The following is a 241,714-nucleotide window of genomic DNA, read 5'->3' as shown; positions in this document are numbered from 1 at the left end:
ATAGACGACTTCCCGAGAGCAGGCCGCATACCTGTTTCGATGTTGAACTCTGCAATCTGTTGATGATTTTGTTTTCAGGGGGTTGGTAGATTTGGTGAGGCTGAGTAATTTGAACGGTGCTGAGAACAGGACACGAACTCCAACACGTTTTCCGATTTTTTTGAGCCTATGTGATATCTGGTGTATGTATGGAATCACGGCTATCCTTTCACGTTCTGTATCCGTGTTGATCAGATTCTGTCGCGTCCTCTGCTCCGCCTTCATAGTCCGCAGGATCGTCTCCGCAACAGACGCGATAAACGCCTCGGGGAAGCCTGAAGCCTTAAGGCGAGAAACTTGAGCTTTGAAGCTCGCAGAGATATTGTGGGCGCAAGACCTATTTAAAGCATTCTCAAGGCAGGTTCGTGCTATGCCTCGCTTAACTATCTTACTGTGAGCAGAAGAAAAGGGAAGTAGAGGTTTCTGCGCACGTGGTTCATAACACCAACAGATGTGCTGTGGGCTAAAAACCAGATTTAAATCCAAAAAGCGTAATTTGTCATTATCGGGCATTTCATGTGTCACCACAAGAGGCTGCAAACAATTTTCGAACACGCCTATAGTTTGAGTGGCCAACGAGTGAAACATAGAAGACTTACAATTTAGAATGACCAAGAAATCATCCACGTATCTAAAAATTTTGACGACATGCGAGCCTTCTAACTTTTCCTGCAGTTTTTTGCCCATTTTTGCCAATAGAAGATCACTGAGTAGAGGTGCTATGCATGAACCAATCGAAACACCCTTTTTCTGCAGATAAATGCAATCATTCCATTGAACGAATGTAGACGTAAGATACAGCAAAACCAGGTCAAGAAAATTCCGCGAACTAATGCCAGTTTTTAATTGGAAGTTCAATTCCCCGAAAATTTCTATGTTATCCCTTATACATTCTAGTACCTCATCGTGAGGCAGCGAGTAGTATAGGTCCTTTATGTCAATTGAAAAACCGAAAAGATTAGTTTGATCGTGCTTGGACAAGTGGCGGCCTCCCGCGGCGATCTCTGTAACGAGTGATCGCGCCATGTTCAAATCAGCCAATGGCCGATAGATGGGCTAGCAACGCGTGATTTTTGGGTAAATTGCGTGATTTGTCGAGAGAAGAGAAAGCAATTTTAGCTGACTTTGAGATTTTATTGTGAATTGCAGGCCGCGTGCTGCGCTATAATATTTGGCTCGTGTGTTGTCGGCAGCCTCTACTACCGATCGGCAGCGTTTTCTGACCATGCTCAAAAAGTGTTGCAGGGCCCCTTCAAGCCCCTCAGCGGAGCGTGCGCAGCGGACCAGCGAGCGATCGTTCTCCAGGCAAATCCTCTGATCGATCGAAAGTAGCTTAAACCGTGTTCAACAGAGGACGCAACAATGCTAGAGTGTACTAAAAGTAACAATGCTATCCGCTTTAAAACCCCTATATTTTGGAAAGTAGCGACACTCGTTCGGAAACCAGTGACACCCGGGTCGCTAGGTTCGAGGCCAGTAGTCTACCACTGAGCCACACCGTTTTTTTCTTCTTTATTTATTAACTGATCCACACCGGTACTTGGGACTTGTTGGCAAACTTGCCTTAGGCAGGCTTGATTTCGATCGATCGATATGTCGATATCGATCGATATGTGGGGTTTAACGTCCCAAAACCACCATATGATTATGAGAGACGCCGTAGTGGAGGGCTCCGGAAATTTCGACCACCTGGGGTTCTTTAACGTGCACCCAAATCTGAGCACACGGGCGTACAACATTTTCACCTCCATCGGAAATGCAGCCGCCGCAGCCGGGATTCGAACCCGCGACCTGCGGGTCAGCAGCCGAGTACCTTAGCCACTAGACCACCGCGGCGGGGCAGGCTTGATTTTGAGAAGAGAAAGCACATCGCGTTAATACGGCTTATAAAGCGTTTTAAAACAGCGAAAGAACAACCAGCCGTCGCACAATGCGAATAGCGTAACGAGTGGGTCGTCCAACGCTCCACCCTATTACAAAAGCTTGTTCTTGTTCCCTATGAACTGTGGCGCGTACCCACTTCAGCCATAATTTCTCATCGTCCTCAGTCACTGCATCAACAATTGGCACACAATTTCTTGCAAGTGTTTAGTGGATACCACGCTTTTCAGGAGAATGATGAAAAATAGCATAGTGAATGCCGGCCTACTAACAAAAAAAAAAAACTTTTTATTAATGGCCTAGTGGGTATCAAGCAAGAGTGTTTTGAAAGGCTCTGAAAGGCCGCTCTTCTAGCTTTCGCTGTGCCTGTGCTGCGCCTTCCTTACAGGCCTGGCGTTTTTAAATTTTTTCGTAGTTTTAGACACACTAGTAGAAGGCGCGCTTTACGCGCAGTTCAGTACGTCTGTCTTCGAGTGCATCTCTTGAATTCATTTAGATCCTGGAGGCACTGGTGCGGCCGCCAGCAACCGCTCAGCACAATTTAGGCTAGATGACAGCTTCGCGCGCTGTGAAGCCGTGCTACTAGTTTTTCAGTTTCTTTAAGAGCTTTAAGCTTCTTTCAAGTTTCGCTTCTAAAGTGGCTAGGTGACGGTTAGGCCGCGTATTCCGGCCACAGCTCTAATTGTCCTGAATAGCTTTTCCACTTCATCACTGTGATATAGTACTGCCAAATTTGGCATAAAGAGCTTAGCCCCGCCGCGGTGGTCTAGTGGCTAAGGTACTCGGCTGTTGACCCGCAGGTCGCGGGATCGAATCCCGGCTGCGGCGGCTGCATTTCCTATGGAGGCGGAGATGTATAGGCCCGTGTGCTCAGATTTGGGTGCACGTTAAAGAACCCCAGGTGGTCAGAATCTCTGGAGCCCTGGACTACGGCGTCTCTCATAATCATACGGTGGTTTTGGGACGTTAAACCCCACATATCACTCAATAAACGAAGAGTTTAAATTTATTTACACACTCTTCGGGCCGGCCAAGAAGTCGGTTTTCTCGGCCAGCCTTCAGAAACTGCATTGAGGGGAATCTGAAGCGTAAGCATGACCGCGCAGAAAGCGTGATGCGGGCGTTGCCACAGTTAAGCACTCCTTTGGGATTCGTCTCCGTTGTTATGAAGTTAAGTTGTTCGATTATAGGACACGTGACTCTATGGCAAACAGATTCTCAAAATTTGCAGAAAGACTACAAACACCGCCAGTCTCTTATTGCAGCGACTGCTTCGCCGCATATTTGCTACAACTGAAACCATATCACAAACTTTTCCGATGCGCTAGCATTCAGAGACGCTGCTAGTGCATGCGTGTTCTTTCCTAGTGCTCCCATGCATAAAGCGGGTGATGTCACTGGCATTGAAGAACGTCAGTATAATTGGGTATTATGGGTAGTACTGTAATCCAGGGGGCTATACGTAATTTGTATCGCTATAGGTACGCCGCACATGCGTAAAGTTGCGACATTTCTGATGAAATTTGCTGGAAATTGGCGACTCTCCCTCGTCGTTTGACGTATTTCACTGGAAAGTCAGTGGCAACCCTGGCGGTGACCGTCCCGCGGCGTCGGGGACCAGTGATGACGTCACTATACGACGTCTTCACGAGGTCACAGGTTAGGAATGTGCGTGACGTCATCGTGACATCACAAATTATGCCGTGGTGCCGTTCTAGAACTCTCCTTTAGGCATCGAACAACGTCGAAGAGCGCGAGACCTCAAAAAAAAAAAAAGAAAATAAAGACGGTGCTTGGCAGTGATGGCTCCTGTTCCCTGCTCCTTTACACATAGACTAAGACTAAGAAAAAAAAACTTTCGCCTTCGAGTCGTCTTGTGAGTGTTTTTCAGACTGTTCTGATAAGTCGGGCTTGTTCTGGAGTAACACGTATGAACGCCAGCGACAACGCTTAAATGCTCGATCACTCATGCATAAAATACGATGTTTTACGCAGGCGATCAATAAGCCACGACCGATGTCCGTGCCACCGCCATCGCTGCATACTTCGTACTTCGAGTGTCACTTCTTTATTTCTTCTTTTCTGGGCACAAATTTTACTGGCTCGAGTTTCGCTTTCCCTATCGGCACAACCACCTGCCTAACATTTGGGGCTACATCGCTGAGGTCGCAAACGATTTTAAAAAGGAAATAAACATATAAAAACTAGTTATAAAAAGAAATATCGCGAATATTTATTATTTTTTATGAAAAATGAAGCCTGTGCCGCAATTCATGCCAATCGTATTTTTCCGACAGCTGTTAAAACGGAATCCTTATCAAGGTAAAAATGACGCTACATGCAAGGCATGCGCAGAGCACGGGGAAAACAATAAAAATGCTCACTGTGCATGTGGGTTCTATTCGTTACAACGCCATGCGCCAACTTGCCTGTACACTTCTCTATTGAAAAAAAAAAAACGTAAGTATCGTGCCCGAAATTCAACTCCTGTTAGAAGTGCCAACGCAACTCCTGTTAGAAGTGCCAACGTGGCTGTAACGACAGCTAATAGAAAACCAAGAGTTCATTTCCTAACGAGGGCTCGCGCTCCACAGACCACCTCAGCATCTTCTGCTTGGTAAGGCTTGAATTGCAGTGAAGACGGAAGAAAAAAAAATCAGCCAGATCCGCTTGGCGTGCACCGATGAAGCAGCGAAGTTGTTTAGAGTAGTGAGTAGTTGTAGTGGTGGGTGGAATATAGGGATGCTTTGTGGGTGGGTTTTTTAGTGAGTGCTGATAGTGGTGGTAGAGAGTACTGGAATTGTGTATGTAGTAATCAGTGGGAGTGGTGGGAGAAGTAGTAGGCGTAGAGGCGAGAAGTTAGAGTGGTGGGTGCACGTAGCAGTAAGTTGTAGGAGCTGTCAGCAGTGGAAGGGGCGCAAACCCGCAGTGGGATTTACCTACTTTATGTGGGTATATTCCACCACGATCTACAACGGTCCCCGTACATAAAAGCCTCGACCAAGAACAGCTTCGCCGGTAAAAAAGAGAGTGAAAAAGGAACTGACTGTCGAATGCGGTATGAAATGTGATCGCATGCACTTGTTTGCAATCCTTATCTTTTCAGCGTAGATTTGGATGTGCGCTGATAATATCTTTGTTGGTAAAATCAGTTATACTTCTGCCGCCAAGTATACATACGTACCACGGATATAAAAGTGCCACGTATGTATACTTACTGGTAAACGCATAACTGATTTTCTATTATTCACTCAATTATGTTCATTAAACTTTATTCAGTATGGACTTTGCGCAGACGACTATACCGGCGAGATCCGAGCTATCCGACCATTTAGCGGATCATTGACACCTTCTTTGGACAGCAAACAAGCTTACGTTGCTTTAGTCTCCAATGTTGTTTTCTCGAAGATGTCTATTTTGCCGGCTATACGGTGAGTGTTGGAAAACGCCCCTGGTTTCTATCCATGGCCTTCGGGGCTGATGATTTGTGAAGCCATGGGCTCCCCAGATATATTCTTCCGCAAGAGGCCATGACCAGGACTAAGTGTATTCTCGCGCAGGCGATGGCATCATACTAATAGCTGCATCCACTTATATATTGGAAGGCTGTAAGTAGTACATCCTGCAGCGCACGAATAAACTGTCTCGGCTGCTGCTGCTCACTGACGCGAGTACGAGTGAACTTGTATTCACGGACTTGCAACGTCGTCACTGACGTCATTCGAACGGCATCGCTTCTATTCGCAAGATGCCGCGTTGCCGTAGCTCACGACCAGTGCAGTACGCACTGAGATACCACACAAGGTTAGCACACAAGGTTAGGTTAGGAGATTGTTACGTCACTGCTCGCACCCTGCAGATGGCAGTGTGCGGTAGAGGGCAAGATGACGATTCACCTGGAAGGTGCAGGGAAACCTCTTCCGGTGGAGAAAAAAAAATAATACATTCACTTCTAATAAATTGAGACGCTGGTGTTCGGACTAGCAGCAATGGTCTTCCGGATATCGTAGTCCGGAAGACCACAAGCGCTTGCCACCGTCCACCGAACCGTGACCGTCCACGCTCGGTGGACCAGGGCTTGTTCAACATTTGGTCACAGTGGGACAGGGTCGATCGCCTTCCACTCGACTGTATCAGGATTATGTTTGGTCGATATATTTGGATTGCCTCGGTGCTTCCAGACGGTACGCAATAACATTGCGCGAAGGATTTATCTTAAACGATCACATAAGGATTCGGAAGGGATAACGATTGTAGCCATCACCGCACGACCGGCATCGCCTTATCCAACTTAGGATCTGGTATACGAGTAGAGTGCGTCTACTCGGCATAATGTGTTGCAGGATATCGGTATATGGGAAAGGAGGCGCTGGGGATCTTCCTGGTCAGTGAGAAGTTGCTCTGTGGAGATGCTATGAGTACCAGGGCACGCAAGAGCTATTCCCAAGGAGGATCGGTTGGTGCTTCCAGCTCTTTGGCAGAACGCATGCCCGTTTTTAGAGGTCTCAACATCTTCCATCTCTTCCTCAGGCGTGCACGATCGCGACGATACCGGCGACCGGTACGTGCATCGTTGGTCTAGCGCCTTCGCGATGATCAAGGGCGACACGTGAACGTGATCTCTCGCACCGGCTCGCATACCGTATCTCGCCGTTAGGTTAACTGCACGATCCCCTACGTTGGTGGAGATCGAACAGGCTTGCATGTACGATCTTTCTGGCGGAAACCCGATTGTTGCAGTATCTGTAGCAGATATTTACATCGCCATATAAATGTGTGTAATAGGAAATGACAATTTTATCGAGCAGAATAAACGTATCTGTATTAACGATCAAGCAAGTAGAGGTGAAAGCTATCAAGAGAAGAAAGCGCTCCTTGCTGAGGTTGTTTGGTGCGTGATCTTGGAGCAAGGTGAGATGGATATCTCAGATCGCCTACTTGGGACTATTCGAACTTGGACGTCGGCCTTGCTGAAATTTGCGCTTATCTACCTTACGTGCGTGTTTTGTTGCGTTGTTGAGATATCCCGACTCTGAATGGCCAAGAAGCCCGTTTCAGCCCTTTAGGCGGCCTTACCGTCTCACCGCCCCTTTTTTATTTTGTTTGTGAGAGTTCAGTTGTAGGTTTGGCCTTAAAGCAAGGCCTGGATGTTCACACACTGCTTCGAAATTCTCCTGAACGTTTCAAAAAATTTTACTTGGGCTGCGGTTCCGAAAATTAAATTACACGCTCTAACCAATTCAGCTCACTAACTAGTTCGGCTATCTGCCTTTCTCTCAATTTATTCTCTCTCTCTTTTTCTTTGTGCAAGGTTACCGAATGATGAACTACAGTCCTCAAAGTATTTCTTCTTTAAAAGCTGATCAAGCATGGGAGATCTTTCTGAAAAAAAAATTAGGAAAAAAGTGTTTTAGACAAGAAGTCCAAATTTTGTGCACCGTGCAGTTACTAAAATTTACTTTTTTTTCTCCCCGTGGGATGAAACAACGTTAACTCATGGGGCTCGAGTGAGTGTTTGATGACAGTATTTCTGGTTTTTACTTGGGTATGGGCATATAGGTGGCATCAGAGTCAAAAGCCCGTTCGGATGGATTACAGACAGGTTGGCGGGGCATAGGCGGGTGTACCACGTTGACAGGGGCAAGGGCGCCCCTCCTTCATCAAATGAGAGAGGGGGGCGTATGGTGCCCCATAATAGGGAGGAAAGCGAAGGCGCTGCGTCGAACCTTCGCCCCCCACCCCCCATTTTTCTACTCCCCTCGAAGGGAAACCTTGTTCGCCTCAGTGGTACAGTGATTAGTTATACACTATAAGAAAAAAAAGGAGTACTCGGGGAGTAGTTCTGCTCCACAACAATAATCGTCATCTGACTTGCTCGGGTTTCCTTTCTTGAAAACCCGCCCCGCCGCGGTGGTCTAGTGGCTAAGGTACTCGGCTGCTGACCCGCAGGGCGCGGGTTTGAATCCCGGCTGCGGCGGCTGCATTTCCGATGGAGGCGGAAATGTTGTAGGCCCGTGTGCTCAGATTTGGGTGCACGTTAAAGAACCCCAGGTGGTCTAAATTTCCGGAGTCCTCCACTACGGCGTCTCTCGTAATCATATAGTGGTTTTGGGACGTTAAACCCCACATATCAATCAATCAATTCTTGAAAACCCGGCGCTGGCCACTTTCCTGTCGAAAAAGCTATGTCACACTGATAACGCGCGCGCCTTGCTCGCTTGATTCCGTGCCGACCGGTTGTGCCCTCGCGATCTCTGACTTCGGCGTAGCTCTGGCCGACTGGGCTGGCCCTACGTCATCTCCAGACGCCGATCTCCGACGACAGCGTAGCTCTGACCTACTGGACTTGCCCTACGCCATCTCCTGACGCCGACAAGAGCTCTCGCAAGTGGTGCCCCGTCCTCGGACTCCCGTGACCGTGTTTCCGTCTCTCCCATCTCTCCTATCGCTCATATGTCCTCGCTCACTGTCCCAGCTTATCTATCTCTCTATATATACCTTTATTCCTATCCTTTTAATCCCTCCTCACCCCCATCCCTTGTGAGCTACTGTTGAGGTGTCGCACGATGATGCCGACAGTTACGGGGCTCACTTTTCTCTTCTTTTTCCTCTTAGTAAGCACTTCTCTTCGTGACCGTGAACTACCAGAACCTTGGCGATAACGTGAAGAAAGTACTCGAAGTAGATGACGATTATTTTTTTTAGTAAAAACACGCCCCAAATACTTGATTTTTTTAGAGTGTACCTGAAGGTAGCTTTACCAAGTCCTGCAGTCGCGGCAGTTGCATTTCGGTAGAGGCGAGATACTGGCGGCCCGTGTACTTTTTTATTTTATTTTTATTTATTCATACTGTCAGCCCAAGGGCCAAGACAGGAGTTGGGGTTACATATCTGGCATGTACAAAGAACATATGTGGAAACAAGTTTCACACTGTACGCTCAAGATGCACACTATATGGAAATAACAAAACAAAAACTTAGCTCATGGTGAAGAAAATGAGATGCTTAACATTTTCAGAGCCCTTACTTACGGTGTGCCTTGTAACCATATTGTGTCTTTAGCACGTAAACCCCCACATATTATAACAATTACAATATTGCTGGGCCTCCGACGGAGTTGCCGACCGAATTAGGCCCGTCTTGTGAACCAAAGAACTGCTTCAATAACACTTGCCGTCAGGCTATAGTTTGTATATCATAGGCATAAAAACATAAACGTAACAAGAAAGAGAAAGGACACACAAGGCAGAGGGCCGACTTCAACATTCCGAAGTGACTGTAAGGTAAGCGGAATCGGCCAACGGTGGCCTAGCACTGATGGGGCCCAACTGTTGTCTCGAACGTCGCGGGGTCGAATACCAGCCGCGTCGGCTGCATTTTTTTATGAAATCGAAAATTCTGAAGGCCCGTGAAGATAGATTTAAGAACACACTAAAGAACCCCATCTTGTTTAAATTTCCGGAGCCCAGCGTCTCTCATAGTCATACGAAAGTTTTGGGACGTTAAACACACATAACAATGTTTAATTATTCAGCTAAGTAACCAGAAAATAGGGGATTATTCGAGGGCTTGTTTCTCTATTATACACAACGAGCAAGCCAGAACGAGTGCATTGTCCTGTGTCTTTTTACCGTTTCTTGTTACGTTTGCGTCGTCTAAACAGGTGAACGCTATTTTCCCGTTTCAAAGGGCACTCGCGACAATTCTTACGGGAAACTTTCGAAGCGCGACTACGAGGAAAACGGCTGCCTATGCATGGTTGTTCCCTGCGGTTAGCTGCAGCGGGCCGAGAACGCGACGCTAACGGTTCCTCCGACGTCCTTGGAGAGCGGCCAAGCGAGGCGCGATTGCCCCACGCGCCGTACATTTTGCGCGGGACAATGGACGCGTGGCCTCTGTCTGAGCATTACCGGCCTCCCGAAGAAAAGAACAGAAGCAGTCGTCGCAACTCATTAGCCTCTTCTCGTCACGGTCCGCCTTCGACGCGCGCTCGAGTGTGTAACGAAAGCAGCTATAGGCTGGAATGTTGAAGAGACGTGCAAAAGAAGCTGAAAGCCAGTTTAGACGGATACCGTCGTTCTTAGAAGACTCCCTTGTGGTCACTCTCACGATAATCAGTTGATTATCGTGAGATAATCAAACGTCGTATCAACTAGAGAAATACATGGGGTTGTAGGCTAGTCGAGCTGTCCATAGACGGCTTTTTTGTTCTACAATCCCCCCATCTGTATCTCACAAAGATGGCAAATTAACTTATTATTACAGTGTGAGCACTCACAATGTCGTCTGTTTTTAGGGGCGAAGCTCCTTATGGCGTGGCTTGTGCGTCCCTCGTAGTACGTAACCACCAGAGGCACATACATGAAATAGCGGTCCTTACAATGTCTGCTGGATGGGGGCACTTGTATATGATGGATGCATGATGAAAAGATGTGAGATGGCTGTGCTTGGAGTTTTCTCTAGACATATAGACGGACGAACGGACTGACACACGCACGGATGCACAGACAGAGGGGCGCATGGACGGATGGAAAGACAGAGGGATGGCCGCAAAAAGAGATGGACGGACAGACAGACGAATGAACAAACGGACTGATGCACCAAGGATCACACAGATAGGCTGACGCAAGAACGAATGGACAGACAAACTGACGAACGCTGCGCCCCACCAATCATCATTCACTCCGTGGATATGCTGTGATTTTTTTCCACATCTTGACTGCATAGTATCTTTCCTTCACGCTCAAACTGAGCTGCGCTAAAGCAATATCATTTTATTATGCACCAACTTGCCCATTTAGCAGTACTTGTCGAAAACTATCTCGTTTATCAATACGACATGCGTACCTTGTTTATCAATACGACGTATATAGTATACGGCATACGCGTATATTAGCGTACTCGTATGTCTTATACTGGTTGCGACTCTGGGCACTAGCAAGCTGTCCCATGAGACGAAGAACCTCATTAAGAAACGTCGAAGCATGAAAAAATAAATAAATAAAATGGAACTGACGAAGATAAAATAGAAGTGGCAGAGCTTTAGAAGTTGATTACTACGCGTAAGGTATCTGATGTAAGGAGGTATAACATAGAGATAATTGAACATGCTCTAAAGGATGAATGAAGCGTCAAGGTGGCGAAGAGGAAACTTGGGATAGGCAAAAACCGAATGTATTCCCTAACGGACAAAGAAGGCTAAGTGACTACAAATATAGAGAGGGTAGTTAAAGTATAGCGGAGGAGTTTTACAGAGATCTGTACAGTAGCCCGGACAACCACGACCATAATTTAAGAGCTATAGCAAATAACCAGGATGACATCCCACCAGTAATGATAGAAGTCAGGAAAGCCTTAGAGGGAATGCAAAAAGGCAAAACTGCTGGTGAGGATCAGGTAACCTCAGACCTGCTGAAAGACGAAAGACAAATTGTGTTAGAAAAACTAGCCACCCTGTTTACGAAGTGTCTCCTGACGGGGAAGGTACTTGAATCTTGGAAGAATGCTAACGTCATCTTAATCCATTCGAAAGGAGACGACAAGGAAGAAGTACAGGCTGATCAGCTTGCTCTACGTCGTATACAAGCTATTTACAAAGGTAATTGCTAACAAAATTAAAACATTAGAATTCAATCAGCCAAAGGAACAAGCAGAATTTCGACCAGGCTGCTCAAGAATAGATCACATTCATGCTATCAATCAGGTCATAGAGAAATGCTCAGAATACGCCCAACCACTATAGTGGTTGGGTGTAATCTGAGCATTTCTCTATGACCTGATTGATAGCATGAGTTGTTGGGTGTATTCTGAGCATTTCTCTATGACCTGATTGGTAGCATGAATGTGATCTATTGTTGAGTCATCACCATCATCATCAGCTTGACTACGTCCACTGCAGGACAAAGGCCACTCCCACGTTCCGCCAGTTAACCCGGTCCTGTGCTTGCTGCTGCCAATTTATACCCGCAAACTTCTTAATCTCGTCTGCCCACCTAACCGTCTGTCTCCCCCTTACCCGCTTCCCTTCTCTGGGAATCCAGTTCGTTACCCTTAATGACCAGCGGTTATCCTGTCTACGCGCTACATGCCCGGTCCATGTCCATTTCCTCTTCTTTATTTCAACTATAATATCCTTAACCCCCGTTTTTCCCCTAATCCACTCTTCTCTCTTCTTGTCTCTTAAGGTTACACTTACCATTTTTCTTTCCATTGCTCGCTGCGTCGTCCTCAATTTAAGCTGCACCCTCTTTGTAAGTCTCCAGGTTCCTGTTCCGTAGCTAAGTACCGGCAAGATACAGCTGTTATATACCTTCCTCTTGAGGGATAGTGGCATTCTACCTGTCATAATTTGAGAGTGCTTGCCGAATGTGCTCCACCCCATTCTTATTCTTCTAGTTACTTCAATCTCGTGGTTCGGCTGTGCGGTTATTACCTGCCCTATGTAGACATAGTCTTTTACAACTTCAAGTGCACTATTACCTATCTCGAAGCGCTGCTCCTTTCCGAGGTTGTTGTACATTACTTTCGTTTTCTGCAGATTAATATTAAGACCCACCTTTCTGCTCTCCTTGTCTAACTCCGTAATCATGAGTTGCAATTCGTCTACTGAGTTACTCAGCAATGCAATGTCATCGGCGAAGCGCAGGTTACTAAGGTATTCTCCATTAACTCTTATCTCTAGCTGTTCCCATTCAAGGCTTCTGAAAACCTCCTTTAAGCACTCGGTAAATAGAATTGGGGAGAATGTGTCCCCCTGCCTTACACTCTTCTTGATTGGTATTCTGTTGCTTTCTTTATGAAGCACTATGATAGCAGTTAATCTCCTGTAGATTTCTTCCAGAAGGTTTATATATACTTCATCTACGCCCTGATTCCGCAGTGTCTGCATGACGGCTGATATTTCTACTGAATCAAACGCCTTCTCGTAATCTATGAAGGCTATGTATAGTGGTTGGTTATACTCTGAACATTTATCTATTACATGATTGATAGTATGAATGTGGTCAATTGTTGAGTAGCCTGTTCGAAATCCTGCTTGTTCCTTTGGTTGATTGAATTCTAATGTTTTCTTTACTCTGTTAGCAATTACCTTTGTAAATAGCTTGTATACTACAGAGAGCAAGCTGATTGGCCTGTGATTCTTCAAGTCCTTGTCATCTCCTTTCTTATGTATTAAGATGATGTTAGCATTCTTCCAAGACTATGGTACTCTTCCCGTCAGGAGACACCTCGTAAATAGGGTGGCTAGTTTTTCTAACACAGTCTGTCCTCCATCTTTCAGCAGATCTGATGTTACCTGATCCTCACCAGCAGCTTTGCCTCTTTGCATGCTCTCCAAAGCTTTTCTGACTTCTATCATTACTGGTGGGGTGTCATCTGGGTTACAGCTAGTTCTTATAGTATTAAGGTCGTGGTTGTATCGGCTACTGTACCTCCTCCTCCGCTATTTTAACTATCCTATCCATATTGGTAGTTATTTTGCCCTCTTTGTCCCTTAGTGCATACATCCGACTTTTGCCTATCCCAAGTTTCCTCGTCACTGCCTTGACGCTTCCTCCGTTTTTCAGAGCGTGTTCAATTCTCTCCATGTTATACCTTCTTGCATCGCATACCTTACGTCTATTAAGCAACTTCGAAAGCTCTGCCAGTTCTATTTTGTCTGTTGTACTTGACACTTTCATAATTTGACGCTTCTTAATTAGGTTCTTCGTTTCCTGGGAAAGCTTGCCAGTGTCCTGTCTAACTACCCTGCCTCCAACTTCCACTGCACACTCCTTAATGATACTCGACAGATTATCATTCATTGTATCTACGCTAAGGTTGGTTTCCTCACTAAGAGCCGAGTACCTGTTCTGCAGCGAAACTCTGAATTCCTGTACTTTCCCTCTCAGTGCTAGCTCATTGATTGGCTTCTTGCGTATCAGTTTCTGTCGTTCCTTCTTCAAGTCTAGGCGAATTCGAGACCGTACCATTCTATGGTCACTGCATTGTACCTTGGCAACCACTTCCACATCCTGCACGATGCCTGGGTGGGCACTCTAAGTCTATTTCGTTCTTATTTTCGCCATTAGGGCTCCTCCATGTCCACTTGCGGTTTCCTCGTTTTCGGTAGAAAGTATTCAAAATCCGCAAATTATTGCGTTCTGCGAATTCTACTAGTAGCTCTCCTCTGGCGTTTCTATATAGTACCGATGCCGTAATCTCCTACTGCATGGTCTCCAGCCTGCTTCTTTCCTATCTTTGCATTAACGTCGCCCATCACTATAGTATACTGTGTTTTTACCTTACTGATTGCCGGTTCCACGTCTTCATAGAAGCTTTCAAATGAAGCGTCATCATGGCTGGATGTAGGCGCGTAAGCCTGTACTACCTTCATCTTGTATCTTTTATTCAGTTTAATTACGATACCTACCACCCTATCATTAATGCTATAGTATTCCTTTACGTTGCCAGCTATGTTTCTGTGAATTAGGAACCCCACTCCCAGTTCTCTTCTGTCTGCCAAGCCCCGATACAAAGGACGTGCCCATTCTGTAGCACCGTATAGGCCTCATCATTCCTCCTAACCTCACTGAGGCCTATTACATCCCATTTAACACCCTCTAGCTCCTCGAATAGTACAGCTAGACTTGCCTCACTAGATAAGGTTCTAGCGTTAAACGTTGCCAAGTTCAGGTTCCAATGGCGGCCTGTCCGGATCCAGAGATTCTTAGCACCCTCTGCTGCGTTGCAGATCTGACCACCGCCGTGGTCAGTTGCTTCGCAGCTGCTGGGGACTAAGGGCCGTGAGTTATTTGACGTATGCATGTGGGAGGTAGTGGCCAGATACTGCACCAGAGTGGCCAATTCTTCTCTGGTGAGGGAGTGCGTTCCCGGTGGTGGTTACCGGTGAGGCCGCACCCCAGGCCTCTTAATGCAGTTCCATCAACACGCGGATTTTTTAAAATCCGGTTGGGAACTGCGCGGCACCGGGATTTGAGCCACGGAACTTTTGCATTCGAGGCGGATGCTCTAACTACTACGCCATCGCCGCCTGTTGAGTTGTTGAGTAGTCTGGTCGAAATCACATAGCCTTCATAGATTACGAAAATGCATTTGATTTAATAGAAATACCAGCAGTCATGCAGACACTGCGGAATCAGGGCGTCGACGAATCATATATAAACATCCTGGAAGAAATCTACGGAGGATCAACAGCAATCATAGTGCTTAATAAAGAAAGCGACAAAATGCTAATCAAGAAGAGCGTAAGACAGGGTTAATGGAGAGTACCTTAGTAACCTGTGCTTCGCCGATGACATTGAGTTCCTCAGCAACTTAGGGGACGAATTGAAAAAAAGTTAGATAAGGAGGGCATAAAAGTATATAGGTCCTAAATGTAATCCGAAGAAAACGAAAGCAATGTATAACAACCTCGGAAGAGAACAGCGCTTCAAAATAGGTAGCAGTGCACTTGAAGTTGTAAAAGAGGGCGTCTTATACTTAGGACAGGTAGAACCGCGGAAGCGATCCACGAGATTGAAGTAACTAGAAGAATAAGAAGGGGGTGGAGCACATTTGGCAAGCACTTTCAAATCATGACAGGTAGATTGCCACTACCCACAAAGAGGAAGGTATATAACTGCTGCATCTTGCCGGTACTTACCTACGGAACAGAAACCTGGAGGCTTACAAAGAGGGTTCAGTTTGAATTGAAGACGACGCAGCGAGAAATGGGAAGGAAAATGGTAGGTGTAATTTTAAGAGACAAGAAGAGAGCAGAGTGGATTAGGGGACAAACGGGGGTTAAGGATATCATAGTTGAAATAAAGAAGAGGAAATGGACATGGGCCGGGCATGTAGCACGTAGACAGGGTAACCGCTGGTTAATAAGGGAAACAAACTGGATTCCCAGAGAAGGCAAGTGGGTTAGGGGGAGACAGAAGGTTAGGTGGGCAGATGAGATTAAGAAGTTTGCGGGTATAAATTGGCAGCAGCAAGCACAGGACCGGGTTAACTGGCGGAACATGGGAGAGGTTTTTGTAATCCAGTAGACATATTCAGGCTGATGTCGATGATGATGTCTTTTACTAATACACCATGGGATGTTTAAACGCCATGGCCACCGCAGGACGAATATAATGATCTTCTATGCTAGCTGATTCCACTATCACGCCTTCAAGTTTTGTATTCTATTAACACCACACGACCCCCTGGCCCATAGACGTGCGCACAGAAAAGTGAGTGGGCGAAGCGCGCCCTCTCACACCTTGTCTTTGCACTGTTTTTCCTTCATAAGGGCCTCGATGGGAGGGGGTCAGAAAGTGGCATGGGGTTGGGAGGTGAAACTTCGTCCACTTTGCTCCCATTGAGACTTGGCTACTGTGAACCGAAAGTGAACCCACACCCTTGAGCTCAGTAGTTCAATGCTTCTTTTTTTGTTCTTTATTGGTTTGTTTAGGACAATGTTGCAATTGTCCTAGGGGCTACGACCAAAGGCAAACGGGACTGTGCCGTGCCACACGTACTACAGCAGTAACATAAAGGTGGCATTCACAGAACATGAAAGCACATATTAAAAAAAAAAAAACATAGGTACAATTATGTTAGACGTGCGAGATGTAAAATTTACGAACACTATATACAGCAAATGAAAACAAGCGAACACCTCAACATTGCACAGCTTCATGAGCCCATCCAAGGTACTTCAAAGGTGGCAGCACGAACATCGAGCTACAGAAGGGTACACGTAGTTCAAGAAAAAAAATCTATGAAAGTCAACCAAAAACAACCTAATAAAGCTCGCAAACATTTGCCGATAACAAACAAAACAAACATATGCGTAGTGTTTTGATCATTATAATTATTTTATCGTTCAGCCACTAAGCCAAACCTCGGTGGTTCATAAAATATCTCGCCATCTCCGATATTACACTACGCACAGAAATGAGATTGATAGTTGAATAAACAGAGTGGCGTGTGTAACCAGCCGGCTTTGCCTTCGCGCAGGCAACGCGTTTTTCCACCCTCCTCCTCCTCTTTTCTCTTCCCTCACACTATCAACCGAATCAGCAGTGCGCGCGTGTGCATTACACGAACACTTGTTTGGCAGCTGCTTTTCGCCGTTAGCGCGAATCCACCAGCAATGCGAAACGAGACAAAAAAAGAAATAAAGCCCTTATTCGCTCTACGCTCTCCCTTTGTTGGGATTTCCTTCTCTCACTGCCTTCTCTCCTCCTCTCAGAATCCGCCGCTGCTAACGGCGGCCAAGCTGGCAACGTGACTCCGCCGACACCCCTACCGCTACGTTCTCTCCTATCCGACTCTCCCTCTGTCTGATTCGTTTGCGCTTCTCTCTGGCGCTAATGACACGCTTCTTTCTTTATTTTACCGTCTACACGTAGCGACGGTTGCGAAGGCGCGTCGCTTGCTTCACGTTGCCGCAACGACCAAGTTACCACACATGTGCCCGCGGACGATTCCCGACCGTTGCCGCCGCCGACTAGTTCGGCTGCATGGGTGCACTGCCTTGCTTGGCGGAGAGGCGCGCGTGGATTTCTAAATGCGTCTCCCTTCTCTCCACCACGCCGCCAACGCCGAGACGATGTCTTGAAGCGCTGCGCCGTGCTCCCTACCGGGTTGCAGGAATCGGGCGCCTTCTTCTTCTTCTAACCACTACCACCACCGCTCGCTCGGAGGCTGCGTCGTGAAGAGAGGAGGCGAGTGCGGCGGCTGGCGTGGATCTCTGCTGCGACTACCGGCACCTTTCCTGTTCGCTTCGCCGATGGATAGGCACACGCGCGTTGACACGGATAATGCCGCCCTTCATCGGCCCGACGTAGCGTAGAAGAAAGAAGGTTTACCGAGATTCAGCTTGAGGTAAGCACACGCAGGGAGTCTTGACCTGGCACGCCATCGAGAATGTTAACTCCTTCGTCGGCTGCTCGTGTACTCGGTTGTACGCCAGGGTAAATGAGCGTTTTAAACGCAAGTTACGGCACACACCGTAAGCGGTACGCTATTTTTCTGTACCGCTCCTGAGTCGCCGCTCGTTATGCTTTTGCCGCTCCCAACTCCGCTGAACGTACGCCAATAGTATAAATTGCATACTATTGTGTTAACACGCCCCATCGCTATCTCTCAGCCTTAACTAACGAGGCTATCGAGCAGCTGTCGTTGAACGGGCGCACTGTCACAACAAATGACAGTGGCTAAAGCACAACGAGCGAAAAAAAGAGGATTGGCTCGCCGCGGTGGTCTAGTGGCTAAGGCACTCGGCTGCTGACCCGCATGTCACAAGATCGAATCCCGTCTGCGGCCGCTGCATTTTCGATGGAGGCGAAAATGCTGTAGGCCCGTGTGCTCAGATTTGGGTGCACGTTGGAGCCCCAGGTGGTCGAAATTTCCAGAGCCCTCCACTACGGCGTCTCTCATAAGCATATGGTGGTTTTGGGACGTTAAACCCCACATGTCAATAAAATATCAATTTAAAGAAGAACAGCGCTATAACAGGCAATTAGAAAATCAATTCAAATAAAGTAATAAGCGTGGTATACACCTGTTAATGCGATGGCGTTTTGTGAGGTCCAAGGGACATGATATGACGTGGTTATTTATTTACGCTTTACCGAGAATCACCGTGTCGTTGCACGTTGCTGTGTTCTCTCTGAGCCTAAGAAATTTTCCAGCCTTCTCTATTGCTCCGGTGACGTTTCTTTTGTATTTAATTTGCAAAACACGGCAATCGCGCTTTCGCCAGCCTGTGACTATCGCGGAAAACACAAACATGTATTGACACGCTGATGTGTTTTCCCTCGCGCATTTCGTGTACGTTATGAGAATGACGTGTATGTGACGATTTTCTTTCATCTTTGTTTTTGTTCAAATACGTGCGTCGTGTATAAGACGGGTGTCGCACGGTGAATTTTCGATCGCGATCGAACCGAATCGGGACGGAACGTTTCCCAGCGAAGCTGCGTATTGGCTTAGTTCTGTTGGGTTGCGTTCGCGGAAAAAAACATGCGCTAAAAAAACAATTTTCCGCGAACCAATTAACTCGACAAACCCCGAGTTCCGGCATTTAAAAAAATGGACGTGGCGTGAAATTAAACGTAAAGGTGTATAATTTCTCTAACTTGACAGAATGACATAAACAACCTTGAATACCTCAAAGGCGAGGCCACCTGCATGAAAAACGAACCTCACGTCATTTTCATACTTTCGAAACCGCGGGGCTTTCATACTTACTGCAGAATTTCATTTTGAGACCGTCGTTGGCAATATAGGTCACGCTCAAACGAAAAAAACAAAACAAAAAAACTCGTAGGCAATAGTTAATATATGTATAAACTCACTATAGCTGTACTCTGTATAGAAGACACAAAATTCACTCAGATTCACTGGCTTGTATCATCTCAGCAGTTTAAGGGCTCTGATTTTTCGGGGTCAAAAGGATAATTTTCTTGGTCTAGTGGCTAAGGTACTCGGCTGCTGACCCGCAGGTCGCGGGATCGAATCCCGGCTGCAGCGGCTGCATTTTCGATGGGGCGAAAATGCTGTAGGCCCGTGTGCATGTTCAAATTTGGGTGCACGTTAAAGAACCCCCAGGTGGTCGAAATTTTCGGAGCCCTCCACTACGGTGTCTCTCATAATCATATGGTTGTTTTGGGACGTTAAACTCCACATATCAACCAATTATCCTGACAGCGCGTCGTCCCGTGCATATCGCCTTCTCTTGTGATCGTCTATCCGCACATTTTCAAGCAGCGGACTTGAACCAACTCGCCCAACCTTCAATACTGCTAAAAAAAAGAAAAAAAAAAACTAGTGTCACTCACTGCTCGTGCAACTGAAAATCATGGCAGATTGCATGTATTTTGGGAGGCAATTTCATGTGAAGCAGTCGGTGCGTAGCTGCTTATGCCGCACTTGGAGCCGAGTATTAGCAGGTAAATGCACGTCCTCGCATCATTTGAGCTGTTGTGTGCATATCGCGGGATTATCAGGCATGCTCACTGCACCCGTCGAGAAAAAAAAAAGTCAGGAGAGGACATTCCGCAAAATTTGGCCTCAGGAAGTACATCACGACTATGTAACAAACTAGTGCTCTAACCAAATGCCAGAGGTTGCTAGTGCAAAAGACAAAGAAGTCATCATCAATTTACCGGAGTGTTTTCTTTTTATATAATAATAATAATAATAATAATAATTATACACCCATATTTGGCATGTTATTTATACGTAAAACAATTTATTCAACACACCTTACGTGGCTATTTTTTTGTTAAGCCGCACTGCTATAAACATCATCTACGATTCGCGCCGATTCGAGTACCCGCCATACCAGCACGCGACTATAACTCAGGCATGGCACTGGGAAGGTTTCGTCAACGTCGGCTGCTTCGGTGTTTTCGTGTGTGAGACAGCACGTTCGGCACGTTATTGAATGACATGCTTTTGGGCTAGTTGGGTCATTGATTCAGAAAAAGGTTAGAACTGTGCGAATAAGACCCAATTTAAGTAACATATACACGGCCACACACGCTGCACTTCGTGTGGAGCGTGTCTCTATGTTTCTTACGTGGTGTCTTATTCGAGCTGTCGTAACCTTTTTTTTAAAGCTTATGACGACGGTGAGGTTCGCTAAAAAACAGCTTGCGGCTGTATACGTTGGCAAGACGTGAACATTATGCAACGTATGCACCATAGCAAAGCATTTCTGTGCAGAGCTCTTCTCAATTTGTGTTTTTTATATGCTCAGCCTGTACCTTTCCTTTGAATAAAAAAAAAACAATGCAGATATTCTGTCTCCTTCCTCTTTGATTGATATATAGAGTGACCGCTTGTTCCAAAAAGATAAAAACGCGATGAACAAAGGCGGGTAGTGAATTATGATGACCTGCATCTGCTTCTATTAGAATTTAGTTGAAGTGAAAAATCATGGCACGACCTCATTTCGCACGAACAATTTCAAGCTAGACAAAATAGGGAATTGCTAAATCAAAACGACAAATAATAACCTTGCAATTTGGGCGGAGAAACGTGGTCTCAGTTCGTTAACTTTCGCCATGATTATCACGTTAACTTTCGATATGATTATCAGAGATATCAAAACGTTGGTCGCGCTTATTAATCCGAAATTCGCGCCAGTGGAACCGAAAGGGGAAGTGTGGCAGCTTGGGCTAGTTGGTATGGCATGCCAGGCCAGTGGCTCTCACCAACCACCAGGTGCGCTAGGCTCGATTGGGCCGCCGAGGTCTATGGGAGCGGGCGCTCTTAACTTGTTTTTTTTTTTAATTTCTCTGTGCTTCACCGGCGTCTAAAGGGTCGCTCGTTGTCTGACGTCACGCCAGCACTCGTGTTACAGTAGACGAGCACTTTTATGGAAATTCACCATGCGCAAGTAAAGCGTTCGTTATCGCATTCCTGTGAGGACGAACAAAGCTAGACGGTGGCTTGTCGAGTCATAAGAGCAAACATTTAACTGTTTGCATTCTAGATTGCAATCATTATAACAAACGGTATATGCCTTGTACCTGTGGTATACCAGCATGTATTGATTGATATGTGGGGTTTAACGTCCCAAAACCACCATATGATTATCAGAGATGCTGTTGTAGAGGGCTCCGGAAATTTAAACCACATGGGGTTCTTCAACATGCGCCCAAATCTGAGCAGACGGGCCTGCAGCATTTTAGCCTCTATCGAAAATGCAGCCGCCGCAGCAGAGATTCGAGCCCGCGACCTGCGGGTCAGCAGCCGAGTACCTAAGCCACTAGACCATCGCGGTGGGGCGATATGCCAGTACACCATGGGCCGGCATGCGAGTATGCGTCAAACGTTTCTGTCGACCAGGTTTCTATGACATATGAGACAGACAAACAGACAGACGGACAGACAGACGGACAGACAGACAGACAGACAGACAGACAGACAGACAGACAGACAGGCAGGCAGGCAGGCAGGCAGGCAGGCAGGCAGGCAGGCAGGCAGGCAGGCAGGCAGGCAGGCAGGCAGGCGGGCTGGCGGGCAGGCGGGCAGGCGGGCAGGCAGGCAGGCAGGGTAGCCGGACCAATTCTGTGACATGTCTACATAACTGCGCAAGTAGTTGCCACAATGACCAGGAACAACGAATTAGAATACAAATAAAAAGAAACACTTCATTCAATTAAAAGAAGAAAAGGAGACAAAATATTTTCTTTATTAGAATTGTAACACTTAAAACTGTACATAAAGCGCTTTATGACAACATAAAATTTATTTGTCTCTTTCACATCAGTCTGTATGGCATTCCAAATGTGACTGCCATGAAATTCGATGAGCCTTCGGCCATAGTCATTTCCGGCAACCGATAAATTTTAGGAGTTGTTCACTGCAGCTCTTGTGCGGTGCGCGGGTAACGTAAACGTGCCTGGTGGGAATGGGTCATCATGTTTTATTGTTCTATGAACCATATCAGTAATACTGGAGACGTGAACAAAGCTGAAGAACGCTGTATACTCGTACAACAGTAATGAATAATGCCCAATACTATACTGCATGCGTCTGCCTCATTTCATTACATGTTTCCCGCTCTAAATATTTCTCATGTAAATTCGCTGCTGTTACATATTCTTTTTTTAACGCCCTAAATCGGGTGCCGATTTAGGGGCGAAGCTCCCTAAATCGGCACCCGTTCGTCCCTTGTCGTAGTGCGTAACCAGTCTTGATGTTTGACCTGCAAGGTGGTGCCAGTGGGAGATTTCTCCTGTGTGTTGTTGACAATAAAAAATTCGCAGCGTGCGCGTTAACTAAGAGCCGAATTCTCGTGTCTCCCATTCCCCATTAGCAGCCGTTGGCATGTACATTGAGCACTATCTGAAAAGAAAGGGTTGCTACGTCATACTCGCTGCGCGTAACCTCCTTGGTTTTAGAAAGGTTTAGTGAGCGTTGGGCCGCAGTGCCATAAATACAGTGAACTAGTATATACCATGAACTCGAGATGGTTAAAGGTGGGAAGTCGACACGAAGCGCAAGCCGCAAGAAAGTGTGCGTATGCCACCTCTCGTTTAGTCCTTGGAATGTCCGTTGGATGGCGGTGCTTCTACATGGGGAATATATAATGAAAAGATGCGAGATGGTGGTACTTGGAGTGTTGAATAGATGGACGAACGGACACACAGACAGATGCACGGACGGACGCATGGATGGCTGCACGGACGGATGGACACATGAACGGACGCAGGAGCGGATGCATGGACGAACGCAGGAACGGACGCACAGATGGACGTGCGGACGCACAAACAGACGGACGCACGGACGGGCGGATGGACGCACGGGCGGCCACACAGACGCACGCATGGACGGATGGAGGCGAGAACGAATGGACGGACGGATTCTTCGCCCCACTCTCCATCATTCACTCCGTGGATGTGCTGCCATTTTTTTTTAGTGTAACGATTATTATGAGTAACCGCTCGTGACAACTGCCTCGAGTAGCCATGAATTTAGGCCACTATATTGATTGCATCGATTTAAGTGTTTGAATCAAAATCACGCAGACATGACACGAGCTGTCCACACTCGATACGAAAGTGCGCGCATTACAAAACGCGAGTGCTGTAACTGTCGGGGAAGTTTCGTACACACTTCCACCCGCTGCTCGCTCACGTGGAGACCGTTCGTTCCCGGAAGTTTTATTGTTCGCCCGACTTTCGCGTAGCAGCGCCAGCACATGTCAGGAGGCACTGACCGTTTTCTGCACAGCCCTATTGCATATAGTCACACGCCTGTTCGTCGACGTAAGAAACAAAAAAGGTAGGGAAATGAACATGCAGTACGAACATTTGGCATGACTCGTCGTATAGACACATGGCGGCTATATTTTATTAATTTTTTTATGCTATACGGTTGTATAAATGTGGGCGTGATGATTATGTCACGGCATACGAATCTAATAGCGCTGACACACACACACACACACACACACACACACACACACACACACACACACACACACACACACACACACACACACACGCACACACACACACACACACACACACACACACACACACACACACACACACACACACACACACATATATATATATATATATATATATCATGGCAAGTTATCTTTTCACCCACTTGCCCCGCCACGGTGGTCTAGTGGCTAAGGTACTCGGCTGCGAGATCCGCAGGGCGCGGGTTCGAATCCCGGCTGCGGCGGCTGCATTTCCGATGGAGGCGGAAATGTTGTAGGCCCGTGTACTCAGATTTGGGTGCACGTTAAAGAACCCCAGGTGGTCAAAATTTCCGGAGCCCTCCACTACGGCGTCTCTGATAATCATATGGTGGTTTTGGGACGTTAAACCCCACAAATCAATCAATCAATCTTTTCACCCAGTTTTCTTTCTTCAGATTTACATTAAAATTTTGTCTAATAACTTCCCCTATACTTTCCTTGGCATTATTGTCTGTTAGATCTCTTTATATTGTGCTAAAAACATGGAAAAACGAGCCTTTAAACATCTCTCTCTCTCTCTCTCTCTCTCTCTCTATATATATATATATATATATATATATATATATATATATATATATATATATATATATATATATATATATATATATATATATATATATATATATATATATTAGTGCTTGCTCTTGTATTCCATATCCTTTATTGTACTTCACTCGCTTTGACTTTAAAAATAATTCCTCCTTTTACTCTCTTTAAATTGACGCGTTAAGTCTCTTTTGGGTCCTACGACTCTCTAATGAGGGTGTAGTGATTTCTGTAAAGTGTAGGTGTGTGCTAATAGTAAATTCCTGAACCTAATCGAATACAATTTGATTAGCGCTGACAAGGAACCGAACACTAGCCAGTTAGGCTATGGGACCAAACAAGTGTTTACGAAATTTTTTGTTACATGGATGCGAAAGTTACAATAAAAAAACACGAACCCAAATGAAATACTATTCGAATAGTTCTCGAATATTAAGGGGGTCATTTTCAAAACAGTTTTGCAACTCATCTCTATTTTATTTCGAACACATAGTCGCAAACATTAACGAAGAACCATTACGCTTAATTTTAACCGACCAGGGATGACACATTTGTGCACACTGAGGTGAGCTAGCATAAGCGGCAACAGCCCTTGAGATATTTTGTAACTAAGCTGACATACAGTGAAACAGACTGTTTGGCTAGTTAGCTTAACATGAAAAAAAGCACTAAAACTGATGTGCACAAAAAAAGGAAGGGGGAGTTCGTTGCACCCACCGAGTTTAAATAGATATTCGGCTGCTGACCCGCAGGTCGCGGTATCGAATCCCGGCTGCGGCGGCTGCATTTCCGATGGAGGCGGAAATGTTGTAGGCCCGTGTGCTCAGATTTGGGTGCACGTTAAAGAACCCCAGGTGGTCTAAATTTCCGGAGCCCTCCACTATGGCGTCTCTCATGATCGTATCGTGTTTTTGGGACGTTAAACACCACATATCAATCAATAAATCAATCAATCAATCAATCAATCAATAATCAATCAGTCAAATAGATATATTCATGACGTTGCCCATGCGTATATAGCATGCGCGACATGCTACGCAACAATTATGCAAACGGATGTGAACCGATTTTGAGTGCTGGGATACTATAGGCAAGAACCAACACATTTAATCTCGGTGCCCGGTACCTATAATATTTCGATACCTGGTGAATCTATGAATTTCCAATGTATAGCACACGTGTTAAGGCGCGGGTATAATAAAGAAAGGGGGTGTGGAGAGGTTTAGTACGTTGACATGATGCTACTGTATTTTTTTATTGCATATGGGGCGGTGTTCTATAGAGATATTTTTAAACAAAGTTCCCGTGTAAGTCCGGCCTTGTCATGTGCGTTCCCCTCTTCTTGTGCACCCGTCTGGAACTTGCTGGGACCCTCCAGTTTCACATCATGTATCAACTAGCCTTGAAAAACCGCACTGCTAAACATTTCCTCTCGGCTAAGTTTTTATTCAAGAGAGCTTTGCTTCATGTATTAAGTGAGGCTCTGGTATCTTGGCATGTTTCCAAATTTGAATTTCTGCAGCGCTCCTATACTCGCGCCTTCTTATTCTACGAGTGCTCTCGCCTATTCATTTTGTGTCTTATATTTGGTTTTTTTCCCGCCCTGTTTCGAATTCGATTATACGCGTGCTCAGAATGCATGCATATATATATTTAAGCTAGGTGGTTGTGACGAAAACAGTGCCTAGTCATGTGTCTATACTCTTGTTTTTGGGCTTGTCAGTTTAGCGCTTCTGCTTTCAGGGACATACAGCAGTTCATTAAAAATTCAATATGGTACTTTGTGACCAACGTTTAAATAGAACTGAGTCATAGCATCTGAACAGTGTCTGATAACATCGTGAACTTTAAGAGGGACGTAGCAGGTTGGCGACGCATTAGCTTCATGACACTAAATAGGCACCTTTATTGCGCGACTAAATGCGCTAACTTTTCGCCAGATAACTTGTAAATGATCAAGGATTAACCCACATAACACAAATCATGATCGAAAAGTGGGTGTCGCGACCCGAAAACCAGCCAAAAAACGGATGAACGCAGGAAACGGCGAAGACAGGAAAATCGGCTAGACCACCAAGTAAATGTTTATGCAGCAGATCGGAGTGCAAATATATACGATGACCCAGTCACAGGGCCATATCACAATCGACTTCAACTCAATCATCCTCCATAAGAAATGTTGTCTCACCGAATGACAACTCTCAGCTTTTAGCGCACAAAAGCGGACAAGGACGCGTCGCTTTTATAGTCCTCATCCGTTTTGTGCGCTAAAAAGTGAGGCATGAATTATACCAACATGCCCAAGCATATACGCTATTTCAATAATTGCAGCTGTAATGCAGGTGAATATTATAACGATAAATATTCCAGAAAATTTTAAATTCGTCTTTCGGTCTAAAAATTCGTCTTTTGGTTAAAAAAAGAAAGAGAGAGCGAGAGAGAGAAAAGAAAAAAAGAAGAAATAAGTAAAAGATAGATGCGACAACGAGGACATAAAACATTGCTCGCGTATCTCGCACATGTGTGCCTGAAAGAAAACACATGCTTTAGCGTGTGAGATGAAAACAATAAAAATATTAGACATTACCGAGCGAGGACATCAATTTATAGTTTTGACGGAATGGCCTTTGAGCCGGCACAGCTAGGTGGTCGTTGAATGCGGACATAGTGGACGCCACCGCGGAAGTTATTTATCGAGCTCGTTTCGCAGAAATTCTGGTGGCGGCGGCGTCGGCAGTGGTGTCTTTAGTTATGACATATGGAATGTAGGACTGAGTGCCATTCGAGCTAGATGCAAGAAAAGTTTGCACGTTCGCCTTCCTTGCGGCGCAGTGTTGGTCTTCACCGAGAAGTGAAGGCAGGCTATCACGCTCATCTCTCTCTCTCTCTCTCTCTCTCTCTCTCTCTCTCTCTCTCTCTCTCTCTCTCTCTCTCTCTCTCTCTCTCTCTCTCTCTCTCTCTCTCTTTCTCTTTCTCTCTCTCTCTCTCTCTCTTTCTCTCTCTCTCTCTGTGTGTGTGTGTGTGTGTGTGTGTGTGAGTGTGTGTGGTGTGTTTGTGTGTGTGTGGTGTGTGTGTGTTTGTGTGTGTGTGCGTGTGTGCGGTGTTTGTGTGTGCGCGTGCGTGTGTGTGTTTGTGTGTGCGCGAGCATGTGCGTGAGTGTGAGCGTGCGTGTGAGCGTGCGTGTGAGCGTGCGTGTGAGCGTGCGTGTGAGCGTGCGTGTGAGCGTGCGTGTGAAAACCGCAATCACGTTCGAGCGAAGAGTCCAACATTTTTTCTTCTTTCGATCTTTAAGCAATACTACTCCCGTGCCCGGTCGCCATAATTTCCTGGCGGGTCAGGCACTGTTTCAGGACCGAGAGAAACCGCCCATCTCGTGCGAGAGAGAACACTTTCAGGCTGTTTCTCGAAACGTGCGCGTTTATTCCTCGTACGTTATTTCCCCGCAGCAGTGCAGTCAGCCGTTAACGGCGGTATAGTGGAAGAGAATATAACGGCTGTGAATGCGGAAGAGACTGACGCCATGTAGGCGTGCGTTGTGGACGTACAGCGGCTGGTTAATGACGCAGACAGGTCGTATAGGTCGGGCAGACTGGGCGGGCTTATGCATCTGGCTCGAGATTTCCGGGTTTGCCTATTCCTGCGTATGCAACCGCCAGAAGAAAAAAAAAACAAAAAACAAAAAAACTTTTGGCTTCACTTTTAATGCGCATTTGATGAGAGCGTCGAGGCTGACCGCACGACTGCGATCTTGTCAACGGCCTTGTTGTTTATGTTCAGACTGATCCCTTTCCTATCTTCGTCTCTTTTATGTTTGTCTGTTAGTACAGAACAGCCATAGCAGCTCAGTTTGCATGGAATAGCTCGCAGAAGAGGTTTTCAACGTCCTGGACGGGGAAAACTTCGGGATAAGATTGTCAAAGCTTGTTATGCTATATATAGTTGTAACTCGTCATCATATTGTAAGAAGACTTAGCACAACTTGGTAATCCCTCTAAACACTCACCCACTTACACACGCTTGCATTGTGTGTGGTGTGTTTTTATGATTGATTGATTGATTGATTGATATGTGGGGTTTAATGTCCCAAAACCACTATATGATTATGAGAGACGCCGTAGTGGAGGACTCCGGAAATTTCGAGCACCTGAGGTTATTTAACGTGTACCTAAATCTGAGCACACGGGCCTAGAACATTTCCGCCTCCATCGGAAATGCAGCCGCCGCAGCCGGGATTCGATCCCGCGACCTGCGAGTCAGCACCCGAGTATACCTTATCCACTAGACCACCGCGGCGGGGCGTGTTTCTGAGTGGAAGCGTGCGTGCTCTTGTGTGAGTGTTCCGAAGGATTTCCAAGTTGCGCTAAGTTTCCTTACAGTATGACAGCGGGATAAGATTCCATCGCTTTGTGTGCAAGAAACGGCGCTGTAAGACGGGACAAAACGAAAGAACAGAGACAACTGCGATGACGGAGAGCCAAGTGTTTATTCTTTTTGGCAGCGCATATACTCAACCACTTTTGAAAAGCAACGCAACAATAAAAATGAAACCATGATAAGAAAGATATATCCTTTGAAAGAAGATATCTTCGCCATTTCGAGCTTTTGGAGCTCCAAAGGAGGAGTAAGATAGCTGTTTTTTAATTCTCAGGGACACTGAAATAGGCATAAGAACTTTCCTGTTAAAAAAAAAAAAATTGGGGTGGCCTATCACGGCCGCTGAAAGCGTATACACCACAAGCTTTGGAAAGATGCGCATTCGTTCCAGCAGTGGTGCTTTTTGTTACTCGATACAAATTTCGATTGGTTTGATCGATGAGTGAGATCACTGAAGCTGAACTAATTGACAGCGTAGGTGACAAGTGTGTGTCAAAACCGCCAATAATTTTTCTTAGGAGCAAGTTTTTTTTTTTTTTTTTGCGAAGACAGGAATTATCTGCGGGCGGCACATATACGTGATGTCATGGTTTTTTTTCTCTCGCCATAAGCAAGCGGCTGCTCGTTTCTAAATAAGATTTTGTTGCAACGTGTGTAATAAGATTCTGCACTCTGATACAAGTATTTTCACCGGCGAAGCTTATGCGATACTTGTGGCCGTTGAACACATTAAACAAATGAAACTACAGAAGGCAATAATGTATACAGATTCCCTAAGCGTAGTGAAACCTCTGAAAACTCCTAAAAAGCACAAAAAACCCTGTACTTGTCTCGCTTTATTCACTTTTTTTGCACAGTCTATACTCATCCAAGCAGCATGTTGTAGTCTGTTCAGTGCCAGGACACCGCGAAATACAAGGCAACGTTCTGGTGGACCAGCTAGCGGAATCCGCCAACAAAACCGCTACATCGATAACAATCCCTGAACTCAACTTGAAACATTTTCTGAAACGAAAGCGAAGGGCTTATTGGCAGAGCACATGGGACACACACAGGTAATAAATTGCGTGTCATCGAACCGCGACTTGGTCATTGACTGCCAGTGTCAAAATCACGCCACACTGAAGTAATCCTTACAAGGTTAAGAACAGCACATACACACACACAACACATTCATTTCTTTTGTCTTGGGGTGATCCACCTTTGTGTGACATGTGGAGAAGCACTCACCGTACTTCACATTCTAATCCACTGTAAAAAATTAGACACGCTGAGAAGACAACACTTTCCGTTACCCTACCGACAACAGATACCACTTCATCCTGCAATGTTCGTCGGTATAGGGAACCACTTTTCACACATAAATCGTTATCGGCTTTTTTTTTTTCTAGGGATGGGGGAGACGTCCGTACTTTTCACGTTATATACCCGGGTATTCCGTAGCACGACCTCTCCAGAGAGGTGTCCGCTGCGGTGGCTACACTCAACAAAGCACTTGCCTCACGGCCCTTGGACGTAAGGGTGTGAATGATGGAGGCGCTTGTGCTAATGCCATACATGTCAATCATCGTTTTTATAATCACAAGTTTTGTCATCCACTAGCACCACACAATTTTCATGGCATGGTCATGATTTTATTACTTCTGTGTTTTTACCCGCCTTAGCGCGAGGAATTTTAAGGCCCTTATACAGCCGCTTATCGCAATCACTGTACATATCTCTATAGTACCATGAACTGGCGCTCTTTGGCCATGAAATGGCCCTTGCGCCACAAAACATCAATCATCATCATCAATATTTTGCCCGTGTACCTCAAGCGTCATGCGTACATGTCCTCGTCGTATGCGCTCTCACTTTTTATAGTGAGTAATTCTATGCTTGCTCGAAAAAAAGCCCTGTAGAGAGTTTTTGACAAAGTTCAATGTCTTTCCCGCAACTTAAAGCGATTACTCATATACTCAAATTTCAATAAACGTTCCCCCTCTGTTTTTTTATAATACAAAAACAGTTCTGCATTGAGCATCAAGGGTTCAGAGAACTCAGTGTTGATCCGAGTAAAGAAAAAAACACACGCACTGACGCATACAGACAGACACATAAACACACACAAACACAGGTGTGTCTGCGCATTTCGTGTCTGCACACGCGCAGACACACAAAACAAACAAAAAGAAACGTTGCTCGCAAAAAAAGGGCAGAGTATAGCAACAAAATGACCCGACAAACCGTTAAGCCTTTGACCCTATGCGAGAAAAATATAGAGACAAAAAGTCAACACGCAATGCCACTGTAGCAAACGTTATCGCAAAAGTGAAACGGTGCACCTATATATGCAGCACTCGAGCACAGCGCCGATAGGCTTGCACTTGACGCTCAAATGTTTTAAGCAAACCTTCAGCAAGTATCGATTGAGCTGGTCGTCCTGTCCCAGTTGTGGCAATCCAGCTCTAATATTCGATGACGGGCTATCTATAGGTTTTCGGTACCTTAATATCACCGTCCGGTAGTGTGCCACTCGCTTGAATCGATACCTCTTAAAATACGTCGGCTATTGCGCGCTTCTCCCTTATACGGGCACGTCTGACGATTCCGCCACGTACATCTAGTTCACGTCTCGTCGAAGGCCTGGATCCGTGTAAGTTGTCGTCTTGATTACTTGACGTTGTTGTCTGATTAAAGATCTATACAGTGTATTGCGTTTAAATCGTCCCAGTGATACATGACCTTTCCAGATAAGCCGCTGTCATATTGTTGCACGCGTGCGAATTGCTTTCGGTTGCGTTTAAGGTAACGTCGCGTTACGTTACTCCTGATACCGAATGAAACAGAGTGATCTTATGTACGTGTATGCCGACTATAGACGAGGCTTGCTATCACTCACGTGGGCCGTTTCTTGTTCGCAGCTTTACGTCATCTCGATGGCGTCGCCGTCATGCCAGATGATCGCAGATACGCAGCACATGAAATGGGGTTATCATACAGAATCTTTTACAACAAGCTTTGCAATGTCTTAGGTGTCTTGAGAAAATGTGAGGGCCTATTGCCAGCTTCTCAAAGGCTTTCGATATTTGATATATATGTGAGGTTCAACGTCCAAAAACCATGGTATGATTATTAGAGACGCCGTAGTGGAGGGCGCCAGAAATTTCGACCCCCTGGGGTTCTTTAACGTGCACCCAAATCTGAGCACGCGGGCCTACGACATTTCCGCCCCCATCGGAAATACAGCCGCCGCAGCCGGAATTCGGTCCCGTGACCTGCGGGTCAGCGGCCGAGTACCTTAGCCATTAGACCACCGCGACGGGGCGGCTTCTGATATTTAATGCGCTCTTTACATCACATACGAGTTATTACAACTTAATTTGGGGTAATGAAATTAAGCAATCCATTAGTATTCATATTATCTTACAGAAGAAAACGCTACGTTCCGTTGCTGTAACCTCACTTTGAATGCCCATACTTCACAAATATTCGTTAAGTATAAATTATCAAATTAAACCTGCTCTACAAATATTTCTTAGTAATCTCTTTCAGATCTGCTACCATAAAAGGTCGCGGCTATATACGTACACTTAGGCCACTTTCAGGGCATATTTCTAAAATCACTGCGTTTTTTACATTCTGCGCATTACTTATCTGAGTAACGAGTATAAACGGAGAAACTTGGCGACTGGATAAAAAGAAAAGAGAAAAAGTGCACTGCGTACACTTGAAGTACTCGCACGAACCAACACTGCAGCTTCTGTTGGCTGAGGTTTAACACTGTTCACTTGCCCTTGACCAACTTTTTTGCTAGTGTCCTTTATCGAGGTAACTTAAGGCAATTAGACGTGATTATAGGCAATGCCGATGCAGCTCCACATAGCGTTTAATCGCCACTGACTTCTGTTTTTTTTTCTTTGGGTCGCTCTCAGCCTACCGCCCTCAAAGATGGCGTGGTAGCTTAAGGCAATTAGACGTGATTATAGGCAATGCTGACGCAGCTCCACATAACGTTTAATTGCCACTGACTTCTCTTTTTCTTTTTATTTGGGTCGTTCGCAGCCTACCGCGCTCAAAGATGGCGTCGTCGGGCGCGCCGGCGACCTCGACGCCACCTGGCATGGACTCTCGGCGCAGCTGGGTGGTGCTGTTCTTCCTCAGCTGGTGCATGATGATGACCACTGTGAGCGTGCGTGCCGCAGGCGTCATCTACGTGGGCCTCGTCGACCACTACCAAACCAGCCGCGAGGAGGCCTCTCTCCCTCTCACCATACACATGACCGTCCTCTGCTCAGCATGTGAGCACGGGAGCGCCCGCCATCTTGGCGCGGTGGCTTTGAAAATTACCGTGGCGCGAAATTAGAACATAGAAAGGAATTAGAGTTGCGTCGATCTGCCTCTTACACTTTTTTATGCTGTCCTTTGCCGTTTCGGGCAGGGGCCGCAGCGACTAGTGTGGCCAGAACGACAGCCTCCGAGAATAAGAGATGTTTCGTGACTTTCCCGCTAGTGGAAGCACGCGCATGCGCCGTCGAATCGTGAAAAACTTGCCAACTGCGCTGCTTACGCTACCTTTTCTTGGTCGCGGTGATTTCCGCCGTTTGTCTTTTTTTTTTTTCATCGCGATAGTACGTGTCAAGGACACGTATAAACACTGTCGCAAACTTGAAAAAGAAAAAAAAAAAGAAAACGACCTGATCAGATGACGTTTGTAAGCAACAGTAATTTCCGGGGTCTCGCGAGCCAAAACCACACTACGATATGATTATGAGCAGCGCCAAAGAGCCGGATTCCGGAAATTACGACCACCTGGCGTTGTTCGTTTACGTGTGCTAACATGATATATGTATGCAGAGGTGTGGTCTGTTTGCATACGTGCGAAACGACTGCTGCAGGATATAGCATGTGTGTTCATTAGGACAAACAAAGAAAAAGAGCGGGAATGAATATGTGTCAGCAGCATTATGAATCGCCTGTAAGCTATCTCTCAGGGAAAAGTGCACCCGGCAAGGCGGCAGAATTAGGCCTGGGCCACGACCACGTCCTGACAACCACATACGCGCAGTGAACGCGCTTTAGGATTTTTTTTGTGGTCACAAGCCTAATGAACAGTTTATAGCAGATATTAATGTTTCTTTTCCTTATTTTCCGATCATAGTGGACGTAACTGGTGGTGGTTTTATCTGCGTGTGCATAAAACACATTTGTTTGTACTTCGTCCTCGAGCATCTGTGTGACGGACCTAAACGTTTTGGACTCTGCATACAGAGGCCTCCTCGTTTGTGAGCTGATGATCGCACTTTGATTCTGGCAGTAGTGACGCTAGCAAAATAGTAAGAACCACTAAGTGACATGACGTAGGTCACTGGCGCCCTGTTCATACGGGCCAACCACACACACTGGCCCAATAGCGATAATTATACATACTGTCTGCACATCGGTCATGCGGTAGCTTGCTAGGTGACTGAAGTGTCAGAGAAAGATATTGACAACCATCAGTTTGTAGTACGAAGTGACTAAGAAATCCATACGAATTTTCCAGAAATAAAGCTTTTATAGTTGCTGAGAAACTCGTTCTGGTCCGGTTATCGAACACGGGACCAAGACTTTTCGGGGCGGTTGCTCTTGGACCACCTCGGAAAGGCGTTAATTTTTGTCTCTATCCTGGGTCCACGATGAGCTTCTCGGCAACAAACTCTTTCTTTCAGACGTATTATTACGTGTTTTTTTAGAGGCTTCATGCTATGACCGCGTGTTTGACAACTGCCCTGTTTTTTTTTTCGTAGTTATGCTTAGCGAGACAGAACTTTGCATTCCATTCAAATTGCATTGTAGGGGTGTGACGTCGCAAGTGACGTTTCAGCTCAAGTCATGTGACTTCTAGCTTTTAACACGAAAGTATAGAGACTACAGCTCTAAGTTTGTTTTAGTTTGTAGTGTGCATCATGCTTTATTCCACACTGCCACGCTTTCAGCGCTCATCGGAGGCTACCTGTGCGAGCTGTGTTCGTACGAGGCGGTGTCCCTGGGCAGCGTGCTCATCACGGCGACGTCCATGATGATTTGCTACTTCGCGCCCAACATCGACTTCATAAATTTCTTCTTCGGCGTCCTTCACGGTACGTAGACAGTGTGGGCATACACTGAAGGCTCTATGTATGAAAAAAAAGTGGTTTATCCGTCTGATATAGGAATCAGCACAACACGTGACAGTGAAACGTGTAATCACAAAAGCAGTTAATTGTTTATTACTCATTTTGTTCATTGTTTATTACTCATTGATATCTAATGTCTATTGGTGTTTAGTGGCTACATCACTCTCAGATGTTGATTGATATCTGGGAGCACATTTTTTTCCACCACGACAATCAACAACTCGCGACCGGTACTCACTTTCAGGAGACACTGCACGCACCTGAGCGTCGCGCAAATCACCCTTGAACCACAGCGTTCGTCAACCGTGCAAGCGAAACCCAACGGTCATTCGATCGCTTTTGAACTCACGGTCCTCATCAGTCACGATCATGAACTCACGATCGTTTCGGTCTTGCATCGGTGTCTCTATGTCAGCGTAGGGTCGCCATGCGCTCTTATTCACAAGCGCGAGAGACAGAGTGCTCAGCTTGTGCCATGATTGCGCGAAGGCCTCCCGCTCCCTCCTGGCATGTCCGTCGCTGCACCGAACTGACTTGCGCGACATTCACCTGTCGACACTGTTGTATTTCAGCGGCGCTTAATGCAACACTTCCCGTAGTCGATATCATCACAGTCGTATCAGTAGACGGCGGAGATTCACGATTTTCGCGTATCGAAGCTGCCCTGTACTGCACATGCTTGCACAACGCGTGAGACGAAGCACGTGACTGCCTCGTCACCGAGTCAAATCAGTGCGTGGAAGCGTCGCAATAACAGACTGCGTTTGTGACCTGCGAAATCAGCCCCAGAAACCTTGTCGGAACTGATTGCGGAGGCAATGCTACACTTTGTTTCAAGTAGAGCCAACACCATCTAGGTGGCGTTGGTGTATAGACTCTGATGCCACAGCGTCAGTTAGAGTGCTGGCATCAGAGTTAGAGTGCTGGCATAGAGTGCTGGCATCCCGCACGGCCTTGCACCGGCCGTGCGGGACGAGACGTTGTGGAAGGAGCTACTTTATACCGAAGAACAAGCTCATCCGATGGAACGGATAGAACCTGAGAGTACAGTGAGTGCGCACGGCGGGAAGGATGCATGCGACTGCGATGGCCTAGCTGCTGCATCCACGGCGAAGTGATTGCGCCATGCCGAAAACAATGAGAAAATGCATGGAGAAGTACCGAAAACAATGGCGAGAAGAGCGAAAATGATTTATTTTTTGTCTGCGGAATGTAGTTCTCCAAAAGACACGAACGATCAATGGCACAGTGCCTCCAGACATGCTGGTTAGTAGGGGCTGAATATCGAGGCAACACAAAGGCGCGTTTTAGGCACAAAAAAAAAAAAAAACAGGCAGGTAAAACAACGTTTCAGGCCTCTAACATTTGAAATATAAGCACAATATGTTTTTTTCTTACATAAATAGAAATAATTTCAAACATTGACGTGCGTGATCTGAATCTATGACTCAAAAATAAATTATTGCATGATATAAATTATCATCATTTACGAGTGGAAAGCGGCGCTAAAAAGACGGGACAAGAACGTGCACTAGATCGCAGCGACTTCCAGCGATTAATAATTGATGTACTCGCTAGTCGGTACGAGGTAGAATTCGGACGACTTTGTGTTATCTTTCGGCGTGACATTATGCGTTGCTAGCAAAGCATGTATTGACTGCTGTAATCTCACAAGTCAACAAGCGAGGCAAGTACTGATCGATGCAATCTGATAAACGGCTACCAAGCGGCATGTATTGACTGCTTTAATCTCAGGTATGGAGAAGCAAGGCATGATTTTTGTGACCTCAGAGATCGACCTCTCTCGGTGACCTTTTGTGAAGGACGAACCCACTTCTATAGTCGGACGAAAAGTGCGCGGCGTTTCCTCCTCGTAGGCGTATACACGCACGCAAGCCTGCACCAATGGGCGCGCAGTCAAGGGTGACGTCATGATCTGGATTATGGGTGAACCCCGCCTTCGTAGAATGTTGCCGAGTGCTTAAGCGGCACTATAGATTTCTTCAGTCGAGGAGAAGATAGGCTGCTGCATTGCCACCATCAGGGCGGGGCCTCTGGCGTCTGTTTAAGCTGTATCTGACTACAGTAACATGAAGTTGTATAGTGTCACTACACTCTTCATTACTTCCATCTCGGTCTTTGACTCCGTTTCAGTCACGTGATTTATGACGTCAGTCTCCTCCACCCTCATGATTCTGTCTCGCCATTCGCTTCTTTAAAAACGGGGACATCTTGGTTCCTGAACCCTTCGCGTGATATTTTAACCGGTGACACATTAGTAAGAGTACAAAAGCGCGTAATGATGACACTGCTGTCAGTGTCAGAGATTCACGGTTTGTACCTGACTCATTAAATCTACGTAATATTACGTGCCAATATCGCGATATAATAGTGAAGCACGCAGTAATGAGGAACTGCGAAAGAATTGTGTTCGCCTGCGATCAATTAAGGTGCAGCTCAATCTAAGTACATGCGGCCTTTTTGTATTTCGCAGTTCGTCAAAATGCGACATCCGTGGCGGAGAAGTGAATACGTGACCTTGCGCTGGCAATGTCACGCCACAGCCGCTAAGACGGTAGCTAAGTAGTTTCTTACAGTTTTATTTTCCACATAGACATACAGAAAAGCGATGTTGTGGGCAGTGGACCAACGCTATCTAAAATAGGCTCTCAAACCTCACTACGGCATATGTGGCAGTGCACACCGCATTAAACACTGAACACGAACAAGAACGAGCAACACAAGCGTTGACAACACAGCACCTGTGCTGTCCTGTTGTGTTCGTCGTTACATGCGCGGTGCGCTACTGTATGGCATAATGTTCAACCAGCTTACCCACAAGAATATTCTAAAACGTGCACTGACTGTCACACTTGGCAGAAGACAGAACAATAATTATAAAAATTATAACCCACTATCATGACTCAGTAAAAAAGTGCAAAAAGGTAACGCACAAATAGCAATCTACAATAAGAAATGCGTTGTTCGACCTTGACATGTTATAGAAGTATAATGTATTAACAAAAGCGATTGTTCAGTCATTACACAGTAAGTGTTGAGAGAACTGCGCAATGCCAAAAATAACACAACCAGCTAAATATTGAAACCAATATGTTTACGTAGCGTGACTTATATAAATATTTATAAGATATGGTAATTGCATGCATGTTGTTTGTTTCCCGTAGTGAGTTCTGCAAAGCAGAACTTCCCACATTTCCCGAGATCGAGTGTTGCGTGTATCTACGTTAAATGAGAAAGAGGAAATAGTCTGAAGTGATTTGCGTCCTTTCTTTAGTTATAATTCTTAGCGTCTAATTATAGAGTTAGTAGATAAATGTTTCAGAGTGAAACCTAATGCAACTCCCTTAAAAGTTGTTCTTAATAGATTTCGTATGAAACAGAGGGTTTCACAAAGCCTTCTTTATTATATGACAATTACTAATGTTTGAAGCAGCTCATTCATTTGGTTTCGTGTGGTTCTGACCATCGTAGGCGGAGCGACCTCGGGCATCTTCGTGGTCGCCAACGTGCTGCCGTCGCTGTACTTCAAGAAGTGGCGCGCCACGGCCACCAGCATCGTGTGGTCCTCGCAGTGCTACAACGTCTACTTCATCCCGCAGCTGGCTAACTACTTCCGCGTCACGTACGGCACGCCCGAGCTGTTTCTGCTCATAGGCGCCCTCTGTCTCAATGCCCTGCCGGCGTGCATCGTCATCAAGACCCCGTCGTGGGCCCTGAAGGCCCGCAAGACCTCTCCAGCTCGCCGGGGAGTTGCCTCCTCGGAGGGCGACGTGGGCCTGAAGAAGGCCGAGGCTTACGGTGTCGCCAAGTGCAATATCCACGACGCATCGGGCGCCGCAGAAATGGAGGAGATGCTGGACTCCAAGGCATTAGACGGTTCCTCGGCAGTGAAGATCGTCTGCAGCCCCAACAAAGACCTAACAGACGACAGGGTCATAGGGTCCAGTTGCGACGCTTTGGGCGTGCGCGACATGCCTCGGGGCCTTAAGGGAGTTCGCGACAAAACCATGTTGCTGTGGAAGAACACTGGGAAGGCGCTCTTGAGCTGGAAGTTTTACGTGGACGGCCTGTCCTACGCCTTGGAAGTGTACACCATGTCCACCTACTTCATGGTGTACGCAGACATGGCCGTCGACAAGGGATTGAGTGTAGAGAGTGCCGTTTACCTCCTGCACGCTTACTCTACCGCCGACCTGGCGTTTCGCGTGCTCAGCGGGTGGTTCGTGGACCGCAAGTACCTGCCCATCGAGTGTTCCAAACTGGCCGGTTTCGTGTTCAGTGTCGCCGGTGCGCAGGCTATAAGGACTTCGAAGACCCTTGTGCCGCTGATATTTTCTTCGCTGTTGTTTGGTTGCGGCACCGGCATCAACATAGGCATCATCGCGCCCCTGCTGCAGCACGACTTCAAGAGAGAGTCGCTCGCCATGATGTTCGGGGGAGTCATGTTCATCACGGGACTCATAATTCTGACGAGGCCTCCTGTCGTCGGTAAGAACGCTTATTCCTCAGACGTCATTGTATCTTGCGTAACATTGTAACACAAGAAACACATTGAAGGGGCCCTATAACGCTGCTGATTGGTATATAGTCGAGGCTACCGAGAACACGCGAGCCAGATGATAAAATATTACTGCGCGGCACGTGACCTGGAATTCACAATTGTCAAAGACCGCTCGAAATCGTTCCATCTTCTTTCTATATGTGATGCCATATACCCAAAAGACCGCGCCGCGCATGCCCAAATTTACCGGCCATTGACTGATTTCAGTATCTTGAGCTGCATAGTTAGCGCGGTCGCCGCTGGAAGCCGCCACGTGCCTGTGCGCTCATTCATGATCACACGGACAGTGTTGTTGTTGTTGTTGTTCTCCTATTGTTAGTGGCGCATACCCACTGTGGGGGATTGGCCAAGAATCGAATGGTTTTAAATTTTACTGTTCAGATTTGGAATGATGGAGGTATAACAGAAAGATTACCGATAGCCTAGGAAAGTGTGGTGCTTAATGTAATGCATACAAATATTTAAATAAACGAATTTATTCTTAGAACAGAGCAATAATCTGATTTTATACGTATATAATAATGTGGACATGTTAGGATAATGAAACTGGTTAATTAGTCAACCTATTAGTTTCATCAATATAGTCCCGGACGGCCACGCATACTGCCCAAGGTCATGTGACGTAACTTCTTTCTCCAGTGCTATCTCTCCCTGCCTATATCTTGTAGCACGCCCGTCGGAAAGAAAGAAGAGAAAAAGCAATTACAGCATGCGCTCACACTTGATTGATTCTAAAGAAATGCGTTGCGTCCGATTTGTTAAGCAATAAACTCCGTTAATGACGTCATTCGATGGCTACTTGAAGAAGTGTTGCAAATAACCCTTAAAGGTAAAAATTAACGAAGTTTTACGTGTCATGGTCATGACATAATTATTAAGAACGTCGCAGTAGAAACACCGCATTAATTTTGATTACCTTGGGTTCTTTAACGTTCGCCCATGTTTTTTTCAAGTACGTGGCTGGTTATTACTGCATTTCAACTCCATTAAAACCTATAGCAGTCGTGGCCGGAAATAAAAAACCTCGATGACGGCCAGACGTTTTTTTTTTTCGGAGGTAGGCTTTGTGGTTGTTCAACCGCCAGTTACGTATGTTTTACAGCAAAAGCTGTCATGAGATAGCAACAGCCGATCGTGTTGGCGTAATTGTCAGCCGCCACCGCTACCATTGTCCTTGTTTGCAACAGTCATCATGTGAAATGACAAAAAGAAATATCTAGGATCGGATGATACTTGAACCTAAGACCTCTGCGTGGCAGTTCAGTATTGTACCACAGAGCCACACCGGCGCCTGAAACGCCTTCGCAGAAAATTTCTTTACAGACGGCGTGTCGAATAAGGAATCACGTTAACAGAAATAATTTAGCCTGATGGAACAGTAAAATAACAACGAAGCGTCACACAAGGCGAATTGCGCAACGAGTAGGGTTCGCTTGTCTTCCAGCGCATTCCGAAAAGCTTATGCGTAATTTTTCATCGCCAGCCACAGCACCGACAAGCGCACATATTGCCTTACAGAGATGTAGCAGATACCTACCTCGCTTCTCTGCAGAATTACACAAATAATGGCTTGGTATAGGGGCACCGCCTCCCCACTTCGCAGAAATTATGTCCATTTATAACGTAGTGGCTCACATGCAAGTGTAAAAGGCCGCTCCTCCAGCTTTCGCACGGGACTGTAGGTGTGTTCCAATACTCACCGTACACGGCTAAATAGACAACTAAATGGACGGCGGCCATCTTAGGTCCCATTCCAATTCTCACGTAGCCGGCAAAGTAGACGGCTCCGAGAAGAACGCATCGTATAGACAAATACGATGCAGGCTACTTTGCTGTGTAAACAAGATGGCGGCTCAGCGAATCGCTCAGATAGACCGATTTCTCGCCGCAATGGTAGTCCTCGCACAAGCAGACGCTTCTTCAGAAGCTCAATGTCAGTAAAGTTTAATTTTTTTTCAAATTTAACACAAATTAAGCTAGAAAATACAACTGTAACGTTTGTTTATTTCGACTTTCTCTTCTCAACGCGAGGTGGCGCCTCGTTGCGTAAAAGCCTAGAGTTACTGTATTATGCTATCTTTTAGGTAGCATATACCTAAAGGTAGCATATACAGTAACTCTATAAAAGCCGTCTAGGTGTGTTCTAATTTTCGGACAGCATGGGCTCGGTGCTGTCTTCTAAGCAGCCCGCGTAGACTGTCTACGTGCTGTCTAAGAATTGGAACACAGCCTGTGCATGTGTCGGCGAGGTGGCCGAGTGGTTAGGGCAATGAAAAACTGTGCATGCTGCATGTGCTGCATATGCCTAACGCTTTAACGCGATAGCGTTAGAGAGCGCGTCCCCCAGACATTGCGGCGTCGACGTCGGTGGCTGTGAGCGAAAAATCGAGAACGATGCAAATAAAATACACGATAAAAAAATCCTGGGTTTGAGTGGTGATCGAACCCGAATTGTTTAGGTCCGCGGCCCGGGTCGTTTGCATGGCAAGCGGACGTTCTACCACACAGCCGAGCTTCTGGTTGTGAATCCAGTGAAAATAACTTCCCCGGCTTAGAAATGGAGTAAAAGTAGACACATGCTTCACAATATACAACATTAAATATTGCAGTAATAATGCGTGGTAAAAGCGCCCATTGCCAGCGAGAGTCGGAACATGTGGTTACCATAATGAATTCGTGGTTTAAAGCCGCTCACCCACTACAAAAGGCACGTATACGTTACTGTGCCTATTCTTGGTAGGCCACGTAGAGGGTGCATAGCAAATTCGAAAACGCTTCATCAACTGTGTGTTTCAAGTACGCACTAGGAACAGGACATCGCTATTGTGCTCTACCCTTAAAGGCGAAGCTTTAAGGTATCCTAATTCTTTCTTTCTTTTGTGTATGCTTGTATGTTTATGTACGCGTGTATATGCAAATTAAAAATTTTCTGAGGGGAAGGTGGGTGCGTGTAGACCTCCATCTCCATGCCCCACCTCCTGACAATGCCAATGTAGCTAACAGAAAAAGGAACAGTCACCACAAAACCACAATTGACCGTTATCGAGAAGTCTCAGCCGTACGATCACCCACGCCGGATGTCTCGCGGCGCAGAATTTTCCTCCCCGGAAACCTGTCGCCGGTTGGCAAGAAGCTCGTGGCAAAAGTTGGCTCGGAGCGTGTGCGTGTGTGGAATGTAAAGTTGTTGCGATACGGGTGACCTGGGCGCTGCTGGCGAGACCGCTTACGACAGCTACCTCCAGTTTGCTACTCGCGTCTCGATTTCAACAACATTCAATAACCTTTTTTTTTCTGTAGAAACACCGCCTTTAATAAATAAGTTCCTCCCGTAGCCCCCGAGAGAGTGTATGACTTACACAAGTCGATTGTCGTGAATCGTGATTCACCAACATTCAAGTTAATAAAACCTTTTTTTTTGCACAGAACTGCCTTAGCACTTTGCCCACACATCAGAATTATTTTGTATATGTTTTTTTCTGACATTTATGTGTTTTTATAATTACTGCCGCTGTCTCATAATCGGTCGTTGAAATACGACAGATCCCAAGCACAGTGGCAATCACTGCAATGCGACGCAGTCTGAGAGTAGTGGCGGATGCGGCATTATTTAGGGGGCGAATACCTTAGGGTCTCGGTTTGTCGGCCTGTCATGTCGTCGTCACGGTCCACCATAAACTAGTATGCTCCACGAAAATTGAGTGAATCCCACTATTCGTCTACAGTCCATAGTATTCACAATACGAGTTACACGTTCGTCGTTACTGCCTTGAACATTATTGGGTTCCGCCGCGTTGTCTTAATTCCCGACGAAATTTACCGAAGCGCTCAAGTTTCTCAGCTGAAACCGGAGACACAAACGCGCACCTTTGCGGTAAAGCCACCTACCCTAAATACCACTTCTTGAAACTTATCCTCAAAGTGATGGTGCGTTAGTGGATGGGTGGCGAGTAAAGCATTAAAGACGAAAAATTTTGCTGTAGGAACCATGGGCGTGCAATGCATGTTTCGATCCTCCCCCGGTTTCACGTCAGTGAAGCTGAAAATTTTTTTTTGTTTTGTGCCAAACGTCACAAGGTGCATCGACGTTCTTGTGCAAACTGAGTAGTTTTGCGGATACCGTGAACTTGCCAGGCACGTCGACTACACGGGTGGGTATACAAAAGGTAGCTTATCGTCTGTCCAACGCCTCCTCTAGAAAGATGCCTGCCGCGTGAGTCGAAAACCTCCTGTCCATCCCTTTTCCCCCTTCCTAGTTTCTAACGGGAGTGGTAGCTGGCGATCATTGTGGTGGCCGCTTGCAACGCACATGTGTGCATGCGCTCACTGCCACCTCTGATGCTGCACCACCCCAGCCCCATTGAAAACAACATGGTAGGGATCTCGATGTACGCTTCCCTCCGCCGCCGTCGAGGAACCCTACGACAGAGGAGAAGGGCTGCTGGCACACGCTTTAGAGAGAGGGGCAATGGCTCCCCCATTTCTCTTAATTGTCCACCGCAGAAGCACCTCGCATTCAATCAGCACGTTACTTTTCGAGATTTTCGTGCACATGCATTTGCTGTGCAACCACTTTACCAGTATATAGGTGTTCTGTGACTTTACTAACAAATGTCATTTCGCTTTTTTTTTACTTATCGCTGTTATTACTGCGCCTTTTGTGCTGCAGGCTACTTCCGCGACACCATCGGAGACTACGACGGCCTCTTCCACACGCTCACCGTCGCCAACGCCTTCTTTGGCCTCATCTGGTTGGCGCGTGCGTTATGGGCGAGAAGGCAGTCCGCCAAGGAGAAGGCGGCCCAGAAGGCTGCGCCGATTTCTCAGCAGGTGGCGCACCTCTCGGACAACACCACTGTTCCCCTCACGGCCACAAGTGAAGCCGCCTGCTGACGATCACGTGTTCTTCTCAGAGACTGCCGCTGTGCACGGTGGTGATCAGTGAAGTGATCGGCGCATCGTGATGAAATCGAAGTGGCAGCTTCGATAACCGCTGTCGATTACAGCGGATAGCGATGACCATCGAACGCATTGTTTCGTGATTAACAGTTGATGCAATCTTGGTAGTCGGTGAGACACATGTGAACCGCCCTTACTTTGTTTATAGTACACGATCACCGATACCGAGGACATCCGATAGGCTGGACTACACCGTTTAAGCGATAATTGATACCGGTGGTGTTCGCGCCTGTGACTGGGCCACAAGTCTTTCGCGAAGTGACGCACTGCCTGGACGATGAGTTTTGTACGCCTCGTGGACGTTCAGACTGGTATTGTGGTACCTACCCTAGACAGTAAAACTGAAAGCCTGCAATACCGCTAGTGTTGGACTGGGAAACTTGCAGCACCGGTGTGCAACTGCATCGAAGTGTTGCTGACGCTGTCTGTGATTAGTGAAATTAAACTTTATGCTACGACGAAGCAAAACGTCAACATCTTAGAAATGCTTCATTTATGTAAAACTTTAGAGTGGCTCCAACAACAAGAAAAAAAAATTACATTTCTGGTGTTTTGTAACCACATCGATTCCTTCTTTAGCAGAAGAGACGGCGGATGTTTCGAAATGCAGCTTTTAAAACGTACTTAACCGTATTTGAAATAGACCTGCTCGAAAATTCTAAATGAATTTATCCAGCCAGACGGGTCATCCTGTTTTGGAAGCAACGCGCTCGCTTCGCATGTTTCTTCGTCTTTTGCGCCACAAAACACGGGAAAAAAAAACTTGGAACAATGTAGCGTGCCGAGAAACTTTACTCATAATGATTTCGAACGGGAAGCACAATTCGTATCCCGTTGCGCTTGTTAGATGAAACCTTCTATAGACGAACATGTGTATTTCAAGTTGCGTGAGAAGAATGAAATTGATTTGGAATCGAATTTGATCGTTACTAAATTGTTGAGATCCAGGATCCTATCGGATCGCCTTTTGAGCACGCTATGTACAAATGGAATTACGCTTGTTTAGAACGACTGATCGCGTGGTTGTGAAAGCGGTTGTTTCGACGGCGAGCTTCGGCCTGGGCGGAGCCTATACGCGCCGATACGTAGCTATGTGCGCCCCATTAGGTCGACGGCAGCTACCGCTGTTTACAAACATGAAATCTAGCTGTGCACACGAGATTAGGCACTGGACATGCCGTCCTCTCTACCACGTCGGGTCAGCGGAAGAGAGCTCCAGTTCAATTGTCGTTCCATTGTCACGCGATGAAAGGAGAGAGCGAGGATCTGGTCCATGTGTGCCAAAGTTGTCTTCGCGGCTCCAGCACCGAATACGACAAACTACCCTGCGGATGTTGCTCGGCTAGCTAACGAGTGAAAAATAGGAACTTCGGCGAGCTAAATGTCGGGAGAAAGATGCATGCAGAAGCACAACAGCGACGAGCTTTATGCGCGGCAATGGACACCTCGCGTTCGACTTTGCAGATGGCTCCGGAAACTGATGTAACGATACTGAGTGCTCGCGATCGACCAGCCATATTCGGTTGGTAAAAACTGTGCTTCTGCGACGAGGGTAAACATGCTCAACCAAGTGTAACCAGCTTTCACTCGCATAACGCAGCCTATAGCTGAGCAAAGATGGAACCAATATTTATTGTTATCTTTATGGACATGATACGAGGACATCTTGGTGTTCGAATAATATGCTGGCTACCACTAAACTCTTAGAAGGGTAGAACATTAAATATACAGGGTCCTAAAATTGCTTACAAAGCTGCTTCTTCATTTTTCTATGATGCGCCTACAAAAAAGCTGAGATGACAAATAAGTTTTCTTTCTGAGAATTGCGCATGAATTTCCTCTTGGCATTGGTCTACAAGATAGTGGTTGTCAACTTTTTTTTCAAGCCTTCCGCCATTTGGCGGTATTGTTCAGAACTTATTTGTAATTCTGTGTGACGTGATCAAGCGATGGACGATGCCGGAGAATGTCGATGCGTAGTTTCTATCAATAGAATTGTTATCGGCGAGGTCAATGAAAGGATGAAACAAAGATGTTTACAACTTTCTGACATTTATAAGTACACCTCGCTGCCATTTGAACGGAGCCATTCGGGAGTGCACGTTCCTAGAAACAACAAACTAGACCGTCGACGACTTCATGAGGAAGTTTCTGTGATATACTGGCATGCTCCTAAAGATGAGCGTGATGCCCATTAATCAAAAGTTTTAAAAAGTTTATCCAACATTTAAGTGCAGTTAAAGATCAACATCAAAAAGAGTGTTTTTTTTTTGCTTTTCTGCGAAAAATACGTATGTTTCTCGACATGGTTTCTGACGAAAAGACAATAAGAATTAAAGAACGAGCGTCTATCGAATCACACGACTTGCAAAAAATCAAGCCACTCCACATCGCTGGTTCGACGCCCTGCAACACATTTTTTCCTCCCGTTTTGTCTTTGCAATCTATAAATATTTATTTTACAAGGTCATATCTATGACAGAAGTACGTCAGTGGATCCGTCGTGGACCCCGGCATAAAACACTTTCTTGATAACAAAAAATATACAAGTGGCTTTCGCTTTTCAATCGTCGTAGTCGAAGAGACCATGCGAGTTTTAACATGAAAGTGTTTTGTGCCAGGGTCCTCCACGGCTCTGCTGGCGTACTTCCGTCACGGATATGACGTTGCAAAATAGATATTCATAGATTACAAGGAAAACAAAGGAGGAAAAGCTTCTGTTGCAGGTCATCGAATCAGCAACCTTTCAGTCCGCAGCGCGCGGTGCTATCCACTAGGTCACAAAGCGTACGTTGTCAAGTGTATTAATGGCAAGCCATTTATATACACCATGTACCGTTGGCGGTCCTCAGGGCTTAGCAACTTCAGCGCGTTTTCATCATCAGTAGCGAGATGGCACTAAAAGCGTGCGTTGGGCGCACTCGCTCAAGAGGTCGTCGCCCCGCGCCTCCCCACCGGCGCGTTACTATGCGCGCGTGCTTCCACATGGCGTAGTCAAAGGGCGTATAGATGCTATATGGCATAGTCGCACACTAGAGCGCGCGTGCTTATCTCGGGATTCGGGCGCACGACACCCCAGTGCTTCCACCGCAACTTGCTTCGAAGTTGCAGTGGTTAAAGAAAGTACGACGGTCACTTCGCTCGCTGCCGCGGCCGCGTTTACGAATGAAGCACTCTGTTCACACACGAAGAAATAAGAGGTGTGATACCTATTCGCGCTCGTCTTGTGCATACTTGTGTGCTTGTTTCGTGCGCCTTCCTGTTTGGGCAGTGTGCTTTAAGTGTCGAGCTGTGACAGTGGTTGTCCGCGCTCGTCCTGCATTTGCTCATTTCGTGTGTGCTGCCTGCTTGGGGTGAGCGCACGGCAAGTTTCGAGGTTCTTGCCGTTCATCGCGTCACATTGCAATCCGTTGCAGTAGCAGTCATTCATTCGCCCTTCTAGCGAAACAATGCGCAATAAACGGTCAACTACCCCTGTGAAGATGCTTTTAACATTCGTCTTATAACGATTCATAAAAAAAGGAGTGAGCTACGTTTTTTTATTTGGGCCTGATTACTTACTAATGGCTACTTGACAACAATGAAGTGCCTATCGGTATCCACACAAAATAGCTCGCTGTTTTTGTGGATACCGTAATAGATTGAGTTTCTAATAAATTTGTGGGTCTAACCCTTGATGTTTGCGTGTAAGAGAGAGGAAAGATTGGAGAAACTGGAGAGCGCCAAAATTATTGCAAGATATCTTGTAAAGACAGCTGCTTTGTAGGTTTAGCAAAAGTTGCGCAAAGGAGATCAGGACGAAAACAGACACATATACGCGAAGCTTGAGTTATTGCCCCCGAATATGTTCTGAACAAATACGAGCGGATCCGATGCGCAATCTGATTAGGCGTTGTGGTGTTTGTGCACATTTTGCAACCGTTTGGTGGGGTGAAAGTGTTCGAAGTCGGTAATATCCACACAATAGCGGCCTAATTTTGTCGGTTTTGGCTTAAGTTCTGGCTTCACAGTGAGAAGGAGGCTCTTCTTACACTGTGCGGCTGTGTTGTGCAGTATAGTGCGTTCCTCTTGTGCGGTAATCCACTGTAAATAATCTGCAAAATGGCCTTACCCGCGAGACCTAATAAACTTGAACTCAGTTAGGAGACAAAGTTGATTGGCGAAACATTGGAGAGGCGTTTGTCCTGCAGTCGGCGCAGTTCGGTCGATGATGATGGTGATGACGATAGTGAAGTAGTCCGTCGCAGCCATACCGTCGCTTCGTACAGATTCCTACAATGTTTACTATATAGAACGTTGGCGTTGCAATGGTTCAGCCACCTTGAGAATGACGGGCTGCTGAATGAAATTGCTGCTTCGATCGCATTTGGGATTAGTTTTATTGTTGTGCCTTAGCTTTTGTTTCGGACAAAGAAAAAAAAAACAGCTCGCTGTGAACCTTGAGAGTTGATTTAAATTGGTGTGCTTAAAAAGGTCAAGGAGATGAACCGGGACGGTTAAAATTTTGATGAATTTTTCATAATTCTGAGCGCCCCGATGCGTACGCTGCGTGCGCCTGCATCAAGACACCCTAATACGACGGTGGCTGAAGTGCCGTGCTTTGCAGCTCCCATAGACACTAGGGTCAGAGTTACATTCAGTGTACAATTATGAAATTTTGTGCGTCACTTCAATGACTGCACTTTTGCGGCGGGGCATCAGTTGTCATACCTGTGGGGAGGCATGCTGCATGTCCCTATAAATAACATGGGGCTGTTGAAGCCTGAAAAATGCTGTGTAGGTGGCATGTCTGTATGTTATGTGTATATAAGTGACACGAGATAGACGATTCACTCGTAGAAAATCCTTTGCTGCCATGCGGTTCGCCCACTGCATGTGTTTGACAGATGGTGCCCCGTCACCATAGGGTAATTGTAGAGTGACCGCTCCTTCACCGCAGTGAGTGCCCGTTTGTTTACTGCTGGAACGTCGTGTGGCTGCTACATATATCCCTAACAGCCCATCTGTGACCGGCGCGACTGCGACCCTACCGTTGCAACACAATGCTCATGCACATACGTAACCCGATGAAAAAGGGGCCTGTCGCGGTGAATGTGCTTCAAGCTGTCAATGGTTGCGCTATCGTGGGATATGGCTGCGTATGCCAAACATATAATTTCTAGTTATCAGTAAGGGCGTGGACAACCATACGAGTAGCCGGCTTGTTGCGGATATCAAGGCAAGGAGTGAGGCGAGGTGGCGGTATACAAGCACCATGAGACTGAAGATTCTTTTCCAGCCATTGCTGGCATTGTCAACGTCATAAAATAAAATGTCGCAGCGTAGCTGATTGAGTAAGCAACTGGTGGGATAGCAACGAATTGGAATGTTACGCGAACCAATGCTTTCATCTCACTTTACAAATGCTGTCGCTGCATCGAGTGAGGCCATGTTTGTGCTATCTGTCGCCCCAACTCTAACCGTTACGACGAGAGCAGAGCACGTCCAAAGCAATTAGCCACTGAGACAGGAGAAATCTATGAACTCTGTGGAAAACCTCTCGAACCGTGTGAGCCAAGTAGAAAGCTTAGATGATTACGCTGTTCAGCTGATCCCTATATGGTTTGAAGATATCTCAGTTTCGGGGACAAGTGGCATGCAACCATATACCTAGCAATGCCGTTTGATATACGAATGAACATTGCTAGTGACCTTTTGTGCTCCAAAAGCCGTTGTAACACACGACTTTTGGAGCACAAACAGTACACAACGGCGGTTTTACACAATATAACCCAAAAAGCGTGCTTAGTGGCGCATCCACACTGCCATTATCGCTACGGAATCACTCTGCGAATCAAGCTGTCACACGTATACGTCTACGGCGGCAGAACTTGCGGCTTTGCGTGGCGCCCTAGAGTACATCAAATCCCAAAGACCGAGTAAATGGGCTGTGTTTTCCGACACGAAACCGGCCCTACAGAGCATGCAGTCAGTCCTTCGACGAGGTTGCCATGAACAATTAACTTACGAAGTTGTCAAGCTTCTTCACCACGTCACAGAAACAGGCCACGAGGTCAAGTTTCAGTGGCTTCCTGGCCATTGTGGGATCAGTAACAATGATTCCGCAGACAACGCGGCTCGCACATCGCACCAAGAAGAGCACATCCTTCCGATTCCTTTGTCGAGGACTGAGGCCGCGTTCACACTGAGCATTCCGGCCGCCGAAAGTGCTCTCAATCCGGTTAGGCGGCGGCGAGATCCGCCGAAAAGGCCCTCTCCGCGCCGATCACTCTCAGACCAATTTTTGCGGCGTCTGCCGCCGAATCGGTCACCGCGGACCAATAGGAACACTAGTCAAGAAATTTTGAAAAATGGCGGCCAAGCCCTACTCACTTGTTATGCCGCAGTGCACGTAACTGAAAGTTGAAACCAACGGGAGTTTAACCTACTCTGTGCCTACTTCGCCTCCGTATTTCGTGAAAGAGGTGACCGAGCTTGCTGTTGGCTTGACCGAGCTTGTTGCGGTCTTGCAGAGCAAAACAAACCCACCAATGCCGCCGGCGTCGGTGGTTTTTCTGCTCTTCGTGCATTACAAGAAAGCCACTTGCCGGCAAAGTAAGCAGTACTGTCTTTTCTTGCTTCTTGCGTACGAGAATCGTCGAAGTATACACCACCGGATAGCGTAGTAGCGTTTGCGAGCCGCGACAACAACCGGGCGACAGCGCATCCATCCCCCGTTCGCCCGTATTAGATGGCATATTCGGCGGCGCGGGGCGCGTCCAGTGCGAACGACGCTGCGTTTCGGCGGCAGGGGAATTTCGGTCGCTGTAGAAAGCGGATGTTTCAGTGTGAACTAGGCTTGACGCTGCAAAGCAACTTCGTCACCTGGCGCGTAGTCTGTGTCTGCAGGAGTGGAACACCCCAAGTATAAGACGTACGAGGCTATACCAAATAAACCCTCGACCGGAACTTCGACCTCCATCCGGACTTCGTCGTCGTGAAGCTTCGCTTCTTTGTCGCCTTTGGTTGGGGGTTGCCTTCACAAAAGCATGTAGAACCCTAATCGGATTGACCGACAATGCGGAATGCGACGTCTGCTGCACCAAAGAAGACATCGACCATCTGATATGTCATTGCCCTCGATTTGCCTCTGAAAGACAGAAGCTTTCGGACGCATTGCGACGATTGGACGATCGGCCACTCTCTGTGCTGATGCTACTGGAACACTGTCATTGCCTTTCGTCGGCTCAAAAAGCAGTCAAAGCTGTCTTGTGCTTTTTGAGGACTACAGGCCTCCGTGACCACCTTTAACTTTTGTGTAGTGCCCCACCGCTGCATACGCGCCAGCCGATTGACTGACAATCCTCTTTTTCTTTCTCTCTCTCTTTCTCTTCTCTTTCCTCTCTCTCTCTGTCATATTTATGCCCCCTTGCCATTCCCCCAGCGCAGGGTAGCAAACCGGGCATGTGCCTGGTTAACCTCCCTGCCTTCCCTCTTGTTGTTCATCCCCCCCCCCCCCCCATTATCGCAAATAAGCCTGGCACACACTTGATGATGGTGAAAGTGTCCGCTTTCTGACGACGCTCAACCGGGAAGGGGAATAGGCCAAGAAGTGGGAGGCATGATGCTTGAAGTAAAGACCTCACACTTTTGCAGCTGTTGTCCTGTCGAAAGATTTTGTTTTATGTTGTGCCTCTGCGCGATACTTCAGCAATTAGAATATACATGGTGTATAGTTCGACGTCTACGTTTTGTTTTTGTTTCGGGCTCACAAAATAGCACTCACCGCTTGTATAGAAAAATCAACTACAAGATCTGTATTTCTTATTCAAAGAACACTGTTTGAAGTGAAGGTGCGCTTGAAAAGATGTGCAGGGCAAGCACCATTGTGCATAAAGATCCATTGAGTCATTGAAGAAACCTTATATCAAGGTATATTTTTTTCCCGGTAAGGTGTTCTCTAAATTATTATCACAATTTTCAGTGGTTTCTTTCAGGAACGCAAATAAATATGCAAGTTCCTGATACATGTTATCAGGTGGGTGGGGGCAGGAAAAATGATAATTTTGAAAAAAAAACATGCGGCGAAAATTGGCTAAAATAAGGCGGCCAGTGTACAGGTGAGGGTGTACATACATGGCATGGTATACTCTCAACGGAAATATTATTGCAAAAGTGACTGGTTGCCGGAGCGGCAAGATTGCGACACATGACGCGGCTATCCCCGAGTACGCCGATGTCATTAGTTGCCAAGCCTATTCCATTTTACAAAGCAGGGGTGGCTGGCGGAAAGCACTTTAACAAGCAGCTTTTCCGGAACAACTGCGATAAGAATACGGTTGCTCGCAACTCCAGCAAAAAAGAAAAAAAAAGAAAAGAAAACGAGAAATCGTGTGCATAGGCTGTTTTCAGCCGATCCGCCGATCACCCGTCCTGTGGAAATTGGAATGTGCTGAAAAATATCGCTATCGCCTGGCTAGTGAGCAACAGCGACGCGTGTCACAACTTTGCGACAAGCGGCGGTCACCGGTAACTCGTGCTAGTCTTTTTCCATTGCCGCTGTAATACAGCACTGTTGTCAGCTATATGCTTCACACATTCGCGTGTGCACTTCATCGGGTTTGCCGCTCGTGCATTATGTTGCTTCAGCAAGTGTTCTTGGAGCGCCGTGATTCACTGTGATTACGAGCGTATCTGTAAGCCTATTTCACTGCATGTTCTGCAGCTGTGAACCCGCATGCAAGCGAGCATGTTTTTTTTTCTGCGGACAGGCTGTTACACTGATTAGCCAGTTAGGCCTAGGTTCGCAAACCATTACTGCGAAAAAAAAAATGGGTGCTTCGAATTTGGTGCAAGACTTTCTCGCTACTTCCTCGCTACTTCTTTCCTGCAAAACTGGATGTATGAATGTGGTCACCTCTACCTGTGATTACTTGTTTATGCATTTGCTGATTCTGCAAACTACAGGCCCCTTCCATCTTTAAAGGTGAGCTCATCGTTCTAATTACCATCGCACTCGCTATTCGAAAACCGTGAAACATGAACGAGCGTGTTGTTTTGCACCACGGGTTGCATGCGCGCGACGTGTTTCAATATTACGCGATTGTGCAATTTTTGTGGTATGGATGATTAAGCTGTCGTAACATAGATGCAGGTTGCGGTTGTTATTCGGATGTGAACACACTGATCTGAATTTCCGCTTAAGAAAACACGTTGCTCGCAGTGCTATATAGTTGGTGATACATCCTAAATTGAAATATTGTAGCGCTACATTTGACGAGAATAGTATAGAGAACAACGTGTCAGGACGGGTAGTGACTCCAATATAGTTGGAGTCAGCACCCGTCCTTTCAAGTTGTCTGTACAGTGCTCGTCAAATGTAGTGCTACAATATTTTATTATTGATTTTCTCTTGATGAATATTTCTTCAAGGCATGCGTTAGCTTTTGAGTTCGAGGCTTGTGTCAGTACATTACTTTTGTCGTTACAGCGCATGTACATGTACTGCAGTCTTGTGCAGACGCGTAGACAAATTTTGTTCTGTGTGTGTGCTTGGGGGGGGGGGGGGTTGCTCGGGTTTGGCCTGCCACTCACGCCACAGGTCATTAGCAGACTTAGTGAGAACGCAGCGTGGGCTGGGCGGTGCTATCAGCGATGTCTCAGCACCTGCCTATACCAATACGCATCTCTGCACGTGCGCACCTCACCTGCGGTGGGATTATTTAGCTGTCGCACGCATCGCGTCATGGGTGAGCGCTTGCGATGAAGGTGTGGTCAGTTGACGAGGAGCGCGCGATGGTAAACTTCGCTAGCGCACTGCTCGTCTGCAGGACACCGTGTTGGTATACACGCATACACGTTAGTATACACGCCGCTTATAGCACCGTCGATCACTCCCTATGGACTAAGACGCTATGTCTTGCCACAATAAAACATATCGACCCTACGGTCATATATAAGGACAGTGCCACCACAGTGGGGAGATGGCAGACACCTACCACATGGTGTGGGTCTGCCAAAACAACGCAGCCATTGCTCCTAATCCAAACCCTATACGAAAGAACTGGGAAGCGGCCCTGCTCGTCTGTCCATACCTTCAGGCCCAGTAGGCCACACTGAGCCAGGGCGGCTTCAACCGACGGTGTCCACCAATAAGCACTCCGCTTAGTCTGTATAGGGATCTCTAAAGAGGCGTCACACGTTGCTTTTCAACACCAATGCCACCCTGTGGCACGCGTTCCTGTGCTCACGTTCAGTGTGTTCACTACGTCGTACTACTATTCTTCCTCTGCAAAGCTGCATGTGCCACGTAACATACGACGTCAGATACGATGTCACATGGCTTCGTTGAAGCGGTGACCTCATGAGCACTGCATGGGGAAGCGCCTGTTGCGTCACTTTGCTTCGTTCTGTTGCAGCGTCATTAACACATTCGTGGACTCGAACTCTATTTGGGTGTTCTCGTCCACTCTACAAATACTGAATATCGACGATGTGCCACGTACTGTAGCTCGATTGGTGGAACATCGCACGCGTTAATGTAAGGTCCCTGCCAGTCACTGCCGTTTTGGTTCTGGCCGACGGCAACTTGTTCTTTCGCCCCCTTGAATTCCCTTTCATTTATGTGACAATTACAATTCTAAAATGAGAAGCTACAAATAATGTCTTCTATGTCTTTCTGGGATTCATTGTATATTGGCTTGTTGTGCTCTAATTAAGAAGCTAACCTATTGCTATTGCCCCGAAGCAAACTCGTTAACGTTGAATATTGAGCAAACTTGTTCTGCTAGTTCAAAATATGTGATAGTCATCTTATTGAACGGCAAAGAAAAGGGTAAAGCAAAACCACTGACAAGGACACGTTTTGACTTTGAAACGTGCGTCTTTAATGAACTCTAGAACTATATCTCAATGAGAAGTGAAACAAAAGAAGTGGTGCGCTGTATGAATCATACACAAAGCATACCTTTCAACATATTGCTACGTAGCTGACATATCAGCGGTCAGAAGACGACAACGAGGAAGTGGTCGGTCGGTTGTGCGTGCTGTCCTCCACCTAAGTCGATGCTATACGCATCGACTAAAGTCTTATCTTACTTCCCAGTCATACACTCTGTCCATGATGTTCGCTGTTTCGTGTGCCTCTGCTCCTACTTTCACCGGTTCGTGAAAAACTGTGCGGCACTCGCACGGCCACTCACTGTCCTTCTCAAGCAAGACGTCCCATTTTGTTGGGGCCCTCTTCAAGCTGACGCCTTCTCTCAGTTAATCACCGCTCTAACGACACCTCCTATTCTTGCACATTTCTACCGTGATGCTCCTACAGAAGTGCGAACAGACGCGAGTGGTCAGGGAATTGGTGCAGTTTTGGCGCAAATTCAGCGGGGCAACGACCGTGTAATCGCGCATGCAAGCCGTCTGCTTTCAAAGTCTGAACGAAATTACTCTATAACAGAACGGGGATGTCTCGCCCTTGTCTGGGCGGTTTCGAAATTCCGTCCTTACTTGTATGGCCGCACTTTCCGTGTCATCACAGATCATCACAATCATCACGTGCTGTGTTGGTTTTCTTCTCTGAAGGACCCCACTGGACGACTTGGCCGTTGGGAATTGCGCATACAGGAGTATTCCTACTTGGTTGCTTAGAAGTCTGGATGTCTCCATCTGGACGCCGATTGCTTATCCCGCTACTCTGTTGATCAGCCCGACGAATCAGACATCGAGCCTAGCCTCAGCGTCATGTCAATGTCCCAGTTTCTTCAAATTGGTGATGAACAACGTCGTCATGCTTCCCCGCGAAAACTTATTGACCATCTCAAATCTGCTCCGAACAACGCGTCACTTCGCATGTACGTCCTCCTGAATGGCATGCTGTACCGTTGTAGCCTCCACCCAGATGGCCCTGAGCTCCTTCTTGTCGTGCCGAAACATTTGCGTTCAGCCGTGCTGCACGAGCTTCACGATGAACCAACTGCTGGTCATCTGGGTGTATCTCGGACGTATGACCATTTGCGTCGCCGCTTCTTTTGCCGCGGTCTCGCCAGGCCCGTTCGCCGTTACGTGTCCTCCGGCGATAAATGCCAATGTAGGAAGCGACCTACTGTGCCCCCGGCTGGACTTCTTCGACCGATCTCGATCCTAGCCGATCCTTTCTTCCGTGTTGGTATAGATCTTCTCGGTCCTTTTCCTTAGTCGAAATAGGGCAACAAGTGTGTCGCCATTGCTATAGACTACGCGACTAGGTATGCCATCACTCGAGAGCTTCCTGCCAGCACCGCTACTGACGTTGTGGACTTTTTGCTCCACGATGTCATCTATACACCATTGTGCTCCTCGACAATTACTCACGGATAGCGGCCGCGCATTTTTGTCCCGAGTAATCGACGATCTTCTTTGCTCTTCCTCGAAGCAGCACGAGTTGACCACTTCCTATCATATCCACACCAATATCCTTACCGAAAGCCTAAATCGCACCCTCACGGACATGCTGGTGATGTATGTGTCCTCCGACCACCATGACTGGTAACTGGCGCTGCCTCACGTGACCTTCACGTACAATTCTTCACGCCACGACACCACTGGTCACTCACCCTTTTATTTGCTCTATGGCCGTGATCCAAAGTTACCACTCGACACCCTACTTCTGACCACTACAACGCCGCCAACCGAATACGCACGCGATGCTATTGCTCGTGCCGACCAAGCACGTCAGATCGCCCGCTCTAGACTTTCGGCTTCGCAAGCCACACAGAAAGCCATCTACGACAGCCGGCATGTTGACGTTCGCTTTTCACCCAGCTCTCGTTCTCCTGTGGTGCCCAGTTCGTCGAGTTAGCTTATTAGAGGAGTGGTTGTCTCGCTACATGGGTACTTATCGTATCATCCGCCAGGTAACCGACGTCACCCATGAGATCATTCCTGCATCTGAGACCGCAAGCCTGCCTGCAACCACACCTTGTGATGTTGTGCACGTCAGCAGGCTAAAACCTTACCACCTGTCTACTTAAGACCGTAATTAATGTGCACCGAGACGGCGCTTTTACCGCTGAGGGGGGGGGGGGTAATGCTTCGTAGCTGACATATCAGCGGTCAGAAGACAACGAGGAAGTGGTCGGTCGGTTCTGCGTGCTGTTCTCCATCTTAGTCGGTGCTATACGCATCAGTTTCAACATAGATTCTAAGTAGACCCGCCTCGTGCCATTTTTACGTAACAATATTATGACAGGAATGACTGCTATTTTTGGAGCAAATGATCACAGTAGCTTACGCTTCATTGATTTCTAGTCCGTGTGTTCTTTATTTTTTACGCCCCATTGTTCTACGCTGCAATTAAATAAATTCTTATATAACGCACTTCAGCATGTGAGTTGTGCGCAGTTAGAGTCTCTCACCTCTGTGGTTGCCATTCCTTTTCCCTCGCTTTAAGTGTAAGGAAAAGAGGAGATCGATGGACGTACTAAAAACTTTAGTGTAGTCTTGAAGGCCCCCCCCCCCCCCCCAAATGCTGACCTACAAGCTGTGCAATCATATGTACTAAAGACCTGTCGCAACATTCTACAGCAGAAATCAGGCAGCTTGCCTCACAGGGCGTGTATTCTCATAACATTTTATTATCTTACAATACCGCTCGGGACTCTCCTATGGGCAATGTTGTAAAATCAATATTGAAGTGCCACTGTAAGCCTACGTGCTTCGTAGTCCGATGCTCATTTTTCGAAATATAGACAGAAATGCAGTTATAGTTAACCAAGGGATCATCTCGGATACCATGTTACCAAAACGCAGAAAACCTGTTCATATTAGGCCAGATAAAAGATTTAAATATATACGAACAAGCACAGCTGGATTTCTACCGTGTGGAAAAATTTTTAGAATATTGGAATGCTAACACTACTACAGAACACACATTTCCCTTCCTTTGCTATGCATACGCAGTTAGTGTCGTATTCATTCAGTTATCCCAGAACCATTCCTCGTCGCCTCAAAATGCACAAAAAAAAAAGAACACACACACCCATACAAAACGACGTAATGTGTTATTAAAAAAAGAACTAAAATCCCAGAGTCCCTTATGGATTCACATACGTCGACTCGAAGGCGTAAGTCATCCTATTTCACTTCTCAGTCGATACACTGATCCTGCCTTGGCACCCTTCGAAAGGTTTCTGCACCTAACATGGTTTTTCCCTGCCTCAAAGATTGCAGGCACCTCACCCGATTTTGCATTGCCTCCGTGATTAGACCACCTTTGACCAAGTTATGATGTCGTGAGGACGTCTCCGTGCGGTGTTACGTCATATATCTTGATGACGTCAAAATGACGTCAGAGATTCTGGCGATTTGTGTTGTCATCGAGACAGCCATGGTGAGGTTATCATGCGATGCTTTTTTTGCACCACCTGTCACCGACGCTGCGGTACGCTCACCCCACCGACGGCCGAATTTCGCCTTGAGACTTTTAAAACTTTCGCCTTAGAATGCCAACGTATTTTCACCTGGTCCTTGCCATTGGTGTCATTCGTGTCGTCCCTCAAGCGTGAAGGTGTGAGTGAGAGACATTCAGCTTTGAGGTGAGATGGGAGGACATGTTGTTCTGCCTATTTTCCGTGAACAGGCTGTTCCAACGCAGTAGTGCTATTGCATCTGAAACCACTGACATTTTCTCGTAGCTAGAAGGTCAATGTTACAACAAGGAAGGAGTGTTGATTCGCATTCAGTTCACTTGACATTTACGCAAAGTCAACAGCATGGAAGCGCTTAACTTGGGTGCTAGGGAATGAAGGATTGTTTTTTCGGCCGTCAATACACCGAAATCGATTAAGTTTTTTCCACTAAAAAAGAAAAGAAAGAATTGTAGCTCATGTGACCATGTCAAGCAGAGTTTATTTTTTCTAGACATTTAAAGTAGATATTGTAATAAATGTGGTTGACAACGCATCATTTCAACCACAAACAAGATGTAAGTCTCCAACTCTGCTTCCAATCTATAAAAAGGAGGAGGAGGAATAAATGAGAAAGGACAGGGAGGTTAGCCAGTTCTCAGACCGGCTGGCTACCCTGTACTGGGGAAGGGGGTAAGGGGGATAAAAGATGAGAGAAAAGAGACGTTGTAAAAAAAAGAGAGAGAAGGTCATCAGACGATCCACGACGCTGTTTACAGTCTGTCTCTAAGACCACTTGCCCGTAGAAAGCGCAACAACGCTCTCAATGCCTTGCGTGCAGAGGACGGTCTCGGCCAGTGTCCTAATACCCTTTCTTCCGACAATTGGCGATTGTCTATTCTATCTAAAGCTTTTGACAGTTCTTTTCTTGGCACGCTGAAGCGGGGACACTCGCAGAGAAGATGAGAGAAAATCTCTGCGCAGCCACAGTTGTCACATGTCGGGCTTCTGGCCATTCCGATTCGAAACGAATAGGCATTTGTAAAGGCCACCCCAATCCACAGACGGCACAAAAGTGTCTCCTCTGCTCTGGTTATTCCTGATGGAAGACGGAGCTGTAGGTGTGGGTCCAAATTATGAAGGCGGACGTTGGTGAATGCCGGTGAATTCCACTGAGCGAGTGTCAGTTCTCGTGCAAGTGATCGAAGCCTTGCAGCGGCGTCCGTTCTTGATAATGGTATAGCTACACAAGGGGCATCATCATGAGCAGTTCGGGCTGCTTCATCTGCACGGTCGTTTCCATCAATGCTGCAGTGGCCTGGTATCCATTGATATGCTATGTCATGTTGTTTCTCTATAGCCCGGTGATGGAGCAGTCGTATTTCAGCAATTAGCTGTTCGTTTGGTCCATGACGATATGGCGAGGCAATTCCCTGGAGAGCTGCTTTGGAGTCGGAGAATATTGACCATGTCTGTTGCGGTTCTTCAACTAGGAACTCCAGAGCAGCACGAATGGCGGCGAGTTCTGCCGCCGTGGATGATGTCAGATGCGAGGTCCTGAACTTTATCGTGATGGATTTCTCCGGAATTACCACTGCGCCTGTTGGAACTTGTTGAAGTGACCGACCCATCCGTGTAAATGTGAATGCGTCCACTGTGTTTCTCATGCAGAAACAGTAATTTTGTTTGTTTTAGGGCCAAATTTGACAAATTTTTCTTCTTTTGCATTCCGGGGATGGTTATCAGGGCTTCCAGTGGATGTAGACACCACAATGGTAACGACGGTCTTGCTGCGTGCGTGAAGTTCGTGGGAATCACCGTGCGATGTGGGGCAATAATAGAGCAGAACGCAGAGCATGGCCTGGAAGTTGGAAGGGAGGCGAGGTGATGCGATTGAATCCGGGTGGCATGTCTTATGTGCGTTCTTAAAGCATCGACACGAATGTAGGTTGTGTGAGGGTGTTCATGAGCGATTGCGACAGTCGCTGCTGAGGATGCGCATCTCGGCAGCCCGAGGCATATTCTCAGTGCTTGAGCTTGTAATGACTGGAGGACTTGTACGTTTGTTATTCGGGCCTTGCCAAGCACAGGTAGGCTGTAGCGCATGAAGCCAAGAAAAAGTGCAGCATACAGTTGAAGCATGGCTCGTACCGATGCACCCCATGATTTTCCCGCAAGAAACCTTAGGACGTGGGTGATCATGGTCAGTTTCTTCTTCATGTAAGCGATATGAGGGCTCCAAGACAAATCACGATCTATTATTACTCCCAGGAAACGGTGAGTCTTTTGATAGCTGATTGTGTGTCCATTAATTCTGATGCGGTATGGCGTCATTTTCTTGCGCGTAAACGCAACTAGTGAGCATTTCTCATATGACAGCTCTAGTCCTCGTCCTATAAGGTAGTTTGCCGTCAGTGTAGCCGCTGTCTGAAGCCTGGCTCGTACGTGTAGACGCGTGACCCCTGATGCCCAGATGCAGATGTCATCCGCGTATATCGACAGATGTACGGAGTGTGGCAGGACGTCAATGAGGCCGATGAGCGCAAGGTTGAAAAGTATGGGGCTTAGGACCCCACCTTGAGGTACGCCGCAATAAGTATGATGTTGCCTTGTTGCGCCATCTTCTGTCTGAACGAAGAAGGTTCTGTCCTTCAAATAGCTGTAGATCCATTGGTAAACGCGGCCTCCCAATCCAATGCTTCCCAAGGCGTCCAGGATGGTTTCATGTAATACATTGTCGTATGCAGCCTTAATATCCAAGAAAAGTGCCGCTGATAATCTCTTTAGGCTCTTCTGCTGTTGTACAGACGTGACAAGATCAACAACATTGTCTATGGAAGACCGTCTACGTCGAAAGCCGGTCAAAGCATCGGGGTATATATTGTTATGTTCCAAGTACCACTCCAGACGAGTCAGCACCATTCTCTCTATCACCTTTCCAAAACAGCTGGCAAGCGCGATGGGGCGATAGGAGGCCATGTCCAGAGGCGATTTGCCTGGTTTGAGCAGGGGCACAAGGCGGCTGCACTTCCACGAAGGAGGAACCGAACCGTTGCTCCACGAGTCATTGTATACAGCTAGAAGGGCACGCCGACATGTTCGTCCTAGGTTAGCAAGGGCCATGTAAGTGACTCCATCGGGTCCAGACGATGACGAGCGCTTGCATGCTGCCAATGCTGCCTGAAGCTCCTCTAGAGAAAACATATTGTCCATCCGAGTGTCTCTGGACACCGGCGCGTTTCGTAGGTTACTCATGTTGATCCCGGACCCCTTGTTTGCAACCCTGGCACAGAAGTCTTCCGCTACATCGATTTCACGCCGGCCTTGGTGGAGAGCAAGGTATTTGAACGGACGATTCTGTTGTGGCAATGTTCGTAGGCCGTGGATTATTCTCCATATTTGCGAAAGAGGTTTGTGGGGATCGAGCGACTCGCATAGTGACTTCCATCGTTGCGACTGTAGTGCATTGATTCGACGTTGAATCTTCTTTTGTAGACGTCTCGCTTCCCTCAAGTCGTAGATGGATTTCGTGCGCCTATAACGTCGTTCGGCGCGACGACGGATTGCGCGAAGTCGCTCCAACTCCACCTCATATTTGCAAAAATCTGGCAAAGGTCCACAATTAAACGTTGCCTCTTGAATAGCGGCCTTCATTATACCTTCTAGGCTTTCAAGAGAACCTTCTTGGTTTCTCTCGCATTGCTTCTCTGTGGATAATCTGTACTTTGACCAGTCTATCCATGAAGTGGGCGCGATTTGCGACTTGCTTAGCCCCTTGCCATGCGTTTCATTGTCCGCAAATCACTGCACCTTGGTGTTCAGGCTACTTGACACAAAAGTTAGGTCGAGACAGCTACTATATGTCAGACCCCGTAAAAACGTGGGAGCGCCGTCATTTAAACAATATAGTTGGTGGTCAGATGCAAAGGAGGACACATCTCTTCCCCGGTGGTCCATCTTCTGGCTTCCCCACAGGGGGTGATGAGCGTTAAAATCGCCGGTAATAATCCATGGCCCAGGTGTCGCTGATATAATGGCGCTTAATCTTGCTGGGTCGAAGCGGCCTGAAGGCGAAATATATACTGCCACTAGCGTGAAGTTCACGTTCTTACGCTTAACTGTCAGGCACACGTATTGGTTGCTGTCGTCCGGTGTTACTGGATGCTCTATATATGTGAGTTCGCACCTGATGTAAACAATGACCTTACTGGTTTCGTTACGGGTTGCAGATCTGAAAGCCTCGTATTTAGAAAATCGTATAGCATTGTGAAGACGTGGTTCACAAATTACGATAATTGGAAACTGATTCTTGAAAACATATGGTCGAAAATCCGAAATGCGGGGTTTAAGACCTCGGGCATTCCGTTGAAAAATTGATGCCTCTTTCACTTGTTTACGGAAGGGCTGCAGGGAAAGAGCCATGGTGCTTCTGTAGATTTGATAGCACCGGATTCAAAGCGTCCAATATTTGAAGAGCGCTGTGGGCAGCCGGAGTCTGAATATTATTCAGGAGTACTCGAATTGTCTTCATGAGGGTCTTAATCACGTCTATTATTTCGTTATCTTGACTGTCATGACTTACTCGCTCTGAAGTAGCTTTCAGTGGGCGATGCTGCCGTTCTACTGACGGTGTCACTGACGGCAGCGCTGGCCACGCGTCAGGGTCAATGTTTCTTGCGTCTTTCTGAGGATGCTTGTTGTTGGCACTTGTTGATGCTTGTGGTGGTGAGTGCGTGATATGGGGTAGCGGTGTATCCCTGGCCTTGGCAGAGGATGTCCTAGGAGCTTTCCTATGGCGCGAACGCCGACGTCGCACTTTGGCAGCAGCCTCCCTGTGGGTAGAGCCGTCTCTGGCCATCTGCCTCAGCACTTGCATTTGCTTCTTCACATTTGGGCACTGCTTTGATGACGCCTCGTGAGGACCTTGACAATTGCCGCATTCGCGATGTTCTGCCTGGCAGGCTTCCGTGTTGTGCGACTCCGAACATCGGGAGCACACAGCATAACTTGTGCAAACAGCACTCACATGTCCTATTTTACAGCAATTCCGACACTGAAGAGGTTTCGGCACGAACGGCCGTACTGTGTGTCGAAAATGACCAACTCTTACTTGAGTTGGGAGGCTGTCACCCTTAAAAACTAGTTTCACGCATCGTGAGTTCCCGAGACGGCGGGCTTGCAAGATTATAGTAGCTTCCGTCTCTGGTTTGATTAGAGTTGGAAAATCAATATCGCTGATAGAGGTGTCGACGTCGTAGATAACGCCTGGCCTAGAGTCCTTGCCATCTGGTATGAAAGAACTAACGTTGATGTTCCCGAGCACATTCACCTTGGTCAATACGTCGAGAGCAGTACGTTGCGTAACGTCTATTGCCAGAACGTTCTTGCGGCCATTGATTCTCACGTCTGTTATTTGTCCCGGAACGAGCGCCTCAAGTGACATAGACGTGACCTGGCGATTAAGTCGGTTCATGCTGTCAGCGGCATTCAGCGGGACAAACAAAATAGTGTGAACCGGTGGCTCTTGAATATTCGTGGTGGCCTTACTTTGGGAAGGAGATGTCGTAAGCAGCCTCCTCTTCGCCTTGTGTCTTGCCACGGGCACAAAGTCACTTTCATCGGAGCTCTCGTCACTGGCCGTAGAGTACATGAGCGTGTCCTCACTGTCAACGTCACTTGGGTGGCCGGAGCGCTTTCTTAGAGTGGCCACAGACGACGCGGGACGTATGGGTGGAGGCCCTGGTGATTCTACGTCCATTTCCGCAGGCAGAAGAGCGGCGTCTTTCACTAGCACCAAAGAAAACGAGAAAAAATAACAGAGACTGAAACCAGCGTTCCACTCAGGAAAAACTTCGTCTTCCTTTTTTTGAGAAAAAGATATCAAAATCACTTGAATTCTGATGAAGCGTGTGAAAGAGTTGAAGGTGAATTAAATCACTTTCAACCCTTTCACACGATTCATCAGAACTTATCGAGGAAACTTCGGCCATACATCGAAGAAATTGTGAGTGTTAATTGCACCGACATTGTGGATGGTGACGTACTCATTCTCTCTTACGGCCATACCCTACGTAGGAGCATTGTGATCACACCAGGGCTTATTCGCTTCTTCGATGGGTCTACGTACCTAACCACCATAAATCAAACGCCCGAGTGTGTACTGCTCCCCTGTGGCTCAACAGTATCTTGCGCGGTCGACAGTGAGCCTGTTGCGATTGTTACTCTTCCGAACAACAACCACAACGATGTCCCTAAGTCACAATCACTGCTATTCAATGCCTCTGCCACACCTGTGTCGGCAACAATAAGCACTGACTTAATACATGATCAAACTGAAGATTTGCTCGCCTTGTTAAATAGACACCGTTCTCTATTTGACGTGAACTCACCCGCCCTCAGCATGACCACCACCGCTACTCACAGCATCCAGACTGACGGCTCTCGTATTGTACATCGGCGTTCATATCGCGTGTCTCAGGCAGAACGCAAGATCATCGAGGAAAACGTCTCAGACATGCTACGACGCAACATCATACGTCCCTCCTCGAGTCCCTGGTCATCCCCAGGTGTTTTCGTTCAAAAGAAAGATGGGACAGTGCGTTTCTGTGTCGATTACCGTGCGCTAAACAAAATAACGCCAAGGATGGTTATCCTCTCTCCCGGATCGACGATGCACTGGATTCATTACAGGGTGCAGAGTATTTTTCCAGCCTCGACCTTAGGTCAGGGTACTGGCAGATACCAATGTCGGAGTCTGATAAAGAGAAGACCGCCTTTTCAACGCCAGATGGGTTGTACGAGTTTAATGTGATGCCTTTTGGACTCTGTAATGCGCCCGCCACCTTCGAACGCATGATAGACGGCGTATTGCGTGGTTTGAAATGGAAAACGTGTCTGTGCTATCTCGATGACATATATAGTAGTGTTTTCATCCACGTTCTCGCAGCATGTACAACGTCTTGACAAAGTCCTCACATGCCTTGCAAAAGCCGGTCTACAGCTGAACACCAAGAAATGTACCTTTGCTAGCAAGACAATCAAGGTTCTCGGCCACATGATCTCGTCAGCAAAGAAGGAATTGGGCCCGACCCCGAGAAGCTTGCCGCCGTCCTCGATTTTCCTCGTCCACTACGACAAAAGGACCTGCGCAGCTTTCTTGGGTTTTCTTCTTACTTCCGGCGCTTCATACGTGGCTTCGCGGAACTTGCGTCTCCGCTCCATCAACTCCTTGCAAGGAACGTCCCCTTCATTTGTTCCGAAAACTGCGAAAGCGCTTTCACGGCATTGAAGCAAGCCCTCACGTCGGATCCGGTACTGTGCCACTTCTATTCCACCGCACCCACCATCCTCCACACCGACGCAATCAGTCATGGTCTAGGTGCGGTACTCTTGCAGCGTGACAAAAACTCACGCGAACGCGTCGTTGCTTACGCAAGTCGCGCTCTTACCGCCCCAGAAAAGAACTACACTATCACCGGGCAGGAGTGCCTTGCTGTTGTTTGGGCAGTGCAAAGATTCCGACCATATCTTCATGGCCGTCATTTTACCGTCGTTACCGACATAACGCCCTATGCTGGCATTCATCGCTGAAAAACTTATCGGGTCGCCTCGGTAGCTGGGCGCTTCGCTTGCAGGAGTATGATTTCGATGTCACCTACAGATCTGGGAAGAAGCATCAAGATGCTGATGCTCTATCACGCTGTCCTTTGCACAGCGGAAGCCACTCACCATCGATACTCCAAAACGACAGCACCTCTCCAATCGCAGCGGTAAGTTCATCACCCGCCACCCTATCCGTCCTTGTTTCACAACAACGTGTCGACCCATACTGCCGCACCATTGTTGCCCGTTTGACCAGCTCTACTACTCCTCTAAACGCCAGATTCCGTCGACAACCTAAACAATTTAAGCTTGTCGGTGGTGCTCTATACCGCTACATTTACCACATCGATGGCAACAAGTGGGTACCCGTCATCCCACGTTCTCTGCAACGTGAAGTTTTGGAAGCCTTTCATGATGATCCAACCGCCGCTAATCTAGGCTATCACAAAACTTACAACAAAATACGGTCATTGTTTTTGGCCTGTCCTCTCTTCAGCCGTCGCTAAGTACGTTGCCTCATGTGTTCATTGCCAACGGCGAAAACGACTGACAACTGCTCCGGCTGGCTTAATGCAACCTCTTCCTTGTCCCGCCTCGCTTTTTGAAGTCGTTGGAATCGACTTGTATGGCCCTCTTCCTATACCATCCAATGGGAATCGCTGGATTGTCATGGCCGTCGACCACCTTACTCGCAACGCAGAAACAGCTTCTATACCATCTGGGACTGCCATTGAGGTCGGCGATTTTTTTCTTCGCCATATATTTTTGCGTCATGGAGCTCCACGCATTCTTCTGAGTGATCGTGGCAAAGTCTTTCTCTCTTCCATTGTCGAGCAAGTTTTGCGTGCTTCGAACACTGTTCACAACACCACTTCTAGCTACCACACGTAGACCAACAGATTGACTGAACGGTTTCATCGGACCCTGTCGGACATGATCGCCATGTACATTCACCCCAAGCACATGAACTGGGATGCAATTGTACCCTTCGTGACATTCGCCTATAATACGGCTGCTCGACGCACTAGCGGCTTTTCTCCATTTTTTCTCGTCCATGGTCGCTCGCCGAGTGTCGCTCTGGATGTCTCTTTCCTTTCGGCCCCTGCACCCTCGACTGCTCCTTTCTCTGAAGAATTTTCATCTCCTCTCGCACACTGCCGTCACCAGGACCGTGTTAACACCGGCCTCTCTCAAGACACTCGAAAATCTCGCTACAACTCGTCTCGCCGTGTTGTGAGTTTTTCCCCTGGTGACGAAGTTCTTTTATGGACTCCACTGCGCGCCCCCCGCTTATGCGACAAATTCATCAGTCGCTTCATTGGGCCGTACACGGTGGTCAAACAGACATATCCTGTCAATTACCGTGTTTATCCTCTTAGCGCTAATCATGATCATCGTTGCCGAGGAACAGAGACAGTGCACGTATCTCGTTTAAAGCCTTATGCACGACGCATTTCATAATACTGTCAAGCGACCAGGCGGCCGCTTTTACCGCGCGGGGAATTAGTGTGAGCGCGACAAGCGAATGACTCTTCATTCTCTTTAGATATCATCATCACCTGTACATCTTCATCATCTGTAAATATCATCACCAGTGTGATTTAGCTCGAGCCTGGCTGAATAAACCGGTTCTTCACAGTATTCGCAGGAGTGCCAACTTCAGACGGAAATCATCTGGACCATGCAAATAAATGAGCCTCCTTTTCTGTTCTTGTTTTTAGCAATTTTACGTGCGCAGCTTCATGTAGCCGGTGACGACGTCACAAATCAAAATACAGGATGCAGTTGTTGGAAGGATACTACTGAAGGTTGAATATTATGACGTCTTGGTTGGGACAATGATTCTTAGGCCCAGGGACCAGGCAATGAACAGCCAGCCAGTGGCATAGCGCACGTACCTCCGGCGATGACGGTGGTGACACAGTGACAGTAAGGACGGAGAAAAACGTATTATGATGACGATGACGACGAGGATGACGATCATGATGATAATGATAATTAGGCTAATGTTCATATGCAGAACAAGCACATAAGAAACATCTTCAATGTGTACAGATGACAATTCATTAATGTATTCTAATCTTCGGCAACGTCAATTTCTGTACTCGAAGGGCTAAGTATTTTCATAAGTTATGTATTAGCGATTATTTAAGCAAGCGGTTCTCTCATGTGCCCACTGTAGTGTATGACAGCCACGGAAGCAAGGATTCTCTGGCCTTCGCAAATGAAACGGCATGGTAAAGTTTTCCACTAAATTTTGGGAGTTAGAGTAAAATACATAAAAAACACATAAACACATAGAAGTATATGAATTTGAACAGAAGAGGAAAGTAACTTGAGTTAGCGAATCAACGCAAACATAAACGTAGGGACAAAGAAGGTCCGGGAAACAACACAAGCATACTAAAGACCAGTGATATTTACCGACGCACTTCAAAAGCTTTCTCTGCTTCTGACATGATCTAAGTATTTTTGTTTCTTGCCAGTTCAAATCAGAGATGACATTTAGTTAACAAGAACAATGAAAAAGATACATGAATGTAAAGATTACTAAATGCTCTTGCAGCAACACGACAGATATTTACTGCGACATGTTATCATTCAGTTATGTCGCACTAATTAAACTTCGCACGCACATGAGTAGCCATGCCATCCCCAGATTTGCTCTGAATATGGAAACCGAGCGAAACACCCTCTGGTCCCGTAAAAAGGTTTCGAAGAAATAAGCACTACAAAGCTCTCGTAGCATGGCTATTTGAGCGTTACAGAAGACGTACGCATGTGAGAGACAGGGCGGACAGGCGCCTGTCTGTTCTCTATCTCTCACACGTGTACGTCTCCTGTAATGCTCAAATCACTATGTTATGTAACCACCAACTTGCCTAAACATCAAGTTTTCAAAGTTTTCGCAGTTTATGGTGGCCTTTCGTTTAGGTCATGTAGTCCTTGTACGTTGACACGTGAATCTTTTGAGAATTCAACGTCATTACTAACATCTTCAGACTTTCAGAGATGACTGATATCAGAGATCCAACTCAAAGTTTTGACAGCCTGCGAAGAAATATTGCAAAGTAGCCAAATGCTGTATGCCCGGGCACATAGGCGTGAGCACGATGGGGGCAGGGAGGGGGCACCCTAATCATCCGAGGAAGGGGGGGGGGGGGGACGCCCGCCATGTCTGCCCCATGATTTTATCCTGTCGAACCTGTCCCGTCTTTGTCTGAAGTGTTGAAGGGGCACTGAAGTCACACAACAAGTTACGCGAGAGTCAAAGCTCTATGTATGACGTCGTTTCAAACAACAATATTATTCACAGCAGTAGAGAAATTAGGGCAAACGCACGAGGAAACAAGTGCTTCGATAAACCGTTCGCAAAATGATCCCGATGACGCCAGAGTTTCAGCCTACAATTAATCACTAGTAAGCGAACTAGCTGCACTAAACAAAGAACTTTCCGTGCTTCAATAGACGTTTGTTTCATGGAAAAAAGAACGGCCGGGCATTATTATGGGGAATGGCACGAGTGATCAATCGGGGCCCAGTTGAACCAAGCACGTCTGCCTTCTCGGAGCCAATGGCGGGAAATTATTCAATGACTGTTGTTGCTGCTGTGGCTCCAACTGCTTTCGTTGTGCTGATATTAGTGTCGGCGGCCGCGCAGTAAAGTCGGGCAACATTGTGCTCGGCGACAGTGACGTGAGACGTTCTGCTTGATGCGAGTAACTTGAAGTGCTCTAACCCAATGGGGACCACTAAAGCATGATTTTATTTCAAAATAAGCACTTACTTTGCACAAAAGTAACACTGCGAGGTTTCTAGACCTCTATATCAACAAACAACGTCGACTTGATAGTAGCTTTTAGTGCCCCTTTAAGTCGTGACAATGCGGATTTTTCACAAAAATGGGGACCGACGGAAAGAACTGTTTACACACTGTTTCATACCCCCCCCCCCCCTCGAAATTCGGGCACAAGCAAGGAGATAAAGGAGTTAAAAAAATGCTGGAGTAGAAATTATTGCCCATAAGTGAAGTCATACCCACTGTAAGATGGCGGCTGCGGCAGCCATATTACAAGGGGCATGATGAGATATTTGCATTCAGTGTTTGATAAGGAGCGTTTTCCTCGCACGCCCAACAAGTTTGTCATGACAACCTTTTCGGGTGAGATAGTGCTCAAGGTACATTATTGTGTTACTAGCTTCTCGTAGAAAGCCTCAAATTCAAGGCAAATGTGATTGAAGATTGAGTCACCAATAATCGTCTCTATGGGTTATGTCATCAGAAACAACTATCTTTTAATTTGTAGTTATCGTAGCCTCTCGACTAACAGGTCAAAGCCACTTGATGTTTCAGTGGGCACAACAAGAAAATAGCAAGTTTTTGAGATCTTTGGAGGGCAAAAGCTGGCTTCACTACTGCTGGCTAATAATTGCGGTAGTTTCCACTCCAGCAATTTTGTAAACCTCCGTAGAGGTTTTCTTTTTCTTTTCATTTTATTTATTCAAGGCAAAATTGTTACACTTTGCTTTGGGGGACACAACTAAAGGCTAAATAAACGCCTGACTAGGTCATGCTACCCTGGCAGCAAAAGCATAGACACACCAACAAGCATTTGTCGTACTGGATACGCTTGCACATAATCATCCAGAATGATTACAGGATTAAAGAAAATTTCACAAAGAAAAGTTCACAAATATATAAACACAGCTGTCTTGAAGTGATATTGATATTACGACCATGTACTCATATTGAGCCACAAACGGAAGAAAGAAAATAAAAATAGTCTCTCACCACTATTGCGAGAGAAATGCACAAAAATATAATCAACATTCACTAGAAAACAAAATCGATAAGACTGGGCACGCGTATGTACAGAAGGAGAAACCTACGAACGTACCGATCAGAAATTTTTAACAGAAAGAGGTTATCTATAACTCAAATATGTCGTTACAAAATTTAATAAACAATCACAGGGCATTAGAACAAAGGTGTACACGAATACAACACAATATAAAGTCACAAAGCTTTAAGGATCAATGGGGTCATCATTTTTGTCTGTAAGAAGTTCTTTTCTAATTTTTTTGAATGATCTAACTGGTGTTCCATCCTGCAATAAATGAAGTATGGTGGGTACAAGAAGGCTGTTGTGGCGTCATTTTCATTTTTGCATCCGCTGTGAAGGTCGGTTTTTTTCTAACGCAACCAACTGGGACGAAGTGGGAAGGGGAGACGCTGTGTTGAGGCTTCACTCCAGCGCACGCTAGAGCTTGGGCATGTTGGTAATTTATTCTAACCTTTTTTTGTGCATAAAACGAACAATTAAGAACTACCGACGCGGCCACAGTGCTAAACTTTAGCGCTAGCCCACGCAAGTACATTTACAAGAAGAACAGATTTAAAGCAGCAAATATACATGCGTCCATAGAAAGTTGATATAAAGTCAAAAGAAAATGATAAACAATCATTTTTCTTTGCGCGATCAAGGTGTAATACCCCCGCCCCTAAAAGGCTTTTCTATTTGGAAAATAATACAACTGTTGAAAATCAGTGCAATGTTCGCATCGGCCTTTTCAGTATTTGTCTCATGCGCCCCCCCCCCCCCCCCCAGAAAAAGAACCTTGCTAAGTTAGAGGAGCGAAAGCACAACGCGCGATATCGGCGGACTGTTTAACAATGAAGACGTCTCCGTCTTCCAGACAGGAAAGTAGCATCCTCAGTTTTTCCGCACAGTTTCTACAGTAAATGGAACTTGCGAAATTTTTTTCAAGTAGAAGTTATTTTACTATAGTCACCTTTTTATGGAATGATTAAAAAAATGGAAGTAAAAAAAGTGTGGTGGATATCTCTTTTAGGAATCGGTATAACACTAAAGGGAAACGTGCCTTCACAGAGGTAGCTGAGCATTTTTTTGTGCATTGTCTCGCCACATGGGCGAATGAATGAATCAATGAAAACTACAGCTACAAGTTGCAAAATCACGCGAAGAACGACAACCAGCTCGAAACTTCCAGCACATACTCGAAGCAGAGAGCACGCACGACATGAGCACACAATTCGTGCGCGGACTATATAGCAACTGTCACAACTCCACACTTAAAATGCGCTATTCAGACAAAAATAAAGACCCACGAAACGAATGCCCAAGTACACACAGCAGGGGCGTAGCGAGGAGGTGGCACATCAGGCACGTGCCCCCCCCCCCTTCCCCGCAAAATTAAATTTATGTTCGCCATGACATAGAGAGCGAAATATGACCATCTCAAGAGGGTGCCCCTCCCCAAATCAAAATGATGCTCCCCCCCCCCCCCCTAAAGAAAAAAAAATTGGTTAAGCGCCCGACACACAGGACAAGCGTGAGCAACTGTCACCATTCTTACTTCTTGGTGTCTGAGCAGCGGGATGCTTTCGTAGATGCAGCCGCGGCAGCGAGAGAAGTGGCAATACTGTTTGTTAGCCTAGTTGGTACTTGCTTACTGACATGCTTTGGCCGCAAATAACACACACACAAAGCAAAGAAACACTCGATGACAAGCACAAGCTTGTCGTTGAATGTTTGTGCTTGTCGGTTGGCGCTTGTCGTTGAGTGTTTCTTTACTTTGTGTGTGTGTTATTTGCGGCCAAAGCATTTCAGAGAGAAGTGACCTTTGTGCTCTCTCGAATCGTGAGTCTAATAAGCGCGCGCGCAGGAGAGACCACACTCCGTGGAGGCGGCAGTGATCGAAACGCTATAGAGGCGGCGACTTGGAGAGCGCACCCAACGTGAGGCCGTCGCCCCACTGTCTTGATACTGGTAACAATAACGTGCTGATGTTACGAAGCTCTGAGGACCACCGAACAGTATATGGGGGTAGTAAATGTCTTGCCGTTAGAATTCTTGACAACGTATGCTTTGTGGCGTAGTGATTAGCGCCGCGTGCTGTATATACAGGGGTCGCTGGTTGGACGCCTCATGACAAATCCTGTATTTTTCATTTTCTTCTTCGCAATCTGTTAGAATATATTTTTCAACGTCATATCCGTGACGGAAATGCGTCAGCGGAGCCGTGGTGAATCCCACCATGAAATAATTTCTTGGTAAAATACATTAGACAACATTTATATCGAGAGGATTTGTTTAATGCACCACTGCATAATAAAAGGCACAGCTGTTTTTAATTTAGAGCACCACTTCTTTAACAAAAAAGGATCGAGATAACAATTTAGTCTTGAAGAAAGTGCGTTGAGCTGTAAATTTATCGAAACTGCGAATGATCGATACACATTTTTCTGTTTTCAAATTTTTGTCATAGATAATAGATTAAAACTTGTAGCGAAAGGTTGCTCATTGAAGGACTACAGAAAGAGAACTACAACGTGAAAGGCTTCTCAAATCAAAAAGACGCTGTCTACGACAGTGTATGACGTATGATAACATAAATGTTCATAAAAAAATGTCATGAAGTGTTAAATATGGCTTGACCTTGTACGGGTAAAAAGACGTTGATCGACGATGTTTGTAAAGTGTGTTTTCAATCTTTAAAATGTATAAAAGAGTTATTTTAGACACCATAAAGTAACTCACCGCTCTTTAGATCACTCGAATGTGCCTCTGTGTCTCGGATATTGATTTTGTGCTTGCTTGTAAGAAGTTGCACCGAAGTGGAGTAGTGCACTGAGGTATTGTTAGGTACGTTTTTCTAATCGTGAACAGATATGATTAGTTTTGGTAAAAACTGAGAACCTTTGCGTGGCACTTAATTCACCTTTATGTGTTGAGACGCCAAAGCTAAATCCTCAATGTTTAGTTATGCCAAAAACGTTGGCCACGATATGTGTGAAACAAGTTAAATCAGTAAGCGGATCATAGCACACCAAAAGCCCACTTGGAATAGATTCGTAGGTAATTGCAAGTACTGATGTTAAGTGCAAAATATTATGAATATTCGCCGAGGAACGGGCATTCAGTCAAACCTGTGACTTATCTTCGGCGGATATTTTCTGGCTTTTTGTGGCTAGTTGTTAAGGCTGAAAAAACTAAGATGCATAGTTTCTCTACTCACCGAACGAATACGTAATAACTGAACGCCGGTGCATTGTCGCGCACTTCGTATGTGTCATCTTGTAAGTTGTGTCGATTCAGTGATTGGAGATGACCTTATAATAATCAGACTTTCATTATGCACTTGTAAATTATTAGTGATCACAACGACAGCTTTTTTTAGTGTGCAGCTGATACCTTATCAGCTATTATACAAGCGTGAAAATGTGGGTGCATTTCACATACATACAGCATTGCCTGAGTGATTTATATTCACTCAAAAGCTTCCTTTAAATGCCAACAAAATGTTGTATGATGTAGTCACGCGCCTTAAAAATTTTGACCGAACTTGCCCCAAGGTGCGCAGACCAATCAAAACAGCAAAATTGGACGGTTTATTAATAATAATTGGTGTTTGACGGTTGTTTCTAATAATTGGTGTCTGACGGTGTTTCTAAAGGTTGTTTCTACATTTAGTTACTTTTTTTCGGTAACACTGCAGATACAACACTAGGTATACTGTTAGGCTAACTGTTGCCTTCTTTTTTTCAAGTGGACCAGTGGTGAGTTGTGGGATTCATCTAACTTTTGTGGAGCATACCTGTTTATGATGCTGACAGAACTAGGAACGATATGCTAAACAAATCCGCTGTTCAAAGGAAGGGTTACTTGGAGGGTATTTTTGTCGCCTAATAATAATCGTTATCTAACTTTCTTGCGATTGCTTTCTCATAAACTTTAATGCGCTCACGACTTCGCTATCAAGAATGTTATGCAACAGCGTGCAAGTCCTTCGTGATATGTAAGTACCATGTTCGCAATGATAACGCAAGGAAAGGCGCGCAAGATATTGTCGCAATGCCTAAAATAACAGAAGACAAGAGTCCGGTGCGACAAAGAAAAATCAAGGTCTGTATTTACAGAGCGCAAGCCAGAACAGAAGAATCAACGACGTCTTCTTCAGATCTCAGTAGAGGTTGTTCTTCGTGTCCTTCGTTACTTCGTTGTCCTCGACCATCCTGACAGATTTTATTTGTGACAATTAATATACAGGTAATTGTTGCTGTGTGATAGAAAGACGTCGCAATTAAGATATTTATTTAGAGCATGCATGTTGGCGTCCTTCACGCAATCATTGATTGTCGGTGTAAAGAGGCTTAAGAACCAAAAGCATATAACGAGGTTAAGATCGGTGCCGTATCTCTTGCAGGGCACGATGTTTAGCCCGGTTGCCATTGGACTCCTATTGGCTGTAATCAGCAGGACACATGGTACGCATCTTTGTTGATTTTTTAATTTTTTAATTAACACTATTTTTGATTGCTGCCATCTTGTTCCCATTAAATAAAAACAGGTTTGGAACAAGCAGAGTGTCTCCATCCATCGTTGCAGGAGCAGTGAAAAAAGAAATATTAAAACAATAACCGGTTTAAATTACTAAAACAAACCCTAGCATGTGAAGTTAAACAGCCGTTTTCATTGTTTAGAAGCTGCTAGAGTGACGGAACATATTGTTACGTAAAAATGACACGAGGCGTGGCTATACAGAAGCCATATTTACAGCGATGCGCATAGCATAGGCTTAGATGGTGGACAGCCCACAGAGCGAACAGACAAGCCCCCTTCTTCGTTGTCGTTTGGGGAGTAAGGTGAGACATCAGGGTGAGTCAAGGGACACGCGGATGGAAAGTCAAAGTTTGCAAACTCCTGCCTCAACACAGCTTGGATAAACGCCAGTGACGGCTGTTGTTGGTCAGAGACGAGCATTGAGAGAACGGGTGGCTGAAGAGGAGGCGGACAGGCGGCTTCTATTTCCCGACGAACAGCGCGCTCCTGACGTTGCCATACGTGGGTGACTGGCGGGCGGCTTCACACGACGAGGTTGCGGCCGTGTTGGGCAGCCGGGGGAACCGATGAGTAATACGGCGGCTCTTGTACAGCTTTTTCAAACCGCCGACACCCTTCGATGAGGGCGTCGACGGTGGCAACGTTGTTATATACCAGAAGATTAAAGGCATCGTCTGCTATGCCTTTCAGCACGTGGCACACCTTCTCAGACTCACGCATGTAGTAGTCAATCTGGTGGCATAAGGCGATGACGTCGTGAATGTACGCGCCGTGCGACTCCATCGACGTCTGTGCACGAGCCGCCAGTTGATTGCGTGCAGCGATCTGCCGTCCGACGGTGTTGCCAAAAAGGTCGCGGGTCTTATCTTTAAAGGGGTCTCAGCTTGTAATCTCCGCTTCGTGCGTCTCGAACCACACCCGCGGTGGGCCATCGAGGCAGAAAAGCACGTTAGCAAGCATAATGGTCGGGTTACACCTATAAAGTTTGCGCTGACCCGTTCGTAACGGTTGATTCATTTTTCGACGTCAACGCTATCCTGACCAGAAAATACACCGGGATCACGAGCAGGACACAGGACGACGTAGGTAAAAGTCACGGAAGGGGCAGGTGGTGAAGATTATGGTTGTTCAACATTTGACATGGTTGGAGCTAATACTCGAAGTTAAAGATAAAAATTAGAAAGTAAGAGTAAATATATTAGTATATGGAGAGAAAAACGATCAAATGCTTTGACATTTGCAAATAAACAGTGTGTACTAAATGTTTCAAAAAATTCAAAATGAAGGCATTTTATGCGCAATGCAGATCCCATGTATGCATCGTGACAAGCGCGGGTAATATTCGTTAAAGAGACACTAAAGCCAATTATTAAGTCGACGTTGATTGATGAAATGGTGGTCCAGAAACCTCGTAGTGTTACTTTCGTGCCAAGGAATGGCCTTTTTTGAAATAAAATCACGTTTTACTGCTGTGCATTGGGTTAGCGCACTTCAAATTACCCGCCTCAAGAAGCGGATCGACCGGACCGTCTCCCGTCACTGTTGCCGTGCACAACGTTACCCGGCTTTACTGCGCTAGTACCAGTAGACCGAAAGCAGCGGGAACCACAGCAGCAACAATGGCCATTGATCAATTTCCCGCCATTGGCTTCGAGATTGCAGACGTTTTTTTCTGGTTAAACGGCGCTCCGCTAGATGGCAACATCCGTCCCGTGTGTTCAGTTCGGGCTGTCACGGTGGATGGACGTGTTTTTTGAGCGCTCCGCATCGACTGTGCAGATAAGTGTTTTTGCATGTTTTGAGCTTGTCTTTATAATTATAAGGCAGCGGTTGAAATCTTCGTAGGACTTATTTTATGGTACGGCTTTTTCGGGGGCCAGTCACCAGGTATTTATTAGTTAGTGCGGGTGTGTGTGTTTGAATTTTTTTTCTTTGCCACCCCGTGGGGAAGGTGCGCATACATTGAACACGCAAATTTTTGTAGTAGAGCTTAGACTTTCTTTTTTTTTGTAGTGCAGGGCTCGAGTTTAGTAATTATCGAGTATAGGGACAATTGGTGTCAGAAAGACATGGTTAAAAAGACTGTAAAGTGTTCAGGATGTGGAGTGGGTTTGAAAGTGGGCCCAAGCGTAGAAGCGGATGGAGAAGAGGCTGACGCGAAGTGTAGGCAATGTGAGGTCGAGGAAAAAATGGAGAAAATGATGGTTGCCCAGAGTGAACTGCTGATGAGAATCGCCAAACTCGAGACTGCGTTGGCGACAGAGCAAGAAAAAACGAGGGCAATGGGAGAAAGACTGAAGTCCGCCGAGGAAGTGCTAGCGAAGCTGAACAAAGAAGCGACCTACCGAGAGAACAGTAGGGAACCGGCAACCAGAACGGTGGAGAAGGAAGAGCAAGCAAGTTTGGAAAGAACAGGTTCAGCCGGTACAATTGTCGCAAGGCCCAGCTTCAGCGAAATAGTGGTGGGGCTGGGAGGGGACAAAGCAGCCGACGTCACCGGTGCAAGTAGCCCCCAGGTGCAGGACGCTCCAGCTGAAAAGTCACAGCATGTGATAATCGCCGGGGACTCGAATTCAAATCGATGCACAGAAGCCATCAAAGAGAGGGTAAGAGGTGACAAGAGGGTTGCAGTAGGGGCGTTTCCAGGACGCAAGCTTGAAGCAGTCATGAGGCAAGCGAGCGCAAAACTCAAAAGTACAGCTGATAGACGAAACCTCGTGATAATTTCAGGTGGTTTAAACGATGTCTTAAATGAAGATACAGCAGGATTAGCAACAACACTGGCGAAAGGCGTCGATAACATGCACGCCACTTCTCCTAAGGTGCAGGTAGTGATATGCACGATACCGGAGGTACCGGTGCGTGATAGCAACCTGCAAAGTGCGGTTGTCAACGCAAACCAAGAGATATGGCGGTTGAGTCGAGAGAAAGGCTTTGAGGTGGTGGAAATAAATAGAGAGGTGCATAGGTGGGGTGGTTTTCAACGAGACAGAATTCACTTCGATGGGCGGCTAGGTCATGAGGTGGGTTAGCGACTTGCAGGACGCGCAGTAGCTTTTTTTTTTGGGGGGGGGGGGATAGAAGAACAGCTAAGGGAAGAGAGGCCGATGGTATACGGTTTTGTAGAAACACATCTCAGGGACATGCAACAACCTCCGAACAATCCGGACTACGCGCGGGAATATTGTAATAGAACAGAAGGCAGCAGAAAGGGGGGTGGTATTGGGGCATTCATTCATAAAAGTACAGACTGGCAAAGGGTCATGCAGGAGTGCATGGAACATTTATGGCTAAAAGGGAAAGTGGCAGGTCAAATGACACTCCTTGGTTTCGTGTGCTTGTGGACGGGAGCAAAGGCCAGAGAGGAAAACCAGGCAATGGTAGAGTGTATATCAAAGGACATTCAGGAGTTAGGAAGAGAGTGCGAGATAATTATACTAGGAGACATAAATGCGCACATAGATATAGATGGGTATACCGACCCGACAGGCAAAATGATCATGGATATGTGTGAAAGGCTTGATTTGATCATTTGCAACAGTACCGAGAAGTGTGAAGGGCAAATAACATGGGAGGTAGGAAGGCTACAGTCGATGGTAGATTACGCACTGATGTCACATAGGATGTATGATAAGCTCAGGGGAATGCACATAGATGAAGGTGGCGCCAGAAGTCTGGGTAGTGATCACAAACGTATCAAGCTAAGTTTTGGAAGAGCAGTGAAAGTGGGAAGGAGACAAGATGAGCCAATACAGGAAAACTTTTATCCAGAAAGGCAAATTGAAATAGCCACAAAACAAATTGAGAAAGTAATCACGGAGGATAATAAGACAGTGTGGACATACACGAATCTAATTAGACTGTTCGAGCTAGAGCTTGCTAAGACGCGTGACTGGTCACCCCAAAAAAGAAGACACAAACCCAAAAGTTGGTGGGATGAGGAAGTTAAGATAGCCATGCTAAGACATGCTACGCCATAACAGACATGCTAAGCAGCGGGGTGAACTGACAGATGATGTTGAAAGAAAATGGGAAACCTTTCTAAGCTGTAGAAGGGATGCATTCCTTCTGATCAATGAAAAGATTAGAAGAAAGGGAACTCAGTGGCTGGCAGAAGTACATAAAAAAGATAGAAAGGCAGCTGCGAAATTTTGGAACCATCTGAACTCCCTGAGAAGTGAGACGAGCCTAGAGCAGAGTTTTATAACTACAGCCCAAGGTTCTATAGGCTAGAAGGGGACGAAGCTATTGAATATATAAGAACAAGGGTGACAGAAAATTTTCTACAAAGAAGTACTTTATGCACCACAATAGACAAGGACGAATCAAGTGGTGCAATGGCTCCATTTTCACAACGAGAGTGGGAAAGGGCTGAGAAAAGGGTTCCTAGTATTACATCAATAGTCCCAGATGGCATTCCAATTATGCTGATAAAGACATTAGGTCCGAAGTCTAAGCAGGCTTTGAGAGAGGCAGTGAGCAAAATAATAATCAATGGTGAAGTTCCCGATGGATGGAGACTTAGCAGGATGAGCATGATCTATAAAGGAAAGGGGGACAAAGCTGACATAAGCAACTACCGTCCTATAACAGTGACATCAGTGGTCTACAGGCTGGCGATGCAGATTATAAAGGAAAGACTGCAGGCATGGATAGAGGATGAGGGGGTGCTGGGGGAACTGCAGAATGGGTTTCGGAAACACAGGAGGTTGGAAGACAATCTGTTCTCACTGACGCAGTGCATCGAAATAGCAGAAAAAGCACACAGGCCACTGTGGCTAGCATTTTTGGATATCAAGGGAGCGTATGATAGCGTGGTTAAAGAGGAACTGTGGGGAATACTGGACACACTAGGCGTGGAACATGTAGTCACTAATCTTTTAAAGGATATCTATAAAGGTAACAAGGTAGTTATAAAGTGGGAAAAACAGGTATCCAAGCCTGCAGAGGTAAAACGGGGGCTTAGGCAGGGGTGTCCTCTGTCACCCTTATTATTCATGATGTACCTACAAGGATTAGAGGCCAAATTAGAGGGAAATGGACTGAGCTTAAAGCTCTCTTTAGTCAAACAAGGAAAACTCATTGATCAGGCACTACCAGCAATAATGTACGCAGATGATATAGTGCTAATGGCCAACAACAAGGAAGATTTGCCGAGATTGATGGACATCTGCGGTAATGAGGGAGATAGGTTAGATTTTAAATTCAGTAAGGAAAAATCAGCAGTCATGATTTTAAATGACAACGAAGGTAGTGAGCTTAGAATACAGGATGTCACGCTAGAGATAACAGATAAATACAAATATCTGGGCGTATGGATAAGCAATGGGACCGAGTACCTGAGGGAACACGAAATATACGTGACGACTAAAGGTAACAGGAATGCAGCAGTGATGAAAAATAGGGCACTGTGGAATTTCAATAGGTATGATGTTGTGAGAGGAATATGGAAAGGCGTCATGGTTCCTGGGCTGACGTTCGGTAATGCGGTCTTGTGCATGAGATCACAAGTTTAAGCAAGATTAGAAATTAAGAAACGTGGAATAGGAAGGCTTGCTTTAGGAGTTCACGGGAATACACTAAATCAGGGAGTACAAGGTGATATGGGAAGGACATCATTTGAGGGCAGGGTGGTGGTGGTGAAAACATATTTATTTATTTATTTATTGAGGGCAGGGAAGCTAGCAGCAAGATAAAATTTGAGAAGCGATTGAGAGCAATGGGGGAGGAGCGTTGGGCTAGGAAGGTTTTCAGCTACTTGTACATGAAGAATGTCGATACAAAATGGAGGAAGCGAACCAGGAAATTGACTGGTAAATACTTAGAAAACTGCAGGTGGCCGAACCAAAAAGAACTATCGGTTAAGAAGAAAGTGAAGGAAACGGAGACTGACATGTCGAGAATGGGCATGTTTAAGAAGTCCGCACTAGAGATCTATCGAACTTTTAAGCAGGAAATTGCCAAGGAAAGGATCTATGATGATACTCGGGGTAGTTCTCTGCTGTTTGAGGCCAGGACGGGAGTACTGCGAACCAAGACATATCGGGCCAAATACGAAGGGGTAGACGCGGTATGCAGTGCGTGTGGAAAGGAAGAAGAAACTGCCGAACACTTGATAATGTTCTGTAAAGGGCTTCACCCTATAGTTCAGGATGAGGCGCAGAGTTTTTTAAAGCACTGGGGTTTAGGAACCGGGAGGGCATAATAGACTTAAAGCGGGTGCACTTAACTAGAAGGTTATCTGATTGGTGGCTAAAGTCAAGGCACGAGTGAAAATTAAACTCTTCACTGCAAAGTACGAATCCTCAAACTCACTTTTTAAAGAAAAAAAATAAATCTAGTTTTTGGTTCATTAAGTATTACAGCTTGGTGGTGCTAGCCACCGCCCGATCTAAAGGGTACAGCCGTATCCATCCATCCATCCATCCATCCATCCATCCATCCATCCAACCACGCGAAAATTGAATTTTTGAACCACTCGCGCCATTCCCCGTAGTAACGTCCGGCGATTCTTTTTTCCACGAATCAAACAGAAAGAAACAAGCAGCATTTTATTGCGTCTTTAAAAGCACGGGAGGTTGTTTATTTAGCGCAGATAAATTGACTACTAGTCATTAATTGTAGGTGGTCCGTCAGATGCCATCGGGATCATTTTAAAAATGCCCTACTGCAGCGCATATGTTCTCCTGCATTTACCTTAATTTCTCTGTAAGTAGGGCACTGTTGTTGATAATATTGTCGTTTCAGATTTTGTCGTACATTGAGCTTTCACTCTGACGTAAATTGTTATTCTACTGTAGTGTCCTTTTAAACAGCTCGTTTCGCCGACATTCCGGCGTTGGCGTCGTTGATTGTAAACGAGAAATCATCATCTTATGAGTGACCAAAAAATGAAAAACGATGCAAACAAAATGGCAACATGTGGCACTGACTGAAGCTCCCACGTTTAAATGCACATATATACCACATAAAGTGGACGGATGGATAACCGCCACCGTAGCTCAATGGTAGTGAGGATAGTTATAGCGCGAGAACAAAACGACGACACAGAGACAAGAAGGACACGAAAGACACGAGCGCTATAACTTCTTGTGTCCTTCTCGTCTCTGTGTCGTCGTTTTGTTCTCGCGCTATAACTATCGTCATGCCATACCAACTAGCCCAAGCTGCCACACTTCTCAGTAGTGCATCGGACGCGTTATTCGAAGGGCGCAGGTTTAGATCCTGCCAGTGAAAAGTTATCTTTTCGTCTTTTTCTTCATTTTTACATTACAGTTACTTCTAATAAGAAGCCCTACATTTTTTTCGGCATTATTGTCAGTTAGCTACCATTAATATCACACTAACATGTAGGTGAATATGAAAAAGCGCTTTTTGCTTTCTCTTGTGCGTGAATTTTTCTCAAGTGTATTTGTTGCACGTTCCCTCTATGGATAGTGTGACATTCTTTCTGCAGTAAAGCTTAAGGATCACGTGGGATCTGCAATTAAATTCAATATCAGACTCGTGTTCTCGGCATGCCAACAGGCTGTCGGAAACTGAGTTTGACAATAGCGCGGCCGGCCGTCAGAAAAATCACGCTGTGTATATTTTTTTTGCAGGCGAAGGAAGTGTGAACGTGAAAGATGAAACCTGCAACGACGAAGAATGCCAACGATATGGTAAAGTGAATGTATTGCTTTATTTATCAGTGTATGTGTGTGTGCACACATGTAGTCTGCGCACAACCAAAAAAAAAAGGCCTTACAGTATTAGCGATTCAATTGATATAGCGTCTAGTTTGTTTGTGGGTAAATGCTTTATACCTATACTCATGCTGTGTATTTCTAAGGAAAGGTCCCCTCTATACATTCTGTTGACCCATATAACACTATCCGTAACACTCTTATAATGCACAACAAAACAATAATCACACACACACACACACACACACACACACACACACACACACACACACACACACACACACACACACACACACACACACACACACACACACACACACACACACACACACACACACACACACACACACACACACGCTCACACACACACGCGCGCGCTCACACACACGCTCACGCACACGCTCACACACACGCACGCACACACGCGCACACACACGCACGCACACACGCGCACACACACGTACATACGCACACACACATACACGCACACACACATACACGCACACACACACACACATACGCACACACACATACACGCACACACACATACACGCACACACACACACACGCGCGCACACACATACACGCACACACACGCGCGCGCACACACGCACGCACGCACACAGGCACGCACGCACACACAAAGTCAAGGCTGGTCGAACAACCGGAAACATTCGATAAATGCGTGCTTTAGGAGTCTTCACATCACTGGAAGTGAAAGAACGCAGTTCACGGGATAGAAACTCGGCCGCCGTGGCCGTATTTTCCCTGAAGGCAAAAATGCTTGAGGCCCGTATGCTTAGATTTAGGTGCACCTTATCAAAGAACCGCAGGTGGTCAACATTTCCGGAGCCCTCCACTACGGCGTCTGTCATAATCATATGGTGGTTTTGGGACGTTAAACTACAACAGCTACTATTATTACTGAAATGTAACTGCGCAGGGGACGGTATACTATTAGTGGAAGCAAGCAGGACCGGCGCACACTAATAATTGCAGTTACTGAAAGCATCAGACTTCCAGATCTGACGGCACACATCCGCACACGCACTCAAGAGAGAGTCACACACCATCTTAAGGGCCCTTTACCTAGTCCGAAAATTCATGCTGTTTCTTTATGTAGATAAACCTAATGTTATCTACTGCACTTATCAGGATGGAGGCCCAGATTTACAGGCGCTTCTAGCATTTCACATGCCCTTTGTCCTCCGGCATGCCACAGAACTTTTGTTTCATCGCTCAGTTGTTAGTCCACGCCTGTTCTGTCTGGTTATCTGCTTGTTCCCAATATTTTGCGCAGTTTTAATTCGATTTAAATGTGGTACCAACTACCACGCCATTGCACATTAATTTCACTTGCCGGTTTCAGACGCTGGTAGACGGCGCACTGCATATGAATACTGTTAGTATTTATTCACGCGACGGAAGCATATGTTGTAGGGCGTTTAAACAATGTCATACGCAATACTTACACAGCTGCTACATATAGTTGTGTGTTGTGTGTGTTGGCACTGGTTTATCATTTAAACAAACATATTAACAAGGATCGAAGAAGAGACCAAGGCAGCACGAGCGCAAAATCTCAACGGGTTTAATAGTTTATATAAACAACAATAATATTTATATACATCATCATGGCAAACACACACTGTAATTGCTAAACACATGGTCGTATTGAGATTCCGTGACCCACAATTCAATTTACTTTTATATGGTCAACAAAAAGCAGTGTCAGAAAGCCTTAGTGACACGTGCAGCTCGCCCCGCCGTGGTGGTCTATAGTGGCTAAGGTACTCGGCTGCTGACCCGCAGGTCGCGGGATCAAATCCCGGCTGCGGCGGCTGCATTTCCGATGGAGGCGGGAATGTTGTAGGCCCGTCTGCTCAGATTTGGGTGCACGTTAAAGAACCCCAGGTGGTCGAAATTTCCGGAGCCTTCCACTACGGCGTCTCTCATAATCATATGGTGGTTTTGGGACGTTAAATCCCACATATCTATCTATCTACACGTGCAGCTCAAGAAGGCAATTGCCTTGTATGATGGCCAAATTAAGGCTTGGCTGACACAGTTAATTGTCGCCGATGTTATGACAGTGAAACTGTTGCAGCTCGGAGCAAAGTATTGTGACCCAAAACTATCGTCGTCATGTACGCGCTTTCTTCATCCTCATTTGCTCCACTCCTAAAACACGTGCGCCGATTTATTCGATGTGGCCTGTGGTAACACTGACGGGTGAGAGAACGAATTCAGATAGAGGAAGGAAAGAGAGAAATACCGGGAGACCGACGGAAAGGAAAATATGACGAAAGAAAAATACAAAAGCTCTTGCCCCAAGAAAGATTGTAAACGAGGTGGTATTTGAAACCGTGTGCCAAAACCTGAAGGCGAACGTCCTAACCACTCGTCTACCCAGGCACGGTAGCAGAGCATCCTTATTAGTAGCAGAGCACCTTTATATAGTATGGCAAGACGGTGAGAAAGAGAAGTGAAGGTGATGAGGAGAGAAATGAGGTTGAATAGGAAAAAAATAGGAGGCGAATAGTAAATCTTAGCCTAAATAGAATGAAACACACAAAGAGAACGATGGAGATAAATAGATAACATCAACAAAACAGGAAAGGAAATAGAATCAAATATAGAAAGATTGGCATGAAATAGGAAGAAAGATTGACAAAACATGAAAGAGGTGGAAAGAGGGAAATAGAAATAAGTAAATGAAAACGTAGCTGATCTCTATGCAAATGAAAAAAAAATATATAACTGTGCTAAAGACGAGACACCAGATGCGCTTCTCATGATTACTTCGTCACAGGAATCCGTATAACACGAAAGCGTAAGTGTCTTTACAGAAGTAGTGCTTATTGAGTAGTGATTGTGAGAGTTTTTACATTGCTTTTGGGGTTTGGCAGCTATAGCACCGTTAGACGCGGACGCCTCCATGTTGACGCCTAGTGGCACATCTCCATCGCAACTACTAATGCCCATTATCATGATTTAACCGTTGTGGTAGCAGTAGTGCTTAACCTATACTTGAATACAGCGCATAGTGCGTGAACCACGTGCAAAGATGGCATCAACAAGCACGTAATAAACACTGCTACTCGATATGCGCTTCTTCAAAACGTCGTCAATTCAAGACGGAAACGGCATGGTGTCCGCTGCCAAGTAATAGGGCAACCTACACCTGTTTTTATACTTTACCACGCTGCGCAGCAGCCACACGAGAAACATAGAAACATGAGAGACAGAGACGCCAAAGTTCTGGAATTAGGAAGCAAGCATTTAAAAAAACAACTATAAGATAAATCTTATTTTCAGAAGACTAAAGGTAATAAAGACTATGATTCCGAATCAATGGTATGTTTTCTTTCGTTTTCTTTCTTCTTTTTCCACATTTGGCTCGCGAGCACTATCAGGTTGTTATTGGTTGCTTTTCATTCATTTTTAATTTTTTGTGCTCGAGAGTTGTACGTGCATTTTTTTTATCTAAAGTGTTTTACGCCGAGGTCCCCTAAGACTTCACTGACGTACTTCCTTCACGGATATGGCGTTGTAAAATTTACATGAGCAGCACACAAAGAAGCAAACCAGAAGAAATAACTTCGTAATTTTAGAGACTTGGGCATTGAACCAACGGCCTCTCTATCAGCGTCAATAGGAAGTGTGCGTTAATTCACTGAGTTATAAGCGGATTGCTGAGGCGCTCGTTGTACGCGCTTTATATGTCTCACATTCCTCCGCTGTGTACCCACGCTCTCCGTCTGTCAGGGTGGTGCCGCCACTCAAGAGCGGGGAAGATAATTACTGCTTTACGACACCAACTAATGTAAATTGATAACGCTGCGGTAGTCTCAGTCTTTTGGCACCTCCATGCCAGCATTGGAACGAACGTTGTGGCATCCATCAAAGCCTATCTAGCTGGCGTTGGCTCTGCTTCTAAGTTGCCTCCGCAATCAGTTCCGGCAATGTTTCTGGGGCTGATGTGGCAGGTCACAAACGCAGTCTGCAATATCGACTCGCTCTACGCATTTGACTCGGTGACGACGCAGTTACGTGCTTCGCCTGTCGCGTTGCGCTTGCATGTGCAGCAGGCGCGTAGCCAGAAATTTCTTTCGGGAGGGGGGGGGGGAGGGGGCACTACCTTGATTTCGGGAGGGGCACCCCCTTAAAATAGCAATTTTTGCTCTCTATGCCATGGCGAAAAAATTTCGGGGGGGGGGGGGAGCTCGTGCCTCGTGTGCCACCCCCTGGCTACGCCCCTGGTGGAGTGCAGCGTCGGTATGCAACAATGGTTATCCCCGCCATCTACTAATATGAATGCGATGTACGGACTACGAGAACTGTGGCAATAAACGCCGCAGAAATACAACGGCGTCGACGGGTGAATGTCGCAGAAGTTCGTTGCAGTGATGGACATACCAGGGGGAAGCGGGAGGCCTTCACGCATTGACGGCACAAGCTGAGAACTGTCTCTCGCGTTTGTGAAGTTGAGCACATTGCGACCCACCTGGCTGCCTTACAGGCACCGCTGCAGTACCAAAATGATTGTACCTTCACCGAAGTGACCTATCAGTGGGATGCTGCTCGCCAACACGACGCTACATGTCGAACACATATCCAAAGGACGGTCGTCGACCCGGAAATCACGCTCCTTCGCTGCGGGAGACCGCGAGTTCAAAAACGATTGAGGGAAAACTCGTTCGGTTCCGCTTGCACGATTTGCGAATGCTGTAGTGCAAGTGTGATTTGCGCGGTGCTCCGGTGCGTGTAGTGTCTCCAGAAAGTGTATACCGGTCGCGAGTCGTTGGTTGTCTCTGCGAAGAAAATGTTTTACCAGGTATCAACATGGCTGCATCAACATCTAAGGGTGCTGTAGTCACTAAACAGCAATAGACATAATATATTAATGTGTATTGAACATTGAACTGCTTCTATAAAGACACGTTTCACTTTCGTGCGTTATACCGATTCATATGTCAGAGGGACCAACCAGATTTTTTTTGTCATATTTGTGCTTCTATTTTTTAGTGCTAATTACCATTCAAACTCTATAACATTGATATTTTTAAATGCGAAGCATTTCTTAGCGAACTTCGGCGATTTTGAGCGTATCTATCTATCCATCTAGCTTGTGACTTTTATCCATCTAGCTTGTGACGCTTGTGACTTTTAGCTCTCCTGGCCATTTCGATAATGGTATCGGTACCAAACTTCGTATGGCATAACATGACTGTATAAAGAACATATCTGACAAGTCATGACATGAAAATCATGACATGTATGTCATAAATGTCATAATTTACATTTCATGGTCTTGCAGCTCTTGTGGTGGTTTCGTTCACATGGCATGTTGCAAAACTGGTATGGCGTGACATGATTGCATGGCGAACACAGGCGACGTACTCTAACATGAAAATCATGACATACGTGTCATGTAACAAAATGACTACATGCCATGCTCATGATACGCTCGTGGCCGTTTCGCTAGCATCACATATACAGAATTTGGTATAACGGTACGTGAATGGTTGACGAAGGTATGATACTGGTGCAAACATGGTAAACATGAGATGTGTGTCATGTAACAACATGACTTCATGCTACGCTAATGATGCGCTCGTGGCCGTTTCGCTAGCTTCACATCTACCAAACTCGGGATTACGTGACGCGAACGGACGGCATAAGTAAATGACGCATCCAAACATGATAATCACCACATGCGTGTCATGTAACAACATGACTACATGCCACACGCTCGCCGCCATTTTGCTAGCTTCACATATGCCAAATTTGGTAATACGTGACGTCAAAGAATGACGAAGGTATGTGACTAGTGCAAACATAATAATCATGAGATGCGTGTCATGTGAGAACATGACTACATGCCACAGTTAAGGCGCCAATACATTTTGACGTGACGTGGTGCGCGTGCTCACCGGCGTTCATTTCGTTGTGTCACACCGGTGTTGCCACGCCGGGCGCCGGTCGTGCCATATACTCGCAGGCGCGCGATGCGCTGCGTTGCTTTGACGCATGCGCGTTTCAGCGCGTCCAGCATCCCTCCGTCACGAAAAGAGGGAGACGCGGTGTTGTCTGGGTATGCATCAGCGCGAATTGCAGCATGTCGCATTTCCCGCCGTCGGACGCTGGTCGCGCCTGCGTCAAACCATAGAGTGCTCGCGTTTTGCTAACGTAAGGTCGCTGTGGCCAGCGTGCGCGCGCGCGCGTCAACGCTACATTGGAGTATATTGGGCCCTTCATGATGTGCTCACGGCCGTTTTGCTAGCTCCTCATTTACCAAATTTGGTGTTACGTGACGTCGATGGATGACGAAATATATGAGTGGTGCAAGCATGATAATCCGGAAACGCGTGTTATGTAAGAACATGACAACATACCACGCTCACAGCGTGCTTGTGGCCATTTCGCTAGCTCCCGTTATACTAAATTTGGTATCACATGACGTGAATAGAATACGAAGGTAAACTACACGTCCAGACATAATAATCATGACATAGAAGTCATGTACGGCATCATTTACTTCCACCTCATAACTTTGTGCTCATTTTAAAGTGACAAACCAACTTTTCTTATTCGTGCTTCGCATATCATCGATTCACACTGTACGTGGGGTCTGCCGATTTTTGTCTCTTTTGCGTTTTTTTGTTTTTAATTTTGATGAACTGTACGTCTCGTTTAGGTAAACAAGTGTAGAGATTTATTTCAATTTATGCTTTTACGTAAATTCGTAAATGTCATCTTCCTGTTGTTGTTGTTGTTGTTGTTGTTGTTGTTGTCGTCGTCGTCGTCGTCGTTCTTGTATGAATGGATGGCCTGGTCAGGCAATGTTTGCCTTTAGCCTTGTATCCTTGAACAAATCCTGGTATTGTTCTAAAGAAAGAAAGAAAGAAAGAAAGAAAGAAAGAACGAACGAAAGAAAGAAAAAAAGAAAGAAAGAAAGAAAGAAAGAAAGAAAGAAAGAAAGAAAGAAACGGTTACAGTGCCTATGATTCCACTAGGAATGCGCAGCAATTATTACTATTTATTTACTTCATATTTTCGCAAAAAGCCCAAGGGCTTTCTTACTTGGCTATTACATAGGGGGTGCACAAATGAAAAACAAATGGAAAATAGAAACAAAAAAAAATAATACCGGCGCACAAAATTCAACTGTGAAACATGTTAGGAAAAGAAATGAAGATTTATAAACTATAGAATTAATGAAATTAATACTCAACTATAGCAGAAACTTCTGTAGAGCACAAATTTGAAGGTTATAGACATTCATTATGATAGTAAAATACACTTAGTAGTAGTGGGTGTATGCAGTGTAATATTAAAATTGCAGTGATGCATTTCCTAATTAAACATTTTAAAATTAGATACTGGTTGACGGTGACAGGTAATAAATAAGTCATTATTATGCAGTTGTGCAGATAACCAAGCAGATGGGAAATGCGACACCATGCGAAGATTTTCACAACTACGTATGTGGTAACTGGCAAGGCAGCAAAGAACTGAAGCCAAAAAAGTTAAAGACGAAAGCTATTGCAGACCTTATACGTAAGTATACCACATTATTTGTATCTACTATGTCTGATATCTTCAACATGTCGCCGGGAGTATGACATGGTGTTGTTGAAGTGACAAAACGAATAAAAACTAAGACACAGAAAATTTTTAACTGGTGATATTACTTCACAAACAAAAAGATTTAGCCAACGGTGTCATTAAGTGCATATAACGAAACATGAAAAACACTACATGATTGTTAACAAACGAAAAAAAGAAAAGTTATTTTCAGATGGGGATGTTGTAGTTGTCCATGTAATCTCATGTCTGTAACTAAAAAAAAGAACACAACACGAGTGCTACTTTCAACTATAGTTTTTAATGAGCGAAACACCAAAAATTTAGGTGTAGCCACCGGAATGAAAGGAAAGGCAGAAAAACAAACACAAAGAGCGTGGTAAAACCCGCCGTTATAGGAATCGGTTATAGCACGAAAGTAAGACTTGCGCTTACCGAAGCAGTTGTATGTTTACTGTTATCAGAAAGCTTGCACAATGTCTTTTGGTATTTGACAGCCCTGCAGCTCGCTATTGCGGCCTACGACAATCGACCAGAAAAAGACGACGATGACGACGCACTAAGCACGAGATCATCCTGCTATAATAAACCAGAATGCGTTGTAGAATACCAAATCCCAATATTTACATGCACAGAGCGGGCTTGGCGATCTCCCCTTTTTGCTTCTATATATATATTGCAACGAACATGAAACTATCGAACACTTCTTGTTGAGCTGCCGACGTTTTTTCCTCAGACAGAAAACGAAGTATCGAAATTAAATTGCGGCAACGGGGTCTACCAGTTACATCGGCCAATCTGTTATCATTTGGGGCCTCTGCAATGGGACACTCGAAAAGGAACATTTCCAATGCTGTCGAAACTTCGATATGCGACTTATCGAAAAGTTTATATGCTAATTCTTCATTATGTCTTCCTAGTAAAGAAATCTTCGGCCATTGGAAGGCTACGCAACATAGTGCAAACTAAAATATGAATACTTCATAATTAGCGTTACATTATATTCAATCTCTGACATCTTTTAGCTCTTACAAAATAATAATAATAATAATAATAATAATAATAATAATAATAATAATAATAATAATAATAATAATAATAATAATAATAGAGCCACTCTGTATGATCCGCCCGACTCTTTGCCGATCCCCCTGAGTGGCAGGTGCCGATATTCCAAGGAGCATCATCATCATCATCATCATCATCATCATCATCATCATCATCATCATCATCATCTTGTCACGTTCTTCTTGGCCCATCCTCCATCCTGCTTTGTGGGTGAGCGCCTTCCATACGAGGTCATCATGATCAGATGGTTGCGCTTCTTCGCGTCTGCCTAAATGGCTTCAGATATAAAAATACGCAGATCGCACGTACCTTGGGAATCGACGTTATGCGAATCATGCGGAGAAGTAGTGACCGAGTTGTATTTTTATTGCGATAGCAATTATATGGACACTATCGGCTGTTTTTTGCCGCCGGCGTCGACATCAAGGTCATGCACCGTATATGTATACGTATCAATATAGAAGAAATCGCAAGAAAAAAAAATTTGAAAAAGCACTCCGGCGCGCGGAATCAAACGTGTTATCTCTGCGTCGTGAAAGCGCGGCGTTAACCACTGAGCCACTCCAGAGAACGTTCTTTACTGTTCAGATGGCAAGCTATTTCTATCTACCACTTACCGCTGCTGTGTTTTTGGCAAGATGGCGCAATGAGTGCACGTCGCCACATCGCGCAGTTGCGCCCGCTCTAATCTGACTGATTGATTTGTGTGACTTAACGTCCCAAAACCACCATATGATTATGAGAGACACCGTAGTAGAAGGCTCCGGAAATTTTGACCACCTGGGGTTCTTTAACGCGCACCCAAATCTGAGCACACGGGCTTACGACATTTCCGCCTCCATCGGAAATGCAGCCGCCGCAGCTGGGATTTGAACCCCCGACCTGCGGGTCAGCAGCCGAGCACCTTAGCCACTAGACTACCACGGCGGGGTTCCGCTCTAATCTCCTACGCGTACTTTGCCCACCTTAGAGAAAGAGAGCGATGCTCCCTCGCGCGCCCTTGTCTCGCGGTGGCGAGTAAAGGAAGATCGTACGCCTTGGCTGGCCTCGGGCTTCACGTGGAACGATTTTGCTGTAGTTACCGGGCGCACAAAGGTCACTGCAATCATTGCAGTTTCCGTTCGCGAAAAGCGTGCACTTTTCCGACTCAACGAACTAACAAATGACACGCATATTCGCGTGCATCCGTACCTGTGAGTACGTTTTGTGCGTAATTTGTGCGTGAGAATCACGGGGCACGTTTCGATCTGTTTTTCATTCTGCGCGTGACCTTTCAAATTATTGCTAACACGCTCAGTGCTTCGCCTTTACGGCAAAGCTGTGACTTTTTTTATTGAGCGACTCGTCATGAAGTGATGCTAAATATATTGCCACGTTCCTTTCCTCAAGTTTTGTTATCACCCCGTTACACTATGTTCAGTGCACTCCGCACCTACGGTGTTAGGGAAGCTTCGAAGCTGTAGTAGATCGTTTTGTTAAGATTACGCCTACCTCGTGAACCTTTCAGATTATTCTAGAATGTACGTAGATGCTAGTGATAACGCTAGAATGTTCCATGGCAAGTGCATAAATGCCGACACGCTTTGCCGCTAGTAAGTTGGCGGATGCTCTGTTTGCCGCTATCAGTGCCTGTGTCTTACTTTTCTTTTGCGTGGGCACAAGTTCGGCCCGAATGAACAGTGTCCCGCTGCGGTGGTCTAGTGGCTAAGGTACTCGGCTGCTGACCCGCGGGTCACGGGATCGAATCCTGGCTGCGGCGGCTGCATTTCCGATGGAGGCGGAAATGTTGTAGGCCCGTGTGCTCAAATTTAGGTGCATGTTAAAGAACCCCAGGTGGTCGAAATTTCCGGAGCCCTCCACTACGGCGTCTCTCATAATCATATGGTGGTTTCGGAACGTTGAACCTCACAAATCAGCCAATCAACCAATCAATCCAAATGAACAGTTTACTCTCCGACGTGCAGTCTGCCCATTTCGTTCACGTCACGACCCCATGACATCTGGTGGAGGTGCTGCTTGGTTCATGTCCCGGACACTCCCGTCAAGCCGTGAGCCCAACCCACATCGCGAAGAAGACACTGACGCCAGCCACGAGCACCGAACAAGCCGCAGGCAGCAGGGTTTTCCTCCGGAGTACGGGCCTCTACAAGACAAAGCTCAGAAGACCAAGGTCATGACCTTGACCGCGGCAACGATGATGACTGCTGCGCCACAGCCCGCGATCGTGATGCAGCAGCCAAGGGAACCGCCGATTTTCAATGACTCATTGTTTGAAGTCCCGGAGACCTGGCTAGAGACCTACGACTGAGTGGCCGCCCTCAACCACTGGGACGCGGAAAACAAGCTCCATCACGTCTACTTTTATCTGCCAGACGCGGCAAGAACGTGGTTCGAAAAGCGGGAGTCTGCCCTTCAGATGTGAGACCTTTTCTGCAGTGTATTCTCGCGAACGTTCACAAGCATTGCTCGCAGAGAAGGCCGCTGTGTTACTGGAGACCCGGGTGCAGATGCCAAACAAAAATGTCACCATTTTCACAGAAGAAATGAACCGCCTCTTCCGCCACGCAGACCCCCACATGTCAGAAGAAAAGAAGGTTCGTCTGCTCATGCGAGGAGTCAAGCAAAAACTCTGCGCAGGGCTGATCAGGAACCCTCCAAAAACGGTTGCCGAATTTATTTCAGAAGCATCTACGAAATAAAAGACGCTCGAGATGCGGACGTGGCAAAATAACCGTAGCTTCTCGTCTACAAGCTGCGCCGACATCCAAGCGCTAGGAACCACCGACTTGCGTGAGACGATACGAGAGATCGTGCAAGAAGAGTTGCGAAAATTGATTCTTTCAGCGCAGCCTCGCATGGACTCCATCGCGGACGTCGTACGCCAGGAGATTGAGCAATCGCTGGGCGCTTCTCATCCTCCAAAGCCGCAGCTGCAAGTAATGAGCTATGCTGCTGCAGCCCGCCATCACGCCCCTCCTCCACGCCCACGTCAAGACACCACCCCGTCGCAGTTCCGTCGCCAAAATCCACCGCCACCACCACCAACACGGACGTCCAACCGTTCGCCAGAAGGACAGCGCAATGCACCGAGGAAAACAGATGTTTGGCGTGCACCTGACAGCCGCCCGCTCTGCTACCACAGCGGTGAGGCCGGGCACACCTACCGCCGTTGCCAGCGCCAACAGATAGGCCTATGGGGCTTCGACATAAGCGCGCCGTGTCCACAACGTGGTGAGCCACCACATGACATCGCCGACTACCTCGCGGGAGCGCAGTCGATACCCAGACGACCTTATCGTTCGCCGTCGCCAGGCCGCTACGCCTCGCCGCATCGCGGACACTACACCGGCCCTTCTTAGGGCTGATCTCTGAGCCCTTACCCAGAAAACTAACGGCAACAACCAGTGGAGGTGTGGTTGCTATACGACGAACTGCCGAAGATCCCCCGCCGTCGACAACATCACCAACATCAGCTACAACATCAGCGTAGTTCTGACGCCGAAAATACTCACGTCACCGTACCGCCTTTCTCCAGCGTTGTCATTTCCGTTGGCACCAAAAAGCCGAAAACCTTGAAGACGTCATCGAGTGTTATCAGCACCTTCTTCTAAACCATCAGATTTGCTCTTTCGCGAGTGGGAGGGGGGCAAGGCTACGTCACTCATCAACCGTGTGTATCATCATCATCATCATCATCATCATCATCATCATCATCATCATCATCATCATCATCACCACCACCACCACCATCATCATCATCATCATCATCATAATCATCATCATCATCATCATCGAGACTACGTCCACTACAGGACAAATGACTCTTCTATTTTCCGCCAGTCAACTCGGTCCTGTGCTTGCTACTGCCAATTTATACCCGCAAACTTCTCAATCGCATCTGCCCACCTAACCCTCTGTCTTCCCCTAACACGCTTGCCGTCTGCAGGAATCCAGTTAGTTACCCCTAATGACCAGTGGTTATCCTGTCTACGTGCTACATGCTCGGCCCATGTCCATTTCCTCTTCTTGATTTCAACTATATGATATCCTTAACCTTGGTTTGTTACCTAATCCACTCTGCTGTGTTCTTGTCTTTAATGTTACACCTACCATTTTCCTTTCCATTGTTCGCTGCGCCGTCTTCTATTTAAGCTGAACCTTCTTTCTAAGTCTCCAGATTTTTGCTCCATAGCTAAGTACCGGCAAGATGCAGCTGTTAGCTGTTATATACCTTCCTCTTGAGCGATAGTGGCAATCTACCTGTCATGATTTGAGAGTGCTTGCCAAATGTGCTCCACCCCATTCTTATTCTCCTTGTTACTTCAATCTTGTGGTTTGGCTCCGTGGTTATTACCTGTCCTAAGTAGACATAGATATTTACAACTTCCAGTGCTATATTACATATCTTGAAGCGTTGCTCTCTTCCGAGGTGGTTGTACATTACTTTACTTTTCTGCAGAATAATTTTAAGACCCACCTTTCTGCTTTCCTTGTCTAACTCCGTAATCATGAGTTGCAATTCGTCCCCTGAGTTACTCAGCAATGCAATGTCATCGGCGAAGTGCAGGTTACTAAGGTACTCTCCATTAACTCTTATCCCTAACTGTTCCCATCCTAGGCTTCTTAAAACCTCCTGTAAGCACGCAGTAACTAGCGTTGGGGAGATTGTGTCCCCCTGCCTTACACCCTTCTTGATTGGTATTCTGTTGCTTTCTTTATGGAGCACCATGGTTGCAGTTGATCCCCTGTAGATTTCTTCCAGGATGTTTATATAAGCTTCATCGACGCCCTGATTTTGCAGTGTCTGCATGAGTGCTGATATTTCTACTAAATCAAACGCCTTCTCGTAATCTATGAAGGCTATGTATAGTGGTTGGCTATATGCTGAGCATTTCTCTATTATTTGATTGATAGTGTGAATGTGGTCGATTGTTGAGTAGCCTGTTCGAAATCCTGCTTGTTATTTTGGTTGATTGAATTCTAATGTTTTCCTAACTCTGTCAGCAATTACCTTTGTAAATAGCTTGTATACTACAAAAAAAATCAAGAAAGATGCAAATAAAATAAATAATAAAGAATTTTGGACCTGAGTGAGCATCGAACTCGGGTTATTTCCGTGACAAAGGGGTGTTCTACCACACAGTTACCCCTCTGCTTGTGAATACAGTGAAATAACTTCCTCTGCTTGGGAATGCAGTGAAAGTAACGTTCATGCTAACTTGTCAATGTCGGTGGTGCTACACCTTCATGCAAATTGTGCCGTAGGTGTCCGAGCTGCAGTCCCGCCTAGGAGCCTCCGAAGCAGCCCTCGCAGAGACCCAGCATAAATGTTCGCCGTAGTGGGCGGCTTCTAAAATATCAAACCTTTGAAGTTGTTTAAACTCTACCTTAGTCTAAGCGCACAGCCCTCTGTCATTTCCGCCTCTACCGAAATGCGGCCACCGCGGTAGGGATTTGGTCCCGCGATCTTTGGTTCGAGCACCATGAACATTATAGTGACGCGTGGCGGACGTTGACAGGGTAAGGTACACAAAAAAACATGTTGTAAAGGCGTTAATTGAACGCTGGCGTAAGGATCTCCGGTATCTTTATCAACGGCTTAATTTATGGAACCCGAAAGCGAGTGATGTCCACGAGCAATGCGCCATAGGGATACAACCACTAGACATCGATGTCACTCGAAAGAGTGGCCAACTATATATAGCTCGTTCCACTACACTTCAATGTCATTAATATAAAGATGTCACAGAGTGTCTCACTATTTGTACGCATTTTGTATGAAAGCCTTTTTTTCAGACCTTGATGAGCGTTTAAATGTCTTCCTCAGTGCTGTATCGGTGTCGTTTCAGCGCGCATTTCATCCTAGAGAGCAAGAGAAAGGTGCCGGAAGAGTGGTCCGGGATGCATGGTGGTGGTAGAAGCTTTGCATGGATGAAAATTCATTTACAGGAAGTCAAGCAATGAAGCACCGTGGAGCTTGATGTCGTGACCTCTTCCCGCACGCACGGCAAGCTTTGACGTTGTGGCTGGAGTATTTACAGTGCGAAATCTGCAGTTACCCTTGTTCCGGAAGGAACAAATTTCTTATAGCAAATTACCTGGCAGTTACCAAAGGTGATCGACGAGAATTCAGCTTTTTACGCATGTTCTTGCTTCGGACACGAAAACTAATCGACACTGGTGTTCCCTGAGGCCTCGATCTTCTTCATATTCTTTTTTAAGCATCGGATTAAAAGACCGTGTGCTAGTACAGAGCGAATCCTCGAATGCTAAGAGTTGGCTCTGTATTTGTGCGTGAATGAATCTATCGTCAATTAAGGACGTGTGGGTAACACGTCATGTACGTCTTCTGACTCCTGAGAGACACTTGAGCACGTAACTTTGTGTATCGCCTACGTTATGTTGCAGATACTGCTCATCAAGAAATATGGGCTTATTATACTTAGACGCACGACCTTTGGTAATTGCTGTTTCAAGGAGTATGCGCTGCTCGGCGTGACCAGGTCCATCAAACCCTACTAGCTTTCGTGAACAAAACCATCTTGGTTTCGAGTTGACAGATTTTTTTCATATCACTACTATTTTGTGTCTCCACATGAAAAAGGGGCTCTAAATGGGCTATTGAGTTCATTGGATATAGTACATACACAAAGAAATGTGATAGTTGAGCCTTCCTTCTAGCAGTTCAGAGTTTACCCATCAAACCACACATATTGTTACCAAACTCAAAGATGTGTTAACTACTGTCGTGGTGAGGGCGCTTAAAGGGGTATTGACAAAATTATTTTTTTTGTGTGAGGTAGCATGTGAGATTAACACTCGTGAACTTGCGTAAAACATCTGTAAAACATCAACAACAAATACGGCTTGGAATCAGTGTTGCAGAGTTGCCACTCCAGAATTGGAATGACTCTGAAATCAGTCCACATTTCAGTGACACCAGAATGGAATGATGATGGAATTACGTCTTTTACCGAAAGCAGACTCTCGTTTTCGTCTACGTGCTGTTTTTTAAGTTTTACATGTCATCAAGTCCAAAGCCTCGAATTTAACTAATACATCATCTCAGCAGATACTAAATGAACAACGAATTATCCCTGCGCGTATGTTTGTATTATTACCCCTTCCCCACCCACCTCAACGTGGTGAATACTGTATGCACAGCCTGATTTTTTTCGGGAGCAGTTTAGTCGCTTACACACGTAAATAACCTTTGCGACAAGAAAGACATTGCATACCCGCGCACAGGCAAACACAGAAAGTTCTCCTCACACCATTGACGCGTTAGTTTGACCCCGTGTTTCGTATTTCAAGCCAAGGCACAATGTGCCGGAGTGGTGCACTGTTCTAACAAATACTAGCAGATCTAAAGAGTAGTTTACTAACGTAAGTTCGATGAACAAAATGCGCTGACATTGGCTAACTGGTAGCGTATATTTTCTCGTATTGATACAGTATACCTTATTGATATACGATATTGAGCTGAATGGAAGCATTTGTTTTGAGAAGTCTGTTTCTATATATATATATATATATATATATATAAAATAAGGGAAAGAAGTGTATACCTAAGGGCTCGTTTTCCGTGTTTTTAACACAATAATAATGAGATATAACAGACAGTAATGCCAAGGAATGTACAGGGGAAGTTATTAACATTAATGGAATGTAAATAAGAAGAAAGAAAAGTGGATGAAAAAATTTTTTCATCCACTTTTCTTTCTTCTTATTTACATTCCATTAATGTTAATAACTTCCCCTGTACATTCCTTGGCATTACTGTCTGTTATATCTCATATATATATATATATATATATATATATATATATATATATATATATATATATATATATATATATATATATATAATTATATATATATATATATATATATATATATATATTATATAATTAGAAATTACAGGTAGACAATTTATATTTTTGTGTGTTGCAGAAATCCTAGATAATGCTCCTGAACCAAGTAAGCAGCAGCTAAATGCATCAGAGAAATTGATTAATGCCTACAAGTCATGTACGAAGCCAGGTAAGAACAAAGAGCTCAGATAAGAAAAATATAATGTTTTGACTTTTGAAAGTACTGATTCTACGGTCATGCTGAAATAACTTTAATGACTAATAAATAAACGAGTGAGTGCGAATCATTGTGTTCATTGATGTCGGAAAAGATAATTGTAGAACTATTTTTTATATATATACGATCCACGTTTTTAAGCCGGGTGCAAGAAGCTAGATGTCATGTAGCATGCTTGTTGCCAAACGAGTAATTTATATACTGCTAACGTTTGACATGAAACTGTTTAATTTTTTAGGAAAGCAAAAAGCGCTTCAGAATGCAATAAAAGGTATCCTGGCTGCCTCCGGGATCGACATTTGGCCAATTCAAGAAAATGACGTCCCGATATTGCGTAACTACAAAAGGATTCTCAGAAGGACTGGCCCGCGTCCCCTGTTCTCTTACTATGTATCAGGCGAAGCTTCGTCAGCGATGATATGCGTAAGAGGACATCTCATTTTATGGATAGAGCGAAGCTCCTTTCACAGAGTCAGAACGCCTTTATTGATTCTTAGTATTGATTTTTTTGTGTGTTTGTGTATATTTGCAGATGACCAAGCCCAAAGTGTTTTTTGTGTCGCCAGAGTTCATAGGCGACTATGTGATTTCCAGTCGACTTGATGAAAATGTGGAGACAACACCTGACTACAGTAACTACGAATCGTTCGAAAAAGAACAACATGAAGCTTACAAAAAATTTATAGTGAGTGCAATACAACTGCTGAATGAAAGTTTCCCATCAGGGGAACTGGACGAAACAGCTGAAGATATAATTAAATTTGAGAAGAAACTTGCTCAAGTAAGTATCAACTTGAAATAAGTAATCTTTAAAACATATTAGATTCAGAAAATTAGATTCAGAAAATACACCCTGCTGCGCGTCCCTTCTTGCGCTATATGTAGTAAGAAAGAAACACATCCGAGCGTCTTAGGTTTAAAAATAATTAAACACTGATGCATAGCGTTTTTGTAGTGTTTTGTTCCAGCGTATGACAAGTGGTTAAAGAGTAAAAGAAGCTTCGCCAGTGCAAGGACATTTGTTTGATTACAGCGTAACAAGAAAGTCCTGCGACATCTGTTATACTTAAAATGGCACGAAAAGCGTTTTAGAATATTTATGCGCCCGATGTTAGCCAACTTGCCTGCCTAAGACAAGTTTGCCAACAATTTTTCTTCTTGTCCTTAGCTCCGTTGATAAACACTGATAGACATTTGATTGTGTTAGTGGATTTTAATTGTGTTTGTGACCCCAGTGACCCGCTTTACTGCAACAAATAATGAATGACTATAATCTGATAGATGTGGGAGAGCATGCGCCTGCCTCATTGAGGTTTACGCATTTTCAGGGCGTCTCTCATGCTCGCCTCGATCGTGTCTATGTCTCTATAAACCTATGGTCGCACGTTCACATCTATGATGTAAAGCCTATATTTTTTACAGATCATTGTTTAGTGGTAGTTTCATGGGGTCCTAGAACATTTCGCAAGATTCTACCAAATTCGGAATTATGCAAGCTAAACGTACAGCTCTTACAAGAAGAATGTTCCGTTAAAATAGTAAAAAAATTGCTCCATGTAGTAACCCAATACCAACAGCTGTCAATTTCTGCTTAATGGGAAATGTTCTAAGAGAAAGTTCAGAACGAAGTGATTAGTGCCTCATATGAGCTAGCACGAAGGAAGAAAGATGAAAAATGTTATCTTTACAATTTACTTAATAGGCTTCATGCTTTTGAAAGCCAAGAGCCGGGGATGTACGAGGATGAAATAAATATAGTTCGAGCACATATACAGAAATATGACACAGAGGCATACAGAGGAGCAATGATTCGTTCTCGTGTTATCGTTTCTTTGAAGCCCACAAAAAGAGCTCTTGGGGATGAAAAGCGATACGCACTCTCCAAGCAGATATTACAAATTGAGTCAAATGGCTCTATATACACAGACACACAGCAAATAGCATGCAGTCGCTTTTCATGATCATTACAAAAGCCTCTTCACCACGGCTGAGCTATATGGATGACTATAAAAAAAAAAAGCTGAACGATTCATTGCTTTAATGCCATGTTCACAGGAAGATGACCACCTCACCATGGATGAATTAATAATTGTGGAGAAAATTAAGATTGCCGTCCAAACTTCGCATAGAAACAAAATTCCATGGCCAGATAGCCTTAGCGCGGAATTTCACATAACGTTTCAGTGCATTTCTGATGGAGGCAGAAATGTTGTAGGCCCGTGTGCTCAGATTTGGGTGCACGTTAAAGAACACCAGGTAGTCGAAATTTCCGGAGCCCTCCACTACGGCGTCTCTCATAATGATATGGTGGTTTTGGGACGTTGAACCTCACATATCATCAACATAACGTTTCAAAAACTTCTCGTTCCTTTCCTTGAGGAACTTTTTAAAGAATCCCTTGAACTTGGGGAACTTCCTTCTTCCTTTTATCACGCCCGTACTACTTGGAAACCGAAAAGCACCGATAGTGAAGATTCAAAAATAGTAACTGGATAAAGGCCTATATCTTTATGTAACGTAGATTATAAGATATTTGCGAAAATCCTCACGAACAGGTTGCAAGCAGTGATTACTAAATGTGTAGACATCATCAAACATGTGATATATGACGCCGTTCTATACCGACGAATATACATGTAGCTCGATCAGTTCTTGAGTGCATTGACGATAGCATGAATCAGGTAGCTCTTTTTCAGATTAATCTTTCTAAAGCTTTTGAAAAGGTACGACATGATTTTTTTGTTTCGACTGTTCAGACATCTCCAGTTAGAAGATTTACTGCACAATGACAAATCATTATAGGTTATAATAAGAGCACAACAAGATTAATTGTGAATCGCGTGCTTTCAGATTTCGTCATCATCAGCCTGACTACGTCCACTACAGGACAAATGTCTCTCCCATGTTCCGCCAGTCAGCTTGGTCATGTACTTGCTGCTGCCAATTCATACCCGCAAACTTCTTAATCTCATCTGCCAACCTAACCTTCTGTTTCCCTAACCCAGTTGCCTTGTCTAAGAATCCGGTTAGTTACCCTTAATGACTAGCGGTTATCCTGTCTATGTGCTACATGCCCGGCCCATGCCCATTTCCTCTTCTTGATTTCAACTATGATATCCTTAACTCCCGTTTCTTCCCTAATTCACTCTGCTCTCTTCTTGCCTCTTAAGGTTACACCTACCATTTTTTTCGATTGCTCGCTGCGTCGTCTTCAATTTAAACTGAACCCTCTTTGTAAGTCTCCAGGCTTCTGCTGCATAGCTAAGTACCAGCAAGATGCAGCTGCTATATACCTTCCTCTAGAAGGATAGTGGCAATGTACCTGTCATGATATGAGAGTGCTTGCCAAATGATCTCCATTTCATTCTTATTCTTCTAGTTACTTAAATCTGGTGGTTCGGCTCTGCAAGTATCACCTTTCCTAAGTAGACATAGTCTTTTACAACTTCAAGTTCATTATTACCTATCTCGAAGCGCTGCTCTTTTCCGAGGTTGTTGTACACTACTTTTGTTTTCTGCCGATTTATGTTAAGACCCACCTTTCTGCTCTCCCTTCTAACTCTGTAATCATGAGTTGCAATTCGTCCCCTGAGTTACTCAGCAATGAAATCTCATCAGCGAATCGCAGGTTACTAAGGTACTCTCCATTAACTCTTATCCCTAACTGTTCCCATTCTAGGCTTCTGAAAACCTCCTGTAAGCACGCGGTAAATAGCATTGGAGAGATTGTATCCCCCTGCCTTACACCCTTCTTGATTGGTATTCTGTTGCTCTCTTAATGAAGCACTATGGTAGCAGTTGATCCCCTGTAGATTTCTTCTAGGATGTTTATATATGCTTAATCGATACCCTGATTCCGCTGTGTCTGCATGACTGCTGATATTTCTAATGAGTCAAATGCCTTCTCCTAATCTATGAAGGCAATGTATAGTGGTTGGCTATATTCTGAGCATTTCTCTATTACCTGATTGATAGTATGAATGTGGTCGATTGTTGAGTAGCCTGTTCAAAATCCTGCTTGTTCATTTGGTTCATTGTGCTACTTAATTTTGGTATTAAAGGATGTAGATATGAAGCTGAGGAAAATGAAGTACCAGCCTATGAAGATGACATAGCCTTCTTCTGTGTAGATAAACTCTGTTTAGTGTTCGGGAAGCACTAAACACCACTATACCTTTCTGAGAAATTTTTGGAGCTAATATAAATTTTGATGAGACAAGGGGATTCTGGATGTTCGCGTGGGCACAAACTCCCTCATTTTTCGCAAATATACATTGGAACGGAGCTCCAGTACATTATCTTGGTGTTCCTTTTGATAAACACCGTAATAGTGCTCTCATTGGACGTCCGCCATAACCACTATCCGTTGAAAGGTATTAACTTGGCAAGGACGGGATCTTTCCGTTTTTTCGGTAGCCAAAGCATGCAACACCGTTCTTGCATCAAATCTTGTCTACATTTTACAAGTATTGCATTGCTCTCTGTGTGTAAAAAAGTTGTTAAAGATTTAGGGTACGATGTACTCTACTATGAGATAGCAGAAAGCCGTCCCGTGGGCCTACTGAACCCTCTCATGTACATATCCAGGCATTTCACAGGATATTCGCCTGCTTCATTTGGAATTTTTCACGAGAAGCCATGTGAAGAGACAACCTTTTTCTTCCGCTTGAGAATAGGGCTCGGTTTTGTGCACGTGTTTGTACGATAACTGGTGATGCGATTTTTTTACCTTCAGGATGTGTCACCCGTCTCTTCTGGCTGTTATCTAGAACCGTCTTGCTTACCAGCCCCCTTTTCTTTTTGTCACGACGAGAGCTTCTGAAAACTTGCAATTGTGGGGTTTCTTGAAAGAAATTCTTGAGGCTGCGAAGTTTTTTGAAAACCAGATTCACTTTAGAATATCTTTACAGTGTAGACAGGACGACACTCACTGCTGCACTCATCAGCACCTTTTTCTCCAAACCTGTTTACCGAAAGCAATGTTTATCTCGACATGGTCGTGATGTGTTATACCGTGTGCATAACGTGTTTATACCGCCAACAGTGAAAAGGTTTTTTATTTAAGCTACACACCTCAACTTTAGCAGTAAAGACGTGGCTTCATAAAAAAGGCATATACGTGCCCTGGTCTCTAAATTGCACACTGTGCAACGGGCCTGAAACAATCGAGCATTGTTTTATGCATTGCCGTGATGCGTGTCATTTCTGGGACATCCTTAAGAGAACCATAAAAAATTCTTATTACAGCCCAAGGTGTTAGGCTCTTACCGCTCAAAAAGACCATTAACAATAATGCGCCATACGATATAATTATGTTATTGGGCATTGATTCATTATGGAGGAGCCACATGATTGACAGATATGCTGAGCCACCTCGTTTTACAAAGGCTGTTTTCTCAGAAGCAGCAGCCAACTTGATGTGCGTAGTGTTGTGCAGACTTTCGACCCTGTTCCAGAGTGGCTTAGACTTCTGGACATATGTGTTTGTTTACCGGACTTCGTTGGAAGGTTCGTTGGACTGTATGTAATTGTGTGTTCCGCATGTGTGCATGCGAGCACAATTTTGAAACGTTTAATGGTATGCATATACATGACAACCTTTGCATTATTTTCATGTATTAAAGAAAAAAAGCACCAGCGTATTTCAGTCGTAGAACACTGGGTTGGTACCCAGCGGACCCGTGTTCGAACCCCACTGTGTCATTAGTGCTAGGTTTATAGGGGCGAAGCTCCTTAAGGAGTAGGTCTGTACACTCTCCGATGTATGTAGTATTAATATGTAGGCTGGGTGGCACATACCCACTCTAGAGCGGGTATGTACCTCAGAGGATGCGAGATGCGAGATACCGGCACTTGGAGTGTGCACTAGATGGACGCATGGACAGACGGACAAACGGACAGACAGCCTAGCAGACAGACGGACGCATGTACGGGCGCACGGACATACATACAGATGAACGCACGAACGGATGGACAGACGAGCGGACGCACTCATGGACGGACACATGGACAGACGGGTGGACGGATGGATGGACGCAGGTATAGTTGCGCGGACGGACGGAAGCAAGAACGAATGAACGGGTGGAAGCACGGACGGGCTGATGGATGCTTCGCCCCTCTCATCATAATTCACTTCGTGGATATGCTGTGATTTTTTTTTTCTAATTTCGTGTGATGTGGTTACGGACACCGGTGGCGGCGGCGGCTGCAGACAACTGCGCGTGACCCGAGTTGTGATCTCATAACAGCTTTCGCTGTGAAAATTGAGACAGCGATGCACTAGCGGTGCACATTAATAGTAAAGAACAGTGAGAGGCTGCTATGTGCAGCTGGGCGCCCAAGGTACAGGACCAGATCCTAGATTGAGTCAAGAGGGTAGTGGAGACCTACACTGGGTAGGCTTCTGTGACACACCACCACCGCACCTTTCCCTCTTGGGATGAATGAACTTTTTCTCCTCCTCCATTGCAACTGGCCTACGCAGGCACCGGAGCCTGAGCAAGAAGACACTGAAGCGGCGAGACTGAAAAAAAAAACAAACAACAACAATCACAGCATATCCACGGAGCGAATACTGATTAGTGGAACGAAACGTACGTTCGTCCGGACGGACGAATGAACGGACAGACGCATGGACGTGTCAGTGATGTCCGAAATCATGGAGTTAAGGCAAGGTTCGATTTGGAAGAAGACAACTGTATTGTGCTGTATAGTTATCAGTGAATCGGCAGTCGCTACATGGAGGAGGAAACGGGGTTCGTTATCCGAGCTCGTTCGGATGCGTCCGATGCCACTCATGTTTTGGCTTGTTCTCCCTGGCTCTGGCGATGCGTTGCTATGTGTTCCCGGCCACAGAATCACTTTTTAGGGGCGAAGCTCCTTATAGCGGCACCCGTTCGTCCCTCGTAGTCGTAGTGAGTAACAATTGTCACATTTTGACCCCCAAGGTGGTGCCGGTGGAAGATTTCTTCTGTGCGTTGTTGAACAATAAAAGATAGTGCTCAATGAACATTTTAGTTAACGCGCACGCTGCGATCCCCATTAGCAGCCCTTAGCACGTACATTGAGCACTATCTGACAAGAATGGGTTGCTACGTTATACTCGCTGGGCGTAACCTCCTTGGTTTTAGAAAGGTTTAGCGAGCGTTGGGCCGCAGTGTTATGAATAAAGTGAACTAGTATATACCATGAACTCGAGGTGGTTAAAGGTTGGAAGTAGACCCGAAGCGCAAGCCGTAAGAAAGTGTGCGTGTGCCACCTCTCGTTTAGTCCTTGGAATGCCCGCTGGGTGGCGGTGCTTCTATATGGGGAATATATGATGAAAAGATTCGAGATGGTGGTACTTGGAGTGTTGAATAGATGGACGAACGGACACACATACAGATGCATGGATAGACGCATGAACGGACGCAGGGGCGGATGCATGGACGAACGCAGGGATGGACACACGAACAGACGCACGCACGGACGGGCGGATGAACGCATGGACGGACGGAAGCAAAAACGAATGGACGGACGGATGCTTCGCCCTACTCTCCATCATTCACTCCGTGGATATGCTGCCAATTTTTTTTTCCTGTTTTAATGTTCATTGAATCAACGCGGCATGGCAACAGCGCCGAGCGGACGCGCTCAAGACTCCTGTGGCGTTTTTTTTTTTTTTTTGCGGACGCTCAGATACTTCGTAACGCTCGTAAAATAACGTTGCTATGGTTACAAACAGTAAATTCGGAGAATTCCACGCACCTTGGGAATCGACGTTATGCAAAGCATACGGGGGGGGGGGGGGGGAAAGCTGACTGCGTTGTATTCTTTATTGATCGTAACTTTACAAAATGACGCTATAGATATGTACACATGTTGTATGCACAGGCATACATTAAACAGTCACATGTTTACTGTTGCATAACGATGTCAATAGGGAGCTTTAGAATAACGTTTGCAGGCGCTGCGGGTGTCACTGGCATAGCGGGTGACACATGAGCTTTAGAATAGCGTTCCTGCAAAGCCTCCTGCAAACCCAACGCCCTCCTCCTGCAAACCACAACGCACAATCGCAGCGACACCGTAGCCTCGAAACCAGCGCTTGCAGGCCGCACACGCGGCCGCTATTTCGACTTTTTTGCGGGTGGGCCACGAACGCGACTGGCGACTCGCCTGACGATTGGGTCCGTCACGCCCCCCAAGCCCAAACCGAAACTGAACGAAAAACGAAAACATATGTGTGAACAATCGACTTTATGTGTAATCAACTACACAGCATCACAACACGTGATCAACCGCACCGTCCGTCCATCCGTACGCGCGTCCATTTGCGCATCATACGTCCACCTGTCCGTCCATTCATGCGTCGTTCCGTCCTCTGTCCGTCCTTTATACTAGTGGGCGACTTCAACGTAGACATTATAGGCATTAGGACCTATAGCTTCGCCCACTTGTCGCATTCACTTTGTGAAGAGGCACCGATTTTTCTTAACGTTCTTGAACAAAAATTAGCAATGTCTGTTCGCACCGTTTCTTGGTTGATATGAATTGTCAATAATTTTCATTGCATAGCGCTTAATGAAGTTTATTTTAACCCCATGTGACGGCTATCTAGTATAGTTGGAGGACATATGCGATGCTTATAAACTCGGATAGCCATCCATGGATGATATAACTTTTTAGCGCACAGAAAAAACTGGACAAAAAAGCGCTAGTCTGTTTTAGCGCTTGTCTGTCTCTTTCTTGTCCAGTTTTTTATGCACGCTAAAAAACATTACGTCATGGATACACACCAACTCGCACAGCATTTTTTTTTTACCGGAAAGCCATCATTGCATTCGTAATTCACGCTTCACGAACATAACAGTCTGTTTGAAAAGCAGTTGTGATATCTGGCGTTGCTCAGCGGTAAAATACTTGGTTGCCACGCAGAATGCTAGGGTTCGATTCCTGCCGGGACCCTGACGTTTCGTTTTTACATCCGTTGGGTCAACACAGCCGATGTCAGGTTTTGTGTAACGCTCCCGCGTTAAAATTACCTAGGTGTGTTTTCACCGTTCTCGGGTATAGATATGGAGTGTCAATCACCTGTGGCACATACCCGCATACCAGTGGCACATACCTAACGGCGGGTATGCGCCACACATCTGACGGAAACGGCTCGACGACGCACGCGACGGGATCGGGACAATATCTATATCATGACCACTGAGTCATATTTGTCAAATTATTTTATCCTGCCATACTAATTTTAGTTTACTCCAAGTTAAGGGGGTGATTACGGGAACACCCAGAAATAGGCAGATAGATAGATACGCAGATAGATGCCAAAAGTGCTTGCAATACGCAAAAAAAACTTTGAATTTGTTAATTGTTTCGGAAAAATTATATGATGCAAGATGGTACGCTAATTATAGCAAGGGTAACGCCTAGAGCGCTTGTGTCATAGACGTATACAAAGGTGACCTTTCTTCTCTTTTTTGTGCCATTTATTTTTTCAGTTTGCTTCCCAAGCCCCGATGACTACAACCAATATGACGCTTTCGAGTTTCATCAACATTTTGGGCGATGCGGTGAGTTGTCTTTTCCTACCTTTCCGCTCATATAGCACACTTGAACCTTCATGGTTTCCTAATATTTATCTCTATTGATAACATACTTTTGCTGCGCATGTTAATGCTGTACGCGTTTTCTTAATACGTTTCAATGACAAAAATTCGGCAGATTCCATGTACTTTGGGAGTCAATGTTATGCGAAGCATGCAGACAGAACGTGACTGTGTTGTAATTTCTTCATTGTGCGAAACATTACGAAGTGTCATTGGAGATATGTACAAGCGCACGCACGAATACACTTTCAACCACCGCATATGCCTCCCAGCCTCGACCAGGGGGCGCTGCGTCGCACGCGTTTCGCCGCCTTTCTAGCAAAAACTGGTCACTCGATACCCCGCTCCTGCCTTCCTTCTATTCATTGTATTCTAAATGTGTATGTAATATGTGCCTTCACATTATGCGTACACATGGTCATGGCACCGATTGAAAACACTGAAGTGAGCACCAGAACGTGTGTGGGCTGCCACAGGGGCGTAGGCAATTTTTTTAAATATTTTTTGTGGACGGGTAATTGGAGGAGTAGCACCACTATGATCTTAAGTGGGGCCCGGTCCGTGGATGTGATCGAGCGTCATTTCGCACTATGTATAATACGGGGGTAAAATATTCGAAAAAGGGAGGAGGGTGTGAACCCGGTGTGCCAACCCCTGGCTTTGCCACTGGGCGGCATCAACGTTGTATGCCTTGCCCTACTAAGCATAAGATGTGTATGCATAGCTTCTTTCTACTGACTACAGGGGGAACATAATGTGACAAGTGGAGTTGGAATGGGGCATTGGCATGCTAATGTTTTTGTTGTATCATTCCAAAATCAAATATCAGTAATGCTGTACTAGCCCATCGAGCCGTTTCTTTCTGTCACCTATTGTAGTAGTGTAAATGAAGTGGGTAGATCACTAATTGTTTTCTGCTGATAACATGAAGTGAGCGTCTTTTATATTGCTCGTGTAATACAGAAGCATCACCAGAAGATTGCAAGCCCTTCTTGAGTCACTCTGATGAGACATTTTGTCTGTCTGTGACAGTCTGTTGCCAAAGAGCAGAACATGAATGGCTCAACATACTCATGAACACCCCAAGAAGATTATTACTTGCACTGTTATTACTTTTGTAATATGTGATATACTCTATCTGTAGGTGTTGTCTCATTAGAAAATTTTGCTTCAGAAAAACCACGTTTTTGAAAAAAAGGTGTGATTTTATTTGCAGCAAATTTATATCTTGCCCGTGGTCTTTCCTTGTCTTGAACCAGACTATAACAGCATCCTTATACAAATTAAATATTGATTTTAATTATTTTTTTAATGTCACCACAGTGAGAACAAATAACAATAGATAAAAATCCACCTGTGTTACTTCTTCTTCTCACTGTGGTGATGCATAGTGCCAAATTTCATTCATGCATTTATTGAGTATAAATCTTTACAAGTGTAGAGGGGGCACTGAAACCTACAAAACAAGGTCCTGGTGGCTGACCATCTGCCACTACATTTTATTTAAAAATTTTTAGCACAGTGATAAAGTGTGAAAAGGTCAGCACTTGCTAAAAATATAAAACGAAATGACACGTAAAGCTGCCCAGTATCTGTATTTTATTCTAAACTAAACCAAGATAATACACTGATCAAAATTTCAAATGGGTTCAGTGGTGTCATAGAAAAAAAGGTTTACCTTCTAGCACACGTGCATTCCTTCTAGCAAGCTGCTTAAATGGACAATGAGATGAAAGCTTGCAACAACCGACATAGGATGGAACATTGAGTCACATGTGCTAGCATAGTAATTGTGAACTGCTGCAAGTTATGGACAATTAATTCATTATTTTGTCTGAATAACTTTTGCATCCTCTAATGAAAGACCATAGCGGTTGCATTACACAAGGTAGTTTGTTAGCAGCTTACACAGGATATAGCATAGGGTACGCACGAAAACATGTCAAATTGTTCTTGGGTTGTAGTACAGACTCAGAGTTCTTGGGTACCCCTTTAAAACAGTGCAGAATATGTTGCATGCAAATGTGATACTGTGAGCATGTTTTACAGTAAGCTATTCATATAAACAAGTATTATGGAAACAGCCCCATCAGCACTATACCAACAATTTAAGACTCTGTGTTGTTATAAAGCCACAGCAGCGAAGCCATTGGGCTGAAGGTCAATTGATTGTGCATTCACATACTCAATGCAAATCCACACATCAGAAGTAATGCGTCATTCCTTCTCATATTGCCTATGCTACAGACCACAAACAAGCTAAACGATACGTTTGAAACACCTAAAAAATTGATTCAGTTTGAATGTGCGAGATCATGTACACTCACATTTGTATGTACATAGTGATTATATTGCCCCCTTTCTGCTCCTGATTTCCTCAAAATAAAACCTCAGCTATGTCCAAACACGAGCTTTTAAGCACTAAGCCTGACAAATCACGAGAATCGTAACTTATTGCACAGAAAACAACCTTAAGTGGGTCGTCGAGGATGACACTGTGCACGTCATGCTCACGCTAGTCGGCATGCATGTTGTAAGATGCCTTCTTTGCAACATATTTGCCCATTCATTATTTGTAGTAGCACCATGGTGTCGCATCAAACACCAATAAAAAAACTGTACCCATTGAGTAATTTTTAGTAAGAATCAATCCAAATCAGTTTTCTCAAAACCCGCCTGAACCCAAGCCAAAAAATATATGTAGCCAATTTAGAGCAAAACGTTCAAATGTAGAACATCACACTGCACCAGCAGTACCACAACTGAAGTTATGTTTTTGGAAGTGCGTCTGCAACCACATTGTCAATTGCTATACCAGTTTTTGGTTCGAAACAATTAAAGTGGTTCAATGCAAGTGTAAACAGCATATGTTGCCACTTACATGGTGAGTTCAACTTTAACAATTCTCGTGCAGTGACGTTTTTGCATGGAAAACTGGCTCCCAGAAAATTGCAGAGGGGGTTACTAATAACCAACAATTGCCAGCCATTCAGTAAGTACACGTCTAGAGGCAGCGCCAGCAGTGGTGGGGAGGTTGTAGGAGGCTGGAGACCTTTGAAAATTTCCACCTGCCCCCCCCCCCCCCCCTGCCACCACAAAAGGAAGCATAGTGAAACGCAGCACACAAGTTCTCTGCGTCCCTGCCACCTGAAGGAATTCGCGTATCATGGGTGACCCCCCATAGTAAAAAAATCTATGCGCCACCCCTGTATGCCTTTGTTTTCTGCTACCTGTCACTTTACTGTCGCATTGGTAGAGCGACCGCCCCATTGTGGCCTCGTGCCACAAATGGGTGATTGTCTAGTTTCCCTTTCTGAACTCTTCTGCCCCCTTGCAGGTTCCCACAGAACTTATTTGCATTGCTTTGTTGTCTCATGTTACACAAAGCAATTTATTATTTCACAAACATTAACAAGCTTGCATTCCTTCAAAATTATGCATTATGCTGTACCCTCCAAAGGAACCATGTGTTTCAAATGATGCATGCTGCTTTTCTTGCATGTTTTCAGTAAAGGTGACAAAATCAAAGCATTTCAATCTAAATAATTTCTGGCAACACACGTGACATATTCAAGTGAGAGTATTCATTGGCCCAAAATAAATAATTTCTTGTGCACCCTTGCGGTGTGCATATTATTATGATGATAAGAATAGAAGGGTATTTTATGCTTCCTGAGGAGCAAAAAAGATGTACATTTATGCGAAACAGTTTGCTTTCATGCGCAACCAACACAAGTAGTATTGACCAACATCCTACGCAAAGTGAAATCTTACATTGCATTTCTACATTAGGACAAAACTATTTACTTTCTTGTGGGTACCCGCATTCTAGTCATAATATCTGCTGAAGTCACTGTAGTGCTCAGATTCTAGTGTTACGGCCTATGTGGTTACTGTAACTCATAATGATTTCTTCAAAAAACTGTGGTGGTGGCAACGTATGCTTTGGTACCACATTATGTCAGCTGCATTTTCACTGGAAGGAGAAAACCACCATGCTATGCGAATGAAATATCACAAGGTATGCCAGTAATTGTCCTCTCCTTTCATTTTTAATTTTTATGTTTGCCAGCGCTTGTTTGCTAGTGCCAACCTTGCTCATTCTTTTTGCAAATACTTCAGGATTATGCAAGGAAGATGTTGCCACGTGAAACTCAGCTTGTAAAATATTCTTGCAGGACATCTTCAACTCAGTGTGCACTCAAGAAACAGTGCATCATGGATGCGTACACTTGTTTGAAACAAACTGAGTGGGAACTTTGTTTCGTACAAGTACATGCATTGATGATGCACTGTATGTTTTTCTTTTTATCAACTTCAGTGTGACTGACTTAATGCTGCCACCATGTCACATGTGATGTACGTTGCTGTTAGCAGCAGAAAATAGACTTTCTTGTTGTATTGCTTTCTAATCAAATTCTGTGCTCAATACTTTTAGCACTCCTAATCACCGCTTCCAAAAAATTTCACTTAGTGAATGCCTGGAACAATTGTAATAAAATTCGGTTGACTTTCATATCTAGAACGTGCCTGTCTAAACTGAGCATTTGTTTAGACTGGCACAATCTAATGAGCATGTGTTCACCAGTGAGGCAATGAAGATGGTATGTGCCCATGGGGTATCTCTGGCGAGGCAGTTGTATGTAAATGCAAATGCCTCTGGAGAAAGTGGATGCATTCTGACAATGCAAAGGGACAAGAGGACAGTTATGTTGTCATAAAGTTAGAGGCTTTGGACATGCGGTGTCACATCTACGACATATTTAGTCAACTGACAGTTTCCAAGACCTGGTTTACTGAAGACATGTCTCGTTGATGTGCTAGGGAATGGAGTATCTGGTGAGGAGTTTAAAAAGTAGGCCAGTGGTGCCTCAGCCAGACTAAAAGTCTGTCCAGTGTGTGTAAGAAACTTTGCTGTCACGACGAAGCATCGTTTGTAGTTGTTAATGAGCAGGCCGGCTGACAGTCTTCCTTAGTGTAATAAGAGGCTACAGACAGCGCTGTGCACTCTGATCGGTCAAGGCTGTTAGCCAGGAATGTTTAAAGTGTACCGTAAATCCCTATTTGAAGGTTATCACGTGAGCCACAACCAAGAACTACAGCAGTTCCGCGTCCCAGAATACACTTTCGAGAAGAAGGTGGTATTACGCAAGCTTCACACACTCTTTTTGCTGTTCCTTAAGCAGCGATCACTCCCGCCTGGAGAAGCTGTTTAAATGAAACAGTGCCTAGCACCAGCTGTAACATATTTTCCCAAGTAATTCTGTAACCGGCTGCGCAGACAAAAGCCCACGGAGAATACACTTGGATTGCAACGAAGGAGGGGCTCAAAACTCAGAGAAATTAAAGGTGTACATTTCGTCTCATGGCTGATTGTTGTAGCATGCAACAGGCAACGAGGGAGAGAAGATTGCAGAATCTTGATTTGAACTGTTCATGCAACTAGGCCCCTGGGATGTTAGGCAAGTCAACAGTCGCACGGCAGCTTTCATATCTCATGCAACTATATAAGTGTGTTGATAGGCACACGTGAAGAATACAGAAGATCCTGTTTAGTGAAAAAAAAAAAAGTGGATCCCTGCAGTTGGTCTGGGCCAGGTGTTGACCCAGTGTGAGCTCATTCGAGTACAGCCAAGTCATAACCTTGCCCTATCGTGCGCAAGGCAGATACCCAGACCCACTGGCCCAAGCTCGACAAGTGCGAGCCTCTGCCTCAACCTCAATCTATGTGTGTTATTGTTGCCAACATGCTTCACACCCGCCGCCAGGCCTTCGACTCCTCCTTGGTGCCTGACTCAGGCTAATATCAGGCATACCTGGCATCCAGAAAAAGGCAGATACGTCGTCACCTGCTCTTAGGCAGCTTGCTCTACTCTTGTTATACGACACGTATCAAGGCTGTATACACGTATACACCGATGGCTCTGTTTTACACAAGAGTTCAACGGCATCATTTGTTATACCAATAAAAGACACGACAAGAACATTCAAGACCTCCCACCTTACGACATCTACGGGAGCAGAACTCACAGCTCTTCCTGCGCATTGCAGTTCATCAGCGATCAACAGCCATGAAAATGGACAATTTTCAGTGACTCAAAGGCGGCACTGCAATACCTTCTATCAGCTTTATGCCACGGCCCGTGCGAACTGCTGGTATTCGAGATTGCAGAAAAGACTCACCAATTCATTGAGAAAGGACATAAAATAGCCTTTCAATGGCTTTCAAGTCATTGTGGAATAATTGGCAATGAACGGGCCGATCGAGCTGCCCGTTCTGCCCATACTGAAAGCGATCATATCGATTCCGCTCTCCAGAGCTGACGTTCCACGGAAACACCGCATGCTTGCTTGCAAGCGCACCACGTCACAATGAAACGAGTCATATTTCATCCATGTACGGTTATGTATACCTTAGACCCAACTATCAGTCTTCGAATTCCTTGAGAATTACGCCGACGAGACGCTACTATGCTGTGCAGATTATGGTTGGGCGTCGCATTTACCAATGCGTACGCGTTCCGCATAAGAATGGCTGACACTGCTGCATGCGACCATTGCGGCAGTGACGAAACAACTTGGCACATTCTGTGTGAATGCCCACAATACTGCACGCAAAGACAGTCACCCTGCACTGTACTAGATGAACTGGACAACCAGACTCTTTCGGAAGATAGAATCCTGCGCTACCGACAGGACTTCATGTCGCAGAAGAAGGCTGTGAAGGCGCTCCTACGCTTCTTGCATTCAAACGGCCTGTCTAAACGACTGTGATCGGAACTCCCTGAATGTGTGTGCATGTGAATATTTTTCTAATTTATTTTATATCTCTCTATCTCTATCCTCTTTCCAACCCTTTTCTTCCCCCATGTACAGGGTAGCGAACCAGTTCTTCTAGGTTAACCTCCCTGTCTCTTTCTTTTTGTTTACTTCTCTCTCTCTCTCTCTCTCTTGGACATGTAATTTACCTTCGTCGTCCATTCACGCCACGCAATGCCAAATTTGATATATGTGAAGCTAGCGAAACGGCCGTGAGTGCATCATGAGTGTGGCATGTAGTTACTTTGTTACATGACACGCATGTCATGATTATCCTCTTTGGACGTGTCACTTTTGTTCAGCATGTAGCCCGTCACGCCATACCAGTTTTGCAACATGTCATGTGGCCAAAAGCACCACAAGAGCAGTAAGACCATGAAACGTAAATCATGACATTCATGACATACATGCCATGACTTGCATATTACGACTAGTCACTTATGCTCATCATACAGTCATGTTATGCCATTATGGAAACCACCAGGAGAGCTAAAATCGTAGGTCGCTAGACAGACAGACAGACAGACAGACAGACAGACAGACAGACAGACAGACAGACAGACAGACAGACAGACAGACAGACAGACAGACAGACAGACAGACAGACAGACAGACAGACAGACAGACAGACAGACAGACAGATAGATAGATAGATAGATAGATAGATAGATAGATAGATAGATAGATAGATAGATAGATAGATAGATAGATAGATAGATAGATAGATAGATAGATAGATAGATAGATAGATACGCTCAGGGTAACCGAAGCTTGCTAAGGAATGCTTCGCATTTGAAAGTAATCCATAGACATCGAACGCGGCATTCTTCTGACCTCGCACTCTTCTGGCCATTTTTCTTTATTTTTCGCCAGTGCCCTGCCCCCCTACTATACAGCCCGAAAACTTTGTAGTACAGTTTCGAGCACATGCTGATTTCTTTCAGAGGCATCGAAATTTTAACTGCTTTATTATAGGGGGCGCCAATCTACAGCGAAATAAAAACCCTATTTGAAAATAAAGTGGCCTGGCATTGACTTTGCCTCTTGTACTCCTTGACCCGACCCGAACGAACGCAAAGTTATATGAAAGTACAAAATCATTTTTTTTTGTCACCACATATAGCAGCTTCGCCAACAGCGTGGCAGCATTTTCGACCGAAAGAAAAAGCGCTGCGGTGCGGAGAAAAGGGCGGGCCACGCTTACCTGTGGAAACACGCGCTCTCCGTGCTATTGGGATGGCCGGAAACACATAGTTTCATACAATATCATTGTATGAAACTCTATGGCCGGAGAGAAACCCGACACGCACCCGCAATCTCGGAGGCCATGAGCTGGTGATTGTAGTTTATTGCTTAATCACTAGATAGCTCCAAGTAACACTCCAAGACGAAGGTGTTGACGATTAGGCGCTGTCCATGTGTCCGTTGTCGCGTGCGCTGAACTAATACTGTAGGAAGCAGCCTCAGCTGTAACGTACGTAGCGCGCTAGCCGTTGCACACATATCGCCTTGCACGCGCTAAATTAAAACTCTCTATTGTCTGGTTACCCTGAACGTGCAGCGTCACCTGTGACTCTCTTCGTAGGTTTAAAAAGATTGTAAAAACGTTTTCATGGTGTGAATCTTAGAGCCGAGAGCAATTCATGGGCAACCTTTGGGGGATCAAGATAGTCAAGCACCATGTCTTTGAGCGAGTGCTATGTACATGCCGATGGTGAACCTCCGCCTTTGAATGACATTAAAAGTGAGGTGACGGTGCGAATTCTGTATGTATGTTACCAGTGAAACGCGCATTTGCTGCGGCATTCGTGTCTTCTCGGAGCTGTCGGCAAACCACAATCACGCTTTCGCGTGCATTTGTGTATAGCGTTCGGATTTCTATTGCTTGAATCCCAAGTTTGTCACGCGGCTTTCAATTTATTAGGAGGTCACTCTGAAGAGACTAAACTAACGTCTGCCCTGTTGAGTCTTTGGCACCATTTCAATGCGGTGTGTTCAGTTTCATAACTGTTTCACTTTTCCTGGGGTTCTCATCGGATATTAACAAGGTCGTATCGTAAGTTCAATGACACCTTGAATGTTTTTTCAGCTCCTTTGAAAGCACAATGATGCGCACAAAAAAGGTATTCTATGTCCAAGGCCTTCTACCTGGCCCACCGAATTTTTCCTCCACCCAGTGAGCAGCTGAACAGGATGCAGGTGAAGGCTCTACGACAGCTGCAGACGCACACGTATCCCAACACACCACTGTTTAACAGACTATACCCCAATATATATCCGACGAATATATGCAAGATATGCCATAGTGAGGTTGCCACATTAAATCACATGCTCTAGGACTGCGCTAGAAATCCGCAAGGTGCTAAATCCGGAACCCTTCCGCCGCGGTTGGCCGCTGCCCTGTGCAGTCCCAGCCTCGGTGACCAACTCTGGCCCGTCCAGCAGGCCCCCGAGGCGGCGGTCATGCAAGGTCTTGACGTCCCCACGCGGGAGACCTAAGGCCGGTCGTCGAAAGCTCTGCCGGACTTCCAATAAAGTTGTTACTAACAAATGTCCCCTTCAGCCATGCATGTTTTTTCAGCCCATGTTTCATTTCAGATAATATCCACGCCTGATCATGCAGCGTGTTCACTGATCCGAATGTCGATTTGGCAGTTTTGACAGCTTGCTTGGTATTCGTCATATTATACAATATTCGCTAGGATGGAGCATGTTTTTGTTATACCAAGATTAGCCCCTTACAATCGCGTTAAAAAATCGCGAAACCATCGAAGTTTTTATCTGCCTTGGTTCCTTTTTCAACCCATTTTCATAGCAGCAGCTGTATACCGCCGGCGGCTCGGGCGCATGCAAGGATATAATATTTTACGTGCCGAAACCATCATATCATTAGGAGGCACGCCGTAGTGTTAGACTTCAGATTGATTCCGGCCACCTGAGCGTTTTTTTAAGTGCACCTACATCTATTTGAAGTGTATACGGCGGGACGACAACTGACAGAGAGTGCACAGACATCGAGCGTCACTTCTGTTTTCATTGAGCATCATACCACCGTACGCTTGAAATATGCAACACCAACACGCCCTGTCTATCATTATTGCACCAAAACTGAGCGCACTGTTACTTCGTTTCACTCCCGTGGAAATGCAGCTGGTGTATGTGGGAATCGAACTCACGACTTCGATCGTATTACATCACAACACTTTATCATGCTAACTTATCGGTGGGCGTTGCTTGCAAGACCTGCCAGTATAAACGCTCAGCACGACCCCACAGCATAAATCTGTTTACACTGAGTGGTGACGAGAAGTCTACAGCCATCAGCTGAATAAGTTTATTAGGAGGTAAGTCTGTGAGACTCCAGATGCAGGGTTCACATGGCAGTATTTTAAGTGTATTAGGCTAGCAAGCTTCGCCGCTTTCGCACAAACAATGGTTATCTCGGAAAGCCAATCCGCAATCGCGAAATTTACATGGCTGTCTATTTGTTATAGTTTCAGTTTACAAACGCGCTTTCTTTTATTATGAATCCGGCCATCGCGTTTCTTTCAGTTAATTAATAGTTTGTAGTACTGTGCATAACGAAAAATTTTCAAAGTAACGAGAACGCGGAGTGTCGGTGAACTGCCGTAATCCACTCTTGACGCCTTTGCTTCTCGCAGTGCTCGCATAGAAAATGGTAGACCTTGACGGGAAGTGTTCAGGCCTTTGTCATGTTTCAGCTTTTGTAGCAGCTCACAAACAGCAGTATAGTGCATGCCTGCCTTCCAGGATAACGAAGGAGCGGCACCCATAGCGCGCAAAATGCGACGTGAACGCATCAAGGAACACGTTTTCCGTGCGTGCAATGGCAAAAACCCAGCAAGCGGGGCCGGTCCGAGCGACCTGTGCTTTGCATTCTCTCCGCTAGGGCGGAAACGGGCACTGTGCAAATTGAGCCTGTATTCCCTACATGTATTATATAGCCAGTTGTTTACAGTTGTGTAACGATCCCAACAACAACACGAATATTAGCAACACCAGAAGCGGTAAGTTCATATGAAGCACTGGTGCTCGCGAGGATGGCAGGCCTGGACACTGCTACATAAATAATCTTCAGCGGATGGTACTTAAAAACTTGACATAACGGCTGTAACATAGGGGTACACATGTAACTTCATGAAATTGGATAGCCAGCACTGTAACCCCAGTTGACGTTTCACGAACATTAAGGTTTATTCCACAAATAGTTCGGAGACTTGGCGTAGCATTGTGGTAAAATGCTTGATTGCCGCGTAGAATGCTGGGGTTTGATTCCTGTTGGGGCCCTGGCATATACTAATTGCATTCGTCGGGCAAACGCATCTGATGTCAGCTTTTTCTTAATGCTCACGCGCTGAAATTGCCCATATGTCTGTGCTCGTCGTTGCCGGGTATATATAAACATGGTAGATATAAAGGTATTGTGGCACATACCCGCATACCTGCAGGTACATACCCACCCGCGGGTGTGTGCCACACATCTGGCGGAAAAGGCTTGACGACGTACGTGATGATATTGGGACATTATTCATGTCATGACGTGTGTCATATTCGACAAACCAACTTAGCCTCCCATACTAATTTTGGTTTACCACAAGTTAAGGGGTGATCACGGATGCACACTGCTTCACCCCATCATCACGGGAGCACTCCTGAAGTAGACATACATACATACATACATACATACATACATACATACATACATACATACATACATACATACATACATACATACATACATACATAAATACATACATACATACAGACGGTACATACATACATACATACATACATACATACATACATACATACATACATACATACATACATACATACATACATACATACATACATACATACATACATACATACATACATACATACATACATACATACATACATACACACATACAGACGGTACATAGATAGATAGATAGATAGATAGATAGATAGATAGATAGATAGACAGACAGATAGATTGGTTGATTGATTGAAATACTCTCAGTATGCAAAGAAATCGCATTTAAACCGGCAGCGTGGATGCTACGATAGTTTTGAGCAAACAAATGTAAAAGTAGGGTGCATTTCACATGAAATAAGTAGAGATCTAGATAATGCAATCTCTCTACAAAGCAAATTGTCTTATTCAGCGGCACACTATAACTCGCAATACTTTATCAAATCATAGTTTCACTTTCAACAATGATTTAATTATGTTCTCTATAAGATTTAATAGCAAATATTCCACGTCAATGCTATAGTTCATTTCTGAGATAGATTATTTGTGGCTTGTATTGTTAAAGTTTTACTGCATAAATTTAGAAGTGCCAACACGACGTATTTCTTTTAAGTGCATTTTAAGCGCAATTTCATTGCATGATAGGAACTCAGGGGCAGATAGAATCTTGAAGCGATGAAAAATCCTTCGACCACGGCATGAGGTTGAAGCCGATGCTTTGACAAGTGAAGTTGTCCTTCCACGAAGACAAGTTCATTGTGAAAATTTTGGTTCCAACAACATTCGCCGTCTTACAATTTTACTCAATTAAATTCAAATGCAGGAAGAAAATAGAGTATTAAAGTATTGCCACGTGTTTTACCCATTTTAACAGGTTCCTATGGATAAAATATTGAATAAAGATCTGAACGCAATAAATTTTACTGTAAAGAATGAAACAATTGTAAAAGTGGACTACGTGGACTATTTTAAAAGCGTACTCCAATACCTGAAGAATTCAAGTAATAGGTGAGGAAAACAAATCGTTTTTGTTTCTTTATTTCTTGAAAGGTACCATGTTAAACTTTTCATCAGTGTTGGCGGTGCCGATGAAGGTTTCACAATATTATTACCGATAAAGATGCTAACTATGACGCGACAGAGTTTGCATCCTGGATGGCAGCTTTGAAGCTCACAAAATTTCTGATAACTTCGGCATCTGTCGGAGTGCTATTCTAGTCTCTGGCGGTGCGCGACAGAAATAAAAAAAAATCGGTGAAATCAGGTGGTTTGAGCACGTGGAAGGTCCATACTGGCTGACCAGTGTGGCCTTGGTGCACTGGTTTGATGTGCTGGATGTCACGTGGCGTTAAATAAAACAATCAGTCATAAACACAGAGATGCACATTATGACGTGAAGGGTGAGGGTAAAACGTTTTAGCTAGGATTTTCTAGCGGCTACTCTAGAGTTGAAATAATCTGAAACTTTGAAGCTAGTTACATGGTTCTGAGCTGACACCAAAATCTTAATACGGTGAGTTCAGTGGGGAACAACGACATGAGATACATGCTCAAGTTTAAATCTGACAATAGCTTTATAAGCAATTGGTTTAACAAAATGAAAGTGGTGCCATGTAAATGTCATGGCATATGAATCAAAAGGCGTGGTAATAGTGGATTAATGTGAGCTATATATGGTCACCGAATCATAGGTCTTTTGAAATATGAACAGCCTGATATTTTATCAGGTTAGTAGAAACTATATGACTATTGGTAATCATGTAAGTAGCCGGCATATGTGGTTTCGGTGACAATAATGAGAATCTAGTAACGTTTTATTTCGATAAAGTGACATTTACCAAGTCGTACACCACTGCTTAATGTGTGATAGGTCATTCTGTAGAGAAGAAAAATTGGTTGAGTCGTGTATAGGACACAATATTACTTAAAAAGGCAAATGTCAGATTCAACAGGAAATATAATATTGTTAATATATATTAACAATGGAAAAAAAAAGGCTTGAGGACGGTGCCCTGGGGCATGACGGAGAAAACGGAAGCGTTCAAAGGGGTGGCTGTAAATATGAACGAATAGTTTGACGTTCGTTATGAATGCTTCATTTCGATTTAAAACATGCTGGCAAAGGTTTAGACACGATACTTTTAACGGGAGATGAGACTGCGGTACATTATCGTATGATTTTTCAAAGTTTTAAGTCAATGTATCAACTCGGATGTTATGGTAGTCGTGGAGGTGAATGTCGAGCAAGAATAATGTGAAGTCTGGTATGATTGATAATCATGAAAATCGGACTGGTTTGAGTGAAAAGAGCTTACAACTGAAAAAAGAAATACGCAAGATGTGAAAGGGGGATGCGTTTCATGATTTTAGAGCGAACACTAGTGAGCAAGATTAGAGAGGGCTCAGTATGTTACCTGCGTATGAGTGATCTTGTTTATTTCTTGATCACGTCTTTTAACGCCGATCTTTTAGAACATGTATTCATTTGACCCTACAGTAATTCATGCGCTACAGTTACACCTTCATCATTTGATTATTTCGTGTTTTTTAGTCCAAAGCCTAATAAACTATTACAACAGCTTCTAGAAAGAACTCATTTGTTTATTTTTTCCTTTTTTACGTGTATGTGAGCATCTACATAAGACGTGCTCTTATTAATGTGGCTTTAACTTAAAATATGCGAACATTTTACGTTTGACTATATTTTGGTTTCTACTTTTGGTTTTTGGCTACTTTTCGTGTTTGCATTTCGCATTGTTTATTCTTAATTGTATGGTTTGTGCCTTTCTTATATGTATGATTGTTTTGGTTTATATTTATCAGTGGTATTTTTTGCTCATTATGTATTATTGACATCTTTTAACATTCGCACGCGTTTCGCGTTGCTTAAATGCATTTCTTTGTACATTCCCCCCTGCTTGGGCCACCTTTTGGACCTGCAGTATTCTTTAAATAAATAAATAAATAAATAAATAAATAAATAAATAAATAAATAAATAAATAAATAAATAAATAAATAAATAAATAAATAAATAAAGACTGTAAGAAGCTTCCTGACTCTTGGTCTGATGGACTCCGCCTGTGGTGAGTGTCTCCTGAAAAATGACTGACAGTAAGGAATTGCCTACTTGTCTAGTATCTTGAAAATTTTTGCAATTCGTACAGCTCATTTCAGTTTTTTGTATTCGACATCAAGATACAATGTAGAATAATGAGATGGGCAGACAACAAATATGCTTTTAAATGTCCTTGAAAACGGCCCCTGACCGTAGCGTTGGACAGAAGTCAGTATAGGAAGAAGAGGATGTGCCTCCATCGTGCGGAGCGTCTATGTTAAACATAGCTGGGCATACTCACTCATGAGTACACTCACTCACGCTCTCTCATACTCATTTGAACATGATGAGTGTGAGTAGGAGTCGGTATGAACGTGAGAGAGTAGGAATGAGTGAGAGTAGAAGTGAGTTTGAACGTGAGTAAGTACTCATGAGTGCGAGTAGGAGTGAATATAAACGTGAGTTAGCATTCCGAGTGTGAGTAGAAGTGAGTATGAATATGAGTGAGTACTTATGAACGTGAGTTGAGCTCAGCATGAACGTGAGTGTTAGTAGAAGTGAGTAAGCACGTGAGTGAGTTCCGAGTGTGAGTAGGAGTGAGTATGAACGTGAGCGAGTTCTCCGAATGTGAGTAGAAGTGAGTATGCACGCGAGTGAGTACTCTGAGTTTGAGTAGCCGTGAGTATGAACGTGAATGAGTACTCGTGTGACTGGACGTGAGTGAGCATTCAGAGTATGAGTAGTACTACGTGTAAATGTGAGTGAGCACACAGGAGGGTGATCGAATCGGCGTGAGTATGAACGTGAATGAGTACACATGAATGTGAGTAGTCGTGAGAGTGAATGTGAGTGAATACCTCTGAGTGTGAGTAGTCATCAGTGTGAACGTGAGTGTACTCATGAACGTTAGTCGGTATGCCGCACAAAAAAACGCGGTGACACACGCAGTGCGTGGTCGGGCTGAGGAAATGCTCGTGCTTGCGTTGTTATCTAGCGGCAGACGACTAGACAAGCGGATATGAGGGCACACACACTAAAGAAAAAATTTATTGTAATATCATGTTAGCTCGATAACAGAGGTTTCAAGTAAGAAGAAAACTGGAAACAGAACTAGCAATCAGAAAATGAAATTTCACTTTTCTTAAAAAGATTAACTGTGACCCCTGCAGCGCATGGTGATCGGCGAGCGTGTAGAAAACAGTGCCAGATACGCATGACATCACGTGGCTGCCATTCTGATGCTTCACCGTTCGTATACGTTGTGTATCATAGTGTTTTCTAAAAATAACTATAGAGGGGACTCTGGCGCTGCGATCGTTCAGCGACCATGCGAATCATGGGCATGACGTGAATTTGCCTATTCTCGATGCTTGCGGGTGGTGAACACCCGCACTTGTGGCTTCGTTAATTGCGGTATTTTGGTTTTGTTTCGAAGGAAAAAAAAACAAACCGCTTTTCACTTCGTGATCCAATTTGAAGTGGTAAGTCTCAAGTATTAAGGTTAATATTACGATTTTTTTTCTTGCAACTAGGAATGCCGACGCCGACGCCGACACTAGGATTTCTCCTAAGCAAGCTCTTTAATGTTATCACGTTATTTAAGGAGGGGGGGGGGGATCTGTGACGCCTTTCAGCCGCATAACAATAGTCATCATTTATTTCGCATGGACATTGATTATAAACAACCGCGAATGCATGACCGCATTCTCCCCTTTTTGACATATCCGATTACTCAATGGCTGCTTTTACTCAGTGGGCATTGGCGTTACACATATATCTGGGCTTTCTTATGCCTTATTGCGTTTGTACCTCTGCGTTTTTTATTCTTTCTCGTCACTTCTTTCTCTCAGAGAGTCTGTTTAAAAAATTCTCTTTTCTAACAGTCAAAAGACAATGTGCATATACATTGACCAATGCTTTAGGAAGTAGAAAGGCACCACGCCCTATCTAGACAGTATTAGTTTTACAATTATTATTATTATTATTATTATTATTATTATTATTATTATTATTATTATTATTATTGCTGCCGCTGCGGCTGCGAAAACTCTCCTGAATGTTCTTCGAGCAAATTATTGGTTGCATGAAATGTTATTTCCGTGACGCTGGTGGCTGATAGCGAACACTTCCCTAATTGCGAGTATAGATGGTCAAGTGGTATTTCAAAAACTTTGCGTCAAACCAAGCCTGTTCCTTCTTTTTTTTTTCAGAAGCACTGTGATGAACTACATAGGCTGGGCTTTTGTCAGAGACATGTCTGAAGCGGAAGGAACTGAGCTTCACGAACTTTACTTAGAATATAAGAACAAGACTGTTGTTTCTGGAATTGATGAGAAAGACAAAGGAGACATTAAGACGCGTTGCATGCGTCAGCTGCTTCGGCGTGATGTAATGTACAGTGCCGCCGTGCATGTTTACAGTAAAATTAAGTTCGATAATGACTCAAAAGAAGAAGTAAGTACACAAGTTGTTGGAACTTTCGAGCCTTGAAGCGTGACCATGTACTCTTACCATTTTTGGCAGGTAAAGAAGATCGTGAAGAATGTAAATTTAACGTTTCAGTACGTCGTAAAGCATAACACGTGGATGTCAGAAGGTATAAAGAGGAAAGTGCAGGAACGGGTAAGACCTCAGTGTGGTCATTGAAACATTAAACGCAAATAGACTTTAAGCGTTCGTTTTTCTAAATTGAATTCACAAACATGAGAAACAAGCTGTCCACAGTAATACTGGGTGGAAACTATCGCTATGCTGTCTTCTTGAGTGGTGGCCTATGGAGACGTGCAAAAATCTGACGCGTGATAAAAAAAGCTGTTCTAAGGGCACTGTTTGAAAAATCATGTCAGCAAAGGAAGGAGGAGCTCTGGGGGGAGGGGTTTATTCTATCCAGTTTAACTTGCTAATATGGTAAGCCCTAGTCAAGCTCGAGTAGTATAGATAGAAAACACTCCAGGTAGACTTGATCCTGGTTCGGCTCAAAAAATAAAACTATTTTTGTTATCTACGAAGGTTCCTTTGTAATAACCTCTTATATTTCCTTTGTAGCTTGGCACAACTCCTAGGTTGACGGTGATTTTTGGTTCTCATTCATGAAACGTTTTGAAGAGTGTGCATTTCCGTGTAGGTAATTTTGCAAGATATAAAAGTGGCGCTATAAATTATAATCACTTTAGAAATCTTTCAGCATCTGCCATGCTGCCGCAACTCTCTGGAAAAAGCGCCAATCAGAATTCATTGCTTCTGAGCATTCCATCAATTGCATACAGTGGGATCGTACATAGCTATTGTTTTAGTAGAATATTGACACGAAAATGTTGTAGCTTTTGTAAACGTTGCAATTCGGTGGGGCTTGACATTGACTCTAGCCGCGGGATTGGTTGCAAAACAGTAATCTGCTTATGTAATGTACCGTGGAATGATTTTAGCGAACTAAAACTAATATAAAAGGGCAAATACAGCAATTGAGAATACCACAATATAGGTTCTGCGTAATTGTGATAAGTGGTAGAACACTGCTGAAGGTAGCACATTATGACAAACGATTTAATCTGTACTCAGTTGCAGCATCAATTATTATCTCTGCACTTCGTTGTTTTATCCAGCTCATTATTGCCGCAATATTTCATATCTGTGTGGTAAGCTCTCATTGTAGACCAACCACTGCGAAAGGTGTAGGTTTCTCGTTTGATGGTCAGATGATAATTAGTTTTATACGTGACAGCAGTGACTTGAAGAACACAAGATAACCTGTCATGCTACTGTGTATTGATTGAACGTCTTACATTTTTTTTTGAAAAGGGGGGATTTTCTCAAATGCTGTAGATAATATTGAAAGATAAATGAAAGTCGTGAAATATATATTTTAGTGCGACACTCTGCAATATTTAAGGCGTGGCGTCCGGTAAAGTGTTATGTTTAACAGCATTGCTTTCTGCGCACTTCTGCCACATATCATAAATTGCGCCTCTGTTTTAATTTTACCTCCCCTTCAACTTCTATCTTCAGTATGAAAGATAATAATGATAGAAGTTAAAGTCAATTTTCTGTCTGCTTGCAGCTGAAGAAAATAAATCTCGTGATGGGATATCCGGACTGGATATTAGATGAGGCCATTATAGACAGGTTGTACCAGTTTGTAAGTGTTAAATCTTGCTTGCCGGTTTCCTACACGCATGCTGCACGTACAGGTACACATTGTAGTGGATTGTGTATATATATATATATACACAATCCTGGTGACTTATATATATATATATATATATAAGTCACCAGAAGAAGCGAACGAGCAAACGAAAAACGATGCTTTATTGCCAACGTTGCGGCCGGGGACCGGCCTTCGTCAGGGCATACGTGCATATTACACTAACACGCACTTGACATAGCATGGGGGCCCCCAATTGTGAATCATCACTCTTAGCAATATTGACATACAAGTTAACAAAAAGATATTCAGACATGCGCAGCATTTTGTTGATAGCGGAGCAGCAGCGCGCTATACAGAATATGGTAGGGCAAGGTTGATTGAAAGCATAGATACAAATAATATGATGGACACTTGTGACATCGCAACATTTGTGAATGAACAAAAAAAGGGCAATGCCATGGTAAGTTACGTTCGTTGTCAATGAAATATACATGAGCATATTGTCACTATTGATGTAACAAATGTGGTAACAGAGTGTGCATGCATTCTGGTCAACTAACTAATCTGTCAACAATGACACCGCAACGTAATCACGGCAGTGGACAAACGTGTATGTGGGCTACGGCGGTTGATTTATCTGATTTGCCGGTAAAAACGTAAGCCTCCCTGGGTTTTCGTTTATTCCAGACGCTATGGCGTTAAATTTATGAATAAGAAAAGATTCACGAACTTCCCTTTCGTAGTGCGATTTGAAACCAGATTCGAGTATTGTGGCAGTTATGTTGTCGAAAGAGTGGCCTGGGGTAGCGAGGTGTTTGGACAGGGGAAGACTAGGCAGGCACCTGACGTGTGACCTGTGATTATTAAAGCGCAACCGGAAAGCTGTCCCTGTTTGACCAATATATTGGAGGTCACACAATGAGCATTGGAGCAAGTAGATTGCATTGCTCGTGTCACAGTCGAAATTGCCTTTTATCCAGAGAGTGAAGTTCGACGCAGAGCTCTTAACAATACGCGACGTGGTCATGTGGGGGCACACCTTGCAGCGTGCCTTGTTGCATGGGTGACACCCCACTGGGGCTGGCGTTGATAGTTTGGATGACGTAAGTATGTCTCGTAGGTTTCTCGATCGGCGGTAAACTGCTCGTGGAGGCTCCGGGAAGACGTCTTTGAGACGATTGCTCTGCATTAGTATGTTGTAGTGCTTTTTGAGGATCGCGTTAGCATTTGGAATTGACGGAGAATGTGTCAGAATTAAATTGATGTGTTTCCGGTGCGCAGGTTCTTTATTTGATTTTAGAAGCGCTCTTCGGTCAATTGCATCGGCGCGCATAATCGCATTGTCGATAATCTGAGGCGGGTACTGTTGTACAGTTAGGGCATCACGAAGCTTATCACAGTTTTCAACAAAGTCTGAATTTTCAGAGCACAGTCTTTTGAAACGAAGTGCTTGACTGTAGGGTATACTCGTCTTACAATGTTTTACATGGCTGCTTTTGAAATGAAGGTATCGGTGAGCGTCGGTGGGTTTTCTACATTTCTGCAGTTCAGCGTGACATCCTGCAGGCTTATGGGAACCGCATTTCATTCAAAGGAAACCTCACATTCAAAGAACGGAATGCAGTTAAATGTTTACAAGAACGCACAGATATTGTAATAAAACCCGCTGATAAAGGAGGCGCAATCGTGATAATGAACACAATGGACTACGTTTGTGAAGCTCAGAGACAGCTAGATAATGACACGTTTTACAAGCGACTCAGGGTAAACCCCACCGAGGAATTTAAGGACATCGTTACTGATACAATCAAGCATTTAATACTGGATGACAAACTTCCCGATAAAGCAAAGTACTCATTAGTCCCACTGAGCCCTGTTCCAGGAAGGTTTTACCTATTGCCTATAATACATAAGCCAAATAACCCCGGTCGTCCTATAGTGTCAGGCATTGGCACTGTCACCGAACTACTTTCAAGCTATGTCGATGGCCTGATTAGTATACTACCTCCAACTTTTCCATCCTATCTGAAGGACACTTCTCATTTCCTCGCTGACATCATCGACCTGAATATACCTGCTGACTCATTTCTGGTAACATTAGATGTTGCGTCACTTTACACTAATATTCCCCACAAAGACGGCATTCGTGCAGTAGTGGATGCTTATAACGACTCATCATGTGACAAATCTGTTGATAGCTGTACATTAGCCACATTATTAAAACTCATCCTGGAGTTTAACAATTTTCAGTTTGACGGTGTTCACTACGTACAAGTTAGTGGCACTTCAATGGGCACCAAAATTGGTCCAAATTACGCGAATATATTTATGGGCCAATTGGAAAATCATTTTCTTTCAACCCGCAGACTACAACCATATTACTACAAACGTTTTATAGACGACATATTTTTTATCTGGCATCACGGTGAAGCGGAACTAATGACTTTCATTGCAGACTTTAACAAGGTTCATCCATCCATTTCATTGTCACATTCGTACTCGAAGGCATCCATCTGTTTCCTGGATGTAACAGTATCCCTTTGCGGCGAAAAATTATCTACTAAAGTATACAGAAAACCCACCGACGCTCACCGATACCTTCATTTCAAAAGCAGCCATGTAAAACATTGTAAGACGAGTATACCCTACAGTCAAGCACTTCGTTTCAAAAGACTGTGCTCTGAAAATTCAGACTTTGTTGAAAACTGTGATAAGCTTCGTGATGCCCTAACTGTACAACAGTACCCGCCTCAGATTATCGACAATGCGATTATGCGCGCCGATGCAATTGACCGAAGAGCGCTTCTAAAATCAAATAAAGAACCTGCGCACCGGAAACACATCAATTTAATTCTGACACATTCTCCGTCAATTCCAAATGCTAACGCGATCCTCAAAAAGCACTACAACATACTAATGCAGAGCAATCGTCTCAAAGACGTCTTCCCGGAGCCTCCACGAGCAGTTTACCGCCGATCGAGAAACCTACGAGACATACTTACGTCATCCAAACTATCAACGCCAGCCCCAGTGGGGTGTCACCCATGCAACAAGGCACGCTGCAAGGTGTGCCCCCACATGACCACGTCGCGTATTGTTAAGAGCTCTGCGTCGAACTTCACTCTCTGGATAAAAGGCAATTTCGACTGTGACACGAGCAATGCAATCTACTTGCTCCAATGCTCATTGTGTGACCTCCAATATATTGGTCAAACAGGGACAGCTTTCCGGTTGCGCTTTAATAATCACAGGTCACACGTCAGGTGCCTGCCTAGTCTTCCCCTGTCCAAACACCTCGCTACCCCAGGCCACTCTTTCGACAACATAACTGCCACAATACTCGAATCTGGTTTCAAATCGCACTACGAAAGGGAAGTTCGTGAATCTTTTCTTATTCATAAATTTAACGCCATAGCGTCTGGAATAAACGAAAACCCAGGGAGGCTTACGTTTTTACCGGCAAATCAGATAAATCAACCGCCGTAGCCCACATACACGTTTGTCCACTGCCGTGATTACGTTGCGGTGTCATTGTTGACAGATTAGTTAGTTGACCAGAATGCATGCACACTCTGTTACCACATTTGTTACATCAATAGTGACAATATGCTCATGTATATTTCATTGACAACGAACGTAACTTACCATGGCATTGCCCTTTTTTTGTTCATTCACAAATGTTGCGATGTCACAAGTGTCCATCATATTATTTGTATCTATGCTTTCAATCAACCTTGCCCTACCATATTCTGTATAGCGCGCTGCTGCTCCGCTATCAACAAAATGCTGCGCATGTCTGAATATCTTTTTGTTAACTTGTATGTCAATATTGCTAAGAGTGATGATTCACAATTGGGGGCCCCCATGCTATGTCAAGTGCGTGTTAGTGTAATATGCACGTATGCCCTGACGAAGGCCGGTCCCCGGCCGCAACGTTGGCAATAAAGCATCGTTTTTCGTTTGCTCGTTCGCTTCTTCTGGTGACTTATAATTCGACCGGAATCCAGGAAGACTTTCAAGAAATATATATATATATATATATATATATATATATATATATATATATATATATATATATATATATATATATATATATATATATATATATATATATATATATATATATATATATATATATATATATATATATATATATGCGTTTGTGTGTTTGACACACCCACACATTTTTTATGTTTGGCAACGCTACGTGACGTCTATTCGTCGTGAGTCATTGATCACAGCTTATTAACACATTTATTTCAACACCTGTAGTGACGACGCTTTAGGCCTTTTCACCAAAACAATGAGATATATTGTCCCCATTCTAACACGAAATACTAAAAAAATCTCAGAATGTTAGGTGAGGTCAAGAAACTTTGTCACAGGAATACAGTTAAGCTACTGCACGGTATATTAGCCCTTCATTTATACGGTTGTATGTTATGCTTTTAAAAAAACAGCCGTTATGATGAACAGATAATGAGTTTATCAAAGCATGTCACGCACATTTCAAACGAATGTAGACACTTCAGGCAGCGTGCATGATCATTGGTTGCGTTGCAGTCCGCAGAAAGCTTGCACACTGTCATGTTAAAGCTGTGGTGAAGCACCTTTAATAGTAACGAAAAATTAATCGAAACCCGTCATGCTGATAAATTGGGAAAATTTCAAATTTTGTGTCTACATACAGGTTTCCTACAAGAAAAACCCAAAGTCGTTTGTGAAGCACTTCTTTCAACTTCAGGAGAATGATCGCTATCAGAACCTTCTCAAACTTAAATCAACCTACTTCAACAAACCGTGAGTATTGTCACTTTATGACGCAATAAAGCATTTTAAAAATGCAGTGTTTTTGTAGGAAATTGATAGCCGCCCTTGTGAGTGACACACACTCAAACAGACAAACAAATCAAACCATGACAGCATACCTTACCTTTGTCAATTATCTCTTACTGTAAAGAGGGAAATAATAAGTACCGTACATCTTTGTCAATAGACAGCCGTTCCGTCATACCACCGTGGATTGTCAGTGGTTGAAATGTGTGGATCAACGCAGCTTAGATAGTACGCAACGAACTGCCACTCAGCCTAAAGGACTGTACCACGCCTAATGGATGGCGTCCGGGCAAAGCCATTTCTGGCAATCTTTGAAGGAAAATATACGCCTGCTGCGGACAACTCTTGTTCTCAGCGCCTTTATTGACGGTGCAGACGAATGAAATTATTTTATTTACTACAATTTATTCTAGAAAAGCTTTACAGTGTACAATAGAAAGTTTACCTGCTGCATATAGGACTGCAAATATTTGTTTTTCTCCATGAATATATTTCTTTTTTCAGAGGGTGAAGAATAGAGACCGGGTTTCAGGCAGATGTCTATTTTGTTCATTGGTATTCTATCGTACCGCTTTGATATATGAGCGACAATTATATGTTAATAAATGCTTTTATAGTGTTTTATAGTGACTGTAAAGGCCCGTTATGGGTTTTTGTACCTTAACGCTCATAAACGCCCTTAAAAGCTTATAGTAAAATTGGCACCCATATGATTATTTAGCCTGAAGTTTATCTTTCGAGTGCAGTTTAAAAACGCTATACATGTTACTGGGCAACATTGACTGTTCGGACCTGTATTATCTTCAACGTACTAATCTTGTTCAATCAGCTGTCGGAATCAACTCTCCTGCAGGCACCCTGTCTCGAGCGCTCGTTCAAAAAGTGGTTATGATTAGGATTAGGATTAGGTTGTTGTAAATAGCCTGTGGATCTAGCCTTGCATAATTTGCAGGCAATTACCCAGCCCGGTTTCCCTTTTGCTAATTGTAACTAATGCCCGCTAGAACCCATTGTGACACGTTTGCGAACATGACTAGAAGCTTTTGAGTATAAGAGTTACTGCCTTACGACATCAAGGTCAGAACTAATTTTCAGTTCACGAGAGGGCGACAGTCAGGAAGGTTAAAGCTGTTCTCTCTGTGGATAGCCTGCTTGCGCGTCAACATCACGTTACTTGCAAACACTATATCAGGATACTTGAAAGTTCGAGAGAAACTCTGATTGTGAATAGTGCGCCATTTCTCCATGTACAGCAAGTAATCACCAATGTTTCCGAAGAACTAGAAGCCGATAAGGTACCTTCGAGGTTATGATTAGTCTTGATCACGACGAGAGAGTTTTTACGCTTAAAGAAGTTTTGATAGTCCATGCAAGTGAGCACCATCGGATCCTGTTGTCGCTTAAGCTATAAAATGTTTCCAAGTACAACTACATACACTTCATTGACATCTATTGACGTCAGGCGTTCTTTTTCAGCGTACGAGCTCGTTCTCAGTGAGAGGGGGCACAGTGTTAAATCAGGAGATTGTGGTAGTTTGTTATTATAGCGAGAGCATTAAAGAGCTCGTTTCACATGAATTATGGTGTTGTTGTCCGCGTCGTTGGTTGCGAGTGAAAAAGCAACGATTTGCCCATGATCAAAAAACGGGAAAGCTGGAAATAAAAAAGAAATAAGTATGTTCCGTTTCAATAAAAATCGAACCCAGGTTGTCTGCGTGGCAAGCAGGTGTCCAACGACCAAGCATTATATCGCCTGAAACAACAACAACAACAACAACAACAACAACAACAACAACAACAACAACAACAACAACAACAACAACAACAACAACAACAACAACAACAACAACAACAACTGACGACACTATATCAATCTCATGTAGTGAAAAAGGCTCATTAGCACAGTCAGTGCTAATGAGCCTTTTTTTTGCTAATGCTGCCCCGCCGCGGTGTTCTAGTAGCTAAGGTACTCGGCTACTGACCCGCAGGTCGCGGGTTCAAATCCCGGCTGCGGCGGCTGCATTTCCGATGGAGGCGGAAATGTCGAGGCCCGTGTGCTCAGATTTGGGTGCACGTTAAAGAACCCCAGGTGGTCGAAATTTCCGGAGCCCTCCACTACGGCGTCTCTCATAATCATGTGGTGGTTTTGGGACGTTAAACCCCACAAATCATTTTTTGCTAATGCTAATGAGCTCCTTAGCACAGTCAGTGCTAAGGAGCTTAGAATCGCACGAGGCATCAGCACATGTGGATTGCGGACCGAGGGGGTGTTTTAAAAGCCCGCGCATTAGAAAACACTCAGACATATTTAATCATCAGCTGCACAAAAACATCAACAAAGTGAGCGGCTGCGTAGGTGCGCGCGTTCCCTTATAGAGGCGTATACCTTCGCTGATTCGCAAAATGAAAAATTATGCCGTAGTGGGCACTTGAGAACTGTACTTGAAGCGTGCGCGTCGTAGAATAGCTTGAAACTGCACAGTCGTTCGTTTTCTTACTGCACAATTGAAGCATGCACCGAGAACCAAAGTAGGATTGTAACTGATAATTCGATGCTCATGCAGCCCGATTACACTTTCGTGTTTTACTCCCGTAAGCAAAGCTCAAGCGTCCTTCAAGTTTTTGTTTCCACAATTGTCATAATGACTGTTCGGCTGCTTTCCACGTGCTCTGCAAACAGATTAATTCAGACATGTTCTCTTGAAATGAGCGGAAGTGTATCGGTAATTGTTGGAACGCTTTACCTGTACAATTACGATAACCTCATTTTTACTGCGAAAACTGCCACAGTTTCACCTAACAGTCCTCATGCGAAAACACGTTGACTTCGTGAGAAATCGTCGTTGCTTTTGTATGCATTATATCTTTGTTTCTGTCTTTGTTTTCTTTCAATTTAGTTGCGTCAGTCAAACATAGATTAGCGTTTTTCAAGCCAATATCCTCAGCTTTCAATATTTTTTCATGTCTGTTTTACTATATGCGACTTTTATGTAAGCGATGACAAGTCAACATGAATGTGAGCAGTGTGACAGAAACCGTCGTGAGAGCGCAACTAAACAGAACACACGAGAAGAAACAGACAAGAACGGGGGCTTGTTGAACAGTGTGCAAGTTATCGCAATTGGTGCATCAGTATTATGAGACAACTACAACGCAATGTTCAGGGGCCTAATATGTGACTTTTAATGTTAACAAATTCAGCTTCTGGGGATGAATGTGCAGCGTTGAAGCAAGTGCATCCACCTTTTGTTTCTCTTTTCTTCAGATATGAAGGAGTCGCTTTGAGGTCACACGCATTTTATGACGCAGCCACAGACACAATGGGTATGGATATTTTCAAAGATACTATTCTTGAACCGTTTCTATTGCACTCAAAGCGCATGTGTTGATTTTTTGAGGATGAATTTAAAGTTAATTACATCGTGGTATTGGGTAGTAAAACCTGAACAACTACAATAGCGTTATCCCGTCCCATGGTACAACGGGCGAAAGAAATGCTATTCACTGCAAGTACCAGATGAGTACCTTGTCCTTGGCATGAAGACAAAATAAATGAACTAAAAAACAGGCAATAGTTCTGTCAGGTAGTCCGTACTGTAAGAATCAGTGTTTTGCGATGCACTCAGCAACGAGCTTTAATGTAGCATCTTGCTTGTCGATGAACTAATCATGGAGTAAGTGGTGATATGGCGTACGGAATGAGCTTCTTGTTAAGACTGGGTTTTTTATATAGGAATAGGGCAGGGGGGAGGGGGACATTAGAAAACACTGTGTGACACTTTATATAGCTGATTCCAGCTGAACATTATTCAGTACGTAATATAATATTATTTGGGGGGGGGGTTTAAGTCCTAAAATATTATGATATGATTTTGAGGAATGCCTTCGTAAAGAGCCCCAGAAATTTCGGCCAGCTGGGGTTTCTTAAAGGGACACTAAATACAACTATTAAGTCAACGTTGATTGTTGAAATAGCAGTCCAGAAACTTCATAGTTTTACTTTTGTGCCAAGGAAGGGCTTATTTTGAAATAAAATCACGTTTTAGTGGTCCGCATCGGGTTAGCACACTTTAAATTAACCGCCTCAAGAAATGGACCAACTCACGTCAGTGTTGCCATGCACAACGTTTCCCAGCTTTACTGCGCGGTCACCGACACTAGTCGACAAAAGGAACGCAGCGGGAGCCACAGCAGCAACAACGGCTATTGATCAGTTTCCTGCCATTGGCTCCGAGATGACAGACATGTTCTGGTTCAACTCCACCCCGCTAGATGGCGCGACCTGTCCAGTGTAACCACGCGAAAAATGAGTTTTCGAACCACTCGCGCCATTCTCCATAGCAACACCTGGTGGTTCTTTTTTTACATGAATCAAATATGAATCACACAGAAATGAACAAGCAGCTTTGTATTGCGTCTCTTGATGCACGGAAAATTCGTTATTCAGTGCAGCTAGATCTATTGCCAGTGATTAAATGTAGGCGGTTAGTCTGACGTCATTTGTTTAATTTTGATAATGTTTTACTGCGCCACATGTATTCTTGTGCATTTACATCCATTTCCCGGTAAGTAGGGCACTGCTGTAGATAATATTGTCGTTTTAGATGTTCTAATACATTGAGCTTTCACTCTCACATAAATTGTTATTTGGCTTTAGTGCCCCTTTAACGTGCACCTTAATTGAAGTATACCGGGCATCGGAGCTTTTCTAGTCATCTGTGCCACGGCTGCTGCGTCGTGTATGGGCCCTAAATGCACTAAAAATAAAAATATTAAGCAAAGCAAAGTGATTATAAAGGCCTTGAAAAGAAGCCTTAGATGCCTTGGTGGCGTTACGTTTGTTTCTAACGCGTGCTGTGCCGATACGTCGAGACGCGTTGATCATTCGAACTTGATGATTCAGAGAAGGTAGAATGTTCTGTGTCGTCACGCCCGCACCTAATAGATAATAGAAAATACTTTGGATAACTGACAATACCGCATAACTTCGTAAAACAAGCGTCATTTTTTAGACCTTTTCCAAGCTCAGCTGTTGTTGGTAAGCGCGCGGACGCAGAGACCCGGCATCATTATTAGAGTTGCAGTTCCTCAACCGAAATAGATATTTTGAGGGAGTTTTTCAATAGTTTGAACGCAGCCATTTGTCGAAACCAAAGAAAGCTCATTAAAATCATTCAGAGTGACTTCATTGCATAACCACGACAAGCTCGCCATCAGCGTGGACGAGCTGAACTCCTATTTGGCAGGGAAATAGTTACTAAGTAGAAAAGATATGTTCGGCCTTTCAGTTATCATCCCAGGGAAAATAATCTTGAGTGTTTGAAGAGAGTAAGAGGAGGGATGGAGGAGGGCTTGGAGGAAGAAAAAGAAAGGAGGGAGTGTGACGTCACGTGGGCAGCCTTGACAAGCCGTGCCGTTTCTGGAGCCAGCATTGTTGGCCCAATACGTGACTTTTTCTGCAAAATCACGCCAGCAACGAAACTTGCCGATACCTAGGTGTATGACGCCCAGTAGCTTTTAATCGAAACGAGCTGGTTCGACAAAGAACGGCCGGCTCACTCAGATGTTCAAAAACAGAACAACAACACCGAGAGTAATAATACCTACCGCAAGCTCTGACGTTTTGATCACGTGTTGCGCTGACAAGGTGGGCTTCACTCGTGTGACGTAATGTCCCCTTGTTTCTTTTCCTCCTCCATAGAGGAGAAAATGAGTGACGCATAGCAATGCTTTGTAAAGTGTAGAATAGCAAAGGATGAGAAAGGAAAGGGAGGGCAAAGAATAGCATACCCATATATAGTATAACAAGATATTCAGTAAAAAAAGAGGTAGTAATAGGGAGTGAGGGTGAGGAGGATGGCAACGAAGAGGGGATCTCCGCGGTTTCCTCAGCCTTCGTTCCCCTAATGCACAACTGTCCCAATTCATTTCCGCTCTGTGCTTTATTTCATGTGTACCTTCACACTCCTGCTTCTCACTTCTGCCATCTCAAATGTCACAGTGTTCATGAACAAGTAAATATAAATAATGGTTTTGCCAAATAATCTGGTTGATATGGGGGTTTTAACGTCCCAAAACCACCATATAATTATGAGAGACGCTGTAGAGGAGAGCTCCGGAAATTTCCACCACCTGAGGTTCTTTAACGTGCACCCGAAAATGAGCAGACAGGCCTACAGCATTTCCGCCTCCATCGGATATGCAGCCGCCGCAGCCGGGATTCGATCCCGCGACCTGCGGGTCAGCAGCCGAGTACCTTAGCCACTACATAGACTACCGCAGCGAGGCATATACGAGTCACTTCAACATTTACTTTCGTATCTTTGCTTACTGACTCACTACAATCAACTGTTCACTTCAGTGTAGAGAGTGACGACTTTCCTGTCTATGACGACTAGACGGGGTGCCAATTAACTTAAATGAAATACCGCACTTTCTGTTCACTTACAGCGTATCCAGTGGCTGCGCTTGTGACTAATTTCAGAAAGCCTCCAATTCCCAGGTACGCATTTTTATTCAACAAAGCTGTGAGGCAAAGATTGCAAGAAAGTTATTTTTCTTCTAATTTCAGGTCTGTGAACTATGCAACAGTGGGGACAGTTATTGCACAGCTATTCACTGCTACAATGGACAGATACGACAGTATGTACTTCATTTTCGCTAATGCCAGATCACCTTTACTACAGTCTTGACATGAATTAATCTTGCTTTGAATAATCATAAAAGTCATAGAGGTACTTAGAGGTACAGTGTGAGCCCGAAACTGTGGAATGCGTTGCCGCGCAACCATGCTGCGAGGCGTCGTGTCTTTATCCATAACGAAGTGCATTCCATCACCATGAGAGTGAAGGCCGGGAGAGAGCGCGTCTCATATCTCTTGGTGTGCCACAGCGAAAGAAACAGCGTGCCACGAGCGCATGCACCCGTGATCATCGTTCTCCTCTTTTACCTATGATCGGCGCGCTCGCGGCCGGCGCTCCCAGTGCATGCAAGCCAGGACAACGGACATCGAAGGAACAACGCTCAACCCTAAAGTGCTTCGCTTTTATAGAAATAACAGTGCCACGAAATGGTTGTAATGGATGACGCCAGTTTTTTTTTATTGGCACCAGTATGCCCTATGGCATCAGTTAAATAAAAAAGTAAAGTTCTGTTTCATATATGAATGCCAGGAGTGGTGTATCCAGGCGAGGCTGCGGGATATATTAGAAAGTTGTGAGACTTCGTGTCACAGTAGCGGGCAGTATCAGAAGCAGTGCTCAGGATCGCACAGTGCTCAGGATCGCACTTTATGGACAGCTTGGTCTCTTCTGGCCGTTAAGAACACCAGTCTAAACGTAAATTGCAGAAATATTTTAAAGTACATTGCATTTCACACTCTTCACTTGATGTCTGCTGTGTTCAATGCTGTTCCATCACCTAGTGAATATTCAACTTAGTGAACTCTCAGTAAAGTGAACTGTTTCCTTGGGTCCTTCGAAATTCACTCAAGTGAGAGTTTTCTGTATCGGCATTCTTCCTAATGTCACCTTTAAATTAGGAGTGTTGAGGTCTTATGTCTTAATCTTCGTATGTCATACGCTGTCAGAACAACATCTCTCAAGCTTTAAGCAGGCTCCAGCTTACTCGTGATATTTCAGAGGTAGAGACAGGTACGATGTGATATTGTTGGTGAAGCCTCGGCAAAGAACCTAAACCATGATAACTTCATTACCCTTTCCTTTCATTAGCTTGTGTCTAGAACAGAAAAAAAAAACCATGTAATAATCCACCTGCTTTCACTTAAGAAAAAAAAAGACACAAAGAAAGAGATCACCACGCACAGGAAATTACGCGAAACAAAATTCTGAGAGCCAAATGGCACTTTTTAGCATGGCGCCCGAGAACTAGTGGCATCCGCGTCGTATCTATAATCCATCTGACATTCGTATTGCCTTTTTACGTGCTAATTTAAAGCTCTCACGAAACCAACCGTTTGCGACTCTGCATATTTAAAGTAATTGTTTTATGAACTCATGTGACAAATTCATAAACCATCCAATGAACGAAAAGTTTGTCGCAGCTGGCTTTTAGGGAGGTGCAAGAATTACGGTTAAAGGCCAACTCCGGCGATTTTTTGACCATGTTAAGATAATGGGGCTTTTATGTTCCTTAGACACTCTTCTCACGCGCGTGATAACTGAAATGCTCAAAAAATCGAAAAAAAATATTTACAAAAAAAAAATACGCCACATCGAAACCGAAACCCAACTGAATGCGCTTCTGCGTCTGACGTAAAGATTTGCCTGACGCTGCCGGAACCTGCCTGATATCACATAATGGCCACCAGATGGCACTACCTGTCCACGTCATCCGCGGCGATCGGCTATTACGCTTACGCTGTTATGGTGAATATATGGTGAATCGTGTGTGGCCCACAACGCAGTACCACTGGCCGCCCATGGCAAGCACACCAACAATGTAAAAGAAATCGCACGCTCAACCAAGGAAGCGACGGCGAAACCCACACAATCCGCAGCAGACAAGCAGGTGCTGCAGTGGCACATGAGTTCCGTCATTTCCGCGTTGCGAAAATCAACGTCACACGCACAATGTTGCCATTAATTCTGGCAAGCGAGGGGATCGAGCATGAAGGCAAGATATAAAAGTCATTTGTGAAGGATCTGCGAAACTCTCAAGCCTGCGATTTGACGTGAATAGCGCAAACGTGCAAATGAACGCACCCAGTGAATCTCATGAGATCCGCTGACCTCGAAAAATCGCCGGAGTTGGCCTTTAAGCTTGACAATGCAGTTGCTTTTCTTTTACGACTTATCACCTGGTGTTCTCACTTTACAACGATAGAAATAGTACCAAACTTACCCCTTAATAATGAAACATATTTCGATTAAACAGTCCGTTCCGTCAATTAAAAGGTTGCCAGACACGACCTACAACGATCAACTCTTGCTCGTTTAATTCGGAGTAAATCCACGGATTTCTTTTCTTATCTTTAAGTACCGACAACAGCCTCCCCTCCTGGCCCTCTATCACACGCAGCTGGCGTGTGCTGCCATTTTGATATCAACTTGAAGGATTTCGAAAGCCGTGTACGCTTAAGTAAATCCGCCACGCATCTTTCAGCGGACAGTGAGCTAGCGTGACGCTCTTTTTTGCCCCCGCCAATCTCCTGTCATTAGTGAGCGGGGGACGCAATTCATCAGGTGCTGAAGAATCGTTAGGAAGAACATGACCACCAAAAACAGTCAGCGAAAAGGTCACCGAAAACGATCGAAGAGGTCAGCCTGAATCAGTTTTCCGGCCTGCTACTCAGCGTTAAGAAAGGGGAGTGTAAAAGCAAGGGGAGAGAGAAGTTGTTGGTAATGATGAAGAAGGTGGCGGTGAAGCAAAATCTTGGATCATATGAGAGTCTCTTTTCGAGTTCTGCCTCTGGTGAAAACTTGGTTAGTGCTTTCAAAATGTCGCAATGATGACGACGTAGTGGTCCCACCTACTTTCCAAAATACGAAAGCAAATAAACTAAGGAAACTTAGCCCTAGGGTTGCCAAGCCTGAAGGAAGTGCGGAGCTGGAAAGCCTTTTTTGTTTTTCTTCAGTTTCACTTTCTTTCTTTCTCTCTTTCAGTTTTTCCTTATTTTTTTCTATATTTTCCTTTATCTATTTCCATTTAATCCGTGCTCTTTATCTGATTTTTTCTTTCTTGCTCTTTCTATTTTCTTATTATTTTCCCCTTCTCTTTCTTTCTATTTCGCACTTTCTCCCTCTTTATTGTTTTTATACGTGGTTCTCTCTGCATATGCCCAGTGCAAAAGTTATTCTTTAGCTGATGATTAAGGATCATCATGAAGACGCTCGAAGAAAGAGAGGGAGAATACTTCTTGTTAACTCGAGTGCACACTCATTATGCTCCACATGGAGCGCTACGCAAAGCGATGACGGCGGCATACTACAGCTTAATACTGTAGTATGCTGGCACATGCTGGTAAAGTTGTCGACAAAATATAATATCTAAATATTGCTGTTTAGTTGCAAGAGAATGGCTAAAACAGTTATTTGCAAGTTCACCTAAGTATCCTTGAACTTGAACTTTTTTGTTTTGTTTTGTGTATAATAAGGTTTCCATGTATAGTGCGCACATGATCACGCCATCATGACCTGTGGTTGACTGCTTTAAAGACGCCCAAAGAAAACTTGCAGTAAGGAAGTGCCATTTTTTTTCTTTTACCTAGAAATAAAGTACCCAAATGGTACCCTAGTAAAAAACGAATTCTGGGATAAAAATACGACGGAAAAATTCTGCCAGAACTCTCAATGCCTGAACAATTCTGAACAATGCAGTGACAAAGAAGTAAGTGAATGTTTTTTTTTTCAATGTGTCAGGCTTAAGGCTCTTTCACTAATGACATATCAGTTGGAAGTTGATGTTTTGCAATTACATCACAACTTTACTCATCAATAACCTCGTAAGCATTGCCATCATGTGGTTACGTAGAACTTTACAACTTACTCATCACAACTTTACTCATCAATAACCTCGTAAGCATTGACATCATGTGGTTACGTGGTCAAGTTATCCATGTACGCTGACGACATCTGCGTCTGGACATCTGGCGTGACAAGGCCTCAGGTACGCGCAAGACTTCAGAAAGCTGTGACGTTGGTATCAGTGTACCTCAAGGACCAGGGTCTGAAAATCTCGCCAGCGAAATGTGCATTGATTGCTTTTAGTCGAAAGCCAATGAGACCATACGCTATATCAATCGATGGCCAAGTCATACCATATGTCAGGACGCACAGATTTCTAGGCGTATTCATTGATAGAGACCTCTGCTGGGGCCCACATGTGGCCCACTTGAAGAAGAGGCTAACAGAAATTGCTAACTTATTCAAGTATCTCGGAGTAAAAACCTGGGGGACTTCAGTACATGCAATGATGCAATTGTACAAGACGCTTTTTCTTGGCTATTTGTGCTACAGTTTGCCTGTGTTGACCAACACCTGTAGAACCATCATTCGGACTCTCGAAAGCATCCAGGCCATGGCTCTGCGAGTTTGTCTGGGGCTACCGCGATGTTCATCATCAGCTGAGACAATCGAGATCGCTAATGACTACCCGCTAAAGACGCATATCATGATGGAAGTGCTCAGAGCACACGTGAGGCATCTTACTCGTGCCCCTGCCCATCATCTAGCTTCACTGCCAGAAGCCCGACCTCGTGCCTCATTCTGCCAGACAGTCTTGTCATATCGCACACGCATTCCTGCGGGATATGCAACTCCATCGAGGATTTCAACTCCCCCATGGAGTATGACCTGTGCACATGTTGAACTCACGGTTCCAGGCATAGGGTCAAAAGCCCGGCTCTCGTCTCCAGCGCTAAAGCAGCTTTCTCTTCTCTTGTTATATGAGAAATACAGTGACCATACTCATCTGTATACTGACGCTTCAACTAAAGTGGATGGGTCTGCAGGGTCGGTGATCTTTCCTGCAACAGCGACAACGGTGAAGTTTCGTTTATCCCACCAGACATCATCGACAGCTGCGGAACTTGCTGCTCTACGTAGCGCAATTCAAGTCATTAAACACCAAGAAGCCAAAAAATGGAGCGTGTTCACGGGCTCTAAGGCAGCACTACAGTGTTTGACATCCGCCTTACGCCGGGGACCTCATGAACAACTAGTGCTGGAAATTAGAGAGCTGCTTCACCACCTCTTCGACGAAGGACACAGAATCACGTTTCAGTGGATTCCAAGTCACTGCGGCATATTGGGCAACGAACATGCCGATGCAGCTGCCCGATCAGCACACGAAGATGGTGAAGAAAAATCCATACCATTTTCAAGGACGGATGCTGCAATGACCATCCGAAAAATCGCTAATGCAGAATTAAAATCCCTGTGGAACACCGAGTGCTTACGGCACACGCGACTGCGTAGACTGGACACGTCTCGCCGACTCCAGCCTCCGTCTGGACTCTCCCGACTCGAGACAACGGTGCTTTGCCGACTATGGCTTGGTGTCGCCTTCACCAAAGCTTTCGCCTTCCGAATCGGCATGGAAGACAGTGCTGCTTGCGGTCATTGCGGCATCGATGAAACTATAGAGCACGTTCTCTGTCACTGCCCTCGTTAGAGCGTGCAAAGACGGCAACTAGCTGCTGCGTTAGCTCGCCTTGACGACAGACCTTTGTCTGAACAATCAGTGCTGGAAAGACGACATGATTTGTGTGCTCACAGAAAATCAGTGAAGGCCCTACTGAACTTTTTGCGTGGCAGCGGCCTATTGTATGGACTGTAGCACCCCAGCTCCCCCCCCCCCCCCTTTTTTTTTTCGCGCGCGTCTATTTCCCTCTTCGCTTTCTTTCCAATCTTTTTTCCCCATTCCTCCTTCCCCTAGTGCAGGGTAGCAAACCGGATGCTCCATTTTCTGGTTAACCTCCCTGCCTTTCCCTCATTTTATTCTCTCTCTCTCTCTGGTTACGTATAAAACTTATGGTTTATTGCAGGTTATAAAAAAGTCACAGCTTTGCCCCAAAGGCGAAACAATGAACTCAATATAGCAACAAATGGGAAGGTTACGCGCAAAATGGAAACCAGATCGAAACGTGCCCCGCGTTTCTCACGCAGAAATGACGCACGAAACGTACTCACAGGTGATGCACGGGAATAAGTGTGTCAGCTGTTATTTCGCTGCGTCTGAAAAGCGGGCGCTTTTCGCAAATGGAGACTGCAATGATTGCAGTGACCTTTGTGTGACCGCTCACTACAACAGAACCGTTCCAGGTAAACCTCGAGGCCAGCCAAGACGTAGGATCCTCCGCTCCTACCAACCGCGAGGTAAGGGCGTGCGAGATAAGCGTCGCTCTACTCCTCTAAGCGGGGCAAAGTACGCTTGGGGAATTAGAGCTCGGTATTCTCCTCGGTATAACTTGGTATTTTCCTGCAGTACAAATTAGATCACAGGTCATATTAGACAGCTGCGGTACTTGTTGCTATACAGGAAGCCATGAACTTTTTGAATGGCCAAGCACCACGTAAATGGACGATTCTGTCCGATGCAAAATCAGCTATTCAAGCCATCCATTTTTTTTCTGAAGAAGAAGCCAATTTTACGCGTTAGCGTTAGGAATAATCCGAGCGTTCGACCTAACACACAGGAGTGGTCACATGATTACACTCCAATGATTTCCTGGACACTACGGCCTGGTTGGTCATGAACTAGCCGATAGCGAAGCAAAAGCGGCAACTACAACGCTCCTATGTTCATCAAAATACCGTATTCACAAAGTGACGTAGCAATAGGTGGCAGCGCATTTGCGCTGCCACTAATTGGTTGCTACCATGACTATCGGAATAAGCGTCTGCAGCAAACAGACCCTGATATGACTTTTCGCATTCCGGCTAAAATAATCTGAACACATGCTAATGTGCTGCACCAGATTCGCCTGGTCGTCGCCTTCACTCGTCACTACGCCCACCTAATCGGACGTGTGGGCAGCTCGAATTGTGGGCGCTGCCAAGTTAGCGAAACTTTAGCTCATATATTTTGGGACTGCCCATCACATGCAAATAAAATGCTAATCGCTGGCAAGTATCGGACGAACGCCACTCAGTGAAAGCCACATGTTATCAGCAATGAACGACGAGACAGTGTCAAAAACTGCTACAAGGGCTGTTCTAGACTTTAAGAAAAGCACTGGCCTAGATACTAAGACTGTAGGGAGCTATGCTAAGTCGCTACTGCACCTACATACCACCTATTCTTCTCTCCGTCATCATCCTTCGTCCCTCTTTGCTTTCCCCTCTCCTTATCTCCTGTGTAGAGAAGCAGGCTAGAGCGAACTAACTCAGGCCGACATTTCTGCCTTCTAATAACTTCTCACTCTCTCTCTCTCTCTCTCTCGTTGTGTCAGCAATCAAAGTCTTCACTTTCGGCTACCAATTGTGTCTTTTACCGTAGCGTACATTTTGTTTCAGTGTTTTTTCAAGCTGCGTTCATTGTACACGTGCTGTATATGAGAAACAAAGTTCGACAGCTAGAGATATCATTATCCTAAACATTTCGATGCCCATGATCAGATATCAATAGCTTAATATGTCTAACTTTGATTGTATTTATAAATAGAGTGTTTATCCCGCGCGCGCACGCACGCACGCACGCACACGCACACACACACACACACACACACACACACACACACACACACACACACACACACACACACACACACACACACACACACACACACACACACACACACACACACATATATATATATATATATATATATATATATATATATATATATATATATATATATATATATATATATATATATATATATATATATATATATATATATATATATATATATATATATATTAATAAGATCTAACAGACAGTAATGCCAAGGGATGTACAGGGGAAGTTATTAGAACCAATGGAATGTAAATAAGAAGAAAGAAAAGTGGATGAAAAAATAACCAGGCGTGAGCAGGAATCGAACCTACGACCTTCGAATAACGCGTTCGATGCTCTAACCACTGAGCTCAGGGAAGGCCGCTGTGATAGCTCAGTGGTTAGAGCATCGAACGCGTTATTCGAAGGTCGTAGGTTCGATTCCTGCTCACGGCTGGTTATTTTTTCATCCACTTTTCTTTCTTCTTTCTTCTTATTTACATTCCATTGGTTCTAATAACTTCCCCTGTACATTCCTTGGCATTACTGTCTGTTAGATCTCATTAATATTGTGTTAAAACACGGAAAAACGAGCCCTTAGGTATACACTTCTTTCCCTTATTTTCATTGAACGAGGGTCTCGTACTGGCAGACTTGGTGTGTTTAGGTTGTATAAGAGGGACAATTAATCAGCTGCCCGCTCATAATAAGTTCACGTGCTACGTGACGCCGAACATGCGAATAAGAGTGTTTTCATGCTCGTCGCTCGGCTTATAGATGGCGCTGACTGTCACTCCTACTTCTAAATTCTAACTGCCCATATATATATATATATATATATATATATAAGGCTTCGTTTCGAGCAAAATTTTAGTTCATTGCTATTATTACCCGTCAAAATAGAACATGTGAAAGGGTTTATTGGCCAGAATAGTGATTAGGAACAGAAAGCTTCCTTACTGCTGGCAGTGAATATCCACTCTTCCTGGTTTTCTCTAAACCTTCTCATTCTTATTTTGTGCATTCCCAGTTCTCTTTTCGGCTATGCATGGACCCCGAGCAGGTGACGTCAGAATGTGCTTCATCGCTCTCAAATATACTGTGGTTCGTTACACTCACGCCACACTGATTGTAACAGCTACTGTATATCGCACAGGGTACTGAAGTACCGATCAATGACGCAAATACGACAGTCGTGCATGAGTGGCTGTTTCCAGGCAGCACTTAGCGCTTCAGCCGCAAACAAAACGCCATGACGATGGTGAGGGTCGTCATCCAACACTGCGAACAAACAAGTTTTTTAGTGTAGTTCAAATCGCGATACAAATGACTGTCACTAAAGTCAGCTTGCTGCCCCGCCGTGGTGGTCTAGTGGCTAAGGTACTCGGCTGCTGACCCGCAGGTCGCGGGTTCGAATCCTGGCTGTGGCGGCTGCATTTCCGATGGAGGCGGAAATGTTGTAGGCCCGTGTACTCAGATTAGGGTGCACGTTAAAGAACCCCAGGTGGTCAAAATTTCCGGAGCCCTCCACTACGGCGTCTCTCATAATCGAATGGTGGTTTTGGGACGTTAAACCCCACAAATCAAATCAATCAAAGTCAGCTTGCGAGAGCACGATTTCACTCACGACGCCGATGGATTGTCGCGAACAGTGAAGTGGGCCATTTTGGTTCAGATCACACTTTTTTATTCTTCTCGTGACCGTGGCGGGAAGTCAGTTAGTCGCGACGTCACGATGACCAGTGATGCCATTGGCTGGAAGGCGGTCGCTTGATGGCGAAAAGCCGCACTGCTCTCTATTTGTAACCGAGCAGTTGCAAGCTGCCCATTTGCGTCGCCGTTTCTTTAGCATTGCGCCTCCAGTGTAACTGAAGCTGTTTTTAAGCACGATAGCGCCAAGAAGCTCATTTCGCAGAATTCGCGGTGTTGGCTTCGGTGTCGATGTCGGCGTCGTCGGTTATGAGCGAAAAATAAGCGTTGTCTGTGACCAAAAAACCGAGGCAGATGAAAAAAAAATAATGATAGCCTTCAGCTAGAATGAGAATCAGACCCGACTCTTCTGCGTGGCAAGCAGGTGTTTTCCCCCGGAGCCACCACGTTGCTTGAAACTGTTAAAAAAACGCTATAACAAAGTCATGTGATGGGAAGAGTCTCCTTAACGTGTGTAGTATTGTGTGTCAGAAACCAAGAATCACGCCAGGCGTCAGAACATGCAAACTGCGCAACGAGTACGTGTTTCAAGTTTTAACCATTACAACGCGCTCACGCATATTTATTAATCTTTAGCAAAAGCATGTTGCGTAGGTTCGCATTTTGCCTTACGGGCGCGTATGATCAGCCGTCACCTAGTTGGAAAAGAAATAATTAGAGCGCAGTGGGATCTGCGCAACTGTAGTTGCGGCAGGCAATAGCGTCCCATTTTACACGCATAACCGTTTGTTTCCTTGAGAAACGGTTGAGGCATGCCCCGAAAACCGAAACCAGACCAGCAATTGAGAACGCGATGCGCACGGGGCCCGACTACGCTAAATCACGTTCTGCTCTGGCAGGCGAAGCTTTCTGTTATTGTTTTTGCGGTATTGACAATTTTTTTTCTGCAGTGACGCTCATATTTTTGGGACAAAAAAAAAGACAACTTGGCGCTAAAAGTAAAAAAAAAAAACCTCAGTTTTATGATAATCCAGTCACTTGAACCGTTCAAGTGACTAATATTGATATTGATGTAATCTGAGACGATAGTGTGCAGTGAAATACGTTTTGCTACAATGTAAAGAATAAAAACTTTGCCTGCAGTAAGCCTCACTTTCTTTACAAAATGTTTCGTTCATGCTAGCTATATAAGGTTATCAAGGTTTTTTTCTGTTTTTATTTGCAATGTGACATTTTTATCATAACATAAATACCATTTCTTATGGATATGATAGAAAGGATGTTAGCTACTCCTTAGCTCTTGAAGGGATCCAGCATATAGAACATAAATAGTTGGAATGACATATCCAAGAAATTTTCTTGTACTAGTGCAGGAAAAATCGTCAGTACATGATTCATGGGCATGATGTATGCACTACCCGCGTTATTAGGGACATGACTATTTGCATTACTGACATTTTCTTTCACATTATCGTAATGTTACTTGAATCGCGAGTAGCGTTTGCAACGTACACACTAATAATATTTTCATGTTACCGACTCAACTAATCAAGCTGTTAGGATGGTGGCATTGAGGTAAGTTGTCATCTTGAGCAGAACATTTTTATACTGACAGATGCCGCCTAGGTGGTAGATTGGGTACTGGACTCGGCTACTGACCCGATATCACTGATCTGATACCAGCCTCGACGGCTGAATTTCCGTGAAGGTGAAGTGCTAGAAGTTCGTATACTTAGATTTAGTTGGGCTGTAAAGAACTCGAGATGATCGAAATCTCCATAGCCGTGCACAATGAAGTTTGTCATAATCATATAGTCACTTCGGCATGTAACATTTTTGCATTTATTATTATTACTGATTGAAACAATTATAAAGTGGCCGTAAGGGGCATAAATACTAACACATCATTTATCATTTACCGTCGTGAATTAGTAGTGAGACAAAAATCTGCCTAAAGATAGCACAAAATAAACTGTGATTGTATGGCAAAGATTGTCAGCTGAAATTTTTTTTACCGTGTGACAGTTTCGTAAGGCCCCAAGTTGTGATTGTGTATGTTAATCGCAATTCTTTTTTTGTAATTTCACAGGAATGTTATAGTGACAGTCACCAGAAGGTAGAAGATTACGTGGGAATACGGTTATCATACAAGGTTCGTATTAACCTTCCGCATGCTTTTTGCATGCCAAGAATTGTAATAAATTGTTCGCTCATCATGAAAAAAAAATTCTAGTCTTGGTTTGAAGGACACAAGATAGAATGACGGAATTTTAAGCACAGAAAGTATGCTTAATCGTTATTTTTTCGTGCGAACTATTTAGAAAGGAGACCCTTGATGATGCAAGGTCAGAGCCTACTATGCTACTGAATGTCACTGGAGGCAACAATCTGACAATACTGTCTTCATTATTATAATTGAGTTGTGATTCTCATCAATATTGAAAGTATATTAGATAAATATTTTCTTTATAGAACACGACATTGCCCTCGAGGTAACAAACGTATCTGCCACTTCAAGTCGCTTAAAATCCTATCCACCATTAGCTCAAACGTTGCAGGCACATTACACAGACCGAATGACAATAATCCGAATGCGTATAGACCATCTGGCGTGACGAAGGCTGCTTTAGGATGGTCACATGTTCTGCCATCGGCGTGTACCGATATCATGAATGCAAGTCCACTGAAAAAAAGTATTCGGCTTCCCTCAGCCAATCGATGGAGCCATCGATGCTGGAAAGAGGATAGAGATTTGTAACTTTGTTGAGATGTCGGTAATTCACACAAAATTATTTGAAACATCTTTTTTTCTCGCGAGCACTACAGCTGAAGACTAGGAATTGAAAGAAGGTGATTACACCTTGCTGAAGCATGTCATTTTCTTGCTCTGCAATAATATTACGTTCCGAGTGTCAGTTCCCGTGTCGATGCACTGAGCAAAGGTGTTGGTTTGACCCAGTGGCTTATGCGTAAAGTCAAATGAATGTCTAAGCTCATGAAGCGCGATAATCTGTGCCCGTTGATCCTGAGACGGCTTGCTGCCAATATACCGATTGAGTATATCTAAGCATACGTCACTTGAAGTAAATCGAGGAGACACAGTGTTCAACTGAAGTTTTTGGCCAGTTTTGAGGGATTCGATGTACACGATTGCGTTCTAATCGATAGCCTGGGCGTGGCCAAGCGGCGTCTCGTTATTGTACAAGTGCGATCGCATAAGCTGTGGTTGCGGACAAATATTCTAGTCGCGTGCTGATGAGGCGGCAGAACGGCAAATGACAGTGATGTACTATGGTGGTAACTGAAGATGTCAGATGGCGGGAACACAACGGCATAGCTAGTGCATAGAAACCATAATGACACTAAGAGGTGAAACTTTAGTATCAGTGGCAAAAAGAAGCTTGCCGTCACGATGCTATCTATTTTCGGTAAACTGGGCATCAAAAAAAAGTCACAGCTTTGCCACAAATTCGAAGCAATGAACGCGATAGCGACAAATTGGAATGTAATGCGCAGAATGGCAAGCAGATTGAAACGTGCCCCGCATTTCTCATGCACAAATGACGCATGAAACGTACTTATAGGTACAGATGCACGCGAATAAGCGTCTCAGTTGTTTTGGGAGAATGGAGTGCGCGCTGCCGCACGATGTGGCGACACGTGCTCATTGCGCCGTTTTTCTGGTAATGCTGAAAACACAATTCCTCCCGAGATGCCCGTCAGCAGCAGTAAGTGGTATATATAAAGTGTAACGGCACCGAGAATCACAGAGCCAACACGGTCGCCATTACTGTTTGTTTCAGCTCCTCCTCCTTCTCCAAGGACTGCACCCTTGTCTCTTGTTTTCCGTCTTCTTTTTTGCCCCCCCCCCCCCCACACCCGTTTTTTTCTTCACCCCTCCTGGGGTGATAGCGAAGAACGTTGCTTGCAGCGGCGAATTGAAGTTGTCCCTCATTAAGGTGACATGTGGTTTTGAGCACACCTTGCTGTGCCGATATTTTGACGACTATAAGAGGCCCAAAAATTCTTGTGTCAATACTCGGCAGTCCCATCCGCACAAGCACCAGATCGTTTAGGGCAATATCCGGCGTGTGTTCTTGGTGTCGCTTGTCGAATTGGATCTTCATCACCCTTCGTTGCCTGCTTCGTTCCTCGTTGGCTTTGCGTTGTTCAAACAATAGCACCTTGTCAATTCCAAGTTCTTTGTCGGCTGGAAGTATTGGAACTTCGCCGTGAGCAGCAAAGTGTGGGCGGCAGCCAAGGCTCGCAGTGTGTGTCCTGTTGAGGTGTGCAACAACCGTTTGTAGGCAGCATTTCCACCCACCTTTAAACGTTGGGTACATGGAGAGGAATGTCTTGATGTCACGGATGATCCTTTCAGCCATTCCATTGGCCTGCGGTTGAAAGAGATCGCAACGGCGTAGCCTAACACCCTGACTGTCTGCGCACTGCTGCAGCTGCTTACTTAAGAATGACGGTCCATTGTCCGATATGACAACTCTCAGCTGGAAAAATATCGCTCGGTCAAGCAAAGCTGTGACATTGTTTGCGTCTTCTCGTCCAGGAAGCGCCGCTACTATTCTCATGCACTGATCTATGGCAATCAGGAAAGACTGTGTTTTGTGAACTCGAGCAATCCTCTGTTTCAATTCCGCAAAGTCCACGCGCACAACTTCAAAGGGTTTCTCCGAGTGGTTTGGCAAGACGAACTCGTCAAGTCGAGGCCGGTATTTGGCTTTGTTCAACTGACACAAGTGGCATGACTTTAGACATATTATTCGACGTCTTTTTTTCATGTTTTTTCATGTGAAGCGTCTGAATGTTTTGTTATAAGTCCGCTAAAAACCATCCTGACCACATGATTCCGGACTGTCATAGTACAAGTGAAGAACTTTTTGAATCAGTGTCTCTGGAACAGGGAACTTGCCATCTTTGAATTGAAGGCTTTCATAGCCTTCCCATAATCTTGTTAAGTTTACGGCTTTATGCGGAACCTCCATTGCTAATCGAGACCAGGCGTCGGCGTCTGTAAGATGGCCAACGTCACGATGGAAGACATCAGTCAAACTGCTGAAGTTCATTGACCCGTCAGGCCAATTTCCCTCTAGGTGAACGGACATCTCTTTAGTACAGAACAACCCCTGTACCATGATTTGAGGCGTCCGTGTTGTGCACAAAAAGTTAACTGTAGTCTGGCAAGGTAAGCACAGGGTCCGATGAAATGCATGTTAAATGTTCCTGGTAAGCCCTTTCACACTTCTTCGTCTAAACAAAGGGCACTTTTTCCTTCGTGATATTCGTGAGCACTTCTTCGTGAGCACTTCGTGATATTCGAGAAATCTTTGATGAAACCCCTGAAGTGGCGCACGAGTCCTATAAACACTAGGAGGGAGTGAATGCCACGCGTCTTCGCAAGTGTCGTAATCCTTTGGACGGACTCCTGTTTAGTACTCTTGATAGTTCCGTCAAACACCCTTCCAAGCAAAACGACTTTTGACTTGAAGAATTTACTCCTCTTCTCATTGATCTTCGGGTGCGCGTCACCAAGGGCTTGCATAAGTTTTTCTAGGTGTTCCGAGTGCCCTTCTATACCGTGAGTACACGAGAATGTTATCAATATAAACGTTACAGGATATTCCCAAGTATGGCTTCAAAATACTGTTCGTCATTTTCTGAAACCAAGCTGGCGAATTTTTCTGGCCAAATGGAAGCCTGTTGTACTCACACACGTGCAAAGGTGTAATGACGAAGAAGAGCCTCTTCGTTTCCTCTTGTAGAGGCACTTGCCAGAATCCTTTGCAAAGGTCGAGACGAAAGAAATCTTTGCAGCCTCTAGTTTCATAAATGATTTCGTGTTTAGAAAAAAATATTGTCACAGACGTCAATAACGTTTCACCAGAAAATTTTCTTCTTAGACATGCAATAACGATGATGACAAAACAGACTTCAATTACATGTATATTCAATTAAATGGAAACATGGATATGAGACGACGTGGATAGAACATGTACATTTGATGGTTCACACAAACACAGACACTAAGAATATTGCAAGGTAAACAAGAGGCACAAATAGAACATGAATATGTACATATGTGGCATTGGAAAAGGGAAAAGGTCAGTTTGTGTGTTTATCGGTCTGTAATCGGTGCAGAGACGAAACGTTCCGTCTTCTTTAGGTGCGATAGTTACAGGCGAAGCAAAAGGAGACGTAGAAGTCCGTATAACGCCAGCATCAAGCATTTTCTGTAGCTCTCGCTTCAGCCAAAGCTTATTTACTCTCGACTTGTCATAGGCCTTCCGCTTCACCACTGTTGTCTCTCGCAGCTCGAATGGAACATCAAACTATGAAATCACTTTTGTGAATCCGCCTATGCAAAGCAATTCAGGATACATGCAAATGACACCTTCTACGGCAGTGGGCTTACGGGGATGATCGCCGATGGCTGTGAAGGTGGCCAGCTGATGATTATCTTGCGTGTTAACTTGCCTATCTCAAAGGAGATTCAATCGTAGTTCTCGCATAACCGGACGGGACAGGAGAAGCTAATATTTCATCATATGAAGGACCAACGATTTTACCATGGTGCTCTTGCCTTGACACGCAATAAGGATGTCTACCCATTCATCATACACTTGTTTCTTTCCATTATACCCGTGAACGATGACAGGACAATCCTTCCTTACATTCAACTCGGGAATGACGCTCTTATTGACTACAGTAATAGATGCTCCGCTGTCAACAAGAGCTTTCACGTCTTTTCCATTAACTTGCGTAGACACGTACAACAGCTTGGCGTGGTCAGTAAGAAAATTTCTCTCGTGCAATTGAGACAAGATATCGTATGACGTTCCCTTGATTATTGTATGTTTTTTCATCTGTCTTGTGTTGTATTTCACAGATGAATCTAGTTTGCTAAGCATATCTCGCCATCCAGGAGCTGGAAGCGTTTCGGACGTGCTCACTGCTGTCGCAATAGAATGTGGCTGTCGAACTAACAGCTTTATCACTTATAGTTGCTCCTCGGGTGTTTGAGGTCTTTCAAGATGAAGATGGTGCTGCATGCATTCAGGAAGTTCCAATATTATCAGACACGCAAGTAATGAGTCGGAGAGAGCAGGATCTGCTGTATGCAATAGCCTCCATTTCTGAAAAAATATATATATCACAACCGAACGAGAAAAGTACTTCAAGGCTAATGCATAGGCCCAACTCTGAAACCTGTTTTCAGAGAAAGTAGACAGAAAAGTTTGCCTCCAATCCGCCCAAGTATGTTCGGCCTTTGCTGTTGCTCGTATCTCGTGCCACATCTTCGCGACGCCCCCCAAGTACAACGGCATGCTCATTATTTTATCACGATCGTGTTAGCAACAATTTCGATCGCACGCATATTCATGAAAGTCAAGCCAGGCCTGGGCACTCATTGATGATGAACCATCGTAGACCTCTGGCTTAATTATTTCTCGTGGTGTCTTTGGTTATCGGTCAGTGCATGTTCGCATTGTAAGCTCCAACAGTTGTTGCCGATCGCTGTTTTCTTCCCGCAGCTTGATTACAGCTTCAAAAATATCATTATTTTTTAAAACACTGTTTGTGTCAGTAAAAGCCACATCCGCTTTCGCAAGTCTAGCTTCCTGTGGCTTATCTTCACTACGCCGCCCAGGAGTATGCGTGGTTGCCGCTTCAAGTTCGTGATCATTCATTTTTCGCAAGGGTGTCACCGATTACTCAAAGCTAGCGCGAACAGGTCATACTTCCACCATAGACGCACCACACAACGCTCACCGTCTTGACATCATCCTCATGGCTCGTAGCGATGTAGACGCACATTGTCCCCTGGAAGTTCGGGCAGCTCAGGGACGTAGCACAAGATCCTGTCGACGGCTGCGCCAAGTTTGTAACGACACCGAGAATCACAGAGCGAACATGGTCGCCATCACTGCTTATTTCAGTCCCTCCTCCTTCACCACCTCCAAGGACTTTACCCTTGTTTTTTTTATTTTTCGTCTTCTTATATAAATAGCTTGTTGTTTGAACGTCGAAGGACGTGCTCCTCGGTGGCGTAGTGGTCAACGCCTTGCCTTCACGATTGAGAGGACCGAAGTTAAATTCCACACGTCGGAGTCTTTTTCTGGGTTTTCTTCGTTCTGGCACTTTCATACATATAGACACGTATAAATGTACAGTGAGTCACCCCGACGTCGACGCCGATGCCGGCGGCAAAATCCAGCCGTGAGTATCCGTATGATTGCTATCGCAATAAAAGAAAGTTGTATCATATCGCGAGCGCAGTAAATGATGGTGTGGTGGCGCGACAAGAAACCCCATTCGAGTATCACATAATGCAAACACGTGGTCAGGACGACAAATTCTATGTGGTACAAAACGTCTTGGATGACGGTTCTTGCCGTACGAGGTCCAACTGGTTGTATCTATTGCACGCTTCCGCACTTAAGCGAAAACCCGGATGGTAGAGTCATGACCTTTCTTACAGGGTGACAAAGTTTTCGGCCCATGACATGCAGACATGGCAACACCGGTATAAACAAACGGGACAGTCCACAAACCTTCAATGAACACTCCATAACATTGACGGGGGACACACAAGAACTTATACAGTGCGACGACGACGCTGCTCGTCCCTCCAGAGCTGTGGCAGTCAGTTTTAGGGTGGCGTCATGACCCTTTTTTTTTACAGAGCGACAACGTTTTCGGCTCATCACAGAAATGGCAGCACCAGTATCAACAAGCGCGAGAGTCCACAAACCTTTGACGAACACATCCATAGTATTTGCGGAGGACAGACTAATAGTTATACAGTGAGACAACGACATGCTCGCCTCTCCGGAGCTGCTGCAGTCAGTTTTCCAATCTCCTGTGGGTTCGGTCGGCAACTGAGAAAGATCAGCATCGTGGTCAGGGTGAAGGATGGGAAGCGAATGGTTGATACTCGAAAGCACATTGGTGGTCTGGTTTGGTTGGTAGCTGGTCACGTCTACCTGGTAGTCGGTAATACTGAGGTAGTGTTTCTCGTTACGCGTCATAGAGGCCCCAGAAAAAGTAGTCAGGGTATTTCAGTACAGCCCATGTCGCTACGAAGTCCCATCGACACAAGCGTGCCACATGGCCTAGATACCAGCACGCGTAGCAGACGGGATGGTTGTCAGCTTTACCGCTGGAGTTGCCGTAGCAATGCAATACACTTAGTATATAGTTGGTATACTCGCACTGGTTGAGGAGTCCACGAAGGTAGAGATTGCGATGAACTTGAAGCAACAGCCGCATAACTCAGTGACGTGGTGACAGGTGTTGTCGGAGAGGCGGATGGCAGTGCTTCGGTGACCCGCTCTTATACGATCTCTCTGATGGTGAGTGCGAGACGCTCAGTAGTGGGTCCTGTGGGCAAAATCGACAGGCACAAAAGCTGTCGAGCCACCTCCTCACGCACATATCATTAATTTCTGACATGAGCGCGTTGCGCTCACCACCGATGGTCAACGCTGCGAGAATTTCGTATCCCTGACCACCGTGCCAAGACAAGTTGTTTTCGCAACTCTTCAAAGCTCTGGCTCAGAGTGGTGAGTTCAGACATGGTCCACGGGTCCAGCAGTACTTCTGAAAGGCGCCGTCGTCCATGTCCTTCAAGATGTGTCTAATATTGTCAACTTCACTCCTCGAAGGGTTAAGGCGCTTGTACAAGTCGAGCACGTCTTTCATGTAACTTGTGAAGCATTCTCTCTTCAGCTTTGCACGGGCCTGTAGGCGCTGTTCAGCACAGAGTTTGCGTACCTCGTGGTGACCGAAAACATCGACATTGCGTTGCCACAACAACTTTCTCATTTGACTGTATTGGGACCTTTAGCCAGCCTCGCGCTACAGACGCGTGTTATGAAACCTTTATTCTCGTATTTAGACAATGTTCAGCTCGACTAACCCTAGTTACACCTTCAAACCACGCAGAGAAACTATTAACGCACGTCTTCGCCCAAGGGACAAAAGATACGACCTTATTTAGGAGCTTGTTCCATAAGCTCGCGCCCTGCCCGGTCGCCGCTGGCGTGTACACCATTGCTGCCATTGTACACTTCTCCGGTCGCCGCTAAACAGTCGCCGCTACGGTTGCCTCTCCGGTGATTCCAACAAAGCTCTCTAGATGGCGCGTTGCCACACAAGGCGTTAAAGTTCCTGAAAAAATTGGCAGGTCCCACGTACAGTGGGAATCGATGATATGCGAAGCACGAATGAGAAAGGTTGATATGTCACTTTGAGATCAGCACTACGCAACGAGGTGGAAGTGGAATGAGATCAGCACTACGCAATGAGGCGCAACGAGATGGGCGGGACTATCCTACCGTGCTCCTACTGTGTACGACTGGCGCTTGGACTATTTGGACCTCAGTACGCAGCTTCCCTATATTGCCGCTAGGTGCCGCATGATTTGCTGGAGTCTGTTTTCGATGCCCCGCGCGCTCGCCTCCACGTGACTACGGCGTCCACTTCATTTTCGCCACTTCGTAGGCACGGCAGCACGCGACAAATTCCTAGCATTACTGTAGTGCCTAGAATACACTTAAGCATATTCTATGTTTACAAACACAGACCCTCAATGACATCCAGTTTCTTCCGCTGATGTGCCTCATTTCATTCGAGGGTTTGAACGTCTGAAGCCCATCATATGATGAGCCTTAATAGCTTCGGTGGGTAAGAAGAGCTTTAGAAAATAGCCCGTTCATTTTCTACATTTTCCTTTTCTTATTTGGCAAAATATATTCAGATTAATGTTCCTTTGAGCTACATAACAATGATAACAGGTGTCTTTGAACGTTACGCACGTCCCTTTTATCAGAAAAACTAAAAATAAACTAGCCTTACTCTTAAAAAAAATTGGCTGATCCCACATACAATGGGAATTGATGATATACGAAGCACGAATGAGAAAGGTTGATATGCCACTTTAGTATCAGCACATCATTACATGGTGGAGGTGAATGATGCCGTACATGACTTCCGTGTCATGATTATCATGTTTGCATGTGTCGTTTACCTTCGTCATCTATTCTCGTAACGTGATGAAAAATTTAGTATACGTGGAGCTAGCGAAACGGCCGCGAGCGTGCTATGAGCGTGCTATGTTGTCATGTTCTTACATGGCACGCGTGTCAGGATTATCATGTTTGCGTTTAGAAAAAATTTATTGCCACAAACGTCAATAACACTCAACAGAACATTTCCGTCTTAGACATACTCTAACGATGATAAGACAGACGTCATTTACATGAACATGGATATGAGATGACGTTGAAAAAACATGTACATTCGATGGTTCACTCAAACACAACCACAAAATACTTCAATGTAAACAAGAGACAAATAAAACATAAATATGTACATTTTGCATATTTACATGTTGGCATGCCATTTCTGCCGGCACATCGACAGATCAGCCTACCAATACCAGGCCGGCCGAAAGACAAGTTTCACTCGTCCGTCATAGACCGACACAAAAGGGCAAGACCAGTGCCGAAGAAATTCCTCTTCACCGAGGAAGAAGAGCTCCTCCGACAAAACAGACAGCAGCTCCGAGTACAATCGTTCTAGGATCGGGTAGAGCGCGCGGCGGCGGCGGCCCGCTGCAACCGCCTCGCAGCGGTTGCGCCAGAGGCAGAAAGCGCCGGCAACAATGAGAAGACAAGCGAAGCGGCCTCGCGAACAACGCCCAGAAGAAACGAAGCGATTTACTCTGAGGCAGTGAAATCCAGCATGTACGGCTCTCCAAAAAACGCGAGCAATGATACAATGCCTCAGAAAATGCTGATTTGTTTCCCGAAGGGAGCAGTTCGGACATGTTGCTGACTGGACTATTCTCCACCTTTCGAGGCGGTCGAGAGTGGGAAGTACACCCCATCCCAGGCGCCACATGAAGTCCCGAAGGTGTCCAGGCAGAAAAGAAGCCGTTAAGGAGCTCCAAGACACCCGTCTATAGCGAGCACGGCGGGCTGGCGGGACCAACGGAAGCAACAAAGCAGCAGTTGTCTCAACTATGTGGTTGTTCAAAACATCTATGCCAGGACAGCTCGACTTGACATGGCGAAAAAATGCAACAGTTGTTGCATAAAACGCAGGAAGTGTTATTGACTGTGGCCCCCTGTTAAGTTGCGCATTAGGCATCAAATGGCGAAGGTGAGTACCCAGAAAGTAGTATGCAAGCGTTCGTGCGGGAGATTCCTCCCCTTGCACTAGGCGCAAAAGGAAACGCAGTGCCAGCAGCCGACAGCGTATGGACACTGAAGGGAAATCAAAGCCTCCTTGAGCACGCTGCTGTCCCAGTGCCGCGCGAGAGACCAACTCAGTGCCGCCTGACCAAAAAAAGGAACACAAAGCAGACTGTAGTGATCGCACGATACGTAAAGATGGTTGCGCGACGTGAGAAAGGTACCAAATGCGACCGCAAAATACAGTCTGCGCAAGGTACCTCCGCTCAAGAAGCGGGAAGTCAAAATCCTGTGCATCCTGAATTTTCAGTCTTACTTCCTCGAGAGCGTTTAACCAAACAGATTCGCAAATGCCGTAGTGGTTGTATGAAATACCTAAAATACGAAGGGACGCGGCCGGCTGAATGGGAACACCGGCGCTAAGCCTGGAGTTTGGAGAGCCAATGAAGAAATACCGGGATTTGGAGATGTTCAACGCTGCACCTGAAATGTCGCCATACTGGGAAAATACATGCAGGCTGCGTGAAAGGCTATCTTCATCTGAAAGGTACAAGGTTATATCATCAGCGAAAGCTGTGACTTTCACGACACCGCTACCAGGAAGCGCAAGACCCCGGACACGTGAATCCGCGTCAAGAGCACGCAAGTATGGCTCAAGGCTGAGGACAAATAGCACAGGAGACAATGGACAACCCTGACGGACCCCACGTGTTATGGAAAAGGCAGCACTTTCCCAACCATCCAGAACTAGTGTGCTTTTCAGACCAGTGTACGTATTTTTAATCATTTCCACAAACGAATGAGAAAAGCCGAAGGCTGTGAGCACATTAAAGATATACGCGTGCTCTAGTCGGTCAAACGCTTTTTCCTGGTCCAAAGACACAAGGATACCACGCGCAGATCGCGACAAAGTATAAGCTATGATATCCCGTGTCGTATATGACAAGCTGTGTATTTCTCGTCCAAGCACTGATGAAGTCTGGTGATGACCTATTAGGGTGTTCAACAGACCCCTCAAACGTTGAACGGCTACCGCCGCGAATATCTTATAGTCAACGTTGAGGAGCGTGATAGGTCTCCAATCTTCAGGATTAACAGAGGAAGCATCACCCTTCTGAATAAGCACAATGCGTCCATCTCGAAAACTTGATGGAAAGACACCGTCCTCGTAGCATCGCCGGATTACCGCGGTAATTGTAGCACCAATCTCATCCCAAAATGTCAAGTAAAACTCAACAGGTAAACCGTCTGGCCCTGGGGCCGTTCCACGTTTCATAGATTTCAGTGCCACCTTTACCTCTTCAGCCGACGGAGGGATGTGCAGGCAATCTGCAACTTCTTGAGGAATACGGGGCAAACTTCTAAGCATCGGCGGTGTTTCATCACAGTTAGTCCGCATGGCCGAACACGACATTGCTTCAAAATGCGCCAAGAAAACAGATCGATCACGCGTAGGAAGCCGCTGCGCAGGTGGTATTTGTGCTGTCATAGAGACAGGTGACTCTGATTGCCCAAAAAAGGAATGTCTCGCGTAGCGCAGCACCTCGGGATGTGCACATGGGTTGTGTCTACAGCGCCATGCTGCTGCCGCCAGGGACGAAGCAGCAGTCAAGCGCTGAAAGCGTTCACGCAGTTCACGCTGCCACGCTCGCATCAGAGGAGAAGGCGTCTCGGCGCGCAAAGCAATGCGTAACTTCATCGCGGTATCAGCAAGCTCTTCAGAAACGCGTCGACGAAGCGAACGCCCCTCCACTGCGCAGCGCAGGCGCCACTGTGTTTTAAGCGCATCCCAATCTTCAGGACCAGACGCCGTGAGCGACACACGTATTGCGCGTGACAAATCTGATCTTGAGCGCGCGTCCTGCCATGGCTTTTCTGAGAAAGAAAATGGAACTTCGAGCTTCAAGACAATAGGCCGATGATCAGATACGTACACAGGAGAAGGTGGGAAGGACGGAACGCATAAATCAGAGACAAACGCCTCTAACGCTCGTGGGATATAAGCCCGGTCGAGCCTGCTGGAGGATCGTCCACGTCGCCATGTCCAAACAAAGGTATTTCCGTGCACTACATTGTGCGCGTCTAGTAATGAAAAGTGGTGGACAAGGCGGCGAAGCTCGCGTGAATTCCAAGCAGACCGGCCCCAGCCAGGACCTTGTACATCGGTTCGCGTATTTAGAACGCAGTTGAAGTCGCCAATCAAAATGACGTCACGACCGTCAAGAAAAAACACATCCAGGTCTCTAAAAAAGTCATTAGACTGTCCAGCTTGCGCTGGCCCATACACACACAGTATCCTTAATCTGAAAGAAAAGTAGCTACAGTCTAAAGCCAAAACCCTGCCCACGCCATCGTAAAAAGCATGATGATCCCTTAATAGAGCTCGGTTAAAAATAATAATACCTACTCCCGTAAAACGAGATGTAGCAAAAGAGAAATAACAATCTAGGTTGAACCTTCGTTTAAAAGCAAGCACGTCGGATAGCGAGAAAAAATTTGTTTCCTGGAGGCACAAAACATCACAATTTGCAGCGCGGGCGACACTAATCACTTCAGCCTGCTTTGCCGAACTGCGAAAACCCTGAACGTTCAATGAAATAATATGCAGTGTAGTAGCCATAATAAAAAGTAAAGACTAACCTGGACGCATAGTTCTAGACAGTGTCCTGGAAAGTGTCCAGGGGACACTTGCTCGACCAAATTACAACGCACTGTTCGACCCTCCAGAAGAGGGTCGAGGTTTTTTGGACCGTTGGGATTTACCACGGCCATCACTGCGTTCATCGGAGCAAGAGCTGGAAGTGTGCCCTCGCTTTGTTTCACGTGGAGCTCCCATTTCAACGTCAAAATCGGCAAGGCTAGACAGTCCGATGCTACTATCCAGTCCCAGGCTGAAGCCGTCTTCCGAAGACGTGTCCTGAGGAGGTAGGGACTGAGCCGCCGGCAAGCTTGGATCCACATTCTTGATGCTGGCAGCACTGTCCGCGTCTCGGCAGTCCGGTGTAGGTACCCTTTGTGTGGGCGATTTTTTACGTGTACGACGCGATGTCGAAATGGTCGGAGCGGCCGCAACAGAAGAGGCTGTGGTGTTTTCGCCACTGTTTTCCAAAATAACCGGGGTCGTAGGGCCAACTCCAACAGCAGCAGCCTGATAACTGGGGTCATTTGTGCACTGAACATCAAGTGGCGTCAAAGAAGAGACGCCGACGCCGTTTTCAGGGCAGTGCGTTGCGTCTTTCGAAGCGCACGGTTCCTGCACCAGCGGGGAGGCCGACGCGCCAAGCGTCGCATCGACAATCGCGCTTTCGTTGTGCGCTTCGTTTGAAGGAACTTGTAGGGGTGAGGCCAGCACAGCGTCGGTGACCTCCTCTGCGTCCCCCGAGTCGGTAGTTGGTTCCATTGCCGGTGTCAGTGGTGGAAAGGCACCAGCGGCAGCGTCTGAGTAAGAGCGGCGGACAGGGCAAACCACAGTTGGGTGGCCGTCCCCGCAGCGTCGACATGGGCGGTCACATCCATCACTAACGTGACCGTGCACACCACAGCGACCACAATACGGTGTTGTGCACTGGGCTCGTAGATGGTCCCCTGAGCCGCATCTTCGACATACACGCTGGAGACCACGGTAGTCAAACGTAGCACGGTGACCGGAGATGCGCAGGTAGTTCGGCACAGGATTAGCGGCGTTCATCTCCATTCGAACATACCGCGTTCCAGTGAGTACGCCGCGTCGCCCGCTCATCAAACCACTGGTGACAGTGAGCACCTTGCCATATGGGGATAACGCTTGGACGAGAGCTTCGTTTGAGACGAACGATGGCAGGAACAGGCAGGCGACGTTGGTCACTTGTGGGCCAACGGGAACGACTTGAACACGCTCGCCGCCGATCACCAGGCAGCCAGCACTGACGATTAGAGACATGGAGGCCATGCTCTTAACGGTGACTTGGAAGTTTCGAGCTCCCTGATGCTGCACGCAGTATACCTCTGAGAGGCCGACTATTGAGGCCGTCGCATCAACGACGGTCTCGGCACTAGTCCCCGTAGGGACAACAACGTCGAAGACAAGCGCCTTCGAAGGCGTCCAAGACGCGACGGGCACCATGACTCGTACTGACGGACGCCCCTGACGTAGAACGATCAGGGACGTCCTTAGCACTTACTCAGCACCACTAAATGCACCACTCATATATTTCGTCATTCAACGACGTAACCACCAGTGGCATATACCCGAAATAGCGGTCCTTACGATTTTGACCTCCAAGGTGGTTCCGCTGAGAGATTTCTTCTGTGCGTTGTTGAACAATAAAAGATAGTGCTCAGTGCACATGTTAATGGCTGCTAAAGGGGAATGAGAGACAGGAGCATTCGGCCTTTAGGTAACGCGCACGCTGCAATCCCCATTAGCAGCTGTTGGCATGTACATTGAGCACGATCTGACAAGAAAGGGTTGCTACGTTATATTCGCTGGGTGTAACCTCCTTGGTTTTAGAAAGGTTTAGCGAGCGTTGGGCCGCATAGCCATGAATACAGTGAACTAGTATATACCATGAACTCGAAGTGGTTAAAGGTGGGAAGTAAACCCGAAGCGCAAGTCGTAAGAAAGTGTGCATGTGCCACCTCCCGTTTAGTCCTTGAAATATCCGCTGGATGGCGGTGCTTCTATATGGAGAATATATGATGAAAAGATGCGAGATGGTGGTACTTGGAGTGCTGAATAGATGGACGAGCGGACACACAGACGGATGCATGGATGGACGCATGAACGGATGCAGGCGTGGATGCATGGACGAACGCAGGGACGGACGCACGAACAGACGCACGCACGGACGGGTGGATGGACGCATGGACGGTTACACAGACGTACGCAGGAACGGACGGAAGCAAGAACGAATGGACGGACGAATGCTTCGCCCCGCTCCCCATCATTCACTCCGTGGATATGCTGCCATTTTTTTTTTCTCTCTTCCTATCCCTACTTTCGGTACCCCATCGCCTTCCCCACGCAGAGTAGCAAGGCAGCGATTAGCATATGGTTGCTGATTTGATTTGTGGGGTTTAACGTCCCAAAACCACCATATGATTATGAGAGACGCTAGCATATGGTTGCTGAATCCACTGGAAAGAGTTCTCTCTGTCTTGTTGCTTAAAAGCACTAAAGTGGTGAATTCGTACTGGCAGTTATTAAACTAGACTCGCTTTCTCTTTAGGTAAAAGGAAATGTATTGCTGTTTTGAAGGGTCGTCCCCTTTGTTTCTCGCGCCTACCTTTTCAAGTGACGACAGGTAATCTTCGACGTCTTGTTGATCGGTGCCGTCAAAAAAGGTTGATTGATTTATATTTGGGGTTTAACGTCCCAAAACTACCACATGATTATGAGAGACGCTGTTCTGGAAGGCTCCGGAAATTTCGACCACCTGGGGTTCTTCAACGTGCACCTAAATCTGAGCACACGGGCCTACAACATTTCCGCCTCCATTGGAAATGCAGCCGCCGCAGCCGGGATTCGATCTCGTGACCTGCCGGTCAGCAGCCGAGTACCTTAGCCACTAAACCACCGCGGCGGGGGTTGAAAAACGTACGATCACGCCCGCGTAGCACAGTGGGCTGGATAACTATAGGAGAACGCTTGCTGGGCATTTTCGTCGGCCATTTCTGGGGGAGTGGGCAGTCGCCTGTTGCGGAATTCGAAATTGAACACCAAGCACACCTACCATTTTGTAGTGGGGTTCATTGGTGCAAATAGTACTTTAACTGTAGACCTATGAAAGCTAAACGCAGGCGGTGACAACCGACAAAAGAATCACAGAGCAAGATACAATAGCTCGTGCTCGGCGCTTATGGCTAACGATGAGGATAATGAAAATGATTATAAAGATGATGATTTACAGTAGAATGACCGGGAACACTGGAGGAAAAATATATCAGATATTTTGGTGTCTTTTATTGGCCCCCTACAGCGTATTGTTCTTCTTCCTGCTTAAACCCTTTCTTTTCTTTAGTTGAGAGTTATTTGATTTCTTTAACATATTTATAGCATAGAAAAATGCATGAGCAGCACAAAGGCAATGTGCTCTTGATAAGTGAGCACTTTTGCATTTCGCAACTACAAGAAGGGCGGAACACATGACTCGCGAAGAGACTATTTGCTCCTACTTTGTAGCGTCGAGCACAAACATTCATATTACCTTGTTTGGCTGACCACTGCTCCCATCGCCGCGTACGTTTTTCCCATCTTCATGAACATGGACTTACTGTGACGCATTATGCAAGACAGCAGCCAGTGCTAAGAACGTTTGAAAAAAATGGAAAAACATGTACTTCAATAATACAATTATTTTAATGTATGCGCAATATCTGTATATATTTTCCTGCTCTATTTCAATGCTGCTGTCAGTAATCGACGATATTCTTCCTAGTGGGATTCTGTAGTGATAAGGGTACTGTGAGAGGCTCTAAAGTTGTATATTTTGTTTGGTAGTTATAGCACCATTTAACATGAATCCACCCACGTAGACGCTTTGTGGTGCAGCTTTTTCCCGGGGACTAGCGTCCAAATCAACAAATTATTGTGTTGGTTGTAGTAATAAACAGGGAGAACGTGATAAAAAAAGGTGGTTTGTCAACCAGAAAAGCTTCACTGATTGAATGCAGAACTTGGGCTAAGGTCGCCATCCTGCGGCATGTTAAAGGATTGTTCAACGCTTATTAAGGGCGAAGTCGTCGTATTTCTTGTGCTTCCTCTATTATTCCCACCGGTAATAATGCATTTTCATTTTGAACTGGCATATTTTTATAATTGCCCTCGTTTGAACCCGTCATTGTAGGTAGTCATTTTCTTTATTGTGTCATAGTTACTTAGCCACTGTTATATATATATATATATATATACATATATATATATATATATATATATATATATATATATATATATATATATATATATATATATATATATATATATATATATATATATATATATATATATATATATATATGCTTACAGTTGGTAATTTTTTCATCCACTTTTCTTTCTTCTTATTTACATTCCATTAATGTTAATAACTTCCCCTGTACATTCCTTGGTATTACTGTCTGTTATATCTCATTATTATTGTGTTAAAAACACGGAAAACGAGCCCTTAGGTATACACTTCTTTCCCTTATTTCATTGAACAAGGGTCTCGTACTGGCAGACTTGGTGTGTTTAGGTTGTATAAGAGGGACAATTAATCAGCTGCCCGCTCAATAAGTTCACGTGCTACGTGACGCCAAACATGCGCATAAGAGTGTTTTCACACTCGTTGTTTGGCTTATAGATGGCGCTGACTGTCGCTCCTACTTCTAAATTCACAGATAAACCCAAAAAAGTGGATGGAGGGAGTGCCGCTGTAATAGCTCAGTGGTTAGAGCATCGAACGCGTAATTCGAAGGTCGTAGGTTCGTTTCCTGCTTACAGTTGGTAATTTTTTCATCCACTTTTCTTTCTTCTTATTTACATTCCATTAATGTTAATAACTTCCCCTGTACATTCCTTGGTATTACTGTCTGTTATATCTCATTATTATTGTGTTAAAAACACGGAAAACGAGCCCTTAGGTATACACTTCTTTCCCTTATTATATATATATATATATATATATATATATATATATATATATATATATATATATATATATATATATATATATATATATATAAGAGTTTTACTAGTCCCCATTAATGCATTATTAACAAATGTTTAGTTGGTTGTGGTTTCTTAGTAGAGTGGTGCAACCGGCCGCTGCGTATCGGCCATCAAATAAACAGTGCCTTGCTTTATAAATGAAATTGTTTATATTCTAAATGACCTTTGAAATAGTGTGCTCGTTAATAGCATTGTGCTCGTGCAGTTACAAAATTTTCCCTCTTTGCGCTCACGCTGCTTTCTTAAAATTACATATTCACGGCTGAATTTTTCGATATCATAAATAAATGAGTAAATAAATAAATAAATAAATAAATAAATAAATAAAATTTACGTCACTCTCGTTGCAGGCGCTAGTACTAAGCAAGAAGGACTACAAGCAACCACTTGTACTGAATGACACTAAGCTGGATAGTGAGGACAAGATATTCTTTACGTTGTTTGGAAGCGTGAGTTTCATAAAGCACGTTTTCTTTAACTCATAATTTTCTTGACTTTAGAGAAATGCCTTCTTTTACAGCGAAAGCTGTAATGAGATTACATGTTGGGTCACGCGCCATTGCCCGCCACCGCCACCGCCAGTGTCCGTAAGTCCGTAACCACATCACGCAAAATTTTCGAAAAAGAAAAAAAAAAAACCTAGCACTAAAGGCACAGTGGGGCTCGAAACTCGGATCTGCTGGGTGGAAGCCCGGTATTATACCACTGAGCTACGCCAGTGCTTGTGACTTGCTGGCAAAGTTGCCTTATGCAGGCTTTAGGTTGAGAAAGCAATCGCGTTAATACGACTCATAAAACGTTTTAAAACAGCGAAAGAACAACCAGACGTCGCGCAATGTGATTAGCGTAACGAGTGCGCCGTCCAATGCTCCAACCCATTACAAAAGTTTGTTCTTGTTTCCCTATTAACTGTGGCGCATACCCACTTCAGCCATAATTCCTCATCGTCGTCAGCCACTGCATGAACAATTGGCACGAAATTCTTAGCAAGTGTTCAGCGGACACCACGCTTCTCGGAAGTATGACGAAGGATTGCATAGCGAATGCCGACCTAGTACCCTAAATTTTTCATTATTAATGCCCTAGTGGGTATCAAGCAAGTGTGCTTGCAGTAGTTACCCAATCAGTGTTTTGAAAAAGGCTCTGAAAGGCCGCTCTTCGAGCTTCCTCTGTGACTGTGCGGCGCCTTCCGCACAGGCCTGGCGGTTCTTTTTTGTTTTTTCTTTGTTTTTTTTTTTGCAGCCTAGCAAATCTGGCATGCGTCCAAGGAGCCTTTTGCATAAGTGTTAATAGCCATAGCACCTTTCTTTTGTTTTCTATTTACGTATTTTATCCTTGTCGCAGACTTGACCTTCATCACAAACGTAAAAACTTGCTGAATATGTCTAGAATATGATATAGTGGCGCGACCGGCTGGGCTCCTGCGTCAGCTTTCACGCAGATACCGCCAGGTGGCGCCGCTGCTACTTTTATTGCTGGAGACTGACATGTGGAAAATGGGCATGATTAAGAAGTCCGTACTAGAGATCTATCGAACTTTTAAGCAGGAAATTGCCAAGGAAAGGATCTATGATAATACTCGGGGTAGTTCTCTACTGTTTGAGGCAAGGACGGGAGTACTGCGAACCAAGACATATCGGGCCAAATACGAAGGGATAGACACAGTATGCAGTGCGTGTGGAGAGGAAGAAGAAACTGCCGAACACTTGATAATGTTCTGTAAAGGGCTTCACCCTATAGCTCAGGATGATGGCGCAGAGTTTTTCAAAGCACTGGGGTCTAGGGACCGGGAGGGCAAAATAGACTTTAAGCAAGTAGACTTAACTAGAAGGAGGTTATCTAATTAGCGGTTAAAGTCAAGGCAAGGGTGAAAATTAAACTCTTCACTGCAAAGTACGAATCCTCAAACTCACTTTTTAACGGGCTGGCATCCAGCAGACTCGGGTTTCGAGCCCCACTGGGTCTTTGGTGCTAGTTTTTTTCTAATTTTGGGGAATGTGGTTACGGACACCGGCGGTGGTGGCGGTGGACAAGTGCGCGTGACCCAAGTTGTGACCTTATAACAGCTTTCGTTGTAATATGATGCGGTTTACCTAAGAGGCTCGATGTTTGCACGCACAGTGCAAGTGTTTTCGCCGTTTCGTCAATGAAATCCTTTAATTCGATGAGATAAAGACGGTCCGCGACCAGCACTCTTTCGCCTTCGACGAACAACGCGATCCGACGCCACAAAGAAACTTTAGCACAGCGCCAAGAGAAAGTACCGCGTTGGCCCTGTTAAGCGCAGCCATCTTTTCACCAGTGTTGCCAGGACACGGGGCGTTTTATGGAGTTGCGAAAAGCGAATTGCAGAAAAAGAGGGAAGGAATAAACGCGTGCAGTAGAGCACTGCCACAAGAGAAGTGGAAGTTGAAACCATTAACGGGGCTTCATTTAAATTTCTTAATCACCTACCATACCCAAAATAACATTCGAAAGACTCAAAGTCGCATTTTTGGCCAATACCCCAAAGTGGGTACGTGTCACCTATTGAAGGAAAATAAACTTTGCCGATCGATAGTTTCCCTTCACACTGTGGTGCCGAAATCCCTCGTGTGGACACGTCTTTGTAGTATCGTGTGGCGGACGCGCCGCACGGAAAACACAGGGCATGGCGCTCAAGCGCCGGCCGACAAGAAGTACGCAGCAGCCGGTAGCCAAGCCGGAGCTCCTTTTTATATACACAAGCATCACTATATATACATATGTACAACGCCCTTTAGTGGGCCAAACAGCTGGTTCCAAAACCGGAACCGGAACCCCTATACCACATCATGCCCCCCTTTAAATAAAGAGAATTCGGGGTCATACCACTTAACATGATGCAAAACTAACATAAAATAAAAATGTGCAGCATGCATGCTAAAACAAGAAGTAAAGCACACTGACAATTGTACTCGTAACACAGTGCATAACGTAATGCAGTGGACGTAGCACAACGAATTATGAAGAATTAAAAAAATTACAGCATGCAGACCAACAATACAACAGCAAGACACATTGCCAAATCACCACCACATCATCTCCTCCCCCGAGAGAGGATGTCTGCATATGCATAATCATTGTCGTGTTTGAGTCTACGACGTCGACGCCTGTAGTGATGCCATTTGCACGACAGGCACTGTCACCGCCCAATGCAGTCCGGTGGTACGTAAGAATCAACCCATGTGATGTCCTTCCAGTGTACTTCTGGCAGAGTAGGAGCCGGAACAAGCATGCTATGAAGCTCTGAAGGGGCATGGCTCAGCGCCACCGGTGAAGGCGCCTTGCAGAGAACCGAAACGGGCACGGCCGGCGCAGACGTGACTGGCGGAAGCACCTCCACCGTACGCAGAACAGTGACCGCCTCCGGAATACCGGCCAGCATGCTTGGTGCATGCATCTCCGGCGGACAGAAAACTGAAACAGCATCCCGGAGATCACCACCAGCCGAAGGAAACACAGCCGGTGCTGAAGCAGCAGCAGACAGGACGGGAGCAGCAGGCAAGACGGGAGCAGCAGGCACAACTGAAAGATGCACAGCTGGTGCAGGTGAAGTATGGTCAGCATCAGCAGACCCGACTGGAACAGCCATCCTCTCAACAGCACTCCCAATCGAAGCAGGTGTAACCAGGGTACGCTCAACTGCAGGCAACCCGACAGAAGCAGGCGCCTCAGGATCACGGCCCGCTGGGACGCTAACGGGTGCAGCACAAGCAAGCACACTCTCAGTCCGAGCAGGGATTGTCACATAATGTGGAATTGAAGTATGATCCGATTAAAATGGCAAGAGGTTCGCAGGACTCAGAAGAACCGATGGCAAAGCAGGGTTGGAAACATACTGCCGTTGAAAAGGTCGAGGAGGGTGAATGCCGCGGCGTTGATGCTCGCTCTGCGTAACCGAGTAGATCTGCAGAGCAGCCAGCTGTTGCAATGCGTGGTCCATGCGCTCCTCTTCCCCGGCATGTTCTAACGCTGCCTGGACTGTAAAAGCGTCCCCCATTTAAATGAATGAACGAAGCAGAGCGGGGTCACGCAAGCCGTGTAAAATCTGGTCCTGAATCATTGTATCTGCTGCAGTGCCGAAATGGCAGTTGTTGGCCAACCACCGCAGCGCTAGAATTAATTGGACGGGAGTTTCGTCCGGTTTTTGAACTCTCCGCCGTAATCGGGCACGTACGCAGAAAGCGTCTTCAGGTGGCGCGAAGTATGCTTCCAGAACGGCTAAAGCCTGCTGGTACGCGTACCATGTTGCGCCATCTACGTAAGCCTGGGCGCCGTCAAGCAGCGTCTGCTCGTCAGCAGCCTTATAATAAGCATGCAATCTCTCCACTCCAAGTTCGTTGAGCAGCAACGTCTTCTTAGTGTCTGGCTTAGCACGCGGGGCCGCCACGTCGATGCACACTTGCACGACGTGACGCCATATCTTCCAGGGAATCGGAGGCACGCCAGGCCATTGGTGGAACAGAGGTGGTGGAATATCGGGGAACATGCTGCTGCCGAGACAGACCGGATGCGGAGGAAATAAAAGTGGAGCCGCTCCACGTGTGAAGGACTGGACTCTGCAGCCTTGGTGGTCATGAACTGGTGATCCGCAGAACTGAAGTATCGGTGGGCTGTATCCGGGGAGCTGAAAACGGTAGCACTAGTAGCAAAAAGCCGTATGCCCACCTTGACCTGATGCACATGAATCCCATCCTCGTCACCAAAATGTTGTATGGGGCGCCGGACGCTCCGCACGGAGAACACAGGGCACGGCGCTGAAGCGCCGGCCGACATGAAGTACACAGCAGCCGGTAGCCAAGCAGGAACTTCGTTTTATATACACAAGTATCACAATATATACATATGTACAACGCCCTCTTCAAACAGCGACTCGCGTGTCCAGTATAGGACAGACCACAGGACATCATGGGGGAAGGTAACATAACTTTATTTTCCTTAAAGACCCCTCGAGGGGGTATTACATAAGGGGTGGGTTAACATATAAATTTTTTTTTGTTGCCACAAATTTTTATCACGAAAAGTGGACACATAATCGATCAAAAAATGACGATGAGCATTCAGTGGTGACGACAGGACAACGGAATGTCGTGCACTACGTTGCTCACACACTCAACGCACTGCGTCCTGTGTTTCCCGACGCACGCATGCTCCTTGGTATTTTCATCGATCACTTTCTTGCAAAGGCGGCTGAGCTTACGAGGAGCCGAGAAAACAAGTCTCACGCCTGCCTTGCCAACAATCTTCTTGAATGTATGGCTCACACCGTGTGCGTAAAGGATGACAGAAAGTTTCTGTCTTCCCTGCGCTGGGCGTGTCCTGGAGCCACGTTTCAAGGGATCGCTCAGTAGAATTGTTGCCAAAGCATTGAGTAGTTCAGTCGGGTAGCCGGCACGTTTCAGTCGCTCGACCTGGGCGCCAAAGGTTCTTTGCACTTGGTGAGGGCAGGACCTACTCAAAGCACTTCTGAGAACACCTAAGGCATTCCGCTCTTCACAAGCTTTGTATGCACCGAATTGAACGGAAGAACTCCCTTCTGGGACCTCGGCGCATACTCCCAGCAGGTGTGCAGTCCAACAACATGTAGCACTAGGTCTACAAACCTTAAGCAACTGTCACTGGGGAGTTCCATGGTTAATGTGAATGTGTTAAACATGGCAGCAAACACGCCAAATATGTTCTGTGATTTTTCATCGATTGAACTGTCAAACCTGAAGAGCACCAGGAAATCTTCCACGAATCTGAAGACCTTCAGTACACTGTGGCCTGAAATGGCGTCCTGCAGCTGTCTGTCGGCGCGAGCCAGAAGCAAATCTCTCAAAACGGGCGCAAGACAAGAGCATATACATACACCCTCATTCTGGATATACAGACGACCTTCACGTTCGACGAACGTAGAACGGAGGTAGAACCGCAGCAACTCCATGAAGACTGACGTGTTGGTGCCACACGAATTTTGAAACCAAACGGTGCCGTGTTCTTCGATGCTCTTGCTGACAGCGTGTCATATGGGATCCTGACACAGGGAGTAATATAGATCCTTGGCATCCGCAGAGAACGCTCCAACCCGTGTGTCGCCAAGGTTGCCTATGAACAAATCAGCTTTATTTGGTCTTTTAACAGGAAACGGGTAATTTATGACTAAGACCGACAGGCACCACTGGAGGTACAAACCTAGCGAGTGCTTCCAAGTGCCCCCTTTCGCTCACAATGACTCTCAAAGGACAGGCTTCCTTGTGCGTCTTTGCAGAGAAAGACCTAAAAATCAGAGCATCAGCTTTTTTGATTGACGTAGCCAATTTCTCAAGCCCCACATCTTGCACAATTGCACTGCCCGCTTCTTGACCTTACTAGGCTGTACGTCTTCGACTAAGCCAAAATTGGCATGGACTGCATCACTTGCCTTGTCTCTGTAAATCGCTACTGGCATGACGGCAAGTCTCCATTTTTTGTCTGATTCAAGCAGCCTTAATCCAGATTCGCGTAAAAGTGTCACAATATTGCCTGAGTGAATGGAAATGCGGCTGTTGATTTCCTTTGGAAGCACGTCCCCACCGGTGCTCACGCATCTGTTAAATTTCTCCGACGAAACTCTCGAGGTGCTGTTTTGGACAAAGGAAAGCAGTTCTGTCTTCTCTTTGGATGCTTGCAGAACTTTGGGCCGAGGTTTAGGACCTTTTCCAGAGGTTTAGGCGAATCTGGCGTGCCTACTATGTGAATTTCCTGCGAAGCTATGGCAGGGCGGTTTTCCCGCGGAAGGGTCGCGAGCCCTTTGAGCCACACGAACTCGGTCACCTGAGATGCAGACCTCAATTCTCGGTAGTAGCGCTCAAGTCCTCCTCCGGGTGGAGCTTTCCGGAAACAGGCGACGCGAAGACACTCCTTGAAGAATCTTGACTCATTACATGCCTCAGAACGCAAGATGTTGCACAACCATGAGGCGTGGCCTCGCGAAAGGTTCAAAGGCCCCACGAGGAAAGCTACTTCGCGTAGGATGACGCCAATGTTTTTGAGTAGTTAACTTGTACTTTTAGTCTCGTGGCAGATTCATTTTGCCTTTCACTCTAACGTGCACGTGATAGTTTTTGTTCTTGTTTTCAGCTATATATTTCAAGTGGTAATAAATTTACACACAGTTGTATGTCGGCGCTTGTGTCGTGTGTTCAATTTTTCTTCGTCCCGTTTTTTGGGCTGCTCCCCTAAGTATCATGCACCGAGTGGCTCTTCAAGAAACACTTGTTGCGCTGGTACGATGATGCTTGTTCTTATGCATCGCCTCGTGAATTGATGAGTCCATGAGACATCGTATGCACCAACACGGCCGTTTTCACTGTATGCGTCCGCTGTAACGCTGTTTGTTTAGTTGTTAGAGAAACAAAACACAAAGGTTAACAGTCAAATATGGAGGCTCTCAAACCAATTCGTAATCAAATAATCTGTGTGATTAGCTCACCGTTACTATTCTGAAAACGTGCTCTTTGTGGCTGAGTCGTTTCGTGCCGTGCGCTGTGTAGCGAGGAGTTTTAGATTCGAATCCCAACTAACTGCCTCTTCTTTTTTTTAATTTTTGCCAACTTAATGTATACTTCACATCATATCCGTGACGGAAATACGTCTGTGGAGCCGTGGTGGACGCAGGCATAAAACACTGGCAAAAACAGAGAAAAAATATAAAATATTAATCACACTGGCTATGGGCTCATTCATGAGACATTCTATGAACAAGACACCGCGTGGGTTGAAATCCAGTGTCAGACGAAAACCCGTGGGGTAGGAAAAACAAATTAGGACAATTAAAATGGAAACCGAGGGAGAGCGGTGCAGGCGTTAGTTGAAGTCGACGTGACGGGAAGATCATCCGAAGACGAAAAACAGCACATGTATGATGTAAGAAAGAAGGTTACATTTAACGCACTGACTGAACACGCCGAAGCAAATATAGCCACGATATGGACTGGGAAAATAGAACGGAAAGAGAGGAAATCTGGTTTTCTTGGCTTTATATTGAATCTCTGGACAATGGCTCACACGCATAAAAGTATCACGGTAACCTGCCGCATGTTTACGTGTGCTGCTACGTCCAAATTTAGAATAGTCGTAACAGGATTGTTTACACATTCATTTTCTTGTGGCGAGCCTCGTGTGCTGAAGCCTCCCACGCTAGAACGTCTTTCTTTTACGGGATCATGTGCTGTTGGTGTCTATTTTGATCCCATGTGCTTGAAATAACTACAAACTAAAGACATGTGACAGCGGCATCATGCTTTTGCAAAGCAGCATGAACATATGAAAGTTGAAGCTCACGTCTGGCTCCTTCACGCCGTAGCTCTCTGTGGCACAGAACGGAAAACCACCGTGCCACTTATAGCCTTTGCTGCACTTTTCCGATAGTGTTCACAAGGGGTCCGCAATTATGAAGTGAGATCAAAACATTCCTGTTCAAAGGGAAAGCGTCCGTCAATTGCGGATAAAAACAACGCACTCAACCGCCCGCCTCCCTTCGCCAGAAAAAAAGTGGCATCACGTGGTCCAAACCCTCACGTCACAGCGATTGCAGCGCCCGCGTCTACAGTGGTATATTCATGTTGTTTTTTTAGCCATTGAACCATATGCCGTCGAGTTATATTGTCACAATATAGTGATTTGTCACTTTACAGTTATACTGCCCTTATAGCGTGAATACCTTAAAAGTGAACGACATAGAAGATGAAATAAAAGAAAATGGGAACTTTCTTGAAGAAAGAGCAGATGACGATGGAGATTCCTTCTCTAAAAGGTACCAAACTGTCCATTGTTTTTTCTATACGTACTTGCTAGTTGGCACTGCTAACGGTTTGTGTATTATGCTGTCGGAATCACAATATGTTAGCTGGCTGAAAATTATTGACCGGCAACACGTTTTTATTCACCTAATACAAAACGCTAGTGTCTTTTGCTGGCACCGGCTCTACGTTGTCTTAATCAAACATTTTCTCAAAATATTAAATGCAGTGTGACAAGTAAATACCACAATTAAAGCACAGTATAAGGGCATTATCTTGTATTTGTATTAGAAAACATGTAAAGTACATGGTTGGATATAATTACGTATACACAAATCCATAATGTTTGAAATATCCTATGTGGCATTTGACGCCCCATGTACCTTCTATGTACTACGAAATTCAGTGCATGATTGTAACATGCGCTTAATTGATAACATGCGCTCAATTTTTATAGTTGTGTAACTGAAGAATATTATCGAGGAGAATGCTCAACATTGAAGAGCAACAAAGCGTATTGTCATTCTGCATGGCATTACACAGGTCACATAGGCACTCGATTTTTAATAACTTTTGCAAGAGGCAGTAGACTAGTAGTGATGTCGTGCTCCGGACATGATGGATGGAGTGTGACTATGTGTGTGAGCTCCTTTTCTCTCTCTCTCTTTCTTACTGCCTTTGCTGTTCAAACTTTAAGGCTTATTCAACTCTTTCCTTATTACAAAGTTATATGCCAGCTTTTTGAAACTACTTACCACTCCAGCTCTTCCTGTATTTTTTTTTCTTTTTACCTTCTTTTCTTCAAAATGTTAACTCGGCATGACCCATGCAGTTCTTGTGACGATGCTTTGGCTGCTCAAACAAATGTACTGCATTAAATAATGCAATGCAGAAATATCTGTTACATGCATCAATGCACTTTTATTTTCTTGGACATTACGTAAATTCGTCACTTATTTCGCAAAAGAACAATGTACACCGCAGTTTTTGTCATTCACCACTTCACAACGTGACCGCAGTTCAAGAACTCTGTGCCTTGAGCCGAAACGGGCTTTAAGCCTATGCCTTATTACACACAAAACACAAACAACGTGATTGTGGATGACGGCAATGCCTTTCAGAATGCCCACCTCCGTTCAGACTGTCTGCGAACGTGCGTTCGTTATATACACCGTGAATCTGACCTTCAAGCTCAATCGAGAATAACGTCTGCGAAAGAGCCTGTCGAAACTCAACTGTAGCTTTAAGAAGCCTTTTGAAGCGTCACGTGGCGAAGACCCAACGAGTGGTACAAAAAAATTGCCCGCAGCTTCCCTCGGGGGAACACTGAGGAGGATGCGGAGCATATAATTGGTTAACGTGGTGTTAAAGTGCGACTTACTTGGGTCGATGGCTAAATTGGTTAACGTGGTTGTGAAATGGGGTGTTAAATTGCGACTTACTTGGGTCGATGGCTAAATTGGTTAACGTGGTTGTAGGAGGGGGTGTTAAATGAGTGAACACGTACACACGTATGCGAAAGGGCGGCGCTGGTCGAAGGGACGTCGATCATTGTGTTTGTGGATTCGTTGGAATTCATTTCACCGCGACCTTGGACGTCGACGCGCCGTACAAACCAACCGACGAGCGGCAACTGAGCGAGCGAGCGCCGACCTTGAGTATATATACAGCACGACGGCGCATGCACTGTCAGCTGTTGAATGTTCTCGAAGCGCGACGCCACATGCGCGTCCACTGGAGAATCAGGAGAATTGTAGATGTCGAACGCGGTGTGTAGAGGAGGAAGGGTGCACAGATGGTGGAGGAGTGAAGCGCGCGCGGTGTGTAGAGGAGGAAGGGATGCACAGATGGTGGAAGAGTGGGCGACGGCGCGACGGCGCATGCGCGCGCGTCAGCTGTCGAATGTTCGAGAAGCGGTGCGGACGGCGCACTACAAGGCGCGAGTATAAGATGCTTCCGCATCTAAAACAAACAAGAAAAGTCATGAACTTTCTTGTACTTTCACGAGCGCAAGGTGCGTGGTCATTTCGATTTTGCGGCATTTGCCTAACTGAAAAAACGTGGCGTATGCACGTATGAGTCCACCCACGCTCCCTGGAGATCGAAACATGCGATATTAACAATCACTTTGTATTTGCAGGATTCGCTTACCTAAAAACAATACAGAACAAAAAAAAAACGCCGTTTACGTGCCTCACTTTGATCTTAGCGATCGTAGGAACCAGACTTGGTAAAGAGTGAGAAAAACAAAATGATTCTACGGCGAAGCAGACGTCGCCGCTTCTGTATTTTGGGGAGTATAATAAAAAAACAGCGTTCGGGTAACGCCCAGGAGAGCGACAGCTATAAAAATCGAGTAAAAGCATGAATGTGTTTATGCGTGATGATAATCACACATACACACAAAAAGAGTCATTAGCGATATTCAATAGCAAGACCTAAATTAGTATAGTGCATTAGTGATGGCGATTGTATCATGATGAAGCAACCTAAGTAAGTGATGAAGGCTAAGTTAACTTTAAAAAAAACTAATTAGAAAACGTAATATTAGTAACAAGTAATTAGTTGACGTTGGACGTCGATACAACAGTCACAAAAGATGGCGTTCGCATTCCAGTTGTCTTAAGAGGGCTCATTATTGGGATGCTGCGATTGCTTGCGCCTGGGTTAATTCAAGAAAAGCTTATCTGGAGCATGGAGCATCAGAGAGTAGATAATATGAACTTTTGAAGATATAGTTTTTTAAGACAAATAGTTTCTCGTTTTTGCGTCAGCAGTTCATTAAGGCTTGAAAAAGAAGGGTTTCCGCTTTAATGTGCTGTCACCACAGCGGCACTTCAATGTCTAATAAACTTAAAAAATAGATATGTATCTGGCAATAGTATTTGTTGAAAAATAAGTGATACAAAGCAAAAAGAGGTAGATTCGCTTTTAGCCTTTGGTATGTTGGGTTTATCGACTTAGACAAAAATAAGACAATAAAAGCAACACAGATTTTGTGTTCGTACGATAAACACATTTTCATATCTTTCAGCTTGAATGAAGTGGTGTCCATCTTCCGCAAGTTCAACGAAACGTTTAGCTGCCGTGGGAATCGGTCAGACACGTGTCATCTGGTTCCTGAACAGCCCGTACCGGAACCTGGATGTTGAATAAAGTTAGATCAAAGCTCTTTATAGTAAGTGCAATAAACTTTTGTTCAACCAACATTGTTGAGAGAGTATGCTTGTTGATACAAGTGAATTATAAGACTGGCAGCAGAATTATTCATGCGATATGTTACTTGCATATTTTGCGACATTAATGTGAAAAAAAGTCTGAACTGTCACGTTGCCAAACTATGATATATGATCGTGACGAACGCCGTATAGCCAAGGGCTTTTGAAATTTCGACCATTTGGGGCTTGCATATTTTCGCGCGTTTCTTTCTGCTGCGTTTACTGCGGTGGCGTAGCGGTGATGGTGCTCGGCTACTGACTGAAAAGTCACAGATTTGATACCAGCCACGGCAGTCACGTTTCGATAGAGACATAATGTTAGAGGCCCGTGTGCATAGGCCTCTAGCATTTTACCTTCATCGAAATGGGACCACCGTGGCCGGGACCAAACACGTGACCAAGGGTATTGCTTCGACTCGTGGTCACGGTGACTTCCTTTCAATGGTGGCGAAATGCGGTCAACACCCGGGTGAGGAATTATGGCTCCTGTGATCTAAACTGTACCCAAATAAATGGCATACGCGGCAACTAAAATATTAGTAATGCAGTTTTCTTGACTGAGCAATTATTGGTGTAACAGTATACAACGCTCTGCTTCTGCTCTACATACTCCCGATATTACTTCCTTCACCTCGTTCCTGATTCATACACGACCTTCAGCGTAGCAGGGATGCACTGGTATTAAAACAATGCGATGGGGTCAAATTGCTTTTTTGACCACTTAGGGTTTTTACTGAACCCCAGGTAGTCGAAATTTCCGAAGCGCCCTTTCCTATGCAGTCTCTCATAATCATACGGCGGTTTTGGAATTTTAAACAAAACAACAACAACAACAACAAATAATAATAATAATAATAATAATAATAATAATAATAATAATAATAATAATAATAATAATAATAATAATAATAATAATAATAATAATAATAATAATAATAATAATAATAATAATAATAATAATAATAATAATAATAATAATTTATTATTATTAGCTGTGTTCACATTACTTTTCTATATAGGAGTGCGGTTACTAGAACTTTGCTTTCATAAAGCTGCCGCAGTCATGCCTAGCACTAGAACTAACGATAGTTATAGTGCGAGAACAGAACGACGGCCCCGCCGCGGTGGTCTAGTGGCTAAGGTACTCGGCTGCTGACCCGGAGGGCGCGGGTTCGAATCCCGGCGGCGGCGGCTGCATTTCGGATGGAGGCGGAAATGTTGTAGGCCCGTGTGCTCAGATTTGGGTGCACGTTAAAGAACCCCAGGTCATCTAGATTTCCGGAGCCCTCCACTACGGCGTCTCTCATAATCATATAGTGCTTTTGGGACGTTAAACCCCACATATCAATCAATCAAGAACAGAACGACGACAAAGGGACAAGAGGGTTTGTCGTCGTTCTATTCTCGTGCTATAACTATCGTCATGTCATACCAACTAGCCCAAACTGCCACACTAGAACTAAGTTGCAAAATTGCATAGTAAGTGCAATTGGTCAAGTACCATGCATTACACATGGTTCTTACGATATACGACCAGTCACGCGAAGCAAGCACGTGTTCTTTCAAAGAGGAGGCTCTCTTTGGCAAGGTTAGCGAAAGCGTGCACCTAGCTGGCGTCCGCAAAAAAATGCGTTTGCAGAAGCTGTGTGAGAAAATTACGTGACCTCTCTCTCCAGAGTCGCAGCTACTCCCCCAACGACTACCTGCAGGATGCAGCCATGGTCGTTGTTTCCCGGTTAGGTTGACGGCATCGCACTTCTGGTAGCATCGCTGCAGCAACTGTACCGCGACTGTGCCTCGTGGGTGCTGAAACTGTGATGTGGAAGAGTAACAAACCCTCACCAGACTTCGGAGAACTCATCCATAACAATAGCCAAGCGAAAACCAAAACTTTCGTGTTTTCATAAGCATTAGCGTGCTCACGGGAAAAAGAAAGGAAGACAGGTGGGAGGAAGGAAGGGAGACATTTTAACACGTGCTTTTATAGAGTAAATGATGAATTGGAGTCCTTCTGACAATTTTTAACTATTGGGGCTCTCATTTTCTAATATTGACATGCGTTATACTTTCTACAGAAATAATGTCGTTAATGAATAAACACGGCTGATGTTACGAATACGACACAAAACGAAGTGACCAAACGAAAATACTTTATTCCCACACTGCAAACTATAGACACCAGAGTACACGATACAGATATATACAGGCACGGAGGAGTCATACAACAAACACCAAAAATTTGTCCCATAGCAACACAACAGGTGTCCCTATATGTCGAGAGTTACCAAAGTCATGCCAGCAAACGAGAACACGCTATACAGTGACGTATAAAACACGCGCTAAATGCTCCGCGTGGCTTAAGACATAAAACCAGATTCAATGGCCAAATCTCGCTGTCAAAAACATGTATTCTGTCTTAAGAGTTCTTCAAGATTAACTTCAATGAGCACGAAGTCGCTTTTGCTCTACGATTGTTGCCGTACAAAAACTCATCGGCCTGCTTGAAGTCTTCGATCACGTCGCGCAGCATATTTTGCGGTTACCTTTTTCAATGATAGTACGGGGGTATCTCAGAATCTGTCTTTCTGCCCCCTCACTGGCTTGCGCCATATTCGAGTTAAACTTTTCATCGTCGCAACCGGTGGTGCATTGCAGAACGCCGCAGAAGTTGTGATAAGAGTTCATGTGAGCAAATGCATTCATGCAAGCAGGCGTCCTTTTGAATTCGATGATAGCGTCCGCCACACAGCTGGCGATGCTCCTCGCGGAAGCATGTGGTGACATCAGCGGAAGCATGTGGTGACGAGACTTCCTGCGCTCAGGACGATACAAAAGTCGAATCTTCTGTATCGCGCAATTTTCGAGAACCGCGAGTCGAAGATGTTGTTTCAGTTCTTCGAATTCGACTTGAGCGTCTTGCCAAATTGTCAGGTATGCAATGCTAGAGGGTCTTCCGGAGGGTTTCTTCGAACGCTATCGGGACGTCGCAAGACAGCTGCCATCCGCGACAAATAACACGGAGTATAATGAACGCGAACGCGCCAAACCTTTGAGTACCCTGACTACAAAAACAGCGGCCACGTTGCACAGCACTTTCACTTCTGTTAGTACATTACTGTTAGCAAAGAGGTCGTGCAGACTGGTGGCTTCGGCAGCAATCATGGGTACTACATACCAACCTTCCAAGTACACGTCAGGGTGTCCTGCGCGTGATCGAGCATATTGCTAATACAGTTCCCGGCTGAAAGAACGGAGGCGTGCGGTCCTATCACTCGAAAATCGCGTCGTTTCGTAGTCTTGCTTGGTCCAATTGATCGACTGTTCACTTTTAGGCACGTTCACCGAGGCCTAGTTTGGCAATACGCTTGAGCATCAAGTGGTTTCCTTGATGCTCACGTGCTGACGTACTGCTACGGGTACGTGTGGTCAGGCCTTTACTCATATATCTGCGTCTGACGCCGAGCGCTGCCGCCTCGCGCAGGGTACAGAGTAGCGCATGGGCGGGCACGTGACGCAACGTCTGGCGTAACCGAGTGGTCACGCGTGGTGTCCAGGCAGGTAGCTACGCTACCTCCTACACTTTAACGATGCAGGGGTACAGAGGTGCTAACGGTCGCTAGGCATCGCATGGTTACGTCATCGTGGTGGTTACGGCCGGCTTGAGTGTAAACAGCCGCGCTGTTCAAACTCAAGATTTCACCCTCTGATTTCAAAATATAGAATTATCTTAAGCTGCGAACCTGTGCATGGAAATGTGAACCTATACTAAGTTCTTTAATATATATTACCTACTGCTCCAGCAAATAACCAACTCAGTAACAACGTGAACGTAATGATAGCCACAACTTCAAACTGAAAAGAACGCTTTTTTCTTTATGCGAATATCGCGGAAGGGTAAACGCATAACTGAAGCGGACAGTCTCTCACGAAGTGTTCTGCTTCGTAGTAGCGTTCGTACTGCTGCCATCTTTCGTTGACAGAATCAGCCACAGGTGCTCCTCTTTTTTTTTTCTTTTTTTCGGCAATCTTGATTGACTTCATTTTAGTTTTCTTTTCCTTCAAAGCAAGTTCGTAAATTCTCAGAAGACCTTCCCACTTGCTGGTGATGATAAACACGTTTCACTTACTTATAATGCCACGTTCCATTGTTGACACGCCAGCGGAAACTGCAGCTGCACTAAAACATTTGCTGTCGAAGCAGGGGCTTCATGCGGCGACGACACAGGCGGCGCTGTTCAGAGAGATTAGGTTCGTATCTACTCTCTGCTTAATTATTCGAACGTCTTAAAATTTATATATGCGTTCGTACATGGCTATTGAACGTCGAGCAAGCAGGTTAAAGCACCAAAAATATACAGAACGTGAGCTGTAATCGAATACTAAATGACAAGCTTTACGGGCGAAGGTGTGTACAACAACCGCTACTAATATTGTAGTAATGGTGAGTATTTTCGTAATAGAACTCTGACGGTGACCTAAGTTAGAATACGTAAAAATATAAATATTAGCAAAAGTAAACTGTCTTCTGGAGGAGTGAAAGTTTTTAGAGCAGACGAGCAAGTTGGCAAGCTGTGTTAGCTTTAGGAATGTCTATGGTGTAAAATGTCCAACTGTATGTGCATAAAACTATTGCTGTCACCATATACTGCCACAGAGTCTGATGACCCAGTTGTTCGGTCTAAAGTAAATGGGTGTTAGATGATATTACATGTTCTATATTTGATAAAGGGAAATTGGATTGAGCGTTATGAGGAGCAACTATAAAATATTTTAAAACAATGTCGTGCGAAAAATCGACGCCGTCTTGGGTGACGAGAGGCAGGCGCAGATGTCACGCGATCAATAGCGCATCCAGTCAAGGCAGGTGCAGGTGACAGTTTAACAACGACATGGGTGTAGCACCGCAAGCAGCAGACTTCTCACCCGAATTGTGACAGATTAAGTAGATGGTGGGAGGACTATCGCTTTACGACATGCAATCGCACCATCGAAGGATAGGCATTAGAAGGCTGTGGCCGGCAGCACACAAGCACACTCGGCAGCACACTCCAAGTAAACTCAAATGGAGTTAAGTGGATCAGAAAAGGCGCCAGAATTCAAGCTATATGTACCCAAAGTAGCTTTTTCATTTAATATTGCCACCAAACTGGTTGCGAAATAGAACAGGAGTGGTATTATGAACAGCGTCTTTACTATTGATGAATAAGTAGAACCATATTGAATACGTGAAACCAAAAATTTAAATGTAGGCAATAAATAGCTAAGGCGCCAATTGGAAATTGTCGTCATCAAACGGGCAAAAAAGCAGCCAATTTGGCACAAAGTAGCCACCATCGGCAACCCTGAATGGAGTGGGAACCTATATTCAGTCTTATACATCAGATGCAATGCTAGGGAAGCTATAGTTAGTTCTGCAAAACGTGTCATTTCTCAGGTTACGCTAGGATTTTGTCGTAAACGTGGTCACCGTGATTGGGTCCAGCTGCGTGCTACCCAGTACGGTACCCAGGAATCTTTTACAGCGAAAGGTGTTATGAGATCCCAAGAAGGATCGCGTACGGTGGCGTAGTTGTTCGCCGCCGTCGGTGTAACGACTCTCGCACAAAATAAGGAAAAACAAACAGTAAATAAGAACGCCTAGGACGCAGTGGGATTCGAGCCCTGGTCTCTGCGTGCCTGCCGAGTATTCTACCATTCTACGCTGGTGCTTGAGACTCCTTTGCAAACTGGCCTTACGCAGGTTTGTTGTCGGAAAGGAATCGATCTATTACGAGTAATAAAGCTCCAACCCATTACACAATCTTGGCGTTGTTCGCCTGTTAACTGTGGCGGATACCCACTGTGTGGGATTGTGCGGATTACAAAAGCTTCTGGCATACTTTTTCATCGTCAGCAGCCCCAACAAAAAATAATTGCACACTATGCCTTGCGAGTCTGCAGCAGGTACTACGTTTCTCCGAAAAATGACGAAGGTTGGCACAGTGAATGCTTGCCCACTACATGATTAATGATAGTGGAGTGGGTACCACGCAAAGGTGCTTCCACCAGCTGCCAAAAGAATGTTAAAAAAAGGCTCTAAAAGACCACTCTTCCAGCTTCTGCTGCCACAGTGCTGCAAATTCCACGCAGGCCAGGCGTTTTTTTTTTTTTCGATGAATATTTAGGTGTAGAATGGCTAGCTTTGGGAACTGGGGATTGATGGGAGGGTGTGCGAATACTTTAGTGCCACCCGAAATGTGGAAGCCGGAAAAAAGTTCGAGGGGTGTTTGAAGTCACGCAACTATCTCTGAGTTACGATCCTGGTGCTACCTGAACCAATCGCTCTGACCCCAATACAAAAAAAAAGGGGGGGCTTTAAGTGATCGAAAAGAACCTATTAAAAACCGTACAAAGAACGCGGGTTCTTCGTTTCCAAGACACAGAGCATCCTCATTCATTACTCACTCTTTTTATAAAAACGAAGAATTGACATTACGGATGGTGAATTATTTGAACTATTTTTCGGTGCCAACGCATTTGCTTCGAGAAGGCTCGCTATAGCGTCCAAATCATTGCGACTGATGTGTGAAATGAACTGCAGCTAGTTGACTTGAGCTGTCGACAAGTTTGCAAGGCGGTTTTTCAATTGCAAAGTAAACACTCATTCCAATGTATATTGAAGGATAATTCTTAGGTAAACGTATACATTCTAAACAACCAGTTTTCATGTGCATTTCTGCGATCCGCTGTTGGTTGTTTCTTCCGTGTTTTATTTTTCGCCCATTTTTGTTAATTATTGCCATGTTTTAAACAACACTCGTATTAGGTCCTTCATATTTGTACTCATCTGCCTTTATTTGTCGTTGTTTTTGCTGATTCAAAACTTGCAGGGTCCCTTAAGCATGTGCCCAAGAAAACCATTTTTTTGTATTCTCTTACGATCTCTCGGTCCTTTCCCGCCCGCATTCCAAAATTTTTCTTCATCTCACCTGCTTTATGCGTGGCCTCCGTGATCGGCCCACTCTTGACGAAGTGGTGGTGTCATGTTATGGCGCCATCATAAGACGTCATGATGTGTGACGTCATCTTACAGGGTTAAAGACGTCGCAAATTTTGGCAATCTGTGTCGCCGTGATGACTTCCGTGGTGACGCCATCACGCGATGATTTTCTGTATCGTTCGTGTGGACTCCACTGACGCAGGGCGCCAACGCTGTACGCATGACTGATTTTCACGTCAGATAATGTGTCCAAGCCTTTGCCTTGAAAATTGAGACAGTCCACCAGGGTGGATAAGTGGTTATGATGCTTGGGTACTGGCCCAAAGGTGGCGGGTTCAATCCCTGTTATTGTGGTCACATTTCGACGGAGGCGCAAAGGTATAGGACGGAAAGGCGGGCTAGTTGGTTTGGTTGGAGCGTTGCGGTGGTCCAGGTGCGAAGGAACTCGGCTGCTGGCCCGCAGGTTGCGGTATTGAATCCCGGCCACGGCAGCTGCATTTTCGATGGTAGCCAAAATGCTTGATTGAGGCTGGTAAGCTTAGATTTAGGTACACGTCAAAGAAAAGAACAACAGGTGGTTGAAATTTCCGGAGCCTCCACTACGGCGTTTTTCATAATCATATGGTGGTTTCGGGACGTTAAACCCCAACAATTATTAGTTGGTTTGGCTGCATAATGAAAATTTTGTTCCCGCAGCACGAAGACACAAACTAATATCTCTATACTTCAAAGCATGTGGGTCAGTGAGTCATTCGGAGCGCTGAACGGAAACGAGATTGATTTGCTAACCATGATGTAATAGTGCAATGTTTCTGTTAAGGATTTCAATATTTTTATGTAAAGAAATAGGCTATGCCGTTCGGATCATGTGCAGTGATCATCATGTGCTGTAGCGAGTATGTATTGGGCTTTCTTGTTGAATAAAGGTCAGCTTATAGTCTGCGCTGGCCCTTGTGAACCTTTCGTTTGTGTCTTAGGCCCGTATTCACAAAGCAACTTTGGCCTTACGTCACGTTTATCTCACGTTTCTATATACTTTATACATGCGTTATAAGGGCACAAAAATGATAGCAGGGTAAAAGATAGCAAGAAGAATGTCTCATGAATACTGACATACTTCGTTCATCAAGAGCATCGAAGGTTTAAAATCGGTAATGGAAACTCGAGGTAAGGTTGAGGTTAGTTTTCTGATACGGGCCTTAGTGTTCCGTACGCAAAATTTTCATTATGCAGGAAAGGTATAGGCACCGGTGCTACACGATGTCAGCGCAGATTAACGAACACCAGATCATCGGAATTTCCGAATCCGTCCACTACGGCGACCCCATAATCGCGTCGCTGTTTAATGAAATAAAAACAGATATTATTAAAAATGAGACTGTATTCTCTGCACTTGGAGACCGGTATGCCGTGCCGAAGCAACTTGCGGTTATTCGAACGAATTACAGATATTACAAATATTTGCATTTCTTTAAAAAAAAAGCAAGCAGTTGTTGGTGACACGTATTTCTTTAAAAAAAACAAGCAGTTGTTGGTGACACGTATTTCTTAAACACTTTTGCCCCGGCCTAATTAAAGGCGTCGGTTTTTACAGAGTGACTAAATACGCCTACTCAACAAGCAGCGAAGGAATTAAGTATATCTTTCTACAATAAATGTATCTTCTTTTCTAACCACGGCATTTTTTGTGTTATGTAACTCTACAGCTCCTCGAGAATGATGCATGTGATAGTTTTCTGCGTATTCTTATATAACTCACTGGTGAACCCAGCTTCAGACGCAGCCACACTCAATGGTAAGTCTAATTTTTGAAGTAGGTCACTCACTCCCCTACTTACATTGTGAAACTGAATTAACTGATTTGTACTGAACTTTATTAAACAAAATGTGACCAAAATAAAAGCGTGTTGAAAGCATCTAGAACTACACCAGAAGTTTAATACAAATCCATGCAACTATGACATACGTAAATGTACAGGGAGGACACAGAGTTATGCATTGTGAGCAAAACTCCCAATAATTGCTATTACATGCATTTTTCTCGCATGGTCTTTATAATTTGCCAGCGCCAAGTTATCTTTTCCTCCACTCTTCTTGCTTCACATTCACAATACAATTACTTCTAATAACATCCCCTATGCTTTCCTTGGCATCGTTGTCGTTCCTCTCTCTCTCATCTGTATGCTTCCCTTTTCCCATTCTCCCAGCGTAGGGTAGCAAACCAGGCATGTGCTTGGTTAACCTCCCTGCCGCTCTCTTGTTATTTTTCTCCTCGTTGTCTGTTTTCATCAATATTATATAACGAAAAAAAACAGCCTTTGAATTTACCTTTCTTCCTTTCATTCATAGCCAGTGTCTCGTTCTGGCAGATTTGATGCGTTCAGGAAGTAAGTGAGAAATTACGGCGTAAAGACAAAGAGAACCCTCCACATGACGTCTCCGCAGCCGCGAAGAAGCTAAAGATCAAGGGGCTTTAGAAGAACCTGAAGCCCCCGAAACTTCGCAAAGTATAGCAACACTTTCCTCCTCCGCTCCCGTTTCTCCTCGGTCTCCTCTCCTTCGCACTCGCATTTCAAACGGGACGCCACCTGCCTTGCTGCTGCGTAGCAGACGCCCTTTCGCAAAACGAGCGCTTGCTTGGCAGGCACCGCTCTGGGAGCATTCGCGCGAGCCGTCTAAAAACTGTTTCACATGCGAGCGAACGTGCGGCGGTGGTCGCAGCGATGAGCGGCGGGAGGACGCGCGGACGCGCGTTCGTTTCACATGCGCCGCTGCTACCGATGCTGTTGCGGGACGCCCGCCGCTCTCAACGTTACTAGATTCTAGCAACGTTGCGCCGCTCTAGCGGGCAGTGTTGTCCGCGGAAGGCGCCGGTCAACCGCTGTTTTCAGTGGTATCTGAAAGCCGCGCTCTCCTCCAAGTGTGCTTCATTTGGCGCCCCTGTGCTACGAGGTTCATCATCAATAGCCGCTTGACTTTTACGCGTCTGTACACTGATTAAACTATATAGTTTTAACATGTATCTTACAACAAATAAGCAACGTTTGCAGTTGCTTTTTGTTTTGTCCTAGCTTTTTCACGTATGATTGTTGTTGCGCGCTCATATAACTGATATAACTGGCCACGGAGAAGCAAAAAAAAAAAAAGAGTTTGCTTGTATGGTTTTACTATACAGCTGTTCCAGCTAAGTGAATGCTTAAGAACTGCGAGCGCGTTTTGCACAGCACTTCCCATGTTTCTCCGATTTATTGCTTTTGCTTTCAGCGATTTAACATTGGGACACTGAACGAGGTTTCTGTCAGCCCAGTATACACAACTCGCAAAATGTATACCTAAATTTTTGTGGCTGTTTGCTCGAGTCAAAATAAGAGTTTTTATAAAAACTCCAAGTAGTAAGCTTCGGCAGTGTTTGTGAACACCATTTGGCTCATGCGAACACATCCTTCATTGGGGTTTTCTGAATGGTCTACATCTCTTCTGGCACTCGAGTTCGTATGCTTCCATCCTAAAGAGTAAGCCTCTTAAATTTTTCAATAATTCAGTAAAGCACTCCAGGATGAAGAGTTTAATCAACGGCAGGTAGCATAATATACGTGATACGCTCGTTGTCCCGGTTCTTTGACTGCTGTATATACACTTGTGCACGGCGCAGGTAAGAGACTACGCAGCAATTCTTGCTTTAGTTTGCATTTGCGTCCATAGATGCTGCGGTGGTGAGCAGGAAAGCCGAAGTATCACATCATATCACGCAACACACCTTTGCCGTCGGGACATAGTGACATTCAATTGGTAGCATTCGACCATGTAATTTAGATGCATGTTTATAGGCATCTGTTGCTGCCCTGGTGCCTGAAATCAACAGCTGTTCTTCGTTATCTACGCAGTGTATGTTGTGCTCGTGACCGAGCATCTATTTTCACCTAGCCAGCCGCCCATTCCTGCACTGAATGTCACGGAGAGCAGCTGGCCAGTGTGGCAGGACCTGTCGACCGCCTGGAAACTTGAGCGCTCTGCGGTGCCTTTGCTCATTGCGAGAAAAGCGTCGCAGAGGACGCGGACAAGTCAGCCAGCGTATTAGTGAGAAATCGTGGTGTTGTTGAAGGCGGGAACAAAAATAAAGGCCCCTGATGAGTGCCTTATTTCCCCGAACAATGACAGGAAGCTTCGCGCCCCTTCTTTGTTGAGTCACATCACGAAATTCTTTTTCAGTGACCTGTGTGGAATGCTACTTCTCAAGTACACTACCGTACAAGCCGTCCTTGCTCTCTCGTTCGTGTGAAGCCTTTCATATATGCACCGCGAGACCAAATGTCATCATTTGTTAAACCAGCAACAATTGCTGCGACATAACAATGTTATTGAAATAAAAATAATGTTATAATAATGTTATTGAAATTAAAAAAGGCACCACACGCGATTGTCACTACGGCGAAAGCATCGTCGAGAGCAACGAAAGGAAAACAGCTGCACTTCGACTTCACCAGTGAACATGGCCAGTTCAAGCCGCGACGTTTACTTTATGGAAATATGCGACTTCGGCAATTTCTTCCCAAAAAATGCTTTTCTTATGGTTCTTGCGGAAATCCTCCATCTTGACGTCGCAAAAAAGAGACCGTTTCAACACTTTCATCAGCGACTTGTTGAAAGCAGTGCTAAACATTTGTGAGCCGACGAGAGGACGGATGTCATCTGCTACTCAGTCGGAGCGAGTTGTTCTGTGGAACCAGTTCCTCGTCGCACGCGCGTCAACTTCTCGACTCCACCCCCGTCATCACGTGTCAAACGACGTCACTGGTCGCTCTGCCGCTTGTGCCGCTAGCGAATTTTTCCAACTCTGGCGAATTTCACAAGGGCGTCCAGTCGCCGCGGTAAAAACCTGTTTTGGCCTGGCGCGGCGGCTGCCGCTCCGCTCTTGGAGCAAAATCGCTCGCATGTGAAACAGGCTTAACTCATCCCGAAATCATGTAAACGAGTGTAACGAGCTGTACACTAAAAAGAGCTGCCGTTGGCAGCTTTGGTTAGTGCTACGTAGAATCTACAGTATGTGCAGAGAGCACACACTGCCGTGCAATGGAAGCAACAATTAGCGTTCACATGGTCTACACGACGCTGCGATGTCGCTGACGATCAATTTCAGCGTTTGGTGAGGCATCGAAGGATTTCTCCTTAATAAAGCGTCATAAGGCGTACATCAGCTGCGGTTCTTTCGTGAAGTGGTTATAGACGCACCAGCCATATTTCGGAAGTGCGCCTCATCGGCCCATCTGACATACGAACTATGCCACTGAAAGAGTGAGTTATAGCGTTTGAATGAACTAGCATGCGACCATACGCGATTTCTTCGTGAGAGCTTGGGTCGCGCATATAAACCTTCACACGAAATGGCAGATAAATTATCGCTCGAATCGGCACGTATGTGTTTAGGTTTATCCAAATAAGGGAGCACTTTCACATATAAGGATCCACTTGATATGTTATATATGGTGTGGCCGTGCCTTATTAAGGCCGGATTAGACTCCTTGTATGGGCCAACCACGTCATATATGGCTGTATATAACCCCACACATGAACCGACTCCGCCAGATATACATCCATATATGGTAGATAGAAGCCACATATGCTGACATATATGCTTATATGAGGCCACTTATGCTGCCATATATGCTTATACGTGGCCACATATAACCTATATATGGGCCATGTATGGCGTTTCCGTAAGGGCAACGACTCGAAGGCATGCACGCTTTGCATAGCTGCGCTCGCATCGCGAGTCTCCCCGGCTTATCGGCCTCCGCAAGAGAACACCGAAAGCGATTCGCTCTGAAATATACGAGCCCGCAAGAAAAAACTAACGAAGAGTACTAATCTTAATGTGAGTTCCTTCACTCCAGTTTTTGTTTATTCAAAACATCAACGCGGAATCTCTGAAGCTTCGCAATCGCAATTTAGGTCGTCGTTCCGCGTGCATGCTAAGCGCATAAACCAGCGCTGCGAACGCGAAGCAGTCGGCGCAAAACGACAAGCAGAACACGTAGGCATGTATGTTGACCCAACAAGAAGGATTGCAGCAGCAATAATGAAACCTAAGTGACAAATGGCGACGTGTACTGCACAGATAACTGCGACTTGCCTACGGCATTGGAGCGGGCATCGAATCGAGCAAACGCTCAAGCATATTCATAGTGAGAGGCGCCCAACTAACTTCGTAAAGTGGATACGCAAATGTCCGTCCTAAGTATTCACTTCCGATTGTGTGTAACAATGTCTTTTGTCGCTATAGCGGTTGCACTTAACGGGTGGTATCACGAAGTGCTTTTGGTCGTTAATGGACTTTTGACTGGCAGCAAAAGGCGCAACAGCCACCCACGCAAACGAACAGCGACGTCATTCTAGGGTGAAAAGTATTTCACAGCACGACGCGCACGTAAGGACAAGTTCGTGTACCTCAAATCAGGTGCGCTATAATCCAGGGAGTTCGCACCTCCAGAGCAAAGATGGTAGTCGCGAGCACCTGTAAACAAACGAACTCTGCCAGCGGTACCACTCTTGATGATATCTGGCCAGCGCTGGCCTCGGAGAGGTTGGAGAAAGGTGAAAACAGAGGAGGTGGGCGTATAACCACATACTTCGCTACCTTTCGAAGCTTCGAGGGCTTTAGAAGTAGTGTATGTGGTGAAACTGTGACGTTTCTTGATTCATTCATTCATTCATTCATTCATTCATTCATTCATTCATGCATTCACTCATTCATTCATTCACTCTCATTCACTCATTATCACAATGGCTGTCGCTGCTTATTTGTGTGAACCTTCCTCTTGCGTGGTACCAAATTCGGAGAACGCGTTTGAAGGGTACCATTCAAGGCATTTTTATAAACTCACAACAGCTGGTTTAAGGGATGAAATGAGAGCTTAATTTCTTTTCTTGAAGCACTTGTTATTGTGTAGTTTCCGAGTGAAGCCTGATTCATAGATAAAAAAAAACTCTGCATCGCAACCAGATCAAGGTCGCAGGCTTTTGAGGATTTCTAAATCTAGGTGTAGGAGTGCCACTCTGGCTTCATTGGCAGACAGTGCCGTGGTTGGTTGGCTGCTATGCACTTAAGGGACGGCTCATTGCTCTCGCCTAGTTCGAGTACGAAGTACTCGAACTCATTAACACTTTTTATAGACGCATGAAAGTATATTATTATTTACACACATTATTTTAGGCTCGGATTTCTGTTTCTGGGACAGCTTATTGCCCTTTCATAGTAGTACTGGTATAGTACTCTAAATCATAAGATATTTGTTCAAAACACGCAGTCTTGTTGTGGCTCTGTGCTTTCCATAGTGGAATACCAAATACTCCAAATCGTTAACACTATTTATAAACACGCAGCTCTCCCTTATTGCAGCACACTCAGAGTTATCTGTATGTTCTTTAAACCGAACAATTCAGCTTCTGACGTACAGGTGGTCAAGGAGTAACTCTGCTGTAGTCGTCTACATGAAGGGCTTCAGACATGCTGCGCCGTGGATCTTTTGCTCGCGGCCCGTCGTTACCCGGCTATAGCCCGACAGGCTGCTATATCGGTATAGATATATTTCTATCATTCTCACATGAGAACCCTCTTCACAAACGACCACACAAATTTAACCTAACTCAGGACGCACTCAGTGAATGTATCTTGATCGTGTTCACTCGTACTCGAACTCACCAAAAATTTCACCGACCGGACTCATTTGAACTGACTCGTTGAACTTTTTCTCAACCGCACTGACTCGCACCCAGACTCACCAACATATTACTCAACCGGACTCACTCGCACTCATTGCATTACCTGGGCGAGCCCAATCATGAGTCCGTTAGCGCGAAATGAACTTTCTCAATCATGGTGTGAGAGCTCTTTAATTTTGTACTCGCATTACCCCATACAGGCCCAAGAGGTGTATTAATGGGGGTTGATACAAAACGTTCCACTAAATAAAGCATAATAAAAGCTTTACCCGAGGAGTAACGAAGACGCCACTGTATCATAATCAGTTCTTTACGATTCACCTTTTTATCTTGTACCTTCAAATACGAGTTATTAATGGTCTCAGCAGGGTAAGGGTACGTTTGTGTAATATGCCTTACAAGAGATATCTTTATCAAAGAAGTTCACATGACAAAGTTCGCGGATAGAGATCATGGCAGCACCACTCTCTCTAAATCATACCTCTGACCAATCAGTATTGACGTGGCACATGAACCCTATAGTGCGTTGCGATATATTCGAGCAGGCTAGAGTAGAAACGTAAGCCAATATATGGCTTATAGTACAACTCTTAGGATGAGTAGGTAGGACCATGGGTGGTCTATCAAAGGCGGAGCTCACTCAGACTCACTTAAGAAATATACCTAATAAAAAGTTGGTGGCCGTGTTAATGATTACATAACATCGGGATTTTCGCACTAAAAACACGGGCACATAGGAGAGCCTATTTGGTGTCTCACAAGTGTTCGTCCTTTTTAGCGCGAAAATCAAGACTTGAAGAAATATATTTTATGAATAGGGCTTACCCAGACTCATACCCACCAAAATAATAGTAATCCGGGCTCTCTGAGAATAACGTACCGATCGGAATCTGAGTGAGTCGAGTAATGAGGGAATTTGTCAGCGTATGCCTATATAAAGCATGGGCCTTCTTTCAAATAGAAGTGAAATCTTGTTAAATCTCTGCTCTCGTTCCCCCACTTTAACCTTTTCCCTCTGTCAGCCCTTGCGAGACTAAAATTTGGGACTGCAGCCCACTAGGTGAGGTGAGTTTCATACCTCTGCTCTTACGAAATGAACACATGGTAAGCTTATAAATGGTCAACTTACGTCAATGCTGGGGGCTACACAACATCACTATATATGTGGTGGCATTTCGCTCCCGTCTTCACAAAACAATATGGCGTAAACGCGGAATGATACAACAACCAATAAAAATGCAGTGTACTGACATTTAGGCACCCCATACAGGAGCTTTGTTCACGATCGATTGTGAACAAGGCTGGCTGCCTGCATGGTGTGCCGAAACGTCATTAAAGTGTGTGTTTTTTGGGTCGGTGTATCCTTTCGCCATGAGACTATGCATTTCCCTCGCCAGACGGGTTGCCATCACACTTTGGATTTCACAAAATAAAATATTTGCAATTTTGCACTTTCTGTTTAGCAGACGAAGGCATTTCAAGGCTCCTCAATTTGAAGACAGATCCATGCACCAACCTCTACCAAAAGGTGTGTGGTAACTCTCGGAGAAATGTTTCGAGATTGGAACTCTCTCCGTTGCCCGGCTCTCTTCAAGCGCGTTGGCTGGAAATTCAGAAGGACATCTCGAGTGAGTCAGCGCACAAACTATCAGAATGACAGGTTATCTGTTTCGGAGGGACCTTGGGTGAATGAAACGACGCATAGTCAGTGAAAGTTTAGAAGCTTGTCATGCTCCTCTCCCCGCAAAATGGTCGCATTGTATTGTAAGTATCAACCGACAATGCTTAATAGCTGGCTATAGCGAAGAGGAAAGGGGGAGGCGCTTGAACTATCCCTCCCCCACTCTTGGTTACGCCATTTATTAAGCATTGCCTTTTGATGCTTACAGCTTTGTCACCCCTTCCCTCCCCCGTGCATACAAAAATTAATTGAAGCTAATTTTTGAAATTATTTCTATTACTTGTGCCAAACTGCAAAATTAATCATGCACAAGATAATCTTCGCGTCTAGCATTCAAGCAAAATAAACAACACCCTTTTTTGTAATCGTGCTCATGCTTTTGTTCAACCTCAGGTTTGCTGGAAATGCCGCACAATGTGGGCTCTACAAGTGCAAAGAAAGTCCGTATAGCCTACAATGCTTGTATGAAAGAAGGTAAGCACCCCTTTTGTCAGCGCTTTCTTGTCGTAGCCTCAAGCACACTGTTGCTATCAGATACCTAAAAGCTATATTTCTGGTGACGGGATTTAAGATGCCAGTATGTTTTCAGAGAAAATGCCGCAGTTTAATCACAAGAAATACGACCAAGTGCTGTCATATTTGGAATAATGTTGTAGTAAAAAACTTCGACGTGTTTAATGCTTGGTACAACAGGTTCCTAAGAAACAAGTGTTACATGATAATATTTCTAGGCCAGGAAAAAGTTTTTCTCGGGCTGCAAAGAAGGGAAGAGAAATGACAGAGAAGGAAAGGCAAGAAGCTTAACCAGTCCAGGACGGGGCTGCAAAACTTTCTTTCAGATGGCATTTGGGTAATTGAGCTGCATTGAAGAGACCCTGCCAGGTTTTTAAAAGCAACCATCAGATAGGAGGAGGAAGAAGGCAAAAGCAGAAGGCAGGGAGGTTAACCAGAAAAACATCCAGTCGTCTAACTACACTGGGGGATTTGAAAAGGCTACAAGAAAGATGAGAAAGAGAGAAGAGAAGGAAAAGAAAATAAAGGGGGAGAGACAAACAATAAATTCCCTGCAGCAAGTAGAACTCCACCACATGTTAGAGGCGTTCACACAAACCCGTCTTTCTCGAGAAACACAGCAGGGCTTTCACTGCCTCGTGGGCTGTCGAGGGATGTGGACAGTGCTGTAATAGCAGCTGCACAGAAAGAGGCCGATCATCCAGTCACCGCGTAATAAAAGTTTATCCAATTCAATCCAGTCACCGCAATGCGTTGGCAAGTACTTGTCTGTTTGAGGCAAATAGAGGACAGTGACACCGCTGGTGTTCGATATTTTCATAGGTGCCGCAAACATCGCATGCCGAAAACTTTATTAAAGGAGTACATAGCCTCAAAAATTGCCCACCTCAGATATCTTTAGAATACATTATTGGCTGTCCCTATTTTCTCGCCCAGACGTGAGCTTTACAGAAGCAACGCACTGGAAAGAAGTTACCTCACGGACGCGTCATGACATTTAGCACTTAGTCTTTTTTTTTTCCTCGAGCACGTGGCTTACTTTAAGTGAGGTTGCGATCATGCGCCCCGGCATGTGGCGCCCTTCCGCGGTGACATGAGTAACTGTGCAGCGCACGATGATCTAATCAGCGAACGGCCGTGAACTTGGATATATTGCACGGTCATTCGGCTATATGACGTTACTTGTAAATGTAATAATAATAATAATAATAATAATAATAATAATAATAATAACAATAATAATAATAATAATAATAATAATAATAATAATAATAATAATAATAATAATAATAATAATAATAATAATAATAATAATAATAATAATAATAATAATAATAATAATAATAATAATAAAAATAACAATAATATCTAGGGGCTTACGTTTCAAAACCAAAATATGTTTAAGAGGGATGTCATAATGGAGTGCTTCAGAAATTTCGACTATCTGGCGTTCTTCAACGTGCACTGACATGGAAGAGTTCACGGGCCTCGATCATGTCACCTCCATCAAAAAGCGACCGCCGCAGCCGGAATCGAACCCTTGACTTTCGGGGCAGCAGCCGATTACCCTAGCCATTGATCCACCGTGGTTGACTTGTGGAAAGAAAAGGAAACGATTTCTTGCTGGCCGTCAATATTATTTTTTTTTTGTGAATTCCAGGCTGCGTGCCCCGCTGCAATCTTTGGCTCGCGTGTTCTCAGGGGTCTCGACTGCCGATCGGCAGCGTTTTCTGACCATGATTTTTTCAAAGAAGTGTTGCAGGGCTCCTTGAAAGGTAATTACAGCTATCAATTTTGTAAACAATCGATCGTGCACATGACAAGTCAAATTTTCTGAAACACCAGAATTACTTTACCATTAAAGCACATGCAATTGTTTTTACGACCACTATGGTTCGGAAAGATTTTCCGTCATTGGTGGTCGTGACAGCTGCCACAATACACCGGCCCATGCTGCGGTAAGAGTCACACTTTTCTTTAAAAACAGGTTTTGTATACTACACCGGACTACAGTTTTTTTTATCGCTTCACTTTTCAGATAGTGCCAACGATGTAGAAAGTCTGAGGAACTTGCTGTCCGATTATGGAATATCCGATTGGCCGGCTATAAGCGGTAGCAACGAAGACGTTTACGAAGGAGGATACGATATGAGTTTGCCCGAACTAGAAGCCTTCTTTCACTACGACGTTGTTCAAGACAAGCAAGACAAGTCGAAGCATATGCTATCGGTAATGCGATAAGTAGTTATGTTAACACTCTGATAAGTTACTTATCGTTTAGAGTAATATTTCGTATCACTCAAATTGAGTGGTAGGTAGACAGGCAGGCACAAGGTAATTGCATGGTTACGAAATGAAAACTAAGCAATTATGAACACCAAAAGCGCTGATAAGCGACTACGTCTGCACGATTTCGCGCTAGATTGACAAGACACGTGTCATTTAGCTCACTGCCATGTTGAGGGATACAGCCAACGAATGAAGGTGCACTGTACAAAAAGAAAGAAAGGAAGAAAGGAAGAGAGATAGTAGGGGGAGGGGAGGGAGAGGGAGTACGACGGCACTACTTTTCTTTCATGCTACCGGCGAAATTGAAGTCATGCCCATTCCAAACTGTGCACTTAACGACAGTGCAAGACCTGCTGATCCCCCCTTTTTTTCGTTTTTCTAATCTTTCTTTCCCGCACCACGTGGAATCACCACAAGTTTATTCGACGAATAGACGTAACGGCTGCCGGTGCCTACACACTCAGTTGAATAACTCCCATCATGGTTACTATAGACGGATACAATTTAAGAAGCCTACAGGGAAGGACCTTGCCCAAATCACTTAAGCGTGGGAGGCGTTCGCACCCGCGATTGAAGAACTAGTTCCGCTATAGCGCACTCGCTTTGCGAAGGCAGCGTTGTTGTCCGTCCTGGTCTTGACGTCAGCCTGGAGTGCATGCGCGCCCATTGTTGAAGTGTCGTGTGAATTCACCCCTTCTGAAGTTGTATGCCACTAGAGTAACAAGGTTGCCCAAACTGAAGCTATACACTCTACACGGCAAAGCAACTGTACCAGAGCAGGGAGCATGCCAACCGAGGCATAACACCTACGGAAGATGAAAGAGACTGAGGGGAAGGTTGAGATATCACCTTGTCGACGTCGGATGATCCTTATGGTGTTGTTTGTTAAAAAAGAAGTAGTGAGCTGTTTAGTAGTGGCACCAAGACTGAGGAACGTGCGAATGTGGGCGGCCTTCCTCGTTTCTCTTATTTCGCTTTCTTTTTTCCTTGCTTGATTTTTTCTCTTCTCTCCATTTTGTGTATTCCCGGTGTGTTTATTTCTGTTTTTTTCTCTATAATATATTTCCCCTTTTCTCTTTCTCTCTCGCTTCCTCCTTTTTCTCGACTCTTTCTTATATATATTTTTGTCTCTCTCGTCTATTTTTCCTCTCTTTCTGTCTCTCTGTATTTTTCCACTTTTCTTTTCTCTCTTCCTTTCAAGCTCTGATCTTTTTTATCCTTTTTTTGTGCACGTATATAGTCTCTTTCTTAGATTCTTTCTTTTTTATTTCTCTCTCTGTGGTCATTCTCTCACCTATCAGAGTTATTCCACGCCACGCTGGACGACTCTGTGCACCCATTCTGGAAGCGAATAGGATGAAGATAGCGCCTGCCGGCTCATTGTGATGATGACGTCATGTTGCCGGATTAGGGTATAGGGTGGGTAAAAAGCAACAAATTTCGAAGTAATGAATATTTTTTTTAAGGGTGAAGCTCCTTACGCTGTGGATTGTACTTCTTGTGTTTAAAGTAGCCCCTCTCGTTTAGTCCTTAGAATGTCCTCCCGGTGGCAGTACTTGTATATGATGAATATATGATGAAAAGATTCGAGATGGCGGTACTTGAAATGCTCACTAGATGGACGAATGGGCGGACGGATGGACTCGCGAATGGTCGCACGGACGTACGGAAGCTAGAATGAACGTACTGACGGATGCAAGGACGGACGGATGGACGCTTCACCCAACTCATTATCATTCACTCCATCGATATGCTGCGATTTTTTTTATTTCACTACTTACAATTAAGCATCAATGCCGAAACTTTTCTTTGCGTACGCGGTATGTGCTACGTAAATATTGCCTGTGGCCACCGTTCGAAAGAAAACAGTATTTAAAAAATAAATAAAAAGTTTTCTAAATGTTTCATTTTCTCCAACCTACCAGGCAAAACGAGACGCTGCGTGAGGTAAAATGAGACAGTGTAAAAAAAATTTACGGCAGATCCACGAGATGAATGATGATCAGATTGGGCGAAGCTCCTGGAAGTAATACCATGAAATTTTCTTCCGTTAATTCGCCTGGCAATATTCGCGCTTCCTCGCCGCTTCCCATCGTCGAACATTTTCAAGATCTGCTTTGCGACGTTGACGTGCTGTCTCGGCCTCTCGTTCCCGTACGGAAGGATCTTGCCGACGCTGACGTGCCGCTGCAGCTTCGTGTTCACGTACGGCGGGATCTTGCCGACGCTGCTTTGCTGATGTGGCTTCTTGTTCCCGTACAGCAGGAACTTGCGGACGCTGCCTTGCTGATGTCGTAATCTACCCAACGTAACCTACCCAACGTAAGCTAGCGAAATGGCCTCGATCGAGGCCATTTCGCTAGCTCCACATACACCAAATTTGGTGTTACTTGACGTCAATGGATGACGAAGGTATATGAGTGGTGCAAACATGATAATCATGAGACGCGTGTCATGTAAGAACATGACAACATACCCCGCTCATAGCGTTATCGCGGTGGATTCGCTAGTTCCACATATATTAAATTTGGCATCACGTGACGTGAATAGATGACGAAGGTAAACGACACATCCAAACAAGATAATCATGACATTGAAGTCATGTACGTCATTATTTACCTCCACCTCTTAACGTTGTGGTGATTTGAAAGTGGCATATCAACCTTCCCCATTCGTGCTTCGCATATCCTCGATTCCCACTGTACGTGGGATCTGCCATTTTTTTTCAAAACACTAAGACATGGGAGGTAGGTTGGGTTGCGTGTAAGTTTCATTGCAGATAAACTAGCCGAAAGGGCGTTTCCACTCGACGTGTGGTCGAGCGTTGCCGGTGGTGGAGAATGTGAAGCGAGTGAGAAGTGTGTTGCGAGTGGGCGGAGGAGCCGCCAGCTGCGGGTACTTCGGCTAGAGAGTTGCGGGTGAGGGAGAAAGTTATGTCAGCGCGCACCTGCGAGGGGAGCGTGACGTTAACGCGCCGGTGCGGCGTGACCTACTTGGCACTGCTTCAACACCTCCGGCGAGGGGAACGCGTTGCGGTGGGTTCGTACGGATGTACGAACGTACGGCGTTACACGCGTGAGTCGAAAAGCTGCTTCGCATGTAAATTTCGTGGAAGTGTGTAGAAGAAATTCTTAACGATATTGAGTACCAGGTACTGTCTATGGAAGAGCATAAAGCCGTTCCGTGGGTGCCACACTTGATGAGGCCCTGGCGACGAAAATTCCGCTGCAGAAGCATGACCGACTAACGGCTACACCTGTGTGTTCAGAAAAAGTAGGTAATGATTTAGAGTGCTCGGTACTCTACTATGGAAGATGTGAAAACCGTCTCTTGCCTCACACTTGGTGAGTGCGAGTTGAAAGATAAGGAGCATGCCTGAAACTTTGTGTTTAGAAAAAGTTGATAACGATTTCGAGTACTATAGGTACTCTACTAAGAGAGATCAAAATGCCACCCCGGGGGCCTCACACTCGATGAGGAAGGCAGACCAGTCACAGAGTGCAAAGGTCTGCGCGATCGGATCACACTGTATGTGCATGGTATGTGTGTGTTTAGAAAGAGTGGTTAACGATTGGGGTACTTGGTACTGTACTGTGGGAGAGCTGGAAGCCGTTCCCATGAACAAGCGGCTACATGTAGACAAATATGTGTTTAGAAAAAATGGGTAACGATTTAGAGTACAGGGTACTCTACTATGGGAGAGCTTAAAGCCGTGTCTAATTGTACGTGTGGAAGGATGTCAAACTTGTACAAATATTAAGCCAAGACTTCACAGAGTTATGTAAACTAGTTCGCTCTCACAGCTGACGTGGTGACAAATAGGACCAGCCAAAAACGTGGTTATTGCGCTGGTGAAAACGAGCGTCCTCTACGTAATGGTGTCCCCGGACTTGAATTAATCTTGTTCTGCCACTGTTGAAATTGCAGATCTTCAATCACGTCAAAAAATCTTCAACTTTTGTTTTACGTCGATATTTTCTCTTTGCAGGTTTACAGGGCCTCTTTACCTGTTTTATACGCAAGTGTATTGGCAAGCAATAATGACCTTGAAGATGAAATGCGTAATTCACTAGAACAAGACCGAGTCCCCCCATCACCAGAAAGCCAAAGAGAAGCCATGAACGAAAGGAAGAAAGTGGCTGGAAATATGTTAAATAGCAGCAGAAGCGATACCAGCAGTGAGAGCGAGGCAAGAGGTCAAGACTTTCGAAGTTCCGAAAGGCGCATCATACAAGAGTACGAAGCGTACGTTGAAGCAGTGATCGAATCCTTGAACGGGTTAGTCAGCAACCAATCGAAGGAGCTGGCGAGAGGAATCGTCAGTTTCGAAGCGCATTTGGCCGAGGTGAGGGTTTAATTCGTTTACGTTACGATATGTATGCAACGCATGCATTGCACGTTGAAACCGGTACTGCGGGTAATTTGACCAACGCTAAAAGACAATGTTTAAAGAAGCTACCTGCGGGCCACTGGGAGTCTTATTTTTAATCTTTTTTTCTTGGTTTTCTTCCTTTGCATGTCTTTTTTTTTCAATGTCTGCACACTCTTTCCAATCTGTATTTCCCACCTCCCGCGCAGTGCAGCCAACCGGATGTTCCCATCTTGGTAACCTCTAGGCCTGTCTCTTCATCTCTCTCTGTCCTTCTATCAGGCAGGTAACCCTGCACAGGCGATCACACGCAATCGTTCTAACTCGCATTGACCCGAGGCAGATGTGGGCAGCAACCACTTTTCAATGTCGTCGTGAACAGGACATCGCGATATAAGCGAAAGCGATGGAGGTACTGCTAGAATTTTCGAGAACAGACTTTCGCAAGGAGTTGGAGGCTAATAGTGATATTGCGTAGGATGACAGACTGTGAAGTTGCGTGCGCCCCCTTATTTCTCTCTCCCTTTTTCTCTTTCTTTATACCCTTGACTTTCAAGCTCCCTAACCTAACAGCAGAGCAACGAGCCTGCCATTCACAACTGGTTAACGTCCCAGCTCCACCCATCACCACACACGGAGGCTGTACAACAGGTACCGGACGTTCTACGTCCAGCGCTTACAAGCCTTCAGTAGGCATCATGAGCCGACGACCTACGGTAGAACGTGACACGCTTGAAGTCCTGCGTCCACTACCTGCCACTACTATATAACGCAGCAGTGTGGTTTAAGCTCAGCTGTTTTACTTTATGTTCTCTACTTTCTCTCTCTTTTCATTCCTCAATCCCCTTCTCTCGGCGTAGGATAGCAAACCGGACGCTCGACTGGTTGACCTTCATGCCCTTCATTCTTCTACCTCCTCCTTCCCCTCTTCCTATTTCTATTGTATCTCTACTCTATTTATATTCTTTTCCTATTGTATCTCTACCCTATTTCTATTCTGTTTCTATCTATATACATTCTGATTTCAGCTCATGTTCTTATTACTTATTCAAAAATAATGCAATGCTTTGTCGATAAGGAAACACGTTCGAGGCGGTAATTGTATGCAGTAAACAATATGTGTCTACATTACTGCGAACCGAGCTTTATCTACTATGATGTCTACTCCACTTCTTGACTCGTATTAGAAAAAGAGGGAAAGTATGAAGGACAGGCACGTTAGCGAAACGTTGTGCGACTAGCTACCTTATACTGGGTGTATATTTAACCGCTTACATGTTTCAAGATGCTGCCTTGGCATAAGTGAACTGTGCCTCTCTTGTCTTATAAGTTTATGATCTTCTGAAAAGCAGACACGTTGGGAAGTTGGGCACTACATGTAGCTCTGATGAAAACGTGAAGTGCATTTTTCGAAGATAGCATTTACATATTCATAACATTTTTTTTAGAGTACCGAGGCGGGTAGTAACCCTCGGTTCGCTCCTTGAGATTGCATCTTTCGTTGTTTACAGCTTGCAAAAGCAGACGCTGAGGCTCAACGGAAGACCGCGATCTACACATCATTAAGAAGACTGAACGAAGAATACCCCACGGTAAGAACCAGCATTGGTGTCTGGCAGTAATTATTCGTGTCTAAGTTTATTTAGCTCGAAAAAATAACCGATACGAATCCGAGCACACGTCGAAACGTGGAATAAATGCGGAGTGGCATTCCAGCTTGCAATTATTGTTTAAATGTCGCCGTCTGAAACAAAAATGCGGCACTGTTGTCACACGTAGTGCCATCTCTTGGAAAGATTTGTGACTGGCAGTACTATCACAAGTGTCAAGAGGGCGCCACTTGCCAAAAGAGTTGTGGGGGACTTCTTTAGAACGACCGGAAGGACACTAAAGGTTTAAGTGAAAACCACGGTAACGATTCGTGGACGCGACATTTGCACTTCGGTGTATGCGAAATGCTGGAGGCCTGTGCAGTACTTCGATAATGGTACACTTGAAAGAACACCAGATGCGCAGCGTTTCCAGAGCTCTCCATTACGGCGTCCCTCATCACATCATTATATCTTGATTTTGGGACGTACAACCCCAACAGTTATATTATATTAAGTTTAGTAACACACACACACACACACACACACACACACACACACACACACACACACACACACACACACACACACACACACACACACACACACACGCACGCACGCACACACACGCGCGCACACGCATACGCACACACGCGCACGCACACGCACGCACACGCACGCACACACAAAATGCGCAGCAAGTGATTAAAAAGCAAAAGGCCGCTGCAACAATATCAATATGGTTGATTGGGTCAGTGCAGGCAAGTCAACCCCCCCCCCCCCCTTTTTTTTTTCTGCGTATGGACGCGTGTCCTTCAGTAAGCTGTCTTGTCTTGAGCCTACATCACATCTTTTTTTTTTCATAGTTCCGTGGTTATGCCCAATTGTTGTGGATATTTAATACAGTGTAAAAACAATGTCAAAATTTCGTCCATCAATAAAATCTACCTACTTCTTACGCTGAACTTGAGCTCAATTGAAAACGTCACATAAAAAAAAAAGACACAGGTAGTGCAACCTCGCAACACCATCATATGCTGAAGTTATACTGGAAAGAGATAATACTTCAGGACTTGAATTTGTTTGACATCTAGATAGCGATGACGGCTCACCAGGTATAAACTGTATATCGCAGATAACGTGGAAACATATATCTTTTCCAGATATCTTTGTCGACATACTTCTTGGAAAAACATTTAATAAAGAAGAGAATAACCCTCCAGTACGATACCAAGATATACATAGCTGAACCGGAATACGTCGAAAATGTATTCTTCTTGCTACGAAAAGCAAAAAGGTAACTTAAACGTGCTTTCGAAGACTACAAAAAGAACTGGGCTCATATTGTACAGCAAGTGCATCTGATTTTGCTAAACACTGTATGCGTGGAAGCTGTTTAATTGGCTCACAATGGACGGATACGTACCGGCGTATTGGAGAAATAATATTTTTTACATAGCCCATTGTTGGACATTAACATATAGCCACCTTCTGTAGTGATATATTAGTTGAATAATAGACAACCTCGTTTGAACAATAACCTCTGCACATACATGGAAAGCTACGTATAACTCAGGCTAAGATTTCCAGTTTTGTGTATAAGAAACTTACTTAAATTTTTGTTCACACATGAAAAGAGACTGTTTTTTTTTTTGCTCTCAGACATGCAACCACGTTTTTAAGTACCTGAGTAAATATTTATTATATTACGAGTTTTGCAGGTATCAGATAAAGAATTATGTAGGATGGCGAATAATAGCCTCTCTGGCCCCCTTCGTGATCCAGTTAAGAGAACATCACCAGAAATTCATGGATCAGTACGGATTCCATGAAAAGAAGAAGCAAGACATCTGCGTGGAAAGCGTAGCCGCTAAAGCAAGCCCCATGAGACATCTGCTCAGCAAGATGTACGTTGAAAGAAAATTTTCGCTGGAGGTCAAAAAGAACGTGCGTGTAAAAATTAGCAATTGTTTTAGAACGACACCAGACAATCGGTTGAAGTTATATACTTTTGATAGTACGCGGCTATTTTTTTTTTTGTGCGTATACACTTAAGCTCCTTCTCGCCTCATAAAAGCGATGTTCGAAAACGACGAAAACTGCCTATGATGCTCTAAATAAATAAAAATAATGTGTGCTTTAATAGCACAAATAACAAAAGAAAAGTAAAAACTGAGTTTCGGAGTTTTACGCTCGAAGAACACGATGTGAACTCGAGGCTCGCCATTGTGGAAGATTACAGGCCAATTTAAGGAAATGGGGTCCTTTAATGTGCATATCAAAATGAGAATACGTATGGATGTTATAGCCCCCATTGATATGCGACTACTACTGCCGGCAGTAAAAACCACGGATCGAAAATTCACCAGAGGAACATATTGGTGAGGGGGGTAACACAAACCGTTATCCTTTGTTACTACATTTGCAAAGTGTACGATACATTAGCAGCAGACCAACGCAGCAGACATTTCATTGCGATGACAGTGAGTATAGAAAGAATATGTTAGGCACAGAAAAAGAAACCATGCAGCAGGTGAATAGTCGAATAAATTTCCCTGGTCCATATTCAATTTACCCTGGGAAAAAGAGAAGTACTTGCTTTTCTGTTTTTCTTCTCTTTTCGCTTTCCTTATGCGCAAAATTTGCCAGGTAAGGTAAGAAGCTCATTTGAAGCCGCCGTTACAATCGCTGAATAATAGAACACTGCCAGCGAACTTTGAACGTAGGCATGCAGGCTGATGTAGAAACGAGGTTGAGACCTCTAAAAAAACTATGCATGTTCTTATTAACATGCGACCGTAATTTTTGGCCCAGGTTCAAATGATGTCAAAGCAGATTCAAAGAGCACTGCTGACTTTCCTGAGTAAGTTAAAGTGGAGGACCCACAAAGCCCGACAAACGACCCTAAAAGCGGTATGGTATCATTTTCCTGATCATGGCGCGACCGAGCTGTGTGATACGCTGGTAACGATGCATATTTCGCATTTTTATCAACTCGATGTTTTCTTGGTGCGCACAGGTCACAGAGATGACCATGCTGATTGGTTACCCCGACTGGATGGACGACGAAGATGCCATGGAGGAACGTTTTAGCAACGTGAGTATCACTAAAAAAATTGCGTAACAATGAGATATTGCGCTTGCTAATCTTTTCAGGGTGATGACGACGTGTGGAGCTCTGCGAAAGTAATAAGAGAGAGCACGAGTGTATGGTGAACTCTGGTCAATAGGGTAGCAATGAATTTAGTGAAACAACATATTCACTTTCTGAAGTTAACCCAAGGGGACGTGCGAAAAAAGATAAAGTTACTGTCTCCCCCCCCCCCCCCCACCCCTAAGATATGCATATTCTTGGGGAAACAAATTTTGGCGCTCTAAACAATACGCTTTCTTACTTGCCTTTTTTGCTCATATTTGCTTTTGCTTTGCTTCGACTTGCCTTGACTTGTTTTTCTTTGCTTTACTTGCCTTGCTTGCTTGCTTACTCGCTTGATGTTGAGAACGAGCGAGCAACGTATAGAAGTGATGTTGCCATTGCATTACGCGAGTAGTAATGACATATCCGTCCGTACTGCAAGCACGTTAACGCCTTGTGCTTTTAGAACAGACGCAAATCGCTACGTAGAGGCGCAAAATGTTGTATGCCCGTGCGCTAGATTTTGGGTGCACGTCAAAGAACCCCAGGTGGTCGAAATTTCCGGCGCCCTACGCTACAGCGTTTCTCATAATCATATGGTGGTTTTGGAACGTTAAACCCTACATATCACATTAAATCACTATGTCATATCAAAGTACGAAAGAAGAAGAATTGTTCGAAGGGATTGTTTTTTTGGTAGACGCATCTAATGATGAATCTAACACTAACAGCCCCACTCGCCTCATGGACGCTGACTAACAGTCCCAGGGACTAAGCAAACATAAGCGCCCTACAACGGGGACGTGGGAGCGCCCTCTGTCGTAGCTTAATTGTTAAATCATCGGACGTGTAATTCAAAGGTTGTGGGTTCAGATCCCACCAACGGAAAGGGCGATTGGTGATTTTTCAACCACCTTGATTACTTGCAATTTAGGTAAAAACTTAGGCCACAGTTACCAACATAACTAACATAAACACTCCTATAATTGCCTTGGATTAGTTGTCTTTTGGTGTCATTAAATGACAATTACAATGTCATTTATGAATTGTTTACAGGGAACCAGGACGTGTTTCTGGCAGCACACATTATCGACCCCTAAATATTTGAATTGAACCCATAGACAAATGAGCAATGAAATAATGCACAGATTTCACTCTTTAGACAGTTTCCGCTTTTATTTCTTGCTTTCTCGCTCGGCTGCTGACCCGCATGTCGCGGGATCTAATCCCGGCTGCGGCTGCATTTCCGATGGAGGCGGAAATGTTGTAGGCCTGTGTGCTCAAATTTGTGTGCACGTTAAAGAACCCCAGGTGGTCGAAACTTCCGGAGCCCTCCACTACGGCGCCTTTCATAATCATACGGTGGTTTTGGGACGTTAAACCTCCATATCAATCAATCAATCAATTCTTGCTTTCTCACTCCCTTTCATATGTATCCATTTTTTAATGAGCGAGCTCGTTATTAGTATTTTTTTTCGGAACAACTAGAGATCACGCATGCAATGCAGTTTAATCCTATGCAAGAGGTGTCTTTATATAATGTCGTTGGGTGCACATTAACTGACACGCATTTTTTCTGTTTTAGGTACGCAACTTCACCGAACAATCACCCTTTGTTCGGATTTACGAAGAGTACAGGAGGGCGGCATTTGACGACTTAATGAAAAAGCTCTCCACGCCTTACTCGGCGACCAATGAGTATGTCTGCGACATCGTGTTTCTAATATTTAGCGAAGGCCTGACCGCGTAAATAACAATTTGTCATAATTAGTACGGGACGGCTTTAGGCTCTCCCATAGTCGAGTATTAAGTACTCGAAATTGTTAACCACTTTTTTCTAAACGCAGTCGGAATGTCTATTCCCGCCTTTACCAAGGGACGGATACACGCTCTCCCATAGTAGAGTATCTAGTACTCTAAATCGTTACCCACTTTTTCTAAGCACAGGTTACCACGAATGTGTCCGTAAATTCAGCCGATTTTTCAAGGGGATCATACATTAGGACGCTTTTTACGGCAAAGTGCTAGCAGCCCTGGGAATACTTTATCAAACGTACTACTTGTAAAAGTCGCGCGAAAACGAAGTCGGGCACTAACACTCGGAATGCTACCATGACGTAAAGAGCTATCCTTAATACAGAGAGCTCTGTTGAAGAGGCGTCAGTGTGATAGTAGAAAATAAGGCGCAGTGGTGTGGACTGGGCGTGATGGTAAATTATGTTTACATATATAAAGTCGTCTGCATATGTAGTGCATGAATTTAGAACTTCATACAACGGGGCATTCGTTGTATTATTTTTAAGACGAACGTGATAGTTTTATGGTGTTGTACAAGTTGTATATTGCATGTCCTACTAATTTATTATGTTTGAATTTCATCATGTGTACTCTATGTTCGATACGTCTATAAGGGCTGATTTTTGACACTTCGAAGTGCTAAGATGTAGCCGGCGCCTTATCTGTGCGTCGACGTTTGCTCTGTATCATATCTTTCTTTACAACACATCTCTCTTATGCGCTGCCCATTTGAAGTCGTATACGTCATGCGCACAACAACAACTTCAATAATAACGATTAGTAACACCGCAAGAACACCAGAAGAGAAAGAAGAAAATACACATCTCTCAGCATTAATAAAAATCAGCGGTGTGATAACCGTTCATCTATAATTTATTGACGATCATTTTTGGCACAAGAACGTACAGGCGAGCTACCTTAATTACACTGCGCAATTTAAAAACCTTCTGTGTAACCATGAATGCCATATTCTTATTTTAGATGGAGCGGGTCGCCTACGGATGCCACATTCGGATACGACGCGTCATCGAACACGATATGTAAGTGAATTCGCGTTGAATTCTTTGTTCTGTTAAGGTCCACATATTTGAAGAAGTGGCGTTCCCACGTATGTGAAAACATTTCGAGAGTGTCCATGATAAGTGCTGCTTTAGAAAATGAATACAAAATAGAGTCACTGACGTATATCTGTATACCACTTACAACAGACTTGCCAGCCGGTGTCCTACAACCCCCGCTGTACTCTCTAAACTATCCAGAGTATGTTGCTTTCAAGGCTTATTCTCATTAAACATGTTAACAACATACCCAATCCCCAATTATAATCTTTTTCTCTCGGCAGAGCTGTCAATTACGGTAAAGTTGGTGTCATGATCGCCCATGATATGGCCCGAGCTTTACACGCACAAGGTAGGTGCACACTTCTCAATATAATGTAAATGCGCAGAGTGGCTTTTGAACAAGTTTGACTTTATTCTGTGTGAATGAAGGAGCCCAACATCAAAAGCTTAAGTGTTTCCATCTGTGGCAGAAGTGCACTGCTTGTACGTTAACACAGCACTCGTTTGGGTTAATCAAGCTTTCATTATCTCATTTATATTTTCGTGGCTCTCTTTAGATATCCAGTCAGTCGGCGACAAGTCTACATGTTCGAAAATAACACTTGAAGAATATTACGAAACCAATCCCGTTTGCCAAACAGATATGCGTCATGCTGGCGATTATTTTAGTTTTGACGAAGAGGTAAGCCGAACAGCGTTTATTTTTCTTTCTGTGCATTCGTAACACAAGTACGCGTTCTAAAGTGTTTACTTTGATGCGTTAGTATTCATCTAGCTTGGTCGTCATATACATTTGTAGTTTTAGTCACGGTGATCATTTCATTGCAGCCACAATGGTGAGCCGGAACCGAAGCAGTGACTAGTAGCGAGAGGTACTGGGTTCGATACCCAGCACCTTCACCAAAAAACTGTCACGATTAAATTGGGGTTAAATATATTTATTCACTGATGGGGCCAGACAATGATACGCGACGATGGCGTCCACGGGCCAAACCAGCACAACTACTTTATCTTCCTTGGTTCATAGCGTGGCCCAGCTTATGTCATCGCAATATTCTGTATGTGGTCGACCAAAGCAGAGTAACAAAAACACTATGTTCAGAAGTTATAGTACAGCCAGTGACAGATTTTAAACTGTGCAAGTGACAGAAATGCGTTGAGGCATTTTCAATAGGATTGGCGCTGTCATGCCAGGATTCTCATTTGTTACTTTCTAGCCTAGTCTTTCGCACAATTAAAACAGCATCGGCACTTTGTAGCTGAACTGTAATGTTGTTGGTCTAGCAAGTTCCCAAATATATCATGGCAGCAGGGAAAGCCTGGTGTCTTTGCGTTACGGCACAGCACATGAAGCTTCGATCTTCTTTCGGTCACTCGCTCACTATTATACAGTCGATAGGATGAACAGTTTTAAGGCTGCCTGAAAATATAGATGGCTGTCAACGTAAACGTTGTAGAACCGAATTACATCGGACCACAGTGAGTATATACAACTGGTTCACGAGCGATTTATATAGATCCTTCATTTTTCGTCGAGAAGATGAGGGAGAGAAGGAGAAAGCGCTGACAAGCCGCTTCACTGGCTCCGCTTCCCGAATGTACACTTGGGAGCATTTGCAACAAACTGTGCTGCACAATGTGAAGCAATAAGAAAACAGCTGTACAATAATATACAGGACGAAATAATTAACAGTATGCTTAAATGGCGCAGATAAACAGCAACAAAATAAACGTAAAATGAGGAAGACGTATAAATATCAGTAACAACGCGATACATTTTTTTCCTGGAAATGTAAATGAATTACACACACACACACACACACACACAAACACACACACACACACACACACACACACGCACGCACACACACACACGCACACACATGCACACACACACACACACACAAACACACACATACACACACATACACACACACGCACGCGCGCACACACGCGCACACACACACACACACACACACACGCGCGCACACACGCACACACACACACACACAAACACAAACAAACACAAACACAAACACAAACACGCATGCACGCACAAACACACACAAACACGCACGCACGCACAAATACAGAAATGAACACTCGGAACTGGAGAATTCAGCAGCTGGAAAATGAAAAGAAATAAAAAAGAGAAAAAAATGCGTTATGCTTTAGATTTTCTCAAAGGACAACGCATGATGTGTCAAAACACGCATAAAAGCCTGATTATGTTGCTAGGCTAATGGTCATTGTTTCATACTTTATGCGCTGAGGAGGCTAACTTAATGAAGGCATATCATGCTATGAACGCGCATCGCACTTTCACCATCCAAAAGGTGTGAGCGAAAGGGAGATAGAGAAGCAGAAATAAGAAAGAAATGAAAAAGCCAGGAAGGTCGATCAGGCGCGTGTTTGGCATGCTACCCTGCACTGTGGAGCAGGGCAATGGCTGTTGAAAACGAAGGAAAACAGAGTAAAAACAAACAGTGGGGCGCCATCCGAAAGCGTGTACTTATGGATCAGTGCGATTCGCGTCAATAAGATCACGGTAAAGGATTTGTCGTCAATTGTGCTTCTCGACGCGCTCGATCCTTGGCAATATTCTAACGTTTGCACGTTCATGGTTTTAGAACAGTCGTTTCTAGAGGACAACGAAGATTCGGAGGAAGAGCTCTCGGACGAAATTGCCTTAACTGTTGCGTGGAAGGTGAATATTCCTGTGCTAAATAAGGCGGGTTTCACTTCGCGCGCTGATGGTTTTATCATTCATCAATGTTTCAGGCTTTTCTCAAAAATTTGAAGCATTCAAGAGGTAATCAAAAGAGCAACGATGCCGAAGAAGGCCGCAGACAAAAGAAACTTTTCTTCAATTCTGCAGGCGCGGTGAGCTCTCTTCTCAACTTCTTTGTTCAGGAAGGGCTGCTGATGCTTGCCCAGGTCAGCTGGAATAGGACAAACCTGGTCAAACATTCTTAGGTTTTAAATGTGTCAGAAGTTTGCTGCTAATCACCGTCGTTTGCTGAGGCTCAGGCTCTATTTTCTTTCATGTCTTACAAAAAAGTACAAAGAAAAAGAAAACAAAGGAGAGCCCAAATGGTGTTGTCTCTATGTTCACCGAATCACGTTCGCGATGTAGTGAACGAAATAATGTGATTTCAAAAAAAGATCATGTCTTCTGTTAGACACAATCAAGTGTGTACCAGGGTTGCGGGAGGGGAGGGGCTTTGAACTTTTCTCTAAAATTTTCAATTTTCAACAAGAAACAGATGGTAGCGATGAAATTACTTGTACGTTTTAATTGTAGCATAGTAACTACGACATAAATGCGAGACATTTATAATGCATGAAACGTTACTCCAGCTGGAAACAATAACAGTGTCCCCCACTCGACGTCATGACTGCGAGCGGCACTGGCTAATACTTTCAGTATTTATACAAAACACAAAGGCCAAATGAGGTAAATTAGAAAGTGACCGCCACTGTCGCTCAATTGGTAGAGCATCGGCCGTGCTCTTCAAAGGTTGTAGGTTTGACACCCACATGCGGCAAGTTGAGTTTTCATCTACTCCGATGCCTTTCCTTTGATGTCGTAAATGCTACACTACTTTTAAAACACGCAAGTAATGTGTGCTATATATTTCACTGATTTAATGCCTGTTAGCTCGGTGCCTTCTTTATTTTTTTTCAATGCCAGTTATCCGCCATACCAATGCGAAAGGAGTACGCCTTTGTAAAAGCTACTCCTAACCAGATAGCTCCCGATGTGAATCGTGCGACACTGACGAGACAATAGAACATCTACTGTGTTCATGTGAACGTTTTGCGAGCGAACGCAACTTGCTACGCGAAACGTTAGAGACACTAGACAGTAGACCTTTTTCCGAAGAGAAGATACTTGGCTCATGGCTCTACGCGTCGCTGGCCAGCAAAGCGACGCGGGCATTGCTAAGTTTTCTAAATACGACCGGACTACGCGACTGCTTATAAGCGTGCAATGGACAAGGTCACATCTACACACACGTTGCCCTTCACTTCTCTCTCTCTTCTCCTTTAATCTGCTCACCCCTTCCCCCAGTGCAGGGTAGCAAACCGGACGTGCGTCTGGTTGACCTCCCTGCCTTTCGTTTCTTTCCTTCCTCCTCCTTCAATGCCAGTTCAAACGCGTGCTTCTCACCGGCAGCCGTTGGTCCGCCCTATAGTTTAGGAAGTGGTCGTGATGCGCCCCTGATGGGTAACGCTAGAGTCACTGTATATACTACCTATACAGTAACTGCAGCATATACGGTCACTCTAGGTGGCGCTGCGTGCGTCACACGTGTTTCACGTGTTTCCGAGTGCTTTTCTCCATGCAGATAGGCGAAAAAAACATGTTTCCGACTCCGATATAATACTCCTGTCAGATTTGTTACTTCGTGCTCCTTCTTTGTGGCTCGAAGAAGCGCCGCCGCGGTGCATCACAGCGCAGCACATGCAGTAGCGTTGCAGGGACGCTTCCCCATTGGCTGTCAGCGTAGCGCCGCAAAAAGTTTCAAAACATCTTATATTCTATAGAGCCAGCGTGACCGCCAATACTGTGGAACTCGCTCGCTGGATTCTGTGCCGACCGGTTGTGCCCTCGCGATCTCCTACGACAGCGTAGCTCTGACCTACTGGACTGGCCCTATAGCGCCATCTCCTGTCGCCGACAAGAGCTCTCGCAAGTAATGCCCCGCCCTCGGACTCCTGTGACCGTGTTTCCATCTTTCCTATCTCTCATATCCCTCATACGTCGTCTGTCCTAGCGTATCTCTCTCTCTCTATATATATATACCTTTATTCCTATTCTTTTAATCCCTCCTCACCCCCATCCCTTGTGAGCTACTGTATAGGTGTCACACGTGGATGCAGACAGTTACGGGGCTCACTTTTTTCTACTTGTCCCTCTTATAACCACAATGTATGTATACTAGTGAACACGAGGAATGCAAGGCACCGCCCCACGGATCTCTACACAACTGAACAAAAAGGTTACTTCGTATATAATATGAGACGTGAGTCACTGCATGAGGGTTTCTCTCCCCCATGGCCACAAAGCACACGCGAAGCCTAGGCGATGGGTGAGAGCGGGAAAGAACTAGAGGAGAGGGTGGTAAACGGCTGGATCGGGCACATCTGCAGCTGGCATTGATAAAATAGAGGAGGCGTTGGTTGGCTGCAATAGCTTGGTCATGTTGTGTCACATAAGAACGGCGGAACATAAATGTTCCCGTCGAGACAAGGGCGACATGACAACTCACCTTGTATAACAGTAATTACATTAACGGCAGGAAATAATTAGAGTAGCATGTATGGGTTAATACAAAGATACCTTGAAAGTCTCACAGCGTGTTTCACTTCGCTAAGTACTGATATATTGCGATTTCCTCAGTTCGCTAAGCTCGCAATCTTCCTGTAATTTTCTCAAAAGAGGCTCCCCAACCCAGGTTACGGCCGGTATATCTATACGAGGCTAGATCCGCATGTAGCCAGCATCTTCCTCTTCCCACGTTTAAAGGAAGAAGCACGTAATTATTTGGTGTGCGGAACAGCCACAGTAACCTGTTACTTAATTACTCCTCATGGGCTTACGAATTCGACACTCACTTTTCAGTTATTATGCACAATGATGAAGGAGTATGACATACGCAAATGTGAGACTGGTGGCACCACGGTCTGTAGGTAAGTGATGGCTTTCGGCTCTGTACAAGTTGATATCTATCCGGCGAGTCTCTTAGAGCAGATGCACTAGTAAACAATGCACTTTCGAGAGAACTGACAATCAGAGCTCCTGTAAAATAACAACTACCTAAACAGACGATTCGATGCCATTTTCGCTTTCTATAGAATTGGCTCAATCAGCCTTCTGTTACTAGAGGCCTTAGTCGGGCCAAGTCGATTCTCCTATACAGAATAAGAACAGCATCAGCGTACATTCCTGCATGGTTATTTAAAGTCAGGGGCGCCACTCCCCGTGGTGCCCTGAGTGCAATGAAGTCACGGATATTCAGCACTGTCTTTTGTCGTGCAAGTGCTTTTGCTGTGAGAGTCATTAAGGGAGAGTATGAAGAACTGATGGTTTTCTCACGGATGCTGTGAAGACATTGTGTTTCGGAAGGCGCATCTGATGCGAAAGCATGCGTGTAACATACTCTTACGTTTTATGCGAGAGGCATGATTGAGCGATGTATGGTGAGCCGAACTACACGGAAAGAGTCACACAGGCGGAGCAATTGCCGGCCAGGTCTCTCAGGCAAACGCCGCCTGTGGCGACATCACCAAAATCACCACCACAGCCATGCTATTATGTTCGCTACACGTATTAGGCTAGCTGAAGAATAGGAATTCTTTAATGAACGGGAAAGATATCAAGTGTACTGGAAAGGCAGCTTTCATACCCTGGTTATAAGCTCACTGGTAAACTCCTTAACTGTTTTCGACGAGCCTAGCCAGTCCTTGCGAAACTGTGGCCAAACCATTTTGGACGAGTGCAGCTCGTCCGCTTCGGATAACACGTCACCACTGTCGTTTTGCACGAGGCTGGCTCGTTTCCACCACAGTTAATGTGTTGCTTAACCCATATGCTTGGCAATTTCTTTTATTTTAACAGCCTTTTCATATTTTTTTCGCGACTTTTGTTCTGAAAATGTTGTCCAGGGAAGACGACACATGCGTCGCGTCACGTAAACGAAATCTTTCGTCATTCTACAGCTCCTCAAGCACCAATTATTCTGATACTGATGCTTTCTTTGATGGCTTGACCTGTTATATTCACCAGTTTCTCGACTATGACATGTTCCACGAATCCTGATAAATTTTGATAGGCCATGAAACAATAAACTGTCTTGTGCTAATACGACTTAATGTATACGCTTGTTTTTCTTTTTTTTTTTCGTGAAGGAGATCATGCCTTCAAGAAACAAAATTTGCAAGATGAGGTTAAAAAAAAGATTTTTCAGACACAAATACTATCTAAACACAAAATGGTTCTGAGGTTTACACGAGTAAAGAGGGGTATCGGAAGACGGAAAAAAAAAGAAGTATCGCTCTTTCAAAAGCTATGCACCCAACATAGGCTAAATAACGAATAATTATACTAGCAATTAAAACGCTAAGAAAGGCCCCATCGTGTTCTCCCTTATAGTCCACAAAAAGCTAAAGCTTCATTCTCACTGTATGAGCGTTATATGCAAATAAGTGTGATCCACTGGGGACTCGATTGCGAACCCAAGCCGATACGAAAGACGAGAGAGCTCGGCTTGGTAGTGAACGCTACCTTCCGGAGGCGTGAGACAAGATTGCCCCAGCGGGATCGGTAAGCCCACAGTTTTGTTTACGTTGAAACACTCGTATTTCTCGTTCGAAACGTTGGTAAACTGCAACGAAAACATTCATGCGCGCGACGTTCAACTACCATAATCTTTTACGACGCGAGCCGAGATACGCTGGGGATCAATAGAGTCTAGACATAAAACCCATGAAAACGACGTCGTGCTTAGCAAGGAGGTTTTAACAAATTCTTCTTAAACCACCTTGGTTTTTAATGTATTAAAAAACGGTGTTTCTCAATAATTAAGATATGACGCCAGCCCCGAAAGCACTTGCGCATCCCGATAACAAGGGACATTTTGTCCCTGTGCTAGCTTCATGCTATAGCAGTTGTCTTTTTAAGTTCGCAATTTTCACAAATGGATAAATAAATAAATAAATAAATAAATAAATAAATAAATAAATAAATAAATAAATAAATAAATAAATAAATAAAGGAATAAACTCTGTGACTATGTGCACAGTATTGCAGCGAATATGCTTGAATTCTCTCAACCAATTTATCCTGCATTTTATCTTTTCAGAATAAATGAGTTGGCAAAGATACCGGAGTTTCGTCAATTGTTTCAATGCAACCGGGTCTAGAAGATGTGACGGTAATGTTATTGAGCCCACTGGATGGTAAAGACATACAACTACTCAGTATGGAACCACCGCGGACATATTGTGTAAACGCTGTCCTTTATAATATGCGTTCAAAGTCTGCGTTTATCTTTTGAAATAAGTTTCTATATCAGTTCGTGCCAATGTATATTTTATTGCAACTTAGTTGCATTGTTTTTCCGTTGGTTGAAAAAGTAACACTGACATACTGCTTGCCGACTACGCACAGGCCATGTTTGAGTAACGCGCTAGAAGTGTATTTCAAGTGTATTCCACAGCATTGACGGCAGATGGCACTACAACTCAAGAGTTTTTTAGCTGTGGCTTACGGCTTTTTCCTTTTTTTTCTTCTTGTTTGCCAACTTTCGTGGGAGGACGTTTTATAAGCGTCTGGGATAACACCAAGATAATAAAGATATCTCAGAAACTGATGACTAAAGCTCACAAATGAGTAAGATAATTGAATATAGTGCAATTACGCACCATCAAAAAATGAATCAATCTAGTGAAGGGGGGTATTTACTGCCTGCTCCTTATATAAAAAGTAAAGTCAGATTTCATAAGAATACTTTAATTGTTAAAAGAGAAACTCTGTTGCCACACTATGCTCCTCCACGTTGATGTTAACTACCTCTTCACCGTATAAAAATGTATGCAGAGACTATACGTCCGAACTCACCGAACGGCTTAATAGCCATGGCGTTTTACTCTTGAGCTAATCGGTATGGGTTCTAATTGAGAATCCTTAACGGCACTGTTGCTGTGAAACTTCAGCCTTCAATTGCGCACATTGCCCTTCCCAAAAGCTAGAAAACAAAAGTAAAAAAAGAGTAACGCATTTGTCCGCGACGACTTGAGGGCTAATGCCATCTTTTTCTTTTTGTCAACAGTGCAGTCCTTCGTGCACTAAGAACAAACGATAACAAGTAAATTATTTTCGGCAGCTGTGTCATTTTTTCAAGAGAAAAGAAATAGAAACTTGATACTGAATGTTCGTTTTTTTCCCCTTCGTGAGAGGCGTTACTTACTTCAAGTGTAGGCTTCCTTAATCAACCGTATACATTTCTACATGTTCTAGCAACATTTTTGGTGCATATGTAATGAAAGCTCCAAATTCAAATGCCGTGCTTAAGTTACAGCTCCGTCTGTTTACCCAATTTGCATAATGAGGAGCACGTTGCAAACAGCGAGCATTTAAAGCACTCTTGACGAGCCCGCAGCCATGTAGGCCCAATCGGACGCATCTACTCCAGCCGAAAAGAAACACCTAGCTACTTTACAAGGGAAGAGAAAGAAAGAGAGAGACAAGAAAAAACGTAAAAAAAGACGAAAAAAGAAACAAAGAACAAAACTTCGATGGACCTATTTTTATTTCACTACCGCAGAAGCTGGAAAACACTGATATCAAAACAATATTGGCGTCGTGCGATGGCTGTGCTCCAGGTTGAAAAAAAAGTCGTGTCTAATTCAGGGTTTTCCATCTGCTGCTCGCAATTAGCAAGTCGTCATCGTTAATGATGTTTCAGTCGCGGTGTAGCCAGAAATATTTTGCCGGTGTTGGGGAGAGGGAAGCAAAAGTGGGAGTGGTGTAATGGCTATACGTATGTTATGTTCTTGAATGTGTTTGTTTGAATTGTAGCGAAGATTTGGAACTATACAGTGGGTCGCTCTCTTCGAAGAAGAAGAACAGCTCGTGTGGTCCCTGCCTTCACTGTCATTGTCGTGCATCTCGCCGAGTGCCCGCCAATAAACGTCTCAATGATTTCGTGGAGAGTGCTGTGCCCTTGAAACAACTTCGGTCCGCATCATTCGATGTCCTGGTAGCTTCGATGCCGTACCGTGCCATCTGTCATGCCCCGAGATGGCGCTGAGCAAACGCTTCCAACCGCCTCTTGTCTTCACCGGTGTGCGTGCATATATATATATATATATATATATATATATATATATATATATATATATATATATATATATATATATATATATATATATATATATATATATATATATATACATTAAAAATTAACAAATTCCGGAGGGAGAGGGAAGAGGTTGAACTTCGCAACTCCCGTCCCCCTACAAGTTGCATAATTGGTTTTTAGGACTTGAGGTGTGGGAGGAGGGAAGGCGTGGGGCATCGATTCATTCCCTAAACTGATTGATGACTGTGATAATGATGATGAAAATTGAGTGGGGATGAGACTGTAGTGATCAGCAATACATGCATGCATGCATGCATGCATGCATGCATGCATACATACATACATACATACATACATACATACATACATACATACATACATGCATACATACATACATACATACATACATACATACATACATACATACATACATACATACATACATACATACATACATACATACATACATACATACATACATACATACATACATACATACATACATACATACATACATACATACATACATACATACATACATGCATACATACATACATACTTGCTTAAGGGCCACGAGCTTTGACGAAAGGTTGTCAGCAGTGTAATGTGTTTGCGTGTTTGTACGTGCGTGCGTGTGTGTTTGCGCGTGCGTGTGTGTGCGCGTGCGTGCGAGGCGCTGTTATGTGTTTATCAGCGTACATATCGGTCATCACCGACCACTCGGATTAAAATGTCAAGCCAATAGCCAGGATGACATCTTCAGCATTTCAATTAAGCACTTCCTTCTCTCTATGTGTGTCCCTAAGTGCTCATTCAGGTAGTTATTTGTAGCTGCGACTTCCAGGGAATTCGTTTAAGTGAAAAGGAGTAGCTGGCGTTATTATACTGAGTGCTAACACCTAGACAGCACACAATTAAAGAACGAAAAAAGGGGGACGGAGGGATTGCTGATGGACCTAGCCAACCGAGGTAATGGTTGACGGTTTAAGTAGAGGTGACAAAGAACGACAAAAAAAAAAAATGTAACTGTTCTCAGTTTTCCGCTATTGTGTGCAAATCACTTCGTGCTTCCGCATACACAGTTACACATGTGACGCAACGTGCAATTATGCGTCGTACGCATTTTACGCATCTTCTACGAAAAGATAATTGTCGTGAAAGTGGAAACTCGTTACAGTAGCTCTTCGAAGGTGCCAACAACTCCGGAAGTTTCGTGAGTGGCTTGTTTCTTGGAATCCTGCTGACTTTCGTGGACACTATGGAACGCCTCGCTGGCATGGGATGAATGAGAATGCAGTCGCGCTTTCTTTTTTCGCTCTAGTCACTAGTTGGCTTACTTCATTTAACGAAAGTGTCATGGTTCCGTACTGAGCCTGAGCACAAGCGGCATGTGCACCAAAGGGGGCAGGAGGTGGGCAATACAGTGCAATGTTCATGCGAAAATAGGGGAACAGAGAAAAAGGCTGCACTTGTGCAGCTTGACTGTAGGCTGTGGTCCCCCTTTTCTCTATAACTCTCCTCTCTTCTCTTGTTCTATAACTTTCCTTTCCCTTCCCCAGTGCACGGTAGCCTACCACGCTCAGTCCAGGGTAATCTCACATTCATTCTTCTATTCTTATTCTCTCTTTCTTAATAATCTGCAAGTACCATACATACTATCAGCTGATGCCATAGGCGTGCACAGGGCTCCCTTTCAGGTGGGCGAAGGCTTGAAGATGCAGCCCCCCCCCCCCTCTTTTCCTCCTGGGCTACCCTTAACCACGCCTATGGCTCTGTCAATGCCTAAGATTTCAGTGTGTGAGCCTTGATTCTTTTACTTGAGGAGGGGGAGGTGAGGGGGAGCAAGCATTGGAAATCAGAATGCACGCGAAAATGATGAAGCGGTGACGTGTTAATGGCAGCAGCCTTCCTCTAGTCCCTATGAGGGTAAATGAGAAAAACAAACAAGGCTTAGAAGGCAAAACAATGTACCTTTTATAAGCATCAACTATCGTGAAGAACGTGCGTTGCCTTGTAGGCCCGTGTGCTCAGATTTGGGTGCACGTTAAAGAACCCCAGGTGGTCTAAATTTCCGGAGCCCTCCACTACGGCGTCTCTCATGATCATATAGTGGTTTTGGGACGTTAAACCCCACATATCAATCAATCAAACCTGCGTTGCCACAGCTCTGCGCATTAGATAATGACGCAACAGGTCCAACTGAGTGAAGACATAGTGTTTACTCGGCTAACCATTACAAAAAGGAGGGGGGGGGTAGAGTGGTGTATAAAGCCAGCAATAACACACCGGGCTGGTGCCCTCCTTAATATTTGTTTGACATGGCATGCAAAGCAAGAAATGACACTCGACTACACCTTCCTGCTCGTGACACGCTCTAATACAAGATGCCCCCCACCTTCTAAATGAAAATTGTGCCTTCCCTCCTGAGAAACGGGCAGATGGGTGGTTGCCCCGTGTCTCTGATGCCCACATTCTCTGCGTTCGCCTATGGCGGAGAGTGACCGAGATAGGGGAAAAGAGAGGTCACTTCCCCTATACATGAGTGCCCACAACACGGCGTGTCAGGTACGGGCACTTCTATCCCCGCTCAAAAAGAAAAAAAAAGAAAGAAACCCAATAGGCGCCCTGTGAGAGTAAGGATCGAACCATGCGCCTAGCGCTTTTAAGGCGCAAGCTCTAACGAGCAGGTGATAGTAGCAATACCGTAAGGAAACATGGGGCTCTTTCACGGGTTGCGGTTACACATTGAAAGTTTACTTCCTGTATTTCAGAAGGTATGAACCGGGTGGCAAACGAGTTTCTGTAGGCTTGAAAAAAAAAAACACTTCCCATAAGGTCACATAGGTATACCTATGGTACATAGGTACTCCTGGTACATAGGTACTCGTGCCGTGACTTGAAGGTTTCACCACTTTCTCAACTTCCTTGGCTTTGAGATGAGTCGTAATAGGACAACACCGAAACACGAGTGCAAACACCTTTCACTATCTTGGAACGTTCTTTTTCATTTTGCTTATCTCACACCAATACAAACTCGTGTGAGAAAACGATTTAGGAACAAAAATTCCGCAGGCACCCCACGTGTGTCCAGTGGCGTCAGACATAAGTTAGTTGGGCCCTTACTTGTATCATACACCACAATAGTGTCGCAATCGTCGCACATGTGACGCCAGCTATACAAAACAACCCGGCTGGGATAAAGGTAAGATCGCAAGTTTTGATTTTTTTATTGCTTCCTCCATTCTGTGGGACCTTCCTTTTTGTGCCGCGTCTCGCATTTTATGCAAATTCTGGAAGCAGGAAACGTTTTGTGTCCATCTGGGTGCACGTGCGCGCGCACGCCTTGCGAAGGAGCCGGCGAAGGAGCGAGCGTTTGGTCTTGGCTTGGCTTGGCAAAGCACACGCAAGCTTGCACATTCACCTACAAGCACGGCAGGGTCAGAGGTTCTCTCGCGATAAAGGATATGGCAGCGAGAGCACGTATACAGTCGTAACGCAAGCCAAGTTGCCACCACGTGTAAAAAAAAAAAGAATGAGACTCGCACTGCAGCATAAAGTGACTTTAACAGGTACATATTACACGTGCGGAATTGTGTGCGACTGCACAACGCTGGTCATGTGTGAGTGTGACCGCAAGAAGCGCGATGCGTACAAACGGTGTGTCGGCCCGCAGGTTGCCCAATAAAAGATCGCGTGAAGCAACATCATCTGTTTCGTTATTTTAAAGCACCGGCGTAAACACATGAGCCCACGTATGTTACATGCGTACGCAAGTGGTTTGTGTGGAGCGAATGTCGCAAACGAGATATCTGTTCTGGTTGAACGAGTGCCAAAGTATTTTTCGTCGCGTGACACCGAAGGTCAGTGTCGTTGCCGCGTGACTTGGTTGCTCGCCTAAGTTTTCCCGATAACACCCCAATTTCTCTCTTTCTCTCTCTCTCTATTTTACAAATAGCGCAGTCAGAAAATATTGTCACTTGGTCGTAACTAATATTAATTGTTGTGGTTTAACGTCTCGAAAACCATGATATTATTACGAGGGACGCCACAGTGGAGGCCTCCAAAAATTTCGGCCACCTGGAGTTCTTTTACGGGTGCCTAAATCTGAGTACACGGGGTTCAAGCAGTTTGACCTAAATCGAAAATGAGGCAACCGCGGCCGGGAGACCCCCTCACGACCTTTGAGTCAGCAGTAGATCCCTGTATCCACTGGATCAACGTGAAGGGTCACGTGGTCGTAATGACGCAGGTACTAGTCAAAAGCGTTAAAAGTCGAACTGTCCATTGAGTGAAGTTGTGCCAAGCAAAATGAGCGAATCACGCTGTAAAATGATAGCGGTTAGTACTGTCATCAATAGTGGAAAAAAAATGCTTAACGACGCAATGCGTTAGTTTTTATTCATGCGTAACGGTACATTATATCGTTATCATTGGTACCCGCGTGCAACCTGGCAGGTGCTTAAGCATGCGTGTCGAATATTGAATATTTGTAGAACAGTCAACATCATTCACGATGCCAATAGAAGCATGGACTGCGCTGAGCTATAAAACAATTCACAAGATATTGAGAAAAGTGGTCAGCAGGAAATAAAAGCAAGCAAGTACTATGGTGATAGATAGATAGATAGATGATAGATAGATGGATAAATAGATAGATAGATAGATGGATAGATAGATAGATAGATAGATAGATAGATAGATAGATAGATAGATAGATAGATAGATAGATATGTGGGGTTTAGCGTCCCAAAACCCCCATATGATTGAGAGACGCTGTAGCGAAGGGCTCCGAAAATTTCGACCACCTGGGGTTCTTTAACGTGCACACAGATCTGAGTACACGGGCCTACAACATTTGCGCCTCCACCAGAAATGCAGCCGCCGCAGCCGGAATTCGATCCCGCGACCTGCGGGTCAGCAGCCAAGTACTTTAGCACTAGACCACCACGGCGGGGCACAAGTACTATAGTGAGAAATCTTATATGAAACACCGAATTGATGCTTGTTTATCAATTACTTCTAGTGCAGTGATATGAAGGTGACGTACTGAATTGCAAGAGAAACATTTTCGCTCGATCATTTGGCGTTATGAGCCCTTTCGCGCTTGCCAACTACGCATGGCATTTAGAAATTAATATCAGTATTAATTACAGAGAGGATTCAGCTTAAATTGAGGACGATGAAGCGAGCAATGGAAAGAAAAATGGTATAGGTGTAACCTTAAGAGACAAGAAGAGAGCAGAGTGGATTAGGGAACAAACGGTGGTTAAGGATATCATAGTTGAAATCAAGAAGAGGAAATGGACATGGGCTGGGCATGTAGCACGTAGACAGGATAACCGCTGGTTATTAAGGGTAACTAACTCCATTCCCAGAGAAGGCAAGCGGGTTAGGGGGAGACAGAAGGTTAGGTGGGCAGATGAGATCAAGAAGTTTGCGGGTATAAATTGGCAGCAGCAAGCACAGGACCGAGTTAACTGGCGGAACGTGGGAGAGGCCTTTGTCCTGCAGTAGACGTAGTCAGGCCGATGATGATGATGATGATGATGATGATCAGTGTTCCACATCATACCGTTCACTACTGTATGTGTGTCAATAAGCGCAGCCTCATCGCAGAAACCGCTTAGAGCAGTGGTTGCGCTGCTGCGTTTTACATCCCCCTCCTCCACCTGTCGTACTTCAAGGGGTCCTCATCACTCTTCGACCGATTGACAAAGAGTCCCCGAAGCATTCATGGCTGAGAACCACTGACTTAAAGGGCAGTGAGCAACTGGCCCAATGCCGTTTCCTTTTGCACTAAGCCCTGTCGTGGTGGTCCTGTGGCTGAGGTATTCGGCTGCTAACCTGCACGTTGCGGGATCGAATCCCGGCTGCGGTGGCTGCATTTCCGATAGAGGCGGAAATGTTGTAGGCCCGTGTTCTCAATTTGGGTGCACGGTAAGGAACCCAAGGTGGTCGACATTTTCGTAGCCCTCCACTATGACATCTCTCATAATCATATGGTGGTTTGGGACGTTGAACCCCATATATATATATATATATATATATATATATATATATATATATATATATATATATATATATATATATATATATATATATATATATATATATATATATATATATATATATATATATATATTTGCACTTCAAGGGGTGGACCCTGGACTCAGCCAGAAAACGGAGTGGGAAGGTTGGGGTTATCTTCCTTATCATTTAAATCAAAAAGCAAAGCTGGCTGGGCATCCTAACAGAGGTAAGACGGCGTGTGACGTCACACGTGGTTTTTTTTGCCTAGGTAAAAGGACCCTGATCTTCTGAGGTACCAAGAAAGAGAGAAAGACAGGAAAAAATGAATGCATACATATCCACGAAGTGAATGCTGATGATGGTGAAGTGAATGCTGATGGTTAGCGTCGCGCGTTGAGGAGCACAACGTCACTGGGTTCGACGCCCCGCTGCGGAACTTTTCCTTCTCCTTTTTTTTTTCCTTTACATTCTGTTAGTGAATATTTTACAACGTCATATCCGCGACGGAATACGTCACAGAGCCATGGTGAACTCCGACAGAAAACAATTTCGTGTTAAAGAAGAACAACAATGACATTGCGCGACCACCACCACGCATCTTCAGCCTGACTTGCCACGTGTACGTATGCCTATAGGCGAGGAGACATATTGCACTTTTCTACATCGGCACACCAGCTGGCTGTACTTTACGCATTCTCTGCGACTGAAAAATGGTGTAGTGAGACAGATGATCCAACAAAGTTCTTTCTTTCTTTCTTTCTTTCTTTCTTTCTTTCTTTCTTTCTTTCTTTCTTTCTTTCTTTCTTTCTTTCTTTCTTTCTTTCTTTCTTTCTTTCTTTCTTTCTTTCTTTTTATATTATGCGCTGACATGTCATGTGATGCTATCAGACAGGCCCCCCTGGATTACGATTGCATGTGCACAGGTTTTCTCTCCTATTCCCGTTTATGACATGGTAGTTATGTAAGCGATATTTTTTCTCAGCGAAAATTGCAGCGTGATAACAAAAAAAAGTGATTCCGAAAGATTCTAAGATGCAGGCACGTGGGTAACGGGCGCTGGAGGAGCTCTCGGAAATATACTTTAACCTTAGAAGATGCTTAACTGAAGGACGCATAAAGCGCGTATACATTAAGACACGATATTAACGACACCTGAAGGCTGCGAAGCAAGGATTGAAACCGGGCAGCTGAGAAAATGACAAGATTTAGGCCTTAGTATGATCCGTAGCTCTTCGATTACATAAGCATGCGACGGAGCCTGGCTACAGGGTGACGTGAGCATTGTGTTCGAACCTCAGTGTTTGAAATCGGATGAGCTCGAAACGCTTCCTACCTTTCAGCGGTGCACAAACAACACTAGAACAAGCCTAGGATCTTTGATGGCGTTAACTTTCAATGGCACGTCCTTTCGGCTTTGGTTTTGCGGAAGACGTCAACTCTTGATTGTCTGCTCTCCAGTACAATGTAAAAGCAACACGTCGTTCCTATGTCTGACGTGTATCCAACCTCTATGACACGTCATTTTCACCTAGTGGAGGCCTTTTATGTTTTCATTCTGGCTAACGTGAAACAGTGATTTTGTCATCGGTTTCATTATTTATTACAGTGAAAACGGTACTAAAACAACCATAGGCGCGCGCAGCGTTCCCGTATGAGGGCGAGGGGGGACAAGGGTGCATGGGGACACCCCCCTCTCTTATAAGGTCAGTTTATGGGGTAGACCTTGAACCCCCACAGGGGCGTAGGCAAAATCTTTTTTTCGGGGGGGGGGGGGAGGAGGCTCTTCCTAGAAATATTCATTTTTCGCTCTATACCACATGGTGAAAACGATTTAGGAGAGGGTGGGAGGCTGGCACGGGCCCGGGTGGCACAGTATCCCCCCCCCCCTTCTGGCACACGCCCATGGAAACAGCCATTTTGTATTCGCATATTTATGCGGGAGCTAGAATATCCTTTGTTTTTTTCGCTGTCTAATCTTTGAGTTTATATCCATAGTATTGCATGTGTTTTAAGTTTTTGGCAGGCGCTATCAATTCAATTTTTTTTGTCTTCTTGTTGATCACTGACTCGCATTGTTCATGTTGTCAATAGAACTAAATTAAACGGGACTACACCTACGACACTTATGCCGTTTCTTTCTTGACTTTAGAGTGTAATTCGTTTCCGTATTTTTATAGCTTGGTTAAATTAATTTGCCTTTTTAACAGAGCACGAGATTTTGCAGGACGATTATCGTTTTAAGGCATCCTCATGCATATTTCTATATTTATCTATGCTATTTTATTGCTAATATAGAAAAATCGATTGATTGCTTGAATGACTGATAGATTTATTGATTGATTGACGTAATATCAAATAACATTGAAAAAATTCTACATTCAAATGTCTCCTTTTTTGCTTTTTTATATCTACCGTGATTTTTGTGATATATACATGCGCGTGGTTGATCACTTTTCGACTTAGTGAATAGATAGGCTCAAATTCACCTCACGCAGTATTCTAATTACACTGACAAGGTTTTGAAAGCTATTGGCGCACCACTATACTTTTTGAGTGAGCGTACAGGAGTTTTAATAGCATCAACACGATTTCATACTAAAAGGTACACGAAGATAGAGCGTTTATTTGGAAACAAGATTGTTTCAACGTCTCCTTTGTACATCGAAGCTGCTGTGCGGGGCGCACGATATAACTCTATCTGCAAGTTTCGTTGTTATTAAAAAAAAACATGTGCCTGCCTTAGGCGATTGAAATCGGATTTACCTTTCACGAGCTTATGGGTAAACAGCATGTTTCGAAACGCTGTTGCGTAAAAGGGGGATCGCGAAAGCAAGCCCTTAAAAAAATATAAAGTACGACCGGGAGAAGCCTAAGGAAAAGGCTTTGTGATTTTCGTAGGAGTCGCTTTATATTTTTTCGCGTTAAGCTGTCGCAATACACTTCGAATTACAGGAGCGCGTCTTCAGCTTTCATCATTGGGTATTTCTCGCGTCTTTATAATACAGGTGCTGCAGGGCAAACAAAGATCACTAGGGCAAGCAATGATCTTCGATATAGTCTAAGTGATCGTGAAAACTCTGAACGTAGAGAATAAATAAGGTACGAGAGTTGGAACGCTCTGGGGCGTAATAATATCGAGGTGGCAACATGTGGGCGAAGTTGAAAGCGGGTATCCGCTGAGATTTATTGCGTAACGCCAGCTGCAAACGTCGGCGAAGAGATCACGCGGTCATCCCGGGAAAGTAGTTCTGACAGAGAGTGCGTGAGCGCAAATATCTGAGAAAATTCTCTCTTATACTCGGTGTTCAAAGCTAAGGTTTGTGGTTTTCTGAAAAGCCAGCACCAAGAAAAACATGCAAAGCACCTTTGAGGAAATATTACGTATCCACGTAGACACAGAGTGAAACAACAATTATTGCTGTCAACCGTCCAATCAAAGAAAGTTTAATAATTAACTTTATTTAGCAACTACAGCAAGCCGGTATGTTTTTACTGAAAAGTTGGAGGGTGTCGTGTTTATGGAGAGTTTGTTTTAGTCGTATAAATTGTTACCCAGCCATGGACAGATCTCTGTCGAATAGGCTCAGCTTAGAATTCTAGCATGTCTGTGCGGCGAGATATCCCGCTGCTAAGTTTAGTTGAAGTTTTCATGATTACCCATGCAAGGCGGTAAGGATCGGTGCAGTGTTCCTCCTCAATGTAACGAAGAGTCATCAGTGCTTGTTATCGCCAGCCGTTAGGGAGAATTACCGCTGTCGTCATTGACTGTGGCTTCACCTCGTTGTCAGTAATACGACACACGCAACTGCAGCGGCACATGGAGGAGAAGCTTTGAACCAGGGCTGGTGGTCTTGCATGCGTGGTCATCTAAACCACAATCAAACTTTGCAGCGGAACATCTCGGAGCACAGAAAGCAAAGACATGCTTGAAGGATCTTCCCTAGGGGAATAGTGCATAAACGTGACGACTTCCTGCAACTTTGCAATATGGACATGCCTGCTTGCCGCAGTCACTAAAATGGTAATTATAAAAGCTTAGTTAACTGGGGGGCTAACAGCAATTATTATTGCCTTACTTTGAGCCCACCTAGATACGTAATTTATAATTAAAGGTGTTCTTCATGTTATTCCCAGTGCTGAACTTTAAGTAAACAATAAAGCTCAATTCTGAACACACTGTATGCAGCAGATCTTGTTTTCTTAAAAGAAAGCTTGCTAATATTTTGCCGAAATAACGTATAAATTATTTTGTGTGATTGGTAATCTGAAGAGAATTCTCGAACAATGCTTAAGAAACGTTTAAAACAGCAGATATTACTGGAACAAAGACAAACAGTGCTCTTTTGGATTATTATAAAGATTCACTAGGGATTGTTTTAATAATTTACGTCAATCACATATTACTATTGTAAAACTGGAGTACATGGTTTCTTATGCCTAAATATTTTGTGGACATTCTCCGAATTGACGAACGAATAAAGAATGAGTGAAGGGAATGCGACTGGCGTTAGGGTGATGGGGTACAGGCAAGTTTGATTTAGTTGAAAGCCTGCGCAGCACTCTAAGATGCTTGTCAAGCATAACCGTGAAGTGTTAGGTAAAGGCTTCTGTGAACGTGTTAACTGGGACACTATTGCATCTCCCATCGAAGACGGTAAAAGGAAAATGCTGCCAACTGCTATCAAGCCTACATGACGCTGCAACGTAAATGTGTTCAGATTCGCCCGGTAGGAAGTATTCGCCCGATAGGTTGAAGTAAATTTTGTCTTAGACGAGGGCGGAGACTTTTGCAGCGAAATCTGTATATGGCTGGGAGAAACGAAAATCCGTTCGAAAGCGGCACCATGAATGGTCTGCATTGGTTTTTTTTGCCAGTTACGTCGTTTCCAAGCACGCGCGCCATTGGCTGCGTTGTGAGTGACGTCATCTCAGCCGTGGCACCGAGCACACGCGAAACAGTTTCTCCCGAGATCTCACCGCTGGGTTGGCTCGCGACGTCAGGCGCTTGCAACTACGTAGCGTTGTAGCGTCAATGTGATGATTGCGTGAGCGCGTTCGCCCTGCTTTCGGCTGGAGTTTCTCCAGTGGGACATTAGAGAGTTTTAGTACTGCGGAATGGTGCTACGTACGCATCACGCAAGCGTCTTGCGTTACGTGGCGTCGTTTGCCACTAATCGGCTTTTAGTACGCCGTAGTACCCGCGTACGTAACGAGCGTGAAGCGTGTTGCGCCATCTGGTAGATCAAAATAGAAGCACGTGTTGTTGACAGCCAAATTGAGCCAATCCAAGTGTTATAGCCAGATTATGGCCATATTTTAAGCCACAGAGCCGGTCGGTGCTTGCCTTTGATGCCGCCATTTTGCAAAACGAAGTCTCGCGCTGTCGCGAATTTGTTCGAGAGCGGCGCAATCACCTAATACGTACGTACGCACGCATCTCATGCGCGCGTACGTAGCAGCTGCGTACGTAACGCGATACGTGCGCGTTGCAGTCTGCGCATGCGCACTACGCAGAACGTGGCATCCCTACGTACGCAACGCCGCCACGTACGCAGCATACGCAGTACTAAAACTCTCTATTGACTTCGGCTGCGACGTCTGTGACCGCCTGTGGTTCGAGAACAACCATTGTGATTAACGCATGTATAAATGCAATTAAACGCTCATTACATTCCTCCGTGACCGTGAACATGCAAGACCTAATCTGTGGCATGTGAAATAAACACTGTGGTAAACCCGAGTGAAAGGTGTGTCGAACTTAATCAAGAAGCATGAACATGTAACCAGTAATTGTGAAACGCTTCAGTGCCACGTCGGGTTGAACCGACTGCTAAACGACGAGGCCACATCTTTCAGCTTTTGCTGGTTAACCATTTATGAGGAGTGCTTGAGCGGTGATATTTTTTCAAAATCTTCAAATGCGAAGGTTTATTAAGGGGGCATTTATCGGGGTTTCTCTAGCTTAGATACAAAGGCCACTGGGTGAGAAATTTTCTCCTTATGCGAACTTCACTATGCCCCGAGGGCTTCCACGGTGCTGATTTCACCATTTTAAGGACAGATACCTCACAAACGATGTCATGTCTAGGAATCTATTACACAGACATGATTACTAGTCACTGCTTCAATTAATAATGGCGACGCGCTGTTGAATTGAGTGTTACACTAGCTTGTTAATCGACACTTTTGGTTTCGTACCTGTGATTTGTTTCGGAAGCAACATCTTTATATATTGTTGTAGCACAGAAAGGCGGGCGAGTTGGAACTTATCCATAGTGGGCAGCGCACAAAAGGAAACACACAAGAGAAGGAATCAGGACACACAAGAGAAGGATTCCTTCTCTTGTGTGTTTCCTTTTGTGCGCTGCCCACTATGGATCTTTATATATGCATGGGCAATTCCCCCAATTATGCGAAAGTCCACTGTGATTCTCAAGTTATCAAATAACTTCGAAAAGGAAGTGGTTGTATATATGTATTTATTATTTTTCTTGCCACTCAGCCATTCGTTTTCTCAAGTACAGAGTATTCAACGGGATAACTTCTTTTGCTAACCTACCTGTTTTTACTTTTCTCTTTCTTTTTTTGTCCACCTTGTTAGCCTGCGAACTTAAGTTTTTATGGACGTTTTCAGAGCCATGCCCCGTCAAAATGCCATATTGCCCGCATAGTAGCAATTTTTCCGAAACTGGTTACGACTATAAAATCAATCAATCAATCAATCAATCAATCAATCAATCAATCAATCAATCAATGTTTCTTTATTAGCATCAGAAGTGTACATTGTAAGTAAGTATGCAATGTACACTTTTAAGTAAGTATAAAATGTTTAGTGTTGTGCACGCCTTTTCGCGAATATTTGGGAGGTGTAACAATGCGACTTATTGCTATTTCACACACATATCACAGTTGCAGTGTCCCAAACGACGGGATTATAGTTCATAAAACATTGGCAACCGCTTTTCTAACATCACACGCGTCAATGGCACACAGAGCGAGCACCACAGAGAAATAAAGCCGTTTTGAGGCAAGTTTAACACAACTAAGCGTGGGGCACAAACAGAACGGATGATGCTAGCAGATAGTTTGTGGCAATGACGCATTATGTTGTGAGTTACGGTAGATGGTAACTATAGCAACAAGGAAGGGTGACAGGTTGTGCCATGACGTATATGCAAGAGGCTAGAATTATTGCGATAATGGCACAAGGTGAGCAGGCGAAACTGATTGTAAAATTGTAGAGTCTGTGATTCGCGTTAAGTGATATAGACCACTACACACCACTACAAGTTGATACGTGCAGACTCTCCAACCCTTTTTTTTCATAAATACAGCCTGGAACAGTTCCAAGGAATCGATGGGACGCTATCAAATTGTTTCCGAAGCAGCTGTTTCAAAACGTTGGTACTTTTCATTTTAACGAGGCGAGCACTTATTGCGAAAAAGGCAATTAAGCTTTAGGAACACTATGGTAGCGTTGCGTAATTGCAAGGAAGTATTTGGAAAGATAGGAGTGAAATCTCAATCGAAAGTGAAAGTGTTTTTGAACGGGATTTGAATACAAAGGAGAAACGTCGACCATTCTCTAAGATTGGCGATGTCGTAAGGACAGTTCGAGGTTTCATTATTTCTATGTCCACGTCCTGTACAACAACAACAACAGAAAAAGAGTTGCGTATGACGCACATGCCGCATGATCTGTATGTTCTTTTTTAACCACACGAAAGCACATATAACTCATGTGTTCTAATATGATGTGTTCGTTCGCCCATCTCGTCAATCACCTAACACATGTTTTTTTTTTCCGTATTGTTAATTTTTGGGTACCGTTGTGTATTATTATTTTATTTTTCGCTGCAGAGGAGGAGGAGGAGGAGGAATAAATGAGGAAGGACAGGGAGGTTAGCCAGTTCTCAGGCCGGCTGGCTACCCTGTACTGGGGAAGGGGGTAAGGGGGATAAAGGACGAGAGAAAAGAGACGTTGTAAAAAAAAGAGAGAGAAGGTCATCAGACGATCCACGACGCTGTTTACAGTCTGTCTCTAAGACCACTTGCCCGCAGAAAGCGCAACAACGCTCTCAGTGCCTTGCGTGCAGAGGACGGTCTCGGCCAGTGTCCTAATACCCTTCCATTCGACAATTGGCGATTGTCTATTATATCTAAAACTTTTGACAGTTCTTTTCTTGGCACGCTGAAGCGGGGACACTCGCAGAGAAGATGAGAGAAAGTCTTTGCGCAGTCACAGTTGTCACATGTCGGGCTTCTGGCCATTTCGATTCGCAACGAATAAGCATTCGTAAAGGCCACCCCAATCCACAGACGGCACAAAAGTGTCTCCTCTGCTCTGGTTATTCCTGATGGAAGACGGAGCTGTAGGTGTGGGTCCAAATTATGAAGGCGGACGTTGGTGAATGTCGGTGAATTCCACTGAGCGAGTGTCAGTTCTCGTGCAAGTGATCGAAGCCTTGCAGCGGCGTCCGTTCTTGATAATGGTATAGCTACACAAGGGGCATCATCATGAGCAGTTCGGGCTGCTTCATCTGCACGGTCTTTTTCATCAATGCTGCAGTGGCCTGGTATCCATTGATACGCTATGTCATGTTGTTTCTCTATAGCCCGGTGATGAAGCAGTCGTATTTCAGCAATTCGCTGTTCGTTTGGTCCATGACGATATGGCGAGGCAATGCCCTGGAGAGCTGCTTTGGAGTCGGAGAATATTGACCATGTCTGTTGCGGTTCTTCAACTAGGAACTCCAAAGCGGCACGAATGGCGGCGAGTTCTGCCGCCGGGTATGATGTCAGACGCGAGGTCCTGAACTTTATCGTGATGGATTTCTTCGGAATTACCACTGTGCCTGTTGAACTTGTTGAAGGGACCGATCCATCCGTGTAAATGTGAACGCGTCCACTGTGTTTCTCATGCAGAAACAATAATGTTGTTTGTTTTAGGGCCAAATTTGACAAATTTCTCTTCTTTTCATTCCGGGGATGGTTGTCAGGGCTTCCAGTGGATGTAGACACCACAATGGTAACGACGGTCTTGCTGCGTGCGTGAAGTTCGTGGGAATCACCGTGCGATGTGGGGCAATAATAGAACAGAACGCAGAGCGTGGCCTGGAAGTTGGAAGGGAGGCGAGGTGATGTGATTGAATCCGGGTGGCATGTCTTATGTGCGTTCTTAGAGCATCGACACGAATGTAGGTTGTGACAGGGTGTTCATGAGCGATTGCGACAGTCGCTGCTGAGGATGCGCATCTCGGCAGCCCGAGGCATATTCTCAGTGCTTGAGCTTGTAATGACTGGAGGACGTGTACGTTTGTTATGCGGGCCTTGCCAAGCACAGGTAGGCTGTAGCGCATGAAGCCAAGAAAAAGTGCAGCATACAGTTGAAGCATGGCTCGTTCCGGTGCACCCCATGATTTTCCCGCAAGAAACCTTAGGACGTGGGTGATCATGGTCAGTTTCTTCTTCATGTAAGCTATATGAGGGCTCCAAGACAAATCACGATCTATTATTACTCCCAGGAAACGGTGAGTCTTTTAGGAGCGAAGCTCCTTAAGGCGTGGGCTGTGCGTCCCCTGTATGTAGCCACCTCTCGTTCAGTTCTAAGTATTACGCTAGCCACTGCCCGATCTAAAGGGTACAGCCATATCCATCCGTCCATCCGTCCATCCGTCCGTCCATCCATCCATCCATCCATCCATCCATCCATCCATCCATCCATCCATCCGTCCATCCGTCCGTCCGTCCGTCCGTCCGTCCGTCCGTCCATCCATCCATCCATCCGTCCATCCATCCATCCGTCCATCCGTCCGTCCGTCCATCCATCCGTCCGTCCATCCGTCCGTCCAAAAGATGCAAGATGTTATAAACTAGACGGCGGTACGTGTAGTTGATTATGAAAGATGCGAGGTGTTATAAAATAGGAATGATGCCACATATGGCGCGTGTCATCGTTCGATACAGTGCGGCGACGTGCGCTAGGGGGAGCGTTGCAATAAAATCGAGTGGGCAAAGTGTACGGAGGATTCATGGTTTACCAGGTTTACCTCCGGAGCTTCGCCCACTCATCATCATTCACTTCGTGGATATGGCGGCATTTTTTTATAGCTGATTGTGTGTCCATCAATTCTGATGCGGTATGGCGTCATTGTCTTGCGTGTAAACGCGACTAGTGAGCATTTCTCATATGACAGCTGCAGTCTTCGTCCTTGAAGGTAGTTTGACGTCAGTGTAGCCGCTGTCTGAAGCCTGGCTCGTACGTGTAGACGCGTGACCCCTGATGCCCAGATGCAGATGTCATCCGCGTATATCGACAGATGTATGGAGTGTGGCAAGACGTCAACGAGGCCGATGAGCGCAAGGTTGAAAAGTATGGGGCTTAGGACCCCACCTTGAGGTACGCCGCGATAAGTATGATGTTGCCTTGTTGCGCCATCTTCTGTCTGAATGAAGAATGTTCTGTCCTTCAAATAGCTGTAGATCCATTTGTAAACGCGGCCTCCCAATCCAATGCTGCCCAAGGCGTCCAGGATGGTTTCATGTAATACATTGTCGTATGCAGCCTTAATATCCAAGAAAAGTGCCGCTGATAATCTCTTTTGGCTCTTCTGCTGTTGTACAGACGTGACAAGATCAACAACATTGTCTATGGAAGACCGTCCACGTCGAAAGCCAGTCAAAGCATCGGGGTATATATTGTTATGTTCCAAGTACCACTCCAGGCGAGTCAGCACCATTCTCTCCATCACCTTTCCAAAACAGCTGGCAAGCGTGATGGGGCGATAGGAGGCCATGTCCAGAGGCGATTTGCCTGGTTTGAGCAGGGGCACAAGGCGGCTGCACTTCCACGAAGGAGGAACCAAACCATTGCTCCACGAGTCATTGTATACAGCTAGAAGGGCACGCCGAGCTGTTCGTCCTAGGTTAGCAAGGGCCATGTAAGTGACTCCATCGGGTCCAGGCGATGACGAGCGCTTGCATGCTGCCAATGCTGCCTGAAGCTCCTCCATAGAAAACATATTGTCCATCCGAGTGTCTCTGGACGCCGGCGCGTTTCGTAGGTTACTCATGTTGATCCCGGACCGCCTTTTTGCAACCCTGGCACAGAAGTCTTCCGCTACATCAATTTCACGCCGGCCTTGGTGGAGAGCAAGACATTTGAACGGACGATTCTGTTGTGGCAATGTTCGTAGGCCGCGGATTATTCTCCATATTTGCGAAAGAGGTTTGTGGGGATCGAGTGACTCGCATAGTGACTTCCATCGTTCGCTGCAGAACTTTGCGATATGGAGTAGCCGAGGCAATAGGCACCTCAACCTCTCCACAGCAAAACCGTTAAAACAGAACAGATTTTTAATATGCAATATATTATGTTCCTCATTAGTGCTGAGATTTTTTGTATTTCGGTATGAATGTCATTATTGCTATGTATTATTTATATTTTCCCTGATGTTGAGAATTTCCTTATTTTTGTACCTAGTATTGTATTTTCTTGTATTTTTATATTCTGTTTTGTCACTGTCATTTGTTACCCACTCGTGCTTGGGCCCGAACAGGGCCTGCAGTATTTGTAAATAAATAAATAAGTAAAAAATATGATCGTACCGAATTGGATAAGTGTGAAACGTGTCACAAGATTGTTTTTTACTATGGACCAACAAACAGCCCACAAAACTCGTTCATTCTTTCATTCATTCATTCATTCATTCATTCATTTGTATGAGTAAGTTTCATTCATGTATTCATTCATATAAGTTAACATTTTTGAAACAACTTAATGGTAATATGTTTTCGCATGTACTAAATGCTGCATAACTTACTACGCCACCAAAGATTGTGGTGAATTGCATCGCGCTGATTTAGAGTGCCTAAAAGATTTTTTAAATAAGTTAGCGCTTTACGGAAGCAATTGCTTCATGCACTTGTGACATGATTTCAGTTCTTTTGGTAGGCAGGCCATCGAGATCATGGTATGGTACTTGTCACAGCTGGTAGTATAAGAAACTGGTTATTATAAGAGTCCTTACAATATCCAATTGAATATCGTAATATAGCTCTTAATATGAGGAAGTGCTTATTGTAACAATTTTTTTGTATACCGAAATCAACCTCACGATTATTTTTTTGATTTAAGAAATTCGTACGGCAATGTATAATGAAAACAATGCATGAAGGGTATGCATTAAGTATGCTGTAGCTTTCGCTACATATGTGTATATTTTTATATTGCGTGTTTTGATATATCAATTAAGCGAAATTAACAAAATAAGGAAGGGGGTGGAGGAGCAGATCGTCAGACGTAAATTTTAACGCTGCTGCCACCAGCGTTAAAATGGTGTTCATATATTTTTTAGTGATTTGAAACAAAAAATGACCTAATATAATTTGGATAATACCTGAACAATCGTTAAAAAAAGTCCGTTTTAAAGTTAAACTAGAGCACTGAAGTGACAACCCAAGAAATGTTCAGTACTCGTTTATATTTCAAAAAGAGATTGTATAGTGAACCTTAAAACAAATTTGTATGGCATCTTGAGCTATACTGATTATTTTTCTTAACGGTAAAAGATTTTTTAAAAGTACCTTCGATAAAATTTACAGCGACATTGACAAATAACGCTGTTTTCCTTGAACTGCGTTCAAGGCGATGTTGTTTGAACGATGATCTTGCTAAATAACGCAAAATATATAGCTTATTTTTTTTCCTTTTCTTTTTTTTTTTGAACTCTATACGTACACACAAGTCAAACAAACGCAGTTGAGTCCATTATTCTAGATTACGCGAGCGAAATTCAAATCGACCTCTGTCGTGGACATTTGAAGGCGACAGGCACTGGAAAAGAGGGGAAAATAAAAAATATATATATATGTGAGAATTAAACAATGTACATATATGCGGGGAGCTGTGTTTTCTAAGCCAACACGCAGTGTAATCACTTTCTTCGTATTCGGAGTCGCGCATGCATAGTCGCGGTGGCAGGGTTTTTTTTCCTTTCAGCTGACGCGTTCTCGGTGCCAGGGAGTGGTGATCGCTGACTCGTCGTTCTCGCTATAGCCAACTAAAGAGCAATGTATAGTGTGGCGCTTGCAGCGTAGGCGATGACGTGAAAGAGGAATCGTTCTCTATCGAAAGTAAAGTCAAGGGGAAGTAGCGATGGGCGGAAACGGATGATGGAGCGATAAAGGGAACCCCGATGTGACCCCGAGATCCATGGTGCGCGCTATCCTTAGGAAGTGTTCGTGTATTCATTCCCCATGTTCCAAGTAAAACGACGCAGCGTTTTGAGAAGCCGAGATACATTTGAAACCACCGAATGCGAAGCTCAATTAAGCTGATATATGATTAGCGCGAAAGCTTTAGGTGCCTAACCAAACGCGAAAAGTGACCGCTGCGGCATCCGTATGAACGATTCAAAAGACCTTAGTCACGTTATGGCGTCACCGAATGACGTCATCATCACACTGATCACCCAGATATGTGACGTCA

At 44.9% G+C, this 241,714-nt stretch overlaps 4 protein-coding genes across 4 annotated transcripts; all 4 read left to right on the top strand.

Moving 5' to 3' along the window:
- The first annotated feature begins 31,437 nt into the window (after nt 1-31,437).
- On the top strand, nt 31,438-44,857 carry LOC119181220 (monocarboxylate transporter 5). The gene is made up of 5 exons (XM_037432405.2): nt 31,438-31,460; nt 32,870-33,105; nt 34,783-34,926; nt 38,455-39,471; nt 44,211-44,857. Exons 2-5 carry the CDS (start codon nt 32,886-32,888, stop codon nt 44,432-44,434), a joined length of 1,605 nt encoding a protein of 534 aa, XP_037288302.2. The 5' UTR covers nt 31,438-31,460; nt 32,870-32,885; the 3' UTR covers nt 44,435-44,857.
- An 8,051-nt stretch (nt 44,858-52,908) lies between these two features.
- On the top strand, nt 52,909-181,184 carry LOC142803616 (neprilysin-like). The gene is made up of 21 exons (XM_075888995.1): nt 52,909-53,008; nt 75,691-75,751; nt 83,429-83,488; nt 90,941-91,075; nt 100,124-100,213; nt 100,500-100,684; nt 100,794-101,042; nt 109,747-109,818; nt 122,307-122,440; nt 126,699-126,942; nt 127,012-127,110; nt 128,546-128,623; nt 133,323-133,432; nt 136,734-136,792; nt 139,919-139,970; nt 140,040-140,110; nt 143,697-143,815; nt 151,386-151,448; nt 169,543-169,641; nt 177,871-177,989; nt 181,010-181,184. The coding sequence occupies exons 2-21, from the start codon at nt 75,697-75,699 to the stop codon at nt 181,125-181,127; spliced, it is 2,211 nt and encodes a 736-aa protein (XP_075745110.1). The 5' UTR covers nt 52,909-53,008; nt 75,691-75,696; the 3' UTR covers nt 181,128-181,184.
- A 1,522-nt stretch (nt 181,185-182,706) lies between these two features.
- LOC142802695 (uncharacterized) lies at nt 182,707-206,338 on the top strand. The gene is made up of 7 exons (XM_075887667.1): nt 182,707-182,781; nt 182,870-182,928; nt 192,097-192,233; nt 197,355-197,519; nt 197,966-198,046; nt 204,363-204,719; nt 206,255-206,338. Exons 1-6 carry the CDS (start codon nt 182,707-182,709, stop codon nt 204,413-204,415), a joined length of 570 nt encoding a protein of 189 aa, XP_075743782.1. The 3' UTR covers nt 204,416-204,719; nt 206,255-206,338.
- Nucleotides 206,339-207,461: 1,123 nt separating this feature from the next.
- LOC119163617 (endothelin-converting enzyme homolog) lies at nt 207,462-220,409 on the top strand. Its single transcript, XM_075887765.1, has 10 exons — nt 207,462-207,629; nt 209,147-209,245; nt 209,352-209,429; nt 211,054-211,166; nt 212,247-212,305; nt 212,474-212,525; nt 212,608-212,675; nt 212,884-213,008; nt 217,956-218,023; nt 220,195-220,409. Exons 2-10 carry the CDS (start codon nt 209,153-209,155, stop codon nt 220,253-220,255), a joined length of 717 nt encoding a protein of 238 aa, XP_075743880.1. The 5' UTR covers nt 207,462-207,629; nt 209,147-209,152; the 3' UTR covers nt 220,256-220,409.
- Nucleotides 220,410-241,714: the final 21,305 nt, after the last annotated feature.

Source organism: Rhipicephalus microplus, chromosome 3 (genome assembly GCF_043290135.1).
Source record: "Rhipicephalus microplus isolate Deutch F79 chromosome 3, USDA_Rmic, whole genome shotgun sequence".
Classification (NCBI taxonomy): Eukaryota; Metazoa; Arthropoda; class Arachnida; order Ixodida; family Ixodidae; genus Rhipicephalus; species Rhipicephalus microplus.
This window is presented reverse-complemented; position numbering and strand designations above follow the sequence as displayed.

What these genes read in the sequence shown, in the direction of transcription:
- LOC119181220 (XM_037432405.2), top strand. Translation starts at nt 32,886, where the DNA reads ATGGCGTCGTCGGGCGCGCCGGCGACCTCGACGCCACCTGGCATGGAC. An exon ending in GACCGTCCTCTGCTCAGCAT is followed by an intron (nt 33,106 to 34,782) that starts GTGAGCACGGGA and finishes CCACGCTTTCAG; the next exon opens with CGCTCATCGGAGGCTACCTG. An exon ending in CTTCTTCGGCGTCCTTCACG is followed by an intron (nt 34,927 to 38,454) that starts GTACGTAGACAG and finishes TGACCATCGTAG; the next exon opens with GCGGAGCGACCTCGGGCATC.
- LOC142803616 (XM_075888995.1), top strand. Translation starts at nt 75,697, where the DNA reads ATGTTTAGCCCGGTTGCCATTGGACTCCTATTGGCTGTAATCAGCAGG. An exon ending in TCAACCTACTTCAACAAACC is followed by an intron (nt 133,433 to 136,733) that starts GTGAGTATTGTC and finishes TCTTTTCTTCAG; the next exon opens with ATATGAAGGAGTCGCTTTGA. An exon ending in TCTTTACGTTGTTTGGAAGC is followed by an intron (nt 169,642 to 177,870) that starts GTGAGTTTCATA and finishes GTCACTTTACAG; the next exon opens with TTATACTGCCCTTATAGCGT.
- LOC142802695 (XM_075887667.1), top strand. Translation starts at nt 182,707, where the DNA reads ATGGTTCTTACGATATACGACCAGTCACGCGAAGCAAGCACGTGTTCT. An exon ending in AGGAGGCTCTCTTTGGCAAG is followed by an intron (nt 182,782 to 182,869) that starts GTTAGCGAAAGC and finishes CTCTCTCTCCAG; the next exon opens with AGTCGCAGCTACTCCCCCAA. An exon ending in CAATGCTTGTATGAAAGAAG is followed by an intron (nt 198,047 to 204,362) that starts GTAAGCACCCCT and finishes TTCTCTTTGCAG; the next exon opens with GTTTACAGGGCCTCTTTACC.
- LOC119163617 (XM_075887765.1), top strand. Translation starts at nt 209,153, where the DNA reads ATGATGTCAAAGCAGATTCAAAGAGCACTGCTGACTTTCCTGAGTAAG. An exon ending in CCTTACTCGGCGACCAATGA is followed by an intron (nt 211,167 to 212,246) that starts GTATGTCTGCGA and finishes TTCTTATTTTAG; the next exon opens with ATGGAGCGGGTCGCCTACGG. An exon ending in CGCGTCATCGAACACGATAT is followed by an intron (nt 212,306 to 212,473) that starts GTAAGTGAATTC and finishes CACTTACAACAG; the next exon opens with ACTTGCCAGCCGGTGTCCTA.